Here is a 284,044-nt window from a genome sequence, read left to right as displayed (position 1 = left end):
GTACAGTTCAAGTTAAATTTTGGTTTTATTTAAATTGGCATAAACTAGTTAATCTACTTCTCGGCTATCATGAGGAGAGAAAGCAGTGTGGTGATAAATGTCCAGATGTAATCATCTGAGGTTTAATTAATGTCCTCTCATTTGAAAAGCTAAAAAACACACTGAAGTGCTACGTGTCTTTATGTGTGTGTGTGTGTGTGTGTGTGTGTGTGTGTGTGTGTGTGTGTGTGTGTGTGTGTGTGTGTGTGTGTGTGTGTGTGTGTGTGTGTGTGTGTGTGTGTGTGTGTGTATGAGACTGCGAATTAGACATTAGGGCTGCTAAAAACAGCACTCTTGAGCTATTGTGTTAGAAACTCAAACCATCAGCGCTTTTTCAAAGATATTTAGAAATAGAAGTACAACGTCTCATAAGATGACTGGAAAATTGAACACAAATTTTTGTTAACTAATCACGGTACAACAATGTACAAAACAAAAATCTATAAAAACAAAATGTTGGTACTTTTCATTACTCACCCTGTGATCACAGTCCTCCACAGACTTCATTGGAAATGATTCAAATAGTTCATCTGTAACAAATAATTGCCTTTTCCCAATAAAATGCGTACATTCGTAGATTTTAGTAGGCCTTTCTGACTAACTAGCTTCATTCAACCCAAACTGATGCCCGTGTAAAGAATGTCGGTCTCTAAAGTGGCAGGTTGAAGATGTAACGGAATAATTAGTGGATAGTGCCACTGACACAAAAGATGGATACTTCCATTGTATGGGCCTCAGCAATGAGATGAAAAGAATGTCAACCTATTTTTAAATGTCACTGTCTCTTTTTGTTCTGAATCCCTGCTCTACTTTGTGCCACAGATCTAAACTGGGTCAACATCACATGTGGTGCCCCGGTGGGCTCTTCAGTGTGTGTACATGTGTGATTGTGTGCATGTGTGCGAACATGTGTGCAAGTGCTCCGAGCCCTGACTATGTGCATCTTAGCATAAACCAGCACTTGGGACGTGGTGTCTACAGTTTGCCTCGGGTGAATCCCAAAGGTAGCTAAACAGCTATGAATTCATTTTTTCCCACCTCACTTTGTGTTGTCTACACAATATCTACAAATTGTTTAAGTCTGTTATCATTGTTACTTTTAGAGAGAGCGAGCTCTGGCTAGCGATGACACTCACACTCTCAGTGTGTCTGGTTTGCATCCATAGTGTGCTTCTTCATTCCATGTGCTTTGCTGTTGTGAACTGTAGTGCAACAGTGAGACGGGGATTGCCTTGTTGGAGCTTTCAGATTAATAGGCACTGATAATAACACACACAACTCACAGCGCTTTTGTCCTTAATGAAGATGGATCTAGCTGGGCCTGGCGGTGCACAGGCACTTGGGGTGGCAACCTGCCAGTCACAGCCAAGTGACATCTGGGAACAGCTCGGTGAAAAGGGTGGGATGGAGCGTCACTAGAGAGTACAATTTCATAACATTATCATGTTATATCATAATCCATTGTTGGTGGCTCATAAGATTAATGTCGGAGCCGGCAGTTATCACTCTTTTTGTTTAGACTTAATGGTCATAGTGAATTATTCATTTCATTTCATTGATTTGCAGTGCAACTCACGCTGACAAAGTTGACAGCGCAGGTTGACAGATAGTGAGTATATCTAATCTGACTGTGAGGTTAGGAAGAATGGGGAAGGAAAAAACCCCCCATTAGAAACAAGATAAAGTTATGTGTTGTATAAAATAAGGCTTTGCCATTTGTTTGGTGCGAAATTGACTGAATAAAGCTGAATAAATATTTTTGAAATGGTTAACATTGGTTAAGGGATGGATGCCAAACTGGGTCAAGGGTTTAATCCCCGTAAGATATTAGAGCTCATTAGACTTTGGCTGCAACCAGTATTTGTGTGAGAAGACAGGTGGGTGCTAAGGTCACTTCCTCTGGCAGCCATGGCAGGCATCACAGGGCAAGCATTGATGGGTAGTGGCATTGCCTCCTGTTGCATCAGTAATAATGAACAGTGACAAGCTCTCCACAGCCACAATAAATCACAGGCCACACTGGAGACACTGAAGACCAGGCTGGGAGCATGCTTCTCTTCAGCGCGGTGTCAGTGTTGACGAACAGACTGACTCGGTGGCTAGCAGCAGCCTATCTCTATCGCTCATTCACAGATGCTGCACTGTTATCGCACACAGTCGACCCCCTTCAGGTATTCATGTACTCTGGTTAGCATGTACAGCTGTCCCTCAGGAATATTGGACTCTTACTGACTGCTTTATAGGTACTGTGACTTTTTAAACAACTACTACTGTTGGAGAAATAATATTAATAGTCAAAGCATATACTCTAGAGATGAGGAGGTGTGTGGGTTGGGGTTTGTGGAGAGTTACATCCAAGGGCTGATACTGAAGCAGGAAATAATGTAGAGGAGTGTCTGTTGAATAAAGTGAGAATGGCTCTTTTTTTTCTCACTCCCCATTCCCTTTGCCTTTACCTCTTTGGCAGCCACACTAGCCATGTTTGATATCTCTCCACTGTGTTCTGCAGCTCTGCAGATTCCCTTGTCTCATTTGCATTCCCTTAAAGCACACTTCCATTAAAGTCTCCCCCTGTTTTTTGTCTCTTCCCTCTTTCCTTCTGTTTCTTCAAATAGGTCTTTCTTCACTGGGTTGCTCTTTTGGAGAGAGTCTTATTCCCTGTTGACTACACAGCCTATCCCTGCTCTCCCTGAGTCAGTAATCAAACACATTGGCCCTAATACACAGGCCATTACAAGAGCTCTGATGTTCCATCTGCACACAGACGGCACAATGGTGTCATTATATAAACAGCCCTGCTGCTGCAGCCAGCAAGATACTACCACACCAGAGCTTCGCCCTTAACTGACCTACCCCAGTAAATGGAGGTGTTGGGATGATCTGACCTGAATGTGCTTGTGTAGCTGCTGCTAGCTTAACAATATTATCCATCCTAAATTACTGCTCTCGTGTTAACATAACAGGAGGCTATCATTTCTCACTATGGTCAAGCAAGTGGGCTGCTCAGCATCAATGCAAATGCAATAAAATCAGGTTGTTGTGTAGGAATAATATCTAATGCTATTATGTTGTCGTTGCTAGCATGCTAGCTTTACCAAAAAGGATTAGGGAGATTAACGATAGGCCCAACTGGAGGATAACAATGAAGAGGTTGGGAGGGCAGCGGTTTATTCAAGGTGCTATCAGATGTTAAGTGTACCGAGCTCATATTGTACTTTGTGGAAAATGCCACAATTCTTATGAAATGAAATGAAAATTTCATGATTTCCTTTTCTTTCGAATCACTTTTTCTCAATAAAGCAAAATTCAATCCATTCAATTTAAATAGCACTAAAATTAAGAGAAACTCTTTGTCAGTACCAGATTGATATGATTGCATGTTCTCTATTAATTTTGACATGCAGATGTAACTGTTAAGTCCAACTTACCAATTGGGCTAATTTGGATAATCATTTAATCATTAAATTTGACTGTCATACCTCAGCATCTTGGAAGACAGATTTGTCAGTAGAAGTACAGACTCCCACTCAGCAAAGCTTGATTGCAGATGGTGGCGGTAATGATATTTCATGGTATGTCTGGTACATTTCGAAAGGAAAAGTAGGATAATTATATTCACTTTGGCGAGTGATTAGTTTTATGGAGGTGAAGAAGTAATTAATGAATTCCATCTCATCCTAATTTATTGTTACACTTCCTTGTATGGCTCCCTCTTGCCTAACTCAAGAGAGTACAAAGGAGTATCGAGTGTGACAAAGCTTCGGCACCAATGAGTCAGAGGGAGAATTACTTAGAGGCCCCCAGGCAAAGCACAGGTTTTTGTCATTCTTTGCCATCTCATCATACTATACACAATACGGCATAGATAACCTCCGCAAATAATACTTTCCTCTGAAATGAAGTGCCTGCCTTGGACATGACTGATGCCAAACCCAAGCAGCGCAGAGTAAATACAACATGTATTTGTTTTCAATTTATTCCAATTTAATCGCATGTCTTTTTGAACTGAATTTTTACTTGATTACAAATATTTAATGCAGCAGTTTGCATCACTTTCTGATTTGTAAGTGAGTGATTGCCATTCAGTTTCGCACGCTCGGCTGTGTCGGTTGCTAGGAGGCAATCATTTCCTTCATAGCGGGAGCTTTGCTACTGAACCAACTATTTGTTGTTGAAGCATCTGAGGCATAAACATCAATCCTAATAGCACGGGAAGCGCTTGTGATTCATCATCAGATGGAAAGACTTCTCTTTGCATGAAGAAACTGACCGTCATAATTTATGACTGTCAAATCTTTAAATCAATCACGAGTGTTTTCCCAGCTGAATAAATTTGTGTTTGTGTTATCGTGATCCCCGCGTCGCCCCCCATTGCCATGCATGATTTTGGCTTGTTCTCTCAGCATACCTCATTTTCGAATGCACTGAAATGCTAATTAAGATGTTAGGAGGTCCCAGAACACTTTATGGGTACAAGCTATTTTTGGAAACCTCAGAAAATTTGCTTTAAAAGCTGCAGCGTTTGTTCAATCGAGTTGGAAAACTTTCTGCCGAGGCGTTGGCCAGTCACACACACACACACACAGAAAGTGATTTCACTCACACTTATCATACTTGTCTCCTCCACCTTGATATCAACTTCCCTTTTGTGGGAGAAAACAGGAGAGAGAAAGCCTGAAGCTGTAGCAGCTCTGAGAGTTGCACCAGCTTTTCTAATTATGCAGCAAAAACTGTCTACGTAAACTCTTTGTTCTTCTGTCTCTTGATTCTGGTCAGGTAATGTTACTAAATGCCTCTTTCTTCTGCACAGAAATGATTTGAGTGATGGGGTTAACGTGAATGGTTCATGTGACAGACACACACAGCTTTTAACATTTCCCCCACTCTGCACTGAAAGGACTTGTGTCACCCTGTTCTTGATGAGCATGTCTGCCATAGCAAACAGATTCTAATGATCATGGTGATTATCGTAATGATCCAATAGAAGTGGATAATGAGGTTATTTGCTTTGGATCAAGGCGGCCTGTAAATTAATAGCTAAAGAAACAGAGTGTAGCATGTGAAACAAGATAGCAGATCTGTGCACTTAAATGTAAATCTGCCGCGTTTGTCTTTGTGTTAACACAAGCGATCGCCATTTGCCCGGCTTTGCTTTATTCGTCATCCTCCTCACCTTTACACCAGTGCTCTGAAATTGCTGTCCACTCTCGCTTTTTGTGGGTTCCAGTCTCACAGGGATATGATGTTCTGCTCTATTAGAAGAGAAACAGTGATGATAATAATGGTGGATGTGATCAGTGCAAAAGGGCAGGCTTTGGCCTCAGGCATGTAACATCCTCCAAGTAGGGAGAGCACAAAGAGAGAAGACACCCATCTCACACCCTCCAAAGAGTCCTAACCTTCTTCCACCCAGAGGCACGCTGACTCATAGACACAAGCAGAAGAAATACTTTCCCTTTTGCCTTTACTCGTCCATTTTTACTATTCCTTTTGCTGTTCTCACTTGGCTATTTTCAGCTGTTTCCCCTCCCATTCTCTAGAATTTATTCTCCCTGTACAGAAAGTCATCCTTCACTTCCCTTTCTCTTTTTGTTCTTTATTTGTTAGTTACTCGGTCTGTGTGATGCTTCCTCTCTTTTCATTTCTTGATCACCTCATTCCTTTGTTTTGTCATCTCTTTTTGTCTCATTTCATTCACTTTGGCCTTGCATTCTTCCTTTATTCCTTCCATTCTCCCTCCCCATCACACTGAAAATGAACATTTCATAATGCCAGCTTTCTTTTTTGTCACAAAATAAAACCAATTTATCCACCCAGCTCCCTCTCTCTCTCCTTCTCTCCCTCAATCACCAGCCTTGCCTCCCTCCTTGCTCTCTTTACCCGGCCCTCTTCAGAGACCACAGGAGAGCTATTGTTGAAAAGCACAGAAAGAAGCACAATCAAAAGAAACAGGAGTGTGGAATACACCAGGCACAGACACACGCACACACAGGTAGGTACAGCCAACTTCCACATTTATTCAAGTGTTTGTTGTTTTGACAGCTGACTCAGTCACACAGTCTGACAGCTCACGAGCCCAGCTGATCTCTCTCCTGGCCGCTCCTCCTCGTCTCACTATAAACACAGCGGAGGGAGACCATCATCAGTCCATAAACAACATCAGCTGTTCTTACCGGCCTCGCAGCGCCGCCCTGATGAGCCTTCCGCTCCACTCCTCCCCTGCAGCTGCGCCCGGGGCCACGCCTCCGCCACACACCCCCACCGCCCGTTCGAGGCCGGGGAGCCGTCCGGCCGAGCCAACTCCCCCCCCCCCCGCGAGCGAGAGAGGAAATCGGCCACTGCCATCTGCGCCCCCGGCCTATGGATCACCTTGAACTTAAAGGGCTGCAACGCCAGATACCACCGGGTGATCCGGGCGTTGGCATCCTTCATGCGGTGGAGCCACTGCAGCGGGGCGTGGTCTGAACAGAGGGTGAATGAGCGTCCCAGGAGGTAATAGCGCAGGGAGCCGACCGCCCACCGGATGGCCAGGCACTCCTTCTCCACGGTGCTGTACCGGCGCTCGCGCTCTGCTAGCTTCCGGCTGATGTATAGGACAGGGCGGTCGGCCCCCCTTACCTGCTGGGACAAAACGGCTCCCAGCCCTCTGTCCGAGGCGTCAGTCTGCAGAACAAAAGGGAGGGAAAAGTTAGGAGTGTGAAGCAGCGGCTCCCCACAGAGAGCCTTTTTCACCTGCACAAACGCCGCCTGGCACGGCCCCGTCCACTGGACCAGATCCGGGGCACCCTTTCGAGTGAGATCGGTCAGGGGGCTGGTTAGCTGCGCAAACCCCGGCACAAAGCGACGATAGTAACCCGCCAACCCCAAGAACCGTCTCACCTCCTTTTTCGTCCTGGGGCGCGGGCAGGATGCGATAGCCGCCGTCTTCTCCACCTGTGGACGCACCTGCCCGCCCCCCAGGTGGTACCCCAGATACTGCACCTCCCTCCGTCCAACCGCGCACTTCTTCGGATTGGCCGTGAGCCCCGCCCCCCTCAGGGACTCCAGGACCGCGGCCACCCGCAGCACATGCTCCGCCCAGGTGTCGCTGTGGATGATCACGTCATCCAGGTAGGCGGCAGCATACGCTGCGTGCGGACGCAGTACCCGGTCCATGAGACGCTGGAAAGTGGCCGGGGCCCCGAACAGGCCAAACGGAAGTGTCACGAACTGGTACAAACCGTACGGAGTGGAGAAGGCCGTTTTCTCCCTGGCCTCGGCAGACAAGGGAATCTGCCAATAGCCCTTGGTTAAGTCCAGTGTCGTGAAAAAGCGGGCCGTGCCTAACCGGTCCAGGAGCTCGTCGACCCGAGGCATGGGGTAGGCATCAAAGCGTGACACTTTGTTCACCCTGCGATAGTCGACACAGAACCGTATAGACCCATCCTTCTTCGCCACCAGAACGATGGGGCTACACCAGGCGCTGTGCGACTCTTCTATTACTCCCATCCTCAGCATTTCCGCCAATTCCCTCTGCACGATTTTTCGCTTGTGCTCCGGGAGCCTGTAGGGCCGTGAACGCACCGTCACGCCAGGCTGCGTCACGAAATGGTGCTCGATGAGGGACGTCCGGCCGGGCAGGGGGGAGAACACGTCCGCAAAACGCTGTTGCAACGCGACAACATCCGCTCTCTGGGCCTGTGTGAGATGGTCATCACAAGGGAGGGAGGCGGGAATGATAGAATTTGGCACCTCAGGCCCCAACTCATCTCTCTCCTTCACCAAGCTCACCAGAGAAGCGGTTTCAACCTCTCGCCACAGTTTGAGGAGATTGAGGTGATAAATCTGCGTGGCTCCTCCCCTGTCCGACCGAGCGACCTCATAGTCCACGTCCCCGACTCGCCGTGTGACCACAAAGGGTCCTTGCCACTTGGCGAGCAACTTCGAGCTGGAAGTAGGGAGTAACACAAGCACTTTATCTCCCGGTGAAAATTGCCTGAGCCTAGCCCCTCTGTCATACAGGCGTTGCTGACGCTGCTGAGCCTGGAGCAAATTCTCCCGTGACAACCTCCCCAAAGTGTGGAGTTTTGCTCTCAGGTCCAACACGTACTGAATCTCATTTTTGGCGGGGCTCGGACCGTCCTCCCAGCTTTCTTTAATCAGGTCGAGCACCCCACGTGGCCTCCTGCCGAACAGCAGTTCAAAGGGAGAAAATCCCGTGGAGGCCTGGGGCACCTCCCGCACTGCGAATAACAGAGGGTCTAGCCAGTGATCCCAATTGCGTTCATCCTCGTTAATGAACTTCCGAATCATGGACTTTAAAGTCTTATTCAGCCGCTCCACCAGCCCGTCAGTCTGAGGGTGGTAGACGCTGGTCCGAATAAATTTAATGCCCAGTAATTCGTACAGTTCCCGCAGTGTACGAGACATAAACGACGTGCCCTGGTCAGTCAGTATCTCTTTCGGGATTCCGACTCGGGAGATGACCTGAAACAGTGCCTGCGCCACACTCTTTGCAGAGATGGTGCGCAGCGGAACTGCTTCCGGGTACCGCGTTGCGTAATCCACCAAGACTAACACAAAGCGGTAGCCGCGTGCACTCCGGTGAAACGGCCCGATGAGGTCCATGCCGATGCGCTCAAACGGGACCTCAATGAGGGGGAGAGGGCGCAGCGGCGCCTTCGGTATGGCCGGCTGGTTAACAAGTTGGCAGTCCGGGCAGGACGCGCACCAGCGGCGCACATCCGCTCGGATGCCCGGCCAATAAAATCGGGCCGTTATTCGCTCCAGAGTTTTCTCATAGCCCATATGCCCTGCCATGGGGTTATAGTGGGCCGCCTGGAAAAGCGTTTCCCGGCGGCCCTGCGGCACCAACAACTGGGTGTGTGTTTCCTCTGTCTGAGTGTCACGACTCACTCGATATAATCGGTCGTTTAATAAGACGAAACACGGGTAGGTCTGCGCGGCCTCAGGGCGCACCACGTGACCATCAATAGCCATCACTTGGTCAAAGGCTGAGCGTAGGGTGCCGTCACGAGACTGCTCCAGTGGGAAATCACCCATGGGGGACACTTCCGGGGCTCCTCCCCCCCGGAGTCAGTGTCGGACGACCCCGCGTCACCGCTGAACGCCGCGCACACGCTACACCCCGCTTCCGGTCGTGATCGCACCCCCGCGTACTGTCCCAGTAGCTGATGAAACCCCGGCCAATTGGTACCCAGAATCAGGGGGTGCGACAGGCGCGGGCTAACCGCCGCCGTTACTCTATGCGTTTTGCCCTTATACTTTAATAACAGCGGCACTATGGGATACCTGTGAACGTCACCATGCACACACCTCACCTCCACCCATTCTGCCTCCAGCAATGCCCCGGGGCGAACCAAGCTTTGGTGTACGAGGGTCTGCGTGCAGCCCGTGTCCACCAACGCCTGGCGTATACCCCCTCGAGTCCTTACCGGAATACTGTATGTCCCTCCTGGACCGGGGGAGGGTGCTGGGGCGCCAGCAACACGAAACACCTGCCCCACTTCCATAAGCGGACAATCCCTCCTCAGGTGCCCCGGCTGCCCGCACTTCCAACACTCCGGCCCCGGCGTCTGTGCTGCTCTCCGTGGCTCGGGGGCGGCTCCACTTGGCTCGGCTGCCCTGGACGGCACCAACGCCGCGAAAGGGTTAGTGGGGCTCAGCGCCGGCAGCCACTCTGCCTGCCCTGGTGCCGGCACACGGCGCCTCGGGGCCGGCACCGGGGCCTGTTTGTTCGGCCTCCGTCCGGCGTCCCCGGGTTCCCCTGCTCCAGCGGCAAGGTGGTCCTCCGCCAGCGTCACCGCTACCTCCAAGCTTGCGGGCCGGTGGCACCGGACCCATCTCGCCGTCTCCGCTGGCAATCCCTCCGTGAACTGCTCCAGCACCACCTTGTCCACCAGCTTCGTCTCCCCCTCCGATGTTCCCGGTTGCAGCCAGCGTACCGCCGCGTCGCGCAGCTGCCGGGCCCAGGCGAATGGTCGGTCCGTTGTAGCCAGCCGACAGGCCCGGAACCGCCGGCGGTGGTCTTCGGCGGTGAGCCCTAGCCTGTCCACCACCGCCCGGCTCACGTCCGCGAAGCTGCTCCTCGACGCCGGAGGCAGACTCAGGGCCGCTGTTTGTGCCTCCCCGGACAGCAGGGGGAGCAGCCGCGGAGCCCACTCCTCCCGCGGCCATTGGCAAGCCTCCGCCGTGGCACGGAAGGTCTCCAAAAAAACCTGTGGGTCGTCCCCGTCCCCCATCCGGGGCACCGCCACCGACAGTGGCGAGGGCTTCGGCGTGGCAGCGGCCCCGACCAGCCGCTCCAGAACTTGCGTCTGCCGGTCCGTCTGCTCCCGCAGCGCGGCCAGGTGGGCACGCTGGTCGGCCGCCTGATCCCGGCTCATCGTCGCCATCTCCGCCAGCATCTGCGCCAAGAATTGCAGAGGCTGGGCGGGTGGCGCGGCCTGTGGGTCGGACATTTCCCCACCGGCACTTTCCTGGGTTTCGGCACCACTTGTGGAATACACCAGGCACAGACACACGCACACACAGGTAGGTACAGCCAACTTCCACATTTATTCAAGTGTTTGTTGTTTTGACAGCTGACTCAGTCACACAGTCTGACAGTCTGACAGCTCACGAGCCCAGCTGATCTCTCTCCTGGCCGCTCCTCCTCGTCTCACTATAAACACAGCGGAGGGAGACCATCATCAGTCCATAAACAACATCAGCTGTTCTTACCGGCCTCGCAGCGCCGCCCTGATGAGCCTTCCGCTCCACTCCTCCCCTGCAGCTGCGCCCGGGGCCACGCCTCCGCCACAAGGAGAAAAGACAGATTTTTCTTACACTGAAGCACAAATGTTGGTAGGAAAAACAAATGCGTGTCATTGCACTGAATGGAATCACTTTTTGACCATCAATGATAAAGCGAGATTGGGGATGAGGTGGGGGCTGCGGGATAGCTTGAGAGTAAATGCCGTGAGAGCTGTGGAGCTGAGTAGTACATTGCATGTCTATTGCTGTTTGTTTACTGCTCTTCTACTTTTTCTTTGTCCCTCCTGCCCTCCCTCTGAGCATGTCCTTTTCTCTCAACTGCTGATCATAGAGGGTGGTCACACAACACTCAAATTAAGGCACAAGCTGCATTAGTTCAGAGGTTGTGTGTGTGTGTCTGTGTGTTGTGCATACAGTGTATGATAGAAATAAGCGCTGGTGCAAAGAACAGCTGCTGTGAATGTGCTTGCCACTCAGTTCTGCTTTTATTCTCTCTCCCTCTTTGCTATTTGCTCTCTGCATCTCTCTCTCTCTGCCTTGCTTGTACTCTGCGATATCCAACATACTAATCCATGCAGCGACACCCGGGCAGGTTGTGGGCCTGCATTGCCACTGGGGAAGAGGTTAAATATCAGAGAAGGTCACAAAGAGGCGGGGCTGGAGAGGTCGAAGGAAAAACCAAATCAGCGATGATAAAGAGAGGGGCGAAGCCGCTCACGCCCTGCCGTCTTTGCTACCAGATGAAAAGCACTGCCATGCCTGCGTGATGTTGTGTGTGTTGACATATTTAGCAGGATGAAAAGCTTTGATAAATGAAAAATGCAGGGACTTTTATAATCCCAACTGTCTGTTTTGTATTCTAAGTTCAGGTTTATAATCAAGATTAGGATTACATTTATTTTTGTACAGATATACACATAGTATGATAAAAATTTCTCTGAACTATTTGAGGATGTCACATAGTCTGCAATATGCACTAAATCTGTCATCTTAAAGATTTATCACAATCATGCATTTTTATGTTTGATCTTTTGTGTGTGATTAAGCGAGATTTATTTTCTTGCATTTGGAAAGTTTGGCTCTAGATTAGGATTCGTTTTTTTTTTTATCTCACACAAATATGTGGAGCTAAAACTGTCACAATAGACCATCGACCACAACATTAAAACTGTTGAAAGCCAAAGTGAACGGAAAAGTTGATGCTCTACATCTGAATGTTACATTGACACATCCCAGAAAGCTAAAAAAAATTGAGCAAAGCATCCTGCTCATGGTGTTGGCACCACCAAGCTGGAAAATGCACTCATACTGCAAAAAAGTGCCTGAGGAAACCCAAGAAATACAACCAGAAAAGCCAAAGCACTGATCCCAAATCCAAACTCAACAGACCATACCATGGAGCAAAGCCATCCATGATGTCCCCAAATCTACTAGAGCCCCAATGCCACATACTGCAGACATATCTTGTATCCAGACCCTGATAAGTCACAAGTGTGTATTCTGGTGGTGTTCTTGAGTGGACTTAAATAATATTCAGCATGCGTTATGTTATGTGGCTGATTGGTAGCAAGAGTGAAGTGCTGACTGTAGGTTAGTTGAAACTGGTATAGAGCACAGAAAATGAATGGAGTCAATAAAAGCTCCATACAGTATCCCAGCGTGTGTGTGAGAGAGCATGTGTGTGTATCATGCAGTAAATGAAATAAGACAAAGCAACCGGCTCCCCACTAAAACAAACAAACACTCATACAACACAAAGAGATGTAGACCAATCTGTCTGCTCCATCAGCAAACTCAGCAGGAGCAGTGTTAGCTATAACGATACCATCTTTACTGTTCTCTGCCTTCTAGCCCCTGAAGGGGCAGAGCAGGCTCCACTGTCAAAAAATCAGAGCTCAAGTTCCAGATTGTGATTTATTTCATTAGGCAAATGAGATGTGTGAGCCCCGCAGCACCGCTGACTGAGTCACCGCTTTTCACTGTCTCGATTTGTATGCACGCCTGCAAACACAAACACACGCACACATAGAGAAGACATGCATTTTTCACGTGAAAATAACTCTGTTAACAGCCCCAAAACATATGTAGCAAGTCTGATTCAATCAAGCGTCCAAACACTTGAGAGTGATGAGCTGGTAGTGGCAACAGCTGTTGCCAAGCCATCTTGCACAAAATGGCCTCCGATTTCCCAACTGATCATTCTACCTGACCACCACAGGGGGAGCCTCTCTCCTCTCCTCTCCTCTCCTCTCCTCTTCTCTCATTTAAATGCTGTACAGAGAAGAAAAAATAATTTCCTTTTTCTTGACGTATGCACATACAGAATTTAAAGAGGCTCCTAATTCCGTGTTTTTTCTTTCCCCTTTGCCTGCAGGTTCACCCTCAAAGTGGGTGTAAGCTGAGGAAGTGCCCCCCAACTCACCTGTGCCTGCTGACCACCTCTGACCACCTAGACCAGTTCCTTACACTTCTCGGCCTCAAGCATGGCTCTTGCAGTCTGGATCGTCTTCACTTGTGCTGTGGCTTCCAGCAACATTGCTCCATCCTCACAGGGTATGTAATATAAAAATTCTCTAGTGTTGTCTATATCATGACGAGTGCACATGTGTGCATCTGGATTCAGAATTTATGCGTTAAGATTCTGTTTTAACTCAACGAGCCAGCTTAGACTGTTTTACACACCGTAAGCTTCTGTTGGTTTCACCGTTACTTGTAGCCGGCCTGGCCTGAGGTTACTGCAAATGAGGATGCAATATTTATACATGTGATAAAGGTTGTAAGTGTATTGACTTGCTGACCAGGCTAGAAAAGCTGCACTTCATTAACTGAACTCTCTCTACAGGAGACAGAGAGAGAGAGTGTCTGAGCAAGGTGGATGTGAGAATGTCAATAAAATTTCTTGTCATCTTGATGTTAGTTGGAGCGTGGCAAGAGAATAAGGGGGAATCCGTGCATGTAATGGTGCCATATGTGTGACCTCCTTGAATGTGCCATGTACCATAAGATGTTTCGTTTTGTGTCGCATGTGCGCTAGCTGTTGTAAGCTTGGCAGCAGGTGACCTGGATGGGATGAAGTGATGCTGGAGGGTGTTGTGTATTTGTTGGAAGATATGTATGAGGGAAGGAACGGGAATTGCAGGGGTAGGCAGCGGGCCGAGGAGGGAAAGGAGGGGCTGCTGGGTGTCCTGCTAGTGGCCTGCCACACAGACAGCAGCACACCATCTGCTGTATGTTCTCCGTCAACTCTGTGCCAATGAGCCGCTGGGTGATGGACAGCCAGAATGAAGAGGAGGAGCTTAAGGACACATGGTTACCGCAGGGAGGAGCTAGCGATGAAGAAAGTGGGGAACAGTAAGGTGTGTTTTCATATTAGTGCTGATATCAATATTGGATTTAACAGTTCCCCAGTGAAAGCTATGATTGGACAGGTGTGGCTCTAATTTGAGAAGCTATTCTTTTTTCTCCTTTGGTTGCATCAGATCTGTGTGGCCCATGTTGTGTTCCATTAGGCCACTGGCATCATGTTGCTTTGTGTTTTACTTGTGGGTGTATATATTTGTATGAAAATAAGCCTCCACCTATCTGCATGACCTGGCACTTCGGGAATAGTAATAATACAGCAATAATCAGTCACAATCACTATCAGCGCACAGACAGAACATTTGGTTGGATGAAATTAAGAAGATTTTTTTTCTATTGGAATCAGGCACATTGCACATTTACATTGGCTCATGTTCACCCACACTGTTTTGGTGCACATAATTTTGGCAGTCAAATTTTGGCTGAAATTCATTCTCTCTTTTATAGTGTGACCAGAGGAGCAGGAGAGAAAAAGAAAGGAGAACAAGGGAAGTGGAATTTAAAGGAAGAGCGCAGGGTTTTGATGTGATGAGATCTGCTGAAATCCCTCTTAGACTAATCAAAGCTCATTTGGAAACCTGCATGATCATCACACATGGCTTCACAGTCTAATGTGTACTCCCTGCTCATCCTCCGTGTCCCGACTAATCTGCGATGCTTTAACCTCACTCTGCTCCTGGCTGCACATTCTAATATTTACCCTTAACACACACCCATTTATTCTACTCTGGAAGTAGCTCTTTAGTGCAAATGTTCTTAACCAGCATGAGCTTTGTACACGTACGCCTCACATAGTGAATATTTATCCCCTTAAATCACTGTGCAGTTTTTCATTTGTCTTTGAAATCCAATGGCTGCGTGAGACAAAAGACAATATTTTCATCTGTGAATACAAACTCATACTAACACAAGCAAATAAAGTCATAATCATACTGGCATATAGAAAATCCCTCCACCCCTTTGTCCCGGCAGTCTCCCTGACAGCCTGACATGCGTACCTTGACAAACAGAATGTCCCGCTGATTCCACAGAATGCTTGAGAATGTACCACCCTTCATACATAGTGCTGCTGATCTGAAAGCCCATTAGGCTTGCTTAATGTGGCAGGCATTGCAGGCAGCTGCGCTGTACGTGATGAAGCCCTGACACAGAACTTTCATTTAGCACAGTGTAAAGCGTTGCTGTGTGCATGTGTATTCGTATTTATGTGCACCAGTGGTGGCAGGAAGACCATTACAAGGCTATTTGTAGGTCCTTTCAGTCTGCAATGTGATGGGTATGAATTTGCAAGCATACAGTATAGTGCATAATGTGCCTGTATGTCCATGAGTGCATGGTGATGTGTGCATGCGAGAGTCTGTATGGATCTTTGTGTTTATGTGAGAGTGCTGACATATCCAGATAGATGTGCGTATGAGCCTTTTTGTGTGTATGTGTGCGTGTGTGTGTTTGTGTGTGCCACTCATACCAGGATGGCAGTGCCAGCTGGTTGAATCTGTTCTCATCTCCCCTGTATTTAAGCCTTTGCTCTCAGATCAGTCGTGTGGAAAGGCCCCTGGTCCTTTAGTGCACACGCAGACATTTTTATCTGTCTTCCCCTCCTCTGCCTGGCTTTTTTTCTTCCCTGCCTTTTCCCCTGAACAGTAGCTATTATTTAAGGATAGGGGACTAGCTGTTTTTACACATCTTCTCAACAAAGTGCTTAGTCTCTCGACTGTTCTCCAAGGGTGACACAATGTTTGAATGGGGACTGTTCTCAGTGTATGCTTTTGCTTTCTGTAATGCAGGGCTCGGTGTTTTGTTTTGTTTTTTTTGTTCCATGGAGAGTAGGGCTGTTCGATATAACGATATATATCGGACGACGATGTAAAAACATCTATTGTTTGTTTCGTGGTGTCGCAAAATAAACTGTTTACGGCAATATTTTTTCATCGTTTTGATGGTCACTGTAGTGGCTATATTAATTTCTTAAAGTTCTCTCTTTCTCTTATATTTAATATAACCACACACAAGCGCCTGTTTTTATGCGTTGTGCTTAGCAACAAGACGGTAAAGCCATCGCGTGTCCGCTTGTTTATTTTCCACATAAACCTTTCACAATAAAGCTCAAGATCCTGTTGAGACTTTTCAAAATAAACTGAATCACGTGAAAGAGTATGCAGAGTATTTACGGATGAGAAGCAAAAAAAGAGCCGTCAGGTGCTAAAAAATAAACCTTAGACTCAAATGTTAGAACAGGCTTTTCCCCGCAGCACGCGGTGTAATTAATACTTATATACGTTACAACTTATGTCTAAAAATGTATAGTTTCATACATCGTTAAAACACTCGACTCCAGGTACACGACGCCCAGCTGGAAACACTTCACGCAAGTCGAGCCGAGATTCACAGAATTTACAGAAAATGTTAAATTTTTGTGATTTATATCATTATCAGGAGGATACATGTCTTATATGATATGGATATGAGCTTTTGGTCATATCGCACAGCCGTAATGGAGGGCTACATAAAGAATTCACTATGCTGTTGCAAGACAGATGCTTTTTTTAAAATGTCTGAGCTGACAGTTTTTTCCAGGTCCAAATGTTGCCATATCCTAAATTTAAAAGTGGGAGCAAAGATTTAAAAAAAAAAATGAGTGAGTGAGGGTCTTAAAATCCAATATTGAATTTGCACAGTTAAAGACACGTCTTTCAGTCCTGCAGAAATATTAAAATTGTAATTTTAAAACAGTGACCTACTCATAAATTCATAAGAGCTGACTCTGACAGGCTTATGCCAATAATATCTTTAGAGGAGGCAATAAAAGAGTGCTACTAACACATAGCTTTTTGTCGCCGTGTACTTTCCTAAACAGCATGTAACTTTGAGGCTTCACAAGCAGCATTTTGTATTTCCTTATTCCCTTCATTTTGTTAACTCACAGCTCTACACTTTTCGCTTGAGTATATGTCAAGCAGAGCACTGAAGCTGAATTAGTTGAACTAAATCACTGAATTAGTTGATTAGATTCAGTTGCATTTAAATGAGTCCATGACGGGAACATAGTAAAGATCCTTTCCTTGTTGAAATTAATTCTGAATGCAATTAATTTGCATTCATAAATACTTTTAGAACTACAAAGGCGCTGAGAAAGTGCATCACTCACCAAAGTCAGCGCTCTACCTCAAAGATTTGAAGAAAGTGATCGACTGCTGTGACAAAAATGTATTAGCTCTTCCTTTTGCTTTACTTCAAGTGTCACTACAATTATCATAGTGGTTTGTATGTTCTTGCTCATATGTAGTACAGTACCCACTCGCTATTTTTATGGTCATATTTAAGCACTCACTGCACATCTTTGTGGATAGAGATCTGAGACATGAAATGAAGAATATATATCTGTGTGTGTGTGTGTGTGTGTGTGTGTGTGTGTGTGTGTGTGTGTGTGTGTGTGTGTGTGTGTGTGTGTGTGTGTGTGCGTGTGTGTTTAACACACTTGTTAAATAGCCTGTCAAAAAACAAAAAACATGTTTTAGAAATCTGTCAAAAACCTATATATTTACCTTTCTATTTATTTATTTATTTATTTGGCAAATAACACATTGGACATCTGTGTAAGTGTAACATTCAGTCACTAAGACAAATTTTCATCTCAGGAATGCAAATAAAAAATGGCATCTTAATCAAAAAATCATAATGTGCTTCACATTTTTTCTGCTTTTTTGTAAAACAGTAAATTTGAAAATTCATGGATAACAGCAATAATTACATTTTAGCATTAAAAATATCACTTTGATTAAAGACCTGGTGTGTAATAGTGGAATACCTATTACAGAAGCAAAAATGGATTTGGTAATTACAAATACTGTTTATATATATATATATATATATATATATATATATATATATATATATATATATATATATATATATATATATATATATATATATATATATTCAGCCAAGTACATTTGTTGTTTGAACTTAATTCAAAATTAGTCTCCGGTGTTACCTCAGCCACTATCCTGGCAACTTCAGCATAGTTTAATGTAGTTATTTTTTTTAAGGTGCCTCTGAACATAATTCAGACAGTGACTGATTACATGAGCAACCACACTGTAATTGGAAAAACAGAATTTCTTAGAGACAGGCATGTTGTATCCTGTCAGGTTCACATTGCTCCTGCTTGCAACACCTGGTACTTTGCAGTGATTTATTATTTGTAATTAATTCTACACGGTAACTTTGTTGTTATGAATCTCGATCAGTCTTGTGTATTTCACATCCCCGAGTTCACATGGGAAGGATGCTCAGTAGAAGAGTACAGTTACTAACTTTGACCAATTCTCCTTTGACACAAATATTAGTTGCAGGATCACAGAGGCAGTTGACTATTGCTGGACTTAAATGACATAAATAATAAACTATAGAGACAAGTTCATTTCTAATAGCTTGGATTTTTATAGACCAAGGCCATCCAAACTGCATGTTGTGTGTTCACTGTGACAAGTAAATGCTCCCATTTTGTCTGAAAATGACCTTTGAGTATGCTTTAGCGTGGCTTTTCTCTTTCATAAAGCTGAAATCCACAGCCTTTACTGACACTAATTGCTAATCTAGTGGCTTGTGAATATTGCATATCATCTGGATTTTGCAATAAAGAGCTGCTCTAAAGCCTTTTTTCTCCCTATTCTCTCTCAGTGCCCCTTGTGTGTGTGTTTTCAAGCTTTTGTTGCTTTCTCATCTTATTTGCAACAGTCAGTTCTTCTCACTTCTCTCCTCTCATTTTCATCCAGTCTCTCAGCCCCCCCCCCCCCCCCCAAAAAAACCTTAGCTATTATACCCCCTTTTTGCGCTGTGATATACTTCCCCACACACTCCCTCCTATCTCTTTCCTGGCCTCCCATTCTGTTCGCCCATCATCGTTTCTGCTCTCCTCCTTTTTAAACTCTCAGCTCTCCCCATCACTCGACCCCACTTTCTATCGAGCTTCCATCATTGAGATTAACCCCGCTGCCTCCTGCAAGCCACATTTTCCTCCTTTCCTTACCCTCTACCTCCCGTCCGCTAGCAGCGCACATCTCTTGTCGTTGTTATTCGTTTCTCTTCGCCTCTTTCTGCCTTCTGTCATATCTCGTTCGCTACCTCCCTTGCTCGCTCCCTGGTGCTGAGAGTTACTGTGCTCTTCAAAGCCCTTGGCTGAGAGCAGTAGATCACAGAGAGGCCTGTGTGAGTGAAAGGTTAATGGATGGCCTTTGAACATATATTGGGCGTTGGGGGGGGGGGGAGAAGGAGGGACCGACGGGGCGGTGTGGCGGCGTGTTCTTTCAAACCTCACTTTGAAGATGACGCACGCCGCTCTCATGTGCTTGTGACTGTATACGGGGTTGTGCCTTTTTGTTTATTCATTCATGTTAGTGTATGTGTGTTTGCGCCCATTTTGTTTGTGTGTTTGTGTGTTTGTGTTTGCTTGTAGTCGTGTGTATGCAAGGGCATGTTAGTTTGTGTACATTGATTTGTGTACTGCAAACAAGCTTCTACATCAAGGATTGAGTACTGTGTTCCTGTTTGTGCAGTCGCGTGATAGCTGCCTCTGTTCTCTCCGGGCCGTGGTGTGTAACTTTGAGGCTTTGTAGCCGTACAGGACTGCATGTGTGTGTATGTGAGACGGCTGGTTTGTGAACATGTACAAAGGTGTGTATGTATCAAGCATGTTATGTGATTAAGAATGTGGGCATTTGCTTATCTCGTGTTCTGTGGAATGCAGAGTGATAGTTAATAGCAGCAGCTTACGGCTGGAAACCAAGAGCAGAGAGAGTAGAGAAGTGAAGAAAGAGAGAGCTAGATCACAGCAGAGAGGGTGGCAATACAGTGAAAGGGAGTAAAGGAGGAGAATGGAATTGAAATGAGAAACTAGAGGTAAAGGGCTGGGAAGGAAGGTGAAGCTAAGAGGTGGGGAGAATGAGGGGAGTGTGTTGGGGACAAGTAAAGGTAAATGAGATCGTTTCCAGGTGGATGAAATTAGATGAGGGATTGAGGGATGGTGCGAGGTGAAAAAGAAAAACACAGAGAGAGGAGGAAACTCACAGTGTTACTCATTACAGTGCAAGTGAATACAATGGCCTGTAAGTGTAGGAGGAATATTTTAATTCATGCTGTAGCTATGAAAACATGAAAGTAGAGGAGCACACAAAATCCTCCGTGCTGTAGTTAACCACATAAGTATACTCGCAAACAGATCGATCACCTCATAAACATGCAGAGTGAAAATACACTCAGGCACACACACTGTCCAAGCGTCCGGACCTTTGGCTTATTGTATAAGGAGGTTAATTAAGTGTCTAATGCAGCAGCGGGGCCGGGCTTTGACACTCATCTTTCCTAACAGGTCTCCGGTTGCGACTTACGACTTTTTCAAATCCACACACACACACAGACTCATACTTGCACACACCTTTTTTTCTGACAGCACTCCGCACAAGCTACTCACTCCGTCTTCCCCTCTCTCCTCCACACTTTGACTTTCTTTTTTCTCATCACTTGCTTCTGCTCTTCATTTCCTCGCCAACTTCCCCGCTTTCCTCTCTCTGCTTCTCTGTCTCTACTCCATTCCTCCCTCATCCCTGTGGCTGTTTCCCTGCAGCACCAGCAGTTTTACCCCAGCACAGTGTTTATATGAATCTAGGTCTGACTCACTGTCTGCTGGCCTGCCTCCTCTGATATGTGCTGGAAACATAGAACAGAATAGAGTTGTGCTGGGCCTGTAGCACTGCTCCCTTCCCCGGGGAGATGGAGGATATTTTACACCCGGTGAATCTCCTACTTTTTAGGCAGGCTGATTTTTATTTTGGGCTATGCCGATTCCCCGTGTTGAGGCACTTTTATTGCATAATTAGGCGCCAGGGCTAGCAATGAAGTGGTTTGACAGTATGAGCACGTCCCGTCTCGCCTCCCTCCTCAAGTTTGTGTGTATGTTGTTCAGTGTCTCAGCGGTTTTTTTAACCACCCGTCTTAATATCTATGCAATGCCTGCTAGTTCCCCCCACAGCAAAGTTTGTCAACGCACAGAGCGAGAGAGAGTTCTTGAGGTTGAGGATGGATGATGGGTAGAGCTTGTGTGCATTTGCCTGCGAGAGTTTGTGTGTATGTGCTTGTCCGTAATTGCAAATGCCTGAGTGTGTGTTGTGTGAGAGTGTAAGTATCCCGTTTCCAACAGGGGCACATTTAATTCTCTTATGAATGATGTAATGTTATGGGCTATGTTGTAATTCAGTTCTGTTAGAGGACGGGGCTGCTGAGGAGAGAAGCTGTCTTATTGAGCAGATCCCAACAATAGGAGGCCTCCTCTCCCACGAATCTGTCTGCCTCATTTCTTTTATGTCACTGACCTTGTGCCTCCACAAAGAATAGTCGTTATGCTCATTTGCTGCCAGCACTTTGTTTGAAGGTTTCTATCTTTTTCCATTGTTACCCTGTCTCATTTGCTGTGCCATTCCATTTCTTCCTCCTGTGTGCTTGTGCGACTCAGCTCCATCACAGTGGATGTGTGTCATTTTGGCACTGCTTTGTGTTCTGACCTTATAGCAAGACTGGTGACTCCCTATACAGTCACTCCTCATCTCATCTCTTCTGTCTCCTTTGCCTGCAGCAGACAGGCGGAGGAGTCAGAGATGAGATAGCATCCTAGCTTTGAGGCCAGCATTTCTCCCTCCCATCCAAAGTCACACACACACATGCACACGCACTGTCCCACAAGCTCAGGCTGCCCCCACCCCTCGCACCCTCATGTTAGGCCTTTAGGTTTGTCTCAGCATGTCACTTTGTCACAACTCCTCAGCTTGAAGGCTGCCTGGATGTGACAGTTCTGGCCACATCGCCTCAGCCTGTCTGTGGTGACAGGCCATGCTCCAGTGAGTCATTACGCTAACTCGCAGTGCTAAGTGAGTCGCTAAGATGCAGCACTAAGCTGATAAGGAGCTCTAGAAATTGGTTGGGATCAGCTGGAGAGGGATCCCCATCACTGAGACCTCTCAGTTCTGTCCAATGACTGTAAAATTACTTGTTCTTCCTCGCCAGCTTTACTAAAGAACTAACCTAAAACTTATGAGGGAGTTAGCTCTTTGCGTTAGCTCTAATGCTAAGGGTATATGTAGATGTAAGGGGTGTTTTAATAATACCACTGGTATATGTGGGCAAAAATAGGAAAATGACCTATATAACAAGAAACCTCCCCACTACTGGACAAAATGTTTCCAGTTCTATGCTTCAGTGCTAGGCTAATGAGTAGTACTGGGAGACAGAGAGGCTAAAAGGGCTGATCATATCATCACAAAAAAACACTCTTCCAAAAGCACACACCACGAGCCACAGAGCTCCACAAGTATAATCTCCTGTTGTGACTCAGTCGCATACTTGCTGGATACCTCCAAGGCCAAACTTTCACAGAGAAAGACACTATAGTTTCTGTGAGAGCCTCGGTGATAATACATCCCAAGGTCAAACTGTCTGAGGTGGTGAAATGAAGATGCTTTTATGTTTGAAAGCACATCGCTGCTGATGAAGACAAATCTTTGTCTGTTCGTACAGAAAATGTAAAATCATTTTGAATGCCACCTGTTTTAGTCAGTACTGACATAACAGACCAAACATTTTCTCTTAACTTTTCTCAAGTGTTGGGCATGGCTCTGGTTGCAGGTAAGATTTTCTTATCGCTCCTCATCAGTTATATCGGATTTGCGCGCAAAGTTGTTATGTGCACTGCAGCTACAGACGTAAGATTAAGAATAGATTTAAAGACTAACAGGAGTAGAGAGCATATGAGCATGCAAAGTCTAGATTGACTTGTGCAAAATTATGTTCTTGTCTGATGGTTCAAGCATCTATCCACCCTCAGGCTTTAATTACTGTGTGAGGATAATGAGTCAAATCCAATCAGTTCTCTCTGTTGCTCTTAATTTGTATGGAGCTTCTATTTGAAGCCAACCGCTTCAGCCCTTCACACCAGCTGCCCTGGAGTGACACCAGGGCTCTGGCTGTGTGGCTGTGTGTGTGTGACCTCTGTCACTTCCACTCTGCCACATCCATGAAAATCAGCTCGTATAATTACTGAATTGGCCCTTTATTGGTATGTGTAACAATTGGTAGCATTTCTTGAGCACGGTGGCTGTTAATGCAGTTTTATACCCCACAGGAGATAAGTCATAGTCTTACTGCGAGGGATTACATCCAAGTATACATATGGCTGCTGCAGAGAAAGTCACTCCATTCAGCTATTATGAGTCTGACAGACAAGACTAAATGCCCATGTGTGTTATTGTGTGTGTCTGTGTGTGCTGGCTAAAGAGACCCTGAAACCTTAATGGATTCCTGCAGAGTGAAGGACAATCATAGCCCATGGCCAGGCCAAGCTTATCCTCTGCTCATCTCATCTCAGCTCAGCTCAGAGCCAGTCACAGCTCCAGCTAGGCCTCAGGCCATCTGGCTGGCACGCTACCACATACACACACCCTCTCACACACACATAGACACTGAATCCATCCCTCAAGTTAAGATCCATGCTTGTTGTGAATACACCATTCAGAAATTTCTGTATGGATGCAAGATGAATCCTTCTGTATATCTAAACTTTAAAACCCACCTTAGAACTGCAACTTGTCAAAAAGTGGTTGCGTTGCTCTGAATTATGTCGGTGTGAAATATGATATATTAATGACACAAGCAGAGATTTGCAGGGGTGCTAGAAATAGGATAGTTATCTAGCTGCCACACTGAAATTTACTGGCTCATAATGGCTGTGCTCAATTAAGGCTAAATATATGCTGTAACAGCTGGGCCGGAGAAAGTTATACCTGGGAAAAAAGACAACGGATTTAGGTCCATACAACAGTCTCTGCATAAATTTGGTAATGTTTCATAATCAAGTACATATCATTGTGATTCAGCAGACTTTTGCCTAGTCATTGACTATATAAAGTGTAACTGTAAGATCTAAGTGAGATATCCCACATAATGTTTCACAATTATATAAAGCTTATGAAAGGTACATTGTTGAGCTTTGTGCAAAAAGTTCTGTGCCAATGTCTTGAGCCATTATTATTCACCTTTTTGCTACAATACAGCCTGAACTGTCTTAGGCAAGCTTTCTTGTATCTTCTTTAAGCAGTGTTCAGGAATAGTTTTCGAGGCTACTTAAAAGAAATTCTAAGGTTTTTTGGGGATGTTTGCTGCCTTTTGTTCTGTTTTCTGCACAGCAAATCCAGCATGTCCAAATTAACACTGTCGGATTTGATTTCAACACTATTAAAGTGTCTATATGGGTCCACACCAGAGAGTGTTAATTTAACTCTTTTTGGAGAGTTGGTACGTTAACTCTGATTTAGTGTTAAACACCAAATCTGTCTGGAGTTGATAATTTAACACTTGGTGTTAAGAGTTTATATATTAACTCTCAAAGAGTATTTTAGTTTAACTACGTAAGAGTTATCTTCTAATTCATTCTAAAAAGCGGGAATTTTACTGTTCTGAACTTCTAGAAATTTCTTTTGGAAATAAACATTTACTAAAAAGATGCAATGGTTTTTGAAAAACATTTATTCTGAACTGTGCACCACAATTTCAAAACATTTTCTGAAAAATGTAACAGTATACATGTTCTCACTTTCATTAGAATTTTGTTTATCAAAAGGTCTGACATGGTAAATGCAAATAACAGCATTCTCATCACTTATTTCTTCAATACAATATGCATGTCCTTCATTCATCTCTTTGTGGAACTTCAACGCACATCTGCTCTCCCCCATATTCCACCTTCACAAGCATATCCTGTGCGGAGATCGAATATAAATTAGTTGACACTAATTAATGGCACAAATAATCCAGTAAACAATTGCAGCACAGTAAAAAAAAAAAAGGAATCCTCTTTGAGCCATTACTTGTGTAAAGTATTTTCCCAAAAGACAAAGACACAGGCAACAGGTAATACTGAACTAAATGTAAAACCTCAACCTTTTTCATTTTTACCTAAACCGTGTGCACAAAACTCTGGAGGGATCTATGCTAACGTAGAATCCAGTCAGGACGTCTGCTACTGCTGTTTGCGCGTTTTTTTTTATGGGCGATCGTTTTCAGGCTTCAAGTAGCACCATTATACCAACATTTCACATTCTAGACATTGTTTTAGGCGTATTTGACCAAAGGTTTGACTGAAAATTCACATGCAAGCTTTTTTTCAGTGCTGTGGTATTTGCCCGCAAACAATACCTTTCAGCTAGCTAAAACAGAATATTATGCTATCAGCGAGCAACATGGCTAATGCCTTTCACACAGCTTTGTCTCAACTCCAAAGAGCCACAGAAGTAAAAGCTAATAGAAATAATTGAAACAATCTTTGAAAAAATGACTTACCAAGCATGGCAAACAATTCAAATATGTAGAGCAAAATGTTCTGAAACATTCAGCTTCGATTGGAGCCGTGCTGGGGGCGGAGTCTGTGAATTTACTCTGTTGGTGTCATAGCCCCTGTAGGAGTTCAGAGTTAAGAGGTCAAGAGTTAATGTTTCCATTGTAACACCTCCAGATTTGACAGAGAAACACTCATTTTTAACACTCGATTTTAACTACTATCATTTTACACCTCAGAGTTACATTCAAAGAATGTGACTCTGCTTAGAGTAAAATTAACTCTACTTTTGCAAGAAGACTATTAACACCAAAACATTTAACACTTTTGAATTTGCTGTGTGTCATGATGATGCCATCCTGCTTCAATAATGTGGCGGTCTGGGCTCTGGGGAGGTCAGTCCATAATTGATAGTGTTCTGTTGTGTGTTTGTATGTGTGTGTTTTTCTATCCAGATGTGTTGCCATTGCCAATCAGTTGCTTTCCAGATGGTGTTGCATGGTGATTCAAAATCTGATGGTACTTTTCATAATTTTGTCAATTTTGACAAGATCCCCACACCCCAACTCCATTTCAGGCAGAGGTGTCTACACTACTGCCTGAAATAGAGCTCAAAAGCCTCCATTAGCCTTCATTGTGTTTTACAGAAGGTTGTGGACACTCACTGTTGCACCTCTCTCCTGACCTTCCCTGTACATACTGATCATTCCACTGATTTTCAGTCTAGTTCTTGTGTTATGTGGCGTACCTCGCCTCTTTTCCCTGTTTTTTTCCCTTACCAACTACTTTTTGACAGGTGTCTATTGAGACCTTTCCTGATAAAGGCTTAGTGAACTGTGGATAGAGCCCAGTTAGTTAGTTCTGCCAATTCATTTTTTTTCAATGTGGTCAAATCTTTTTAAATCAGGAGATAAGCCAAGTTGTCTGTTTTGTGTGGACTCAACACGTTCATTCTTTAGTTAGTTGTCTTTTATATGCCTATAAATTATTCATAGTGCAATATTAAGTGCCTTTACAAACAAACAAAACTAAATTCTTTGAAAAGGGTGAAGGACTAGACTGAAATTGAGAAAATAGAGTCAGTGTCCAAATTAAAAGTTTGAAATACCATCAGAAAGCCTGGTGCTCAAGACCACTTTTAACAAAATTAGAAAAAAGTCTGGCTTCTTAGAGGCAAAATATAAAGAAATGACAAGTGGCTCAAGATGTTTACACAGTACTGTAAATATATGCACTTCTTTTGAAACTCTGCTGAAGAAATAGCTTAAAGGAGATCTTCGCAGCTCAGTGGCAGTATATGGAACTGAAAAGCCAGAAATGCTGTATTTACCATTTAAATTTGCTTGGTATATAAAGTGTGGTTAATGAGTGAGCTGCTGCCTCTGGTAGGGACTAATATTCTTTGCGCCAACCTACAGTGTAAGCTGACTAAGTGTGATCACTCCTGGTGGCCCGCTTCACTTTTACTTCCCTCTTGGCTCATTGTAAGGTTATAATCACTGGCCAGCTGTACACTGCTGCGTATTCACACCACAGGGTAGTTAAGACGACAAGGCCACACACTGACACTACGCATTGTATCCCCACTGTGACACAAGAACTCTGTGTGTATGCATGGATGTGTGCAAGTGTATGTGTGCTTGAATGTGATCTTGCATACTCGTCTGCACAGTGCGTCTGCGTATGTGCTAATTTGCTTCTGTGGGTCTTGTGCGTTTGAGTGTGGACTTGTTTGTCTGGCCTCGCCTGCTGTTTGCATCTCCATGTGCTTTAATTAGTATGCGCTTTTGCATTTAGGCCTTTGTGATTTGGCACTGGCACTGTATTCTGGCGAGGCATAAAAGATTTGAAGTCTGTCTGTGCTAGTCATTCAGCCTTAATGGCGTTAGTTACACAACTGAACTGAAGTCCCTGCTGCATAAATGGGTGGCATTTAGAAATATGAGCAAGTCTGATGGCAGTGAATCATGTAGCACAGTGCTGCAGAGCATGTCTGGGATGACTGACATTGACATTGACCCAGATGGGCACTCCTTCTGAATGGACAGTGGCTGAAACTTAAGCACTGCTAGCTCAGTGTCAGAAAAGGAAAACAGCCCTGCTCTGTGGGTTTCAGCAATAAGAGTAGTGGGGGAGAGGGGCTGACTCAGTGCCCTTGTCTGCTGCTGAGCCTGTCTGGCAAGGGGAAGCGCTATATAGTGAAAGCCTTGGTTTATAAAGAAGTTGCACCCTGTTAAAGTACACCTACCGCCACTCTGTGTAGATTTCACAGGATTCCCACCATCTGGGTAATATGTATCATGTCCTCCTTACTGACACTGCAAAGGAGATCTCGGTCAAAGCCTTCTGGTCCTTCAGGACAGCGGACAGCTCCACACCTAGCTATCTCTGAAGCAGCTCCAAATCTAAGGATGCCATTTTCCCAAAAGAAGTTTTAAAGTCAGTTCAGTACCACGGATAGCAGCTCTCACAGGGCCTGGCATGAGGCTCACAAAAGGAGCGTTGGCTGTCCTTCAGTTTCACTTCCAGATCACTCACTCTACTCCTGTCTACTTCTGTTCAGTCTCTGTGCCCCTGCCTCCACCTGCACTGTAAAGGAAGCTGGCAGCCTTTTTTTTTTTTTAGGCTGAATGGAGAAGCAGTTGGAAAGGTATGCAGTTATGGAGAGAGCTGGAGAGGCAATGAGTGTCTCTCTCAGCACCTCTTTGCAGGCCTCTTTCATGCCTCTCAGCCTGGCTCAGTGATTAACCCTGAGTACCCCGCTTTCCCTGCTGACCCTTCTCCACACAGAGCCGCAGCAGTACATTGACATGCCTCTCAGACAGCTGATTACCAGCAGTGGGTGTGGAAATGGTGTACACACCAGAGTTGAAAATGCATACAGATGCTCTCTGTCTCTCTTTTTTTTTTTTTTACTTCTTTCACCTCTATTTCCTCTCTTGCTCAGACCTAATTCAACATTTCTGATAGGTAGAATACACTAAAAGATGCGAGAAAGTACATTGGGATGAGTATGATAAGCTGCTGTCTGGCAGTGTGTAGGAGTTTGTTAACATTTGAAACTCTCACAGTTTGTTTCACAAGTGGTGCAGTATCTCATTGCAAAAGCTGGTATGTCTCCAAATCCTTCATGCCAATATGTGGAAAGTGGTCGGCCAGGCTGTGCATCAGTAGCACTGCAAAATTACCATTCAATGAAGGCAAGTCAATAATGGCTCGTTTGTGTTTTACATGAGGACAGCAGGAACCACTTTCATACCACCTGCTCCTGTCAAACATGCATATATGATTTACAATTACACGGAACAACGAGGTGCCTCCTAAAAGTGTATATTAAGGTTCAATGAGTTATCAATAACTTTGCCTCTCTCTCTTTCCTCTCCAGCTCTGAGCCGGTCAATGATGCCCTTCGGTTTGATGCGCCGGGAGCTGGCTTGTGAAGGCTACCCGATCGAGCTGCGTTGCCCTGGAAGTGATGTCATCATGATTGAGACGGCTAACTATGGCCGCACCGATGACAAAATCTGTGACGCAGACCCCTTTCAGATGGAGAATGTGCAGTGCTACCTGCCCGACGCCTTCAAGATAATGTCACAGAGGTGACTATTGATCTGTTTAGATCTTGTGTGTGTGTGTGTGTGTTTGTGCAGAGTAAGAGCCCGGTATTGGCAGAGGAAACAAGATTTTATTTCACAACACAGTTCCTCTAGATTTACTTGCTTTTCCTCTTCAGATGCACAATTTGGGCACCTTGTGGCAAATTGTAGATCTTTTTTGTAATAACATTAAGTAAAACCAATGTCAAACTGAGGCTTTCCTTAAATGTAATTTAATGTTTCATTTTTATTTAATTAAGAATACAAAATGACAATAATTGTAGCAGGTGGCACAATTTGGGAGGAAATTGTTATCAACTAACTATTCTTAGTGACAGCTCTTGCTAACATTATAATGAAGTTTGAGACTATACTGGTGGGATTGTTAGTAAAGTAACTTCCAACTTTAAGTACATGAAAGAAGGGGGAAAAAGCATTAATATTTGAAGGAAGTTTAGTTGTTTAATGTGTGTTTGCTCCAGGATTTTATTTACTTCTCTTCACTTAAAAATAACTAACAGGCAATTTGCCGGGGGCCACTTGAACTTGTGCATTCAAACGTTTCTTTTGGGAAACACTGAAGTCAGCATACTTGACTAACGCTGCTGTGTCTTGGCAAAACTTTTATTTGTAAGGAATTGTGTGTGTGTGTGTGTGTGTGTGTGTGTGTGTGTGTGTGTGTGTGTGTGTGTGTGTGTGTGTGTGTGTGTGAGTGCGCTTAGTTTCATGTATGCATGAGAATCTATATGTTTATTGCTGGAGTATTTGTAGCGCTTCCTACAGCTGCTCTCTGTGTTTGTGCTCAGCATCTGCTTCCTTTTAGCTCAGATCAATGGAAGCTCTCTTCCAGCTATCCATCACGCTTGTAATGGAGGCACAGGGTGCTAGCTTGAGCAAGGGAGGGAGGGAAGTAGTAGGGGGTGGAGGAGAAAATTGAGGGGGTAAAGGAAGAAGAAAGACTTGTAGAAATGATAGGATGATAGAGAGAGTGCAGCAGAGATTTGAGATATGAATGGAGAGAAAGAGTGTGCAGTGGGGAAATGCTCAAAGCTGGATAGAGAAGGATTATGTGGTGAGAATAACTAAGTGCACGTGCGTGTGGATGTGTATCGTTTCTCCTGTGTGGATGTGTTTCTCGGTGTGTGCAACCGTGAGAAGGCATGCAGCGATGCGGTTTAGATGTAGGTATTATGTGCATATGAATGTTTTCCCTGTGCGTGTGGTGTAGAGTATCTGCCTTAGCCCCCCTCGTCCTTCCCTGTTCTCTCACCTCTAATTGCTCCCACTCACAATCCCCCAGGAGAGGAGGTCTTACGTCACTCGCCCTCTCTCTGCCTCTTCCCTCCCTCCATGCTTCTCTGTATCCTTCATCCCACTTCTCTCCCCCCCCCCCCCCCCCCCCATTCTCCTTCCCCCTCTGTTTCCACCTCCCTTCGGGTGCAGCTGTCACATGATCTAGTCTAGTGTGAAATTACTCCCATCCCTACCGTTCCCTCTGTCTTTCAGAGCCTGAAGATATTTTTTATTTTTTTTTGGAATACAACCCCTCCTCCCTGTCTTTCTTACAATGGCACTCATCATTATTTTTATTACTTGCTTCCTCCCTTCTCTCTCTTTTCTCGCTTCCTACCCTGCTGTCTCATCTCACAGGTGTAATAATCGTACTCAGTGTGTGGTGGTTGCGGGGTCAGACGTGTTCCCAGACCCCTGCCCAGGGACCTACAAGTACTTGGAGATCCAGTATGAGTGTGTCCCCTACAGTGAGTACTGAGACCCTGTCACACCTTTCCACCTCCCCGCCCTCCCTCACCCCATTCACCGCCCCTCCCATCCTTCCCTGTACCCTCACCTGAGCCTCTCTAGTCCTCTTCAACCCCCCCACCCCGAACCCTAAAAAAAAGATGACATTCTTATACTCACTCGTGCTCACTCGCTCTCTCTGGATTTTCTCAACACAGTCAAAGCAAAACAAGACAGACAGCCATCCTCACCTGCTCTCTCTGTCTCTCTCTTCTTTCTCATACACTGCACAGGCACATACACACCCACACTCACAGAGCACTAAACCTTTTTTCTTCATCGACAGATTGACGCACCAGTAGCTGAGAGGGATTTTCACATGGGGGAAGGTGCTCCACAAACACAGGGTCCGATAAGCACTTTACGCACACCCACAGCAAACACGGGGTCAGCCCTTATTGGCAATCACAGCAGTGTAACGCACACCGCCCCACACTCATGCACTGATTAACCCAGGGGCAGGCGACTGCCTTTATCTGGTGCCAAACACCTTTGCTGTCCCTCTGATTTCCAATAAAAATTAAAATTGGGCACAGTGAGACTTTAAGGCAGGGGGTGTTGTGTGTATACCACACCTCACAATAGGAATGTTAACACAAACAGCAAAGGGCTTATTTTAGACAACATGACCTGGAGCGCCACACAATTTAATGTCCCCATGGTAACGGCTGGCTTCCTCACTGCTTTGCTCAAAACTATGTGGCAGGTGTGACTCTACACATGCCCACACACACATACACACAAGTCTACCTTACACTTGCAAAAAGGGAGGGGGGGAGGGGGCACCGTTGCTTTTTTCTCTCTTCTCTTGAATCTTCCATTCTGAGCAAGCATGTACACACAAACAAGAGCACACTCACACCGCCAAAGGAGCAGACACAGCAAGGATTATACGGTGATGTGTTGATCCTCACTCATGTGAAAATCTCCGCTCAGTCTCCCCTCCTCCCTCTCATGTATTATTACTCTCAGCATTGATCCCCTCACTGTGCAGGTGCACGTGGCTGGAGGGGAGGAGCAGTGGCGCTCCCCTCCACTGGGCAGACGCAGAATTTGGGGTTCAGGAAAGGGTGGTGGGGAAGTATGAGAGTGTTGTGTCAGAGGGGTGGAGGACAAGAGGACATTACTGGGGTGGGGGAGCTATTTATTTCTCATGATAGGGTGTGGGATAACTGTCTCTACTTTTTCCTCAGGTGCAGTTGAAGTGAACCACAGGATCAAGACTACACCAAGCTGCTAACTTCCTTTTCTTTTCCTCTTCCTCACCCTCCTCTTTATCACTTCTCTCTGAGGACTCCAACTCACACTCGCTTTATTATTTCTCACAGTCAGCATCACCTCTTTTTTTAGCCCTTCTTCTCTGTCTTTGACTTTCAATCTTCACTCCACGGTCTTAAATCTTTATTCTTTGTCCTGCTACGCTTATTCTTCCTTTATTTTTACTCTCTGACCACCAGTTTGCCACACTAGCTTATCATTCCACTCTATCATTTTTCTTTTGCTGTCCCTGTTATTTATTTATTTGTATTTTTACAGGTACAAATATGCAAAGCATCCAGGGTTTTCCAGGTGCCACTTTTCAGTCCTCACCCTTCCTCTGCTCAGTGCTATGTGCACTTAGTTTAGCTTATGAGAGACTGTGTTGACTCAGGTTGCGGCTAGAGTCATATATGAGAAGGTTGGTTTCTTACATTGGGTGATATTTTCTGGTGTGGATTTTATTCATAGCCTTCCTAGTGGTAATAAGAGTTCTTCTCAAGTGTCCTCTACATTAGGTTTCCCTCTCTTCCAGTTGATATTTGTGTTGGCTATATTTTTTCCCTCCACACTGATATGACTTTGCTTGTTAGTCCTTTAATAGTCCTGTGCTGTTGCTCGGTTTCCTGCATTGTCCACAGAGGGTCAAGGTAGCATTACTTAGTTGTGCCTGCTTTCCTCTCCTCATGCATTCTAACCTTGTCTTTTTCCCCCTGACTGCACAAGGGAGCTTGTTCTCTCACTGCAAGGCAATCAAAGGGATGATTAAATAGCTGCTGACTTGCATTTTTCCTCCTTGTGTTTGGGGGGAAAAAAACTTTCTTGATTGTGCCTGAAGTATGGCACGACTTAGAAAATTGGAAGCTGATCCTCCTATGATATAAAGTCTCGCTTGTCTGAGGTGACAAAGAAGAGCCAATTACCCCTGTCCTCTGCCACTCTCCTCCACTGGAGAAGCAAAAGCACTTAACTTGCGCACCCTCACAAAAATAGAAACACGCGTGCGTACACAGGCGATGCACGCTACTCAAACTCTGCAGGCTGCTCTATGTATTTGTGCTCATTTGACAAACTAAATACGACCTGACACATTCAGACTCAGAGCTGGAACTGTTCATCCCAAAACCTAGTCACCGTCGCACCACACGCCACTCAACTCGGCCACTTTTAATTACCAGGAGAGGGGGCGCGTCGCTCTCTTCAGTTCTGCCTCAGCAGAGATTTGTCAAGATTAATTGAATTTGCTGCAGCTAATCGCTCTGGTAATGCCCCATCATTTATGTCTGGTTGGGATTGCTGGGCACTCTGGTATCATCTAAACCTGACACATGGTTTTCATTGGTTGTCTTGACAAAAAGGTGAACAATTGAGAGATGATATGTAAGGGCTGTGTGGCATGGCAGCTGAGATGGTGTGCAGCCATGTTGATGGCTACGAGCGATGTTTGCTTTTGACAGGGTCCTCTGTGTGAGAGCTGTGTTTCCAGTCACCTGAAACGGCACGGTGACAGCCAGTGCTGAGCTGACATACGCACACACCTCAGCTGGCAGAGCTCAGACAAGGGTCTTGCACAAGTATGTGTGTGTGTTGCTGTGCGTGGGACTGCCTTGGCAAAATACAACAAACCGCCAACTAGTCAAGTCATATCTCATCGAGCCAAAAAGCCCTGCAAGGCCGCCCAGCCGTTGCCACGTAGCATTGTTTTTGCCATCCGGAACACAAGACGACAAAATGGCTCAAATGAACTCTCATTTCACACTGGCACAGCCTGCCGTAGCCTGCTAGATCCCATTAAGACATCACAGATCCATGGATACAACTGCAGGATGTGTTTACTGCAGTTAAACCCCTACACTGCAGTTTTAACATAGATGTACGCAGAGTTAAAATAAATCTATCCCACGAGGGAGCCCTTACCTGTTAATATGCACAGTGCAGGTGGCTGTACAGGCTTTACAGTCGAGAGTTTCTTAGCTTAATTTTATATCCTCCAGTTTTTCCATTTATATTTTGGTACTCTGCCGCTGTTTCACTTTATAAAATTGATTCTTCCCCACAAATGTATTCAGCACTGCCTATTCATTACAAGACATCACTTTTTGGACACAAAGCCACTGGAAATGATAGTTGACTTGTCGGAAGGAGTTTGTCAGTTGCAGGAATAATGGCATTGTAATATGACAAGTTTTGAGGGGAGGAGGGGAAACACTTTGATGTAGCTGAAAATGAAATTCTATTAATATGTATAGGGACACCATTAGATGAGTGGCTCATACATGTCTGGTGAATGAGAAGCAGGAAGCTTTGCTCGGGCCATGGAAAGAGATGGCTCTTTACTGTGAAAAATGCGAAGTTTGAGAAGGAGACAATAGGAAGGGGCCGAGGAAGAAGAAGCAGAAGAGGACACGCTAGAAGGAGGCCAAGTGTTCCTGCAGTGCTTCAGCAATATGTGTGCGTATTTGAGAGCGTGTGTTTTAGCTGTACTCATTAGTGTGGGAGTAATTGATAGGGTTGTAGAGAGCGCTGAGCGGAGTGATTAAGGGGAGAGGACAGTGGCTTATTTCTCAGAAGATCCCTGAAAGAGAAACGTTGAATGAATCAGACAAACAACCAAGGTGGCCTTAAACTAACCTCCAACTCACTGTGAGGACAGTTTGATGAGTTTCCTTCTCCTTTCTCTGTGTTTATGTGCGTGCGTGCGTGTGTGTAGGCGCATGCGTGTGTGTGTGTGTGTGTGTGTGTGTTCTTAGAAATCTGTAAAGATCTTGTGTGTGTCGTTTCTTTGTGTCTATTTTTCAGGACAACCAAGAATGGAAGAACAGTGTCAACAGAAGTCTTCCATCTTCTTTGTTTTTAGTCTTTTTTTTTTGCAGCATTGAAGAAGTTTCATTCCCCTCTCTCACTCTCACTCACTCTCTCTCTCGTTTTCTCTCTACATGTACTGCATCATTTCCCTCCTGTTCTGAAAAACATACACAGTGGTGCATTTATAATATTGTGTTTAGCACAACAACTTTTTAAGGACTGCAGTGTCACACTTGCATGAAGAGCTGAGCTTCTGCAGTCAGTAGAAACCTGGAACGTGGAAAAACTGTATATTTGAATTCTGGTGTCCTCATCTACCCCCTGCAGCGGTTTCACAGAGAGGATGAAAGCTCTGGATGCTCTGTGGCCAGTCTCAGCCTCCCCTAACCTTGGAGCTAATGATTGCACTCACAGTTGGTGGCAGGCATGTAACGTGCCTTTTTTTTTTCTTTTTTTTGGTCCCTGCCCCAGCATCACAAAACTTGCACTAGTTTCTTTGCCTTGTTTACCCCTCTAGGCTGAAAGTGGCTTCCACTCCCCAGGTCTTCGTGGAGGTTGTTTGTCCAGTTTGATCTTGGCATATGATGATAAATGATCATGTGGCTGCTGATGCTGATGCCGCCTCTGCCGAGGTGCATCCCCCACACAGCTAAGGCAACCGCTGCTATCACTCTTTTTTCTTTTCTATTCTGTTTGTCTTTGTAAAACTCTCTTTCTCCCTCTTTTACCCTCTCTCTTGCTATCGCTTTTTTCCCCTATCTTTACGGACAACCCGGTGAGGTGTCGTGACAATTTCACAGCGCTCCCCGGGGACTTTCCACGACACATACATGACAATCACGCTGACAGCGGGGATCCACCAGCCATGTGGCTTTTGACACGCGTCTTTCTCGAGACATTAGAAGAACAACTCTCACGGCACTGGTGCCTCAGCAAACATGGAGAGAAGCTGAGTGCTGTAATGTGAAAGGCGGAGCTGAAATTTTTGCTTGCTTCTCCAATAGTCTCCAGCTGCTCGTGAACCTCCCTCAACACCCCAACACAAGCAGACTCCTACCAGCGTCATGGATATTGAGGGAACCACGCCTTACCTGCCCGTGTCAGCTAAGGCCTCAGTGTGACTCAACACACCAATCTATTGATTTGTGTGTGATGAGCCCGCTGTAGATATTTCTCTCATCTCTCTTTTGTGTCTGCCCTTTTTTATTTTCCCTCCCCTCCCCCCCGACTGTGCCTCTCGGTTCCTCTCTGTGTTTCTCAGGCGTTACACTCTGTCAAGCCCTCCCTTTCCCCTGTTGTTTGTTCTTTTTTTCTTTGATGAGCCAGTCTCGGCCAGGCAAGCCAGCAGCTCCCCATTGATTAGATGGTCGATGGGTTGAGTGTTTTTGCTGGCTTCTATAGCAGGCATCCTGACTCTGTAAATTGAGCAAAGCCAAAAGCACCGCTTTCTGTAGATCAAGGGACCGCTCTAATGTCAACACAAACTGCGCTTGGAGAGAGTGGAAGAGAGACAGAGATTCAACGATCTCTCCGAAGATAACCGGTCACAGATAGAGGCATATTCATCACCACCTCACCATCTCCCATTTCTCTATCTATTTCTCTGCCTTCTCTGCTCCTTGCTTATTTCCACAGCAGAAGACGACTGTTGCACAAAGACGCCCGTCTCACTTTCTCTCTCCGCCAGGTTTCTGAAGCTGCACGAGGGCACGAGGGAAAGCAGGGCTGCAGAGAGGGAGCGGTGTAGCAATAAGATGGGTGGAGGTGGGGTCGAGAGTTTGTGGTTGGGGGTGGATTGTGTTGTTGGGGGATTATTGATAAATCTGAAATGAAATGGAAATGGATTTCAACCCAGGTCAGGCCATTTTCCCCTTCTCATTTTCCATTTGAGCCATCCTTTCTCTGAGTAGCCAACCATAACACAGACAGATAACTTGCTTTAAAAAAAACAAACAAAAAAAAAACAAAAGAGAGAGAGAGAAAGGACAGCGCTTTATTTAATCTCAATTTTCTCTTTTTTCCTGCACCTGTTTTTTCTTTCATTCCCTTTACTTTCCCCCCCTCTCTCTCTCTCTCTCCTTCTTACTGTCTTTCTCTTGTATCTTTCTATCTCCTTCTGTCTCCTTCTTTCTCCTTTTTTCCGATGCTTGAATAGAAGTGGATCAAAAAGGTAAAGACCACAATGAACATAACAACCACAGCTCGCCCCTTTCTCCCTCCTCCTCCTCCTCCCTTGTCTCCCTTCCTCCCCCATATTCCCTCCTAACCCAGCACCTTGTGTAGTGGTCATGTTTGATGTTGATATCCCTCCCTTTTCTTTCTCGATCTCTAATCGTCTCCTTTGCTCCTCTCTTTCTATCTCTCTTTGACTTGTAACCAAAACTCTAAAGTCCTTCTAGATTTCCTCCTTGGTTCTGATGACACCAGCCTGACCTGCACTCATGCACACACAAACACATGCACAGACAAACACACACACACACACAAACGAAAAGAAGCATCACAGAAGGTCAGTCCCGTATCTAAGAGAGATAAACGAGAATTTAACATCATTCCTTTCCTGTATGAAGAAGCACATCTCAGCCTAAATGTACAGACAACATGCATCTGTGTCATTTCATGGATGGCATATTTTCCTCTTTTCCCATCCTTTTTAGAAACCATATTTCATATTCACTCTGTTGCCTCACACGCCTGACAATAGAACTGTCTCATTATTCAAATCTCATATATTCGCATTTCGCAAGTAGCTGTTCACTCATTTCGATATTTCAGTGTATCTGTCCCTACAGATCTGAGAGAAAAAAAACACGTTCTCCTCTTTCTCTTCACATTATTCAGCTGCTCTTTTTTTCCCATGCTTTATCTCTTGCCTTCTTTTTTTTAGTTTCTCAGGACAGATTCAAAGTTTGCTGTTGTTGAAATCTTAAAGCAAAACAAACAAACAAACAAAACAAATCTGTTAAGATAACAAAGTAACTTGGCAAAGTTGCTGTCAGATCATTGCCTCAGTGTCCCATTTCCAGGTACTTCAGTGTCCTTCTCCCATTTTTCTCTGCTCATTTTTATTTAATCACGTTTCCATTAACTCCTCTTCTCTCACTACCCCTTACTTATAACACATTTTCTCCATTGTGTTTCTCACCCTTCCTTTCTCTTGTTCTCTTCCCACTGCTTGGTTTATCTCTCAGATCACATCTGACCATCACAGGCAGCTGCAGGCTCTTTTATCTTGTCTTACACTGCTCTTCCTCCTCTTCTCTCTGCCCTCTCTACCTCTTTGCAGACTTTATCCCCGCCACCTCTCTGTTTTCTTTATTGCACATGCACAATAAACTTGTCTTGCCCTCCCCTCCTCCCCTCCTCCACCAGTACATGTCCACATCAGTCCATCCCTTCCATCCACTTCCTTATGTGTTCAAGGAGAGGGGAGGAGATGGTGGAGGGAGGTGTATCCCCCGTAGGGAGGGCTTCGGCTTCTCGTAATGGCTTCTCTGATGCAGCCGGGCCTTGCCGCAAGCTCTCTTAAAAAGCCCCAATCAGCATGGCCAGGAGCCACAATCAGAAGCTACTAAAAAGCAAAGATAGACCTGGCAGGGCACACATCAGGTAGAGAGCAGTTTCCATGAGGCTGTACCCTCCCCCCGCTCTCAGGTCCCCACCCTTCTCAGCACTCTCTGAAACCCTACTTACATCTGTCTCAGCCGTTTCCCTGCCTGGCACCGTATCTGGATCCATATGTTGGAGGAATTAACTCCTTTAGAGGTTACCATTACCTGGTTTATGGACTCCTTTGTCTGTTGTGTCTGTGGTTTTCATTAGCATAGATCATTGTCACATTTTTCTCTCACCGCAAGCAGCCATTTTAGCTCAGTCTGCTGCTTGCAGTGGAATAGAAAGCATCAAAACCCCCCTCCTCCTGCTTCCACCTCAACCAACTGGTTCTATTTATTTACTGCTCTCCTTCCCACTAACACTTAAATACATAACCCTTTCCCCTGTCTGCCCTCCTACCCATGTCCACTTTATCCATCTCTTCCTTTCTCTGTGCGTGGCTGAAGTAATATTCCAAAGTTGTGTTTTGCCCATGTCTGTCACAAATAATCTTTACTGATTCATCCGCTGATTGACAGATTGGGTTCTTGGGTTGATGACTTGTATCTCTTGGTGTTGATGCCACTGTTCAATGAATGTCCACCACACTGTCAACCTACCTATTATGAGGCAATTTTATGACTGTGTCGGCATTAGCCGCCTCTCCCCTCCTATCATTCCCTCTGTCTCTTTTCTCATCCTTTTTGCTGACAGTCGAGCAGCCCAACAACCCACGTCATTGTAGTATTTCCTTTATGACAGGACCAAACTACTGTCTTTTCTTACCCCCAGTTTGTTTGCTGATAAAGGAAAAGAAGCAGTTAAAGGAAGCAGTGTTAGACTGCTGAGCAGTATCCCAGTATCACCGTGGAGGGTGGAGTTGGAGACCATCTGAGGACAGAACCATTACTTACACAAACAACCCTACATGTGACTTAGAGAAGTGAGAGGGAATGAGTGAGAAACCACTGCATTGTGTGACAGGAAAAATACAAAGAATGGCTGTGAATGGCAAAAGGGAGGAAAAGTGGTTGCTATAGAGACGATGAGTCAGGCAGCATCCCCTCATTAGGAATGACCCACCACACACAAGCACGGTCATGTGACCGTGGCAGCGCAGACACTCTTTTCAGTGGCACAGGGAGAAGATTGCGAGGATTGACTGTACATGTAGAAGCCATTGCATTGTTAGAGCCAAAGAACAGAGACGTGAGTGAGTGAAGCAGCTGGTCATGAATACAAAACACAGCGGCTGGTTTCAGGGCTGTTAGGGAGAGACAGTGTGTCTAGGAGACCTGATTCAGAGCAGAGGGAGGGTGAGGGTAGGTAGCAGGCTCGGTTAATGTTTCAGCTGTGCAGGCTTGTTGTTTCCTTACCTCTCAAGCCTCAGTCAGCTTGTTCTGGGTATGCCCCTCTGTTTTCTACAGTATCTGCTGCCTGTATCCTTTGCAACCTCGTCCTGATCAACTTTCCTGTCACTCAGTGTCAGCTTCACGCCATAGAAAAGACTTTGCTTTCAGTGGGTGCTATCTCTTGCTGTAGCCCTCTTTTGGTCTCAGTGAAGGGTATTCTCTGGGGTGAATGTTTGGGTTGATAAAGGTTCAGTTTGATACCTGCCTCTTCAACTGTCTGGATAGTGTGTACCTGCATGCATTTTTCTGAGAGCGTGTGTGTCCTCAAGCTTCATGTCTGTGTATGCTTGTTGTTGCTGTACTGTGTTTTTACTCCCAAAACCTTACGCCCCTTATAGTCTAAAAGGAAGCGGAAACACAAGGCGAGCCCCTCCCTTCTCTTTCCTTATTTTTCTCTTCTCTCTGTCACTATTTGTCACTCCTCAGCAAATTAACTCACTCCTAATTCTCATTTCACAGGAAATAACCTATTTACTCTCTCTTACTCCACTCTCTTCTTGTTTGCACACACAGAACACGCTCGCATCCTTCTTCACACTTCTTCTCTCTTTGTGCTTCTTTCTTTCTCTCTCAACATGCATGCCCACCCACACAAGCACACGGACATCCACATACACACTGAGACACATCTACAAACACTTATGGGCTAATGAATGCACCAACATACCATCAGGAGACTCACTGCACTGCACACTCATGCGCACACACTAACTCTTAAAGCCCATTAACTTGTCCAGCATGGATGCGGGTTACCATGCCATGCTCCATCCTGCCCCCTGCTGCCTATTTACTGCACCTGCCAGTAACAGGTGGGGGATTCAATTAGAGCAGCACGCTCTCAGCAGTCAGTCCTGTGAGCACGCCATGACTGTGGACTGGACTGGGCAAAGGCTTGGGCTAGCAGAGCCAGCACAGCCCTCAGATCCCTCTAGGTAAAATAAATATAGATATATATAGTGGGAATAAAAGCACCCACAAGGACACCACTTAAGAAACAGCTGCCAACTATTGGCAGGGGGTGTTTAGATCATCAAAGTCAGACATTAACCATCACCATGACGCTGTCACATCGAGCGTTGAAACAGCATGCTTAAGACAACGAAAATGAAAAGTCTAAATTTAGCCTAAAGCTGTCAGCGTTCACTTTTAATTGTGTTAACAGTCGATCACAAATGGGTGAGAGACACTAATGGGAGAAATTCACTGTCATTTTCAGGAAAGTTGCGGAGCTTTCATCAGTTTACACTCTAGCCTCATATTGACATGTAACAGCTGACCTGTGCCTCCACGGGAAAGGGATTATGGAGATAAATAGTCAGTTATTACAGCAGCATTTCCTAGTATGTGCGGTGGTAATTGGCACGCTAGAGTATGATAGCTACAGCCTGGGTTTTAATCCTGATAAGGTAAGTTTCATTAGCCATCTGGCTAGTTTATAGGGTAAAGAAGTGGTTTTGTCTTCGCTGCCTAGTGACTTCATTGGGATAATCATGACTCCAAGATTTCCATCCTCACCCAAACAAGAATTAATCTATTTATCTCACATAATCCCAGATGGCTCTACTACAGCTAACCTGATCTAGCCAGACTAGGATAATACCTAATCTCAAGACTTATGCCTAATGCTTATTGCCTAATGCCTAATACCTCATTCAAACTGTGGACATAATAGCCTATTGTACTATACTCTACAGCTAGATTTTTGCTGCTCTGGCTCCCAGCTGCTACAATTCCCCTTCACAGTTAAAAGGAGCGAGAGAAAGGGAGGCAGAGCAAAAGAGGCAGAAAAAGCTGGTAAACAGGAGAGCAGTCGGAAAGGCTGAGAAGCGCAGGCCAGAGTTAATGAAGCCCCCTAGGCAGGGTTTGCAGGGTGTGAAGCGTGGCCACTGTTTTTGTTTGCCCTGTGAGTGTGTGAATGGGTGCGTGTATATGTGTACCTCATGGCCTGTGTATACAGCCTAAAGGCCCTTGAAGAGCCCCTTTGACACTGAGCCCACCCAACAGTCAGTTCATTAGAATAAACTGACGCACACTGATTGTACAACAAAGCAGCAAAAGAGTGGAACGTGGAGGAGGAAAGCAAAGAATGACAGTCAGAGAGAGACACTCTCTGCTGAGCTGCAGTGTTATTGGGGTGATGAGTCCAAAAGAAAATAGACTACTGCCAATTTACCCCATGGCTGGAAGGTTAGGTGCAATAATGAGCAGAATCACATAGTATTTTTGGGAGAACACTTTGGTGGGCACAATTTATTGAGAGTAAATTGTATTGCAGACAGTAGCTATATTGGAGACATAAATGATTCTTGTTCTTCTCTGTCTGTTACCTGCAAGTAATAAAGCCAGCCGTGACTCAATTCCACATAAGTCATCTTCAACCAAAGCTCCAATCTCAAACCTTTCATTACTGTCTATCTGGGATTTTAATATGAATGCTTGTATAACAACGGATTAAATTCAAATACAAGAGAGGTCAAAGCTGGTATTCACAGGTTGTATACCAAAAATGCTAATATGTAATGTGCAACAGAAAACAGTTGGTTGACATTTAACATTTATGATGTTAATTCGCTGTTAAAGCCAGCGCAATTTGATGATAGCAGCAAAGGTGGTTTGTGTACCAATATACACTGACTCAACAGCATAAATCCAGTAACTAAGATATATTTAGTCTTAGCTCTTGCTCTGTCCATCCATCCATCCATCCACCCACCCATCCACCCAGAATCAGTGTTATTTTGTGACGTTATTTAAATTCCATCCACCCCCATTAACTTGTGTCACTCAGTCAAGTGACAGTCCAACACATGTGCTGCTTCTGTGTGACTATAAAGCTGTTACCCTGTGGAATCCAAAAATTATAATTTGGCCTCATTCTGTCATATGTGTATATGTATATGTGTATGTGTATATGTATATGTGTATGAAAAAAAAAAAAAACACCCAGCACGCCCCTGCGGGCGGTTTATCCTTCAAGCTCGGGTCCTCTACCAGAGGCCTGGGAGCTTGAGGGTCCTGCGCAGTATCTTAGCTGTTCCCAGGACTGCGCTCTTCTGGACAGAGATCTCCGATGTTATTCCCGGGATCTGCTGGAGCCACTCGCCTAGCTTGGGAGTCACCGCACCTAGTGCTCCGATTACCACGGGGACCACCGTTACCTTCACCCTCCACATGCTCTCGAGCTCTTCTCTGAGCCCTTGGTATTTCTCCAGCTTCTCGTGTTCCTTCTTCCTGATATTGCTGTCATTCGGAACCGCTACATCGATCACTACGGCCGTCTTCTTCTGTTTGTCTACCACCACTATGTCCGGTTGGTTAGCCACCACCATTTTGTCCGTCTGTATCTGGAAGTCCCACAGGATCTTAGCTCGGTCATTCTCCACCACCCTTGGGGGCATCTCCCATTTTGACCTCGGGACTTCTAGGTTATACTCGGCACAGATGTTCCTGTACACTATGCCGGCCACTTGGTTATGGCGTTCCATGTATGCCTTGCCTGCTAGCATCTTGCACCCTGCTGTTATGTGCTGGATTGTCTCTGGGGCATCTTTACACAGCCTGCACCTGGGGTCTTGCCTGGTGTGATAGACCCCAGCCTCTATGGATCTTGTACTCAGAGCTTGTTCTTGTGCTGCCATGATTAGTGCCTCTGTGCTGTCTTTCAGTCCAGCTTTGTCCAGCCACTGGTAGGATTTCTGGATATCAGCCACCTCCTCTATCTGCCGGTGGTACATACCGTGCAGGGCCCTGTCCTTCCATGATGGTTCCTCGTCTCCCTCCTCTTTCTTGGGTTTCTGCTGCCTGAGGTATTCACTGAGCACTCGGTCAGTTGGGGCCATCTTCCCAATGTATTCTTGGATGTTCCTTGTCTCATCCTGGACTGTGGTGCTGACACTCACCAGTCCCCGGCCCCCTTCCTTCCGCTTAGCGTACAGCCTCAGGGTGCTGGACTTGGGGTGAAACCCTCCATGCATGGTCAGGAGCTTTCTTGTCTTTATGTCAGTGGCTTCTATCTCCTCCTTTGGCCAGCCTATTACCCCAGCAGGGTACCTGATCACGGGCAGGGCGTAGTATGTATATGTATATATATATATACATATATATATATATATATATGTATATATATATATATATATATATATATATATATATACATATATATATATATATATATATATACATATATATCACTTTACATATATATACTAGGCGGCACGGTGGTTAGCACTGTTGCCGCACAGCAAGAAGGTCCTGAGTTCAATTCCAACATCAGGCCGGGGTCTTTCTGTGTGGAGTTTGCATGTTCTCCCCGTGTTTGCGTGGGTTCCCTCCGGGTACTCCGGCTTCCTCCCACCGTCCAAAGACATGCAGCTTGAGGGGATAGGTTAATTGGAAAATCCAAATTGCCATTAGGTGTGAATGTGAGCGTTGTCTGTCCCAGTGTGTTGGCCCTGCGACAGACTGGCGACCTGTCCAGGGTGTACCCTGCCTCTCGCCCTATGACAGCTGGGATAGGCTCCAGCGCCCCCCACGACCCTGAAAAGGATAAGCGAATGGATGGATGTATATATATATATATATCAGAATCAGAAAGGGGTTTATTGCCAAATGTTGAGCAGGTTTACAACATATATATATATCTCCAATATATTTATTGGATAAGGGACTATGAGTCATTACACATTTACATTGTCCTCTGCTCGACTGCGCCTTCAATTTCACTGTAATATGGCAACAGGGATGGATGCTTGCATGTCTTTTAATACTTACTTCTCTATTAGGTCATCCTTTCTGTAACAGTAGAGACTAGGCTTACATGTTTGTTTTTCTTTGTCCTTTATTTTACCTTGAGGCAGAGTTGTTCCTGGCTTTGTTTATGGGTCACCTACATGCAGAGCCTTCCTTAATAGAGTTTATTTCTCTATTTACAGTACCATTGCACTTTTAAGGGGATGTCCTACTTGTGCATAGCTGTTTTTCCCTCCACACTCATTTTTATCTACTCCGATGATATTTTACCCTTCGCAGCCTTTGTTTGAAAATATTTTGGAGCACAGTGCCAGATTAACCATTGCTCTCAAAAATATTTTGCATATTTCAGTCACCCACATTCATATTTGCAAAGCAAACACCTCAGGCATCAGTACTTTCTAGCAAACATTTTGGTTTGACAGTGGAGCATGACAAGCTTCCCTCTTGTGAAGAGTCTGTATTCAGTGTTTGTTTATGCCTGAGTTTGATTAGATTTGTGTTTGGCTGCCAGTCTCAATCCCTGTTGGACCTCTCAGACAGAACAGGTTAATTCCTAAGTGGTCCAGCACCACAGAGCACCATCCACTATCAACAGCAGTATGACAGAAAGCAGAAAGAGACGGCTGGATTTCCAGAAGCCTGAAGTAACTCCTCCATCTTACTGTTGTGATTCCCCTCCTGCACCAGACTCCATGCAATATTCAAGACAGTTTGAGCCTCGTCTGATCCATCACTCTAACAGTCACTGTGTGACAGTGCCTGTATGGCTTGTGGGTGTGTGCGTGCATGTTGTGCACCATCCTTGTGTGAATTCCAGTGTCTGTCTGGTATCCATGGGCTCTTTATGTCATCTGTTCCGAGTCCAGTTAGGCCTAAGATGTGTTAAGTCTTTAGGTGACCAACCAGTGTCCGGTTCTGTTGTAACCCCAAGCCAAAGAGACTTCATAAATAAACCAGTGGGGAAATGTGGCAGGCTCGTCAGATGTTTTATTCTGTAGTTCCACCAACATTCTCACTCTCTTGCCCTCATGCTTTTTTGTTTTCTATTGCTGTGATGTCACTGTGCCGAGGATGCCAGCAGCTTTCCTCATAGATAACCAGACACTCCCATTGGTCCCAGGGTGCTCTCGCCATCCAGCAGGATAACACAGCATCAACCAGCTAATTTATAGCAGTCCCCTGTGGGTGACCTCCACCTGCCTGAAGTAGACTTCCTCAGTGTGTGTGTGTTTGTGTGCACTTGTTTGTGTATGGATGGTGTGCAGGGGTTCCACTTGTTTTTGTTTGCGTGTACTTGCCCGTGTGGAATAGACTTTGTGTATGTATTTGTTTGTGTGGAATATTTGTGAGTGGGTGATGTTGAGTTGCAGTTGCAGAGGAAGGGGAGGCCTAGCCAACCTCACATCTTTACCCCAGGATACTTTTTTTGTTCTTTGAGGTATTACTCTTGACTGAGAGCCAAATTTGAGTCCTAAGAAAACAAACTCCACAATTACTGTTTTACCACCCAGTGGCAGAGCAAAGAAACAGAGGCCTTTGGAATAGAAAATGCACAATCAAATAAAAAGTAGGCCAAGATAAATTAGATTAGAGACTACATTTAAACTGCGGCGGCAGCCAGAAATCTCCCATTTATCATATCCAAATGGTTTCCAACCACAATGCTGAAGTTCTACAAACGAGCTTTTATGTTTTCCTTCATTTTAAATCTGATAATGTACCTCACCTTACTCCCCTTTTCCCATCTCTCCATTCTCCCCCTACTCTTTGTCTCCTTTTTAATTCTCAACTTATTTTTATCTCCTCATATCTTTCTCTCGACCCCTCCATGTCTTTTTCTCCTGTTCTATTTTCAATGGTCTTTGGCCTTTTCCCATTTCCTCTCTCCCACCCCTCCCACTGCCTTGATATCTTTTATTTCTTTCAATACTCTGTTTTCATTTTCTGTCTCTTCCTTTTATTCCCTCTTCTCCTCCTCTCTGCACCAATGCTTCTCTACTGCTCCAGTATTTGTGTGTCCGGGGACACTGCTGCGGGTGCAGGTGCCCAGCTCTCAGCAGGAGGCAGAGCATCAGGCGGGGGCATGGTGTAAGGACCCGCTACAGTCAGGGGACCGTCTGTACGTCATGCCCTGGACCCCCTATCGCACCGACATGCTGTATGAGTATGCCTCCTGGGAAGACTTCAAACAGAGCCGAGCCACCACCACCTACAAGTGAGTGCGCCTCCCACTGTCTTGGATGATCAAATGGCATCTGCTGCGGTATCGATTTATTGGCTTTTGATGTGGATATGGATGGCGATAGCAGAATGCTCTTATTGTGGTGTCTGTGTGCCTGCCATTAGCCATCTTGGGGGCATCGCCATGCAGAATGGAGAATTGGAGAAGTGATTTCTTCATCTGGATTCTGTCTCAACAGGTTACCCAACAGAGTTGACGGCACGGGGTTTGTTGTGTACGATGGGGCGGTGTTTTACAACAAAGAACGCACACGAAACATAGTCAAGTATGACCTACGTACGCGCATCAAGAGTGGAGAGGCGATTGTCACAAACGCCAACTATCATGACACTTCACCTTACCGCTGGGGAGGGAAGTCAGACATTGACCTGGCTGTGGATGAGAATGGCCTGTGGGTTATTTACGCCACTGAATCGAACAACGGACGACTGGTGGTCAGCCAGGTGGGAGAGCAGTTTGCACAGAAGGGGATGAGGTGTGGATTATAAATGCGGGAGTGGATTATGTTAAAATCTCATCTGACTAGTCAGGCAAAAGGTCATATGTCACACTTGAATTGAGATTACACAAGTGCACTGACAAATAAGATTAAAGAGATGTTGTTGGCCCCCAAAAATGAATCACAAAAACATCATCTGCAAAAGGTTAGGCTGAATTTCAAATCCAATTATGAGAAAGAATAATCCCCTCCAGCATGGTAAATATTTCATTTATTTTGTAGTTGCCCCGCAGTGTTGGATTTAATAACTTACAATCAAAAAACTGTGGGAATGATTTAGAATTGTTTTCTGCACTTTAAACATATAATACTCTTCATCCTCTGTAATACAAAGTCACATTACTTTGCCCTGCTCACTCTGCAGCCTCAAAATGTGACCGTAAACGTGAAGCATTCGTATTTTAATGCCAGTTGCTTCTTTGTTTCTCAGCCAACAAAACCGCAATCAGGCAGAAAGTTCCTATATAAACAGGGTATAAAATTAATGTGTAGCTCAGATAGTCGTGTCTCATTTATTATCACTATCTTTGACCTTACCAGGAAATTGTTTTTCAAAGCGTATATGTTAAACTATCAATCTGAAATATCAAACCCTGCATGAGCTATTACAGTGCAGAGTAATGGAGTGACAAAGTAGCAAACAAGAAAGCGATAACTTTCAACAGAAATAAATGCTTTATTTTGTGGGGAGTTTTGCTATTTATTACAACGTTTTGAAAAAAAAAAGCCAGACGAGGAGTATATATATAATTTTACCTGTTATTTTGAGTACTGAGTCGTATTTAAGAGGGTTTTTTAAAAAAAACAACTCAAACACAGTACCTAATACAAGGGGAAAAAAATATTAGTTTAAGAGGGCATGGGGAGCTTTTTTTCAAAATCAAGCTGGGCTTTGGATGCACTGATCCAACTTCTTCCATTTCTAATCTGATGCCTTGTACCAAGCTAATCCCAGTGCTATATTAGTAATCTGTATTCCTCACTATAAGGAAGAGACTGGGAATTATTCTTATATGTGTACGGAAACATCAAGGTCAACTTAAAACAGCTTGCCTAAAATAATAAAATCTAACTGATTTACTGAATTGTTTGTATTTATTAGTGAAATCAGAAATGCCAAAAAAAAAACCCACAATAAATTTCCTTTTATTTGAACATAAGAGTAATTAAGCTACTACGTATTGCTGTCATTCACAGCTGGGCTCCTTTCTGCGTTTTCCTCCTCACACACTAGAGCTGAAAAGATTCAGCTGAAGTGAAATAATATAAATTGAGTTGATGACAGGTGTAATGTTAGTGTAAGCATAATAAAAGCTTCCTGTGAGTGTTACAATGAGCCAATGTCCTTCTAGTTTGTATAATGCCTCTGAGCAGACATAGTGAGAGTGAAGGTGAATGAGCAAGCAGATCTTTTCAGTCATGTGAACTCAATTTGACCATAGTTGGCAGTTAAGTGAAGACTTTTCCAAACATACAAATAGAAATTATTAATAAAAACTTCCAAGCTGCTGACCCTTTATTAAAAGCTTCTTTTGCTCTATCTTAGGTATGTCACTGGATCAGCTCATTGTCACCAATATCCGAACCAGCTTCTGGGATCAGTATCAGACTGATAGTCGATCTAAATAGCAGACTGGCGCATCCTTAATTAAGGCTATCACAGGCTTAGTCTTCAGATTCACCATCAGTCATCTGATGTGTCAAAATTAAGTGACTGGTGATGGACAGGCTTCAGATTTTTCTGTCATTGCCAAGCTGTCGGAGATTGACGATGACGTCATCATTACTGTGATGTTACACGTCGGTTTCTTCACTTGTTTTCAATCTCAAGTTCTGTGTTTTGGCTTTCGGCAGATCCACTGAGAAACACACCTAGCTGCATGCCTAATTCAGTAGTGAATTTTCAGTCCAAGCCCTCAAGCCTAACTTGCTTTATCCAAGACTGTCTATTCAACTTTAATAACAACAAAATAAACATTATGCTGTGTTAAATCAGACCTGAAAATAAAGAAGGGGATCACAAAGTCATTAGGCAGCTATTTACATTTAGGTTACATCAAGTAAGAAGCGGGGTAATTTTCTCATAAACCTCAATGCAATTGGTCTTTATTTTGCAACAAGATGAGTCACCCCCTGCTGGCATTAGAAGGAATGTAGGATTAAGGTACTTGAATACTGACTCCTCAGACCCAGAGGCTACATCCATCTTTTATATAGACTGTGTTTCCAACATCTATCTTTCTGTCTTGATCTTAAAACTTCCACTAACTGAGTGATGTTAAGATATTTAAAACGAACCATTGAACTAATCTTAAATGGCGCAATTTCCTGAACCTTTTTAACAACCATAAAAAGTAAAAATCCCTCTAAAACGTTGCTGATTCAAGCCTGCTAAAACTAGCCATTTGAATACTTCCTCTTTGCCCACAGGTGAACCCTTACACGTTGCGCTTTGAAGGCACCTGGGAGACCAGCTTTGACAAGAGGTTGGCGTCCAACGCCTTCATGGCTTGCGGAGTGCTTTATGCAGTGCGATCAGTCTACCAGGACGATGACAGTGAAGCAACGGGTGACCTGGTGGCGTTTGCCTATAATACCAATCATGCTCGAGAAGAACGTGTCACCATTGCTTTTCCCAATCCTTATCAGTATATTTCCTCTGTGGACTATAATCCTCGAGACAACCAGCTTTATGTCTGGAACAACTATAATGTGCTGCGCTACCCGCTCGAGTTTGGACCACCAGATCCTACCACTGGTAAGAAGAGATCTCACCCCATCCCATAGCTTACACAGACGAATCATGTGTACAGTACAGTTGCAAATACTGGTGTGTGGTATGTGCATTTTTTTCCTATAGATGTTTAGCTTTTTGATTATGAGATATTTTGAGTCATGAGTGGTAAAATATGAGATTGCAACAACAAGTATACAGCGAGGTCCATAAGTTGTAAATTTGCCTCTGTACACTACCACAGTGGACTTTAAATCAAACAGTCAAGACTATTAGCTTTAATTCAAAGGTTTCAGCTAAGGTATTAGATTAATTATTGCGGACATTTTTTTGTTTTTAGAGGCTCAAATGTAATTAGACACTTGACTAACAAGCAGTTCTGTGACCAGATGACACCTAACCCCTTTGTTATTCCATGACAAGTTAAAGAGATAAAAGATCTGGAGTTGTTTCCAAATGTTTAAGTTACATTTGTTAGCTTTTCACTGGAGCTCTCAATGTAATGGTCAATTATATTGACAGTTCCAGTGAATGGCCTCCTTCATTTGTCGATGCAAGTGAAGGAGGCCATCAGTAGACTGAAAAAACAAAATAAACCTATCAGAGATAGCACTTTGAGAGAGGCTAAATCAACAATCTTCAAAACATCTTTTTAAGAAAACAGTTCTTAAAAAAACAATGAATGTACTGGCCAGCTCAGCAACACCAAAAGGCATGAAAGACCGCAGAAGACAGCTAAAGTCGATGATAATAGAATTATGTCCATGGTTAAGAAAAACAGCTCCACAACATCTAACCAAGTCAAGAACACTCTCAGGGAAGTAGGTGCATCATTATCACAGCCTGCAATCAACGACGCCTTCATGAATGGAAATACAATCGAATGGAAATACAGAGGGCTTACAACTAGGTGCAAAACACTGATTACACTCGAGAAAAAGAAGGCCAGATTAGACTTTGCCAGAGAGACTGAACAGTTATGGAAAATAATTCTTTGGACAGATGAAACCAAGATTACGTTGAACCATAATGGTTCCATAATGGTTCTAAGAGAAAAGTATGGAGAAAGAGAGAAACGGCTCATAATCTGAAGCATATCACGTTATCGTTCAAATATGGTGGACGCATTGTTATAGCGTGGGCATGTATGGCTGCCTGTGGAACTGGATCACTAGTGTTTATTGGTGATGTGACTGTTGGTAGAATTAGGAGGATGCAGGATGTACATGGCACAGTGCAGCGCAAATGGATAATGACCCAAAGTACGCAGCGAAAGCAGACAAAGATGTTTTCAAGGCAAAAAATAGGATGTTCTTGAATTACCAAGTCACATGATTTCTACACAACAGAGCATGCTTTTCAGTTATTAAATACAAAACCAAATGCAGAAAGACTCACAAACAAGCAGCTCCAGTAAAGGTGTGAAAATGGCTATAATTCCTGGGCAGTTATTGCAGTACTTTTATAAAACTCCACTACTATAAAACGAAAACTACATCTTGATTTTATCTTTTGTTTAACTTCCACTTTGGTGATGTAAAGATGCAAAGTCACAACAATTGTGCATAATCTGTGCATACTGACATACATGTTTTCTACCGACAAGCTGATGATAAGGTTATTTCTTTCCCCCTAAAACTTGCATGACAGTTAACATTCATTTGGTAATTATGTTGGGCAAGATGTTAAACATGTGACTAAGTTGGACACGTTGAGTATTTATGCTTGTCACTCCAAATAAACCCATATGCTCTTGACACAAACACTACTATGAATGTTTTCAACAGAAAACATTTTTCTTCCAGAAAAAGCAGGAAGATGAAGAAAAGCATTTAAAGTACAAATTCCAAAAACTGGAATCAAACGATTATAGTTCTCTCCCCAGCTATAGTTAAAGTAAAGAAGAGCTGCTCAGGTATGACTTCTGTAGCGCTTCATGTAAGCATCACTGTGTCATGGGTAATGAAAAAGCCATTCAGAAATAAGGCAGAGGATGAAATGGGAACGCCACACTGCATTTTGGCAGTCCATCAGTATGAGAAGGCGGTTTGGATGTACTGTACATCTGAGCTGCATAAAGGCCTGTATGAAGCTCGGATTAGGCCCAGAGAGAGATGAGGCAGAGACAGACGGGCGGCAGCAGTCTGAGTTGCGTGCTGACTCTGCGTTTGATCAGTTAGGATTTTGTAGTTGTGATGGCTTGCTTTTATCTTCGCATTAGGTTTGGTTGTTAGTGATGGTGACTTCTCTGATACATTTGATAAATTATTTACTTCTCCCTGACTTGTGATGCTGCTTTCTCGCCATCTCCTCCCTCTGCTTCTCCTCCTCTCTGCGGAGAACTGGCTTTGAGAGACTCAAAAAAGTATTTGTCACCCCAATTATTGTCAGACTAACTTTTGAACTCAGCTTCTGAGAGACATCTTACATTCAGATGCAAGTGTCCTTCATTATCTTGATCTTAGCTTTTGGCTTTTGCTGTCAGGTTTTGCTGTTCTCTAATAATTCCCTTACAAGCCCTTTTAAGTCTCTCTCTTTTTCCATGTCTCTCTGTGATTTACTCTTGGGTTACCTCAGGCCCTCTGACCACCACTCAAGTGACCACCACTCTTCCAGCAAGGCCGTTCACCTCCAGTGCGAGCCCCTCTACTGCCCGCCCGCTGGCCCCCACCTCGCGCCCAATCGGTTCCATCAACAAGAATCCCGATCTTCGACCAATCACTGCTACTGTGCCTGTCACCCGCCGGCCACCTCACCCTCCTCAAGGCTCAGAGCCACAATTTTGCGAGACGAAGCTCGTCCGCGGTGTCCAGTGGCCAACAACACAGCGAGGAGAAACAGTGGACCGTCCATGTCCTAAAGGATCTTTAGGTGAGAAAAACCCGCGTGCATTTATTTTCAAACATTTGTTCTTTTTTTTTTACTCATCATATGAGCTTCAAGCATACTCGTACATCAAGTACCATGTGGGTGTTTGCCATATATATCAGCGCATGTGCCCAAGTGATAAGCACGTTTGGGCACTCACACTTGTTTTTTTCCGCTGTTGTTGTCTTCCATCCTTGCGTTGGTCCCACCAGTAGGCACGGTCCCCGAGGACTTGCAGATGAAAGCTCGTCCTCCACAAATGAAAGGCTCATCTCCCAGAGAAACAGAGCTGATTGAAAGTGGCGAATAATAAAATGAAAGACAAGGCAACACAGGCTTCACCTCCCTTCATGCTTGCTACTTTACTCTTAAACATCCAGCCGTCAAAAAACCTAAAACAAAACAAAAAACTCTGTAGTTGCAGAAAAAAAGAAATCTCCTCCATCTTTCTTCCAGTGTCTTTTGCTGTTTCTTTATGTTCTCTCTGCGTTAAATCAGCAGCAGGCTTAATTGCCTCGTCTTGGCAGCGCTCTCAAACCTAATCTGTGGTCGATGGAGGAGAGTATAGAGAACAGTAACAGCGAGGAGAGAAAAATCAGTGGGAGAGAGAGGAAGAAGGGAATATGAAATGCAATGCCACATCTGCTCTGATCCTTTCGACAACTATGAAACGTTTGCTGCTAGGGCTGTGCGATATGACCAAAAGCTCATATCCCGATATTAAGACATCTATCGTTCGATAACGATATAAATCACAAAAATGTAACATTTTCTGTAAATTCTGTGAATCTCGGGCAGCTCGACTTGCGTGAAGTGTTTCCATTTTTATACATAAGTTTTCTTTGTGAGTATTTATTACACAGTGTGCTACGGGGAAAAGCCTGTTCTAACGTTTGAGTCTAAGGTTTATTTTTTAGCACCTGACGGCTCTTTTTTGCTTCTCATCCGTAAATAATCTGCTCTTTCACGTGATTCAGTTTATTTTGATAAGTCTCAACAGGATCTTGAGCTTTATTGTGAAAGGTTTATGTGGAACAAGCGGACACGCGGTGGTTTTACCGTCATTGTTGCTAACGACAACGCATAAAAACAAACGCTTGTCTGTCTGTAGTGTGGTTATATTAAATGTAAGAGAAAGAGAGAACTTTAAGAAATTAGTAGAGCCACTACAGTGACCATCAAAACGATGAAAAAATATTGCCGTAAACAGTTTATTTTGCGACACCACGAAACAAACGATAGCGTAAAATGAAACAATAGATGTTTTTATATCATCATCCGATATATATCGTTATATGGAACAGCCCTATTTGCTGCATTGTCCCCTGTCCCATCTTCTCTCTTCCCTTCTCTGCCTTCTCTTCGCAACTTAACGTTGGTTATTTGTGTTAGCAGCAGACAGACCCTCCTCTGGTTTAATCCCCCCATGCTGTCCTTTCTCTGAACCCCCGTAACTGAACAGAAAAACTTAGCTGGAAATGAGGTTTGGTGGAAGGTGCTTTCCTTCAGGTGTTTGACAGTGAGAGATCTTACCTGATGTCTTTGCTGTACGACTGTGTGAACGGAGTAAGCATTATGTGCTACGTGAGGATGTATTCCTTTAAAGTCATTCTTTTTACATCATCGAAACCTTTTCTTACCCAGTCATTTTCTCCCTCACTTTCTCATTACCTGTACTTCATTATTTAACCTTTTTCACTTTTGACCCATTTTCTCTGAAATTCTGCTCTACCTCCTCCTTCCTGATTCTCTCTCATCTTCAAACACTTTGAGTAATTTTAAAATTCATTTCCTTCCATTTTTCTTGTTTAAAGAAAAAAAAATCTCCCACTTTTGAGACGCCTAATGCTTAATATATTTGCCCCCCCTCCCATTCTTCTGCTTTTCTCTAGGCATTGCTTCATTCCAGTGCTTGGCGGATCAGGTCATGTGGAACCCACGGGGTCCTGACCTTAGTAACTGCACCTCCCCCTGGGTCAACCAGGTAGCCCAGAAGGTGAGACCTGGAGTCAAACTCCCTGGCCATGGGTCTGTCCCTTTCCTGTGCCCCACTGCCCCGACTATCTTCCCTGTCCACCTCCACACACACATTAACATATCTCTAGGGCTGTCCTGATTAAAATACAGACTCATTTCAAGTGGCTCTTTATTACAAGGCATCTGCTCTTAATACTTAATTAACTCACTTTTTTTTTTAGGTAACATACCTTAATTACAGCTAGGGTAACTTATTTAAAAAAAAATCAGCCGTAGCGTCTCACAGCTTGCATAGAAGTCAGCCAATTCAATTTCATTTTGTCTTGCTTCGATCGTAGTCTCATATAATCCATTATACCTGTGCAGTAGCTAAACGTCATGGTCTCTAGATGATGCCCAGTGATTAACTTAGCTGACTGCTATTTAAATTTCCAAACTGTGTTACTAAATACTTTGCGGAAATCTGATCATTCCCCAATTTTGACAGTAATCAGATTTCACAGTCTATTCAAAGTGGAATTCGGAGTACTCTCGTTAACACAGCTACATTTCTGCTGGAGAAATTCTTGATTGTTTAGCCATGCATGCCGCTGAGCAGCTTTCCTAAAGGTTTTTTAAGTGTGTGCATGTGCCTGGAAGGGTAAGTAGCAGCGCTCTGAAAAATAACATCATTGAAGAATCCATTATACCTTCTCCTTTTGGCGAAAATCAATCGCAATTGCAAGGCGGTTGCTAAGGGTGTAATTTGCAAGTGAAACAGGGTTAGGGAGAATAAAAACTTCATGATGTGTTGTACAAGGTCCATCTTTGTTTACAATGATGCAGGAAGAGCTGGTAATGAAGACGGAAATCTGATTACTGAAAAAACATCAAGCTGAGGGTTTTGTGTACAGAGCATGTGTATTGTTGTGGTTGTGGTACGCGTGAGAACATTTGAACAGTTTGGGGTTTGTGTGTTAATGTGCAGATAAAGAGTGGGGAAAATGCTGCCAACATAGCTAGCGAGCTGGTGAACCACACTTGGGGTCGGATCCAGGCTGGAGATGTTAGCTCTTCTGTCCGACTGATTGAGCAGCTGCTGGATATACTGGATGCCCAGCTTCAGACCCTGAGGCCTGGAAACAAGGAACCAGCTGGAAGAAACTACAACAAGGTAGAAGAGAGTGTCAACAGTATGTGCGTGAATAAAGACACACACTTGATGATAAGATATATTTAACTCAAGAATAAGAAAAGAATGCTTCGCGTCATGCAGATTTACTTAGCAGCTCATAAGCAAAAAAGTGGTTTCTGATTTTGTTTAGTTTTTTTTTTCTTAATTTCAGGCTTTGTTTTTCTCCCTTCTAGCTTCAGAAGAGAGAGCGGACCTGTAAGGCATACATCCAGGTAGCTTTCCTCTTTTATCTAGCTGCTTTACATGCCTGTGGAGTCGGACTGCTCTGTGACTTAGAATAGCTGAGGGAAGATAAATCCTTGAGCAGACTAGGCTTGTGGATGAAGTTTCTTCAGCTCTGTATTGTGATTGATGCTGCTTTTGGAATCATCACTTTTAGAAATTCTGGTTTGTTCTGGAAGGCAGTGTGAGTAAGATGTAGAATAACTTCTGCCAGACACCACGTACTAAATATTAAAGTATTTTCCAGAGCAGGGCAAGCTGCTCTTATAGTTTTTCTATTGCTCATGGTGTGCATATATGTAAAATTACATTTCAACTAATGAAGAAGTCATCTGTCTGTGATTTAATTGTGGCTTTTTTGCACTTTGAGTGGTCTTAAATGCATAGTAGTGCCCTTGGCTTCACTGTGTTTCACAATAAGGGACAATATCTGTCGCTTTGAGAAAATGTAATTTGACTATAGCATGAAAGGCAGCAGTTGGTGTTACTACACCCTTCTGTGCTTTTTCAATATTTGTGCAATATCTGTTGTTCTGAGGGAGCCGTAATCTAATATCAGGAAAAGGCCTTGTGTATGCTTCTCTGTAATGATGAAATGCGGCACTCTGCAGCGCAGTCTTTTATGTGCTTTGACCTGTCTGCAGCATATAGTAATATGACCCCACATCTTCTAATCTCAGTTGGTGCAAGATGAATGTAAAGGCTGCTGTGTAGTATGTTACTCGACCATTATTTTTTGTCACTTACTGCAAAGGTAGCTCACTGATCCGAGGATAAACGAAAAACACCCTCTGTCTTCTTCTTCTGTAGCTGATAGAGTGCATTCTGATGCTGAATTCATTTTCTTAACAGCAATGGTCTTTATTCCACGCAGCAGTCAATCCTTCATTTTGAGAGGCCTGAGCAAGAGAATTACATGATTCATCAAGCAGGCTACTCCAATAAATTGGATAGCTGATACAACCATCAAAATTGCCATTAAATGAATTGTAAGTGTGAAATAGAATGGTAATATGTCTTACATAGCAGAGTAATAAATGTAGTGCAAGGAAGTGGTGAGTTTCTCGGAAGTTATAGTGCAATAGACTTTGCACTTTGAGGTGCTAATGTTATACGGTAACACTTTACAATATAGCTCACAAAATGAATACTTACCAAAAAAGTGACAAACAAATCAGGAACTAACATGTTTAATGGCTAATAAGTACCTAAGACTTCTTTCTGAAAGAACACAATGCTGGAAACAGTGTTAATGAACCAGTGTCTAATAATTAGTTACTAGATAGAATTGGATTTACTCCGGATTGGGTTCTAAATGACACAAATTCAATAAGCAATAGCAGTTACTGCACAATAATGAAATTGTTATTTTGTGTTACCTGGTGTGCTATTGAGTAAAATGCTAAGTAGCTGCTAGGGATGCATCTGAACTTCATGATTACCTTGCTATTGCCTAACATTACATTTGTGTTCCTACTTGTGTTAAGTAGACAAAAGAATCAAAGCGAGAAACTTCCTGAAAAGTTAAATTAGTTCCTCATTTGTCACTTTTACTATGTATGTGCCATATTGTAAAGTGTTCTTGCTAATATCGATCATATTACTGATGCTATTGATGCTAGCATTAATGCTATGCCTTCTGCACGGGCCAGGCGGTGGTGCAAACAGTGGACAATTTGCTCCGTCCTGAGGCTTTGGAGTCATGGCAGGACATGAACAGCACAGAGCAGTCTCACACTGCCACCATGCTACTGGACGTCCTGGAAAAAGGAGCCTTCCTGCTGGCCAACAACATGTACGGGAAAAACTTTACAGACCGAGCGCCCAGCATTGGTAAGAAAACAGCAGTGAGGTCAAGATCAAGATGTTGTTTTTATTGTTACTTCTGTTATGAAAGCATAATCACGAATTTTTAAGGTAGAAAAAAATAAATCAAAAAGTAGCATTTTTTCTCTTTTTTGCTTATATTTTATTTTATCAAAAATATGTAATATAAATCTTGTTAACTAGAAGGACACTCAAGAGTCATTTGCCAAGGACAGTGCCTATCACTGCCTTTTACAGTGGCTGTCTGGATCTGTACCAACATTTTATGGGTTTGTCTTTTGAGCATGCCCAGCCGCTGCAAATTTAATGAAATTCGCTCTGGTAGTTTATGCTTAATGGTGAAGTAAATTTAAAACAAATCAGTCAGATACACAGGCCAGCAAACAAACAGCACTGAAAATATACCTCTACCTCAGCTTCTACCTTGGCAGAGGATTGTTGTACACATGAATTGAGGCCAGTACTGACTGCTGTTCAAATGCAATGTGCAGTTTTAACTCCAGATTGTGGCTCTAAATTTGTTTTGTGGTTGTTGTTTTTTTAATTAAAAAATATGCACCAATTTCTGTGTTTCTACCATCAGATCTCCAGGTGCACGTTGTAAACACAGAGATGGACATGCAGGACTTGTCCTTCCCGCAAAACTACGCCAGTGACAGCACCATCCAGCTTTCAGCCTCTACTATCAAACAGTACAGCCGCAACGGTCAGCAACCCTTACCCCATCCCTGTCTGAAAAATTGCACTGTCCTGTGCAGCCTCTCTCTTAATGTTGCCATTTGCATTTTCATGCAGGCTTAAAACAATCTGCATGCAGTTGACTAAGTTATTGGTTCATAATAATAGGCTAATCAGATTAACAAAAGCGCTGAGACAATTTCTTTTCTTGATGGTTTCTTAACAGCAGTCTTAATAGAATAGCTGGGGAGGCGTGTAGATTACAATCGGCCCCAGTCTGACAGAGCAATCTCAGCACTCCCTCTCTCCTCTCTTCCCCATCCCATCCCCTCGCTCCGTCTCTCTCCACCATCTTATCCCCCGCTCCCATCTCTCTCTTGTTTCTAACCCAGCACCCCTACCGCCCCAACCCCCAACGCCATTGCTCCCCTCCTCCTTCCATGGCCCCCTCATCCCCCTTTTCTGTTTTCTGTCTCCGCTTGGCTCTGCAGTGGGAACGAGATTAGAATGATTGAAACAAACGCACATGAAATATTCATATGGAATAATAAGAGATCTGTGAATGCTTGAGGGATGAATGTTCCATTGCCCTCCACATTAAATCTCGCTCTCTTCCACCAGTCAAAATGAAACGGTCCTTACCATCATTCTAACCTTCACTAACTCACTCTCTCTGTCTCCCTTTCACTCACCCTGTCACTCCCCACTCTGTCGCTGCCATTCTTCCAGCCCTTTCCATATTATGGCCCTTTTTCTGTATTTGGTTTCCCCCTCCCTCGCTTTCTGCTCTCCCCCCTTTTAAAATTTCATTTGTGTTTCCCATTTCATTTAACATACACCTTTCACCCCACACTTACTTTACTTTTCACTGTTCTATTTATTTTCCGGTATTAATTTGTCTGTTTTTTTATGTGCAGGACAAGTCAAGGTGGTATTCATTCTGTATAAAAATTTGGGATCCTTTCTTTCCACTGAGAACGCCACTGTGAAGATGGAAATGGAAGGACCAAACCACGATAAGAAGCGCCTGGTGGTCAACTCTCACGTGATTGCTGCCTCCATCAACAAAGAGTCCAGCAGAGTGTTTCTCACTCAGCCAGTGATTTTCACGCTTAAACATCTAAAGGTAGGCAAATTCAAATTTCTCATTTGTCATTCTGAAAGATGCACCTCCACTGATGTTTTCCTTCATCCGTCTCTCTTTTTTGTTCTGCAGTCGCACAATTACAACACTCCAAATTGTTCTTTTTGGAACTACTCCGAGCGCTCAATGACTGGCCAGTGGTCATCGCAGGGCTGCAGGCTACTGGACACTAACAACACACACACCACCTGCTCTTGCAGCCACCTCACCAACTTCGCGGTGCTCATGGCTCACCACGAGCCCGACGTAAGTAAACAAGGGCGTGGCAGGCACACACTTAAATTGCAAGCCTGGTAATTTATGCAGACGTTCACTCGTGTGAGCATTAGCGCTCGCTCACTCTTAGTCACACACCCTCACACACATGCACATTAATGTTCCCTCTTAAGGCTGACAAGCTCTTTGTTTTGAATTTTCTCTTTTCCTCCTTTCACTCTGACATTCAGGGAGGCACAGGCTTACAAATTCATGTCCCTCTACTTCTAACTGACATTCACATGAATTTGAATGTCATGTATTTTTTTCAGGACGTCTTGTCTCTTGTCTTCACACTTTAGCTCCTTGCATATATTTGCAAATATTAAATAAGGCAATTTGGCTCTTTCTCTCCCCTCCCCCTGTTTTATCCATCCCCCTATTGTTTCTGCTGCTTATCTCCTATTCCACTATTCTTTGTTCTAAATTTCTCTCTCTTTATTTGTCCAATTCTGCTCCGCTGTCTCTTTTTCCCAATACTGCTTTATAACCTAAACCCTTGGATCTCCCTCCCTCCCCCCACACACCTTTGTTTCTTGCCACCGTGCAAACCTGAACACCAGGGACAGATGCACGAGCTGTTCCTTTTTGTGATCACCTGGGTGGGGATTGTCATCTCCCTGGTGTGTCTTGCCATCTGCATCTCCACTTTCTGCTTCCTGCGGGGGCTCCAGACTGACCGCAACACCATCCACAAGAATCTCTGCATCAACCTCTTCATCGCAGAGCTGCTCTTCCTCATCGGCATCGACAAGACCGAAAACCATGTGAGTCGGTAGCAAAGCAAACGGATACTTTCTATGGATAGAGGTTTACTTGTTTTCTTTGATATAAAATATTTTTTACCACCTTTGCGTTTACTGTTACATGTCCCCCTTTAAAGCTTAGTGTTTGTGCCCATTTAATGATACTGAATCACAAGATCTAGTTACTTTTTACATATTCCGGTTTGAAAATGGCATTAAGCACAACACAGGCGACTTTTTAACTTTTTTTTATTGAATGACTTTGAAGCTGAAATCGAGGCACTGTGTCATTATCCTACTCTATAAAACATTTACTGCACTGAGTAATGAATTACCACTCAATAATATGCACGGAGCCTGTGACCCAGGGGCAGCTTTTCATTTTTCCCTTGTCAGTGTCCAGCACTACTTCCAGATAGTAACTCCGTTCTATCCTCTTGTGGTTTCACTCAGTTATATACCTTAATCTTAACTGTATCTCCTCCTCTAACTTCATATTTTCTCTCTCCTCCTCCTTCTTCCCCTTTCCCTCTCTCTGCTTTCTCCATGGCTGCCACACTCAGATTGCCTGTCCCATCTTTGCTGGCCTTCTGCATTTCTTCTTCTTGGCTGCCTTCTCCTGGATGTGTCTGGAGGGTGTGCAGCTCTATCTCATGCTGGTGGAGGTCTTTGAGAGCGAGTACTCACGCAAAAAGTACTACTATCTGTGCGGCTACTGCTTCCCCGCACTTGTGGTGGGCATCTCTGCAGCCATAGACTACAGGAGCTATGGGACCAAGAAAGCGTACGTGTGAATACAGGCCTTTTGCACCTGCAGATTGAGAAGTAGGATTATGCTATTCCCCCAGATGGAAATGTAATATGCAGTGCCATGTGAAGGGCTCTTGCACCTCCCCACAGACTGTGTTCTCTGAACACACTTAGCCAAAGCTTGATGATTAGCCTTCATAAGATAATCCGCTGAGACAGAGAAATAGTGTGTGCATTCATGTGCATGAGCTCAGTGTGAGTGTACAGTTGTTTGTTGGTTTAGTTGTGCATAACTCACTTGTTTCCTCTGTGCCACTCCAGATGCTGGCTGCGAGTGGATAACTACTTCATCTGGAGCTTCATTGGACCTGTTTCATTTGTTATTATGGTATTAGCTTTACTGTCAAGCAGTATTATTAGCTTCCATATTTCGATATCCCGCAGTCAGAAGTATTTCACCAGCATGCAATTTTGCAATGTTATTAACAATATGAAGTCAGTAATTTTGGACTAGAGTGCTCACTGCACATTATTTATTTCTTCCTATCGTCTTTCCTTAGCTCAACCTCATTTTCCTCATGATCACTTTGCACAAGATGATACGCAACTCTTCGGCACTTAAACCTGACTCCAGCCGCTTGGATAATATTAAGTGAGTTCAAATTACTCAGTGAGACTCACACATTTTTATTTTTGAAGAAAAAAGACATTTCAAATTGTCTTAGTGTATCTGTGCATCAACTCAGTGTTAGTTAATACCTCGTTCTCCGCTTCGATCAGGTCCTGGGCACTAGGGGCCATCACTCTGCTCTTTCTACTTGGCTTGACATGGGCCTTTGGCCTCCTCTTCATAAACGAGAATACAGTCATCATGGCCTACCTTTTCAGCACCTTCAATGCCTTCCAGGGCATGTTCATCTTTATCTTCCACTGTGCCCTGCAGAAGAAGGTAACAATTCCAAACTACATCTTAAAGGCACTTTATATAAATTCAATTAATTACGACTAAGCAGCTGAAATGTTGTGTAGATGAACAAATGGATGGATGTGCCAGTCTAATTGAAATTCAGTAGACGTGCTCAGAAATATTGGATTTTGTTTCATTTTGCTGTTGCTGTGCGATAAAAGGCTCTGTTGCTCCACATTCAGTTTAGCCTATAGAAACGAAAGTGTTTGTGTTTATGAGTGACTCTCAAACCTGTCCACTGTGCCGGTGGTGTTATTTTCTTTACAGGTCCATAAGGAGTACAGTAAATGTCTGCGTCACTCCTATTGCTGCAGCCGCACCTCTACCAACAGCTCCCACGGTTCGTTGAAGAACTCGGGCCTCCGTGCCAACAACCGCTACTACAGTGGCAGCCAAGCTCGCCATGCAGCAGCCCACAGACAGGTGCAGGCAGCACAGACCCACACATAAACACTCGCAAACATATCATCAGTGGAAAACACTGCTGAGTTTTAAAATGGTGTTTTTCTAAGAGCAAATAATGAGTAAAAACAGCCTGTGCAGCAACACGACTGTTTTAGTGGAACAAAATGAAAAATGTTATCTGTTTTTTTTTTTTTTTAAACAAAAAAAAAAAGTAAAAACAAAGCAAATCTTTTCAAAATTAGGCATGGTTTCTCACTCTGCAGCTACATTTTCTCCCTGTTTAAAAGGTCTCTTATGTAAGATTATGAAGTACAAAATGAGTATCTGCTGGGATTTGATTGCTCATCAATACCAGTGACTCACTGATTACTAAATGCTCTTGAATTTAATTATTTAACTTACTTGTCAGCCCACAGCCTAAGCCAAAAGGTGCAAAAGCAACATTTAAATAAATTTTTTTTTTATCAGTGCACACACGGAGCACATTTAAAGTGCGTTACATGATTTATGACGTGCAAATGATGCCCACTAATCAGTTGGCTTACTCTTATTTCTACTGTGAAAATTGAATCTTTATTTTATTTATTTTTTAAATGTTTGGCAGTTTTTCTAACCATTACTGAAAGCCGTTTGCTTGGGAGGCTTGATGACTCAGTTATAAAGATATCCTTTGTAGTCCACATGGTGTATATATAGACACAGGCATCATGCACGTCATTGGAAAATACTGTAGATGCTGGCATATGCGCAGCTGCACAGACACATACACAAACAATGGCAATTATTGCTCACAATCGGCAAACAAGCTTTTTCAAACTGTAATAACACTTCCAAACAACAATTACATCGGCTACTACAGTCATGTCTTACAAATCTCAAGCTTGTTAGCCTCCGTCACGATAACATGACAAAGCTGTGTTTCTCTTTACTCGACGCCTCAGTCTCTTTGTCTGGCGTGTTTGCCTATTGTTCTTTGCAGATTAGAGCGAGCCCCACAGTTTTGATTACAGCTGCCCCACTGAGTTACAAAGTCTACCCGCCGTGTTTCTATATTTAACTTGTTGTGTGTTTACTGCCACTCACTGCACCATGCTTCCTCTTCCAGAGTCGGATCCGCAGGATGTGGAACGACACGGTTCGGAAGCAGACGGAATCTTCTTTCATGGCGGGAGATATCAACAGCACCCCGACACTCAACCGTGGTGAGACCTCCCTCTCTATATTTCTCCCTCCATTAAATCATACTCGCTGAAATTCTCAGACACACGTAACGCACATACAGATTTACAGCATTTAACAAAGAAAATAGAGAATGGGAGTAGCGTGGACAGAGCCGTTATTCTTGGGTGTTAAATATGAACATAAAATGATATGTACATGTTCATGTCCTTAATGTGCTAAGATCAACTTTTAATGCTATTTGCCTTTTAGCTTTCCGGCAAGCTGGCAAAGAGCAGTCACCGGCAGCAACAGTTTAAACTGAATAACAAAATGTTTAAAGGCTGGTTGGTGATGGTTTGCAGTGCAGTGGCAGCTGCTTGTCAGTAAAAGCACTTAGCAGCTGCAGACCTACAGTATATTAAGCTCAGCTGCTATATTTTGTGAATATGTGTTAAGTTCGTCTAAGTGAGTTCACGATCCTGCATGAATTTCTCAGTTGAGCTAATTAAGCAGATTTATGTGTAATCAATTAAAAGGAAAAAAGAGGCGGCGAAGACACTTGACTACAACAGTTATCGTCCAGAATGATTTTTTGACTTTCCTTTGCCACGAGAAAAGGTTGTGAAGACGTTCCCAGGCAATTATTGCCGCTCAACAACCAAGAGACATTTTTTTAATTTTCTTTTTCCTCATTTTACTTTGTAAATTAGACAAAATCACAAATCACCAGCTGTGTGATGTTTTTTTTCAGACACACGTGCTCCCACTTTTTGTGTTGCATTGCCAAATCTTGTATATTTGTGCTATATTCTCCTTTTAAAAATATATTTCCCACAAAATAAAAAAGAAATAGACAGAAATCTTGATATCTCTGTCCCAGTTTTCAACTCTTTTAGCTATTCCATGAGATCGATTTCATCCAGACACACATTAGTGATGCATGCAGTCCCCTCCGAACTCCAAGCAGCACACGAAGAGGGCAAGATCAAATATTTAAGACGTGAAGAAGTAAAAAAAAACAAAAAAAAAAAACAGAAGCATGCATGGAGTCACTGATTGTCTCAGCCTAAGCAACTGGTGGCGTCACTGCCGCAGCAATCAGTGACACTGAGACGATCAAGGTTGGCTCAGGTTCAAGATTGGTTTGGGGAGGGGGGTGGGGTGTTGATCATGACACAGAGGCAGTCGCTAAATCAGCCGTCACTCTCTATGCTAATTTCATCCATTTTGTTTTTAATGAACTGATTAGTGTGAGCGAACAGGGGGTAATTATTCTAATTGAGGAGAGTGACAGGAGCAAGGCAGGGGGTGAGGAAGAGGTGAGGTGTGCTGCGAGTGAGCTGGATGGATGAAAGGTGGATGTGTGTGTTTGTGTGTTTGGTGGGTCGCTTTCTGGGTCTTTTCTTCAAGACAGAGCAATCACCAGGCCTGGAAGAGACACACACTATGTGGATCACTCTATGGTACTCTGTCAGAGACAAACAACTCTGCTGTGAAGCCTTTATTTTCTTCACTTCTCTGAAAAGTTTGGCAGAAAGCGGAAGACAAAAGGGAGCACGGGAGACGAAAAGAGAGATGTAGAATAAGACGCTATCATGGAGGAGTAATTAAAAAGGCAGAATCTGGAGGAGAGATGCTGTGTTGTTATCACTGGCATCTCAGATCTCTTTGATTTCCCCACTTCACTTCTCTATGAACCGCAATCTCTTCCTGACAATAGTAATCGGTCCCGGAAAAAAAAGGCCTACAGTATATGCGCATACACACATAGAGCCTCCGATGATTTGCCTTGCCCTACTTTTCCTCCACACTTAAAGCGGCTTTCTTTAATTTTCTACAGGATATTCCTGTGTGGTGCACACAGACAGCTAATCCCAACTAATTTGGTGGTGTTTGGACAAAAAAAAAACTGGCACAAGGAGCTGAGAAAATGTGGTTGAACGCAGCAAAGCAAGCCAGGGAATGAAGAGAGAGGGGTTTGTGTGGCACGCCAGAAAGATGGACAGAGGAAGTGTAAGAGGAGTGGAAATGACAAATAAATAGCTGTGTGTGAGTGCATATTTTACTTTTCTAGAATTCCCTGTTCCCTTTCTGTGTGATGAACGGGTTGCAGGAGACCTGAAGGTTGCACTTTGCCTTGGACGACTCTCCGTCATGCTGTCCTATTTTTAATTTCATGGCATTTCTGTTCGAGTTGCCTCAGGCCCGAGCCATACATGGGCTTTATACAACATTCTCAGTGTGCCATTTCTTTGAATTATATTTGTCTTGTAGTGGCATTCACGTTTCAGTGTGAAATTAACTGTTTCAATGGCTGCACCCTTAGACTACATAATGGCATGCATTACTAGTCTCTCCCATCTGACTGCATTGTCAGATGGAAAAAGCGAATAGCAACGCTCTAAACAGTACCTTTCCCCTGCAATTGTATTTTTACTCAAAGGTTACAATCAGCAGGCATGAACACGGTGGAGAACACTGTGAAATGCATTACTCCATAAAGCACTGGCATAACAAAAATAGCCCCATCTGAATAAACAGTAAATATTTTGGTGATTCCAGATGTTATTAGAGTCTGGAAATGTGCATTTCAGAATGTCACACTTATTGTGTGCCATGTTTCTGTGCTTACTTTGCATGCCTTTGGGGCAAATTTATGATTATTTTTATGATGATGTTTGTACTTTAAATGTTTGTGTCTTGCAGCAACCATGGGGAACCACCTTCTGACAAACCCAGTGTTACAGACTCGCTCTGGTACCTCTCCTTACAACACTCTGCTGGCTGAAAGCTTCACCCCACCCTCACCTGGTGTCTTCAACTCTACTGGTTAGCTCCTCGTGAACACTTCACTCTGTGTGTGCAGTTTTGTTGCTGTATGTGTGCGCGTAGAGTATGTGCTCAGCTTGCTGTCCTTCTGTCTGTTACTCTGTCAGCAGTTTGGCATGGTGTATACATCCAGTGTGTGCGTGCATGTGCGTGTGTCTCTGTATTTTTTGTTTTTTTTTATCCAGACTATGTAGCTGTCAGACAGATTCACTAGGCTGAGCAGAACAGAGCCAAACAGTGCCTACAGCCTAACCAGCCATCTGGTCAGATCTTGAATCTTCATGAGAACAGCCACAAATTGATTAGAAGTTTAGCTACAGCTGTGACTGCCAAAATCTTTAGGATGGTTTTCGCTTTCCAGTCAGAAAAAGTCGGCTTAAAGCATGCTGGCTGCTGAAGGCGAACAGACAGCTTTGTGAAAATGAACAGTCCATCTGGATGTAGGTTGTTCAGGTATGTGTGTATTTATGTCCTTGCTTCTGTTTCAGAGTGGGACTCAGCCTAATAGCTGTGTTATTGCATTGCGGTGTTCTAGCCCGGCTCTTTGAATGCCAGTAGCTGCAGAATAAGACATGTCTTGTTAATTGCTCCACTATAGTACCAATATTCACTTGGTAACTGAGAAGTATTACTGTGTGTAGCTGTTTCCTGCGCACCCGCAGAGTATCAGCCTAAGTGTCTGAGGACTGAAATTTAAGGCGGCGTTTCTTTTAAATATTTTAAAGCCTCTCTGCACAATACGTCAAGGCTGATGGCCACAGGCCTGGCAGCCAAGTCATTTTTAGAAGAGAGTGGTAGAGGAGAGGGAGAGCACTTCATTAGAATGTCTAATTACCCACACCACCATCGAAGAAGAACGTTGATTAAAGTCGTACTACACATTAAATTTTAAAAATGAACACGCTTCTCACTTTTTTGTGTGACTTTTGCTTTGCTGAGATAGTGATTTGGTATGAGGGGGCGGGAGAGAAAAAAAAGCACCATTTCTTTGGTGTGTGGAAAGAAGTTCATAAAATAAACATTACTGCTACTATACAAGCTTTTGTATGAATTATGTATGTATCCAGGTATCACTGACAATACTAAATAAATATCCAGAATATTTTTCTTGAACTTAGATGTACGGTAAATGTTGGAGGAAGGTGTCAAAAAAACGGGACTAAGTCTGCATAAATCAGAGGTAATGTGACCGCGGATGTGTTTGGGTGTTTGGCAAGAGTTGGTTGGTGTTGAGAGCGGGAGAGACAGAGAGAGGGGGAAGGGATGGAGTAACAAGGATGCTTTTTTCTGCCACCTATGTTTCCCTTTTAGAAATGTTTGAAAAACAGTTGCTTAATACTGCCTTTTATTTTATTCACCCCGCATGACTTTCTCTGCAATGCACAGGAACCTTTCGTGACCCAAGTAAGTATAATGAACTGTTTTCTTGCCTCACTAGAATTTGATTCGCAATGAAACAAAATAACAATGGTAATAATAATAATAATACGAAAACCCTTTGTCCTTTTGTTTGGATCCAGAGACTACATTATCTAAGCCCCGTGACCCGTGTGGAATGGAAACCCTGCCCTTGAACGGTAACTTCAACAACAGTTACTCCCTGCGTGGTGGCCCAGCAGGTGGAGGTGGGGGCAGCTGTGACTTCTTAAGTGGTGGGAGTGGAGAAACTCCCCCACCCATCTTTAATCCCCGCAGCTCAGAAGCTCTGGGAGGCGGAGGCGTCAGAAGAAACCTCTCTGATGCTGCGGCCTTCGAGAAAATGATCATCTCCGAACTTGTGCACAACAACTTGAGAGGTGGTGTTGGAGGAGGAAGTGGAGGAGGTGGAGGTGAAGTAGGAGACAGAGTGTATGGCAGCCTGGCCAGAGGACATCCTCACGGTGGAGTTGGTCGGGGAACAGCAGCTGGGCCGGACCAATCTGCGAGTATGGACGAAGAGGAGGACTTTCTGAGAGAGGGGCGGCAGCGTACGCCACAGGATGTAGAGCTGCTGTATAAAGCTCTGGAGGAGCCCCTGCTGTTACAGCGTGCCCAGTCAGTCCTTTACCAGAGCGATCCAGAGGAGTCGGAGAGCTACACGGCCGATCTCACAGAGAGCCTGGGCCACAGTGGCCAAAGTGCTGGTGGGCAGGGAGGCAACAGAGCGCCTGATTCTCCTGCCCATGACTCCCTGTACACCAGCATCACCAACCTGCGAGACTCACCCTACCCTGACAGCAGTCCTGAGCCCCTGGAGGTGGTGCCCCGCTCAGCTCAGCCCCCGGAGGAGCTGTACTACAGCTCCGGGAGGCCTGCCCTGGGCTCTCGTGGGGCCCCAATGCAGACCTTCTACCAAGCCCCACCCCGGAGACCAAGTGGGGAGGGACACCAGGCCCAAGAGCCTGTCCACAATGAGGGTGATGGACAGATGCAGCTGGTCACCAGCCTGTGACTGGAGGTTAAAGAGGAAGTTGGGGACTAATGTGATGGCCAGAGCCTCCTCCTAGCCCATCTCTCTCTCGGGTCTCTCCACTTTCTGCTTGTTTGGTTGCCTTTCTTTGTCTTGACTTTTATTTAACTAACATATGAGCAAACAAATTGACTTTCTGGGGGATACATGGCTGACTCTGCAGATGCAGGCTTTATCTTCAACCCTCCCCAGTCTTATGGAGATGAGGGATGGGTGTTTTTCCACAGAGTGTTCATCGGCTCTGTCTAACCCCAGTCGTCCCCAGTTCTTCTGGTACCCTAAGGCCAAGTCCAGCACTCTGAATGTACCAACCCACCCCCTTTACCTTTTGGATTTTTCAAAACTTTAGAAACTTTGTTAAAGCTTTTTTTTTTAAATGTAATTTCTCTTCGAGCCTGCCTCCGGAGATGGCGATATCATTTTATATTTTATCTCATTTCCCTTTCTTACCATCCATAGGTCTTTTTCAAGTCATCATTTGATAGGAGTAGTTAGCTGTGGAGACAGGGAAAATAGTACACTATTATAATCTAAAATATGTCACACAGAAAGCTCTTCATTGTTGCCAAAAATATCTTTTATTGAGCCAGAACAGAAACTAGAACATTCACAAGGCAAACTCACGCACACATATATACTTTCACCCATCTACAAGTGCTCATTACTGAACATCAAAAGTTAAAAAAAGTACCCCGTCTAAGTAAAAGGGAGCAAGAGCTTTTGTTCCAAGCAGGCAGGGGGAGCTGATTTAGGGTAACTGCCTTCATTTTTGCGTGCTGTGAATAGACAGCTCTGTACAGCGGCGGAGTGGAGGTAAAGACAGAGACTGAGGAGGCACTGCACCACCCCTCCAGAACAGGAGACCCTGCACCCTTAAGACTGGCCAATCCTCTCCACTGTTCTCTTTGGTCGTTTGCTTTAGGCATTTTGAAAAGTTAAATGACTGTCTTGCTGTTGTTTTGAACAGAGTATTCAATTTGTTGGTCTACATCCTCGAGGGGCTGCGAGTGCGGATTGGTATTGCCCCCCTCCCCTTGTACTTTGCTGTTAGAGCCTAGCCAGTTGAAGTGGACTCGATCCCTGTGCGGTGCTGTGACAAGCAAGACTGTAAATGTCACAATCGCACCGGCCGACCAATTGGTATGACCGTGTACATAGGAACAACACATGAATCTACTTTATTCCTACTATGTAAATAGAGACACCAGATGATCAAAAGCAACAAAAAGTAATAAATACTATGAGAAATGACTTCTTGTACTGCAACAAACTGACAAAAGAAAAAAATAATAAAATGTTTTGGAGTTTGTGACCTGAATGATACACTCTATCTCTCTCCCCCATTGCTTGATCTCTCACTCTCTCGCCGTTCCAGTAGTGTTTCACTAAAATTCCCTAGTGATCAAAAGGCAGTGGTAGAGAGAGAGAGATTAAGATGTGTAATAGGTTTTATTTATACAAATGAAAAATGGAACAACAAAAAAAATCCTGGCACAATTTTTATGTGATATAATCCATTACATGTTGTTAATGCTTGACCTTTGACATTCCCTGGGTGGAATTGGCAAAGGCAGCGGGAGTGGGAGGTGCGGGGCAAGCGAGATAGATGTTGTCAAATGTCATTCTGTGCCTCACAAAGCACGATAAAGCATTGTGGGTGAACGACAGCATCCATAAAGTGATTTGGTTTGTTCTTGTATTATTTGGAAGATATAACCAGATTACGTACTTTTAACAACATGGGGTTTTAGCATGTATGATAATGATTTGCATTCAGAGAATATTGCATTTTGCTGTTTCTTAAAGATAGTTTCAGCATTACTCCATAACCTAATGTGACAACTCCTTATTTTCCTGTGTGCATGTGTGTAAGTGCGAATGTATCCGGGAGCCTGGGTGTGTCTGATAAGTGTCTGGTTTGTGAGCGCGTGCGTATGTGTGTGTGCGTACACATTTGAAAGGCTATTTTTGTGACTTGACTTGAATGCACATCAGAGAAGGAGGGATACTCATCTCAGAGAGCTGCCATTACTTTTCTGCCTCAAATGGAAGTTGCTCTTACCGCTGCGTTCAGGTACAAGGAGGACAGGAAAATTCAGACTGCCTCGAGAGACAAGAGGTAACACTATAGCATGAAAATGACAAGCAGGGTTGACCGATCGCGAGGAACACGTTTCCAATATGCCACCTTATGCAAGCAAAATGAGCTGTCTAGGGAGAGCCACTTGTGAGACTCCTTTCATCTGGCTGAAATCTATTTGACCTTTTAAAAGGAAGAGTTTCCTTTCCTTTACCCTTTATTTAAAAGTATTTGTTATGGTTTATTTATCAGATTATATATCTATGGAATATTTATTTACATTGATTTATTCATGGCACTCTTTAACTATTGCCCCCCAAACCTGCAGCTACAAAAGAGTGTGATGTGTGGATACGACGTGAGCAGAAAATAGATGCATCCACTGCAGTGTGACATTTGGCTAGGGCCTGAGTGTCCCACTTCTAAGAGAACCCAAAGGACAGCTTTTTAGCTAAGGCTCCTGGGGCTGAAAGCGAGCGAGAGAGGGGTTAAAGACAGATAAGGGAAGGGGATTACACGGATTTGCCGCCGTTTTTCCTTGCTATTCTGGTCATTTGTGTAAGTAACATTGTATGGGACACAGATCGTGATGAGGCTCAAAGGAAAAGGTTGCGGTATCATCACTTGAGCCATAGGGGAAACATGTGCAATACTGGTCTGATGATACATGCGTCACTTGGATTTGTAGCTTCAGAGCTGTCGGTTTACAAATGAAGAGACAATATGGACATGTGTTGGGCTCTGCTGCGGCGCGGGACTTGTGGCTGAATTAGCGGTGGGGGCTCGGTATCATAGTAGCACTCACTGGTCAACTGAGGACAACTTGAATGTATTTTAACAAGCAAGACTGAAGATAAAACAATTCACTCCAGGGTGGAAGTGTTAATGGGAATCTCAAGATGGCCATCATTATCCGTATCCTCTTTGTTCTCAACACCATCATCATTATCCTGCTCTCATTGTATTTGATATAACTTGCTGATGCTGATCTCCAGTGTTCAGCTGGGACTCGCCCCAGGGGGAAACGCTGTTTAGACAGACACTCCCTTTGCGAAGAGGAATGTGCGTCACCTTGGGCCTGCTTCTCTCTCTTTTTTCTTTTTTTTTTCCAGCACTACCCAGGGCCCTCCCCCCAAAACTCATCCACATTTTAATATCAATCTCAGTGGACTCCATTAGTGCAGCACTTCTTTGAGAGTGTTAATTTGTTTTGTCAAAAGCTTTGTTTATCCCAGATTAATATCTCAATAAACAGTGGAGGGCTTCACTGCTGTAAATGATGGTGATTATACAGGAGAAGGTTCGCGGCCCACGCTGTCGGATGGAGGCTCTCACGATGGGAGTTTCTTCACCATTCAAAGCCCTTCAAACCTCTGATTACAATAATAACACAGTGGGTACTAATTTATTGTTGTGAACTCACTCTCGCTCACCTCCATTCTCTTGTTTTCTGTCTAGATTTGCAAACCTTCCAAGCCAGTGGCAGGCCTGACGTGTGAGCTTTAGTGGTTATGTGGGAAGTTGTTTAAACCTTTGACACAGTGCTGTTTCACCCCTGCAGCTTGTGCCATTGTTCAGTCTATCATTAGACAGCGGTCCCAGCAGGACTTCAGTCTGTTCACTCACAGTTGACCCATTCACACGCAGACATTTTTGTGTGGACCATATCACACCAGGAGGGCGGTACAGAAGCGGCAGGACAGCGGTGTGTGAATTCAACAGCGCCAGAGGAGCAGAGGGTCATTATGTCTGCAAAGACTGGCCCGTGAGGAGGACTGAGGAGGGACAGCATCAGCAGAGATGTCACAGATGTCACAAATATATAGCCATAGGCGGTGAGAGAGGGAGGGACGGCTGGTGAGAGGGGTTTGCAGTGAGGCTGTGCAGGAGCGTATCTGGAGATAAGGAGATGGATGTGCTACTTTGTTTCAGATTGCTTTCTGACGGTGGTTTGCAGACCAGAAGTTATTACTTTATGGTTTAAATTGATCAAGCTGGCATGTCAGATCTCAAGTTCATTCATAAAACAAATCTGCCTGTGATGGAAAGAAAGATGATGGGATTGTTTGAGCTAACGGATGCTTCCTTTAACAAAAAAAAATGTGAAAATGAGACCACTGCCGCATCAGCCAATTAAAGCACGATTTTTACAGTGCCTGCAAATGCACCATGATTTTCCTAAAGAGATTTTTAAAGAGCAAATATAAACAAATCATATGGTAGTACTATTTTGTTATTGATTTCTTCTTCTCCACATGACTCCTTTAAAGTAGTTACTAAGACTCTTTAGAGGTACTGGATGAACACAATAATGAACTTTTGCTCTTTAACTTTTGTGTTGAGTATGTGTCTGTGGAGCTGTGCCAGCATTTCAGGAAAGTTCTGATCTTTAATACACAGCGTGGTACCAGCAACACCCGGGGCTCCTGGACAACAAGGGTTTCTCCAAACGATTAAACATGTTGACATTATAAGGTTCAAGAATAAAACAATTGACACAGCTGGAGCAGGCTGAATCTGTCTTTTTCTTTCTTGCTTGAGGTTTGGGGGGAGTTGAACAGTTCCTACATGCACCTGTTCATGGCTGTAGTAATCTCAATCCATGATCATCCATGGGACAGGCCAAAAAATTCAGCCCCATGTGGTGTCTGTCACCAGATGTATAATATCTGGCTTCAGTGGTTATGGATGGGATATCCTGATGATCATCTGAGAGCTGTATTAATTAGCTCAGTACAATGGAACTTGGTCAGTATTACACATACCTGAAATGCTTAACATTAAGGAGGTAAATCATTGGGTGCTAGTGGTTATTACATAGCAAGCTATATGGCAGCGTGAGCACTGACATTGTGCCATGTGGGGTTCTACATATAGCACCATATCTAGAGCTTTCTGTGATTTTTCTATGAAATGGATAATTTAATATGTACTGCTGAGACATTTGTAAACTGAGGTAAATATAACACTTTGGTTTTCTTTTAGGAATCATGTTCATTTGTCTTATTTGATTTTTGTTTTCTCACACTCATTGCTTTGATAGCTGTTTGGGCCAAAGGGGATGATTTTCTGTGAGTGTTTCCATCATTGCAGGTCAAAGCGACCTTGTATCAGCACATATTAATAAAAAAACTATTTAAAATATACACTGTTCATGCTTGAAGGTTTCTTGGGGAATGTCTTGAAGGAGCTGTACTGTGGTGCACACTTGTGTGTATGTGGTTGTGCACTGATGCACAGCATAATTGCTTCTGTACTTGTGTATGTTCCAGCGTGCTAAAAGAGGTAACCAGCAGAGAGAAATTGTTATTAATCTTCCGCTTTTCTATATGCATATAAACTTCAATATATGGTTCAAACTGAAAATGAAAAGATGTCTTTAAGCACTAATACAGTGGCTATGTTTTATTCATGGGCTATCTTGCAGGTTGCAACAATATTGTGCTGTTCATTTGAGAACCAGAGGAAGCAGGGGATTGAAGCCAGGCAACCCAGCCCCTTCCTGAGTCAGCCCCTTCCTGAGTCAGCTCCCCTTTGAACCACACAGTATGTGCACACCATTTGACTTGGTGGCTGGCATGATGATTTTGTCAAATGCTGCTGTGTCCAAAGCATATTTGTGAATGATCAAAGACATGCAGAAAGAAGCAAGCTGTCAGTTTAAGAGGCAAAACTCCGACTCCTGGTGTTTGGACAGCTGCTAATAAAGGTCCTGAGGACTGATCCTATATTTGTCTGCAGAGAGCAAGGCTTTGTTGCACTACAGTAACCCCGAGTGAGTATTACCAGACTCCAGTGGTGCTTTAAACCATTTCATACGTATGTGTATGTACATGCAGACCAGTGGGCATACTTGCTCTGCTAGAGCCGGCTTTACAAAGCATCAGTCAAGGTTAATTAATCATACAGTGTGGTGTGATCCCTGATGTAATCATTTAATAACTGCAGTGTGAGTATAGATTACTGACTTTTGAACGCAACACCGTTTGCTGGCAGCAGTCAAGTAAGCCACAGCAGCACACAACATTAGACAGCCTTTAGCACACTCCAGAGCCAACTACACATTGTGATCAGCTACATCTGTCAGGTATGACACACTTAAGTGTCTGGGTTATTGCAGCCCATTTACTGCAGCTTCTCTTAAGCCCACTTATCCCCAATGTGTGATCAGTGTTCAGCTCCTACTGAGCTTTGTTTCCTGACTGGTCATAATCCTTTTCACAGTGAAGACCCATTGGTGAGTAATATCGAATGATTATGTGCATCCATCCATAATTATAACATATCTGCAACTTTACCTTGGCCGTTACAGTATGATGTAAGAAAAAAAGGTATGTCGTACATGTATGATGACCCACCCCCAACCAGTCCACCCATCTGCCCAGCCCCTACCTCGCTCCTGTCCTTTCAGTGAAACTCCCTGAGAGGGGGACGCTCTAAAGCCTTGACCATTCAATCACCCTCTTTTCACTGTTGCTACAGTAACACTTTCACACACTAACATATCAAACACGAGCAACAAAGCCTCTAACCCTAGCCACATTCACTTCCTGGCACTCAGTCTGTCTGAAAGGTAAAAAGAGGCTTTTTCAAGGTCATTGCACATTTAGAGAAGCTTAAAATAGAGTCCGATATTGACAAAACAAGACTCACAGCAGCTGTCAGCAGATCCCGGGAGATAGAGAAAAGAGATGTATTAAGTTCAGTCTGAACTGCTCTGTGTTCATGCGTTAGTGTAATTACTACCATACATCAAGCCACAGGGGCAACCAGTTGTTTAAGTGCTGTAACATACAGTATATAACACTTAAATTATCAAGTGAAGTGCAGCGCGTTTAATATCCCAGTAGTGGTTCATTACAAATCAGAGCACTATGTTAGAAAACAGTGTTCAGTCCAAAAAACCCACAATGACTGCACTGCCACAGCACTGAGACGGAGGCTTGATCTATTGAAGAGCATGTTTAGCTCCACCCACAGTTACGGATCATAGAAAGGTCATACGTCTAAATATATTTTGATGGTGATGGAAGTTAGAGCAATCTGAAATACACAAGCATTAACTGTGTTGCCATTACTCAACAAAAGTAATATAACTTGTAAATTGCTACCGTTACCCCAGTGGCACAGGACTTGTGACTATTTACTGCCCCCTTGTGGTTTAATGCTGAAAAGTGTTGCTTTGAATAGGAAACCAGGAAAAAACACTCAATGAAACAGTCAAATCCAAGTTAGAATTTATTTCAAACTTGAAGGACAAGAAATTTTTTTTTTTTTACATGAATGTTAAGGCAATTATCACACTTAAACTAACCTATGCAAAAATGACAACAGTTTTTCCAAAAAAGGGAAGAAACTTATAATTTCTGATTAAAATGTGCAGGGAATTAACTAATGCAAAATAAGCTATTATTCAGAATTTGGGAATAGATGCATGCAATGATAGTAGAGGAAAGGAAAGCTAACTAATATAAACTCAAAAAAAGAATATATATAGAGAGAAAGACACAGCGCAGGCTATGCATTATGATAATTATCATAATAAAGCCACTAATTATAATCATTTATAATATAATATCATTTAATTTTTGGTGGGGTTATACATATTTATATGCACTTTAACAGTATACTTGTATTATACCATTATATATCATGTTATTACTTATTTATTATATAGATAATGTTAACATAGTGTTGTGCCACTGTTGTATATGTGGTATGTTTTCTAGCATCTTGGTCCACCCATCCTTTGGTCAAGTCAAGCTGTTAAAATAACAAGTAAGAAATCTCCCACTGTGCAGTATTTTAAATTAATCTACTGCCTTCTATTTTATTCATCAAGCCATAATGTAATTGTTACTTTACTTTTACCAGTTTGTGCCAGTTACTGCAATTATCTGGCAAATAATTATTGCTCGTCAGAAAAGAACGACCCTAATGAATATTATCTGATCGGCTGTGTTGAATTATTGCCTAAATTTGTTTATGCAAATGAAAAAAGATATGCACATTAAATACTTTTAGATGTGATGTAATCACATAACACAGTGAGATCATATATATATATATATATATATATAATTTTTAATTTATTTATATTAGTTATTTTTAACTAATATTCAGCTAAAAATATATTGCAAGTTTGTACTTTGCAAAAAATATTGTAGGTTGACAGTAATCATTTAAACAAAATGCTGGACTTGATCCCAAAGGTAATGCAAGCAAACATACATATAGTGTGACAATGTCTTATAATAATAATTATTAAAATAATATATGCATTATTATTATTATTATTATTATTATTACTATTCTTATCATCATTATTATTATATTGTTGTTGTTGCTATTGGTTACTTCCTGTTCCTACTTCTTGTATTTCTTGTGACTCCACGTCAGTGTTCTGCAACAAAAAAAGAAAAGAAAAAAAACATCTCTTAAGAACAACAAAACAAAGAGAGGATATAATAAAAAAAAAGTACAAAGGAATCTTCCTCCTCACCGGTACAGCTGAGCACCTGCTGACTCCGTCTCGGTCAAAGCCAGCCTTGTTCGCCAATGGTCCGGCTTCACCTGTCATGTCAAAACTGGAAGTGTTGGAGACAGAAAGAGAAGGAATAAAGACGTGAACCTCTTCCCAGTTACAGCACAGCTCACTTTCTGAGTGGGTGTCAGACAAGCTCTGATGTTCAGTCTGGCCTTTTGACATTTGGGATGTGTAGGCAGAGACCTGTTAGTAAAGTTAGTCCCGACAGTGGAACATATAGCAGCAATAGGCCAAATTAAACAAGGTATGAAGGAGACTGGAAATTGGAAAATCACACAGATTTCTTCTCAGTCATAGTTACTATGTGAGAGCTCAGTGGCAGCGCAAGCAAGCAAGTCTCACCGTTTACTGGTTAGCAGTGGTTGTCCTTCAGTCTCATCATGTTCTGCACGATTACCAGCAGCACCTCCAGTGTCCAGTTCGCTGAAGATGAAGAAGCATTCACAGCCATTATCAAATGGGCGTGATAAACCCTCAGGGTAAGCTACTCAATTCTCTATAAAGTGGTGCATGTGTACGCATAAATGTTGCAAAACTGTCTGTTTTTTCATCTTTATTGCCGTTGGTTACATCGTTTTATAAACGCATGATGGCATGCAGTTTAAATGTATGCTGGTTATTATTTTTGTATGTTACTAACACCTTTGATCATCATAACATGCAAACAGCCTGAACCGAAGCTATTACAATCTCTTAAGATCTAAAACAAGAAACAAAAATGTGTTCTGCTTTGATTTAAATCATCACAGACTTACCTAATGTTTTGTCCTTTGTCGCTATTCACCCCTCCTGGTTCTTTCTTGAAGTTCCTGAAGGAGATAGGGGTTATGTAATAGTACACACTGAAGGGAAACATAAAAATATGATAGAAACTTGCACCCAACCAGAGACAAAAGTGTACCTGTTCATAGAGCGGTGATGAGAGATTCTGCTAACATTGTGGGTACTGATGTCTCCACTGCAAAACAAATAATAGATAAGGATGCCACAAGAAAAAACAGCATTTACTTGACATAAACCTCAAGAACAAAATAGGCTCTAGGCACAATAACAAAAAAAAACAAAACCCAATTCTCATTCTCACTTTTTAGTTAGCTGAATTCTCTCTGTGCTCAAGTTGCGGTCCACGCTGGGGGATTGAGGAGTATTGACATCAGCCTCAGTGCTATGCAGACAAAGGTAGCTTTTAGCACATTAGAGTCTAGACTTCACATTGTTATAAGAAAGCACAGACACAGACAGTGTCTGGACTGAAAGATTAAAAAGAAGGTTATAGTGGATAAAGTTTTAATGCTAAAGTGTCAGGCTAACCTTTGAACAACTACACATTCAAGTGCAGTGCCTTGCTCATTATCTATACGCTGTCCAGGGGGAGCTCTGCAGAAGAGAAGAATGGCAAAGAATAAATAACAAAGTATCAAAGAACAATAAAAATACAAAACAGAAGCAATAATTAGAGCCTGATAGAAATTCATTGTCACCAAGCTGTGGTAAAACGTCACTTCCTTCATCGGGTCTTAAAAGAAGCATTTTCTAAATTAACACCGGTGACATCAACGGGCATCCAGTTTAAATGAGTTTATTTAACATTAAGTGTTAAACAAAGTACAATGATTATTGTCAATGATGTGGCCCTTTTTAACTTTTAATATTCATTCATTTTTATATGTTAAGTTGGAGGCACTGAAGGGGATTTAACTACCTGTAACACAAATACATTCACATACTTTCTGGTAAGCAGGTAAGCTGAAACATGCAGTATGTTAAAAGTAAGACAGACCTAGTTTCTTGTCCCTCTCCTGTCTTTTGGAGGCAAGTCAGTAGGTACATTATAAACCCAGAAACACTGGCTTCACTGTGCTGCTGCCTGAACAAAAAGAAGCATAAAAAAGTTATTAATCTTTGCAAAACATTATATAAGTTAATCTGTAACATGGCAATAATAATTTGATTTTTTCAGGCCAAGGCCATAGAACTCACTCCAGATGTGCTTTCCAGTTGTGGAGAAGAAGACCAATCCCAATTATGATTATGATTATCCCTAGAATGGCTGGCAAAATGTAATCTGTATTAACACAAAACACTTGAGTTATAATTCATTCACATCCATTTATAGTACTAACAACAGCTATGCAATAAAGCAATAAAATGAGCACACGGGATCCACTCACAGATGAGGGTCGGCAACGCCTGTGACTCGTTGGGATCGGTCTTAATTGGAGCTGTGACATCAGCTTAAGAAAAGGAGATGATTGATTTGTGCAGTATATTATGTAAACATGAGGCATATTTTTTTTTAAATTTGAAAACATTTATTAATGTATTCTAGTATAAAAATAGGTTGCCTTACCGATAATTTTGAAATAGGTGCAGTGTTCTTTGACAAAAGGCTTTCCCTAAAAAGAAACAGAGGAACGAGTTAACATTTTAGATTTACCCCTAAACAGGACTTTCTCTGATTTAATTCATACAAGTACCTTCCTCAATCCATCAAGAACTATGGTTTGAATTGTGATGTCTCTGCACTTCACTGTCGTCACTGAGTTGTTGTCCATGTGTACAACTTCAGATGACAACCTAATGGAGGGTGGATTCCGCAGTTCAGCGTGGCCAATACTTGTCTGTTGGGAAAAGAAAAAGAAATAAACGTCAAAGGTGGAAAGTAACAAAGTACAAATACTTTGTAACAAAGTAACAAAGTACAAAATACTTATTACTTATATTATACTGTTACAATTTTCAAGTATACTTTGTGTATTCATTTTTCTGACCCCTTTTTACTTTTACTCATTACATTTTAACACAAACATCTGTACTGTCCACTCCAAACATTTTCAAAACAGGCTTGTTACTTTACGCGTAACACATTTGAGGGAAATTTTTGTTCCCCAGCACTGCACACCCACAATCATTAAACCAGTCTGATGGGGAAAAGACAATCATATTGGTGTAGCTATCACACAGGGATTTGGGGAAGACATATATGCAATTTTTGCATCATTTATAAATCTACTGGACCTTAAATTAGAAATGTTGTGATTCTTTTCTCCTCACTGCGCCACTACAAGCGATTTTAGGGTTCCCCCATCTCCCGAATCCCACTGTAATCCCCGACTATAGTCACTGTTCTGTTTATGTATGGAGGCAAAATAAAAAGAAAAAAAGTTTGCATTCACATGTACTAATATTTATTTATTTATGTATTTATTTATTATTCAAAGACCTGCGTTTATTTTCTTACTATGAGTACATTTGACACTTATATTACATATTTAACACAGATCTGTGTATTTCTACAAAACCAAATAATATCTGTACTTTTGCCCCCTCTGATGAAAGTTTCGCTGCCTTTGTACGTAAAGTAGTGGTTTACACATTCACTTCGCAAGCTTGGGGGCTCGGCAAATCAAATAGATCTACCTGTTGTGGTGTAAAAGGGAGAAGCCTAAAGTGCTTTCACTTAAAGTCTGAAAGAGGCCAACCTACCCCGTTGTCGTAGACATAAATCTTACTTCCCTCGGGAAGTGATCCATGTTTGAACGTGAATCCACCGAGGGTTTTAATGTCGGCACAAGAAGCATTTATCTGATGACATGCTGCGAGACAGTAATTAGTGAACCGTAAAGTTAATTGTATTTTAAAGTTAAGCAAGAAGAAAATGAAAAGCAAACGGAAACATTAAGTAAAGAACCAGGAAACGATGACGCAGATGTTGCGAGAAGAAAAAAAGAGTGAAAATAAGATATTGGTTATAAAGAAATACGTATTTACAATGCTGCATCACTTACCTAATGATTTCCCGGTGAAGAATAGAATTGGGAAAATCAGGCAGCTTCTAGTAAGCATTTTTCGAAGACAACCGAACCTAAAGCAGGAAGTTCGTACAAGGAAATTTGAAAGCTCAAAATCGAAAATTTAACCAAGGACAACTATTTTTAGAGTTAATCGCTGGCGGTGCCTTATAATACACACAAAAATTTATAAAGGCCAGACGGGGCTTTTTGTATATTAGACACGTACCTTCAAAAAATCTTCTCGATCGCTTTGTGTAAAAAAAGGAAGTTCTAATCGACCGGTCGTCCACTTTTACACTTCGAACAAGACTGTAGGCCAACTTTAAACCACAGCACAAGTTGCCATCAAGTGCGAGATTTACCAAGACTCTGTCCCCACTGACTTCAAGACAAGGAAGCTCCTTCTCTGAGACAGCATGCAAAGCGGAAGTAAGGTCGCCGAGGACTAGTGAGTGTCAGAACCATAATCCAGGATGAAACAACAAAGATCTGTGAGTGTTACAGGAAGATGGCCACAACTGATCATGCGTTTAGTGAATACCTCAAACAGCAGAAACCTGAAAAATAAGGAACAGGAAGTGGAACCATCATGGGTGGACAGGCCCCTGTATTGCATCACCATTCGAGAAATCCCACGAATGGCACGAGAAAGCTGAACTGAAAGACAGCACAGACACGCCAATCATGGCAGCATAGGAACAACCTCTACAGGCCGTAATGATATATGTAGCCAGACCAGAGATAGCAACATCAAAAAGGAGGAACAAAAGGAGCTAGGGAAATACCCAGGGCTGAGAGAGAACTAGACAAGATGTGGAACATGAAAGCAACAGTGACCCCAAAATAAGAAAGTGCTCATGGTCATGGTATTGAGATTTCCAAAAAAAAACAGAGGGGGATTTGTGTTTCTAAATATATGCAGTGATTGAGGGGTCTAAGGGTCTTCTTCTGTGTCTGAGTGTAAAGTCAAACAACTTATAGTTCAGCTAAAGGTGTTAAAGCGTTTTTTTTATGTACGTATGGTTATTTTTGAAACTTTTTAGCTCTTACTAACCTAAAGTATCTGTAGTATCTGAGTCATTATTCATTGGTGAAAGTGGTAGCATTCAGTAAATAGAAGGACATAATATCCCAGCTTGAAATTTGATCTCTTTGGGACCATATTGGAACTTATTCCAGCCCAGAAGTGACCTGAGACCCTGGGCTGAAAAACAAAAATCTAAACAAAACAAAAACAGACCAGCAAGGCAAATTGCATTACTTGGTGAAAAGGTTGTGTGTGGTTAAAAAAATAACCTTGTAATTTATGTTGCAGATCACTTTCTTTGAAACTGTGAAATATATAGTCTCAGTGGAAGATGCACTCTCTGAGTGCCCTTCTCATTTGTAGTTTTGCACACTAAACACAAGGGGAGGCCCTAGCCATGTGGGTCAGACACACTGAACAGCCTGTCGTGAAGTGACATGAAATCACCACAGAGGGTTACTTTCATTATAAACAAACATAAGACATCAAACATAATTGCTTACATGTTGTAAGTCAGTATGAGTTCTGTATTTTAGCAGGATGCTTTTACCATACAAACGGATACATTTGAAAAATTCGTGGCTAAAGTTATCCTAGTGTAATCTTTGGAAATTGTTAGTGGATGGAGTCCTCCCAACATATTGGAACCATGAGACAACAGAGGCCTCAAAAAGGCCCCTGTCATTTCACTTTCATGCAAACACACAGAGACACGGTGCAAAGATAAAGCAGAGGCTGCCATGGTGCAGCATGCTTCATTTGCACTGCATCTTCTCTGGTCCACCGAGAAAACACAGACTGTATTCTGTGTCACTCGATACGGGCCCCTCTCTCTTTCTCTCCCTCCAGATCTGTCATCTTCTACCATCTCCTAACCTCTCTTTCACCCTGCTCCGTTTATTACACGGCAATAATTCGCCAGCATATTCTAGCAAATTTCAAAAGCACTGTGGAGTTTTCACCTTAAACATAATTATGACATTGGCTTCAGTGTGGAAAAATCTAAAGGGACAGTGAAGATGAAGAAATTTGCTTATTAGCCAGTTTGGCGTAACTAACTAGCTTAACTCTGCATCACTCTTCATCACCTCTTGACTACATCCTTAATGAATAAAGATGACAGCATCATAGCGGGCATGAATGAAAGAGTAAATGAACTTGGCTCAGCTCCCTTTGGGGGGAAATGTGTAGAAGCAAACTTGTCCAATCATCTGATCCATTTCCCGTAAATATCAAGTGACAGTGGGAGGGGTTGGATATTCTGCTGTCCCTCTATATCCATGGAGCCTCTGCATAAACACAGCAGAGCAGAGATGACGCAGGACAGCCTGCAAACGCACACAAAGCTACAAACATGGCCATATGACACGGGTTTGCTCTTACAAACATCATGCATCTAGGTCTGACATCTCACTGAATAGATTCCAGACAGTTAAAATGGGATTTTTAGTGTGAATCAGTGATTACAGTACTGCTGCTTGAGTCATCTGACTGCCCGTCTGAACTTTTCCCTTCTTGCTCCGTTCATAAAAGCCGTGATGAGAGATAAACAGCTTTCATCTTGCTGCATAAACGAAATACCATCTCTTCTGTTCTGTTTTACCTCTTTTTAGCAGACTGTTTTCAAGAGCAAAAGAAAAGGTGCAAATCAGCCTAATTAAAATGCAGTTTATTATTCTAGACCTCGGGTTAAAACAAAATCTGAGCACACTATGGGGTGTGTGGTGTGAATTGTGGAGTCAAAGCTGAGGCAAAGCGACATCCCAAGAATCCTGAGTAGGTCTGAAACAATAGCGCTGGCTGCTCAGTACCCCACTTGTGTTTGCATAGTTCCACAACGGTTTTAAAATACCCCCACGGTAAACCGAAACAGTATATACTATATAGACTAAGAGTAACTGCTTTTAAGACAACAGTATCATGTTCGCAATCTTACTAGTTATATTAGCCAATCATAGTTTAAGATCACAGACATCTACATGGCATTTTCCATTTTCCTGGGTTTAAAAGGGAAAGCAAAGAGTCAGCAGGGGTGTATTCACATAAAATGGCAAAAAGTATCATCTCTTATTCTCAGTGCAAGACCAAAGGAGAGCAAAGTTTGGAGAACTAGCATGTTGCGCTGGGATTGCTGCAAAACTTTAGTCTGTCCATTTGGCTCAGTGTGAAGCCTGAAACCCCCACTGGGACAGGTTTGATATCACAGAAGGAAATCTGCACACTGCCAGCACACCAAACACCTCAACATCAACACATACTCCCCTACAGAGAAATATGTGCACAAATATGACATCCATCTCGTTATTTACAGTGTAGTTATGTATCACTGTGCTCTGTAATACACAAGCATGCAACGAGGTTACATAATGGCACTTCAAAAACCAACAAATGAACAATTATCTAAAGTAAATTTGCAAATCTAAACAAATATTCTTCACATGTGAAAGGAATGAAGCTGTCACTGGAATATATGACTACGCTTAATCACACGGCCTCACACAACGTTCTGCACACCCAAACCCACTTTCTACAATGTGCGCATATTAAAGCCCCTTCCACAGTCAGCCAAAACCACAGCTCCCCTTTGCAGAGTTTGGTAAGATCAGGCACAGCAACCTGATCCTACTGAGAAAGTCTTATAAAAGGAAGCAAATAAAATGATCCAATAAAAAGCACCTCTCCTCCACACTGCCAAACCTCATATATCTGGCAGATGTTTGCTTACATTTAAATCTCAGCCTGAGGGCCTATCAGTATTCTAATACAAAAGCTTAGTGGACCTGCGTTAGGCTATGCCACGCAAAACAGTCGCAGCACAGCATGCTATGATGCACAGCAGCTTTTGTTCACATGGTGCTGAAGCACATGTTGCGCAACTTGGACAGGCTCTATAACTGCAATATGTTTTCCAGCCAAATCTCCTGAGAGGGATCGCTGTCAGAAAACAAACCCCTGTTTGAGGCATGGCCTCCAGTTGAAGTTGTTCAACTCCTGCTTTTCTCTGTGTACTTCTCTCCCATCCTTATTCTGTGTATTCTTCTCCGCTTTCCCTCTCAATCCACTCACTCGATCTAGTGTCGACTCTTTGCTCTCCTTCTCCCCTGTGTTTCTTTTTTCTGCGCTCTTCATTTCCCCCCCTTGTGATTCGCTGCTGGGGTAACTCAGGATTCTTAGTATTTGGCTGGGCAAACCCAGGGCAAGCGTGTCTTGTTACAGCAATCGAGGCTTTCTGATAAAGCTGTGCATTGTGAAGGATAATCCCTCAGAAACAATCAGGATTTTTATATCCTGCCCTCTGTTGTTTCTGTAGCCTCTCTCTCTCACACACACACACACACACACACACACACACACACACACACACACACACACACACACACACACAGCATCCGTACATGCACATAGTACAACACATTTCACAAACACTACCATTTGTTCTGAGACACACACACGCACAAGCACATTTACAAGCACTGGCATGCACTGCACATTAAATGGACTCCTGAGAAAGTATGCAAGAAATTCACATCAAATTACCCATTCGGTAAATTTTGTTTAGAAGCTGCTCTCTGTACTGTTCCCTGTGATTCACAACAGTATCCAGCCTTTCTTGGACACACTGTGAATGGAGTATCTGGGGTCGGGGATTTGTAAACAGGGGGCTGCTGGTTTGCTTTAAAATGTCAGTTAAGTCCGTATGTCTATCAGTGTCATGTTTGGTTAGGCCAGCTCTTGTGTAGCTGTTCACACTTGGCTGATCCTTATTGTTAAATAAGCAAAGCCTTGTGTTTGGCTGTGCTGCGGATCAGCGAGGCACTCACCTGAAAAACTGGAGAGAGAATGGAGAGTAGTACAGCAGAACACTACATAGAAGGCACATTTTAAACCATTTAAAGTTTCTCATTAAAACCAGTGTGCCACTTGGCCATTTTCACAGCAGCTACTTTGACACGTAGCAGCTTAAAAAGCCCACATTAACATTAACAATGGATACGTGTCATTTAGATGCCTTACTTCCAGGGCTCTGGTACCTTACCGGGATATTCAGATTGAGTGGTGCTGCCATTTGTGTTATTAGTTCACCTTTGAATTTTCTCCTCTACATGTCAAATATTTATGGTGGGGAAAAAAAGCCAGTTTTCACTCTTAAGTTTTATGGTGTTTGAATAGCACTCAGTTCAGTGAAATCCATGAAAGCAGGTGATTCACACCTTCAACAAGTTAAATGTAACCACATTACATTTTTAACATTTTTCAACGTGCCACTTCTAGCCAGTTGTTCAATGTCTAGACAGGTAGATGCCTCTGTGATTCCTGGCCTGGAATCATCTGCCTGTCACTGCCATCAGTCCTCATTTTCCAGCAGGAGGTTTTTTCTCCTGGCTTTTCCACCGCTGTCATCATCTGCCACCAAACCAAGGGGAAGGAGAAACATAATTATAGGACAGAGGCAAAGAGCAGAGTTGTAACTGTCAGACTGACACTGTTCGACAATTATATGAAATAACTGTAAACAATCCATCGTAAAAGTGCGTGCAGTCCATCTGTTGTCCGGTAGTGTTGGGGAGGGAGGAGAGGAAAAAGCTTTCATTTCAAGAGATGCTTGAGACACAAATTACAAAAGAAGATAAGACCATGCGACAGATATGATAATGAGTCACTGCTGTTGCTGAATATAATATCAGCTTCTTACTGTACTCTAATGAGTGTCCTCAATCTGCCAATTATACACAAGCTTTCCTTGGCAAGTGATGCTAGTGGATCAGTATTACACACACAAGTTACTCACAAGCTCACCTCAGTCATAACTAGGAATTAGAAGAATATTGCCTGTGTGCTTGCTCATTAAACTAGTGGCACTAAGCTATCATCATACTTACATGCACATAAAATAGATGAAAGGATACACACATACACACTGGGGCGCGAAGACAGAGAGGCCTACACTGTACTTAGCAGTTTCCTGAGCACCAGCGAGTGCCTTTCATTTGCTCCCTGAGGTACTGCAGAGCTGCGTGACCTCAGCACCTCAGGTTTTTAATTTTCACTCGTACTGTCCACACTACACTGCTTCACAAATAGTGTAATTCTTTCTCTTTACTGTTTAATCCTGCACTGACACATAGTAATCCTCTCGTATGAGATAGTTTAACAATGTTCTTCACAGAAGCCACATTAAGTAAAATAGAAGGTGTAAGGAGTCTATGGTGGATTATGATAGCATGTGTAAGGCAAGGAGTGAGTCATGGCCTAAATGAGCTTTTAAAAACAAGCCAATGTGTGTATGTGTAAACAAACCGAACTCATACAGAGATATTATTGCATAAATGAAGGCAATGACGTGATGTATATTCCCCCAGCGTGTTTTCTTCACACCAAGTGATATCTCATGTGAGACCAACTCCCTAGACCTGTAGTGGTGAGGTATAACATGCATCCAGTGTTACTTAACTGATAAATGAGCTGTTGCATGATTCCACTGCGCGTACCAGCAAAGACTGAGTGTTATGTCACCATCATATTACCGCCACTCGCGAATGTGCGTGCTGCAGGAGGCTGAGCGTGTTGACCTTGAAACCCAGGATCCTCCTCCCACCTTCCCACCTCTCTGCTGCGGTCGTCGTCACTGACACCTCACAAGTCTCGACTATTGTTTTTAGACGAGAGATGTTGTTTTTACATTCCAGTCTGTCTTCAGGAACCAAACACTCATCCACACGCACACACACTCACTTAGCATCCCTCATTCTTCAGGCTGCAAAACAAAACGGTTGGCTATCTCTATTGACAACAGGTCTTGTCTCGACCCTGTTAGATAAGTTTGTTTTATTGGAGAATGTTTTGTCAAAGTCCACCCGGCTTGTTATGACTGTGAGCTAGATTTTTACATGTCAGATTTATCCATCTAGAATGGGCATGTACTTTAGGTTTGTTTTATAGATGACACAGATAATGAGAAACAAGTAGATCCCTGGCTGAAGACTCCTCCACCTCAGAAAAGAGAAGCTCCAGGTAACCAAGGGCATCCTAAGCTTAACACTAAAATGAACTCAACACACATTACGATGGGTGGCCTTTCCGATGTGTTGTGCTCTTTTAACTCTTCCTTGCTTTTGCGAAGACAATAATATGACCTTTAAAATGGTAAATAGTGGCTTAAGGGCAAGTTATAAGCTATGCGTATAATAATGCAGAGACCACATTGCTGCTTTTGAACAAATATACGTATGAGGAATCCCGTGTTCATTTATTATTTAGCAAAGCTAACAGGAAAAAAGGGTCTCAGTAGGCAGGAGCTTGTTTTTTGACTCTCTTTTAATAGAGCCCTTTATAAAAGTCTCCATGTGTGGTTACCAGTTCATATAAGCTTCAAAAAATAGTGAATCTGAGCTCCAGTGCTGTATAGTTAGGTGCATAACAGTGCCAGGATGTGACAAGGGGTGCTATCTTCATCAGCCGCCACGATTACGCTGATCTCGTCAGATATTCCATGCCTTATCTATGTGTACATATGTGCCTGACTGATAAATAAGGTATGCATTTTGCTTTCATGCATCAAAGGGAATGCACACTAACATAGGTTTTCCCATTTGGGAGTGATTGCACCCAGCTGTCCACCTGTAGGTCCTCATTAGTACTTTGTGGATCAGTTTAAGTGTTGATTTCTTAGCTCACTCAGTGAGTCAACGTGGCTGGGCACATCTTAATCCCTGAGGAGCACAGAGAGAGAGGGAGAAGAGAGGAGAAGCAAGACAATTTATCTAAGTGGGAACAGGCAAAGTAATGTTTTTCATAAACTCACATCAGGACACGATGTGCCTAATGGCTACAGCTTGTGCATTCACTCACTGTCATTACTATAGGAGATTTAAAAATGCGCATAGCAGCGAGGCTGGGGGGAGCAGGCCTGAACTCAAGCACACTAGAGAGCCCATTAATCCTTTTTAATTCTATTAAGAATTGGACTACAGCTGGATAAGAGGCCAGCGGAGTTCCAGAGACTAAGTCGGTAATGCCTCGGAGACGTATGGTAAATACTTAACGAAAACTCCTATGCAAGGAAATTTCTTTTCCTCTTTACAAACAGTTAAGTCAATTTTCACTCCTAAGCAGCTTTTACTTTGTAGTAAACAAAGACAGGTTACATTAGTTCTGTGAAAAGAGATATTTCGTATCTCCATTAGGCGCCAAGGGCTATTTCATCACTTCAAATATGGGCCCATAAAATTTGGATAATCTACAAATTTCTTGACGATGTTATCGTTGTCAGAAAAAAAACAAATATGATAACTTTACTCCCACGTGTACTCTATTCCTCTCACACAAAGAGATACGCAGGTGAGCTACGTGCCTTCCACAGCACGCTTATCTCTGTGTTGCTGAGAATCAGCACCGCCATCCGCACTGCTATTTTTGCTCCCGTCCAATTTCACAAAAATCAGAATCTTATCAAGGAATTGCCCAAAGTTAAGTATGAGGAAGAAGGAAAAAGTGGTTTTAATTTTCTTTCACAGTCAAGCGTGTGGACAATAATGGCTTTCACCTGTTGAGATAACAGTACAAATACCACGGCCAGTCGAAATGAACAGTGCTGACCTACTGTGTGCACAATTGCGGCAGTGCAAATAGCGAGGCCCTTCTGACCGGACCTCAGTAATGTGAACACAGAGAGGAGTCTGCCTCTGCTTGTTGACTCCCATTCATTTCCATTAGGGCTGAAGGGTTACCGAGGAGCAGGCCAGTAACAGTGTAAACGAGATGTCATGTTTGACAGGGCGTGTAAGCTCAGCTCGGTCACACACACCTAAACGTTAGACAATAACAAGTAGTGAGGCAGACAGACAAGGAGCTGTCACAATACCACAGCCATATATGTATTGCTCAGGAATAAAACGAGGCTTCTCAGTTACAGTCCTATAAAACAAAACAGGCCTGAAAAACGGGATCACATTTGTTCCCACCCTGATGCCCACAACCATTACCCTTACTCTCCCCAATCTACCAGCCCATCTGTTCTGCCAACTGCTCCGTTACGCTTCCCCCTCATTACTGGACCACTTTCCCTGCTCGTCCCCTTACCTTATCGTTATGCACACAGACATTACTGAAGCTCTCGCTTCTTCTCTCTCTCTCTTTTGCCCTCTCTGTCTCATCTGAGCTGCTTTTTTCCCCTCCCTAAGCCTCGAAGTACATTGGAGAAAGAGAGTGAGAGAGTGAGTGTGTGTGTGTGTGTGTGTGTGTGTGTGTGTGTGTGTGTGTGTGTGTGTGTGTGTGTGTGTGTGTGTGTGTGTGTGTGTGAGAGAGAGAAAAAAGAAATCAAAGAAAATGCCTCAGACGCCCTGACCTGTATCTGGCTAAGCATCTCCATGGTAGCATGACCCCCCGAAACAGCCCATCATGCTCCACTGCACTTGAAAAGGACCGAGTGCAGAGAAGGGGCAGAACGAGGAAGGGTGTGAAGGAGGAGAGAGAGATGAAGGAAACTACGAGGGCACTGGAGTGGAAGCTTCAAAACCCCACATGGTTAAATCACTTTTTCTGTTAAATGTTTGTTTTATTTTAGCTCAAGATTTCCTCACCTCCACACCATGTTTGGTATCCCCCGCGTAAATAATGAATGCCCATATGAGGAAAAGGCTAAATGACTTTTTTTTAAAAACACTGATACATTGACGTTCAGTATGTGTAGGTGTGCTAGGCACTTTTCAGTCTGCCGAAGCTAAACATGAAAAAAAGACAGAAGAACTTTGAAACATTCAACATTCGATGGTTTAATGGTTTGGTTTTCTTTTGAGTACAGTGGTTATTTCTGCCGCTGTGGCATTCACAGACAAATCAAACAAACAAAAATATCTGGGAACACAAAAATATATATAGCTTTCTGATAACATCTGTGGCTCAGTCTAGTAGTTACAACAGGTACAAGAGCAACTCTCTGTACCCGATCGACAAAAACGTAAATACAAACACTTACATAAACATGTAAAAACGGTCCAAAACTTGAACTAATACTTGAAATTCTGTGGTTCTGCGGTTTATAAAATGAAATTGCTATTTACATTCAGTTTGAATAATTATCTTTTCATGAAAAGAATATAGTGTATGAGTCAGACATTAACAAAAATAAACACTGATTATTCAAACTTGTGATAAAATATATAATATTGATTATAATTAGAGGGTTCCACTATGTTCAAGTGCTATTAATAAAGACGCACAGGAGGACCGCTGGGATCGCGGCTGCACGGCTCCTGTCTGAGTGGCATAAATCAAGGTGCAGCTCAAGAGTTTGGAGTCCAGGGACAAAAGGTCAGAGGTTACAAAATTCAGTCAAAACCTCCACCTCTGAGACACAGTCAAAGTGGTTAGTAGCAGGAAAGTGGCAGTGAATGGGAAGAGAAATTACCTGGTCAGATTGCTCCCAGTCACTGACTTGGTTACTCAAAAGAGAAAGATGGCATTCTATCACAGCTCAAACATTGTTGTCCTTTGCTTACATGTGTTTTATCATGTAGTCACAGTGGTGTAGGGTCGACTTTTTAGGTTAGTGGCACGTCGTGCGACTGAAGGCAAAGATCGTTAGGAAGCCTGTGCTTGTTCCGTCACTTTGCACAGAGCTGTCTTTACATCTGAGGTCCGATGGTCTCAGTTAACAGCTGCTGGCTCATGTTTTCCAAGCTGAGCAAGGAATCAAAAACCAAAAACCGAGGCTGGTATTTTCTCATCTCTAACCCGTGACCAAAGGGTGACTGGCTCGGCTTTGAAAGCTAAGCAAACGCACTTGCCAAAGCCCTCCATACCAGAAGAAAACAAACTAGCTTTCAACTTTAGCAGCTTCTACAACTTATCTTGAAAAATAAACACTTTTAATCTTTTTTCATATATAAAAAAATATTTCTAATATTACCACAAAGTTTGTTCCACTGGACGGGTTTGACTTGTAGTCTTGTTGCATTTATCTTATGTCTATATGTGTTAGATGACTGTATGTTTGCGTGTATATCAATATACCAAAAGTATAAGCAGGTTAGATTGTACTCTCAATATTTTCTTAGAATGATATCCTTTCTTCTAAACTAGTTCCTCAGTTCTTTGTGCTCCTCACCTGTGCTATCTACTGCTCTCCCTGTATTTCTGCAGTTCACTTCTCTGATCCTCCGATTCCTGAAATGACTGCATGCACCTGCTAACAGACAGTTTGCTGGCTGGACAGTGGACTCTCCAGGGACATGTTAGTGGGAGACCCGTCTGGGCGGGCGCAGGGCTTAAACATGGTGGAGATATAGAAGGCCTGCAGGCACAGACAAAAAAAAAAACAATTGTCAGGAAAGACACGCAGACCACACATGCTGTCAATCACTCACTGTTTATAAACAGAGAGTGGAAATTGAGGGAGAAAGCATAGTGTTTGAGCTAACACAGTCAGCAGAAAGCAGCGAGAAACAAACCCTGCGAGGAAAAGGATAACTGGTATTCAGGCTATTTAGACAACAGTGAATTTTAACATACCACCCAGTATGCGGTGAGCCCTCCTTGAATAAAGCCTGTAAGGACGTCAGTGGGATGGTGACGGTAGTCTGAGATGCGGCTCAATCCGGTGTAGACAGCGATCATTACTAAGAAGAACTGTATAAGTGGGCGCAATAGCCGAGCTCCTCGCCACGACAGCCGTGCCTGCAGGTAGAACTGCAAAAAAAGAAGATAAATACCATTATTATTTTCACTACTAAGTGAATATATGGCTATGGGCACTTATGTGCTAATGTATGCCCCCACAAACATAAATTTATGGTTATGTCTAATGACTGAAGTTCTATAAACTAAGTGGAACATGAACATCCATTTAATCTGCTGCCCAGAGGGGGGAAGAGAAGTTTGGCATGGTTTCATTAGCACTTTTTAAACCCAACTTCCTGCTTTTGTTCATCCTCATCCCGTACATCAGCGCTACAGTACAGAGGTCCTGTTTGTGTGCGTGAAAATGGGGTCACAGGTCGAGCTGAATGCAGATGCAGGGCTCGCTTTATGAGGTGGCTGGAGGTATGTCTGAGTCAAACAGCCGCTGGGGAGCATGTGGTCTACATTACTGCTGGCAAGCCGATCCTCGCTGTCTCTCCTTTTCCTATCTTAACTGAGAACAGGTGTCACTATTCCTGCTGTACACACAAGTAGCTGGCAAGGTCATGGTGGCGTGTAGCTGCAAGTCTGACACATTCTCACTAGGTTGTCTAAGCTCTGTCAAATAATTTGTAAGCAGCAACTTCTGTGTGTGCGTGCTTGTGTGGAGAAAAAAAACACTAGGTTTTTGTTTTAGTCACGCCACTTCTTCCTTTCAGTTCGCTACCCTTCCATTCCTCTCAGTCAGTCCCACAATATTCATCCCTTTCTTTCTCTTTTGGTTCAAAAAGGAACATTTTGCTGTGGACTTGTAAAAAAAACTGTGCAGTAATTATGAGCCACCCCTCATTTCTTTATCTTTTGCTAGGTAAAGAAGAAATAGATGTAGTGATTTGTTGAAAGATAAATTGATATTTTCTTTATTATTTTTGAACATAGCCTGAACTCTCTTGGGCAAGCTTCCCTGTAATTTCTTTAAGTAGTCTTCAAGAATAGTTCTCCAGGCATCTTCAAGGATATTCAAAGCTCTTCTGTAGCTGCTGGCTGCCTTTTGTTCTGTTCTCTTATTATTATTTTTTTGATTTGCTCTTGTGAGGTCAGTCTATGACTGACAGTGTTCCATTGTGAATTTTTATATCCAGGTATGGTTTTACTGCACTGCATTGTCACGCTGAAAAATGAAACGACTGCCAATCAGATGCTTCAGAAACAGTATCCAGCGGTGAGTCAAAATCTGACGTACTTTCTTCATTCATATTTCCATCAATGCTGACAAGATCCCCAACGCCACTGGCTGAAATACAGCCTCAAACCATGACAGAGCCTCCACCATGTTTTACAGATAGCTGTAGACACTCACTGTTGAACTTCTCTCCTGACCTTCTCTGTATGTACTCACAATGACTTGAAGACGTGACGTTTTTGTCTAATTTAGCATACTGGAGCATTCTCTTCCCGGTTTCCTTCTTGAAAGCAAACCTTCCACTGAGACTATCTCTAACAAGGTTTCAGCAAACAGTAGGTGGACAGGGCCAGCTGTGTCTCTGAGGTACTGTGTCAGGTCTTTGCTGGATTTCCCCCCCCCCCCTATTCTTAGGACATGACTTTCAAATACTGCTCATCTGCTGTAGATTTCTTTTAGTTTTTTTTAGGCTTGAAACTTCGTATTTTGTCTTCCATTTATCTAGTTTCCTCAAATATTTTAAGGAAACAGTGTACACCATGCACAGATATGTAAAGTTTTTGAGCTAAATGCTCTTTGAGAATCACCTTGTTGGTGCAACCGTTATTTTATCCCTTTCGAACATATTTTCCATAGATTCGGTTAAAGAAATGGGAAGAAATTATGTGTTTTGTCACAGGCCGTTAGTAGCAAAGTACCTAAAAATATAATTTATAATTGGTTATTTGCTAGACTGTGACTAAGATAGGTGTTATGCTTGAACAATTCATAGGTCAGTGTTACAGTAAGTGGTCTGACGAACAACAACAAAAAAATCTTTCCTCTAGTCCCAGACAGATGGACTGAAGTGAAAATGAAAGAAGACTTTCAGAGAGTCTGGAAAACTACTGCTTAAGACAAAACAAAAATAACAACCTGCAAGTCTGGCTCTTTATAACTGAAATATACAGAAATAAGACACAGCACTGTACAAATAGAGAAGGTTTTCTCCTCACTTTGAGTTTTGAAAAGCAACAAATTATTTTCATTCATCTCAGATGAATACAAATATTTATGTCACCTGAAAACCATTAATTAGCAGCTAGCGATGATGGTTATGTGAAGTATGTGAACGTTTCATAGACAATAATGTGCTTTTGTCTCCCTCTAACTGTCACTTCTCTCTCACAATGCGCCCATGACTACAGGGCAGTGTGCTGTGAGAAAAAAATGAAGAGATGGGGAGGGAGGCTTGGAGGGTTGAGAGTGTGTCTATTGCTGAAAGAAGCCTGTCGATCTCTCAGCAGGCATATTCAGCTCTCCCCCCTCGACTAAATGAGACCCACAACAAGGCCTCCTCTGTCTGTGGAGTCTCTTCATCTATTCATGTTCCCTGTGGAAAACATTCTCCCTCATTCTCTACCCCACTCCAAATCCTCCTCCTCCCTATCTTTCTGTCTCACCAGCCCTTTTGGTTGGAAGCTGGCTGCCTGTAGAGAATTGGTTCTCTCAAAGATCGGGAACCGTGAATGTATTTAACAGCACATGGCTTGGTGTGTCTTTCCACATGTTCAATTAGCATTGTTCTCGGCCTCTAGGGGCTGGTGTTGTCTTTAAAAACTGAAAACAAAGCAAGAACTGTAATCTTCCTCTGATACTATAAACACTGGGGTGAATACAGTAATTACACAATATGAGCTCAGGTGTATGTAGAGGTCAACTTTCCAGATTTGTTCGCCGATAGACTGGGTGTGTTTGTTTGTTTGTGAAGCAAAGGTGACTTACTGCCAGATAAAGCATTGTGTACATCGCGAAGGAAGCATGGCCGGAAAAGAAGGACTTCCTGAAAGAGAAGATCCATAAACGCAGCCAAATGTTACACATTAACTTGGGTTTCTGTATACAGCACCCTGAGAAAGCAGATAATTGCACATAAACCACACACCTTGCCTCCTCCTCCAACTTCTTCTCCGCACTGCAGACTATGGACTCTGCAGGGACATAGATGCCTTCCTTGCAGTTAATGGATGCATATGTGATGTTGCACACATCCAGGAAGTTGGGTCTCAGGCGACCTACGCTTAGCTTGGCCATGTTGGTGAGAGACTGACCAATACAACAGCCAAACAGGAAGCTTCCCAGTTCCTTGTACAGGCATGACACATAGCAGTTTCTAACAAAAGCTCGTGAGTGCACACCTCGGAAACGCACACGATAGCATTCACCTACAGCGATCTGAAAGAAACAAAGACAGGAGACAACTTTTAACTTGCCATACTGCCCGGCTGAACAAATACTGTGAAAGTATGTTTGTTTTACTTTTAAGCAAACACAAGCACATTTACACTATAAGAAGATGATGATAGCTTTAACTCACTGTCCTTACACATAACATCAATTACTGTCTTACCGCTACACCAGTGATGGCGATGCCACCAGCGATGAGCAGGCTGTCGGGGATGGCCTCGGTCGTTATGTTGGGATAAGTGATGCTGGGGTCTCCGCAGAAAAAGCCTCGTTTGTAGGGAGTCACAAACTTCATCTCGCATGCAAAAAATGGGATGGAGGCTGTGGGGGTCGGGGGGGAAAAAGGGAGTGGAGGCAGACAAAAAAACAAAACAAAAGATGGCTTGATGAATATCTATGATGTGGTCTGTGTAACAACGATGACAAATAAAAGAGACAGCGCGATACATGGACAACGGTACTGTCTACTCATATGAAAATGGCCTAACATAATAAAGGGGGGTAGCATTAAAGCGTCAGTCATTTGGTGATATGAGTTCCAGATTCCTGGGGATCAGGGAATTCCACACATAGCTGCTTTCAACATGGGAGCAGGGAGAAGGAGAAGGCTGACAGACATGAAAAGATGTGAAAAAATGGAGGCAGCATGACAGTGGAGAATTCAGATGAGGAAGGAGGAAGAAGTTATTGAGAGCATGTTACACAAAAACATCAGTGTGCTCAAAGAACACAATAAAGTCACTGTGTATTGTTAAACAAGTATGTTTTCTTCAAGCCAAAAGCAGTGACTCACAGTTTAATCCAGCTTAACTTATATTAACAGCTGTCTCACATTATGTTTACTGCCTGGTCACTAATTATAAGAATTTACGCTATCAGGTGAAAGTGGCCAAGGTCTGGTTTGCTTAGGTAAACATCACCACGCAGTCTCATGATCAAAGTTCACTGGGGAAAATTAGCGTTTTAACCAGTTTTTAATGACGAATTGGAAGGTGGTGATTGTAGCTCCACAAACGAGGGCTGAGCTGCACGGCTTTTGTTCTGCATTGTACTTAACACTAATAGCCAATATCCCTCTAAAGTCCCAGCATGCTCCATTTCTCTGTCCCTTATCCCATGTCCCCTTGTCACCCCATGGAATGCAGCGAGGACATGGGACTAATCATTAACCTCTGTGCCTTTCCCTATCATCCCAGGCCTGCTTGTTGGTTGGAACGCTCCCAGGCCAAAACACTGCTCCTGCCAGAGAATCTCTCAGACTACGTGACTGAAAAGAACACAGGATACACATTTAAAACCAGGCCAGAAGGATTCTCACTCAAACACATAAACAAGGGTCTGAAAACATTCCTTTAATCATGATAAATCACCAAATTTTGAAAGAAAAGAGTGGGAAATGAGTATTTGATGAACAGCAGGTAGCTACAGTTTGTCCACTTTGAGATCTGCCAAAACTGGCTCCGTATCAGCTTTAACCAAACACAGAGTCAACTAAACTCCCATGCTGTTCATTCAACCTTACTGAACTTACTGATAGGCACGGGAGACGTGATTAAGGCTGGGATACAGTAAGACATAGGTCAAATGTGTGTGTGTTAAAAAAAAACTCTGCAGTCAAAGTCAAGCTGCCCTCCCAGAAAGACAAAACAAAGACTAAAAACAAGCTCGCGTCCATGTATTTCATGAGATGTTACGGCAGGGAAGGAGAGAGGGAAACATCCTGTAGACAGATAGCAGAGCCTGTGACGCCAGCACACAGAGCAAACGCCTCACATCTGACCCCAATCTCTCACTCATCCCATCCAGATAACACATGTACAGATTCTTCATATGGAAATTCAGCTCACTGATGTGCCTCATATAACATGTTTTGCTAGTAAAATAATCTATTAGAACATCTTCTTCTTCTTCTTCTTCTCCTCCTCCTCCTCCTAGTGAGAGTTTACATTAGCTAAGATCAATGGAGTACCTGTGTTTGCTTTTGTGCTAATTGGTAGATAAATAAATAACCTCAATGAGAGTTCATGTTTGCCTTTGTGTTACCTGCATGAAATGCATCTTTTTGAATCACTTGATCATAATACCCCTATGCATGTCATACCCAAGTGGAGACGTGAGGTATTTGATTCCACACCCAGATTTTTTTCTCCAGTACAGTCAGCTCCTTTCAAATAAGTGTTATGCAAAAGCCCCAACATAACAACAACAACAATCCACTAAAATAAAACGCTGATGACATTTTATAAGGACTTTTAAACTGAGAGAGACATGCTGTGTTTGGGGGTAATCAAACACTGATGATACATTTTAGCATTTAATAATGAAACAAATACTTAAAACAACAACAAGTACTATTTTGTGTTGAACAGGGGCTTCTTTTGACCCTTTCTGGTTTCCATATAATCCATTAAAAGCCCCTCATCTGATTCCAGAAATCAGTATTTTGTTGTATTGACACAGAGATAATGGTGAGAAGCTCCATTAAAGTCCAAACACTTATACTGTAAGACTTTTTAAAGGCGAAGGAAGTGTCACGTCAGTCAGAGACGGCTTATAATGCTTCCCCATTTTTGCATGCAATAATCACTAAACATGACAAAAGTGGTTTAGTGGTTTAAAAAGCTCCTTGATAATATCACAAGAGAAAAACTGAGCAAACATACTTGAAACCACATTAGTTATTTAGTTTGTGAACAATCCTAAAGAAATTACAAGCTCCTATGTCACAGTCAACCTCTATGCTTTACAACTACATTCAAAATTTTTCACAACATGACTGAAAAACACTCCACAGACTCTCACTTCATCTGTCAGGCAGCTGTGAGCCAACCTCTGCACCTGGCCAAGACAAAAGAGAGCCAGACCAGGAAGGCCTGCAAGAGCACACAAAAGGAGGCAGAGGAGTGGGCTGGCTCCAAGAGCCAAAATGTGCTGCTCACTGGGCCTAACATTCAAAGCAGGAATGCTTTCAAATAGTCAAAAGGATAGAAAGAAGAAGGGGAAAGAGGAAGGGAGGAAAAGAGGGGATATGTGCCTCTCTCTGAGAAACTGTTCTGGTTCTAATTTACACATCTATGACCACAGCCCAGAATGAGCTCACTGTGAGAGGGGAACAACAACAACCAAAAGCAACAAAATAAAGAAATAAAAAAAACAGCAAATGAAAAAAGTGGTTTAAGGAGGAGTGCAAAGAAAAGAGGGCAGATGGTAGGAATTCATCGACATACTTTCAAGTCATGTTGCTCAACATCTACTGATCAATTCATTGTTGGACTGAAAGCTAGGCTGCGATGCATGGCCACAAGGGCGGAGAATTGACAAATGGATGTGTGTGTGTGTGTGTGTGTGTGTGTGTGTGTGTGTGTGTGTGTGGGGGGGGGGGCAGTAAAACTGGGGTGAGAAAAACTGGAAAGATGGAGCCAAGAGACATTCAGCAAAGGTTCCTCTTTAAAGAACAGCAGACGGAGGCGATTAGTGGTGGTTCTGGAATGTGAGGGTCAGAGATCTGGGCTCTGATGGGACCCGCTCTGTAAACACGACCCCGCCTCAACAGGCAGAATACCCCCCGACACACATACACATAAAAAATAAAAAAAAACCTCACTGAGATGCAGACAAACCAAATCCACAGCCGCATAGATTAACAAGACAACCAAAACACACCGCAAAAAAAAAAAAAAACCACCTGGAAAAAATTAACCAACCATGCCAGAGCCATGAACCACAGAAAAACCCCCTAACGATCCAAAACACAGCCATTAATGCAGACACCACAATCACTATCACAGAGCTAAATTCACTCGTATGGATGCTGCTGCTTCTATCACTAAAAAACAGCCTGTGTATACTCATGGATTAGCATGACATATCCTAAAGCTATCTCCAAGCCACAGTAATGGTCATCTGTTTCCATCACACTCAATAATATTTGACTGCACAGGCCTCTTTCTACTTTTGCCCTTTGATAAAGCTAGAGGACAGACTGTTAGTGACCTGTCAACACAGAGCCATGTGGCCTGCAGGACCTGGGACCGGGATGAGCGTGGCCTGTGCAGCACCCTTCACGGGTGGTGCAGCACCCTTCACGGGTGGTCCACCCACACTGAGCTCTTCACCAGCTTGCATGTGCCAGGAGATCACAACTAAATTTTAAGGTGCTTATTTACCTTCAAGTCAACCTTTCAAAAATAATAAGCCAGTGAACTGTATCGCGCAGTGTTGGAATTTGAATCTCTGCGAGGTTCATAATCCCCAGTAACAACATTACAAGGAAGCAGCGTGACGGCATTCCTAGTACGCTCATAAATGGCAGTCTGCAGATGGACTGGGTGGGTTTTTGCAATTATTTGTGCAATAATGACTGAAGCCGTCTTCATAAGATCTGTTATTTCATCTAATCCCTTCTCAGTTTGAGATCATTACAGGCAGAGTTGAGAATTTGTACCTGAAACAAAAGACTGTTTTAAAAGTTAGTCCAGAGAGAGTCTGTGCGCCTCACTGCATAATTCTCTATCACACAAAAGAACAAACACACACAGGCAGTTGTACTGTAGGGCAGGTAAGTCAGCAGGTGAATTCATTCGCACCAAGGCTGTGATTATTATTGGCAACCGCGGATGGCAAAAAACTCAATTAAAGTGCAGTGTGTGTATGACAGGTACATCCTGTTCTTCCTTGGTGGCCCAATCCAGGTAAGGGAGGAATGGGGGAAGAGTAAGTGTTAGCCTCCTTACTGACACACACACACCCACACACACTCTTTTACTTTCCCATAATTGGCTGGATTGTTTTGGGAGATGGGTCTGTTTTGTCTGCCCTGATGGCGTCGACGAGAGATTTTTAAGTGAAGAACAAAGGCGGGCTGAGAAGCCGCAACAGAGTTTTGTTAACCATCTGCTATCATCAACATCTGCTGCAGCTGGACTCCACACACACACACTGTTTAAGTACACCCACTGCTTCATTTATCAGCCCATACCCAACTCATTAATGTAGGCAAAAACAGGGGCCCCAGAAAGAAACAGTCGACCGCTCAAAGTACCTCGCTGGCCAAAAATGTTAATATTTATGGAGGTTTAATGCACTACATTAATAACTCAACACAGAGCAAATGCAAACCCTACGTCATGAAAAATAAAACACAATGACGCTTAAAAACTTAGCTTTTTCAACTCCTAACAGTGCACCAGGAGATTTCTTGCCTGCCCTTTCCACTGTTACTGTTGCCACTAGCCAGTAGAGACATGCTTCCCACAGTTGCTTCTGTTCTTGCCACACTTCAGTGCCTTGCTTCCTGGAGCCTGACTCTGGAGTTCAGGGCCGGAGCGGGGAAGTTTGAAGCAGTCTGTCTGTCTGTCTGATTCAGTAAGAACATAAAGAACCCGCCACTGTGGTGCATATCTTGGAAACTTTAAAGAGTTCCCCAGTGGTTTTTGTGGCATGAAGGTAAGGGCGTGCATTGTGAGATGAGAGCTGCCAGTCTGCAATGTGAAAATGACACAGGATTTTGGGTTAGACTGCTGGAGAGGTATTTAGCATGGTACAGCATGATTGCGGTGGCACTCTATGGATGGAAAAAGTTCAAACCTGCAGGGCTGTTTTGTCAGAGTGTTCGGATTTGCAGGGGAATGTGCTGTTAGGACAGTCAGAGCTTGAGATGATTAAGGGAGGATGGGCTCCAGCAGGTGAGATGAGACACACTGATAAAATGTACCCGATGATGGGTAACTATGCAATGGCACCAAGAGGGAATGTCTAAGTTTTCTTATAGGGAGACAGACAGAAGACAAATCGTTAGTTCTAACAGACGAAAAGGCGGAGTTACAGCCTGTATTCGGAGTCAGGTAGACAGTCTTCTGGTATCCTCTCCAGGCCCATTGGAGCTAATGAGCGCTGAGGATTAGAGCGATACACACATCTTTATTCGCTCATTATAGCTAATACCTATGGACCACCCTGGGCACTTATGGAATCGTCATCTAGGAGAAGATTACAGCTCTCATTAAAAGTACATTTGAAGCTATCTGCTGTCTGAACATTTCCTATCTGGTTCTGAGTACTACTTCCTCATTGAGACATAAACAGACAGCTGTGTATAGGATCCCTCGAGCAACCAAGGGTTTGACCCCTGACCCCTACTGTAGATTCTGCCTCCTCAGTCTTTCCGGATCTTACTCCCCTCTCCACCCTTGGGGCTTTTCCTTCATTCAAGTTCTTACTTGCCCCTCAGCCTATAGATACGTGGGACTTAGTCGATTCCAGCGTGCTAATGGGTGAAGGAAGATGTACCGAGAAGTGAAGTGAATAGGCCCATGTGGTCTGTCTGAGCAACAGCGCACTTAATGGATTCCTGTAACTCTGCAGCACTGTCAAACGGGAAGGAGATGCATTAATAGACTAAGAGGGGACAGAAAGCGAAATCAGTTCTTCCACTAGCTAATGATTTGACTGAGCCATTTTTAATGGCGCTCCATCTGTCAGCCGCAGACTGACGCCAATGTTTTCCTTAACTTCAGAGAGTCAGGGCCTAAGACGCACAGCAAAACAAGACCGGCAAATTTGTCAACAAACAGCAAGCACATGGCAGCTGTAGTAGGGTAGTTAACAGCGATGACTCATACACATACAAAACACCCACACCCACACTTTTACACATACGCACACAATTTAATATTTCGGAGCCTATACACAACTGCACGCTCTGACATGTCAGCCTTTTGCTGCCTGACTCACTTGGCAGCTTTCTCTGCCAAATAAGTATAACCCAAAATCCTCTAACAAAAATCTGACACCCGCCCAAAACACATGGAGACGTAAAACACACTCACACGCCTCACTACATCAGTGGGACACCTTTGGTCCCAAAGTAGAGCTCGGCTGAAGAAAAGATAATAAAAAGAGAAGAGGATATAAGCGGATGTAGGGTAGAAAGAGGCAGGCCTTTCAGTATTCAGATCACTTAAGTAGATACCAGTCATCTTGTTCTGGCAAGCTGCTTCATGTCTTGACACACATACAACAGCAATCAACTGTTTCCAGCTTTCTCTTTCTATTGTACACAAAAACACAATCCATGTAAACTGTATCATTTTAACCACGGCTATGATCTTTTGCATTTCAGGCATGTGTGAAAATGGCATAGCTCTGTAATTAACCTCTAGAGAAAAGTCGTGCCTCATAACATTCTTTATGTTTCACTTATATTGTATGAGCTTTTGTTGTGCAGCAGGCTACTCAAGTGCTGTTTTCATTCAGTTACCCTTAAAGAGAGTTACTTTATTATGGCGATGATAGAGTCAGGGCCACCTGCGCAGGAGGGAAATAGCAGCATAGTCTAGAAGTCTTGTCCCTGCACGCTCGTCAGATATGACAAAAACCTCAAACCTCCTGACATGTGCGTGGCTGGGCTCTACATAGTACATGCAGCCACAGGGTGAAAAATATTGTCATCTCTCTTTGAGTCCCAGTCCCAGCAATAATGCATGCACACACTTTAGCACACAGGCAAAGACTTGAAAACAAATTGCAGTTTGCAAATCACATGGAACTTACTGGCACTGAGCTTAACCAAAACAATCCATCTCTGTCAGGCATCATGTGCATGCCCGAACACCCCCATAATCAACACTATGATACGCAAAGTACAACAATATTAGACAAGCCTGGTGTTGAGAAAGAATCAGGTCAGGTAAACTCAGCCAAAGCCACAGTTAATGAGTTCAATGTCACCACATTCCACAGACAGATTAAAGCTCATTCAACACCACAACATACTAGTTTCACATTGCCACTTCAAATGTGAATTAAGCCCTAAAGAGACAGCGATAACCTCAGAACATTGCAGAATCCCTCTTCAGCTGATTGCATAAAGAGTGGCGGTGCTTCAGGGCCAAATTCCACTTTTACAGTTGTGAATGAGCCCCTTTAAAGGATGAATAACGCTGGTGGGTCAACTGTCTGAGGGAATCTGATAAAGGCACTTTTAAGGGAAATTTTGATTAGTCAGACATATGAGGGTCAAGAGAAATGAAGGGTCCAATTCATTTCCAACAATTGATGACATTCAATGCCAAATGCCCATAGATGAGTCAATGTCGGGCTTCTGCGAGACAGATACAGTCAGGATGGAGTAATCCAATAGCCCATACAGCACTGTATGCAACAATAAGGGGAAATAATGCCTTGTACTGTAAATTACATCTTATTTCAGGACATTTGATTGTTATCTGTGACATATAATAGCTAGTGTTGTGGTCTCACTGTGCTTAATAAAACTGAAAAAAAAAAAAAAGACTCTACTTCTCAAAATCAGTAAGATAAATCTCTTTAATCACAAACTCTAATACCTTGTGCCTTTGCATTATTACTGCAAGTCATTATTTGAAAACGTGTAACAGTATGTTCTCAGACACGTTTGCTGCCAAAGTGTACCAGGAACATATCAAAGAATCAAATCAAACCGGGACTTTAGAGATTGCTGAGCTTTGACTTGAACGTTTTAGTCCAACAAACTTTATAAATCCGCTCAGCTGTGTTCAGCTTGATGCCCAGCAACACAGGCTCAGAACTGTTATCGGTTCAGACCGGGGCTAAGAAGGGTCAGAGCACACAGTTTTTTGAGAAAGCTAGTGGCGTGCTTGGTTTATGTCTTAGGGGAAGAACTGAGAGAGCCCATTTCCTATACTTTCCTGACTGATGCTCAGTTGCTAGCCACTTCCTAAACCCAGAACAAAGCTGCAGAAAAGTGCACAAACTAAACAGCTAATAGTATACCTGCAGGGGTTAAGAATAACATAGTACAGAATAGAAAAGTGACTACCTCGACCTGTCATCGAGTTTGCCAGGCTACTTCCTAAGATTTAACGGCCAAGCCTGAGACCTGTCGGTCTGCCTAGACGGGTTCTGGCTTCAGTTGCAGCTGAAACACTAATTCACACAACACTGGTGCTCCCGTCCCTTTCGCAGTCATGTGAGATGACGGCATGGAATTTATGAATTATGTATTATTACACAAACAAACAAACTCTGTGTACAAATTTTAGGAGGATTTCTACTAATAGAAAGGGGCTGAAGTACAGTTAATGAAACAATTACAAGCAAAAATACCTTTCTGAGGTATTTTACAAATTTCAGGTAGAAGTAGAACTCTTTTTTTTCTTCCTTTAACTTTTCTATATTCCCTATACCCTTTGTGGCTTAGCACTGGCCCTGAAAACAACACAGAAGCATTAAAGTCCTTAGATATGGTTCATTGCATCATTAGAAGAAAAAACATGTGATTCGGTTCTACTATCTTTAAAAAGGTGGCACTAAAATCAGGCCTAAAGCACATGTCAACATGCATAACAACCTTTTACTTTGATTCTGAACAATTATAACTCTTCAACTTGAGTGTTTGAGGTTCTGTTTGTTCTGCTGCATTGCAAGTTCAATCTCACGCTGGCCATAATAAGTAGATTTTAAGAATACACTGAGAGAGTATTCGACCAATCTTAAAGCACTTGGAAGAACAGAATGACAATTTGTTTCCCTTTTACTGAATGAAAGCAATCTGGACAATCACGTTATAGCCTGAGTTAGTGACTATTACTGCTTTTATCGTTTATTTGATATGAATCTACTGCCAGTTTGTTTTTCTCCATAATAAGTTAACTTTTTTGGGTTGTGATTAGTATCTCCGTTGGCTCTCATTTCTGTGTTGATTGTGGCCTTGGCAGTTTTTGTTTCTTGATGTGAAGCTTGCTAGTTATATAAGCAAGGCTTCTGTGCACACTGTGGTGAATTATTGGCTACAAACAGTAAGCTAACCCTGAGAGAGGCTAAAGAGCTCTGCATAGAGGTAATTCAGCACCAGATCATACGCACGGGGCACGTTTTTATCCTTATTCCCACGTTCTTCTCCCGGGAAATTTGAGAGTTACCATGGGAACTGATGAATTCCCGGGACAACTCAGCTGCTGCCAGCTGAGCCCCCACCCACATTTCCCCCGGTTCTTCCCTCCCTCCTACCCCCACGTGCATGTAGAGGGGACCGAGCTGAAGTTTTCTGCTCCAGTCTGAGCAGTTTCCACTTGACTTCTGGAAAAATGCTTTGCAGCTTCGTTAACTTTAACAAATCCCAATCCAGCGTTGGATAGTTTGTGCTTTTTTGCCCCTTGTCTGAAACCAACTTTGTTTATGACATTAGGGAAAAAGCAAATACAGAATTCAAGAGTCATTAAAACACTGATCTAGGTATTTAAAGATTTAAAATAGTACACTTGTTAAGTGAAATAGTAACACAAATTCTTACCAATACAAAGGCACAACACATCCAAACAAACAAGCATCTTCCTCTTGGTGCAAAACGAGCTTTCCACCTCAGGTTGGGTGAGGAATTGTTTCCCAGCTCCGTTCTCCCTCCCTTCCCCGGATCCTCCGCTGTCAGCTAACCGCCGCTGGAGCTCCTCATCCTGGGGGAGCATGCTGCTGTGAGTACCGGTGGAATTTAACTTCTGCATGTCTCTGGCTGGTTAAAAGTTAATGACAACTTGTTCGAATGTGGTTCCAGTAAGTCCTTTACGTTTGTAGTGGCTGGCAAACGATGAAAATCCCAAAAACTTTAAGTCCATCCGTCGTCGGTGCGCCAAATCATGTCAACTAAAGTTTGACAGCAGGAGACCCTGGTCAAGCAACCGGCCGCGAGGTGAGGTTACGTCGGTCATCCAAAGGCAAGAGAGAGGGGGGGCGAAGCAAGGCAGGAGAAAACCAGACAGAGGAAAACAAGCATCCGACTAAACCGAGTCACAACAAACTTCTACCGCTGGAGCGTGCTCTACAGACTACTTTGAAACGTCCCGAGCGAAACATGTATGCAGCAGCGCACATTAATGGAACTTCAAAATAAACCCCGTGACTGCTCCTCCTATCCCAAGTCGAGTAGTGCTGATGCGTTTAAGTTGGTTATTTCCGGTATGTGGTAGTGGGTTTGACTTTACGCATTTTGTTGGGGCAAGGAAAAAAAAACTTAGAAAATCAATATGTAACGATCAGACTGGAGCTTGCTAACAAGTTCGATCCATTTGACCTCATGACCGGGTACATGTCCATGCCTTAAACTGCCTCGCCAGTGTCAGGACGTGTTCCACATACAACTTCTGGAGTTCAGAGGACATGTGGGTTGTTGTTGTTTTTTTTTAAGAGTTTGTTGTTCAGAAATTTTACACAATCAAAACAACAAACCAAAACCAAACAAAACGAGGGTATAAATACATTCCATAATAATGATGTGTAGTGTGTCCTTGTAGAAAGTAATCTTATATCCTTTGTTGTGATGACTTTTTAATGGCATTTTTATTGCACTGAGCCTTATGCCTTAATGGGCACACGACTTCCTCACTATACAGCTAATTTAATTTCCATAATATTGACTGCTGCTTGATTGTCTGCCAGACCACTCAATAAAACAATCTGAACGCGTGATATAAGTCTAGTCTTTGCCCCACTGGCATAAGGGCTTTATGAAATATCATGATATTTCATTTGTTAATCCAAAGCTGTATAGGTCATTTGATTCCTTTCGTTATTAAAGCGTTTGTTCGTTGGAGGTATCCTGCCACCTGCTGTAAAGATTAAAGTACTACTGCTTCGCCTCTGAAAAGTTCATCAGCTTTTTTAAATTGATACTTTAAGCTATTCATCCATCTGCTGATGCTCAAGCTGTTATTTCTATTATGAATTATTCGTCTACCTTATTCATTAGTTATTAGGCTTTGAATGGCCAAAAGCACCTATTGTAATTTCCCATCTAATATTCAAAATCTCTCATTTTCTATAGCGCAAACGACCATCAGCCTGATGGAAATGGAGACTCCTTTTTTTAACTGAAAACTGAATGTTACCTGGAAAACATACAAGCACTGTTTTAATATTTCTCCACTTTTTATGCTTCTTTCATTTTTTTTTACATACTGTAAAAAGTAGACGTTAAAGCCTACCGTGAGACAAAACCTTGAAATCATTGATGTTCAGATGGTGCATTAGTGCATTCATAGGGTTACAGGTAAACAAATATATGTCACCCTTGTTTTTTCTGACTCAGTTCTTTTATTTCATAACCTTTGATGCATCTGCTGTGCAAGTAAACGGCACAAAAAGTTCACGATATGGATCTAAACTGACTTTTGGATTAGCAGGTTAACCCTTATTGTCTAGGTAAAAGCTTTGCACATTTGCAATGAGCACCAAAAGCTAGATTATAACTGCATCACATATCACTCATTGCTTCATTTCAAAAGCCTTCCAGTAGTGGTCATTTTTATGGATGTTTTCAGAGCTCTTTCATTTTTACTGTTTTTTTTATTTTTGTTAAAAAAAGAGAGAAAATGTGTGTTCATATTTGGATAAACTTTTTAAGAAAAGGAAAAATGTCAATATAGGAGTGTGGTCCCAAATAATAATGGATTATCTTGTATTTTCCATAATTTTTTTTAAAAATCTGCTAAATCTCTGTAAACTAAAAATGTGGATCAGTCCATCGATGCATTTTCTTAGCTGCTTATCCATTTTACAGCTGCAACTTATCCAAGTTGTAATTAGTCCATGCTCACATTCACACCTACAGTACTTCATCACCTTCTTGAGTCACCACTAATTTCTTTATTTAGTGACTTACTGAAATATGAAAACATCCAAGGAAATACAATATATTAGGCAAAAACAGAGTTTGTACAATTCTAATGAACTTGAAAATCAACATTATGTATGTCCTGAACTCTCTTTCTTGTAATTTCTTCCATTTTAAGTGGAAATGAAAAAACATCCCAGGCTACACGAAGGACATTCAACGCTCTTTTTTTGGCGCTGGCTGCCTTTTAATCCATTTTCTGTCATCGTGATCCCATGCTGCTTCAATAATGTTGAGGTCTGGGCTCTGGGGAGGCCAACCTGTGACTTATAGTGTTTAATTGTGTAGTTTTCTATCCATGAGTGCCTTTACTGCACTGACAGTGTGTTTGCAATCATGCTAAAAAAATGAAGTGGTTGCTAATCTGAGACTTTCCAGATAGTTTTTTATCTGCTGGATTAAAACTCTGATGGCACTTTTCTGTAATTCCATCAGTTTTGAGAAGATCCCTGACAGCACCAGTGTTGGGAAAGTTACTTTGAAAAAGTAATTAATTATAGTTACTAGTTACTTCTTCAAAAAAGTAACTGAGTTAGTAACTGAGTTACAAGATTCTAAAGTAATTAATTATTTGAAAAGTAACTATTGCATTACTTTAAAAAAAAATGTTTAACCCTCTGGGGTCCAGGGTATAATTGGCTATTTTTAACTACTTTTGATGTTTCCTCTACATTTCACCTTTAAAAACTATTTACTTTGCCTTGTTTGGTATCATCAGCACAACCTCCCATGTCTGAATTTACAGTTATGTTTTCATTTTGACATACTGTATTAACACAATTGATCTAAAATCAGACAAAAAACATAACATTTGAGTAGAAAAAAGTTATATTTTTTACTGTAACAACCACAAACATGTTTAATGAATCATATTTCATAACTTTAAATACAAATATAAATTGTTCAAGTTTTACAAACAACAAAGTTATTTGCAGCCATTTACCTTTTACCATTTTTTATAACCATTTCAAACTGCATTCAATAAGATGCCACACAAATTATTTGTGCCACTCCAAAAATTTCTGTCCACTATAAAGGAGAACAGCACAGCCTGATACCTGCGGGTCTGACAGCAGGTGTATCACTCCTGTTTTCTACCTGGAGACAGCAGTCGCCTCATTGTTCTGACACACAACACAAAACTATCCACAACACTACACACTAACTACACAAGCCAACACATTAACTACACGCTCCAAACACGCTAAACGTCACACATCTCTCACATCTCAAAACTCAGTCTCTTTCTTTTTCTGCTCTGTATTTCTCGCCATCACTCCTAAACCTTCCCCCTCTTCCTAAACAACTAAATGTCATGTTGTCATATCATTTTTGATTGGTCGACATGGTGCATTTTTCCACCAACACGAAAGGGCTGTTTTTTGTTTTGGTTTTTGGGGGTTTTTTTGGTCATAAGCAGAGAGTGCTTGCTTGCGCTTTTCCTTAGACAGTAAACGTGATGAAACTATTCAGGAAAAAACACGCGTATGTATTGTTTATCATGACTCTGGTTTTGCGTGGCCTATCAACACAATTTATAAACTGGTATCTATCACCTTGTTGCTTTGTCTTTAAGTGGTCATGTGATTGCCTTACCACGACTACTTTATTCTCCCTCAGTCAAACAGCAGCACTCATTGGCTCCAGGTGTTGTGCCAGAAGCTACTTCCGTGCAACTGATATAAGATGCAGTAAGCTGAAGACAGCTTCAACCTTCTGTTTGTTGATAAATAGTAACGCGACCACACAGCATTTTCTTGTTAGTAACGGTAACGGCGTTGTAATGATAGAAATAGTAATTAGTTAGATTACTCGTTACTGAAAAAAGTAATGCCGTTAGTAACGCCGTTACTTGCTAAAATGTAGCCCCAAATCATGACAGAGCCGCCACCATGTTTTACAGATAGCTGATACTCACTACTAAACCTCTCTCCTGACCTCCTCTGTACACAATAATGACAACTTGCACAAAAATTACAAATTTGGGTTCATCGCTCCATAAGACCTGCTGCTGCTGATTTTCAGTGCAGTTTTGTGTATTTTTGTATACCTCAGTCTTCTCTCCCTTCTTGACTTCCATTGTTCATCTGCTTTAGATAGTTTTTTTTAGGCCTGCCACTTTCCTCAGATGTTTTAAGGTAGCAGGGTGACTGTTGGAGGCAGAACTTCCTGACTGGACGGTTGGTGGTCTGATCTTTGGCAGTCTGCATGCCAAACTGTAGCCAAAGTTGCTCTTTGATGCATTCATTGGTGTATAAATGTGAGCAACCAGTCCATTTACCATTTACTGCACACCATGGCAAAATATTCCATGTTTTTGCACAATAGCTGTTTGTTAGTGTAAAAACACATTTTATGCCTATCAAACTGTGTTATCAATTGTCTGTGTCAGAGATTCAATTAAAGAAAAAAATGGGGGAGAAAGTAAAAGAAAGATTTAATTTAAGATCCTGTCATATAGAAGGACTGGGCTGAAAATAAATGAAATGAACCCTAAAAGCCTGAAGAAATATTTCCCATGACTAACCTTCTACAAATTAGAAGTAAATCTGGATCCTTGGAAGTAAAATACAAAGAATTCAATACAATACTGCACAGCCAATCTTTCAACCACAACAACAATCTTTCAACCACAACCATAGTTTTGAACTCGGAAGAAATGGAGTATTCAGAGAGAAATGAAAGAAAGCAAAAGGAAACTGTTTCTCTATGTTGAATTGTGTATTTTCTGTGGGAAATTCTACAGTGATGCAGTAAAAGTAGTAAAACCCCATCTTCAGTTGTCTGGAACACAGTATCACAGCTTTGCATTTACTGTAGGGCAATAATCATAACTACTAATGAAACTAAGTACGAGCTTTTGTTGGTCGTTGAACTTTTTCTTTCCTTTTTGCTGATGGTCTCAGTTTTGTGCATTTTTGATTTATGGCCACTAGATGGCTGTAAGTCATCATAAATCCTCCTGAGACCCAGAATAAAATTTTGTGATATTTAGATTTGACAGTCACATGCTACAGCAAATGTTGGAACTGGAAGGAGAGTCTTACTTAGTCAGTTTCATACTTAGTGCTGTCAGGAGATGCAGGTGGAGTGGGGTCTGATCTTACAGCAAGAAGGTGAAAGTTCAGAGAAGGATATGTAAACAGTGGACGGCAAAATAATGACACAAAGTCTATTACTTGTAAGCTAGGGCTATGAAGTTGTGGGCTCAGCAGATTTAAGCTGTCTTGCTGTATTCAGTTAAGAGAGCTCTTCAAGATGTCTCTTATCATTAACACCAAGAACATTTGTTGTTTTGATGGACTGCCTAATCTTAAAGAATCTGTCTTATTAGTTTCTGATAGCTGAAAACAGGAAACAGTAAATTCAAATCCTGTGTTATCTGAGTCATGCCGTGAACACAGATATGCTGAAGAATGTTTTTGCCTTTCATGTATTGTTTAAGCTGAATTCAACTGATAAAGACAAGACACATAGACTTTAATGCTTTTTTCCTCATAAATGTAATTCATTACAGAAGTGAAACTTTAAGTGTGTGTGTGTTTTCTAGAAATCAGAATGCCTAAAGATTTCAAATCCAATGTGGCAGTTGAGAAACCACACCAGACAACTTCAAAGCCCTCGCACAATATTTCTGGAGTGCCATTATTTTGCCCTGACTCAGACTCCTCAAAGGCTGGTATGTCTTCCTCTGAGCTTTCACCTTCCTGCTCTAATGGCTGGCCTTGCTCCACCTCATCTCCTGACAGCTGTAAGTCTGACTCTCCTTTCACAGTTCTGAGTAAATGTCCTTTTCTCCTCGTCCTGCCCTTTGCTTCCTGAAATATTAAAATAAGTTCAGGATGTGAGGCAGTAAGACCTGCTGTCCACTACAAAGGGCACTGGATAACACTTTTGTTCCAGAAGGGTTAAAATTGCTATACAATTCTAAAATCACACTAAATCAAAGACACTCAAATAGAAGAAACAAACAAAAAAAAATCACTTTGTCTCCTTTGTGGCTATAAAATGTGGAAGCTGCAATTCTTGTACAAGAAAATCCATGTGCTCTGTTAGCCCAGCTCCCACAAACATAGCATTGATAAGATCAGAATGTGATATAGATTGTATGTGCCTCAGAAGTTGTACTGTGATTTATCATGAGTTGTGCACTTTGTTTTGGCTTATGTTTTGGAAAATAGTGAATCATCAACAATGCAGAAGTAAGCTAGTTGCATTGCAGAAAGAATCATTGCTTTCATGTCATCGTATTCATCACACAATGAGAGACAGCAGGGGTTTCTCACTGTCCTTTAAACATGCACATGACTCGATACTGCTGACTCCTAAAAAAAAAAAAACAATTGCTCATCGGCTTTCCCCATCTTATCAAAAGAAAAAAAACATAACAATCTCTTGTTCCTTTTTTGCTTCTCATAATTTCATTTAACTAAAATGTATCCATGTAACAAGTCTGGGCATGTTGTTTACAGCTCTGTTACTTGACCATTCCCAGTCATAAACACCGCATGCATCATTTTTTCTGAGTGATTGAGTTTGATGACGCATACCTGAACCAAAGCCCATCCTGTTTTTGCTGCCATGAAACTTTCCCCTGTCAAAGTACAAACAGAGAAAGTGAAACCACATGTACTGACCACAAGCAGAATTTAGTTGCAGGTGGGAATTTTTAAAAAGCGCAAATAGTAAACAGCTCATCACAACATTTTTAGAGTTCCACTGCTAAATTTTGCAGTGACATTCTGTTATAAGATCAGACTTAAGATAAGTTGTTGATAAGTCAACAATATGTGGTTGAATTATGTTGCGACAGTTCTTTCTTTTATATTCAGTTTACTATTTTTATCTCTGGTTATGATGCTTGCGTCAGTTCCAAACAAATATTTTTAAGGATAAACTGTAACAGAGGCATATTGTCATGTTGGTACACATCTTTACCCTTCCATTTTAATATTAGTGGAGAAATACACATAGAAAAAAATCAGCAAAGTAATGATTTTCAGTGTTGTAATAACCACGAAAATATCCTAAAATTTTCACTTTAACAGTCTCTTCATAAATAAGGAAGTTAAGAACACATTTCAACATATATTTATGTCAAAGTTTCACTCCTTCCTTTTCTCCCAGCTGTCAGTATTGTTCCTGTCTGTGTGACTTGTGGTGAGTAGGAGAAAAGGGCCAGTCCCTTTAGAGATATAGATATAATCTGGCTGTGTCTCCCTTCAGTAGCATACAGGGGAAAGTACCATTTGGATACTTCAGATACTTAGGCCACACAGTGAGCTCAGGAAGCGAAGTAACACATCAGTGCACAGCAGAGGAAACTCAGGACTTGTACAGTCGTCGTTTCTTAACATCTATCTTCCTGCGTTCCCCGGGCTAAGAGCGCTCCGAACCCTGCTGTTTGACTGACGATGCCGGAGCCTACCCAGAATTTACTGATCCGTATCCTCGTGTTGTGGAACACCGTAATCACCATATTCCTAATTGTGTTCTTCGTTCTATACTTCACAGCAGGACATAAAGGCTTGGTGAGAACTCTTTGAATAATACTTTAACTATGGTGATTAGCGATTAGACAAAAAAAGGTAACTTCTTTTTAAAACCGTTAGTGTAGCATGAACATTTTTTTGAATAATAACATGAACTTCAGAAAAAGTCAACATCTGTGCCGTACATCTGCTCTTATTTGTGGTTTTGGTAGTAGCTGGTAACTGGTGAGAAAGACACCTATGCCTGTGGTCTACATTTGGTTACAGACCCCCGTCATAACACCCAGTCACAGCTTTCTCATAATGTTCAGTGTTTTTGAGTTAAGTTGGTTTCCCACAGAATAAAATAAGATACAGTAATACAGCACCAGGGATGCCTTACTTCATTCAAAACACAAGTTTATTACTGGGAGAAAATATAAGTCATTTGAAGTTTTATAGAAAATAAACATATTTAAATGTTTAAACAGTGAAGAAGGCATCTTATTGACAAATGATTGCCTAAAAGAAATTGGATGACATCTGGTGCTTTTGTAGAACTATGTTAACCCTCCTGTTATGTTGGTTTCCAGGAACACCAATTATGCTCCTGGGTTCATTTGGGCAAATTTATTCATCCAAAAGTGTCAGAAACACTGGCATTGATTATTTTACAATTTTCTTTTATAATTTTGATTTTTTTCGTTTTCTGTAGTGATGCAGATGACATGTGACATCTCTTCTGTTCTGGGTCAATCTGACCTGCAACATAACAGGAGGGTTAAAACATTACAATAGTATGATCATTTTTTGAATAAATTACACGAAGGGCAGAAAAAAAATCAACATCTGTGCCATACAACTGTTCTTTTTTGTGGTTTTTGTAGCATAGCTGGTGAGAAAGACACCTATGCCTGTGGTCTACATTTGGTTACAGACCCCCGTCATAACACCCAGTGACAGCTTTCTCATAATGTTCAGGTTCAGGTTTAGTTGGTTTCCCATAGAATAAAATAAGATACAGTAATACAGCACCAGGGATGCCTTACTTCATTCAAACGCAAGTTTATTACTGGGAGAAAATATAAGTCATCTGTAGTTTTATAGAAAAGAAACATATTTAAATGTTTAAACAGTGGAAAAAGGCATCATGATTGCCTAAAAGAAATTGGATGACAGCTAGTTCTTTTGTAGAACTATGTTAAAACTCACAATTGCACCTAAATTTCAGAGTTTCAGTCAGTTTCCACCCCAAAATCCTCTTACAGTATTTAGTATAAGCACTTTTGTTTCCTTTTCCAATCTTAGGAAAATAGTGCTGTAGAATCATCCAAAATTTCCTCCACGGAAAAGAGATGGGTAAGCTATCCATCATTTCTAAGATTTATTCAGAGTTTGTGTTTCTCTCCTGACTTTTGTGTTAAACATTCACCCTCTGTCCATTTTCCTTTATTTCATGCCACAAAGACGTCCTGCTGATGTTACATGTATTTACTATAAGTACACATGTTTAGTAAGCGAGATAGATGCTGCACTATGTATGTCAGATTAATTCCATTTCTTATGAGTTACGTATGTCTAACCACTCTCCTCCCCTCTTGGAGGAAGCTCAGTGACGTCATTGCCACATTCGGGGAAATGCCACTAAACTCAACTGTTGTCTCTTCATTTTCCTTCTGAAGTTAGTACACAGTCTATGCTGTAAGCTGCTGTTGTCTCACGTTGAATAAACTGCAGCCTCTCTGGGCCTGAGTGTGTGTCCCTGGAAGTCATGTTTGCACCACATTTACTGTTACTATTTTGAGAGTGATAAATCCCTTCTTCTTCTTTCAACAGACAACCACCGCCCCCTCTAGCCTCTCCTCAATTACAGGAAAAATGCTCAGCTTTAAGTTTGGTAAGGTAATGTTTTTCTTATTTCAATTTATTATCTGCACTTAAAATTTATCATATCCCCATTCAAATATTGCTGTGTTTATACTTTCTTTGTCAGAAGAAAAAAAATGTAATCCCATGAAATACATACAGTCAGTAAATAAATGAATACAGTCAAATGTACTTTACTTCAGGAAAAAAATTTGATTTAAAAACTGAATATAGAAAAAACAAATTTAGCATCTATAGCAGTCTATTTTATGTCCTCCACAGGTGAAAGTGATATAACATGGAGTCCAATTCGTTCAGATAAAACCCTGATTTCAAAAGTCAACAATGGCCTGAGCCTGAACATGGATGGATACTATTTCCTAAATCTTCAGGTTGCAGTGGGTTCAGACTGTTCCATAACAGATCAATCCAGTGTGAGCCTGGTGTACATACCGAAGGACAAAGACCCCAAAATTCTTCTAAAGGGCTCGATTAACAAAGAAACAAAGACCACAGGTATTCTCAGCAAGGTAGTGGAGTGCGGTGCTGGAGAGAGGCTGATATTCAACATTAGTGACCCATTACTCAGTTGTGTTGATAAAAATGACAGTAAAACTCACCTGGATATCATCTTCATGCCACGGCTTTAGATGTAAGTTCATTATTTTTAGCATAGTGCACGACACCTTTCCAGCTTTGGAACCCACACTGAAGCAAACCTAGTCTGAATCTTGTTGGGTGTATTTGTTCACTTTGGATGGATCACACTTTGATTTTGGCCAGTTGATCTCCAGATCAGCAATTTACCTAACAATTTTTGTAAAAGATGCATAAAAAAGGGGAATTCAATAAGAGGTTGGATGAAAACCTCGTCTCTTTTTACATTCCGGTCTAGAGCTCGCCTTAAACAGGGTTTATAATGATTCAATGATGTTCAGTTTTGTAAAGTAGATATAGCAGACCGGGTATTGGTCTCAGGTTGTATCATCACTACAAAATCACACTTGAAAACAGCGCAATGTATGTAATGTATTGTGTATTTAATGAATTAGAACCAAAGCTGGATTGTTTTCATTGTTCTCAAATAGCTGTTTTAAACAGAAACTTTGAAGCGGGTTGTTCAGAATTGACAGATCTCACTTGTTGAAACGATATTTCTTTGTTAGAGCTTTGCATGTTTAAAATATCTAGTAGTTGATTTCAAGAATTTATTGTGCTGAAGTGTCACATTTTTCAGCAGGAGATTGCTTTTGATGTTTGCACAGATTATACTTTCTAATTTCTGATTCATTTCTTGTTTTGTTAACATTGTATGAATTCTGTATTTAAGTTCATTTATTTATTTCTCGCAACAAAAACCATGTGCAGCATATGATTTAGACACATAATGGATGTAACAAAAAACCCCATGGCAGGTCAGCTAATAATCTATGAATGTTTATTTTCTCAGTGATAATGTTCCACAGGGTGTACCAGTCACAAACTGGTAGTGAGTCACTGGAATCTATGAAGAGAATTGACTTTGTTTGTTAAAAGAATGTAATTCATATTTGGAAAGAACAAAGGTGTAGTTTTGATTTACTTGACCAATAACATACTTGAGTATTTCATCTCTTTAGTCTAAAGATAAGTGTGAAATGACTTGATAAGCTCCAGACATCCTTGACTACATGTACTATAAATTGTGACACGTGAAAACACAAGTCGCAGTGGTTGTTGCGGTAAGTTTCATGTGTTTGAGATTTGAAAGAAATACTGGGTTTTTTCACTTTTTGTAATTTTTTTGATGTTTTAGTGGAAGAGGAAGCTGCTTATGCATTTGAAAAGATTTCTGTGAGACCTGCTAAATGTGTGTGTTTAAATTTGACTTTAACCATTGTTATGAAAAAAATAAGAGTACGTCTTAGTTAAAAATGTTTACTGTCTTTATTGTATTTGATGTGACTGTAAAACAAAAACAAACTCAATATGAATCAAAGGACACGATAACAGTGATTAAGGGCTTTTGGGTTTGAGTCATTTATGAGACCCTACATATGAAAGTGAGAGGTCATGAGTTAACATTGGATTACCACATAATCACTAATAGAAAGATACAGCGGGACCCTCCCTGTCTATATGCTGTCGAAGAATATGTCCTCTTGACTCTTGACAAAGCAAACAGAAGAAATGCTTCTCATACAAAGCATTCAAAGTCACATCCAGTGACCTAAATTGCAGTGACAGAGATACAGTAAAGCAGCAAAAAAGGTCACTGGAACATTAGTCATCACAGTCAAGAGGCACATTTTCCAGCTTTCATTTGAAAACTTTTGTTTTCCAAACCTCAGCCACAAACGAGTCCCATATCTCTCAGTGCTCTGTCAATTAGTTGTTGCTACCACAGCTTTCGATTGCAGCGAAGAGGTCCAGGATGTAAAAATTGATAGCAGACATAGCAAACTACCACCCACTCTGTCTCTTTTATTAGAGGCCTTAGATGCATTTGCATGGGTTGATTTTGGGTGCTCCCTTCCTACTGCTTTCCACTGCCCAATGTCAAGATAATAAATGGTGTATTCACACAGAGAAAGTGTATAACCTCTACACATCATTTTTGCCCAGACATCATGGAGAGAACGTCGACATTATAAACATGTTTACAGCATGCACTTTTTGAATAACAATCTTCCAGTTTCTTCTTGTAACCCTTATCAATATGCCACCTCTTACAATAAAAGATTTGTCAGACTAGAAAATGTCTGAAATGAGTAAGCTTCTAAATCCAGTCACAGCGGGTTTTTTTAATCTTGAATCAAAATGATAGTGATGTCAAATCTTTAAAAGTTCAAATATTTCTCACTCACATATTTTTCCTCCAGCCTGTAGTGTTAAATAGCCATGTAGAGTATTGTGTGTGGGTTACCCAGTTTTGGATATATACACTACTGTGCTACAAGAGTGCTATGCGCAGACACAAATTTCTGATATTTAGCAAAAGACTAAAACAATAGAAGAATTTTTCTTGTTAAAATTCAAGTACAGATCTCTTGGATGGTTACCGCCGCACAACAGGCATCATTATTTAACAGCTAATCCAATTAAAATTCTACTAAAGACAACAATAGCACAAACACAGTGGAAAGGTCACGTTTAATAGCAGAGGTGAAGCCTAACCCACACACACAGGTCAGTTACAGCAGCTCCTGTATCGACCATAAAGCTGTTATTAATTAACACTATCCACACAGTTCTAGACCATTTTTGAATCAAGCTGTAAATATGGTGTTTTAAAGCTGCAAAGTTGGGTATTTTTGATCTGATCAACTGCAGATTTTTGATCTGATCATCTGCAGAGGAATGGTTTATTTAAAGAGTTTCGTGAGGTTTCAGAACTCATCATTGTACAGAAACAGCATAATTGAAGGTTATGAATGAATCATATCTATCTGATGGATTCCAATTGGAAAGAACATATGATTTGTTTGCATAAAGGGACAGTCCTCTTCACACACACTTCATACACTAAGGTTAATTATGGAGTTCCGCAGGGTTCCGTGCTAGGATCAGTTCTGTTGACTTTATACAGCCACTATCATTAAAAAGCAAAGGGTACATTTTCACTGCTATCCAGATGACACCCAACTTTATCTGCCCGTGAAGCCAGATAACACTCACCAATTAGTTAATTGCAAGAACAACTTAAAGACAAAAAGACCTGGATGATCTCTTATTTTCTGCTTCTAAATTACGGCAACTGGTGTCTAACTGGATACTTAGAATGGCATTACCTTGGCCTCCAGTAAAACTGGGAGAAATTTTAGAGTCGTTTTACATCCTTCAGTGTGTATATTGAGCTAATATGTAGGATTGTTTTCTTGCATTTGTGCAATATCTTTACAATTAGAAACATCTAATTTTAGAGTGATGTTAAAAAACTAGTTCATGCATTTATTACTTCTTGGCTGAACTACTGTAATTCGTTAGGACGGGGCTCTCCTAAAATCTCCCTGAAAAGCCTTCAGTTGATCCAAAATGCTGCAGTAAAAGTACTGACAGGGACTACAAAGAGAGAGCATGTTTCTCCATTATTGGCTTTTCTTCATTCATTCTCCTCATATACCAGTTCTAGAATAATCAGGCCCTGTCTTACCTTAAAGACCTCATAGTACCATATCACCCCAATTGAGCACTTCAGTCTCAGACTGTTGGCTGACTTGTGGTTGCTAGGATATTTAAAAGAAGAATGGGAGGAAGAGCTTACAACTTTCAGGCCTGTCTTCTGTGAAACCAGCTCCCACATTGAATTTTAGCAACATTTTAAGACTATTTTCAAGACTGAGGTTAAAACTTTCCTTTTTGATAAAACCTATAGTTAGGGCTGGATCAGGTGATCCTGGGTTTGTCCTCAATTATGTTGCAATAGGCCTAGGTTCCTGGGTCATTCTCATGATGCAGTGTTACTTCAGCTCTTTTGTCCTGTCTCCCTGCCCCAACCTCCAGTCCCTGACCCTCCATGAGCCTGGTTCTGCCAGAGGTTTCTTCCTGTTAAAAGGGAGTTTGTCATTCTCACTGTTGCCAGGTGCTCATAGCTGGTCCTTTGATTGTTGGTTTATTTGAAGACTTTTAGTCAGGCTTCAGAACTCTGTACAGACACAGCATTAGTGAAGGCTTGGTGTTTTCTGTGTTTTTGTAGGGTCTTTACCTCGTGATATAAAGCAAACCAAAGTGATTATTGTTATGATTTGATACTAAATAACAAAAATATAATTGTTTTGCTCACCTCTTTTTGAAGCCAGAAGGCACCTGATATAGATGAAGTACTAATTCTTCAGCTAACTAGCGTTTATATTGGTTAATTAGTATTGCACTAATAAAATACTAGACTTTAACTCAAGTGTAGACTTGTGGGGTGGCCTGTATCTCACAGACAGCCACAATATTAATCAGATAATAGATTAAAAAAGCACCAAGGGCACAAAAACTGATCCCTAACTCCAGTGGATGAGTTACAGTTCACCCCACTCAAAGTTTTAGAGTTGTTCTGAAGAGGGGGGAAAGCCCCCACAGAAGCCCAAACTGTTATTTGTACCAACACAAGGGGACAGCATTTAGCTGCGGACTGTTTGCTGTGCTCCTCTTTCAGTTTTGCTTTGCATAAAAAAATATATTCTCCATAAACTATGTTGTGTGATTTTAGCCAAAAAAAAAGGTTCAATTTAAGAGGCCATTTTTGCCTTATTTCAAAAGTTGATTGTAAAAATCAGCAGTGCTCAAGAGATCAATATCTCACACAGACCTGCTTTATAAATGGAAAATGTTGATTTCATATACGGAAGTGTAAAGATTTTGGTTCATGTCATAACCGGTGATAGAGTACTCTCAGCCCACACAAATTCTCTATACAAGTCATGCTTGGCCTCGAAACTACACAGCTGATACAGCTCGCGCTGCTGCGCTACCGTCGTCTCTCACACTTCACAGGTCAGCCAGCGCTGGAAGATCATGACTCACACATGTGTTATTAAAAGACCAGAAGACTTGAGAAAACATCATTCAGCTCATGGATAACTAAACTCTGGACTGGAGTTACACTTTCAGCTCTCAAGTGTGTTTTCCCAATTTGAGTAATCCATACTTGGCTGAGGGAAAATTAATTAGAGAAATCACTCAGCCTACACACCCACCCATAGAAACACATACATGCACATACACATATTCATTCACATACACTCACACACACACATGTTGCTTCATTTTCACCAGCCATTTCTCTCTGGGTCTGGGGTTGGAAAGTGAGTCAGCCAAGCAATCTGCTGCTATCACCCCCCTCCCCCCGGCAGCCCCCACTACCACTTCCTTTTCAGTTTACAAATATACAACTCTGTGGGTGTCTTCTTCGAACACACATAGATGAAGGGAAAGTATAACAGTGACTGCATGGGACATACAAAAAAGGGGGAAAAAAAAAAAGCTTCAAAGAGCTTCTCGTTCGCACAGACCTTGTCATGGTTGCACGTTGTGCCGAGATGTGACTTGAAAAGAAACGATGTAATCTACTGAAAAAAAGTAGTAAATAGAAAAGTAAACCAACAATGAAGACGTTGACATTTTTCACATCCACTTTAAACCTTTAAACCTTAAATAATGTTGCTGCCAGTATACATTCAGGTGAGAAGAAGCTGACATGATGACACTTTACTTTTTGGGCCATTGTGGTATTGAAAAAAAAGTTCCTCCAGTAACTGCTGTGTGGTTGGACTGAGTGGGCGACAACATTTTTAATACAGAGACCACTGAGCCTGTATCACGGTCTCACCTTTCACGGCAGGAAGTGAATACACTTCCCTTACTGTGCATGGCTAACAAAAAAGACCAAACCAAACAGGTCTTTTAAATTATTATGTGTTTATTTCATTGCACTGTATGACTTAATGTATATAAATACAGAAAAATGAGCTTTTTTCTTTAATAATAAAAAACAAATTCATAAATAGTGTGCTGTACGTGTTACAGCAAGTAGGAAAAAGAAAGGTTACAGTCTTATTTTTGATATTAGTATGAACACTCAGCAACAATCTGAAGTTCAATCTGTGAAATATGTATATATATATTAGAAATGAACTGTTAGAAATCATATTTTAACAATCAAAGTTTTGTTTTAAAGCAAATACACAAGCATATAAGCATATCAAATTTCCCTGTTGTCCGACTGTTCGTTACACTTATAAAACAAAATTGAGAGTTACATCTGCAGAAACAAAGCTGGCAGCACAGCCCTGCACTTTGCAACGTGCAAAGGCACAAAGAGGATTTGACACTTGCCTTCCTTGCGGTTACGGACCTGCTTTTTCATGTCAAAGAGAATCACAAACCCCTGAGAGGACTTATAGGTTTTAATTTACTCTCATTTAGAGCCTTTATGTGGCATCTATATCATATAGGCACCAAAGACATTCTCAGAGGGTTTGTGGCGTACAATTTTTGCAGTGTCACTCACGTCCACAAAAATACCATCATCCTTATAAAGGTGAAACACTCCACCCAGGTAACTGTTGGATTGTGTTTTTTGACTGACTTTTGAATGTGAAGGATATTTCCTGGACTGCAGGAGGGTGATATTCCCTGAATACCTGTCAGTATGCATGCTAATACGATGCTGAAATCCGTTGCTGTCTGAGAAGAAAACCTTGGAATAGACATAGTAATAACCCTCTTTCTCAATTTTAAGCTCTCTGTCTTTGTAGGTCATTTCATAGAGGAGAGGGTCTGCATTCATGCTCCATGCCATTTTGTTTTTTGCATGAGCTACATCTTGTCCATCTGAAAAATATAAGAACAAATGTAATCATTCTAATAAAATAAAGTGCAAACATCACACTGTGAAGAGCAATATGTACTTAATTATGCATCTTGGTAATAACTGAAACATTATGTTTCTGGCAGTTAGGGAAATGCTGTTTTTACCTGTCAGATGTGCAACCGGTTTGGAGGGAGGAATACCATAACTGGGTTGTTCAGTGGCAGTTGTAACTGTGAGAGGACGAAACATTATTTATCTAGTGTGGAATAAGTAAACGGAAGGTGCTTGTCATCTGTGTATGAATTTGCTGAGACTCACCTCCGATGAGCTTAGAGATCGATTCTGAGTCGGTCTGCAACGAAAACGAAAGAGGGTTAATGTATTTTTAATGTGCATTTGCATTTTTGAGCGTGCACATGTAGATGCGTAGATGCAATCGGCTCTTGTGGATAACAAAGTTGTGAAAATAGAAGTTTAACAATATTAAAATGTAATTGTAACAGGCATTGTTTTTCTGCAGAGCATGGTAGGACAGAAGAAAGTAGATTGCTATCATGATACCGGAAGTAGACCACTTCCTTTTTGCCATCATCCCTTGTTTGTACACTGTGCACACACTCAAAAATGCCACTGCTGTTATTCTGTTCTATAATACGTGACAGCTACACAGTGCATCAGTGCTGTACAGGAAACTGACTCTGTACGTCCACCGCCTCAGAAAGTATGTCTGCCCCCTCCCCACATGCACGTCATTAAAGTTGTCCGTAAATGAGCTGGACTTTAGAGTACTTCTCCATGTGTGCTTGGCCCTCTTCCCCATAATAGTGAAATAAATTCATGATCAGCAGTTTTTACTGAAAATAAATTCATCTCAGCAGAATTTCTATCACAAGAGCCCCTGTGTTTGCGTCACAAACCCTTCCAGATACCCAGACATACATATTGCATAAAGAATCTCTGCAATAGGATCTTCTCTAAGTCAAACTGTTATTCTATTCTATTCTGTTGTGGAAATTTACATTTTTAATAACTTTCTCACACACAGCTCAAAGTGATCTACATTTTTATGCCTATTTATGCATCTACATGTTTAATTATGACAATATCAATGATATAAAACAAAAACTCAGGTTTAAAGAAAATCAAGACCTGTAGCAATCTGCTGTGACCTTTAACCAAACGCATTTCTGATTACAAATACTTCTGATTGAGTGAAAGTGTTATTAAAATGACTGACAGAAAATATGTAGGAGAATACTGTGAAAAAGTACGAAAAGAAAACTGGAAGTGAGAACACTGTGGTAAACAATGAATAAACTCTTACAATGAAAGCGAGATTCAGAGGCGTTGAAACAGATATTTAATGGAAAAAAGATCTACCGAGACAATGAGCTAATAATAAATCATAGAATGAAATTGCAAAAGGTACAGAAATGGTGATACTTACATGTTCGGCCTGGTAGAGTCCATAGATGAAGCATGCTTCTATGACCATGCCGCACAGCGCCACGCTCACCAGCATGAAGAGCAGGATCTGAGCCACCCCGGTCTTTTTTCGCACCTGGATCAGCCTGGGGGGCACTGGAGGCCTTGTGGCATGGGTGTCCACCACACACACAGAGGGATATTTAATCTTCTCCATACTTTCTGGGTTTTTTCTGTAAATGGAAAAGAATTCAGTGAGGCGCTCTCACTGAAGTAGCTGCTGCTACTTCAAAAAGACAGTAAAGACAGAGAGACCTGAGAGACAGGCAAGTGTGAAGAAGTTTCAGAATGGGTGGGCTTACTTCTGGTTGGTTCAAGTGGAGCAAACTTACCAGCAATCAGAGACAGAAGTCTTGAGATGTATCACCAAAGCACCTTTGAGAGCTTCCAACGTGCACTTGAACTGCACGCACCCAAAGGATACTCCGAGGTTATGTCACTCTTTCCAGTGTAGTCAATAAATCGTTTTTGAAGTGTCACGGTTGAAGGCGACATTCAGTGAGTGGAAGACCCAGAGCAATGCATTCTGACCTCCCCATTTACACCCTCCCACTTCAGTGCAGCAGCAGTGCAGAATGTCTCCAGTCCCACTTCCTCCCTCGTTAACACTCTCTTTGGTCTGACAGTTACAGTAACAGACCAAAGTTGTACACACATGTCCTTTGTCACTTTAAGCACATTTGTGAAAGACCCTAAAAGGTCACAAGCCACCTTAAGTAATGGGTTTAAAATGTATATATTTTCTCCCAAGGCTTGGTTATTTTACGAGAAAGTATTTTGAGGTTTAAACAGTATGCATATTCCATCCAGTCAGTGCTGGTAATACGTAGCACTGGTTAATATAATTTTTCATTATCTTCACTAGCATCTAATTAGTAAACAGTTAGCATCCCATTGGTTAGCAGGAAAAAGTCGTTTAGCTTCTACATGAGGGTGATAACAGTCATGGGGAAAAAAATATGCACACCCAATGCAATTTGTTGGACGCTTTCCCTACAGATAAACATTTTATACTTGAACACAGGGGAAATTATTTAATTAAAAAAATGTATAGGTGTAATTTTCCACCAATCTGTGACATAGTCTTAGCGTAAAATGCAAGAACATGTCATTTCAATCTTGCCTTTGACTTAACTTTCCACTTCACTTCTTCTTTTTGAGTGATTCCTTCTTAAGTCGTTCCTTGGTGTAAAGGGCCATCGCTGTCTTAAAAGTCCACTCAGCTTTGGCACAGATGGCTTCATGTTAAGCAGAATGCAGAATGAATTCAAAGCTGAATGGCAATGGCAGAGAGCCGTTTATCCCCCAGGAAACAAACAACCACAACACAATAAAGTTTCCATCAGTATGTGGCAAAGCTGTCCTTGGTTGGTCTGCTGTTAGTGCTGCTGAACAACTCTAACTTTGATTTGTGTCTCCAGAGCACAATATTGCAAACGACCTGTAAGGTCATTGCAAACTGCTGTTTTGCTCTAAACAGCTGCAACGGTTTTGCAATGTAGGTCAAATGTGCAATCTCTGGTTGATTCGAGATGCATGCACTCTAACCCTCATACCTGACCTACAGTTCCTGTAATGGCACTTTAGGGTTCTTGCATCAAACAGTTTGTTCTTGGGATGATGTGGTGGACTAGTTTTTGAAAAATCGACATCGCTTTTTTAAGACTATACTTATTTTACCTAAAATAATTTAGGGATTCTTTTAAATTCTTGCCAGTCTCATAGGTACAAAAAATATTTTTTCTGAAGGCCACACAAAGCTTCTTTTTTTTTAAGATATGGATTTAATAGTGGAATTTCTTTCAGTTATTTACCTACTTCAATTTTTGTTAAATGTCATTGGAAGCACCACCTTCCCACTCCACCACCCACCCTTAGGGGGTGGAGTGGGTGTAGATGAGTGTCAGGGATGATTCTTGACAGAAGGATAGCGGCAACAATGGAAGGGAAGGTTTACAAGATGACAGTGAGACCTGCTATGACAGAGTTAGAGAGACAGGGCTGAGATGGTTTGGACATGTCCAGAGAGAAGCTTAATGGATGGAATGAACGGAGTACATTAAATGTATCAATATTCACCATTTAGAAGATCCAAGAAGGTTAAAACTCAGTTTTTTTTTTTATGATTAATATTTTATTGTACTTTTTAGAACACTACAGTCCACTGCGGAGACAGATTACATCGCATAAAAAAAACATCAGCATAGCAGCAGAACAGTAGAGAATACCAAACCAAAATGAGGGGGGGGCAAACAAAGCAAGAGATAAACAAAAGCATGGAAAGAAAAACAAAAACAACAACAAACAAAAAAGGAAAAAAGAAAAAAAAGAAACAAAAACAGCCAGCCTTTGACTATGTGGGTCTTACTGCATGCCACACTCTGACATCCCTGAGAGTGCTTCTTCAGAATTCCAATGACTATCCCACTCTAGGGTCTAGTCTGTTCGTTTTATTCTGGACAGATATGGATCCCACTTCAGATGGAAACTCTCCACTTTATTCAGGAGCCTGTATGAGAGTTGTTCTAGTGCAGCGAGTCTCCCTAGTTGAATATGCCATACAGAGACAGGTGGGGTGGAGGGGGCCTTCCACTGGGAGATAATGAGTTTGCGCCCCAGCATCAATGCAGTCTGTACCCACTCAGCAGCCTTAGGTGGAGCATAGTTAAGGAGTGATGGGTCTCCCAACACAAATAGTCTTGGTGAAAAAGGAATATCCCATCGTATGGTTGATTTGATAAAGTCATGTATCTCAGTCCAAAAGATTTGGGTTTTAGGACAGCTCCAAATCATATGGGTCAATGTGCCTACCCCAGTCTGACATCTCCAGCATTCAGGGGACTGAATGAGGTTCGCCCTATACAGTCTGTGTGGCGACCAGTAAATTCGGTGTAGTAATTTGAATTGGATTAGTCTCGTTCTAAGTTCCCTGGACACCTTTTTACTATTCTGCAACATTGCAGTCCATTCCTGATCTGTAAAAGCCACACCAAGGTCAGATTCCCAAGCTAACCGGAGGGCAGGTAGTCCTTTACTCGTGCCCGTAACAAGCATTGAGTAATATTTAGAGACTTCACGACCCCCCCCAAAGATTTTTTTGATGTAGCTGAGATATTCAATATTTGGAGGTGGTGTGGAGGAGGAACCAAAGGTTTTGAGCAATAAGTGCCGTAGCTGCAAGTACCTCCAAAACTGACTTTGTGGCAACTGAAACTGTGCTTTAAGGTCGTTGAAGGACTTGAGAATCCTCCCCTGATACAGGTCTCCGAGAACAAGTATCCCTCTCTGGACCCACAGTCTCCAGAAAAACAGCGATTTATTAATGCAGAGTTTGGGATTGAGCCATATGGAAGCCTCAGTGTGAAGGTGGGAGTTAAAATTTAGTAGCAAGGCCACCTTCTTCCAGACCGTCTGCAGGAAAGAAAGAATGGGGTGGGTTTGTATATCTGGTGGGAGCTTGGTGGTTAAAATGTGCATCGGAGGGAGTGGTGAGCACAAAGTACTCTCCAGACTAAGCCATGGGGGGGCTCGTTCTGGAGGGAGAGCCCAGTGAACCATGTGTCTCAGACTGAAAGCATAATGGTAAAATAGTAGATTTGGGACCCCCAGGCCACCCGACTCCACTGGTTGCTGTAGCTTTTTAAGCTTTATTCTAGGGCGTCTGTTATTCCATATGAATTGGTTGCATAATCTGTCAAATTGATGGAAATATTTTGATGGGATTTTTAGCGGGAGTGTTTGTAGTAGGTAATTAAATTTTGGAGCACAATTCATTTTGATGATGTTAACTTTACCCCAAAGGGTGAGGAACAAAGGGGACCATCTAATTATGTCGGTTCTGAACTTGTCCAATAGAGGTTCAAAATTAGCCTGGACTATGTTGTGTAACAAACGGGGGAATGTAATGCCTAAGTATTTAAAACCAGTCTGAGGCCAGCTGAAATCCCCTGGCTGGAACAGGGTTTTGGGGCAGAAGGCTGTCAGAGGGAGCGCTTCAGACTTTGACCAATTTACTCTATATCCTGATATATTAGAGAACTGGTTAATAATTCTCAAGAGAGCAGGTAGAGATCGTTCTGGCTGTGATATTAGGACCAGGGCGTCATCAGCATAGAGCATCAATTTGTGGTTATTATTGTGGACCTGGATACCTGGAAAATCAGGGTCTCTACGTATTGTCGCTGCCAGAGGCTCTAAAGCTAAAGCAAAAAGCAGAGGACTCAGTGGGCAGCCCTGTCTTGTACCCCTGTGGAGGTCGAAGGACTGTGATATAATACGGTTCGTTAGTATTGATGGTCTCGGATTGTTGTAGAGAAGTTTGACCCACCTTATGAATTTTGGGCCAAAGCCAAATGCTTCCATTACACAAAATAGAAAACGCCACTCCACCCTGTCGAATGCTTTCTCTGCATCTAGGGAGAGGGCTATAGCTGGAGAAAAGTCCCCCGTAGGGGATTTATTCTGGGTTGCCCACATAATATCAATTAGGCGTCTAATATTATCGGCAGAGCAGCGAGTCCGAATAAAGCCAACTTGGTCGGGGTGTATTAAGTAAGTCATGACCTTATCTAATCTGGTTGCTAGTAACTTGGCTAAAATTTTGCAATCACAATTGATCAAGCTTATTGGCCTGTAACTCTTACAGTCAAGCGGGTCTTTGTTTTTCTTTAAGACAAGGGAAATAAGTGCCTCTGACAGTGTTGGTGGTAGGCTGCCCTTATCCAGGGCTTCCTCAAACATTTGCAGGAGTAAAGGGGAGAGCTCCTCTGCAAAGTTCCTGTAAAACTCTGCTGTAAACCCATCCAACCCAGGGGCCTTGTCAATTGGGAGATTTTTGATTACCCTTAAGATCTCTTCCTTTGAAATTGGGGCGTCCAGGGAGTCCACCTGTGTCCTAGAGAGAGTTGGGAGGTTGAGGGGGGAGAGAAAACTGTTAATTTCCTGAGAGTTTGCTTGTATTTCTGAGGAGTAGAGTTGCATATAGAAATCTCTGAAGGCTTCATTCACTTCAGAGGGTTTTGACACCATAGTGCCATCCTGTGCTCTAATTGCTGCTATGATAGTCTGAGCTTCTTTTTGTTTAATATATCTTGCAAGCAGTTTGCCAGGTTTATCTCCATCTTCGAAGAATTTCTGCCTAGCCCGAAATAGAGAAAACTCCATTTTCTGAGTCAAAATTGAGTTAAACTCATATTTAAGTCTAGTTAGGTGGGTCAGATTTGCCGAGCTCATGTCTGCCTTAAAAGCGGCTTCAGCTATGGCAATCTTCCTCTCCAGGTCTATCTGCTTGGACAGAGCAGTTCTTTTCCTATATGAGGCATGCTGGATGATGAACCCTCTAATAAAAGCTTTCAAAGCTTCCCATGCTACACCCGCACTGGGAGCTGTAGAGAGGTTGATTTCTATATAAGAATTGATCTGCTCTCTCAAGGAGTGGAAAAAGTTGGGATCATGTAAAAGGCTTGAGTTTAGCCTCCATCTGGGAGACTTGGGGGGGGTACCAAATGAGCTCAGATGTAGGAGCACCGGGGCGTGGTCAGAAACGTGTATACTACCAATAGAGCAGGACATTGCTGAGGGCATGATAGAATTTGACACAAGAAAATAATCTATTCTTGACAGAGTGTTGTGGGGGGCAGAATAAAAGGTGTAATCTCTTGCGGATGGGTTGAATACTCTCCATACGTCCACCAAGCCCAAGGTCCTACACATTTTTATAGCGACCGAAGCTGATCTAGAGTGTCGCTGTGAGGGAGTGCTTCGATCCAGTATATCATCCATGACTAAATTGAAGTCCCCTGCTATCAGGATTGGGTAGTCGCCCATATCACTAATTTTGCATTCCAAGTTTCCAAAGAAGGTGGGGTCGTCGATGTTTGGTGCATAGACATTGCTTAAAATCATCCTATGGCCTTGAATCTCAGCCAAGAGTAGCAATGTCCGCCCATCTTCATCCTTAACCATCCGGGAGCATTTAAACTGTAACTGCTTATGAATTAAAATTGCGACACCCCTACTCTGACTGCTGCCACACGAAAAAAATACCTGACCCACCCAATCCCGGCAAAGTTTATCTGACTCTTGGGGAGACAAGTGAGTCTCTTGAAGAAAGACAATGTCAACTTTTTTTGATTTGATAAATGTCATGATCTTCTTTTTTTTGATTGGATGGTTAAGGCCTTTTACATTCCAGGTCATCAAAGTAAGGGCCCTTTGTTGCTTATTCGCCATCATGCAATACGTATCAGACACATAGCAGTGGGGTAACTTATTATTAGAACCAGGAGTTCAGTACCGAGTGGGCAATATTTGGAAGGCTGGCTGTAAGAAAAATGGGGGGGTTTGGAAGTAAATAAAAATAACAACTGATAAACATTTAAACAGATACGTCTGGGGCAACCGAGAACACTAGTCACCCTCAGGTGGGCTATGAGCCCCAGAAAGCAAAACATAAACTTCATGGTCCGTGACTCTAACCAGTCGAACAGTCATAAACAGGACCCGTCGCCAGCAGCAGCAGCATATTAAGTCGTCGTAATATGAGGAAAACAGTCATTCTGGGACTTAGCTAACTGAACAGACCTTTATGCAGGTTGGTTAGAACTGTCCCCTGACAAACTGAAAAGGGCTTCATGACAACTGAATTACTAAAAGAGGAATTTAACAGTCTCAGTGAGCTTCTCTACCAAGCAGATTGTGTTGTATTCTCAAAAGTAGCACAACTGAATAAATCAAATAAAGCTGTGAAGCCCTAAAATATTGAAACTAAACAGTTAAGAGGTGCAAAGTATAGCGTGTACAGCGTGTTAATTAACGCTAGGGCGAAAAGAAAGAGAGAAAAAAAAAAGGGTAGTGTTTAAATCCAAGCCCTGACTGTAAATAACTCAAGGTAAAGACAGAATGTAGTCCTGGGCTTTTTTGGGGTCAGTAAACTCACGTCTGCCCTCCGTCATTTTCAGCACCAGTACTGCTGGGAACAGTAGGGAGAACTTTATCTTCCTGTCGTGCAGCAGCCGTTTACAGGGATTAAATGCCGCTCGTTTGTCCGTGACAAGTTTGGAGTAGTCAGGGAAGATCATAATGCGGTGGCCGTTCCAGTTCAGCTGTCCCAGCCTCCGCGCAGCTTCCATGATCTGTTCCCTGTCCTGGAACCGCAGAAATCAGGCGATGATGACCCTCGGGGGATGACCGTCAGGTTTGCGTCTCACCAGGCTGCGGTGTGCGCGGTCTAAAACTCAGTTTTAGTGAGATGTACTTTGTCACTGAGGCTTCAGTAGGTGAGGGGCTGGACAATTTCACATTCTGATGAGAAAAGATGTGATGGACATACGGGGAAAGACATTTTACCAGCTTAGTGCTGAAAAGGATTCCCGACCTTTGACCTTGTAGTGGACTATACACGTAAATATAACAAAGTACAAGATTACTGTTAAATACTGTCACTAATACAGTTCCAGCATGTCCTACAACCCAACAAATACCATCATCATCATCAAATACATCCTCAATTAGATTAGACAACATTTCTTGTAAGAAAATGGCAGATGGAATAAGCACAGAGCCGAGGCTACTGTTTGGAGAAGCCCTCAGAGAGGACTGATGGAGGCTCCCTGACGAGGCAGATCCCCGTAAACTAATGAGAAGCCTGAGAAATGAGAAATGAGAAAGGGGAAGGAAGCGTGGGGGTACATCCTTTCAATAAAACTTCTGTTTAAGCATGTTCCAGTGATCTACCAGCTGCTTGGATTGTATTAGCATATTAGTGTATGAGCTTACCATACCATCCTTTTAAAGTAATGTATGTGAAGTGGTTCTGAAATATGCTAGTAATGGACAATATGATGAAGTGGTTTCCATTTGATCATTCTAAACACCTGCTTAGGAATACATGATTAATGATGATTTAATGTGTACATGATGCAATGAAAGTGAGAGAGCAACAATGCAAGGTGAATCATAGGATGAAAATATATATATGATGACAAAAGTATGACAAACAGAAACAAAACATGACACAGAGCACTATAGAGGAAGTGAACATTAATTTGAACTTCCTTTAATGCTGTTTGTCTGCTGACCCAAGTGGACCTAAGACAGTTTAATTAATTCCTAATAGCAGTGGTAAATGTCTTTTATTTGTCCTATCATTTTCACATCTTCACTTTGAGTGTTTCTTGGGAGAGACTGGCGGGGGGAACAAGCACAGATCTAGGCCTGAGACTGTGGTTTGGGGAAGGCAAGAAAAGTCAGAAAATAATGAGCTTTTCATACTAAGATTTTATTACTCACTCTGAAAAGAGAGAAGTCACATTTAGTCACATTCAGTACAGTATTACATAATTTTCCTTTCTTTATCTCTTTATTAAATTAAGAAAAGTGTTTGTTCAGTCTATCGCCCTCCAGTGATTTGTAAATTGGCACTTGCTCTGTGGTTTTGGGTTTCGTTGATTTGTTTTGGGGGTTTTCTTCTTCTATATATCAAGAATAAAATAATAAAGTGACAGAGAAATAACATCACATAGTCTCTAGGCTGTAAATAAATGATCTTCCATTGAAAGACCGTTCAATGGAAATCACTCAGCAACATTTTCTGTGAACACTAAGCTCAGCAATCATGGACCCAGTCTCCACAAACTCAAAACTTTATGATACAACGTATATTTATTTATTCATGAAGTCATCATAAATCATGTTTGTGCCTCTTTTTTTTTTATATCAAGCCTGCTTTCTATTCTTTTTTTTTTTATCTCATCAACAGCTCCACCTAAAGGAAAATGTCAGGTAGTTCGCCTACAACGTTAGTGATCTTACGTGTGTAAAAACCAGAAAATTAAGAGAAAGGGGAAATGAAATGTGAAAAACATAGCACTTTTGTCTTCGAAGAAATTTTGTAGAATTTTTTTTTTTTTTAAACAAACCAATTACTTCATGTCAGCTTTGTCAGCTCTGCTGTTCAGACCGCAAAGCGCTATTGGTCGCAACGGTGGCTCCACTCATTGAGCTTTTAAGGGAAGCGGTGCTATCTATTGGCTATTCTCCAACTGTCAGAGTGCGAGTAAGCAATTAGAGATATGCAGAAAGCTGTGTAGCAAATGTGTAACAAGTGGCTCATAGTTGGTGAAAGTAGAATAAATGGACTATGCACTGCCACCAAAACATGATGACTGCGTCTGCACAGCTGTGTTTGCTGGCATATTTAACTCTGACTTTGGGATTGACTTTGGGTTTGGGCCCAAACAAAAACATGGGGTTTACGTTCCTCTTACCAGCTGGAAGCACAGAGTGTTTTTACCAAAGGACGGCGATGAACGACAGCATGGAAGTTGAATACCAGGTGAGTGGAAACTTCTCTCTTTGGTGTTTGTCTGTACACGGACAGAGTTTATTCTGATGTTTGCTTTAGCCGGAAAAAGTTTGTGTATAATATGTAACTCAAAAACAAGAAACGTGTTGGACTTTGGCATTGCATAGAGAGAGATAACAAAACCACTGGTGCTGCAGAAGCCATAACACAGAGGGGGAGCAAAATAACCCACAAAATGATTAATCTATCTTTATGCATTATCTCCCCCCACACACACACACACACACACACACACACACACACACACACACACACACACACACACACACACAACAATGCATAAATCCAAAGAAACTTTCATTTCAAAAATTCAGAATAACCTTTGGTTAACTTCCTATAATCAGACCACAGTTAGTATCGCGGTCACTCTGTTACTGCAATCTCTTTGCAGCTGTGGTGGTGTGCTGGTTCTGAGTCATGACTCTTTATGTCTCCGTGTAGCATTAATGCATTCATTTGGAAACCTAAGTCACAATCATTAAACAACATAACTACACCTTCAGTATCCTTAAGTTCCAGTCCTGCTTCAGAAGTAAACATCTGACAAAATCCTTTTTTTTTTCAGTCAGTCACTGATAAAATTCATCAATTTCCTATCTTGGGTGTTAAACTTGTCTGACCCTGTGCTTTTCATTAACTAGTGGGTTATTTGGGTGCTGAAATAAACACTTTTAACTGCTGAGAACTGTGTGGCTAGAACTCAGACAGTGGGATAACACGTGAGCTAGGTTGTCGCTCAGGGTTCTAATTTGAATTTCAGGCAGCTGTTGCAAATGAACCTGTAAAGTAGAGAAGCTTCACATGTAAGCTGCATGTCTGGGATGAAAAGAAATGAGCTGTGTTAGTGAATTCTGTGTGATTGTGACTTCAAACCTTTGCAAATACTGACTTCAATCCCTGTTTTTGTTACAGGTGATCGCAGGGTCAGGTCTGGATGTTGGGTTTATCCTCCTCTCACCCACCGGACATCGGCTAGTCTCTGACTTCAGGAGGTCTGATGGTATCCACATGTGCGTATCTGTTCAGTCTGAGATGAGCAGTCTCTCTTGCTCTTTGGTATTTCTATTAAAAAGTAGTTAAACAAATGTACGTAAAGAATGACTTAGATACACCTGTTCAAGTTCTTTTTAATGCAAATATTTGATCAGCTAATCACAGGGCAGTAAATGAATGTGTTTAGGCATGTAGGTATGCTCAGGATGACAAAGTAAGCATCATTTTGGGGAAGAAACGTTATTTAGGTGACTTTGAATGCAACACTGTTGTTGTTCCCAGATGGGCTGGTCATAGTATTTCAAAAACAGCTGATCTGCTGTGATTTTTGCTTCATTTCAATTCAGTTCTGTTTATATAGCTCCTTCATGACCACTGTCATCTCAAGGTGCTTTAAATTGTAGGCTACAAACCCTAAAATGATTTTAAAAAAATTTAAAAAGCAAGAAAAAAACCCCTCACAAACATAAAACCATCTTTTGGGTTTACAGAACATAATGTGTCCATCTTCCGATGGCTGCTTCTAGCAGGATAATATGCCATGATGTCACAAAGCTGTCGAACTGGTTTCTTGAATATGAAAATCAGATCACAGTTCTCAAATGGCCTCCACAGTCACCAGATCTCAATGTAATAGAGCTCCTTTGGGATGTGGTGAAAGGTGAGATTCACATCATGAATGTGCGGCTGACAAATCTGCTGCAATTGTGTGATGCCATCATTTTAATATGAACCAAAATCTCAGAGGATTGTTTACAGCGCCTTGTTGAATCTGTGCCTTGAATTAGGCACTTCTGGAGGTCAGAAGAAATCATTCTGAAGGCGCCTGTTGTGATTTTTGCTATACAAATCTGAACTGAATTAAAAGGAAGAAGGTCTAAAGTCTACCTAATAACGTACATTTTAGCGGACATTGCGTTTTCAGTAGGAGAAATTTTTCATCACAGTTTTTCGCAGTTGTCCAGATAAACTCTTTCTTGCCCGGATGATTGAATGTGTATCAAGACATATACAATGTGGGAGATTCATATCGATCGGCCACCTGTCTTCAAAATGTTCTTTTTCCTGTAGGGTGGATCCCACAGTTGATGGAGACTACCGGTTATGTTTTGACAACAGCTTCAGTAAAATGTCAGAGAAGATGGTGTTTTTTGAGGTCGTCATTAATAATCAGAACAGCAAAAACGGAGGCCAAGATGATTGGTTAGAGACTGTAACTTCAGACAGCATGGTGGACTACAAAATGGAAGACATCAGGGTGAGAGCAGAAAATAAAATTATGCATGTCCTGGATCTAAATTTACTCTACAACTGGTTATCATATCAGCGCCATTCGTTTAAATCCACTTAATGTCTTTTTTGTCCCCCTCCAGGCGAGAATGGACTCTGTGCACCGGCACCTGGAGAAAAGCCATCAGGTCCAGGCCATGCTGAGGGCATTTGAGGCGAGAGACCGCTACCTTCTGGAGGACAACTTGTGGCGAGTGTCCTTTTGGTCCTGCGTAAACCTGTCGGTCATGCTCACTGTTGCTGTTGTTCAAATTTACACCCTCCGACGCCTCTTTGTCAACACCAAGCAGGTCCGCACATAACAAAACCATCCTTACCTCCATCGACGAAAGACTAGCAGAAAACACTCAACTGACATGGGAGCTGAATTTAAAGGAACAGTTTACATCATTTTAAAAAGCTGGTTTTTGCACTGGATTTTTTTTTAATTGTCAAAAACTGTTCCCTTTGATGCATTGTGGAAACCACTTTCTGCTTTTGTGTCATCCCTGAAATCACATTTATAGCACAGTAGTGGATGCCTGTAGCACCGGTATTTGTTAAAAGTTTCATTAGGGAAGCTAGAACGTCAGTTGTTCTCCCTTGAAAGTTTATTGAATTACAAACACTACATTTGGCACATCTAGAAACTAAGATTATCAGAACACCAAAAAACTAATTATCAGATACGTCACCTCATGAAAGCGCATGATGAAGCTTTTTAAAAGCTTTAAAAACAAAAAAACAACAAAATGATGCAAAAGAGTAACTGTAATAAAATAAATATTTATAATCATAAAAAGAAAAGTCCCTGATTAGATTTACTATATGACAGTTAAATATTACACAAAACAATAACAGTCAGGTGGCTGGGGAAAAAGGCATCAGAGTCACTTGTTTCATGCAATTGCACTTTGTGGTACTAAGGTGGAGAAGTCAGTAAAACCAGGTGTCTATTTTTATAACTGTGAGCAGTTACAGACTCTGCCATGAATCATTTTATTGTGGTAATGCTCCACCACTTGAAAGGCATTCTCTCTTTTGCATCACTGAGCAGATACATGAAAAATTATAATACAATTCTCCTGCTGCACTTTGTGAGTTGGCACCAGAACTGAAATGATACAAAACAAATGCTCTAAGGTCTTCTGGGGGATTGGGAACAGAGAACTGAAAGTACACCATGAGATTTCAAACTATTTCAGCTTTTTGTGCCCACAATCATTAGTGTCATTATCCCAAAGAAAGAAACAAAACCCTGAACCATGCCACTCAGTTTGAATTCTTCAGTTAGGCTGCAGGACTGTAACAGCGTTATTGGGAGTGCCTCTTTGTTTTGATGAAGTGAAATTAAAACGTGCTCTTCTGCTCCCATTGTTGTCATTGATTGGAGTCATTTCACATTCACTGCGGAGTGGCCAAGGTCACTGCTGGTTTCGACGAGGGGCCGGGCGCCTGTTCAGGAACAACTGACATTAATCTCTTGGTGACACGCAGTAAAGAATTGCCGTTGACATGTTAACCCTTCAGGATCCAGTTATCAAAACAGCAAGGACACTTGTACTGTGGCGGGTGCCGGCTGAGGGATAGAAGGACCTTTTGTTTAAGCAAAGGGAAATACTAGGGAAGTGCATTTCACATTTGAATTTTAAATACTGCCTGGAAAAATCTAAATACTAAAAGCAACCTTTTATCTTTCATCAGTGTGAAAAATGTATGATCTCAATTTAGTGTTGCAAGAGAAAATCTGAGAAGCTGTTATTGGAACATGATTTGGCCCACAGAGAAACAATGATTAAAAGTTAATGTTGCAAAAATGTAGTGTTCCTGCTCATCACCACAGGATTTGTCAAGATGCATTTCTGCAGGCTGTTAAGTAGAAGGTTGCCATAGGAATATGGGCTTGTTTTAGCCCGAGAGGGGGAGAGCGAAAGCAAAGAGAAAGGAGAGGACCACCAGGAAATGCTCTATACATTATCTGAGAGAAAGAGAGAAGACCACACAAGACACAAACAGACACCAACCACCAGCGCCAGTCCCTTTATTGTACACAACACCTCTTTATTTACTCGCCTTTCTAAATCCGTTCATGTTGTTTATTCAAATCAATTAATTGCTACAGAGGCACTTGACAAGGTTTGAAGAAAAAAAAAAAAAAAAATGTTTGCAGGTTGTTTCCAATCCCCGTCTTCCAGATCCGAGAGTTGGGTTCGAAGAAAGATGGGTACGTCCATTAGGGAGAAAGGCAGTTTGCTCACAGCCTACTATATGACAAGCCATTTACAGGTTAGCCTTCCCAAGGGCAGGTCTAAGTGACAATCACAGAGATTTAAACTCTAGACCAATAAATATCTGTTTTAGTTGTTTAAAATTTGTGTACCATGGGGAGTGTGGAAGATCCATTATTAAAGATCTTCAGTATAAAGACCGGATAGGAATATTTTATTCTTCCTGGTGCTGTCACTGAAAGCCAGACCTTGAGAAAGGAAGAAAAGGCACATTTTGTCTCAAGAAGCAGTGGTTTGGGATCTTGCTGCATTTTTTTTTTTTTTTTTTTAAAACAGCTTTTTGATTTGTCAGTCTGGCTAATTAATCATCTTTCCTTGAAGCAGACTACCATCTTAGGGAGCTTCTCTTGACAGGATGTGCCTTTGTAAACCACAAATCCCAGCACCTGCTCACCACTACTGATCAAACAAAAAAAAAAAACAGAAAACAAGTGCCCAATGTAACTCCCAATTTCCCCTTAAAGACTTAAAAATATATATATATTTTTTTTTTATTATGGTCAAATACGTTCAAAGAGCAATCAAAAGATCATCATCAAATAATCACAGCTGAACCAAGTGCACGTCCAAGTTTAGACAGATAATCCCTGTAGCAAAACCCCAAGTAACAGTCCAGGCGAAGCTGGGGGGCTGAGTTGAACATACCTGTACAGAGATGATACAATTGCTACCAAAGCATCAAAAGAAATGGGGGAAAATAAAAAATAAAAAAAATGCCCAGATTTTAAATAAAGCACAATGAAATAATCTCTTTTCCCGCCTTTATTGAAGTCTAATCTATGAAATGAGTGCTAGTGCTTTCTTTAATTTGATGACTACCGTTGTATTTTGACATTTTGGGCTTGGATTATGATCGATAGCATGCTTTGTCATGTACCCTATAATAAAATGAGAGATAAGCTAACTCCCCAGAATAGGCCAGCTATATACAGGATCATTTTATGCATGGAAGCATAAGTGAGAGAAAATTTCCTTGAAAATTAAGCCCAGACAGAGACGTAACATCTGATCTATACTTAATACCACCTTTACGCTCTGAATCACAGATCTGTCCACACACCCCTCAGCTTCATCAAGTTTTATCCTCTCCGAGAGAAAACTGTACCGTGTGCGCCGTTCTATTTAAATCCGCTAATCCAGGAATTAACTCTCCTCCAAGGCTGTAGGCCTCACTGAGGTATGACTGAGACTAGAAGGATTAAAATTCAAGACGTGATCATCTCCAAATTAGTGGAGAAAGCTTCCCAGAAAGTGCAGACAGCATCCATCCCACCCCTCCCCCCGGACTTTTGTGCATAGTGTTATGGTAACAAGCTACAGCATCCCTGCTATGAGTGGCTTAATGTAAGGCTAGGCGGTTAGAAGTGCTTGGATTATAACGGTCAATGAATAACATTTCATTGAGGAAAATAATAGTTGACGGAGGAACCGAAGCTATTTCTCTCAGTGTCAAACAACCCTGCTCTGTATCTTTTTTTTTTTCTTTGTTTTTACACTCTGTTGAGATTAAGATTTCATTTTAAAGCTACATGTATAACTGTCATTTAAAAAGGACAAATTCACTCAAATAAAGCAACACAAGGGAAGAAAAAAGAACAGTGATAATAAGCCATTGTTTTTCCAATATGAAATCAGGAGACCCGAGAGAACAGCTGGTTATGGGTGTATATTACAAAGACCAACCTAGACTTGAACGTCCAGGCTCATTTTGAAGGGGAAAAAAAGTAGGGCGGAAGGGAGAGAAAAACCCAGCCTGTACCAGTTAATAACTTAATAAATGTACTTCTGCTGAGAACCTTGCCAGGAAATAAACTGTAAAGGAAATTAACCAGTTATTACATTTAAAAAATATTGAATCTGACACATCATCTCCTAATGACAGAAGCTGAATGCATCTCACAGATGAGCCATTTGTTTTCCTCTTTTAGAGCAGTCAAATGCAATATTCAAGTGGTTAAGGGCTTGCTTTCTTTCCTGCGCATTTATAAACACATTATTAGCAGCTTATTAACATTGCTTGAACAGACATCAATGCGGCTGGATGTTGCATGTTATGCACTACTATCAGTCAGCCCCTCCCCTTGAGCCCCCGCCCCTGCCTATATTGTGCAGATACACACATCCACACACAAATACACACACTCTTAGGTGGACTCGGCCACAGGTCTAGTCTAGCAGGGAGGGCTCAGCAGGGCGAATAATGGTGGGCCGGTGAGAAGGAGCACCAGGGGGTCTTCGGCTGTAACGAGGAGAGAAAAACCAGGACAAGAAGTGAGATGTGCTCTCAAAGAGGCAGTGAAGAAACCAAACTTCCCAAACAGAAGCAGAAGAGAGAGAAGAACGGAAGAAGAGTGACAAAGAGAAACTTGAGACTCAGGAAAGAATGACGCATACAGAAATAATAGGTATGTATACAAACGACAGACAAACCACAAACCATGCCTGGAACTCTCGAAAGAAACACGATGATGTGACGTCAAAGACAAAGTGTTAGAGAGTCTGTGCGACAAAAATCACAGTAATACCTTCCACGCATTGCTGGTCACATCATAAAACTTACCTGGGAATATTGGGAGGGACACGAGCAGGCCGGGAGGGGATCTGTGGGGGTGCACTGAAGGGATCCTGACTGCTATTGAAGGCATTGATGGGCGGGCCTGGGCGGGAGGGGATTGGGGGTGCACCAAAGGCCGGGGAGGGATTGAGTGGTGCTCCAAATGCAGGGGAAGGGTTCAAGGGAGGTCCTGGTGTTGGTCCCCTCACAGCAGGTGGACGGCTGGGGGGTTGGGATGATGTAGGAGTTGGCCTGCGCTGAGCGGTCGGACTGAGAAAAAGTTTAGTGCATGACAAACGGAAAGGAAAATGAAAACCAACACAAAGATCACATGAATTCTCCTGTGTGATTAGAGAAAGAGTGTTTCAACTATTACATTCACACCCCGTTAACCCTCACCTGGCTTCCTGCATCCAGGAGTCATTTACAGGTGGCGGTACTGGGGTGGAGATTGTGTTGGCACTGATGTCGCCAATAATGACCAGTGCTTCCTTGAGTGCATGATACATGCGCAGCATTTCGTCTCTACGCTGGGCCTGGTCAGCAGACTCCTCCATCAGGATGTTCTGATCCCCAGATGAATAGAGGTAGGCCAGAAGCTCTGAGTGGATGAAGTCCTTCGCCTATAAGGAGGACATATTAATCAAGACAGAATCTTTAGATATGGAGCAGGAAAATGGCTGTAGTATGTGGTTCCAATTAATAAGATATTATGGGGTTAATACTTACTCATAAAAGAAAAATACGCATAGATCTGTGACCAAAAATATTTGAAAGTCTTGGCAAAAGAGCTGCTTACTAGACAGTCGTGTAGGAGTTTGTTACAAGTGTGTGTATGTGTAGTTGCTGGACTGCTAGAAGATGTCAAAGTAGGCTCACTAAAATAATAAATCAGAATAAATGGACAGTGGGCAAGTTACTGTGAGGATGCCTCATAAATTCTCTTAATTGCTTCAGGTTTAGGAACTTGTGTCAAAATAAAATGCACGGCTAATGCCAATAACAAAAAACAAGAAAACTAAAAACTGTTCTCCATAGTTCTACAGCAAATACACTTAGTACTGTAAGTACAATTAAAAGCTTGTTTTAAGAAAGACAACGATCAACAGAACTAGTAAAAAACATGCTACGTCCTCCCACAGTTCACAGAAATACACTTTGAGTGCGTAGGAGGGATACTGTGTGGAAGTGCAATATTTTAGGACATGCAGAGTGTTGCAATAGTACATGCTCTCATTTAAAGTTTAGGTTGAGATACAGCTACTGTTGGCATTTTTCACAGGACATATCCTCACAATTAGGATCCGCTTTAACCAGAAACTGTGCTTGAATGTATTATGCACTGTATGAAGTGGCTGTCATAGAGAATCTGCAGAAAAGAAGCCAATTAAGCTCTAAGTGAAATACAGTGCAGTGTTGCAGTAACAGACCCAGAACATGCAGACACTGTCGGGATATATATTCTTCTCATATTGTATTTCCGATGGTTGAATAGTGCTGGAAAACACCACACCTTTCAGGCATTACACAGTATGGGTGTGGGCACCAACTGTTTTCTGCAACTATCAACCGATTGAACCCATTTCATGGTGCAACTGCATAACTTTGTAACTTAAATACGCATGTCACTTCCCACAGTATGGCCCACCGCAACATGATCACTGCTCCGTCAGAGAAATTGCACACTGCTATGCCCAACTTATAAAAACAAACCCTTCCCCCCAAAAGAAATTTTCCAATGTGATTGGATAACTCTACTTCTAGCGTATTTCGAGTCTAGTCAATTACTTTGGTCTGGTGGTGAGAACTGCTGAACTTACGCTGTTGATCATGAGATGCATGATGGTCTTGGGCACAAGATCTCTGATAGATTTGTTTATGATGCTGATGTACGAGTCCACCAGGTTGCGTATGGTTTCCACCTGCCGTTCCAACTGAGGATCCATGGAGAATGTATCTGCAGGGCAAGGCTCTTCATTCTCCTCCTTAACCACAACATCAAAACACAAAACAGCAAAGATGAAGCAGAATTATAGCCTACACACATCTACTTCCTGTAATAGGAGCAGATATGAAAATTCTCCTGAAAATGTAAAGAGAGAAAAAGCGCTATAGTGTTTATAGTTGCACAGTAAGTCCAAACTCTGTGCTTGATTATGAATGCTTTCTGGTTCTTTAATGGAAAAGAACCAGTCAAACAGAAATACTTTGTTACATACCTGGTCCTTTTCTGGATAAACTCCAGCCCTGAGGAAAGACGCTTTCCAGCTGTCCACATCGTCCTGAGTATCACATGCCAGTTCTATTTGGCGAAGATCCTTGTACACGTTCCTGTAGAGATAAACAAGTGGCTGTGTGTAGCCTCACTCCAATACACAAATTCATGCACACACAAGGAAAAGATAGGCCTGCAGGAATACCGGTCAACAAGTACGGGTTTTATTATTAACACGACTGACCTCTGTTCAGTGTTGAAGATTGCAAAGATGTGCTTTGTGGACATAAAGCCTTTCTCAACATCTCTGAGCTTCAGGTTATCCAAGGGAAGCATATACTTCTTTTCTTTTTCCTAGCATGAGAAAAAAAACGTTTTTACACACGACACAAAGTAATAATAACAGGCAAACCTTGAACATATAACAGAGAACACATAAGGACTTCTACACAGTGCTGTAGTGAAATTTTTTAAACCTCCCATTAGTCAAGACATTTCTCATGATGTGAATAACATTTACTGAAATTTACAAAAGCATTGAAAAACAAATAAAATTCAAAAATAAAATTTCAGAGTCAAGTTTTCAGAAAATGACCGATGGTACTAAAACATATGAAGCTTTCCTCAAAGCAGACTAGTAGAAAAATTATTCATCAGGTTGGGATTTTATAGAGAGCCTTCTTTGTCCTTAATGGCATCAAATTTTTCTGGTATTCCCCCCAAACTTTGGAGGCCTTTTCTAATTCTAATTTCTCTGTGGGAAACAAAAACCCTTACTCTTTTTCAGTTCTTCATTTGCTTTCTTTAAATACCACAGAAAATGTTCTCTGTTTGAATATTTCACTTAACTCAAAAATGTTACTTATAGAACTTCTAAATGATTTGATGTGTAACCCCTACATACTATGTAGGGTTGAAGAGCTCTGATTTCAACTGTAGGCTGTAGATGAAAATCACAGAGCGTTGCTCTGATACTTCGACACCAATGAGCAGACATGATGGAATGCATTTCCTCTGTGTGGACGACCACCAGGCTGGTGGGATGAAGAAATGCATGATGAGTGTGAGGAGGAGGAGCATGAGGGAGCTCTAGGGGGATGGGGTGCCAGCTTTCGCTGTTGAGCAAAGACATCTGGAAGCATTTATGTCTGCACAACCACAGAGAGCGGGGTGCAGGCCCAAGAGTTACATCACTCAGTTCCTCATGATTCCCCGCCCTCACGACACATACACACTCGCAAAAAAAGAAAAGAAAAAAAAAAAACAGGGGCTAAGTCTTTAACTGCACGTGCAAAGACAAACAAACAGACAAGCCTGACTAAAGCGAACAAATACATAAAACTGAACTTTGGGCGTGTGCATAACGACGCACTTGCACACCCAATTCCTAAATCATTTAGGCTGACTCATGTGAACAAGTGTCTACACACATGCACACTTGTACACACAATCACCCCCTCCCTCTGCTCTGGCCCCCGTAACCCAGTACGATTTCCTGCAAATTCCAAAGTCAGATCCCGGCTGGAACATTTCAGCCCGCCTGCCACGTCAGTTTGCCTCCACCATCGTACCGCTCCTTTCTCTTCGACTTTTCACAAAAGGCTACCAACGTGAGGACGCCCTTTCAGTTAACGTTTGTGTGTGTGTGTGTGTGTGTGTGTGTGTGTGTGTATATATTTTAAATGATGACTTCTTTTTAAAAAAAAAAAATAATAATAATAATCTTGGTGGAAGAATGGATACAACTAAGGACGATCAAGTGGGTGAGCAATGTGATGATTTTTTTTTTATGAATTTCATGCTATTAAAAGTATTCAAACTTTCATTTTAGTTAAATCAGTTAAGTCTGATCATTTTAAGTTTATCCATCAGGGCACGCATGCTTCTTGGAGTGAACATTTGTCTCCTTTCCTTGAATTCGAGACTCAGTACATATCTTTTCTACAAAACATATTTAGACACTGCTGTTTAGCCAAGAGGGGCTGGCACGAGTCACTCGCCTGAGTCACTTTAAACATATTGTTGTAATGGTTAAAATGTTTCATGTAATGCTGCATTTTCACACAAAAAACTTAAATTTTAAGTTTTCTGTTGTTTTAGTAATAAGCAGTTCCTATATACACGTGGCTTTTTCTTCATATGTATGATTACCGGTACTGAGATAATATTTACTCTTTGTGTCCTCGGTCCTACAGTTGCAGCATGCAGACGTAATGACCTCTGGGTCCTTCCTCCCATCAGAGTCCTTCTCACCCCTCAACCCCCACCTCGCCTGCCCAGTGTTCAGACTACCTGTTCATCAGGCTGCAGCTGAACAGTAGTCTGCACATTGGTTAGGCTAGGCTGGGAAATGACACCAAATCCTCATTTGGGATAGTTTATATTAGCAGCAGCGTCTTAACCACACAGCAACTCTTCTCACCTCCTCATTTTTGTACCAGGACAGGGACTCAGCAGTCAGGACAAACCAGTATTCCTTGGAGCCTCCTTTCATGATGCTGATGTTGATGGTTAGCCAGCCTTTCCTGATCACCTGTATGGTCAGGAGAATATGACGGAGAAGGGTTGTAGGGAGAGAGGGGTACCAGGAGGATTGAGGGAAAGCTTTAACAATGAGGTTCATGCACTGGCGAAATGTGGACCCCATAAAGTTCCATTAATTATGGGATTTAACAACAATAAAACCTTACCCGCTTACCTGCTGGGCCTTGGTATGTTTGTGTTTTTTTCTTTTTATGTACATATTAAACATTGTACCTAAACAAATCTAATTTACTTAACTAGGTATCACAAAAGAGAGAATCTGAAAATGCTAAACTATGACAAAATGGAGTGACTAAAGAACAGAAAAACATGCACATTTATCTAGTATATACACATGTAATATGGATGACTATATACAAAAGCATTACAAGGTTGAAAAGAGGGATGTAGGCCTCATTGTCTATAGTCCACAGTAAGGAAATGACCAAATGGGTCCTGATAGTACCCACAGCATGGCTGCTCTGATACAAAGTCAAAAACCAAAGGTCGACGGTGGTATGTTAATGCCAGCGGGTCAGTAAAGCCTAGCCTATGCACTGGAAGTTAGAGAGCAGCATTGTTAATGGGTTTAGCTGAACTTTGAGAAAAGAGTGTTAATTACTTGATTTTAAAAGAAAGAGGTAAAGAAGGAAAAGTGATTTGTAGCGAAGGAGATTAAACACAGAGCCAAGCAGATGGACGGAGTTAGCAGAGATCACAAGCGGGACAAAAAATTTAAAAGCAAAGAAAAATCTGAAGTGGAGAGCTGGAGAGGGAATCAATTTAGGAAGAGTCCATGCATTATGGAGAAACCAGTGTAACCATGGTCTCTCCATTTTCTCACACAGAGCTTCATGCATTTCAAGTGCAGTATGTGAAACTATCTTTGAGAAGTGTGCTTTTTTGCAGACTGCATCTAAGTGGAAATGTCCATTTCAAAACCTGCTTTAGACCTCTCTCCTGCACTCCTTTTCCACCCAGGAGAGGACTGGAGTGAGCAATGGGAAATAAAGGTTAATTGGTTCAAAAGCGCCAACATAAACATGGGAGAGGAGTTAGGAATGCAGAAGCTAGTCGTGGTAGTTTGCCTTGGCATGAACATAACGTAACTTTTCAGAGCAATAAAAGGACTTAAATCCAGAGGATTTAAGGCAGGTAGAAATACTGCTTCCTGTTTTAATGTAAGCTTGCATAAGCGATGTGAGGATTTCACAGGTGAGATGTTCTTGTTTCTGTAGTCAGTTAAATCTAAATTTTTGTGATGCAATGGTTAATTAAAGGTGTTAGATTACATCAGAGTCAAAGGAAAGAAATTCATAGGATTGGTGTAAAAAAATAAAAATAATGACATTTTGAATTTGTCTTGTCAAATATTAAAAAAAGAAAATCAAAATGACCAAAACCCCCAAAACATTTCATTTAATTAAAGAAATCCCAAAGTCATAATCAATCATAGTACAAATACAGCTTTGATTAGTAAGAAGGTATCTTTTAGAATGTAATGAATTTAATCTAACAACCAATCCATAAAGGAAATGAGTAATTATTATTATTATTATAATTATTTGTTCCACTCTCAATACCCATTTTGTCCCCAGTGACACTTCGGATGATTTCCACAAGGCAAACTTTTGAGTCACCATGCATGAGGCAGCAGCAGAGGTAAAAACCCAAGGACAGGAGAACTGACGCCTCCACGGTTACTGGTGGAAGAGTTCCTTGTTATCTTTCTCTGGTCCTTAACAGAGAGAACAAAGCACTGCCAAGTGCCAAAAGCCTTTATGGGCACAAAATAATTCATATCTTTTTCATATTATTCAATAGAGAAAATGTTAGTAGCAACCAAAATGTAGAATTAATGACAATTACTGTCATATTAAAGTGATGAATTACAGAAGTCAATGTGCCGAGTGTTACTCTAAAGATAGTCCAAATTACTGGACTGCGTGCTGATGTCAGAATTGTAATTGATATCACTTTAAGTCAGTCCTGAGACTCTACCTTTTCCTCGTAGACCTCTCCTAGTGCGTCAAGCTGCAGAGAGGTACAACAATTCATTATGATGAAAGTATAAAGTGCTATTTGCTATAGCTAGCTGTTTAAACAGTTATTTCATAGCAGCCTGTTTTTGAAGCCTAACTATACCAGCTGACCTTTCTGTGATGGCCTCAGTTCTTCTGCATGAGTTACCCCTACTGCCCCGGGCAGGGTGTGGGTTTGAGGGGTACTTACCAGAATCTCACCCTGCAGTAACAGGAGGGGGGGAGGGGGGAGATTAAAGCCAAAAAAAAAAAAAAAAAAAAAAAGGGGGAGTAGTATAAAATCAAAGCCAAAATAAATAAGGTAAGGAAGCAAAGAAATGAAGATGAAGGACAAGATGTAGGAGGAAAGAGGAGAAGAAGAGGAGTGAAGCAGTAATGAGGAAGGTTGAAAAGAAGATGGTAAAATGGCAGGAATGACAGTTTGAAGGAAGTGCACACACACAGGAGGAAAACAGAGGAAATCCATTTGGCAACCAGAGAAAGGAAGATGAAGAGAGAGGAGAAAGAGGTATAGAGAGAAAGAGAGAGCAAGAGAATTACATGCAATTAGAATTACTTCAAGTATACCACAATTTGGTTATGTCATATTTGTTGCTCAGTTGATAGGTGCAGGATCCATGCACATTCTGTATTCTGTAGCAAAGGATGCTTGTGAGTTAATGGGAAGGCAAAACAATCAATATAATTTGGGGATCAATTGCTACTTTGCTTCACACCATCATGCCTAGATCACATGCAAACAGCAATTAATAACAGCCAGAGACAAATGCTCGTTAAAAATAAATAAATAAATAACAATAAAGCAGTGAAGCAGGGTCTTCTTTAAGTTCACTAAGGCAACTCTCCCCTTACTGAAAATGCCATTGAGGCTAATTAGCGGGAATACAATCATATTAAAAATTGCCTCAAATACACTTTACAATTTAAACAAACTTTTCAACAAAACACTGAATAAAATAGAAAAGGAGAGGTACCAGCTTTGTAACAATATTGGCAAAGACCAGCCAGTTGAACATGAGGATTAGAAAAGATTGGGACTGGATACAGTCAGTGTCATTAACAGTTAGGTAGGTCAAGATAGATTAATGGCCAAGGGTCTTTATCACTGCTAAGTTATGTCAGGTATGCTCACTAGGTTTATTAACAGGTTGGTAATGGGAGGCGTCAGTAAAGGAAGATTAAATCTGGGATTGGTGAAAAGCTGACCGAGCAAACATACCTGGTTCGGTATGGCCCTCTTCTTGTTCGCAGCCGTGTTCCTCTGCTGAGCACTGTCATCACATAAAGAGATCACAACACACCTTATACCACATCTCTAAAATACACAAGTATTCACAAGTGACTTGTGTGGGTTTACCTAAGATGTTCATGGCGTCATTATTATTGAACCAATACATACACACATGGATGTGGAAGTAGGCTGGGGAAGAATTTGCACTACATGGGGACTATAATGGTCTTACAAATGCTATAAGACAAAACCCTCAATCTTTTCTGTTTGCCCACCTGTTGTTGCCGTACACTGGGGAGCTACCATCATCCAGCCTTCTGTAGTCAAGACTGAAAGTGATGTCATGAGAAACGTTAAACAGCCCTTGCTTACCGCCGACAAGTTTCATCAATCCGCTTGCCATGCAGAGGATAAACCTTCACACACGCACACACTCTGGGGCTTGCTTTGTTATTGGTCAATGAAACAACCCACACAGAGCAGGGAAGCGTCACTCAACTACATGCTACTGTAACTACTATGCTAAAAAGAACACGAATTCAACCACAAACTGCTTAGGGATATACCACAAACGCAGTGAACACTTTGCAATGTGCAAATTAGTTTCCAGTGCACAAAAGCATCTAAAGTCAATGCAGTAAAACGTCAGCACTTTCTCTCTTCATTGCCAACATAAGTAGTGTTTATAGTCAAGCAACCGAGCATGCTTGACTTTGTTTGGAGGCTCAGCAAGTAATGCTGCATGCAGTGGGGAGAAGGCGGCATCTAAAGTGACCTTGATCAATGTAACATCCACTTTACTGAGAGGGAGAGATATGTGCTAAATGACTAATTGGCATGCTGCACACTGAGGCACAGTAGTTTACAACATGTATGTAATTATAAGCTGGAGCTCTGCACTCAATAGTCCAAATCATCCAACTGCAACCCTGTAAGCTTGCTAACATCCAATACCATCAGCGGGAGGTAACACGGATGTTCGGTTTGGCTTAAGCCGCCTACTTTGATTTGACACAAACTAACACTTTTTGTGAAGTCTTTACCCACTCATCGACTTGCTGTTGACTCCAGTAATCTTTACCCCATCTATCGCTCCTCTGCTTTTCATTGGGACTTCTCCACAACCATGTGACTAGAAACTAGAGAGCAGAAACTAGTTTCTCTAAAAATGCATAATTACCTCACTCTCCAATTTCAAACCAAACCAATGGGTTTGCTCTCTCATAGTTAATCAGTATACGACACATGCACATTCTACTGAAAGTGTGCAGAGCTGTGAGCCAGACTGCTGTGTGCGTGCCATTTATATGACAGACCCCACGGAAAACTATGGAAGGGAAAACAAGCTACATAGTGCCTTGGCTAGCATTTTCAGACAATCATCTATGGACACAAACTTATTATAGGAAATGACTGGAATCAGGAGCAGTGCAGTGATTGTCAAGGGTCTAAAGTGAGAGCTGGATTGCATGCGTATTGATTGCTGAAAGTTATCGTATTACATGTCTTTTCTTTTTTTAAAAAAAAAAAAATCAATGGAACCACACGTTCGGACAAAAGGCAAATTAAAGTTCATCAAACTTGCCCTCAGTGAGACACTTGTCACAGACAGCAGGCTGTAAATTGGGCTGGAGAAGGTGGAGGTGAGAGGGGTACTTACTTAGCAAAGCCTATGAAGTCCTCATGGTTGGTGTTGATGTAGGACAGCTCAATGTCAATCAGCAGCAGAACCTTAGCAGAAAGTTATGATTAAGAGGGAGAGGTCACAATTAAACACCAATTACAGTGAGCACAAAATAGAAAGTCTCCCTTGTGATATTACACACTGAACAAAAATAAACCCTGACATTTAAAACTAAATTCACACAGTCATTGTGATACAGCCCATCAGTACTGCATTAGTGATGCAGTGGAGTTGAGAATAGGAATTTCAGCTCAACTTGTTTTGATTTCTGGTTAAAAGTGTTGCTACCAGGACTGAAACTCTAGCGTGGACAATTTAAACCTGAAACGAAATAAATACGTTTTTCCTTCTCTCTCAGAAGCCAGATTTCTGTGAAAATTTAGCAGAAATGAGTCAAATTAACAGGAAGTTGGAATATATTTAAAGCACATGTGGCCAATTAAACTTTTTTCCCCTGAAGATTAAAGAGATTAGAATCTATGTTGACTCATTTGGTCAAACTATCAGTTACAAATTCACTTGCAGCACTAAATACCAATGATGACTAGGACTACACACACACACACACAGGATATAACAGGCATCTGTTTTTTTTTCTTAAATGTATGCATCCACCTGCAGCTCTGATAACCACAAATATGAATAGACTTGAGACAAAACATTTTATAACATGGTTGTGCGTCACTGGGAAGAATGCATGCAGACACCAAGAGGGCAACTAGCATAGCATGACCTTAAATTACCGATAAAGAATTGCAGGGAGATTAAGGGTGTTTTTAAAAAGGAAAAATGTGCTTCTTCGTGTTTCAGATGGAAGATCAGCAGATGTAGAAACTAAAAATGCTCGATGAGTCATTGATACAGTTAATGCTAGGTGTTAAAATGTTAAGGTCAAGGTCAAATTTATTTATATAGCACATTTCAAACAGCCGATGCTGCACAAAGTGCTTAACAATATAAAAATGGTATTAAAAAGCAACAATGTAATACAATAATAACAGTAAAAAACAATAACTATGAACTTCTTCACATTACAAACTATAATATTTATTAATTATACTTATATCATAACTTCATGTGTCACTCCCCCCCCCCCCCACCTCCTCGTGCGCTTGGTGGCTCTGGGGTGCGTGACTGGGCATTTTGGTGTGTTTGCTGGCCTGCCCCCTTGGAGGGTCTCTGTCTTTCTCCCTGTCTGTCTCTGTCTTTCTCTCTGTCAGCAAAATGGTATATCTGTTTGTGTACCTCCCTCTGTTTTGTCTTTTTGGTGCCATGTATCATCAGTGTGTGCTTTGTTACAGAAACAGCAGTTGGAGACCCAGCGTGTCTGTTTACTTCACTCTCGACCCCCCTCCCGATCCCATTCTTTGCTATTTTTTCCCTTCTCTCTTTTCTTTTTCTAGTTCTCTGCTTTCTTCTCTCATCTTTCACCTATCTGGCCTTTACCCCCAGTCTGCTCCAGCGTAACAACCACAGGACATTAATATGAATAATAACGTAAATAAATAAAATAGCATACACAGTCTGTGCTCTACTTGGGAAAGCAAAAATATGTTCGGCACAACAAAGAAAAGAAAAAAAAAGTTTGACAGGACAGGTTTAAAAAAAACAAACATACAACTACTGGACTGAGGTTACACAGGAACTGTAGATGCATTTTTTGCACGTGAAAAATGATAACTAATGTTTAATCAGCATGCCAGCATCTCACCTGGTCCTTGGCCTTCCCTTCTCTTTCTCTGACATGAGTTGTGACAATTCTCTCAGTCTCCTCTCTCAGTCTGGGGTAGGAGTTGAGCTGAAAGGCAACAAAAACACATAACTGCGGCCTTGAACTGAGACACATGCACACTTACATGTGAGCTTGAGCTTAATAAGACTTACCAATAAGTATCAGAGAGAAACAGGAGTGAGAAGTGAAAATAAGTAGGAAACAAAGAAAAGGGAAAGAGATAGTCAAGTGACATTGCAGTGTCACACATATCCAGGCAATCACAATCCAGCACACGCACATAAACAGACTTTAAAGCCACAATGACCGTCTGTTATATAAGGTGGCAGAATCAGCCAGAGATGACTTCACAAAAGATCCAATTTTGTCGCACTCGATATTTGTTGTTGGCATAATTCTGTATTTTTGTGAGTGTGTGTAAAACAGTCGTCTCTAGCTGACTGTAGTAGTTATATTAATGAAGACTGGATGAGAAATAGCAGGGTGGGTGAGGCAGAGAAAAAGACAGGGACTATGGATGCCTGGGTAACAGAGCAGATTTTTTTTTTTTTTAAATCATGTCTTTAGATGCAGAGCCTTCATCTGTCCACAAGATGGTAGTGTAGAGTTGTTGCTATGGAAACGCTTCATTCAAGCTGTCACAGCACCCACAGAGCCCTTAAGGCTCTGAATATCATCTCAGCCCCCCCACCCCGACTCACATTGTTCCCTTTCCATCCGGTTCAGCAGATAACAGAATGTCAGTCTGTCATGTGGGTCAGAAAGGGAGCAGCGGTGGGCTCGCCTCTGCTCAGACAGACCAGAAGCAATGTGGAGGTGGGGGGGAAAAAATGCTCTAATGAGCTGATGCTTAGGTCCAGCAGCACGTGGGAGACAGCTGGTGGAAATTTATAGTTGTGTTTAATATTTCAAATGTGAGCAAATCTGACGCGCCAAGAAGATGCCAAATGGCGTGGCAACTTCTAAAAGTACGAAGACGGCAGGGGGAGGATGCACACATTCAATGCAGTGGACACAGATGGTGTGGTGGCAAAGAGTTGTCTGGAGTTGATTTCACTGGGGTGAAAACTCGATGACGGTGATACACATTTACAAAGAAAATGAATCCCTTTTTTTAAATGCCATCTTCCTGGCTGGTGTGTCCCTGGTTACCTTAACTGCACACTTCATGACGAGTGCGGTGAGCTCAGAAACCACCAGGTCCACACATTTAAGGCTGGGCTCTTTGAGTTTGAGGATCTGCTTTTTGACAATCGCCTCGAAAGCCAGGTCAGGGGTGAAGAGCCCCGTTCTGAGAGGTCATTGGGTCGATTGAATTTGGTTAAGGAGGTAGAGAGACAGCAGGAGGCAGGAATTGAAGAAAGAAAAATTGAAAAGAGAGGAAAGGGAAAAAAGAGGATATAAAAAGAGAAGTTGTTGTTCAGTTAGTCATTTCTAGGCACAAACAGACAAAACCAAGCAGCGGTTAAAGACAAGCTGCAGGTATACTTCACATCTCTTCCTTCACTAGCTAGTCGCTCTTAAATGAGGTGAATATGGTGATGACTAATGCCAAATTTGCACCTTACAGACCACCCTATATTTCACTGGCATTCTGCATCGAGTTGTGAGACCTGCAGCTTGTCCAGGAGAGACTTGAGATGTTCAGTCCAGAAAACATCTCTTATCCACAACAACACGTTACCCGTCACAACACTCCAAAACACGACAGCGCTGCCTGCACACAGAGCTCATGGGGCTGGGTGAAGCCAGGGCAAACTGCACAGAACTTTCCTCTTTATCCTCCTTATAAACACTGGTAGCTTAGCAGAGGCTTCTCTACATCTTCTAAGAAGATGCTAATGTCCTGTGTCAGTTCACCCTCTGGCACACCCATGCTTTCCCCCGCCCAATGTCTCTGGGTCGGGAGATGCTGGACCACCTGCAGTACCTTGTTGGTGCACTGCCTGACTGTGTTGATGAGCTCCTGAATGACCAGATCGATACATTTGAGACAGGGCGTTTTCAGCTTAACGATCTGCTTTTTCACGATGGCCTCAAACGCCAGGTCTGGAGTGAACAGTCCCGTTCTGAGGATGCACAGAGACAGAGGCACAGCGGCAGACAGATGGGACAGTTAACAGAGATGTTGGTAAAAAAAATAAATAAATAAAATAAAATATAATTTATACACACACACACACACACACACAGATGATGAGACACCCCCCCCCAAAAAAAATTTAATAAAATAAAAAATACTAAGTAAATACTGACAAACATGACAGGAGAAGTGGAGATGAAGTGCCAAAGACGGCCGAATGTGCGTATAATTAAAAACACACAAGGACAAATGAGGTAAGACAGACAGAAGATTTTCATTAAGGAATACACAACAACACAAATGCAGCTAATACAGATACATGTAACACAAAATCGCATTATAACCGAATACTTTGGCAGGCAGTAACAAAAAAAGGAGTGGGTGGCTTTGCAGTGAGGAGATAAAGGGATTGAAAGAACACTGAGGAAAAGTAGAAAAATTTAAAATTCTCATACAACACTTACTGAATACACCAATTTTAATTGGTACTTTTAGTCTATGATTCCAAGGCTTGATTATGGAAATTTGAATTGCAGTAAAATAAAAGCTCTGATGAAGGGAGAAAATCAAGTGTGTGGCTACAGCAGTATTTAAGGTTGAAGCAGAAAAGAGGCAATTATTGAGTTTCTTTTTCGAAGGGAGGAGGATGTTTTTTGTCCCATTCCACTTGCCTGACACCGTGGACATTCTTGATTGCATGGCTGATTTCTCGCCGTAGCTCCTTCTCATCAAAAACAATCTGGATAAAAGAAAAGATATAAAGTTGTTTTGGGGTTTTTTGTATGTAAATCAAACCTAGAAGCCAAACTTTCCAAGTACATGTTGATCTAAATATGATTGATTCCCTGTGTCCGACTTAGGGATGGGTATTGATAAGATTTTCACGATTCCGATTCCATTTTCGATTCTGTTTAACGATTCAATTCTTTATCGATTCTTTTTAAAAAAAGGAGAACACTGAGGTCAATTACCTTAAAACTTTGTTTTATATATTCTCTTTGAAGAAAATAGAAATTTAGGAGTAACATGGCCTTACAAACCCAACAGTGAGATCTTAAGAGATCCAGCCTACGGCTCTTCAACGGGGTGTCACAGGGTCCCCAGGAAAAAGAAAAAAAAAAAAAATTGTAAATGTAAAATAATAAAATAAATATTCTTCTGTAGCAATAACAAAGTATAACATAAATTATTCTGTAGCAATTACACAAGAATATCCAGTAATGTCCCTGCCTACAATTAAACACATTCACTTACCGAAAATCGGGGGCATCTGCTGTGGCAAATGGGTGCATGACATTTGTATATCCTGGCCTGAAAGGAGACGCTACCGGTAAACTGCAATGAGAACTGCCAGCATCTGAGCCAGCCAGACTGTCTGTCTCTCTCATCATGGTCACCTAAATGCAGCGCACAGTAATAGTAGGTTTTGTAATAAGGCAGATCTCACTAACATAATATGCACTGTTAGTTGATTATTTACCTGCCGCATTACCGTTACCGCTGCTGGGTTGAGATTCACGCGTCCGGAGCGGAATTAAAAACGTGACATTCATTTAAGGTCATCGCGTGTTTTGTGAGCAAATGCTTTTGCATATTCGTAGTGTTTCCTCCTTTAAATGAAATATCTACTTTGCAAGTTGCCCTGTTGACATCCGTTCTCGTAAAGTATAACCAAACTTTTGAGCATTTGAGCCGCCATGTTTCCTGCCAGGTAAATGACGCTCCGCAACGTGGTGACGTCCTTCGGGACGACTGGAATCGATAAGGAAATCGTTTGCAAAAATGGCAAACAATTCTTAGGAATTGAAACAGTGGGAACCGGTCCTCAACAAGAACCGGTTTTCGATACCCATCCCTAGTCCGACTGCTTGTTTTATGCATGTTATGCCACAGTACTAACCTTGACTAGTTCAAAGGGGAAGCGCTCATGAAAGAGGCGGTTGATCTTGGCACCACCCGAAAGCTCATTGGTGTCCACCTGGTCCCCGGAGCCTTCAATGCACTTCTCAAAGTCCACACCAAACTGCTGCACCATCCTGATGAAGGACACATGTGGCTTTGTGAATACCCTGCTTGCTGTTCATTAAAACAAATTTATCTGTAATAACAGCACTTAACATCAATGGTACAAAAAAGTGGTATTGATTTTAAGTAAAACAGGCATTTTATCACAACCTTTCTACTTTTATTTCAGCACAAGATAATTAATGATGCTGTTTGTATTTCTCTCAGGAGAAATATTAATTTGCACGTACTGCAACAAAGCCTTGGTCTTCCGTGTCGGGTCATCTGGACGGAAGTTCTTGTACTCCTCAACCTCCTTCTCTAGGGAGAGAAGCTGACTCTGCAACTTACTGCGCAGACCAGGCAGGGTATCCCTGATGTGGTTGGTCAATTGCTATAGAAAAAAAGGTAGCCTTTTATTTTTAGGATATCGGTGGCATGGCAGAGATAAGATAACATTTTTTAAAACAAAATTTAAAAAGACAACCACTAGCAAACCTGGTTAAGTGCTTTCTGTAGATGTGGTGTACCCATGCGTTCTGCCATGTGTCTATAGGCTGGGTGAGACAAGAAGAACTTTCTCTCAGCAGCCAGAGCAGCACGAATGTCTTTCCTCCCATCAATGTCTTTCTGACTGCGGTTCACCACACCTATGTAACCTACACACACGCACACGCACACACAGAGTCATTCCAGGTGTAAAATTAAAGCCAAGTAAATGCATATTCCTGTAAGTATGTGCATAATCCTCACCCCTTCGCAGTGGCAGAAGTTTATTTTCAAAAATATCCTTCGCATCTGTCCCTTCGTCCATCAGATCCAGTTTTGTTATAACACCAATGGTACGCAGACCTGCACATAATTAAGTGTAGTTATACAAACGTTCAGAAATGTGATATTTGTAACCAACATGGAAATAAATTCTTATGATTTACAAATCTCAGAGTGATATTTCATTCAGATAAGACTATAAAAACATGTTATGTGTCTAACTGGGAAAAGGTACTAATTTAAGGGAAAAAAAATAAAATTAATTTGATGGCAGCAAATGTCCAACAACAACAACAACAACAACAACAACAACAACAACAACCTGAGACAGGGCCATGTTTACTACGGTGTAGGATCCCTACTTTGAACTTTTAGGAATTCAGATGCTCATCAGTCCTGGGTCTTCTTTACCATATTTTTGATTTAATGATACAGCAAATGTTTTTAATTGATTTGCCTGACCTCAGAAAAGTTTTTCACTTTGCCTCAGTCCATTTTAAATGATCTTTGTTTTGTGTTCTATTGTAAATAAAATATAGGTTTATGAGATTTAAAAATCATTTCATTTTTTTAAGTTACATTTTACACAGCGTCCCAACACTTTTTGGAATTGGGTTTGTAACCATAGTTCACTACACATTTCAAGCAACTAGTCAATGTGCTCTCCATTTACATGAAAATTAGGGGATTTTTGTGTTATTACTTTAGTGAGGTGATGTTTGTGTATAACTATGTAATGATACTCAAATCACATTTTATGTGTAATTAAATCACAAATCCTGGTAACTCCAAACAGTTCACAACAATACATATTACATCAGTGTCTTTCATCACTGGCAGAGGCCTTTGGCGAAAAAATAAGATGTGGAGACTTGCTCCACACTAAAGTGCAGATGAAACAGGAGTAGCAGATTAAAGGTAAGGTAATAGGCATCATAACATGCAATGTTAAAGTGTATTAATTAAAACTTTGGGTTTGGAGGCCTGCTCTTTGAATGTTAGACTACTACAAAGATGCACGCTTACCCTGTGGGTCCACCTCCTTTGCAATCTTCAAAGCATCAGAGTTGGCCAGATCAGTGTTGGCAGGAGTGACTGCCAGGATCAGACAGCTTTCCTTGGTAATGAATTGCAACAGCATATCCCTGATCTGGTGCTCTATGTCTTGTGGCTGATCTCCTACAGCAACCTTAGTCATTCCCGGGAGGTCAATCAGTGTCAGGTTCAGCACTGAGTCATAGAAGGACAGAAGTCAACATAAATCCTAAACACATATTTTTTTTCAGATGAATTAAAGTAGATAATCAGGTTTCTTGAATGAAAAATAGGAAACACCCATACATATCATTGTTTGCTCAAGTAAGGTGTTATTTTTAAGTTCATTAGGACTAAGCACTGACACTGGGTCAGTTCTATTTATTAATACTAGCTAGGCCTGTGACACGTTTTAAAAATTCTTAATTCTGTATTATTTTAAGGGTTTGGTAAACACGTCACACATTAAGAAGTACAGATAAAATTGTAGGCAAGTCCTAAACCAAAAAGGATATCCACCATTTTGAAGTCAAGAGTAAATTTTAGTGCCATTTAGTAACTAACTCAAATGCACACTGTCCAATCTGCTCCACACTAGGCATTCTTGATAAGACTCTACGCATAAATACAACTAAATGCCAATGCCAGGCCACAGTCAGAGCATCATGTACCGGTAACAAGAACAGACATTGTGCGCAAAAGATCATTCAATGTACATGATATTTTCATTGTGGGTTCTACACATGATAAAGGGCAACATGACATATAATTGGTGTGTTGTCCATTACCAACTAGAGGCACAAGAAGTGATCTGTAACTTGACAGCCCTGAAAACATCTACATGCATGCAGGAAATTGCTGCAGCATTCCCTGATTATAGCACACCATCTCAGCATGCAAAGTTGCAATAGCCCTGCAGCTTTACTTTACATTTTGTTATTTACATTAACATGGCTTATCATTCACATGGATGCAACAGTGACTTTTATTTCTTTCTACAGCTGACCCAAAGGCTTTTATTATAAGAACCATCCAGCAATAAGAGAATGACCTTTGGAAAGCTAATTTGTAAAGTTCAAAAGTGTGCTGTATAAATAAATTAACCTATCAGACAGTACTGTGCTAAAACAATGATCAGTTTTAAAGAGAAACAGAGGATTAACATTCACACTCACAGTATGAGCAAAATGCACCCTGAAATAGAATTTATGGTCGTATCTGCAATGGCTTAGAAAAAAAAAGGGTGTGGGGGGTAATGGTCTTAATATGTACATGAGAGCAAAGAGTTTTAAAAAATGATTTTCTGGACTTTGTGATTAAAGTTTCAAAAAGACTTGTGTCCATTACCGTGTGGGGAGTACACCCTCAGGTTAATTGGGATAGGAGAGATGCCTTTGTTGGAGCCTGTTATCCTGTCGGTCTCTGCCTCAATTTCTGCCCGCACTTCATCAAAATCCACGAACTTCTTTCCTTTGCAGTGCAAGAATTCAGCATATTCTACACACAGTGACAGGGTAACGTTTACAAGGGAGATGGGGAGACAGAGGACAAAGGGAACAAAAAGGAAAGGGAGAGCGAGAGAGAAAATATTAAATGGATGAAAGCAGCAAATAGAAGACAGTGTGCCTAGCTTGAGGCATTGTGACCGAGAGGCCATATGCAGGGCAGCTACAAAAGGAGATTGGGATGTGGCTGTGTACAGGACTGACATACTCACCTGCTTTATTGTTGATCAGCTGCAAAATTAGAGGTCTGCGGGTCACAATGCCTGAGCCACGTGGAAGGAAGTCCCTGAGTGAAAGAGACAGAGAGAAAAAAATAAAAAAAATAAACACCAGATACTTTGTAAAGGTGACACAAAAGACATAATACAAGCAATCAAGATGAAAAGAAAGAGACAGGAAGAAAGAAAAAGTTACATCAATTCTTTACTGCACTCAATGTCCATTTCCCCACTGTTTGGCCTCTGGTAAATTGATGGGCACAGGAGAATTTCACGCCTCCAACTTCACTCACAACAAATTAAATGTGACAAAGTCATTTTCTCTCATCATTACAGCAAGACAGACCAATACAGGCACACCCACTGCTGCTAGTTAGAGCTGGGTGATAGAACGATAACGATATGTATCGCGATATAACTTTTACTCGATAGAGAAATTAAGCTATCGCGATAGACCTCGCCGCTCTTGTCCTCTTAAAATAAAAAAAAATAAAAAATAAAAAAAAGTCAGCCAATCCAAACTAAGTAGCGCAGAGCCGAACCAATCACAGCCGCAGCGTCACGTCGCGTCACTTGTTACGTACAGCACAAGTGCCAAGCCGCACGTGTGTTTGTTTGGGAAGCAGCCAGCGGGTCATGGAGGAAATGAGTGTGCCGACTAGAAAAATCAACCGAGCGTGACCGAAGAGAAAACAGATGATGGTTCCAATGCCGGAGAGATTGTCGAACGGAAGAGCCATAGAAGTTCCGTAGTGTGAAGGTATTTCGGCTATTTCAAGTCTGACAAAAAACAGAGTAGCGTGCACTGTAAATGTGCCGAAAGCAAGTCTGGAAATACAATAAACTGGTGCATGCGTCACACTGTGCGCCACGTTATTGTTTCGGTGAAATGAATTTCTACAATACTGTTACTGTTAATTCTACTCTCTGCAGTGTTTAAATGCTTACATATACACACAGTTACTGTCCCTCCACACATACGACTCTGTTCTGCTTCTATGCCCCAGCTTTGTTTACTTTTTCCCACCGAGGCTTCTAGACTTCTGATTGGCCAACATTTCTGCACGGTTAGGAATCTAGCGCCACCTGCTGCTTTGGCATGTTTATAGCAGCGTTTTCCTTCATTTCTGCCTTTATGTGTGGACGGGATTATTTTTTAAAACGAAAACGGAAAATCTCCGTTTTCAAAAATACCCGTGTACGTGTGTACGTAGCCTCAGTCTCTGACTGGAAGCGCTAATTCGTCATTCGGCTTTTGTCAGACTAAAGTAACTGTTAAAACTGTTTGAAAAGCTCAGCTATACAACAAGGAGAGATTGAGAATTTCCTTTTAGTTCTCAGTTTATTTGATATTGACAAAAGTTAGTCAGTTTTGTCTGTTCTTCTGTAAAACAAACTAAGATTTATTTTTAGAATTAATATTTTGTTTCTAAGTGGAATTGACAATTTAGTCTGTTTCGTTTGTTCTATTTTGAAACTTAAACGCTTTAGCGGCTGCCTTTTGTGTAGTTTGCAATATTTGCCTTTATTTATCTGAAAAAGTCTCATGTTCCTTAAGTACATCTACCCTGTTGAACTTATTATGGGAAATAAATATTTAAATAAAAACAAGCTGCTGATTATTTCACATTTTACTTGTGAGCAACGGCACATTTAAATCTTACAAATATAGTTATTTGGCTTATATCGTGATAGATATCGTTATCGCCTGAAATGAAAAAAACATATCGTGATATGAAAAAATCTCATATCGCCCAGCTCTACTGCTAGTATGAGCAAAATGCACCCTAAAACAGAATTTATGGTCATATCTGCAATGGCTTACACAAACTTCATTTTTCAATTTATGGATCTCCTTTCATAATGAACCAAACAGCGTGTAATTATAATGCCATCTAAGAACAGATCCCCCAGGACGTCCACAGACAGTGATCCTTAGAACACAATGAAGGCACCTGTGCTTATCTTACCGCTTTAAATGCATTTGCGATTCACAGTTCAATGGTTTGCAAACAGTTAAACTAATATTTGATGCAATATCTTAAAAAAGAAAAACAGAAAAAAAAAAAAAAAAAAAAAAACTAGACAAAGAGGAAGCACACATTAAACCAGTAAAGTCTCACAAAGGCTTCAGTGTGTCCTCAGTAAACGGAGGTTTTCAAAAGCTTTGAGTCACTATGTCGCAATTAGGCTAAGAACACAACTTTGAGTCCCCAACTTTCTTTGTAATATTTTTAAATGCCAGCATCGACCAATAACCAGCTAAGCTTTTATTGTAAGATAAGATAAGATAAGATAGAACTTTATTAATCCCTCGGGTGGGTTCCTCTGGGAAATTCGACTTCCAAAAAAAGCACAGCAACGACCGAAGCGGTGTTGCAGAGCTACTTGGAAAGGCTGCCGTCACTCCAGCGCCATCTTGCAATCAACACAGGAACACAGGAAACAATGTTTTATCACTGAAGCACAACAGCTTTGGAGAAATTTCTAATTAGATTGTCGAGTTCATGGGCTACAATTTAAAATTTGTTGTCTGACAAGAGAAAAATATGACTACAGTTTCAGTCAGAAATATTCAACCTGTAAAACCTGGAAAAACACTCTAGTGATGGGATTCATATTTTATGAAAAGATTAACTAAAACCTTGATGCTCCACTTAGAAATAGCACCGATTCGGAAGATAAAAATTGAATAGAGCGTGGCAGAGTACAAAACGGATAAAGAGACTGGATTAAGAGAAGATACCATTACTTGACTTGTCAAAAACAAATTATCCTGAAGTAAGTGCATTAAAAGCTTCACGACTAGCATTAATACTTTTAAAACCAAAGGTGGACAGGCGCCACTCTAAATGTCTGAAAGTGTGATGGCAGGGAAGCCAGTCTTGACAAGACCACCAGCAGGTCTCCTGCTGAGATATCACATAAGCCCCAAGACCAAGCACAGATGGACAGGCTTTATAGCTAAATCTTTAATTTTCATGGAGTTGGTAACTGTGGAACCTCGATCCCTCTCAAAGCAGATGAATAGGCTGAAAGACTGAATTTAAAAATAAATAAATAAATGATAAAAATAAATATGAATCGACTAGCTCAGCCCTATGACACAGACCACGCCAGATACCCACAGAGAGTTGTGTGGTTTACTGAATGCAGTTGTAGGTTCAATAAAATTATGCAACTTATCATCTGTATCAATAGTTCAGCAATTTTGGAATACATTTATTCTTCTCCTCACCAAATAGTTTTGCCTTTTCTTCAACATCGAGAAAAGTTTCCCCCTGTAACATTTAAACTTGTGTATAATGCTTCCAGCCGTGTCTTGAAACTTTTTGGTGTAACAAGAAAATCTTTTCACTTCTGTTGTATGTTTCTTTTATGTTTAAAACTCAGCTTGAAGATGTGCATAGGCGGTGCATTTATCTGTATTACAGCTAAAGAAAATTCAGTGTTGTTATGATTATCCAAAAGCTTACTTCAATTCCAGGGGAGAAGATGTGTGGCAGCAAAGCTGAGGAGGCAACTTTGAGTTTCGACTTTTTTCCTCTGTAATGATGTCTTATGTTATTCTGTCTTGTGTTTTTCGCTTTTAGTGTGCTACATAGCTTGTGTATATAAAATGTCTGGAGTTTGTGTTTTGTAACATAGCAAAACACCTTGTCTGGAGTCAATCCCTTTCTTCTGCTGGTTTTTGATTGATTGATAGGTAATTTATTTCAACATGTGAACAATATACAAGTACATTTAGAAAAGAAATAAGAGAGAAAAAAAATACTATACAAATTCAAATCAAATCAAATCAAATCACTTTTTATTGTCACATCACATGTGCAGGCACACTGGCACAGCACATGCGAGTGAAATTCTTGTGTGCGAGCCCCACAAATTACATACAAAAAAACATTCTGATTAATTTACATGTTGAAAGGGAGTGGGAAGAAGTATACACTTATTTAATCCCACCCCTGTCCCATAAATTATCAGTGAATATTTAGTCAGCTTCCTTACTGATATAATTTGTAATAAAAATAGTGAACAGATTTCTGATATACTATATACTATAATATCACATCATGAATTTTTTGTTTGTTTGTTTTTAAATAGAGACATTCACTTAATTTAAATATTTTCCTTTTCTTTATAGATCGAGAAGATCATATTTTTATAACTCTTTTTGAACAGTTTTATGTTTGGACATTGCTTTAATTCCATATTCAGTTTGTTCCATAGTTTCACTCCTTGAACAGAAACACAAAAGCCTTTTCTTGTAGTACGTATCTTCATTGTTTTGAAGTTACAAAAACCCCTTAAATTATAACTTCCTTCTTTCAAAAAAAACATACTCTGAATATTACCTGGCAGTTCTTTATTTTTTGCTTTGAATAGAATTTGTGCTGTTTGGAATTTCACTATATCGTCAATTTTCAATATTTCAGACTGCAAAAATAGTGAGTTTGTATGTTCCCTATAACCTGCATTGTGGATGATTCGAATTGCTTTCTTTTGAAGAGTAAAAAGTGAATGTAATGTGGTTTTATAGTTATTGCCCCAGACCTCTGCACAATAGCTTAAGTATGGTGAAACCAGTGAACAGTAGAGAATATGAAGTGATGTTCTGTCGAATACCTGTTTTGCCTTGTTTAGTACTGCAATGCTTCGTGATACTTTGGAATGAATATATCTTACGTGAGCTCTCCAGTTAAGTTTTTCATCTATTATTACCCCCAGAAATTTATTTTCACTGACTCTTTCAATATCAACACCATTTATTTGAATCTTTGCATTTGTATTTAAACTACTATTTCCAAATAACATCAGTTTAGATTTATTCAAATTTAATGATAATTTGTTTTTATCAAGCCAGAACTTCACTTTACTTATTTCATTAGTCATATCCTCCAATAAATTCTGCAGATCATCACCAGAGCAAAAAATGTTTGTATCGTCAGCAAAGAGAACCATTTTTAATACTTTGGACACTTTACAGATGTCGTTAATGTACAAGTTGAAGAATTTTGGACCCAAAACTGACCCTTGGGGTACACCACAAGCAATGTCCATACATAAGGAGCAACCACCATTTATTTTCACAAACTGCTTTCTGTCACTTAAATAACTCCGGACCCAATCTAAAACTACCCCTCTGACACCATAACGTTCTAGTTTTCTTATTAATATATCATGATCTATAGTGTCAAATGCCTTTGTCAAGTCTATGAATAACCCAGCCACATATTGCTTTTTGTCTATGGAATTTGTGATGTATTCTATTGAATCTAATAGTGCCGATGATGTTGATCTGCTTGATCTGAATCCGTACTGACTCTCAGTGAGTAGTTTATGTTTATCTATAAATTTTTCCAGTCTGTTTTTAAACAGTTTTTCAAGAACTTTTGAGAATTGGGGTAGTAAAGAGACAGGCCTGTAGTTTGTGAAATGGTGTTTGTTTCCAGATTTGTATAGAGGTATAACTTTTGCTATTTTCATTCTGTCTGGAAATCGACCAGTTTGAAATGATAAATTACAGATGTATGTAAATGGTTTTATAATAGCCTCAATGACTCTTTTAACCACTATCATATCAATATCATTACAATCCAAAGATTTGTGATTTTTACATTTTTTTGACAATTTCAAGAACTTCATTTTCATCAACGGCTGTGAGAAACATAGAATATGGATTTCTGTCAATCAGTTTATCTACATGAATATAACACATTTACATAAGGCTGCCTTTAAGTCCACCATTACCACTTTCTACAGCCACTTGGATAACTCCACAAAGTGTCAGTGATGTTCAAAGCAGGCCAAATGGCTTGTCTTTTGGTTGTCTTTATGCACTTTTGGGCCTTCTTTGAAAGTGAGTTAAAGAGATGAGAGCCATTCTATTTTTGTTTTGTCTTTAACATTAAATCCTGTAAATCTGTTATGGTAGATGCCAAACACAAAACTATCAACAAATAAGTCACCATTGCATGGGCTTCCTAAATATGAACACGGCAAGGGACAACAACTGCAGACGTTAAACTTCATTGTATTGATTTTAACTGAGCATCATCACAAGTTGTAACCATGAAATAATGATTTTTGTTTGTTAGGGTCTTACAAATGTTGGCTTTGGATGTGCAGTTTTTTGACAAATGAAGAAAAGCACATCTCACACTATGGAACATAACATCCTGTTCAAAATTTCGACTGAGTAACATAAATGTAGTTTCACTATCTGTAAACCACTTGAAAAACAAGCCATTATCAGATTCAGATCTCCGGCCTACAGTTTCAGCTAGCAGTTGTTAGATTTTGTGTCAATGCCAGCAACATGTAATGCTTTTCCCACACTAGGCCCCAGGTCGGAGAATAGGTTGAATAGGTGCACCTACAACTGGCTTTCATCATGCCAACTGCAAAATGTAATGCAGTGCATAAGCTTTAGATGACAGCAAACAAACAACGGGTGCAACAGTGCACAACTGAGACACCAAGCTTATAGGAAACAATGAGAAGTTACTCAGTTACCTTTTTTGTTCCTCTTAAAGTGACAGAGTACCTATGGAATTTTTAACCACATGGATAACCCTGCTTAGTCAGCCTTCAGATAAACGCCTCCACCCAGTTTTCTGCAGACCCGTATAAATTTTGAATGTCAAGTCTGCTGCCCTACAAACATACTACATCTGGTGGTAATCAGTATTCCCAGGCCAGGAATACTGCTAGAAGTGATGAGTGCGTCACTAACCCACATCCTCTTTTTCTTCTCATTACCAGGCCTACATGTCTAAGGGCCCTGTGGATGAAAGCAATGTGTCACCCACAGGATAAAAGAGGGGAGCTTCCATACTACTCACTGCTTGTTAGGCCTAGACTGTGATCAAACAGTGGGGAATATCCCAAACCTTCTCACCAGTTGACCAGGGGTCAGCAAAAATCCACAGGTCAGTGGTTCACCACTGGTGCTGTGTAAGGCAGAAAGCTGTGGATCAGATTTAGAGAAAGAAAAAAAAAAAAGGAGGAGAGAGAAAAAGAAGAAAGCCACTTTGTGCGTTTCAGGTGTGACAAGATTAGATCAGATGTGGAAAATGGTATGAAGAAGCTGTCTAGGGAAGCCAGCAAGCATTGGTGGTAAAGGATACTCTCCACTGACTTCTCGGTAGTGAAATCCCATCTTACAGTCTCTACAAGTGGTCACTGGTAAAAGATCCACAGCAATAAAATAAAGTGCCCATAATGTTTGGTTCAAAGTGCTCTTTTGAGGAGACATACAGCAAGGACAGAATTGAGCCAGTCAGTCTGCGCAGACAGAATTGGATAAACTGCAGTGACATATTGAAAAGAAGCAAGAGGCCAGGGTTCCATTATTGATGCGCTGTAAATGATAGAAGAGGCTGAGCAGCTTGTGTATCATTTGATGCATTATGCATTGCCAAGCAAAGAGCATCAATCCATGCGCTGCCCTCCCTTCATTTGAACACAAGAGAAAGCAAAATCAAGAGTGACTAGGGAAGGGAGAGAATGAGAGCCAACCCCCTCCCCCTGCCTGCCAGCCCCTATACCCTCTGCCTCTTACAAACAGGCAGAGCAACCCTGTCCTCCTTCTCCTCATGCCTATACAGGGCTACAAAGTCTCCTTTTCAAGCATACAAACCGAAATGAAAAATGCTAAAGTCACAGCAGGTCCTCCCAGGAGGGCATAGCACACAAAAAAAATGTGTTTGTGGTTTGGTGGGACTTCAGGAGGTCTCTGGAGTGGCTATGAACATATAATTATGGCAATCCACATTCCCGCTCCGCAGTTTGTCAATGAGAGCACGAAGAGCCATTGCCAGGCAGCAAAGTCTCCTGAAGCACTACCAAAATCCAACTGCTTAGTGGAAAATCCCTTCACTCTCTGCCACTCAACTGAGTGTGCTCCTTCTTCTTTGACTGCACTACACAAAAGCATCCATACTTCTGCTTGAATTGCTCAATAATTCCCGCCATCATGCCAGAGTACTTGCAGAAAGGACAGCAAAGCTTGACCATCAACCTTGAGTGAATAGGTTTTATGTCAACATGGTCATATTTTGATAAATGTGCCATGAAATCAAAGCAGAGCAATGTTTAAAATATTTTATCAGATCAAGACAAAGTTCTAAGCTTCAGAGAGTTTCTGACAGTTTCACCTATTCTTGGGTGTTTGTGACGTGTACAGGATATAGTTGCTTGGTATCCAAATTTGCTATTTGTGAAGGGGTAGCTAATCAGAAGAAAGTCAGTTCAAAAGAAGGAAGTCCTTGAAGATAGAGCTAAAGTAGCTTGTTTCAGATGGCGGCTGAAATGAAGAGCTGCACAAAAGGAGATAACAACAAAGCCACTCTATTCTAGTGAGCATAATAGGTCCCCTTTAAACTTAACTGATCAAACACTTAAAAAAAAAAAAAGTCTGTTTTTGCAGCGTAGTTGCCACAGATCTGATAATAACCTCCGCCCAGGCCAGCTTGCACTACAAGATATGACGTCTTTGCGCCCAACTGATACAATGAAATCACAACACACCAAAGCCAAAACAGAGACATGGGTGTGATCAGCATCTCTGAACTGAAAATACTTGCACTGGTTCATAAACATTTCAGTAGAGTAACACACACAGAAAGAAAATTTGCTTATTATTCAAGATAGTTCTTAACTACACAGATTACTTTTTTCTTTGTAATACCTTAGTATATCTTCTGGTAAGGACCAGTAAATTAACTCAAAGCAATACAGACTATTTTTTTTTATTTTTTCACTTGTATTTTTATTTTTATTCCTATTTATTCTATTTATCCCCTTCGTATATTTTATTTATATTGTCTCTGTATTTATTTATATATATATATTAAAAAAAAAAACACCCAGCACGCCCCTGCGGGCGGTTTATCCTTCAAGCTCGGGTCCTCTACCAGAGGCCTGGGAGCTTGAGGGTCCTGCGCAGTATCTTAGCTGTTCCCAGGACTGCGCTCTTCTGGACAGAGATCTCCGATGTTGTTCCTGGGATCTGCTGGAGCCACTCGCCTAGCTTGGGAGTCACCGCACCTAGTGCTCCGATTACCACGGGGACCACCGTTACCTTCACCCCCCACATCCTCTCGAGCAGCTGGATAGCGTAGTGGTTAGACTACACGCCTTTGGAACAGAGGATCGCAAGTTCGATTCCTGCCTGGGGCGTCTGTATCCAGTAAGGGTCCTAAGGCTAGACCCCCTATGCTAAGCAAGCCTACCGCAGACATGAGCGAGACAGATAAATATGAAGGCATGCCGGCTCGGACGTCGCCCGGATCAACAAGGTCCGCGTCAGGTGTTGAGGAACCAGGGCACCCTGACGAAAAGTGGGCTACTGGAACAAGAAGGCATCGGTGGGCAAGAGACGAAAACAGGGCGTTGTTGGAATGCTACTATGCAAGTAACCCCGGCGGAAGGGGCTACATGAATAGGATATATATATATATATATATATATATATATATATATATATATATATATATATATATATATATATATATATATATATGTGTGTGTGTGTATAACTCTGTAACTTCTGTCGGTGCTGTGCTTTTTTGGAAATCGAATTTCCCAGAGGAACCCACCCGAGGGATTAATAAAGTTCTATCTAATCTAATCTATTGTAAATATTTATTTAGTCAATCAAGTCAGTGTTGCAGTAAAACCTGAGGTCACTCATTAAGTTGGCTGGGTGGATAATGTAATAAGATTAGATGCGTACCAACAGACTGAAACACAAGCTACCGTAATTGTCGGGCTATAAGCCGCTACTTTTTGCACAAGCTTTGAACCCTGCGGCTTTTAGTCAGGTGCGGCTTTTCTATGGATTGTCCATGATTTTTGTCATATCATAAGACGATTTGTTTTGTGTGTTCCGCTGTTGTACGGCACTACGTTGCCTGGCGGAAGGATCGGGGTTCAAGAGTGGTATGTTAGTCACATGTCCGTCCGCCAGGCAACGTAGTGCCGTACGAAGTAGCGCGAAAAACAAACTTCAAAGTAGCGGTACGCGTTCAGCGGGAGGCGTGGATGATGAGCGGCGATAAACTTGCGAAAAGCAAGTTATGCTCAACTCCACCGGTGGATTCTGACAGCGTGGAAAAGTGTGAAAGCATCCACGATCACCAACGGATTTTGAAGGGCTGGACTGCTGCATGATGGAGAGGAGGACACTGCCACGGCCCTTCAGAGGGTGTTCGACTCTGACACTGACAACGAGGATTTCTTTGGTTTTGAAAGTGACAACGAAGGAGAGAAGCGGAGAGTGGATGACGAAGCCATCCTGAGCCTGTTTGTATCCGACACTGGAGGAGAGGACTTTGGTGGTTTTAGTGCGCAGGAAGAAGAGAAATATGGTGGTGAATGACTGACTTTTCTTCTTGTTAAAGCCGTGTCACTGCACCTGAGCCTAAAAGGTAGTCCGAATCTATTTTTCTGGTGTGCTGTAGGTTACTGTTATGTACTACATGTGCAAATATGTACCTATAACTTGTTTTTCAAAATATTAATAAAAGTGATGTCTCCAAACAGCCATCTCTTTCCTGACAATTCCCTTTGTGCATATTCTCTTACATATGATAAGTCAACATTGAAACACCTGCGGCTTTTAGTCAGGTGCGGCTAATGTATGTACAAAACAGGATTTTCCCCTGATTTTAGCTTGTGCGGCTAATATTCAGGTGCGCTTTGTAGTCCGGGAAATACGGTAATTTATTAAACAAACTTCTCCCCAGCAAGAATGTGGATCAACCACGCAAAACATATTTGTCTTCCACACTAATGCTGTTGAAAGCAGAGGCCAAAAGAATAGCAAGTTAGGTCACATGATCCCAAAACCAGCCCAACGTTTTCCCTCTCCAGTGAAACCAGGAAATCTAAAGCAGAAACCAAGCAGCATCCGACGTGCTTTTTGTGGCGGTCAAACATTTGCTAAATTAACAGTGAGGCGGTGAGGTCACTTGGCACCTGTGGATCATGACATCAGCATGAAGTTCAGGTGAGAGAGAGAAAGCGAGCAGCTTTTACAGTCTGTGGCAGAATCATCACTCCATTGTCCCAGTTGTTTTCCCAGCAATAAGTGACACTGTTTCTATTGTTGCTGGTACGTCAAAAGGGGGGGAAAAAAACAAACAAACAAAAAAAACAAAAAAAAACAGAGGGATTATTTTCATCCCATAGGACACAGATATGAAGCCAGCCTTTTACACACAACATGCACCTCACCAAAGAAAAGATCTCAGTCACTGGGGAAATTACAGATCAGCCATTACCGAGTGTAACAGAAGCTCAGTACTCATGGTGAAAAGAAAAAGAACACCACAAAAAAAAAAAAAAAAAATTAAAAAGGCGAAACCACAGAGAATTGCAAATGAAGTTTTCCACAACACCATTACACGCATCATTTTCATCTGCTTTGAATTTTTTTTTTTTTAAATGAGTAGAACACATGGTACAAGGTTTAGGTATCGGTTCAAACAAACCTTTTAGTCAACAATGACTCATGAGTTTGCCCAATGCTTTAGCAGTGTACAGCAACTCCTAAAGTGTGCCTAGCCTGACTTATTTTACTACTCTAAATGATCTGCACAGCAGAAGGAAATTTAATTTTCCCCAAATCAACCACTGATCTGTTTGAATCTCAGGACACCTATACGTAGCTTTGCCAACATACAGGTTTAGCAAGGGTTTTACAAGTGAAGTTAAAAAACAATTCAACATGTTCCTCCATTTGTTTCCAGTAGCCATGCCTCACAGGTGCCAAAAACAACCCAGTGTTAGCATCCCAATTGTGGTGTGTGGCTCACAGTGGCACTAATCCTGTACACAGCACTAATTGGATAATCAATAGTCCTCATATGGTTGTGTTTTTAGGTGTCATTTTAAAAATCAAGAAACAGCTGTTACATGTCAAAATGCCCAATGGAGGGAACAAATTCCAAGATCCGTGCTTCGAGGTTGAAGTAAGATTGTTTCAGCTGGTCAGCCCTCATTAAATTCACCCGCACAGCATCAACATGCAAACAGAGTAAATGGTGTTCTTTTCAATATTAAGCACACCTTATGAAAGGTACATGAAAGTGAACAGCCTACAATGCTACAATAATTTGTCAGCACATGGATGTATGTTTGCCCTGTAAACACGCATAAAGTGGAAAACCAGCACGATAGCAAATCACGGTCACCATGAAATGTCTCAAGTTAATTGCTGCCGATTTGTGTTGAGTGTTCTCCCAGCACAAAGTCCCACTCGTCCAAATTACTGCACACTGAGTGGAAGTCTAATCTGCATGCATGTTCTTGCCCGAGAGTAGTTACAACATGCTCTTGTCTCCGTTTTTATAACCAAAAGCCTATGTGCATGCCATCTTGATAGCCAATGTGCCTTCTCCAGTCTGCCGACCAGCCTGCATACGTGTGTGGGTTGGGCTACACACTGATTGTCTCTCAAAGGAGGTGAAATCCTGTTAAACAAGCTACTACAGAGCAAACTTGTTATGTTTCTTTTTACTGCAGGGTGATCTCACTCATTGCTGTTGCAGGCGACAACAACAAGACCAGCCTGATGACAATGATAGAGCCAGTCTGGTAAGGAGGACCGTAGATTAAAAGCAATGCATCTCAAAAAACAGTGATGTCAAGTCTGTTTCTATAATTTCTAAATGTTGGCCAAAAACAGAAACAAAAGAGGAAGCTGGTAAGGGAAGTTATGTCTGCTATGTTGAGGAAATGTCAGCACTGTAAAGAGAGACAGTCTGCTTTGAGGTCAAAGTTTTGTGTCAAAATGCAATAAGTAGCTGTAAAAATACAAGTTAGGTGACTTTCTGCCTACACTGCGATACCCCTTTTATTCCATACACCTTGCCAGTTACCATCCAATAAAACTCCCTCCCTTGTAAAACAAACAGTCATCCCTCCATCTTTTAAATTTGTTGGTAATATAAATTCTGCAGGACTCTCAGGGTGTGGCCTGTAGTTATCAATATGAGAACAAAAGGGGGAAAAGCCCATTAAGCTAGATTACAGGAAAGATTACGTGCACTAAGGTCTATTGAAAAAATGGCAACCCAGAACAAGCCTTTAATCATATTAAAACATATTGGGCAGGACAAACGAATTTATCAGCAAATGCAAGACAACAGTTGGTGGTCCAATCGAGTTGGGGGAAAAAAAAAAAATTGTATGAAGTAAAGAAAAGAGAGAAAAAGTAAGCTTCTTTTAAAGATCGTAACACAAATATCACACTACATAAATACACAAGAACAGTATGTATCTGAAGTTGTTGAATCTACAGCGCAAGTGCGTAAATCAATATTGACGTTACGTTCTGGGAAAGTGACGTTAGCTTAGCTTTATGCGACTGGCATTTCCAAAAGTACCGTACCTCCCAGACCAAAAAACGGGCTGTTTGACAACGTACGACCAAGCATGGCCTGTTAGAAGGGCGTAACACTACACTAGCTCATTTAACACTTATCACTTACCTGCCAACGAAATTCTCCAAAACCGAGCTTTTTCCAGCGCTCTGCCCACCGACCACCGCGATCTGAGGAAGGTCTAAATTACAACTCTGGCCAATGGAGCTGAATGCGTCTTGAAGCTTGTTGATGAGGGGAATCAGGTCTTCCATGCCCCGGTTCCCCATGGCTTCGTGAGCTTGAAGAGCCCCTTCAATTCAACACAGACCAGAGGCTAATGCTAGCCGCGCTAGCGAGCTCAGTAACGTTAGCTTAGCAGCAAGGTGCTCTCGGGTTACTCTAGAGTGCTAAAACCCCGCCTCTTCAGCTCGGGCTTTTATTCACTTTTTGAATACTTGTGCGCTTCCCAGTAATGCAGTTCACACCAATATCATATCGTATAATAACAAAACGCCTCAACTAAATACCCAGGCAGTCGAAACGGACGGAAAACTCGCAAGCAAAACTTCCTCTACACAAACACCATCCGGTCACAGAAGATGACATCCTATCGGTGCCGGTTACTATAGCCCCGCCTCTCTTGCACAAATAAAAGCGGTTTATTGGCTAATGTTGCTGCCGCTTCACCAAACTTCGTTTTGATTGGACGTCTTAACGCTCGAATCAGATAATTAATTTCTAATTGGTCGTCACGATTGTCAGTTGGAGGTCCGTTCATGTCACGTGATCGGTAAAACATGGCTGCCCCCATAGAGTGTGGGGCTCATACAGAAACTATAGAGAACAACATGTCCCTAAAGAAAGCTTTGTCTCCTCTCTCTTTGCGAATTGTTGCTGAATGCCCAGTAACTAAAGCGAGAGCCTGTGATCTAATACTGCCGCATAGCACCGTTAGCACCCCGGTTTTCATGCCCGTCGGGACTCAGGGGACCCTGAAGGGAATCACTGTGGATCAGCTGGAAGATCTGGGATGTCGGATTTGCCTTGGAAACACATACCACCTTGGAATGAGACCGGTATGCAGGTTTGCTATAACGCAAATTTAATTTTTATCTCGTGTTTTACTGGGCATAAACCATTTGTTGACGATTTCATGTCAGTTTTCTTGTGTAAATGTCTTTTCTGCTGCCTAAAGGGTCCCGATTTGATTGAGAAAGCCAATGGTTTGCATGGGTTCATGAACTGGAAGAGAAATCTTTTAACTGTGAGTTTAACTTCACATTTTATTTGTCATACGTGGATGACAAATAAAAGTACAACATGTGACTGGAAACTTTTGTCTTAAAAACCACGCGTTCCTTTTTCTTTGCTCACAGGACAGTGGAGGGTTTCAGATGGTGTCTCTCGTCGAGCTCTCCGAAGTTACGGAGGAAGGAGTCAAGTTCAGGTCCCCCTACGACGGCAAAGAAATCTTACTAAGTCCTGAGAAGTCTATCAGCATACAGAACAGTCTGGGTCAGCAAGGAGTAAAATAACTGACTCAGCATTAACCAGCAGATACTCTGAGCTTTCGTCAGTATTTCTGTGGCTGACGGACAGCACCTCCATGTTTCTTTGTGTTCTTCCAGGGTCAGACATCATGATGCAGCTGGATGACGTGGTCAGCAGTACTGTGACAGGACCACGGGTAGAAGAGGCCATGCATAGATCCGTTCGCTGGCTGGACCGCTGTATAGCAGCCAATAAAAATCGAGACAAACAAAACCTCTTTGCCATCATTCAGGGAGGATTGAATGCAGAGCTGCGCAAGGCCTGTCTAGATGGTAAAAAAACAAACAAACAGAGGCTGATGCTGACACTGAGATTCCTTTAATGATAAATATATTTTGGCTGATGTGCTTTACAAACGCACATTGATATAAAGGCTGAAATTTGACTGTTAAGTCCTTTAAGATCCCCCGTTTGTGATCGGATTGATCTAAAATTGGCAGGCATGCTGGAAGAAAAGCACACAGGGAAATGTTCTTGCTTTTTGATGGTACTATCTTATATATTCAGACAGTATGTAAGTTAGGTTAAAGTGGGGGAATTATTAGTTTTGTTTATCACAAACTATCAGTGAAATGTGAAGCTGCTGATGCATCCTCACCACTGTCTGCTCAGATGATGTGCCCTTTGCTACATGTGCTGCAGAGGATATGTGCTGAGTTACAGCTTCTCGAAGAAAACAAAGCCATATTAGACATACGTGGGGTGGGCTAAAATTTGGCACTTTTCGTGGCACTATTCACTGTATTTTTCCAGCATTTTAGAGCTGAAATAACTTAAAATACAGAATATAGTCACATTAAATTCTCCGAGCTGAAAAAACACACTTGGGCTGTGTTTAAAAAAATCAATTTTACACCCGTTCAAATGTCAGAAGTCAAAATCAAATCTCATCTTTTTTCAGCTTGTTTTTTTTTTTATAACCTGCATTTGAGCATCAATATCAGAGAGACATAACAGTTTCAACACCACAGCGTCACCAGTTAATATGTTGTTAATATTCTTGTTAATCAAGTTAATCTTGGTACCCTGGGTTTTTTATGTTTTCTAATAATTCACTGGAGAAAACATCAAAAAAAGCACATTTGTGTAAACTGCACAGGGTTATATTAATACATGAGTTGGGTGTCTGGTCAAAACAAGTTACAGCAAATATATTTACCTAAATTTTGATACCATTTTCTAGCCATGATTTATTCTTTGTCAAATTTTCTAATGTCTTAAAAAACAGTATATCCACCAATATGTACTTTAAGAACCTAAAAACTGGGAAAACATTTCTTTTGGAATAGCTTCATAACACATACCAAGTTTTTTTTTTTTTTTTAACAAGGAAATCTGTTGCTTCTAAGGAGCTCAGGTGGGAGGCACTTACTGGATTTTATTTTATTTTTTTCCATGGACTTACATGACTATATGCTGATGACCACTAGATCTATAATGTGCTGATACTGGTCAAACTTAACTTAATTAATATGAGTGGGTCTCCATTAACTAATCTTGCTCTTTCACTTTCTTCATGTACCGATATTGAAAATCAAGCTGAATAATTTCATCGTATTTATGAAGGCTGAATACATGCTAAAATGCCTTGATCACTTTTTCCTCTTACACTTATTTCAGTAAGTGGAAAAGTGGCAGCATTAACTAAAAAGTTTACATGTTTCAGTCTATTGAGGAAGCTTATGTGAAACAAAGATATCAGGGCGTGGTGAGGAACTAATCCGAGTTATTTAAAGGGCCATGCAGTTTGGAAAGGGCATCAGAATTCAAGATAAGGGATCAGACTTTCACTTAAGATATTGTTTCTTCTTCCTGTAGAAATGACTAAGCGTGATGTTCCTGGTTTTGCCATTGGCGGACTGAGTGGAGGAGAAGAGAAGGATGACTTCTGGCAGATGGTGACACTAAGCACTGATCACCTGCCTCGGGAAAAACCCCGCTATCTCATGGGTGTAGGGTATGTTTACTGGTTTTCACTGAAATCCATCATGAGAACCTGGTTGTTTACCTCCTGAGCCTGGTTCTGCCAGAGGTTTCTTCCTGTTAAAAGGGAGTTTTTCCTTCCCACTGTTGCCAAAGTGCTTACTCATAAGGGGTCATATGATTGTTGGGTTTTTCTCTGTGTGTAATATTGCAGGGTCTACCTTACCATATAAAGTGCCTTGAGGTGACGGCTGTTGTGATTAAATAAAATGTAATTGAATATTGGCTGTGGTACATTTAACCACGTAATAAATTCACATGGTCATGTGTTGTAGGTATGCTGTGGATCTGGTGGTATGCGTCGCCCTAGGATGTGATATGTTTGACTGCGTTTTCCCAACACGCACTGCGGTAATCCGTCTTTACCTTTTGAGAAATCGCATTAGGATCCACAACTGACTTCAGATGTATTTCATTCTGTTCTGACAGTCATGGTTCTTTTCTCTCAGAGGTTTGGCTCTGCCTTGGTGCCCTGGGGAACTCTCCAAGTGAAACATAAGCAGTATGCCAAAGATTTCCAGCCCATAGACCCAGACTGCCAGTGTCCTACCTGCAAGAAGTAAGTCAGTTTGCCAAAGCATTTTCTTTACTGTGACAGAAATTGAAGCCTAGAAAGTTCTTTTTAGTGCCCTAGAACAGCTCTTTTAGCCAGCTGGCTCTTATTCTACCTGTTTTCATTTTATATTTATTTATTTTGAGAAAATTAAATCTAGATAATAACATCTTTGAAGACTAGCAAAAATAAGTCCTTTGGCATCACTTGGTCTAAAATGTCCTGCAGACAAAAGCAGAGTGTTCTGTGAAAGGAGGAAGCTCAAAATCTGGGTAGGCGGGGGGTTTATTCAGCACTTAAATAATGTAAATAATGTCTGCATTTCCTCTTTCAGGCACAGTCGAGCTTACCTGCATGCTCTGTTTAAGAGTGACACTGCAGCCATGCATCACATCACTATCCACAACATCGCCTACCAGGTCAGTTCGAGCAAAATCTTCTATGACTGACAAAGTACAGGTTTCTTTATTTTATTCTGACAGTTTTCTCATGTGCTTCAAAGCAGGCGACATACTAAAAAGGCACATGCATGGAATAAATCTGACGATTAATCAGTTTATTATTCTCCTGTATCTGCCATCTTCAGTCAATAAGCTTGAAGTGCGACATATTTTTCACAGTATGTTTGAAAGTTGAATTTCTCTGGCAGAAATATGAAGAAAAATGTCTATCTTTTCAAATTTATGTGACGTGACGATACCCTTCTCTCAGTGATGGCTATTAAATCCTTCAGTATGGTTTGTGTGGCAGGAGCACAACTCGTTTTGTTGCTTTGACATAATCAGAAGCACAAAAAGCCAAATATTCTTACAGATATGTCGCCAAAATGGGTGTTAGGAAATCGTAACCAATATAATCCAATCGATTACGCATCCTATTTGTTTGCTGGTTCTTTTTTTTCTTTTTAAGCCACTTGTATGGTGGTTCTGGAGTGTCCAGGAGTGATGGTTGATGGTTAATGCCTCATTAACTTTTTAATGGATCGCTGCAAAACATTAACATACTACCTCAGAGGACACTGACCTGTAGCTGACCTTGTGCACAGCAGAAGATCATTTCCCACTGCAGATCAATAAGAACCGCATTATTTTTCCTCAGTTCATCAATCATTTGTCTTTGCAGCTCACGCTGATGCGCTCTGTGAGAGAGAGCATTGTGGAAGGCCGCTTCCCTGAGTTCATACGGACGTTCATGAAGCGACTGTTTCCTTCTGGTGACCAGTACCCCAGCTGGGCTGTGGATGCTTTAGCTTCTGTTAACGTTACTTTGGACTAGAAGCTGGGAGATGACTGTTCGCTATTCATCTCAACTGACAGATTTTATATTGTTTTAAATGACTTTTTTATGGCTGATTGTTTTCTACTCTTTGTCTGTATTTGTATATGAATTGCTTGTTTTGTTGGCGGTGAGGAGAATGGCTTTTGATCTACTGGAATAAAGCCGATTGTCCCTTGCAACAGGCTGCTTTACGCAGCCTCTGCAGATTGTTCTCAGAGTACACATTATGGTAATGTTAGACTGAATGCAGTTTAAATGAGGTTTGAAACACATGAACTATTTCCTCTGATATCCGCAGACAGTTTTGTGTTGTTACCATGGCTACACAGCCAGGCTCACCCACTTGAAATTAAATATTTTTGCCTTCCTGTCAACCTCTTTAATGTTTTAATGGCTAAGTGTATTACAGAGGTACCTTTTTTTTTCCTTTTTACCAAAGGCAGAGTAATAGTCGACGTGTATATATTCTCAGCTTTTAACTTTAATTTTAACAGACAAATTGTTGTCAGCTGTTTGCAAAGATGAATGAAGATTGCTTCCTGATTGGCCACCAGAGGGCGAAATGGATACAACTACTGCAGGCTTACGACAACCTGAATATGTTTGTGCAAGTTTCCTAATTGGGGAGAAAGTTAATCTGTCTGGAAGCGCAAAATAACAAACATTTACATTTAGATGAGTCATTTGAGTTTACAAACGCACTGACGCCAACGTGCTTACAATCCAAGCCCAACATCGATCAAATCAACCTTAGGTGGCAGTAAACCTTTTGACGTTTTGGTTTTGTGTGGAGCCCACGGAGAGGCTGCTTTATCAATATTAATCCATGAAAGTTAATTTGAATAACACCTGTTGTCTGCGGCTTTGGGTCAACAGGCCTCTTAAGCACCGTATTTGAATTTCATCACCTCTTCTGTTGTGACCAAGAGTTTCTACAAGATTAAACCCCTAAGAGGTGAAGTGTGACCGACTAATATATAGCACAGATGTTTGAGTACTGATTGAAACTGTAAAGCGGTAAGTTTGAAAGCTTTTATTCCCTTAATTACATATGTGTATTGATTATGTCCATTAAGGGAGGATACAGAATTCAAATGGTGGCCTGGATTCCCATTTTATTTATTTATTTAAAGTCTGTGATTAATTGTGTGGGGGTTTTTTTTTTGTTTTGTTTTTTTGTATCTTCTGCTTTGATTGGGTATTTTGAATACACTTAGCATATGTATACATAGTAAGAGAGCAGCAGCACTCAGAGCTCATTTGGTAAGCCGTGTAGAATCGTGTTAAGTGTCTGGAAATGAATATGCACGACCAAAGCCTTGCGCTAAATAAATTGCTCTCATGTATTTTTAAAGCAGAGCAATTCCCAACATGACAAACACGTCTCCTGATTGAAAACAACCAACAGCTGATATTTATGAAAAGAATAATACTGAAGAAAAATGTGGAAAACTATAGCGCCGAAATAGACTCACGACTGAGATCCGCGCTGGCATCACGTGTGCGTATGTGTAACAGTTTAATTATTATTATCGTGGGTTACAGAGATCATTATCGTTCACAGTGTAGAGCAGATGTGGACGGAGAGAGAGCTTATTGCTGATTGAAAATAATATTAAAATCACAGTTTTTGTCGATGTTTATTTTGGTTAGACTAAGGGGAGGGGGGGAAAGTGGCAACAGCTTCTCCTCGACGTTTCTTTACACGTTTGCAGTCAGTGCGTCCATGTGGAGCTCAGGCAGGGAGGATGCTGGTGTTAAAGAGAGACAACCAGTTGCTCTCCAGCTGTCACAGAAAAGTGGAGCCACCCCTACCCACCGACGGATGAACGTCTTCGACCTGTTGCCTCAGTGTGAAGAAAAGTAGAGCTGCATTGTGACGGGTGGCAGAGAAGAGAGATGTTTTTTCTTTTTTTTCTGAAGAAGGACGAATACGGTACCATGAGGTGTATCAATGTGTTCGTTACTGATTTATGTTCTGAATAGCAGAAGGAAGAGGAACTGAGTTGGTTTTGGAGGAGATCACCTCCTCGCTGTGGAGGTGCGGTTTGCGGTGGTATTTGTCTCTGTCTCTGGGTTTTGAGGAGGGGGACCATGGTCGAACTGGAGAAGGAGGTGCTCCCGCTGCCCCCTCGGTACCGGTTCCGAGACCTGTTGCTCGGGGACTGGCAGAGCGACGACAGGTATGAATGCAGCTGCTTGTAGCGTTTACGCACGGCGCACCGAATCCGTTGCGCATCAGTACAACATCAGAACATTATATCACTGTGTCTAGAAAGTACTCATTTCTTTTGCACCGCCATCAAATCACTCTGATCTCAACAGATCAGGTGCATGAATGTCTCGGAGAATTTTATGGTCAGCTTTGCAGTTCTGTTTAAAGGGCGCTGCTGCAACAGGTTTTCTCGTCTCCCTGTGTGCGCAGAGGCGACTGGTGATAATACTGTTAAGACAATACAGGCAATATGAAAGCATAGAAGAAAACATATTTTAAAAGACACCTTAATCTTAAGTTGTTGTTTTTTTTATTCTTTTCGTGCAAGAGGCGCGTTTGTGCAAATCTACACATATAAAGTGTTACAAAAATAATCCTTTGATTGAATTCAAATGAGAAGAATTAAAGAACAGTTACAGCAAGGAATGCCTACATTGGGCTATTCCCTTTTTATGTATTCCCTAAAGCCCTCGTTTCTGAGATTTACAGTGAAACATCTGCCACCTGGGTAAGCAGTTTCAAATGGTCTCCCTCAGTAACTAGCAATTAGCCTTTGCTTACTCTCCAGTAGATTTGATGTGCTATATATGATATGCATTGCTTAATTCTACAATTTCATTATGCTGGCTAATGGAAAAGCTTAACCTCCATCGTGCCTGTATTTCTTGTTGCTATGTGGAATTGAGGCCCAAAAACCCTTACGTGTGGGCTTGTGTGGGTGTTTCAAAACAGATTATTGGGGAAAGTTGTTATTAAAAACGCAGAGGACACGATCGGTCAATATTTAAGCATTGCCTGGATTTATAACTTGTATGTTTGGTCTTCTGTGGCCCTGACCTCTTAGGGCTCTTATTCTGAACAGCTAAAAAGTCTAAAAAGGCCTGTTCTCTCTGCTCCCAGCCTTCTGTAATTTGTCAGCTATTGCCCTAGGACAAATGTTTCAGTGCAGTGTGACCTCAGTCACCAGATTAGAGAGGTTATGATGCTTGTTTCTTAGAAGTCTATGAGACACAAGAGGACCCTTTTATAGGTCAGATACCTCATCTTCTATAGGAGAGGGGGGGGAAACAAAACATCCAATGACAATGCAGTAGGTAATTTAACCAAAATGAATCTTTCAAAAGCCAAATTAATACACAGCTGAAGTGTGGATGTGAATAATTTGGTTGGAAGGGCTGCTGAGACAGTTGGAGAGGACTCTGTGTATGCTGGTGCCACAGATGTGCTGTAATAACTCGCAAACACATGATGTTGATTGGTGTTTCAGGAATATCCTTTAAGTGCCTTGGACGACACACAGGTACTGATTAATGGTGTGTGTACTGTGCATGTTATTTTGTCATTTGTCAGAGCTCTAGTGTCTGGCACACACACAAGCACTAGCTGTTTACCCACTGCCTAGATAATGAGCTTTTGTAAACAAAAAATACCTCCAATGTCTGTTTTTGCCACGCTTCATAGATTTCTCTTAGCATCCGCATGCCGACTTACACAAATGAAAATGAAAGAGCAGTCGAGTGGAGGGTCAGCATGCTGATCTCAGTTCCTCATTGGGAGCAAAGTGAGAAATATGACTGATAGTGACAGAGTTTTCCTGCTGTAGGCCATAAATCTATAGAAGTAGCCTCTGCACAAACACCCTAAATAAATAAGCAGACACTTCCCTTGGGCTCAGGTGCACAGATAGCTCTGTACAGTATGACTACATCCCCTAACTCCAACATATTTTCTCACATCAAAATGTCAGTGTGAATATGCATAACTTATCTCCTTGACACATATGGTACAGTGTGCTCTGGAAAAACATGCATTACTGAGCCCTTTAATCCCTCTTCTGTCACCCTCCGCTGGCCTTTCCCTTTCCTCCTCTCTTCTGTTTGCATCGCTCTAAGTGTGTGTTTGCGTGTGTGCATTTGTGTGTGTCCGTACATCTCCCTCACTTCACATTTCCACCATCCCTCTCGTTTCTGATTGAAGTGCCTTCAATACCGTGTAGCCACCCCCCAGACTGCTCCTGTAACTCAGTCGAATAGATTTTACCGTAGCCACCAAAAGGTCCTCAAGTTAAGAATTTCTAGCAGGCTTTTAAAGATGGGAATCGATTTAATAATTTATTTCACACACAGGGATCTGATCTTTCTGACTATACATTTATCGGTGTGGTGCATGACTCCTTTTCTGTCTACCCCTGCTGGTCCTTCAGTTCGCTTCATGTTCGGCTTAAACTGCAAACATATCAGATTTTGTCTTGACAATTCAGCAGTGGCTGCATTTTCTTTCCTCAAATTGGAACAAGCAGTGAATAAAATGGGATAAGAATTAAGTCCAAGACAGAATTTGAATAGGGGGTCGGCTGTTGAAATTTTGTTTGCCGCAGCCAATTATTGTTAGCTCTATCGCTCCCATAACTCCAAAACCTAAATCAAGATTATTTCTGGTGACTGATCAATAATTAAATGTGGGTCATTTTGTCATTTGTGTCGGGAGCGAAGACGTAAAAACATTTTATTGCCACTCTTCTGTTTATATGGTTACCATTTATATTTTTTTTGGCAGCGAGTCAGAGGCTTCTGTTTAGAGGAAATGCCAGATGACTGAACAATTAAATACAGATCTTTTGCAGGCTGGCGGATTTTGCCAGAGTAAGGAGCTGTCTTGTTTTTGCTTGAAATGAATTTGATATTGAGTCCTGTAACTGATTAATTCATGGCATGGTTGTTATCACTAATCAAAGATTTACAAAAGGCTATGATTCTTTCACCCAAAATGATATGCATTATTATTCTAACATATTTTATACATTTTGAAAGTACATTTTGCTGTATTGCAGAGCAATACCGGTACTTTTTTTTCCTCAAAGTTGCTAAAATGGCCAACATAGAAGCACACATAACTATTACACTTCTCCACTTCTATAATTAATTTGTTTTAAAGGTGAATTAAATACAACAGTCTCCTCTGCTCCACAATAGAAATCCTCAGTGGGAGCTTATGTCTGAGTCCTGGATTACCATACAAATGACAGGCTTTTGTCCTTAAAACAATTTCTTATTGGCTGTCGCCTCCACATCTTCTCTCGCTTAATCTCCGTCTCAGTCTGCTCTCCTTTCTCCTCGTGTCCCTATTCCCCTTTCTTCTCTCTTAATTCTTCCTGTCAAGTCTTAATCTAGTAAGGCCAACGTGGCGCATGATCCATCAATACTGTCAATATTCATGTTCCAGTTAGTTTTACTGTCCTTTGATTTGGCACTAAGGTGGATTCCAGAGTCCTTTAGTGTGTCATTTAGAGCCCCTGTAAGGTTCATTCATATCTTTCATAACTCAGATTATAAAGCTGATGACTATCTCTGTCCAGAACTGTGGAATCAGAGATGTATTATGCATCATGGGTATCTCGCAAGCCAGAACTGACATAAAGCAGGCTCTTGGCAATAGATGGCTTTTATGATAAACAGTCACTTGAAAAAGTGATATCTATCAAATGTATGCCTGGATGAGAGAAAGGAGGTGAAGAGGGAGCTCATCACCTCATTTATGAATCCTGTACGTGTCTGCACATTTATTTCTGGAAAATATGTAAAGTGAACTTAGAAACACTTTGTTAATGGAAAGTAATTGGGGGGGTGAGTGGGAGAAGGGGGGGGGGGTCTGAATTGTTAATGGAAAGCTTGGAACATAAAGTGAAGTGAGCTAATAAAACTAAAGCATCAGGTCTCATGAATTAATTTCTATTAATTAAAAAGGTGTTCCATAAATGACACTCTAATTAATATAGGAGAACAGGATGGGTTGCATGTGGTACAAACACAGAACTATTTTAGAACAAATGACAGGGTATGATTGGGGGAAAAGCAGGGTGTATAGGCAGTCTGAGCATAATTCTGCTGTAAACAATATTTTGAACATGAGCCGCTGCTCTCTTTGTGACAAGGCTGTCTGCACAACAGGGAAGACGTTACCTAAGGCAGAGTGAGAGACATGAGAGACATTTCATTTTAGTTGCAGTGTCATAGTTTATCACAGTCACATTTTAGTTTCTTTTTTGTTACTGTAGCAACCCCGCATATATATGTGTGTGCATATATGTACAGCGGGGAAAATAAGTATTTGACACATCAGCATTTTTATCAGTAAGGGGATTTCCAAGTGGACCATTGACACAACATTTCCACCAGATGTTGCCATCAAGCCAAATATTGACGTCATACAAACAAATCAGAACATATAAGTATACAAGTTAAACCACAATAAATAAAGTGAAATGACACAGGGAATAAGTATTGAATACATGGAGATAACAAGGGGCAAAATGACATAGAAAGCCAGGAGATCACCTGAAATCTGTCAGTATTGATAGAGAAATCCTGTCCCCTATCAGTACTAATTGATATCAGCTGCTTTAGTCCTAATTGATGGCCTATAAAGGCTCCTCATTACCCAGAAGGCACACAGGAAAGACTTCATGATGGGTAAAGGCAAAGAACTCTCTCAAGATCTTCGTAATCTTATCGTTGAAAAGCATTTTGATGGGAATGGTTATAGGTGCATTTCCAGAATGCTGAATGTTCCTGTGAGCACTGTGGGGGCCATTATCCGGAAATGGAAAGTGCATCAGTTCACCATAAACCTGCCACGATCAGGTGCTCCACGCAAGATCCCTGTCCGAGGAGTCCAAAGAATAATCAGGAGGGTTCTCCAAGAGCCAAGAACCACTCGGACAGAACTTCAGGAAGACCTTGCATCAGCAGGTACTGTTGTTTCAAAGAAAACTATAAGCAATGCACTGAACCGCCATGGCATCCATGCACGCTCACCACGCAAGACTCCATTGCTGAACAAAAAGCATGTCAAGGCTCGGTTAAAATTTGCGCAACAGCATTTGGAGAAGCCTGTGGATTATTGGACGACTATAGTATGGTCAGATGAAAGCAAAATTGAACTTTTTGGCAGTCATTCGACACACCATGTTTGGAGAAGAAATGGCACTGCTCACCACCCCAAGAACACCATACCAACAGTCAAGTTTGGGGGTGGAAGCATCATGGTTTGGGGCTGCTTTTCAGCAAGGGGTACTGGCAGACTTCATATTATTGAAGGCAGGATGAATGGAGAGATGTACCGGGACATTCTGGATAAAAATCTGCTGCCATCTACCAGGAAGCTAAAAATGAAAAGAGGGTGGACATTTCAGCAAGACAATGATCCCAAACACAAGGCCAAGGTAACAATGAAGTGGTTTCAAAGAAAGAAAATCAAGTTGCTTGAATGGCCCAGTCAATCACCTGACCTAAATCCCATAGAAAATCTATGGAGAGAACTGAAGATTAAAGTTCATAAAAGAGGCCCAAGGAACCTTCAAGATTTAAAGACCGTTTGTGTGGAAGAATGGGCCAGAATCACTCCTGAGCAATGCAGACGACTGGTCTATCCATACAAGAGGCGTCTAGAAGCTGTAATCACCAACAAAGGCTTTTCTACAAAGTATTGAATAAAGTGTGTTCAATACTTATTCCCTGTGTCATTTCACTTTATTTATTATGGTTTAACTTGTATACTTATATGTTCTGATTTGATTGTATGACTTCAATATTTGGCTTGATGGCAACATCTGGTGGAAATGTTGTGTCAATAGTCCACTTGGAAATCCCCTTACTGATAAAAATGCTGATGTGTCAAATACTTATTTTCCCCGCTGTATGTATATATACAGAACCTGTCAGCATGGATTCTGGTACAGCGGTCAGTTAGTGTCAGCTTCAAGCGGGTGTTCCTCAACACCAAGTTGCAGCTTTACTGATAAAACGCTGAGCGGGATTTATTAGAAACTACCTCTAGAATTTGGAGTGGAGAGGATGGAATGGCCTCCATGAAGGTCTGACCTCAATCACTCTGAACAGTTGTGGGATCAGCTTGGGCATGCTGTTCATGCCAGAATGACCAACACACCCACACTGGCTGACTTGGAACAATACTCTTTAAAGAATGGGATGCCATCCCACATCAGTGTGTTACCAAGCTGGTGAGCAGCATGAGAAGGCGGTGCCAGGCTGTTGTGGCTGTGTATGATTCGTCCACATGCTACTCAGGCCTCTGTTTCTTAAATGAAGAAATTGTTAAATTACCAATATGCCTTGTTTCTCCAGACTTCAATCATCCAATCCAATAAATAACACAAAACAAGTGATAATAGTATAATAAGATTTGGCAAGTTTTTTGCAAAATCTTTGGAAATAGACTCTCCAATGACATGATGGGTATGTGTGTGTGTGTGTGTGTGTGTGTGTGTGTGTGTGTACACACACACACACACACACACACACACACACACACACACACACACACTTTGAATGTGGTATTATTGTTGGTGCCTATTGGCCTGGTCTGAGTATCTTCAAAACTGCTGAACTTTTGAGAATCTTCAGCAGAAGAGCATCTCTGGATTAAACCTTAAATGGGCTAAAGCAGCAGAAGACCACACTGGATGGCACTCCCGGCAGCTGAGAATGAGAAATGAGTGACCCAATTCCTACTGGCTCACCAAAGTTGTCAACAGAAAATGGAAAATACTTTACCTGTTCTGATGAGTCTTGGTGCAAAGAACATTTAAAAATGGATGTATGTTGCCTTCTATCAACAGTTTCAGGCTGTTGGTTCCCTTTTCTGATTACAGTCTGGCCTTCATCTAATGGCTGCTTCAAGCAGGGTAAGGTGTCATGTCGCTAAACCATCAGAATGGTTTCTTGAACGTGACATTGAGGTCACTGTACTTAAATGGCTTCCACAGTCACCAGAGCTCAGTCTAACAGAGCACCTCTGGGATGTGGTGAAACACGACATTCACATCATGGCTGTGCAGCCAACAAATCTGCAGCAGCTGTGTGAGGCTATTGAGCCAATATAGACCAAACTCTCAGAGCAACACTTCCAGCACCTTGTTGAATGTGTGCCATGAAGAATTAAGGCAGCTCTGAAGGCAAAAGGAGGTTCAAGATCTGCATATTAGTGGTTCATTTCAAATTAATTTCTAATCGTTATTCTCCTTCAAAAAAACTGTCATATTAAAATGAAAGCAGTTTTGGATCTATAGATGCATATAAAAAGAAACTCACAGTCAGCTAAACCTCAAAACCACTTTTTGATTTCTTTCTAGATGTAAAACTAATATAGTAACATAGTAATAGTAATCATATAGTAATTACAGAGGCAGTTTCTGCTCTGGTTTATTGTATTTGATATGCATTTTTTAACACTATTGAAAGAAAATGATGGCAGTTTCTCTTATGGTCATCTAGATTCATGGTTATTTGTTTTTATTTGTTTTTATTTTTTCCCCACCGCTGGAGCTTAGTAACCACAAGATTGAATTCCCTAACCAGCCTTTCAGTTTTAGATGAGTGCTGTCAACACTTAAGTGCCTTCCTGCTGTGGATGCTAACACAGCCATAGAGCTGACTAGCATGTGCCTGACCGCTTCTGGGCTCTTGCCGTGTTTGGATGTTGCTGGAAGGTCCCATGGCATCAGAGTGGGGGCAGCAAGCTGTGCTACACTATTGTGGGAGATCACAAATGCAGTTGTCCACTGATTGAAGCTCCCCTATTCCCAAACTATGTTAGCTTAATACACCTCAGGAGTTATCTTTGAAATCCAAGAAGCCCCAGGGACACCAGGGACAGTGAAGAGAGATGATTCCTCTCATGTTTCACTCTTCTTTGCATCTCACGTCGTCTTCAAAGTGGTTATTTGGCAATAAAAAAGATGAATATCTTATGTTGACATAATCAAATGCTAAATGTCTGAGCATATCTGAAACTAAAGTAATCTTAAGAGACTTGGGAGATAGGATGGCATTGCGTGATTTTTAATGACTTGCATCAATTCAGCCTATATTTTGTTTCATGATAAGAGAAATTAATGTCTCTCTTTTTTTTTTCCTTTTTTTTTAGTGAGGAAATAGTGCCAAGGCAGAGGAGGTGCATTTCTCTAAATTCAACCTTTAAAATGAACCATCATGTTCTGTTCTTCCTTCAGGTGAACAAAACAGACTGCATCTATGTGTCAGCAGATCCTTTAAGCAATAAGCAGCAGATGATAATTTCAGGAAAGGGTGAGGTAAGATGACTACACTAGGAAGCAGCGGTGGATGATGGCTGAATCATGCGTACAGATAATATGTATCAAATTTTAATCGGTGGGAAACCAGAGTTTGCTCAGGAAATGGTTCAGACCAAAGACTCCAGTGCTATTTTCTTATTGTCAGTATGCTTTAAATTACCTTGCACATTTCTTGTAAACGATGGCCCCTTTGCTCCTGCTGTTCTTTGTCCTGGCAAATATCTACTGAGAATCAGTCATGGCACTGACATGTGTGGATTCTTTTCCCCCTCAGTTACAGAGTGAAAAACAAACAATAAAAAGACAACACTTTTAAAACCTCGGTCATAATTGAATGATAATTAAAGCGTAGCTTTTTGTTCATTGGAGTGGTAAAATCAATTTCACAACAGCTATGATTGGTATTTAGAAAGAGGGGCAAAACGGAAACGGCTGCATCTTTTATATCATTCCTCAGTCCGTGTTATCTCTTGCATTGAGGTCTTAGAGAAAAAAAAACCTTTTAACCACAAGAAATGGATTTTCATTTAGCAAGGATATGGACACATATTCTCATTCCAATCTCTTCTGTATTCTTTTTCACCTCACTTCAAAATTGTCAAACACATGTAATGGCTGCATCAATGGGAACACCTTCCTTAAAAACCTTTACACTGTATGTGTGCGCTTCTCTCATCCTTTTAGAGATTAAAAGCATTTTATTGATTCTAGCACTTCTTCTGTACGTCTTAGAGGTTTGAGGGATGAATTGACAGTTTTAAACCTCTTCAATTGTATGGGAAAATAAATGTGCAATGATGTCTTTTATGGCCCGCACTTGCCCCCAAAAAGCTGCGTAACAGCCAAGCCTGTAAATATCAAGCCAGTCGTGTTGCTGTGCTATGAAACACAAGCACAGTCTGGAGGATCTGCTGCCAGCGTGTCTGTGCCAGACACCACGGGACACCCCCAGAGGTTCCTCATCTATTGCCCAACAGGTCAGAGCTTTTTTGGAGGCTTTGATGTTTTGGCTGATCTGTGTAAATGTCACCTGCGTTTGGAAGTGCTTCAGGACTATTAATTGTCTGCCAGGACGATCATTTGCTCTTTGCTTAGCACTGTAGTTTTATCTGATGGACTCAATTTGGACTGATCAAAGTAAAGCAACTGTATTTATTAAATACCTCATGGGGGGAAAAAAGGTGTAATTAAAGGATGCATCTGTGGCCTGAATGGATGCACAACTTGTAACCTTTGTAAAGTGTTTTTACTGAGAGTTGTTCAGGTAAAGTAATCAACAGGTGCACCTGTAGTTTAGCAGCTTACTTGGTTTTTTTAGTCATCATGTGTCTGAATTATGCTTATGCCAGTAAAGCTAAATTGAATTGGACTGGATTGAAAAACCCAGTTCCAAAGAAAAAGGGGGGACCTTTTACCCAGCAGACATCTTGGCTTATCACAGTAGGGAAAGCACAGGTGGAATTAACAATGGCTCGGTTCTCTTTAGCATCCCACTAACTACGGCAGCATGCATAAAAGCAGCACCTCCACTAAGTAGAACTGAGCCATCAATAACACACCCGAGCATCCCTGCTGTGACACGAGGACGGAGCAGCCGAAGCTGGATTAACTCAAACCGACTGGCACAAGTGTCCACGGGCTCTCTCCTCTTACAGGCCTGTAAAATACAAAAGGTTTTTATTCATTCGTGTACATAAAAATTATTAATTTAGCAGGAGTATTATCACTGCCATTGAAAATGATCATTATTTACTCATTTAATTCATGCGCAGATTGGAGTCTGCTGTGAAAAGGTGTGACTCACAGTCTCTCGTGTGCGCTGGTAGCCATAGTCCTTACAGTAGGGAGAAAAAATGTGGTATAATAAGACTGATTATAATCGCTGGAACATCAGCTTGACAATTTGAGGAAAGATTTGACTGTGGAAAAAAAAAAAGTCTGTGAACTACAGAATATCTAGTTTCCACCCTTCCACCCATTGCTTTAATGACAGCTTGTTCTCAGTCTGGTGGGACTCCACAACATGAGATAACCCATGTTATCCTAGCATGAGCTCTCATTGTTCTGGAAAGCTCTTTCCTTTTTATACTTATTTAACCTTTTTTTAAGCAGGAAAATGGGACTCTTGAGGTTTCAAATCTCTTCTGCAAAACTCAGCAGCTTGTTGAGATGCTGGGATGTTTGGCTTTTTTAATATTTAGGTGCAGCTTTAACCCTCATCCTACTAACATATCTAACTGGCTGGAGTCTTCCTGGGGATTTCTTAGAGCTTTATTATTGCAAAACTGAAATCTATACTTTCTTTTTTAATCCGAAGCACAATCCACTGTATTACTTATTATCCTGGTGTCACTTAGTTTTCAGTCATTTTAAGGAAACATTATTTGCTTACTTATTTGAAATTCTGTCAGTAAAGGATTATGAGCAGAATCTCTGACAAAGGGCTTTTTTTCATTGTGCAGGGACTGAACAAACAACTAAAATTAGCCAAAGCTAAACATACACTACAGGCAGCTCTAGCATACAGTTGCCACATGCATTGCTCAGGGCATGTTGGCATGTGACAAGAGGAGCAAATAGTTGCTGTCGTCCTGTTTGAGTTTTCAAACAGATTTTCCAGCCGAGCGTTGGTCGGTCACATCAGCAGGTGGATGTTTCCTCACTGCTGCTCGGATTGGGGCTTGCAATGTAGCAGCATCAGCTCGTCTATTCTCCAGCTGTTTCATGTAGCCTTGGTGATGTTTCCAATATTCTAGTAACTTCCAGTCTGGGCGATTCCAAATCCAGATAATAAATGCAGCAATGGAGTTTTTCTTCTTTAAAATGCCTGGCAGAGTACTCCAATCCTTGATACTGTCCGATGTTTTACTGTAAGACTAACTTTATATGAGGTAGATGTGCATTCTATACACACTATATAATCAGCCAATCACATGACAACATCTTTATCTACTGAGGCCTATAAACGTGCTCAAGACAGCCTGCTAATATTCAAAGAAAGTCAATTTAAGTAACTTTGAATTTGGCAAGTTTTTTGGTGCCAGGTGAGCTGTTATAAAGAGTTCAGAAACTGCTGATTTATGGGGAAGTTCCTACACAACCATCTTTAGGATTTACAGAGAATGAGTCTAAAGTAGAGATAATATCCTGCGAGGTACAATGCTCTGGGTGAAAATACCTTATTGTTGCCAGAGATCAGAGGAGAAAAGCCAGACAGCTTTGAGGTGATAGAAAGGCAATCGTAACTCAAATACACACAATTTAAAACCAAAGTATACAGAGCAGCATCTCTGAATGCACACACGCTGAAGCATATGGGCTACAACAGCATAAGACCACACCCAGTGCCAGGGTTTCAGCTAAGAACAGGAAACCGAAGCTCCAATTCACAAAAGTGGTCCTCAAAATTGGAAAAATGTTTTCAGGTCTGAATGAATTATGACCACATTATGACATGTTATTCCAACAGTATAACATGAAATCATCTCTAATTGGTAACAGCCTCTACAGTCACCAGAGCTCAATCCAGCAGACCACCATTGGGATGTGTTGCAATGGGTAAATGCACAGTGTATGGTAGTAGAACAGGAAATTCTATCATGGATGTGCAGCAGTTGTGTGGTGCTACATGTCAATATGGGAATAAATATCTGATGAATGTTTCCAGCATCTTGCTGAATCTGTGCTGGGAAGAATTTAAACAAAAGGAGGTTCAAACGGTTACTATCATGGTGTACCTAATAAAGTGTCGGACGAGTGTATAAATGTCATTATATGTTATTGACTTTCATTGCAAGCAGCTAGTGTAATTTTTTTTATGTGTATTCCAATGAAAAACTCCCCCTCTCGTGTATTAAAGCACATTTTAATATTTTCTTTGGACTTAATTTTCCAAAGGCATCATCTTTTCATTCATTAAACATAACAAGCTTTGATTTCCCTGATAGAATCTTTGCCTCGATTACTTTATTTTCCTGCTTGTTCTCTGTCACTGGTATGACTATTATTTCAGAGTTTTAGTGTGGAGGTCGTAATGAGCCTATGTTGTGCTGCTTTGTGCGCATAGATTTGGGTTTCTTTAGTCTCTTCCACTGTGTCATTAGACGGCCAATGCTGTGTCATTATGGAGCTCAGGCATGGGTGGAAGCAGCAGGAGAACGAGGTTCAGCTCTCTCTCTCTCTCTCTCTCTCTCTCTGTCTCTCTCTCTCTCTCTCTCTCTCTGTGTTTCTCAGAGATCCTCCTCCGCATGTCCCCTTCTGTCTGTCTGTCCATCTGTCTGCGTCTGTTTAACTACATTTATCTGTCTGTATTTCAGTCCTCCCTCTCTCCCTCTGCCTCCCCGTCACACACGTCCATGCAAATGTGAAATCTCTCCAGGCTCGTTTTTGTAATGCTTCTTTAGTCACGTGCTCTTGTTTCCAGCTGTTAAAGCTGTTAGTTTTACTCCAAAAGATAATTTTCGCTGGTTGTAAATAATTAGCTTGATCAATCAACGTTATTGAAGGAGCGTCAGAGCAGAGAGTGAGAGGAGAGGACCTCTATGGGAGTTTCTCCCTCATGATGAATCTCGCTGTTCCCCAGTTCAGTGACATATGTTATTTTCTGCACAACATGAGCCAAACCAGTTTTCCCCCACAATTATCTAATCGTTTATTTTCATTTCACTTTTTTAGAAGGCCTTGGGGCGGGAACGAGGCTATTGCCCAGGGGTATCATCGTGATGTGATTGCTTGTCTTTTGTTTTGAAATAATGCTCTTTATGAGTTTTTAATATGTTTTTCTCCTCCACCTTCCCCTTAGATTAAAGTTCCCGACTTTCAATCTATCCTACGGCTCAAGTCTTTATTGGGCTATATTTCCACTTTACTTTTCATCCTCTATTGTACACTCAAGTGGAAAAGCTTCTGCTTAGAGAAATACATCAAGGCTAGAATGACCTCTGAAATTATCCTCTTCTCGTCTCACAAAATATGAAGAGGCTTTGAGGACTTTCTGGAATGAATAAATACTCAGATGGCAGGATTTAAGAACGTATGTCACCTAAATTGTCCTAAGATGAGAACAAACAGGCGATAAAAATGTTTTGGCGCAGGAGAGCAAAACACTGTCACCGTCAGATCTTAAAGTGCAGCCTGAGATGTATGTGGTTGTAAAAGGCCAGATAAGTTCAAGGGAAAGTAAAAATTTGAGTGTTTACCTTTTTTGTTATGAGGATGATAACCAGGAACTTGGCACAGTGGAGCTTTTCAAAAGAAGCCCCACTCAAGAATGTAAGAGGAGCTGATGTTTACTAGAATATAGTGTAGCTTTAGACATAATCAGAAAGGTTACTTTTGAAATATGAAAGCAATGCAGAAAGTGTCTTAGATGCTGTTTGACCAATTTTAATTAACCCGTGTCTCATGTTTAGTTCCGGTAAACCTGTTTTCATTGTTTACCAAAAGGAAAAATGACACAATTTATTACCATTTTGAACCTCAGACTTCTTGTTTTTGGCTCATTTCCTGTGACAAACGTATAAAATAAAACTCTTTCAATGACTTTATACACACACATTGACACTACACGTGTGGTTTTCGGGACTACACTGATTCCGTGTACCTTTGTCCACACTCTGTCCTCCTTCTACATGGCCTGCTGTATGTCTGCAGAAACCATCTGTAGTTTGTCACGCTTTGTCCCTGCTGCAAATTGGTGGTGGGACACAATAAATAAATAGCTTTGCCTGAGTTGTTACTTATCGATCAGTATTTATCATTTATTCATTGTTGGGACTAATATGTAATATGGCATGAACATGATTCACTTCTAATTTATTTCAAAGAAATAAATTTCAGTAGGGCTAAGAACCCTTCCTTTAATTATACTTGTTCAAGATCAACACGTTTTTTTCCCTACCTGTTAGGATGGTTAGGTCAGGATTATTTTTTCAGTTTCTAAAACATTTTATCAAAAAAAAAAAAAAGAACAGCACTTTTATTCATAAATGTTATCTAACTGAGGCAAATTCCAAATATTAACCACTAATAAAATAAACATCTGTTAGTTTTTTTGTTTGTTTGTTTGTTTGTTTTTTACATAAATTGTTGTTAAGGGGTGTATTGATTTAACACGAAAATGCAGTGGGTCCACCAGACCTGCCAACACTAGCTGACTGGAAATACTAAAAGTGACCCTTAAAAGATGGCAAAGTGCACAGTAATGTGACCTGACACTGGATATAAAACTTTAACCACAAATAAGGTTATTGTAGAATAGAATGCCTTTTATTGTCACTAAACACATGTACAGCTGAATTATCCAGTCTAACACTTTATAGTAGCAATTGTTAATAATGTGGAATATGTTATGTTAATTACACTTTAATTACACTTTATAATAGATTTTTAAATATAAATTTGCATTTCTTAAATAATTATTAGTTACTTGCTGAGCTTTGGATTGTTTTTCCAGTCAGTGCCAATCACAGGACAAAAAAAATAATATACTCTGAAAACTGGTTACATATTTTTATCGAGATTGGTTCTTTCATTTTTGTCCAAAATGTGGAGCTAGGGTACTTTTTATCATGACGACACGCACCTCCCAGAGTTTTAAAGAGAATGTAAGTTGGCTAATGGGTGGAGGCAGCAGTCTACATCCAAAAATTCTAGATAGCAGTTAATGTACTTTTTTTTTTTTTTTACATACTAATTAGTTTCATTTTCACTCACCATTTAGATTTACAAACTAAAACAACTTGTCTGTGGTTTAGGAAAAAGACTTTGATGCTCAAGTGGACCCAGTAAATTGAAATACGATGCCAACAGTGCCGTGCCCAAGTGTCCACCTTTGAGGAGTTAGACAGGATACACTTATAATACAGTAAAACCTTTACTAGAAAACTACAATAGCATTGTAATCATTAAAAAATACACAGTGTTGAACTCTCACTACATAATATCGTAAATTGTAACATTACTAACGAAGAGTAAACATGTTATAATTTGTAAAACTAACTGTTTTTTGTTTTTTTTGTTTTTTTCAACAGTAAAACTAACTGTTGACTAAAGTTTAATTAACTAACTACACTGAGTTTGACTCCACAGGGGGAGACAGTATCCATATTGCAAACAATACGGTGCCGTTGCACATCTCTGGGCTTTCGCGAGCCCGTGCTCATCTGGATTTCTATTATTTTTGTGTGTTTTTCATCATGTGTGTGAAAGCATTATTGTCAGCAATCTGCTCAGAGCGCAGGGAACCGTCGACAAGTTGCAGCGGGGCCATCAGCTCCGGTGGCTGAACACTTTCCACAAGTGTGTGTTTGCTCACATGTGCTCATAAGAGAGGCAAGGAAAAAGACACTGAATTCTGCGTTGCCATAGTAACAGAGACGACAATTACACCCCACCCCAACAAGCCCCCCCCCCCCCCCCCTTTGCTGGGAACCACCGCCACCAATGCCGTCACCTCTTCCTCTTCCTGCAGACAGGAGAATAGACCACAGTTGTTCTGCCTCTCTTTCATCTGCCTGTGTTGTGTGAGACCACCGGCGTGCCGGGCCTGGCGTTTTTATCCTCGACCTGAGTCATCCACTCTTCCCTCCATAGGATGAAAGGGGAGCTACTGAGAATTCTCCCCCGAGGTGGTCAGACAGGAAATACAGTCTATGTGTGACAGTGCCTGATTATGTGTCTGTACACATGTAAGAGGTGTCTGAAGAGTGGCTCTTCATCATATCTCTCCACAAGAATCCATGTCAGATGGCCACATGAATGGTCTAATAATACTAATGACCCAGTTGCAGGTGTGTGTTTCAGGGCCATGTGTGTGCGTGCGGGCCCCTCTAACAGGAGGGTGCCAGAATGAAAAGGGAGAAAGAGCAGTAATTATGGCCTCCCATGTTCAGCAGAAACATCAGAGGGAAGTAATTTGTTGCTCTATATTTAATCAGTGGAGATAACGAGAGTGACTGCAGCTGTCTGGGCCTATGGGCAGGCGGACAAGCAGGAACACCATTTCCTCCAAAACCCATTAGTCTTTAATGCAGCAGTCCACAGCATCTTATTTACATACTTTTCCGTGGTCACATAATCATTATCACCCTTTCTATGTCGAATTTGTTCAATTGTGTTGTTTTTCTTCATCACCTTTACCCTGTTTTATCTCATAGCACTTCACTCGCTTCCTCTCATCTGTCTCATGACTTGACTCCAGCTATTTTATTTCCTCAGTCACCTGAAGCAGTTTCCTAGTACTTTTCCTCTGGGTTCTCTTGTACCGTCGTTATCTCCATTTGCCTATTACTGACTCTGCCCATCTCTCCATCACCTCTCTTAGGGTGCAGGTGGAGTTTTATGTGAACGAGAACACTTTTAAGGAGCGCCTCAAGCTGTTCTTCATCAAAAACCAAAGATCCAGTAAGTTGCCCGTGTTCGGGATCGCGCTTTCCCTGGTTGAGTGAATTTCTTGTCTGCTGTCTTCTTTTTTTAAACCACTTGTTCAGCTGAACACGTGTTTCGTTTTAATGTGTGGTGTGCTGCCATTCTTGCTCTGCAAGAATGGCAGCACACCACACCACATTCAACTTGTCCACTCTCTGTGCCTGCTTAAAAGTCTGTGTAGCGGGTTTGATTATCAGTGTGCTCATTTACAAGGATGGTGTACAGTAATATTAATATTTCTACATTTCTACTGAATACACAAGTTGCTTTTTGGGGGGGAGGTAATTGGCTTATTGTGAATTATCAAGGGGTTGTTTACTAGTTAGGCAATATACTACACGCGTGCACTTCAGCTACATTAGGCCAAGCATTGTTAGTCCTGGCCAGAAATGCACATTGAAAAGATGAGATGAATCAACTTTCAGAAGGACTTTCAAGCTTTCTGGTAGTGATAATTAGTGGTATATGAAATACTCCTAGTTGCCCAGAGGATTTATTTCTTAAGAATTTGTGTCATGTCTTCATTGAAGCTTTAATCATAACAGATTCAAAGAGCACTGCACTGCTTAAAAGAATCCTGCAGAGCTTTATTCGGTGTCACATTTTTAAATCATGCATCAAGGATATTGATAGCATTGAATAAATTGTATCTTCATAAATTCTGCCGTATTGGTGTTGTCTTTGACTCGCTGACTATTTCTTTTTCGAACTGCAGGTCTGCGAGTGCGAATGTTCAACTTTTCTCTAAAAGTGCTGAGCTGCCTCCTCTACATCGTCCGAGTCCTGCTGGACAACCCGCAAGAGCAAAGACAGGACTGGTGAGCAATATGGCGTGAACGATGGCTCAACTGGGTAAAAGAAGGTTCTCTGATAGCAGGAGCAAAAGCAACAAGTCAATAGAGGGGACAGCAGTGTGTATGTGTGTGTGTGTATAAAGTATCCCGTAACTTTATGGAGGAAGAGAAAAACAAGTCTGGAAACTGAACCGTTTAGTGGCTCAGTCCAGTTTTGATGAAAGCTGCTGGGATGAAGACGTCTTATTCATGCTGTTCATGTGGTTTTACCCCCTGCAGTGTGAGCGGAGTTAACTGCACCAAACAAAACACGTCATCCCGTCCATGGAGTGAGTTTGACTGGTAAGCATGCAAGGCTTTAATTAGGAGTGATGGCTTTAGCCTGCAGAATAGGACCATGAAACCATCCTGGGATACTTTGATCCACGACACCAGCTCTCCGGCCGGAAATGTTGTATAATGCAATCAATGCGACTTTGCTTAACTGATGCAATCCACAATGTTGATATTAAACATTACTGATCCACCTTCGTTTATCACGATTCAGCTGTATGGATTACCTGCCAACATAATATGCACGCAGTGCCTGTGCAGCCTAATCAACAGTGATCTAGTGAAGACAGAGTATCTAATATACAGGAGCAGAGAGAGAATCCAGGAGGTGTGTTTGGACCTGGGGCCTTGCCCTGTCTCCTGCTCAGGGACCTATTGATCTAATTGGTGGCTGATGACATTGGCTATAAGCTCTGGCGCCAAATGAATAAGGAGCCTGACTCAGTGAGCTCAGGAAAGGGATGGGCCACCTCCTGCTCCAGGCAGTAGACTTGTAGCATCGTGCCAAGCAGCCTTAAGCCCAGGTTCTTTTTTTTTCCTCTGGGGGAGTGGGGGGTTACTTTCCTTTAACCTCATACAATATGATAATTATCCAGTTATGATGATTATACAGTATTATCAGCACAGTTTAATTAGTCTAGTGTAATTTTAACATTGTCTGCCTGTTTTTTTTTCTCTTTCTTTGTGACATCTGTCTCCTCCACTTTGCATTCTTCCCTTTTTTTCCCACCTCTGCAGGAAGCTGATCATCTGGGTTGACAGACCTCTACCGCTGTGGGCACTGCAGGTTAGATACATCTGTAACATTCCCATGTAAACAAGGCCTCCATTTTTGTGTCTGATCACTTCTGCATGCACGAATGCACAGAAGTCAAAATATCTGCGTATGCTTTAATGGCTTATTGCCAATTCAATTTAGGTCACATTATTTCAGCTCATTCTTACTTGACATATATTTACAGTTACAATGTGGTTACCCACACATACATATAAATGTACATCAGACACCAGGCTGTCTCTTGCTTCACTTAAACCTGTTCCTTCTGAAGCTCAAACATCAGCACACCCACTGATTCCACCCACGCTCCCCATCTCTGCGACTCCTAATTTCTGTGTCTGCTCTCCCTCTGTCTGTTTCTCCACATTACTCTCTCTCTCGCTCTCTGTTTTTGCAGGTGCTTGTGGCTTTCATCAGCTTTTCGGAAACGATGTTACTCGTGTATCTCAGCTACAAGGTGAGCCACTCACACGACCCCATTGGCCAGCCTGTTTGTGGTGGTGTATGTGGGGGATTTGGATGGATTTCTGATGCTTGATGGTGGTGACTGTCCACTGGACATTTCTGCTGTGCTATTAAAGTTGAAGTGATGGTATTCTGTCTTTCAACCATAGATCATTTTTACATTAATTTTTAAAAAAAGAAGCTGAAGCTTACAAACTGTGACCTTCTTTGGCACCTAAAATCTCTTTAGTGGATTAAACAAGATTATCTCAATTGATAAAATGTCCTCAAATGAATATTATTTACACCTGCTGTAATTTTATTTGGGTGCCACAGCTCTGCTTTGGGAGCTTTCCTGCTGCCCCTAAATGCTAAGGTGGGGGCAAAAAACTCCATGTAGTCAATGTCCATTTGCTAAAAGTCACAGTCACATAGTCACAGTCAGAAGCAACACGAAAGGAGGATCTGTGATTTGAGGTGGGTTGCAAAGTGGCTTTCAGATGAACAGCAACTATGGCGTGGCACCCTCTATGAGATATTCCCCGGATGTAGAAAATAATATGGTAAATGAACTGTTTTCTATGCTACTACTACTACTACTACTACTACTTGAACGCTTGAAGCACTTTATATAACTTGTCTCACTGACCCATTTACACAAACGTTTATGCAAGGACTCTTTTGAACATTTTACATCACTCTGCCTTTAATCATCAGTTATTATTAAGCTGTGTCTGTCCTCCACAGTGTGTCTCCTCCCTTCAACCCCAATCATTTGCTGCACCTCCCTGAGCCTGACTCTGCTGGAGGTTTCTTCCTCATTACAGGGAGTTTTTCTTTTCCACTGTTGCCAAGTGCTGCCTCATAGGGGGCCGCCTGATTGTTGGGGTTTTCTTTCTGTTATTTTAGACTCTTTACCTTACAGTATAAAGTGCCTTGAGGCAACTGTTGTTGTGATTTGGCACTATATAAATCAAATTAATTTGAATTCTATTGAAGTAAATTCACACTCTTATGAATGCATTGTGAGCAGATCAAACCACCAACCTTCCAATTAGTAGACCACCTGATCTACCTCCTCAGTGACGTCATACCCTGCTTGAACTAATGCTATACCTGTTTTGCTGGTAGATTGAGTAGTTTCCATTTATGGTATAATTGAGCAATGAGTAATTAATTCAATTACTGCTGTTGTGCAACATGCATTAATTGGCACAACTCTCACCTTGGAAACGTGCACGGATGTACCCTGCCACTGTCTGACATCTGCAGGTATAAAACAAACCAAGAATCACCAGCTGGAAGCAGCAAACCTCATCTCCTGCTCAGTTGTTTGTTTGTGTCAAATTCTGGGTTGTAGTCATTTCTGGTGAGTTAATGTGACCTATCGAAGGAGAAGTCTTTTTCACCACCACTCTAGTTTTTTTTTTTTTTTTTTTTTTATGTCATTGCTGTTTAGGGTAGTCCCTGAAACAGGAATCTCTTTTAGAGAACCAAAAGCAGATTTTCTAGGTACACTCTAATAAATTGACATTTTTTGTTCTCCTTTGATGCTGCTCCTTTGCTCTTGCATTTGGAAAGAACCTCAGAGCTCCTTGAGGCTTCCTCAGCATTGTCCTGTTATGGACACATTTGAAGCACTTTTGGGGAGGACCGCCCTTCTCCAGGCAGAGGGAAGGCAATTCATCAATGTGTGTCTGGATCTGAAACTATAAGCTTATAAGGCGCTCTCTCTGCAGATTGCTCTGGAGGCTAGAGACCTTAGCATTTAGAGCTGACTGATTCTTGTGGACATAGCCTATGCCTGTCCACCTACACTAGTCAGATTCAGGTCAGCCATATGCAGGCGGGAGAGACATAAAAACAGCTATGGCTGACATCTTAATTGAGCAGAAAGGCTTAGTGGAAACTGAGTAATGCTGCTTCCTTCCTCAAAAGACAGTCATACAACCCTAACACACACCCCGATTTATTGTATGGTGCAAAAGCTCATCAATTTGTTCCCCTGCACTTTGTGGTAACTGGGCCTGTTATGTGTTAATCTCCTAAGGTCGCCAAGACAATGGAGTTTCCTGACCCCTGTGTGTGGTTTGTGTTTCCAGGGCAACGTTTGGGAGCAGGTACTACGTGTCCCTTTCATTCTGGAGATGATCAGCGCTGTTCCCTTCATGATCACTGTAAGTGGAAGGATACGTATTACTGAGCACTGACGGCACGGGGAGTCTCTGCAGGCAGCCATTTGTTTTGGGCTTCAAGCACTGTAGTCCCACCCACCTATGAAAAAAAAATCACACATCACTATCCAGTACCTGAAACCGTGAGGATATCCCAAGATGCACAGAACCCCCTTTACTGCCAGAGACCATGATTGTGTAACATATGAAAACAGAGCGATAAGAGCTAAGTAAGCCTAAGCATTTCTTTTTCTCTCGACAGGTGATTTTGCCATCCTTCAGAAATCTCTTCATCCCTGTCTTTTTAAATTGCTGGCTGGCCAAGCATGCTTTGGAGAACATGATAGTAAGTGGAGCGCAATGTCCCTGTCCATTTTTTTTCATCTCAGCATCTCTATTATGCTATTTTGTTGGCATGCAATTGCCCCCCTCTGTTTCCCATTTCAGCTCACCAGTTTTATCTTAAACACTCTCCTACAAAGGTAAATCAGTCAGAAAACCTTTATAATAATAACATGGATTTTATTTCCTGAGGCACTTAACATTCCCTCCCTCAGTCAGTCCAATGACATCCAGCTAACTAAGGCTGCTTCACATTATTTGGTAACCTCCCTCTCCTGCTGCTTTTTATATTCCAGCAATTGGCAATGTCTATCTCATTTTTAGTGCATTTCAATATTCCTGCTTTTTTTTTTTCATTTAAAGTTGTCCTGCTGTCCATCAGCTACATTTCATCCTCGTTTTACACTTGCACAATGCAGCACTTAGCTTGTTGTCATTTGCATACATTGACTCCTATCTGTCTCACCATCTCTCTGCAGAACGATCTCCACAGGGCGATCCAGCGGACGCACTCAGCCATGTTTAACCAGGTGGTGATACTTATCAGCACACTGGTCTGTCTCATGTTTACGTGGTGCGTACCCTTACTGCTGACATTACACTGAGAGCCGGGGCCAAAAAAACACAGGCAAAAAAAGGACATTAGATAGAGGTTGAGTGGGAAGTGAACGGTGTCGCGGCCATGGATGGAGTGAGAAAGGAAAAGAGGGCGAGATTGACGACCATTAGTGTGATACATGCAAAGGCAAAAAAAAAAGAGAGAGAGAGAGAGCGAGAGGAGAATGAAAAATGCAGCCACTGGAGCTAAGAGAGCGAAAGGCAGAGAGCAGAAAGGTAATCGGTAACTGTAAGAGTGAGATAGAGCTCTGAGATGACAACTGGCAATTTCTTCAGTGCACTGGAGGATGTGGCAGCTTGCTGGTGTGAAAGCCTGAGCTAATCCAGAAGTTCATTCACACAGTATCTCCGACCATTTCCGGGTTTGACATTTGCCTCTTGACTCATCTGTCCCTTAAAAATTATGATATTATGCCCAGCCAGGAGTCGCACACCTATTCATTTTAAAGTATACCATGTTCGATAAATGCACTCGGGCGTGCATTCACTCCCATTTCCACACATTCAAAGTCACACATATAGGCACAGGCGCGAAAAACAGTTATCTGTGGATATTGCCCCTCCACGAGCGCCCATACCTCGCCGAGTGAAGCAGGTGCCTATGGCTTAGGTGTGAAGTCTCTATCTCAACGATGCCCGCTCCTTTTTCTTATTCTCTCATCAGCATTTGCGGCATTCAACACCTCGAGCGAGCGGGCAACAACCTGACCCTGTTCGACTCGCTCTATTTCTGCGTGGTCACCTTCTCCACAGTGGGGTTCGGCGATGTCACCCCACAGATCTGGCCCTCGCAGCTCCTGGTGGTCATCATGATCTTTGTGGCCCTCATTGTGCTCCCCATCCAGGTGAGAAGTGAAAGCGCTAAAGTTTGAGTGCAGAGCAAGTTTAAACAGCACTCAGATTAATTTAAATAAAAGCAGCGGCGGCAAAAATCATTTCGTCCATCTCCATCAATTTTTTTTCAAGCGACCAACAGCTTCGAGCTCTCCTTCAGTTTGTAGTGAGGTAAAAAATAAGAGATAAACTAGCCACAGATGTGTCTAAAACTCATCAGAAATAAGTTAACATTTTTCTTGGTACACAACACATAAAGTCTTCCTACTTAACACTAATATTTTTTGTGTTTCCCCCCCATCACACAATAATGTGATGACTCACTGCAGCCTACATAGATTTGCAAGACAATTTTTATTCAGAGAGCAACAAGAGTGTCTTCCATACTCACTCAATTCCCCAAATCCCTCTCCTGTCATTTAACTGCTCCGCTGAGGGAACCTCATGACAGAGAATTGGAGCAACCATTTACCAACACACACTCACACAAACACACTATTTGTACAGCGACTGATAAAAACACCCTGACAAATGCACTTGTCCCTCTGTATCCTAACAGTTGTCTCTCATATTTGTGTAAAGCTTTTATCCCTGAGGAAGCTGCACTAGCTGTTTGTCTCCCGAAAGACTCGAAGGCGAAAATATGATAAATTTCCACTGTGTATATACTGTACCTGCAGTTAGGAGGTTTTTGTGGGCAGGAAATCTCTCACGCTCTCACTACTGCTACACAAGTGATGACGCTACAAATTGTTGCTAACTTTTTTTCTCTGTTTTTGGTGGCATCAAATAAGCAGACACACACTGTACTGTAGGTGTAGGACTGCATCCTACACAAGCATGATCTCACTATTTTTATTATTTATCTGTGTTGTTTTGTTTCCACGAGCAAGGGCTCCATGGTTGCAAATAACTTCACAAATCATGACCATAAAGACAACTTTGGGGAAATTTGCACTTGCATGCTGTTGATTGCTGACGTGGTTATCATGTCATCCTCTTCGGCCCCTCACTCTATCTTTCATCCATAAATACCTTTGACATTTAGAAACTGGCCCACCCCTTTGCCCTCTCTCCACAAACGCAACTCCACCCCCACTCACTCTGCGAGTGTGAGTGTGTCCTTCTGTCTGACTCTGATCCTGCCATGACCAGACTCCAGGTTGCACAGGAGAGCCGCAGAGCACATCAGGATTCAGCCATCGCTCTGGTTCTTATTGCTTCCTCTGTTGATTTTTCCTGTAACTGTCCCCAACACACAACAAATCCACCTCTCTTGCCAAGACATTTTGTGCAATTTTGAGCCTCAAAAGAATCATTATTGTAAATACCATTAAAATAAGAAGTCTGAAATTTAATCCAATTCTCTTGTTTAAAATTCAAATTGCCCAGTGTGAAGAAAAATCACTATACTTTTGTAATAGAGTCTAAAAGAGGACAAAATAAAACACATTTGTTGTAGCTGGATGATGCTTTTACCCTTTAATAAGCCGACATTATCTCAACATAAAGGTGATCACATTTATCTGGGCCAAAATGATTAGTTCATAGAGAAAAACTGCACACTAATGAAATATGCCCATTGAAATCTGATAGATGTAGGTGTATGGCCAGAAACATCGGAGATTCATTGTGACTGTGGCTGATAAACTTAAAAATCATGAAAATATGTGTGTTCAGACCAACAACAGTATCAACCATGATTTTGTGGAGAACTGCTTACATGGAGTGAGACAAAATTGCATCATGATAGTTCTTTCTGGACCTGCTGGAATCACCGGGGGAACAAACGGGATAATAAATGCTCCTTTTCTCCCCTCAGACTGAATGAAGTGTCAGGTGTAAAATAGCTTGTTATTTTGCTGTGGAAATCTGCAAGAAAGTAGATCACTCTTACATCTGTTAAAACCTCAAACTACCCATTTATTCGCACAACTTTCCAGAGCTCAGACAAAAAAAACAACAAAAAAGTCTCTCTGTGGAGCTCTCTTTAAGCCTACTGTTATTTCCATGCCCTGCCTTCCCATGCTAATATCCGCTATCATGTTCCATTCATTCGCTATGCTGAACTAACTTCCACCTGTCTTAATTCCCCTCAAACACTCTCCCTAATCACATGGAAACACTATATAGTACAAGGCATTGTTTTCTTTTCATGTACCACCTGGCTCCTCCCTGTATCCAGGCTAACTTAATCCAGTTTCCATCTGTTGAATGTGATGGATGTTTTTCTCAATGCAGTTTGAGCAGCTGGCCTTTCTGTGGATGGAACGACAGAAGTCTGGAGGAAACTACAGCCGCTACAGGGCACAGACGGAGAAACACGTGGTTCTGTGTGTCAGCTGTCTCAAGATCGACCTCCTCATGGACTTCCTCAATGAGTTCTTCGCTCACCCCCGGCTACAGGTCTCTCCAAATGGCTTTAAGTAGGACAAGGGGGAGGTTGGGGGCTCTTGTGTGTGCACATTTGTTGTCTGTAATGATCCTCTCCAGGTGCCAGGTCGACTGAGTTTAAGGCAGAGAATGAACTTTTCAGTAGGAAAAATTAAACCGCTATCTTATTCATTTGAATGAATGTGTGCATATTTATTTGTTTCTTTGGGGGTTATTTTGATTGGTCTGCTCCACAGGTGGGGTTTAAAGGGAATAAAATACCTCTCTAAATATCATCTATAGTTTTGGGGCTAAATCTAGGACTCTACCAGGGTGGCTTTGCGTTATTCACACTTTTGTTGTTTGAGATAAGCAGTTTTTGCACCTGTCCACTTTATTCATAATGGCTTTTTCTGCCCTGGAAGCAGTGCTTCTAGCTCACCTCGCCACACTAAGGTGACCATACAAATTTACACACAATACTCCACAATGACAAAGTGAAAAGAAATTGCTTGAACTTATTGCAAAATGTAAAAAACAACAACAACAACAAAAAATAACATGTACCAAAAAGTATTCACGGGCGCCGCTACTTTGGGGAGTTTCTCTCGATCTTCTTTGCTGAACCTCTCAAGATCCACCAGGTTGGTTAAGGTATAAAATAGGGAACAAGTGAAACTCTGTGAATACTCTCTAGATGTACTATATAAGGAAATCTGAGCAGTTTAGCACAAAAGTAGGAAAAACAGTTCCATATCCCCAAAGGTTGATCCTGTTCATCTGGACATAGTGTTTTCAGTGGGAGAAACAACCTCACAGCCCATTGTTCCTTCAGTGGTGTTAGTTTCAATTACTATGCAAATGTTCTGTTTATAAGGTCGGGGAAACTTGCAGTCAGCTGAGACTGAAGACTTAGATGAGCCATGAAAACATTTCTCAAACTAAAAACATTACGTCCAGATGAACTGAATCAACTTTTAGGGATTTACTTACCTGGCTGATTGAGCATGCGTCAAGATGCATTTTCCATAGTTTTAAATAGGCCAACTTCATTAATTTGCCTCCTTTGATAAGAGGATCCAATAATGTAACAGTATATATATTATGCAGTGGTTAGTGTAGCTGTGATCTAATTAATTTGATGTATTTTCATTTTTTTGCGTACTTGGAAATTTGGATTTCATTCATTAAAACATTTATAACTAATTAAATTCCAATTCAATGGCAAGCTTGACAGCATTTCCTCAGGTAGTGTTACCTAAATATAGGTTATAATGTAGGTTAACACCCGTTCCCATGTGTTTGTGTGTGTAGGACTACTATGTGGTGATCCTTTGCCCCGCGGAGATGGATGTCCAAGTTAGGAGGATCCTTCATGTCCCCCTGTGGGCCCAGAGAGTCATCTATCTGCAAGGATCTGCCCTCAAAGACCAAGACCTGATGAGGGCCAAGTGAGTCGCTGAGTCTGAAGTAAACTATTATTATCATCACATCAATCCAGCCTTGAAAAACAGAAATCCACAACAGACCTGAGTTTAGACACCTCGAAATGAAAGGCCCTCGCGTCTGCAAGCTCGAACTCGCAATTAATACCTGTAGCACCTTCAAGCCTTTAAGTAGCAGCTGTGATTGCGGTTTGAGTCATATTGCATATTGTTTGGCCCCTGGCTTTTGATAATACAGACGCAGCACCCTAGGCTAGCTTCACAGAGAAAGAAAAGAAAAAGGAGCACAAGCCTGTTTGTTTAATCTCCCCGTCTCCTCGCCTCCTGCTATCTCATCTTTAAATGGCGTGGGCTTGAAAGACACATTGGTACATTTGTTGTTCTATTGTCCCACTTTTTTCCTCTTTTATCCTCTCGCTCAATAACATGACAACACCCTCCTTCCTGTGTTTCATGGCTTCCCCAATTCTCTCTCTCTCCCCCTCTCTCTCTCCCTCTCTCTCCGGCACTCCCAATGCTACATGCTGTACTAACTCCCTCCAGGATGGACGATGCTGAGGCCTGCTTTATCCTCAGTAACCGGTTTGAAGTGGACCGCATTGCTGCTGTACGTGCCTCCCCACTTTCCTGTATTGCCACAACTCCTCACACTGCAAAACATCAGTATAACCAGACTTAGCAAAATAGCAGTTTTCTTTGGTAGCAGCTTTTTATGACTTGGCATTCATTTCTAGCTTGATTATTTCCCCTAACATGTTAATTGCAGTGCAAAAGAACTAAAACTGAGAATAAGAGAAAAACGTGCTTGACATTACAGAGCAACTCTTTAATATTCATATCTTGTAAGCTGGTGTATTACTAGAATAATATCACTATCTCATTTTTAAAATATCAGCGTTCAGGCAATCGAGCATGACTCTCTCATTTGGACTTTTCAAGGTCTGCTAATTGTTAGCACACCTTTTCATGCATCACGAGGCTGACATTTTTACATTTCCGTGAAAAACATCAACAAGTTTTTACTGGAGAGCCACGAGATTTGACACGGAAGTTATTCTTCCATTAACATGCAGCGACGATGCCCTTATTTTTCACCCAACTGATCCGTGAAGTTGAAATTTCAGTTTAGCCATTTCTTTGGTTTGTTGTTAGTACCCGCAAACTGACGTGCCTGTCAGCCACGGCTACTTTGAGTTTTTTCCTTGTTACTAAATTCTAGCAAGATAACCTTTTAGCTCAGAGCGCCGCTGTGTCAGAGTGCAGCCTCGCGCAGCTTTAAACTCCTGTTTTTCCTTTCACTGACTTTTCAAAATTTCTCTCAGGGCTAGTCTTCTTGAGCTCCCTCTCTCCATGCTCTTGCCACAGCCTGTCATAAAATGTCAGTATTTTATTACTCTGAGATGTTGCATGGACCATTCAGTTGCTGCATGCAATCAGTGCTTTAAGGGGATTATTATAGCCGAGCTAATGATGGGTTTCTTTCTCTTTTTCTCCCTCTGCTGCACTCTCACGCTCTCTCTCTCTGCCACTCCATTTATCTCACTACTCTCTGTTTCTAATTTTCTCAGGATCACCAGACCATCCTTCGAGCATGGGCGGTGAAAGACTTCGCTCCAAACTGCCCCCTTTACGTCCAGATTCTCAAGCCAGAGAACAAGTTCCATGTCAAATTTGCAGGTGGGCAGTGAGTGTGAAATCAAATTATTGGTCATTTGAATGCAGCTACTATTATTTGATCACACCAGGATGCAGGAAATAATGAAATGGTACCTGATGGCATTGACTCTACAAGTCTCTCTAGAGCTCTAATGGATGAAAGAGCATTCTTCCAAAATGGTATTCCCTCATTTAGTGGACGTCTAAAACATCTCCCACGGGTTGATGTCTGGTAAAGGCAAATGGACTGCTTCTGATAAAGAGCTTTTCTTACTCTAATTGAGTACTCAAAGCACTTTATACAACACGTCTCAGTCACACACACTGTTTATTTTTACTTTGGCTTGCAGACTGGGAGCAGTTAGGGATTAAACCACCGACCTTCCAGTTAGTACATGACCTGCTTTACTTCCTGAGCCACCGTCACCCCGAGGTCATAGCATATGGTAGCTATTCAGAGACCCCTCACGCTCTGTGGATGCTGGCACTGTCATTCCGCTCACCACCACCTCACGCCCCTTCGCTGTGGGGTTCAAGTGTTCAGGTTTTTTTTTATATTCATCGTCTGTGTGTGTTCTCCTGGTCCAATTTGACAGTTGATTTTGCCCAATAATGTGACTGGAATTGCTTTGTCACCGGTGATGATGCGTAGCTGTCTAAAAAGACAGACGATTAGGTAAGCATTTTTACTTTGCTTCCGCAGAGAACATTATGCTCATTTTGGAAAGTTCACCACAATTTTCGAGTGTGCGTCAACAACTGTCGTGCTAAATCTGGATCCTTTTTCTATCAGCGGGCTGCAGCAGCAGCAGAGCTCTCTGTCCTTTCCTGCTCTAAAGAAGTGCCGGACAGATTGGCACAGCTTGGCTTTAAGCCTTCTGAGGGTTTCTGTGAGTTTTTACATTGCCTTTTGGAAAGCTTCCCTTCTTCTCCGGCTCAACAGAAGACGCCAGTCAATCATCTGTGAGTGAAAGAAGAGGACCCAAACTCTCTCTCTCATTCTCTCTCCCACTGTTTCTATCTCACTCGGTCGCTAGCTCACCCTTTCCTATCTCACACATCTCTCTGCCTACAGCCCTGGAGAAAGTCAGACTCAATTCTAGCTTACCGCCCTCATCCCAGCTGTCTCTATCAATGATTAATGTTTTACTTTGCTACCTTGGCAAAGAAAATCCCCTTCATTTGATGAGGTCTGCTGTTAAGCTAACCTGGCAGAAGAGCTCTTACCACAGGCAATTCTCCTGCAGCGCAGGTTCAACTCCACACTGGCACAGGCAGACCTTGTTGGCCTTTTTTATAAGCAAAAAGATAAATTCATGAGCTAAGCAGTGTGAATCTCCCGTTCCCGTGCTGAGAGTTTAGCTGCTGTAAAATCTATGACTTGCTTTGAAGCGTTATTTCACATAAATCCAGTTTAAAAATCCTCCTTAATCATTTCAAAGTATTGATTTAGCACTGGGTGATGTGAGTATTGTATCAAATATTTAGTGCTGAATACAAAATTCTTGAGTTCTGAATAGGACTTTAGCCGTATACAAGGTACGGCTCTTCAAAATAAATCGAGTTTAACGTCCTCGAATCCTCAAGGCCTGGTAGATAGACTCAGAGAGCAAATAGCATGCTGTCACATGCGCATTACTGTAAGTACAGATGCTCTGTTTTGACACTACTTAGAATAGACTCACTAAGCAATAGTGTGGGAGGCATTAATGAGCAAGAGATACAAGATTTAATTTGATTTGCAAAAGTGAATTAAAAACAGCTCAAGGTTCATTATAGATCTGTGGGTTTGATGCTGGAGCAGGCCAGGAAACCCCTGAGGTATCTGAATAATAATAATAAAAAATTGGATCCAGACTGTCCAGGTTTTTGTTTTTAATGACAATAACCAGTTTCCCTGATTAGCACAACTTATTGTAGCCGCATGGTGTTGATAGCAGCTGACTTGTACAAGCAATAAAGGCCGACTGATTTAATTAGCTTCGCCGGCCGACCTGTGGTCAGGTTGTAATTGCACTCTTGCAGGGAGAGCCAATAGCCACATTTACATACAGATATGCACATTTGCACAAACAGGATTACACCTTTAATGCCTCTCTGTAATAGAAAACCAAGACCTTCAAAGTCAGCATGACAGGAAGCAAAAAGTGTGTCCTTATGTGTGTTTGTGCATGTGCGGTGTTCTAGTGTCAGTAATTGGTTTCACTCCTGGTCTGGGTCTAGGCACCTGAAGGAGAGAGGGCAGCAAGGAGGGCCGTGCTTGAGGGTAGAAAACTGGAAGCGAAGGGGCGGTGTTGAGGAAAGGTGCGAGAAGGACACTGGAAATTAAATATTGGAAAAATAAGATTCAGTTTGATGCATGGCAACCACGTCCGTGCACTGGGAGCTGGGGAAATGTGTGTGTGTGAGAGACTCAGAGAGAGAAAGAGGGAGGAATGCATGTCTAACAATAATGAATACTGTTCCTCTGTAGAAACAACATCAGTGTTTTTGTCTTTGTGCTCAGGAGGCTTCAGATGCTTGTTGCTCTATAAAACCTTCTGCTTTGAAAGGACTTCACAGGCAGAATAGCAAGATCCTACAGTGTGTTTGTTTGTGAGCTGCATCATGATGTGTTGAGCCGAAAGAACACTACTTCTCTAGCAGAATATTCACAATCAGCAGTTTCAATTGTTACGTCTCTCACCTGCTCAGCCTCTGGCACACACATACACACAAACACAAAGTCTGCTACTTTATCACAAGCTGCGTTTACATCATAGCTGGCCTCCTGTTTCTCACAGTAGCGGCTGAGTTGAGTCGGGATCTGACATTTCTCACCGGTTATTCAATGATACAGTGCACAAATTGTACTTTAGGACCTTAACATGCCCGTGTGCTCACCACTGTCGATAATGCAATCAAGAATTACACAGCAGGAGAAATGGATGCTCTGATTGGCTTACAAAAAACATTAATCGCTCTGTTGGTTTTTCTTTCAAAGAGGATGCTGAGCAGCAACAGGTAAACGAGGCACCGTCATCTGCGTTTGCTCAGTTTGGCTCGCTTGGCACCCAGGCAGCACTACGTTAAGTGCTCAATGACGTGAGTGGAAGGTGGCTCAGTGGGGTTGACACTGAATCACCGGCCTGTTGCCAGGTCTCACCCCCACCCAAAAAACCCCCAAAACAAACAGAAAAAACCGAGCAGCGACATAAAATTGATCCCATCTGAGTCAACGGGGACGGTGACAAACGTCAGGTGACATTTAGACATATTCCAATGTGAGATAGTGACATTTGATTGTGCGCTCGTGTCCTTTAATGTTAAGGATAGAGCCACAATAACAGTCTAATATGTAAAATGCACGCTACATTTTGCGTGTTTAAAGGAGAGGTAAAGTAAATAAAACCAACAGTTTTCTTTGGGAATATTTATTTAGCACAAAGTTCAGTGAAACTCCTGAGTAGCTTCCATATTTATTTAAATGTTCTTTTTTAGTGTTTTGAGCAGATAATTAAATGAACATCAAACTAAACTATTTCTGGTTAGCAAAAAATTAATAATAATTTGAATGAATGTGTTGCATGCAAAGAAAAAATGCCGCAAAGTTGCTGCTTGCAGCTCCTTAAATGCCTAAATGTGTTGTTTGTGTTTCATGTAATTGTCTGATGAATATCGTTGAGTTTTGAAGTGTTAGTTGGATAAACAAAACATATTTTCCAAGCACTGGGTTTGGACTGTGTGCACATGTGGTGGGAAAAAGGTTAATTAAGAAAAACTGCATAATTCAAATGAAAATATTCCTATTTAATACGTTGGTCTGATTATTAATCTTTGACCCGGATCCATCGATTTATAGACATTTGACCAATTAAAGGAAAAAGTTCAACCTTTGACTCCTGAAGTGAGAGTTTGTGCTGTTGTGGTCCACATTTGGAGGTAAGGGTCACTGCAAATCAATAAAAGAAGCTGTTGTGAGCAATCACTTTTATCTTCCAAGCAGATAATACCCTTGTCCACCAGGCACGAGGCGTCACTGAGTGTTTTGCTGCTATGTTACATGCTGGTAGAAGATGGAGGAGAAGATGGTTAGGGCATGTGCAGAGGAGGGATAGATGACATACTGAATAGATGATGATGAATGTGAAGCTGCCAAGCTGGAGGAAAAGAGGAAGACCACAAAGGAGATGACAGAAGAAAGCGATAGGGTCAGATGGAGCAGGCAAAAGAAGATGATCAACTTTTAAAAATAACAATGCGATTTGCAGATGCATCCTTTGTCCCTGTTCTCTTTTTTGTGCTTACAGACCATGTGGTATGTGAAGAAGAGTTTAAGTATGCCATGCTGGCTTTAAACTGTGTGTGCCCTGGTACCTCAACTCTCATCACTCTATTGATCCACTCCTCTAGAGGACAGTGAGTTCACTTGTTTTCTCTCTTCCTATCGTTCTTTCGATTTAACTGTCCACAGTACGCTGTTGCAGTCTCGAAATTAAAAAATGCAGTAAGCAGTCAAACTCGGCTGCGTCGCGTCTCTTCACTGTCACTCATCTTTATTTTTCAAGAACGGCGCACCAAGAGGCCTTCAAGCAACGTGTAGGAGCCTTTCAAGCCCTCAACAGGTAGAGTTTTCTTTTCCCACGTTTGTGCTCAAGGTTATCCCAAATTCTCTGTCAACTTCCACAGTTTGCATACTGTGCTGCAGATAGCGCTAACTTCCATTGTTTGCAAGGGAAACGTGAGGTATGAAACAGTGTTTGTTTACATGGTTACGCATGAAGTGGAATGTTTTTGCTCTTAAGTTTTTCATAGTTTTGCCTCCGTACAAGCTGTCAGCTTTAATTCAAGACATTTTACAAACATCTGGATTGTTTGTTTGGGTTTTTTTTTAGGAATTTTCCATTTTTCCAAGGCTCAAAATTAATTGGACAAAATGACATATTTTAGATATAAGGCTTTTTTAATGTTTGGGTGAAAATCCTTTGCAGTCAAAGACTGCTGGGAGTCTAAAACCCCTGGATATCACCAAATGCTGTTTCACCCTTTGAGATGCTCTGCTAGACCTTTACTGCAGCCACCTTCAGTTGCTGCTTGTTTGTACGTCTTTTTGCCTTCAGTTTTAATGCAAAATACCTGAAAAGCATGCAGTTGTCCAATTAATTAATTTTAAGCATCTGAAATTGTATGCAGGTGTATAAAAATGGCTGTAAATACTGAACAGTGTTGCATTTTGTTTTGCAAAAGCCCTTTGAATTAAAGCTAAAAATCTGGACTTCAATCACATCTTGATTGTTTCATTAGGAATCCATCATGGTGGTGTGCAGAGGCAAAATGACCACAATTATATCGATCATCTCAAGGGGAAACGCTACACTTGAGTGGGGTACAAATATTTTTTTAATTGCGAATTTTCACAGATGTTGTGTTCAAATATTTCAATTAGCTGTAACACCATTAAATATGTGCAGATTTGTGGCTAGGCTATATGTTTTTAGCATTTCTTTCAAAACAAAAACACGAACTAATGAATTAAATGAAAAATGTCAGATAAATAGCTAACACATTACACCAGCAGCTTCTTATTTAAAGCTTATTCAAATGTTGCTCACACAAGTGAGTGCAATAAACATATTTTTCAATTGCAAAAAGGCAGAAAACATTTAACAGTTCAGCAAAATGGTTCAACATGCGAAAGCAGGGTGTTTCATAAGTTTGCATCTATATCTGGACGTGATGCCATTTGCGACAATGCGACATGACGAGGATTTGTCCTCCTCCTCCCCTGCCTTGCACTTAGTTCCTGTAAACTGTAAATTTGCTATAACACTTTTTTATGTAATACGGTCTTTGTTGCAAGCCTCCCACATTCACACTGCCCCCACACCCCTGCTTCCTGTTATCACCTCTTTAGCCTCCGCGTCTTAAGCCGTATCCCCCTGTGTAAACTGCTGTCCTCCTAACTGTGCGAATGTGTTCATCTGGGACCTATTGTTCAGACAGCCTGGGTGTCCATGCGTGCATCGCTGTGCTCTTGATCAGCGGCTCTGACAGAGATATAAGATGTTACCTCCTCAGCCTTGATGGAAGAGCTGGATGTTTTGTGTAACATGTTTTAAAGGTCAGTCTTTCCCCACATGGCCAAATGTTTCCTCGCAGGGAGGGCGGTGCATGCTCGGCGGACCAATGGCACCGCACCTACCGACGGTGCTCGGCCAATGAGGTGCATCACATCCGTCTGGAAGAGAGCAAATTCTTTGGGGAATACCAGGGGAAGAGTTTCACTTTTGCCTCCTTTCACGCTCACAAAAAGTAAGCAATGATCTGCAAAAGCTTTTAAAGCACATGACGTTGCACAATTCAGAGCTGATCTTGTCTGTTTGGCTGCAGGTATGGGGTGTGCTTAATCGGAGTACGTAGGCTGGACACAACCAATATCCTGTTAAACCCTGGTCCGTGCCACATCATGGGAGCCTCTGACACTTGCTTTTACATCAATATCTCCAAAGAGGAGAACTCAGCATTTGTCAGGGGCCAAAGGGAGCCATCGTGGGGTGGCACAGGAGGAAATGCCAGGGGAGTGCACCAAAGCATCTACCATGGACTCACCCGCCTGCCAGTCCACAGTATCATCGCCAGCATGGGTCAGTCAGATGGGCGCCGCACAAAGACTGTGTAACATTTACACACTGACCTTCTGCTTGCAGTTTCTGTGTTGGTCAAAAATGCAAACCTGTTATTAAACTGTCTTAGAGAGTAGCTCAGTCACAGCTGCCAGAATTATGCACTCTCAAATTTGAAATTTATCCAAGAGATTAAAACAAACATTCATAGCATTTGAAGAGGAATTACCATCTATTTTATTATGGAGTAAATCACACTTGACAAGAGCAATAATGCCAGAAAACTGTGGTTTTACAAACACACCACCTAGTGGACAATGAGGAAAACTGCTGATCTACACCTGAATCCATGCTTAGATCCTCTGTGTGTGTGTTTTAGGCACAGTTGCCATCGACTTGCAGGACTCCAGTGACAGCAGTCCAGAAGGCCAGGATGCAGGAAGCGCAGGACCTGGCAGTGGGAGAGGAAGCAGAAGCAGCTCCAGAACAGAGACCGGGGGTGCCAACACCTTGGCTCTTCCCGCCATGGGAGACTCCACAGAGGAGAGGCGACACAGCATCGCCCCTGTCCTGGAGCTAGTCGACGGCGTCAACAACCCCACCTTTGACCTTCTGGGAGACCAGTCCGAGGACGAAGGAGGAGAAGAAGGCAAGGAGGACAGTGACAAAGATGAGAGAGCCCACTGGTGGGGTCAACACTGCGAGTGAGTAGAGTGATTTAATGTGGGAACATGTGGAAGTGGGTAAGTTCAGAGATAAATGTGGGCTTGTGCTGCAGGTGGGTGAAGGGATACCCGCTTAACTCGCCATACATCGGCAGCTCGCCTGCACTGTGCCACCTCCTGCAAGAAAAGATGCCTTTCTGCTGCCTGCGCTTAGACAAGGTATGAAATTTAAATGGCTTGCTCTCTCTATTTTCTACGCTGACATAGCCATCATCCTCCATCACTGCTCTTTTCTAGGCTTGTCACCACATCCCTTTCGAGGATGCCCGCTCCTACGGCTTCAAAAACAAGCTGATTATTGTCTCTGCGGAGAGTGCGGGGAATGGTCTGTACAACTTCATTGTGCCGCTGCGGGCCTACTACCGACCGAGGAAGGAGCTCAACCCTATTGTGCTCCTGCTGGAGAGCATGTGAGCGCAACATCTCTATTATTTCTTGTGATGCATTGGCTGTTATTGGAAACTCAGGCTTCAAAGTCAGCATGGTGGTGAGCTGCGTCTCATATACAGGTTGCAGAGGATGGCAGAATGAGTCCCTCTGTAAATAGCAAGTGGAGGAGAAAAACTGGTCACGGCGAACATGATTTGTGGAACGCTGAATGCTTTCAGGACAATGCTCTCCACAATCCTGTGTCGTGTTTTGTGGCTGGTACACAAGCGCAGTTGGCCAAATGAGAGTGGAATCCAATAAAAAGGCAATAAAAAGCTGAGTCACTCCTGTGTAGTGCTGTTATTTTCAGCTTTATCTGCAGGCTGTTTGGTTGTGCCTTATTTTTCAAGACTGAGTGAGGAGGGGTCTGTCACTGTGGGAACGTTAGCTCTTTATCATTGTGTGTATAAATCTCTACCGGTGGGACTCTCAAGTCTATTTGTGTTTTGATTGGTTTAGACCCGAAGCAGACTTCCTGGAGGCAATCTGCTGGTTCCCCATGGTGTTCTATACAGTGGGCTCTATCGACAAGTAAGACAACCCAAATCTGCTTGTTTCTTTATTTCTTTATTCTTATTTTTAGCTTTTTAATCGTCGTTCCTTCTCTTTCCACAGTCTGGACAGTCTGCTGCGATGTGGGATCACTTTTGCCGACACCATGGTGGTGGTTGACAAGGAGAGTTCCATGATTGCTGAGGAGGACTATATGGCTGATGCAAAGACCATCGTCAACGTCCAAACACTGTTCAGGTCTGCTTTGCCCAAACTTGTTCTTCAATCTCACACACTAGCTTCAAATTTTAATATCTCTCTCTGTGTGTCCTTCTCGTTTCCACCCCTGTCAGGCTGTTCCCAGGTTTGAGCATCATCACAGAGCTCACGCACCCGGCCAACATGCGCTTCATGCAGTTTAAAGTCAAAGACCACTACTCTTTAGCTCTGTCCAAACTGGAAAAGGTAAAACTCCATATTTTCTTTTACTGTCATTTCCTTCAATACAGACCTTATAATGGGGAAAAAACAGCATAAGGGGAAAAAATTGGCAGTGTGAAAGCCAATCTTTAGTGTGCCTTTCAAAATAAATTGATTTGCAGAGCTCTTTTGCCACAGCTCCTCTAATGATCCCAGAGTAAAACGTGTGATTGATCGTAAGCTTGTGGTTTTTGTTCCTTTCACCCATTACATCTTGCTTTTTTTAATATCTGTTGTTGTTGATAATGTTGTTCTCTGCGTGAAAGCTAATGAATCCCCCTTGGGCATCAATAACATCAATCAACAGAGCAGTAAATTAGTCACTGCTTGAAGTCTTAAAATGAATTTCAATACAGAAACAACAGTGTGATGAGATAAATTTACATTTCTCATGAACGCCATCGGCTCACAGTTGGAAAAAGGCCTTTAGTGGATTTCCAACCTCTTTTTTTTTTTTGGTTTGTTTTGATTTTGCTATGCATGGTGGGAGTTTAATCCAACATTAGATGCTAGTCAGATGCAGAGGAAAGTCTAATGTGGCCATGAGAGTGAATGTCACTTTGTCAGCGCTAACTTCAAGTCAAGGAAGCTTGATTTCATAACAGCTTAAAGAAGTTAGATTTTAAAAAGATTGTGGTGATTACAGTCTGTTGTTTTATTGCCTTTGGGACTTGTGTAATCCAAAAAATGCTGTGTGTCTGTTCTCCAGAAGGAAAGGGAGAAGGGGTCTAACCTGGTCTTTATGTTCCGCCTGCCCTTCGCTGCTGGGAAGGTGTTTAGCGTTAGCATGCTGGACACTCTCCTCTACCAGGTTTCTCAGACAAACTCTTACTGAATAACAAAGATCCTTCTCCTGAGTGTGCCGAGTGTGATCTATATCTACTGACTTTTTGTTTGAATGTCCTGCCAGTCATTTGTGAAGGACTACATGATCTCCATCACCAGGCTGCTGCTTGGTTTAGACTCCATGCCGGGATCAGGTTTCCTCTGTGCCGTAAGTAGCGACACAAGGAGCTCAAACTGTGTTTGGACTGTAACTGCTTATGATGCTGATTATTGTGTTGTTTGTCATCTAGATGAAAATCACAGAAGACGACCTGTGGATCCGCAACTATGGCAGGCTCTACCAGAAGCTATGCTCGTCCACTGGAGACAATCCCATAGGGATCTACCGAACGGAGGCCCACAAGCTTCCGGTCTCTGAGGTCAGCGGCTCCTCTTGTTTTAAAGAGTTTCCTCGCTATAAAAAAATCAGTCAGGAAATTTTCCCTTTGGATTAGTTTAAATAGAAGAATCTGTCTTGATGCTAATCCTGTTTGTTCATGTTATGAAGACACTGATAGCTGTGAAGACAGTTAGAGCTTAGTTTTGATGTGTTTCCGCGAAGTGAAACAGACATAGTTGAATGAAATCTGCATAGTAAACATGGCGCTTTGGGAACTGAGAGCTTTGCCAAAAAACACTTGTGATTACATTCAAAGAATCTATCTTTTATTCATCATTTGTTTCTAATAAGATAAAGTGTTAATCCCGCTTTGCTTTGAGAAATCAGAAAACAGAACTGCCGCAGAACTGATTTAATGAGACCAGCGTGATAACAGGTTTACTTCACATATGAGGAAGTGTAAGCTTTTGCTTGTGTGTGGGTCTCAGTCCCAGGTATCTATCACAGTTGAGGACTACGAGGACACCAGAGAACCCAGGGAGCCCCTGTTATCCCGGACCAGCGTCCACCGGAACTCGACATCCTCGGAGCCCATTTCCACCTCTTCGCACTCTTCAGACCACCCGCTGCTGAGGAGGAAGAGCATGCAGTGGGCACGGCGGTTGAGCAGGAAGGGGGGTCGGAGTTCCAGCGGGTCCAAAGGGGGACCCGGCAGTGCGGCAGAGAGGATCAGCCAACAGAGACTGACTCTTTTCAGGCGCTCAGAGAGGCAGGAACTCAACGCGCTGGTGCGGACAAGGATGAAACATTTGGGCCTTTCTCCAAGTGGATTCAGTAAGTCTGCAGCAATTTGTGTAGGAATCTAACTGTTCCTGCTTTTGAGTGGTGGATGTAGCACACACAGACGGGAGACAAGTAGGTGTCAGGTCACCGTGTGCTACTAAAACAGCTTTAATGCATCTTGGCATCGATTCCCCAAGTCTGTAACTATATTAAAAGGACCAGAGGCTGTATGTAAAAGGTGGACACAGCTTCTGTAACAAGCCTCAGTCTGAGAAATTTTTCCAACACTGTCTTTGTGGTGTGACAAGTGAGGGATGGATCAGACTGAGAAACGGAGGTACACTGCACACCTGTAAGCTTTCATAGTGGAGCAACATGGCCACTGGATCTCCTTCACAAAGGGATCAAACATTCAGGTTTTTTTTTAATTCAGTATTTTTGGATTATGTAAGCGTTTGCCTTACTTTAAACTGCACTCAGTGGTTAGTTTTTTTTAGGTGCACCTTTTCAGCTGTTTGTTTACACAAATATCTAATCAGCCAATCACATGGCAGCAAGTCAGTGATTTTAGGAATGTAGACATGGCCAAGGAAGTGCTGAAATTCAAAATGAGCATCGGAGTGGGAAAGAAAGGCGATTGAAGGGACGTGGAATGTTTGTTGGTGCCAGGCTGTGTTTTGAGTTTCAGAAACTGCTGATCTGATGGGATTTTCTTCCACAAACATCTCTTGGGTGTACAGAAAATCACCAGAAAAAGAGATAATATCAGCAGTTCTCTGGCTGCTGTCCACACCAGGTCCCACACCTGTCAGCTAAGAACAGGAAACGCAGGCCACGGACTATCCAAATTTAGTCAACAGAAAATTGGAAAATGGTTGATTGTTCTGATGAGACTTAATTTCTACTGCCACATTTTGATGGTAGAGTCAGAATTTGGTTTAAACAACATGAAAGCATGGATCTATCCTGTCTTATACCAGGGGTTCAGTCAGGCTGGGTCCCTAAGTACCAACTGAGAATCATTTAAACACGACAGCCTATCTGAGTATCGTTGCTGACCATGTGTATCAGAATAGTGTTGCTTCTAGCAGGATTACACTTAATGTTACAAAGCTCAGGTCCATCTCAAACTGACAATGAGTTCACTGTACTCAAATAGCTTCCAGAGTCACCAGGTCTCGATCCAAAAGAGGATGTTTGGGATGTCGTGGAACAGATTGTTGAATTTATGCTGGCTTAAACAGACTACTTGCAAAGCGTACTTAATAAAGTGGCAGGTTTATAGTTGACATTTATAATAAGTAGTTTCTAATGTTTTTTTTCTTAATTATTTACAAATAATTAGATTAAACTAATATTTTCAAGCCTTTTTACAAATAATGTGAAAATCCTCCGATTGCATTTGCACATTTCAAATTGTTACATAATTATTTCGAATAATTCCATAATTTACGTATTTCTGTGACATATTTTTAACATTTTGTTAGCTGTTTATCAAAATTAGCTACACCTAGACCGTCTGCATGAATAAAAAAAAACACATTAATACGCTGTAATCATCATTGTAATCATACCAGCCTTTTTATTTTTTCAAACTTCTGCTTCTACTTAAGCAAAGTATCTGTGTCGCTCACCCTAATGTTTACTATCTGTGACACTGTTTGGACTTGTGTCCATTTTTATCCAAATTCCTGTCATGTGACTCAGTGTAAGATAAAGCCTATTCTGCATGTGCGGATGTAGCACGGCCTGCTGTGTATCCTGTGCCTACTTCATTTCCTGCCTTACTAATCTCTTTTCTTCCTGTGTCAGACGGGATGACAGACCAAGGGAACAGACTGTCATACATCCTCATCAACCCTCCTCCAGACACCAGACTGGAGCTCCATGATGTTGTGTGAGTATACGGCAGCACACTTTTAGTGCTATAAGTGAAACCAGCACTAAAAATGACAAATACTACTGTGGTCTATCTGTCCTCTGTCCCATCTCCAGGTACCTGATCAGGCCAGACCCCCTCTCCTTGGTACCTAATCAAGGGAGCAGCAGGAAGTGCAGCACCGGGCTCTCAGAGAGCCACAGGTTCGATACGCAGGACAGCACCCATCTGTGAAGGACAATGAATAAATAAATAAATAAAGACAGAGAGAGAGAGAGCGAGAGAGACTAATGTACTGTCCAAAACACTGCCCGAGAGTCAAACGACACAATCACGAAGAAGAAGCATAATTTATGAAGTGGTGAGATATGAGGGGATACAGCCAGATGGCACACAGCCCTCATATTTCCTCCACATTCAGTCTCAGCAAACCCAGAGGTGCCAGGCATGCATGGACCTTTTCTATAATAGGAATGTTTTATTTATGCACCTTCCTATTTTCAAAGCGGAGAGCTGCGGACACAGAAGTGCATTTAAAGAAAACCTTTACGTATTTATATCTGTGTACGTGCATGTTATGTACTGCATCATGTACTGTATGTATGTCTGTGAGTATGTATGGCTGCACCGTGTGAGTGAGTACGCGTGCGTATGCTTATGGATCGAAAGCAGGACACTGCCAATTTCAAACCCGGACAGCCAAAGGAAGCTGCTGCCAAATGAAAGTCAAGGGATGTGTTGTTATGTCCTTTCCCGTGTTGTCACACTTTTGTCGTTCGACGTATTTCAAGAAGACACCACAGTCTGCACCCCTCCCTCGTGAGATTTTCTGGGAGGGGGTCGTTTTGGGGTTTTCTTTTTGTTAACCTCTCGCTCACACACTCAGTTTACGCTCACCAGCAGCGGAGGAATCCAAAGAGCACCAGTCTCAATAATGGACAGCAAGCTTATATCATCAGTGCAGGGCATTCGGTCACACTGTTGTCTGAGTTTCTCATAGTTTTTTAAATATACATATGCGAGTCCTCTCTGAACAAATCGGACCCACATTTGTTGTTTTTCTTCCCGAAACCTCCCTCTGCTTGTGTCAGTGTCAGTGTGAGCCGTCCTGCTGCCAGCTTGCTTTTGCTGACACGCATGTTAGAGAGGCAGGGGACGGACAGAATAAAAGGTACAGAGACTCCAGTGTCATGCCATCCAGTTTACGACGAGCCCTGCAAGAAATACGACCATTGTGAAGCCTATAAACATCAATTTGAGAGACTGTCCGTTTTGAAGCTAAATTATAAGCCTCACAATATATATATTTTTTTGTTGCTATATTTATTGCACGCTGCTATAAATATCCACCTTCACAAGACATTTCTTTAGGTTTTAAACCTATTGTGCAATTTGGTTTCCGAAGAAGATTATTCCTCTCAAAACAAGTGAACGGCGTGCTGTTCAGATCACTCTCCACACCCAAGGTTAATTTTTTTCCTCTTTTGAAGAGTAAATCATTTGTTACTGTGGACATTTATGCCGTTTGTTTATCAAGGATTTGCAAGCCTCTGTAAATCTTTTGCCAGATATTCAGAGTGCGCCGTTTCACACAGAAATGGCGCAATCATGTGCCGGGAATACAAATCCCTGCCAACACCACTGCTGTAGCTTCAGTGCCATTATAACAGGTGGAAATATGTATATATTAAAGGCATTCCATACAGCTTGTCATTGCTTTGTTGCTGTTTTTTTATTAGTTTGTAATGCCAGACACGGAATCTAAGCGCTTAACACAGTTGATGAAAACTACTTGACATCAGTGCTTTCACATTATTTTCTTATCTAAATGAATCGTTTAATTGTCTGACAGTCTTTTGTGTGGTTTACTGAGCTCACATTCAGAAGCTATTTTTGCTTCGCTACATCAACACTGTGCATGAGTCACACTAAATGGCCCTAAATCATCTACTGTAATGTCACCGAGCTCACGTACAACTGCATAATACTGCTGCATGTGTTTTAGTAGTTGGTCTGCGCACCCATATGGCTTACATAAGTCTACCACGGCCCCTCGTGTCTGTGCTGTTAGTTAAGTTAATGTGGACAGTGTGTTTTTAACCAACGGTCATCTCACTGGGTGAGTTCCTTTCTTTTCATAACCACGAAGCCCTTTGTTTTCATTGCTTTGCACATGTTGTTCTTGTTGGGCTTTGGAAAAAAAGACTAACACGAATCACACTCCTCCTCATCCTCCTCCTCATCCAGCATGTTTTACACGTTATCACCATCATCATGTCTGGGTTCTTTTATTTGCCATTATATGTGTCTTTTCTTGCTCTGAAGTTTATTTTATCTTGGAAAAGCCTCAAAATAGGGCCCCTGTGCACATGCTTTACTTGTCATATTGAATGGATATTATGCAGGCATAGCGACAGAACAAACATGGGTGTGTCCAGGCTAAAGACTAAACAGTCAGCTGAGGCTGAATGAGAAAGCTTAAACTGTGCAAACTGAGGCAGAGGAAATGGAGCTTCAGCCAGTCAGCATGCTTAACACTGGAGACAACAGAGGACCCCCACCCAGTGAGAAAACTGTTGCAGGAAGTCAGATGAATCCACAGCTGAGGTAACAGCCCTAAACCTTTGTGCCACTTTATAGGAGTCGCAGTAAACTGCTCCCTAACTGTAATAGAAAATGTGTTTAAAATGATGTCACAGGAGATGGAGCAAAAATGCAGCTAAGACAAAAAAAATAGTATAACTGATGGATTGCATCTTGTGATTGTTTAAATTTCTTTCTATGTATTTACAGACACAGGAAACGGTGACAAAAGAAGCATCCTGTTGTCCAACTGAGTGAGGGCACTACAGCATCTGTGTTCAGAAGTTTACATACATGAATATCTTGATATTTTTGTTTTTTAATGGTTTCTTTGAACTGTTTTTTTCCACTGTGGGATGTAGTCCAGAAGCCTTCAAAACCAGTTTTGATGTGAATAGGATCAATGTTCTTCTGGGACACCCAAATGTGTTTACATGTCAACAATCTAGCTGTTGGTTTGAGGTGACGTCAAAGAATTTTGAGGTAGTCCTCCTCTTTCATTATTCCATCCACCTTGAATGTTCCAGTGCTACCGGCAGCAAATGGCCCTCCATGGATCAGACTTGTTTACACACTACATTCCACAGATGCTCACTTGGATTTAGATCTGGGGAATTTGGATGCCACCCTATTAGAGCACTTCGCTCTCGCTCTGCAGGCTTACTTGTTGTTCCTAGAGTATTTAAAAGTAGAATGGGAGGCAGAGCCTTCAGTTTTCAGGCCCCTCTTCTGTGGAACCAGCTTCCAGTTTGGATTCGGGAGACAGACACTATCTCTACTTTTAAGATTAGGCTTAAAACTTTCCTTTTTGCTAAAGCATATAGTTAGGGCTGGACCAGGTGACCCTGAATCCTCCCTTAGTTATGCTGCAATACACGTAGGCTGCCAGGGGATTCCCATGATGCATTGAGTTTTTCCTTTCCAGTCAGCTTTCTCACTCACTATGTGTTAATAGACCTCTCTGCATTGAATCATATCTGTTATTAACCTCTGTCTCTCTTCCACAGCATGTCTTCCTTCTCTCACCCCAACCGGTCGCAGCAGATGGCTCCGCCCCTCCCTGAGCCTGGTTCTGCCAGAGGTTTCTTCCTGTTAAAAGGGAGTTTTTCCTTCCCACTGTCGCCAAAGTGCTTGCTCATAGGGGGTCATATGATTGTTGGGTTTTTCTCTGTATCTATGAAGCGCCTTGAGGCGACTTTTGTTGTGATTTGGCGCTATATAAATAAAATTGAATTGAATTGAATTGAAGTCAGCTTCTCAAAGTCATTATTGTGCTCCTTTTTATGGTCCAGTTGTGCCCATTGTTGGGACGGGTCAGCACGGGCTACACGGACACTGGTCTGTGCTATGTAGCCCTATACACGACAAACTACGATACACTATGTATTCTGACATCTCCAGAACCACCATTAACTTTTACAGAAATTTGCTACGTTAGCTTATCTCTAGAATTGGACCAAATGGGTCAGCTTTCACTCTCCGTGTTTATCAGTGAACCCTGGCTCCCCATTGTCCCTTCCTTGGACCACTTTTGATAGATACTCACCTCTGTGGACTGGGAACACCCCACAGGAGCTTCAGGTTTGAAGATGCTCTGACAAACAGCCCATTTTCCCTGCTTGTGACACATCAATTTTGAGAACAAAGTTCATTTGCTCCCTAATAAATCCCGCCATGATGAACAAATACTGAGTGTTATTCACGCTACATTTTAGTGGTCATGTTATGCCTGATCATTGGATGTTCTCCTGTTATAGTCTGTACATACCAGGGAACAAACAGGCCCCGCCTCCACCACTAGCCCACTGTTCTGATATTTATCTGACTGTTCACTATTGACCGCCCCTGATGCTCCACTTTCTTTCTTTCTCTGTCAGACGCCACTGACCTTTGTTGCATAAAACAGTACACCCAGCAGGAGGTCTCCCTGGTGAATACAGTGGGTCTCAACCTGCTGATTAACAAAGCAGGGGTTCTGACCAAAGGCCCCCTGCAGGGTGGCAGGCTAGAGAACATGCAGACTAAAGTCCACAATAATGTTGAGCATCAAAATAAGGACTGAGGAGGATAAAATACTACATCTAAAGCTGTCTTGTATTTTTTAAATTAGAAAAAGCAGACTTTAACTCTTGCTCCTTCTGGTCCTCATCATTAGATTGCATTTCCCCTTTAGAAGAAGATCTAAAATCGCATGCATCATCATCCCTACCATTTCTTTTTGCAGCATAAAGGTAAGTGATCTGCCACCCAAAAGCTTGATCTTACTAACATGTAACCTCTGCACTGACATTTTTGTACCAGCCTTCTCCTCTCCGACAGGAGAGGACAAAACAGCCTTTTCAGTGTCGCAACCTGGCAGTTCCATGTGTGGAGAAGAGGAGATCAAGTTTCCAGTTACATCTTGTATAAAGGACGCAATAAAATAATGTAGAGGGACAAGAGTGGTCTCAGAATATGATCATTTTATTAATTAAGGACAATTACCAAGCAATTATGTTCAGCATTTATACAAACAATGGTTGCGTGTATGTGTCATCATTGCATGGAAAACAAGCTGTTGCAGGAGTCACTGTACAAAACTTAAAGACTTAAAGACACACTTAGTCAGATAAACTAAAACTGTATAATATTTTATAAAACAGTTGTTGCAAAGCCATTAAATTCAGAATGATCACGTATGAAAAAAGTCCAGGTCAGATGAGTGAAAGTGTGTGTTCTAATGATTATACCGGCAGTGAATGACAGATCTGTGTCACATTTGAACCAGGCGGGGGGAAAAGCAAAACTTAAATCATCTGTGACACTCGCATGAGGTTGTTTGTGTTTTTCTGAACTAGAAGTGAAAATAATTGTGTTCCAGTGTGAGGAACCACTAGGGGGATATTGATGTTCATGACAGTAGGCAGGAGATGCTTAGTGTGACAGCCTGCCTGGCTGAGAAGTATAATGGAGCCTTGCTGCATAATTATTGCAACTGCGTCCCCTTGTTCACTCTAAAGAGCCTCTTTTGGCTTCGTAACCTGCAGTCAATCACTAAATGAACCCAAGTGAAATAAACCAATTACTGCTGTCATCACTCAGCTTGTGTCGTGCTCATTTTACCAACAATCATGCACTGACATAATTTGCTTAATCATTTGATTCACACTTGGGTCATATAATGAATTTCAATTCTACTGATGTCCTTTCTAAGGTCCTCACTAATCACCACGTCGCGCTGTTCCACACAGCCACCTTGGCGGGGCAGATTTTAAGAGGTTTGGGGTTGTTTCCGTTGATGTTAGCACCAGGGCAGAAGAAGGGGTACAACTTCTGAGTGAAGAAGTCATTGAAAGTGTAGATGGGTGTCATATTGACAGGGTTGGAGAAGATGACCTCTCCAGAGTCATAGTCCAGCTGCACCCTTACTCGAGTTAGCTTCCCCTCCAGGTGCAGCGGGGTGCTGGGCCTTGTCATGGCTGAGTACTCCCCCTCAAAGTATGAGATCATCCAAAAGCCGCCCTCGGGACAGCCCGAGATGCGGCCCTTCCTGTCAATGGACTCTTTGACCACCCCGAGCATCCACTCCACTTTGTCGCCCACCTCTACCTCCCAGGCGTGACGGCCTGATGTAAAACCCTCTGAGCCCAGAACAAACACAAAATGACCAAACCGTTCAGGATTGTCCGGGAGTTGCTGCAGGGATCCGCTGTTGGCCACACTGGTCAAATCCGAGGTGAGGGATAACCAGGAGTAGGCAGTGTTAGGATCCAAGGTGATGGGTGCTAAAAGATTACACATAGTCGGTGATTAAGAAGAAGAAAGAAATTTGAGATACGTTGAACTGTTTAAATGCAAAGATCTCTAAAAGAAAAAACAAATCTTCCTTGGTGATGTATACAAGAATGTGTCACAGAGTCACGTGAGTTCTTACTGTACTGAACCAGATCCACCATTTTCTCCCACACGTGGTACTTGAGGGAACTGACATGCTTGGTCACATTTATAAGAGCACCTGAGACTTTTTCTGGATTCTTGGGTAGGATCTGTGCTCTGTGAGAGGTAAAAGAAACACAAAAAGAAAGTAGTGCTGAATCACTAGCGTTGAAGCTGGCATGACGCTGCCAAATACTTTTTTAAACCTCCTACCTTTTCTTTGTGTTTGTATAATTCTGAAATAAGGAAAGAAAGAGTTATAAGCAGTGTGTTTCGTGGCATGGATGTGATGCGGAAAACCGTTAAGATCTGTTCACCTGAAGGAAATTAACATCACTGGATGCAATCTCGTTCTCAATGGCAATGACAGCATGGGAGAAGGTGAGGATATCTCTGGCGATGCTGTCAGACTTCTTCTTCACTAGCTCTTTCTTCTCCTTATCGTCTTTCTGCAGAGTGGCCAGACGTTCCTCCTCCTCCCTCCGGAGAAACTCCCACAGCTCCTCAAACTCCTCTTTGATCTGCTTTTCTGTGGCCTGAGTCTGGTTCTACACATGGGAATATGGATCAATGTAAAAATTCATTTCTAGTCTAATTTTCTTTCTTTATCCATACTTCCTCAAAAGGGACTTGAGGTGCAACCCACCAGCTCATACCAAAACATAATGTCCCAGAAGTGTTCTGTTGGATTTATGTTAGGCGAGAGTGAGGGTCAGTCAGTGGTATCAGTTCCTTCGTGTTGCCACTGCCTAGCCAATGGTGCCACTCCCTAAACATGATTGTTTCATCATGACATTCACACCAGTGGGCTGCTGGAGGTTATTTCGTAGGACTCTGGCAGTGCTCATCCTGTTCCTCTTTGCTCAAACGAGCAAATAGCGGTCCTGCTGACAGATTAAGGACTTTCTACGGCTCTGTCCACCTCTCCTAGAATAACGTCCTCTCTCCTGGAATCTCCTTCACGCTACTGAGACTGCGCCGGGAGAGACAGCAAACCTGAAAATGGCACATTGATGTACCATCCTGGAGGATCCGGACTACCTGTGCAATCTGCACAATCCGGGTATTGCCTCAAGCTACAAGTAGTGACACTGACCCTAGACAAATGCAAAACTATTGAAAACCAGAAAAGAATGGAACAAATGTCAGTGGCCTCCACTTTTAAAACCATGTTTTTGGATGGTTGTTTCACTGTTGCCCATCTAGAGTACCTGTTGTTAATCTAATTAGCACCAAGGCAACTGAAACTGACCATCAACCCTCTCTGCTACTTAACTGACCAGATCAGTATCCTGGAAGTTTATCTGATTTGATGTTAGACATTAACTTTTTTGAGAAGTATATTTCACCTGCTCTGAGACATTAGCTGACATATTTACACACTTAACATTGCACTGCTCAACTTCAGTCACTGTTACGTCACCTTCAATGTCCTCTAGTGTTTCGTGGTATCTGAGTGTTTATTGATACCTTGATATGCACAGTTGTGTCATCACACTCCTGCTTGGCTTCATAGAGGCAACGCAGGTTTTTCTTCAGAGGAATCAGCTCATTTTTCAGCTCTGCCTGAAGAGCGAGGATAAAGAGTCATATTTATCTTATTGTACATTGAACAATGTTAACAGTTTTCTCAGTTTGCAAAAGTATCACCTTCTTCAATTTGAAAGCAGTAAAGTGACATTTTCAAAGGAGGACTAAAAGGTCAAAGGTAGTTTGCTTAAATGGCAAATAGTTCAACTGTATTTATGTAGCTCCAATTAAGAATAGCAGGTGCTTATTTCATAAGGTGAAAACCGCATACTATACAAGAGAGAGCTCCAATTATTATGTGAACCTCTATAAGCAAGCGCTTGGTGATAGCAGGAAGGAAGAACTCCCTTTTAACTCCTTCCAGCATAACAAGGATCTGTGCGGAGTAGACATCTGCTAAAGCTGGATGTGGGTAACAGGAAAGGGAACAAAAGTACAATACCTTAAGATCCTGAGCACCTTCTTCTATGGGACACACTCGATGTCCGAGGTGCTTCTTGGAGGTGTGACACACACAGCACAGGACTTCAAAATCATCCAGACAGAAGAGTTTGAGAACTTCCTCATGTGTACTGCACTTAAAATCCACTGTCACTGCTTGTTTCCCTGTATCACCAGCCCCAGTTCCCGCTGTGGCTCCCCTGCACCCGTGCTCCTTCAGGAAGGTTTCGGCCACATTCTTCAGAGCCAAGCTGACTGTGGGCTCAGTCAGCGAGCACTTCCTCCTGCAGACAGGACATTCACGCCTGGCCTTCTTCTTGTTCCAGAACTGCTGAAGACAGGCCCGACAGAAACTGTGGCTGCACTTGAGCACTACCGGGTCCTTGAAGATTTCACAGCATATAGGACAGGAGAGCTCATCTTCCAGCATGGAGCCTGACTGTGACGAAACAGCTCGAGGTCGCAGGAACGAATTTAGCTTAGAACTCTGAAAGAAGGTAAGCTTTAAAGGCTGGGAGGAAGCGCGTGGGCGCAACGCCATGGTTCTTGATGTAGGGTGTGTGGGAGGGGGAGCTGCTGTCTGTAAGTACCCTGCAGGGAGTCCAGAGAGCAGTCTGGACACAGTTTATGAGCAACCAAGGTTATAGAGCAACAGGGACTTGAAGAACTTGTTTACCTCGCTTGTAGTAAATACAGGACATGTCACCACCCCTCATTTGTTAGCCTCAGGGAAGCTTAGGAAACTGGACACAGTCCAGCCTATTGAAAATTCTTCTATGTAGAAAAAAGGTCGTAATAGTGAACCAAAGTTAAACTTTAAGCTTTTACCAGGTAAGGTAACACTTACCTGGTAAAAGGTCTGTTGTTCAAACTAGAACAAAGACATTGTGTACTCACAAACCTCGAATAAAAATAAGCTTGAAGTATAATAATAGCAAAACAAGTAATTTTGCTATTATTGTCATTCTTGGGACCCTCTGGAGCAGGTGATGTGGCGAGGAAGGCCAAATCCAAGCCAATTACAGATATAGTTTTTACTCAATTATTATGCATAACCCTATTTCTCTGTTCCTTTTATTTATGTATTTACTATTACTGTCCTTATTATCATTATCTTTGTTATTATTAGTCATTCTTATTTAGTTATTTATGACATCTCTCCATCTATATCTCCTCTCAGTAATATCATTTTCTAGAGCCTCATACATCACCATGTCTGACATTCATAGTTACAGAGGACATCCTTGCATGTGCAGCGCGCACACACACACTCTTGTTACTCATTTCATTAAATACAATGTTTTTTTCCTCATTTGTACTGTCATTGTCTCATCTTCATGCTTCAAATTTAGTGTCACGTTTAACAAAATATTTATTGTTAATTGCAATTATATTTGACGTTTGGTCTCATAGACTTTCTTTGCACTTTTTAGTGAGACTTGGCCTGTCTGCAATGTTTGAACTGCAGTAACTCATCTGAAAATCCTATTAAAGAAATGCTGAAAAAGCCCCTTTATAAAGTGGCAGGAACATCGGCGGCTCTTCAGTTTGTCACCTCCCTCCATTGAGGCCTGTAAGTGACCTTGCTGAGCTTGACCAGCACTATCATGTTGACCCAGAGAGATCTTATTACCTGCTGACACCTAGTTCACTGTCTAGTTAAATGTCATTTATATTTCAAGAAGACACAGGAGTGAGAAGAAACACAAACACAGAAAGTTATCTCGGGCACGGTTTCTCAGAATCTTGGAAAAGACTACGGGTTTGTTGCAGTTTTGTCTCTTTGTTTCACAATAGTGGCTCAAAGTGTTGAATAAACTCATCCAAATCAAGATTTTTCAGACCAGACGCCACGGGGCAGTTTGTTGTGCTAAGTTGATGAAAGAAGAAACAGAAGGACGGCTGCTGTGTGGATGTTATTGCATTATATTTGGACACTGACACCGGTGTAATACAAAGCCATCAAAATAATGTCTTCTCCTTAGTTTTACAGTATTCTAGCATCATAACCCATTTAGGTATCCATGAACTCTGAAAGAATCAAACAAAACTACAAAATAGCTTCATACATTTGGATATACAGAAAAGGCTAAACACCCAGAGTTCTTTAAGACGTGTGTTTACCTAAACCAAGTAGCTGGCGCAACATTGCCGCTGTATTTTTTTCCTTTCAGTGAACAAACGACTGCAGGAGATGAAACTCATTTGGTCCCATTCTGCTTCAAGTGTTCTCATTTTTCAATCGCACGCACCAGAACGCAGACTTCTAACAAAGTATATAAAATGTAAGAAATAAGAAGAAATGAAGGCAGATCTATTGTCTTTTCTTTTTTTTTCTTTTTTTAAACACAACTACTCCAACTCATCACTTCTTTCTTCTTCTGTAATACTGCTCTCCATAATAAACTGCAACACAAGTTTTCATTATTCGTCAGTTATGCAAACCTTGTTTTAAAATAGACATCACGTCACCTCATATAAAAAACACACCGGCTATAAAAAAAATAACAAGTCAACACGATCCACAAGCTGGAGACCGCCGTTCTTCTCTTTCTCCTAGCACATACTTCAATGAAAGTAAATGAACACTGATTTTCTCAAACACTGTCAAATGTGTGAAAGACAGTCTGCACGGTTAACTTCATTACATCACGGAATGTGTTAACAGTAAACAAACACCTCTGGTCTTTTTAGTCAGGAGCTACAATTTACTATGACTTCTCTCCGAGAACACTCCTTTTACCTTTACTTAAAAAGAAAAGAAAGAAAAATAAAAAGGAAAACCAGCAAAATTCATTATGAGGAGAGAAATGTAACAGCACATGCTTGTAAAACTGATCCATCACAGTAACATTTAGTGTTTCAGGACGACACTGTACTTCAGGGAGACCCATGCTTGTGCAATAACAGAGTCGCTCAACAGGTACAGTGTAATCCATGCTCACTTCCGTAGTTGGTTTACAGTGCGTGCAACACAGTGCAACAATCAAAAAAAAAAAAAAAAGATCCATATCAATCTCCTCTGTGTCAGCCTCTGTTTTGCCATTTCTCCCATTTTAGAAACCTGCCCCGTGTTTGGTCCACTGCCAGCAACTACAACAATGACATGCAGGTTCATGTGACGCAGTCGAAGGAAATGCTCGTTGGCGTGCTCGTATTTTCTGGGAACAGCTGGAAGACAAATAAAAGCACTTTGGAAGTCATCATAGTCACCTTCCTCTCCCGTTTACTGGATTATCCTCATTTTTAAGGATGAGTCTCCCAAAAACAAACAAAAATAAACAGTACAAACTCAAAAAAATAGAAAGAGTGCGCAGTGGAATAAAAACAAACTCATGACGGTAGTGTTGTGGTTTTCTAGTAGTGCTCAATGTTGTGGGTGTAACAAGCACACACGCAAAGCAGGTCGTTCTGCTTCGGTTCTGTCGTTAAACCCGCCCGACCTTAGCGTCTCCGATGGCGCCCCACACATCGAAAACAAACTCATCGGGGAAGGCAAAGTCTCCCAGGGTTTCATCTAAAGCCTCTGCAAACTCATCCGGGTTCTTTTTGTCTTTTCCCAGCTCCACCATGGTAGCCGCTGAGGGGAAGAAAAAAAACATAAGATCTTTTTTAACTCACATCACGCTAAGTGAGACACTCACAGAGCCATCGGGGACTCACACTCACCCAGCTCGCTGTCTCTGATGCCCATATAACTCTCGAGCAGGTCATCCACTTTCTCGATGGCCTTTTCCTCAAATGCAGAGGGCTAGAAGAGCAGCAACGGGACATTTTATTTAAACAGTACAACCACCAGTTATTAGTTCACAGGTCTTGCAGGCATGCTCACCAGCTCCTCCACAGTGGCAGGCCCTTTAGAGCGAAGACGAAGGGTTCCTCTGCCGGTCCCCAGCTGAACCCCTGAAGCTGACCTAGACCCACCAGATCTCTGGCTAATCATGTCTACAAAACAGAATTAAACCTTTTCAGAAATAATTAAAGATTTCTCCCTCTGCTGCGGCAGTCTTCATCCTCTTTATTACTCTCTACTGATTACTCCGTGAGCTGGAAAACTGAAAACGTAGTTCGTTTACCACTCTAGGTTTCTGTTTAGGACATCTGATGTACTAATAAGGATGTTATTAGCACGATGAAATATATATTTGTAAGAGAGCAAGTGAAAAGGTGGGTCCAAGACGCAGACCTAGAATCCTGGCACAAAAACAAACCTGTACACCCTGTGGGGTTGCTCTACATTAGAAGTGTCAAGTCACTGTTCAAAATAACCTTTATTTACCTCATATTAGGCCTTGCCACAGCCAAAAACTTCAATCCTTTGTCTAGAACTAGCTGTTTGACCTGCCCTCCCCCTCGCTCTAAGCCAGCTTTCTTCTGATTGGCTACCCCTCATATGTAAAGGATGTCTCTTCCTCAGTGACATCCTACAGATCTAAGGGTACAAAAAAACCCCTCAATGTGTTAAGAGCAGGCCGAAACCAGACTGTTTTTTGGGGGGAAATATGCTAATGTAATTTTTTAAAAACATTTTTATCCAAATTCCTACCATATAAAACTATATATCTATAAATGATAGGAAAAAAGGAAAGCCCTAACAGGTCCCTTCAAACTAGGTTTTCAAGCATCTTCTTCCAGCACCTACCAAAGGCTTTAAGAGGCTCCACCAGCTTGATGGTGAACTCCTTTCCTTTGGGAAGCTCCTTCAGCATCTTGGCCACTTCGTAGTGTCGACAGCCAATAAGGCGGTGGCCATTAATCGACTCTATCATATCCCCCACGTTGATGACCTGGATCTGGTGGATGATGCTGCCCTCACGAATCCTCTGAAAAACCATCAAAACAAAAAAAAAATCCAATTCACTATTAAGCTCATCGCTTTCTCCCTACAGCAAGTAATTGATTCACTTTCATTCCAGGGTCACGCCTTTACCCGGTGGTGCTTGAGTCAATAAAAAAACACTTTCTCCATCACTTAAACATTCCTCACCTTGATGAAAGCGTAGCCGGCTCCATTATCAGTGATCGTCAACCCCAGCGCATCCTCGCCTTTGAACACCTCTATCTCCTTTCTCTGGCCTTTAATGTGGGCAAAAATAAAGTCCTCTAGCCCGATCTGACCTCCCAATAGTTTATCCATGTCCACCTTGTGAGTGTTCAGAGTGCAAAACATAACCTGTGAAGGAAGACAAACATCAGGTAAATTCTGCCACAAGCATATCTGGAGAAAATCTATAAATCCTCAAATCCATTAATGTCTGCAGGAAGGCTTACCTCTGACGGTGGTATCCCAAAAGCCTCGCCAATCTTGGCGTAAAGCTCCCGCACGTTACTGAAGCCCTCGATGCGGCCTGTGGGGCTGCCGTGAGCGAGCTGGGTGTGGAAGATGAGGCGAGGCCGCATGCTGTTAGGTGGCGGCGGCAGGCCTTCGGAGGTGGCGCCTTCTCCCAGCCCGACGACCCCACCATCGATGCCTTCCATACCTGGCACATTGAGACCCGCGCGGATAGGCTCCGCTTCCTCGTTCTCGACCAGCGGGGACGCCTTCTTCCTTCTTCCCAATCCCAGTGGCATAGTAGTCCTATGAGGGGTTGCAGAGGGAGAGGAAGGGAGGATGGAGGCAGCTCTGGGGAGTTATGCTACAACTTTGACCAACATACACCTGCTCAGCTAAATCAGCTGCAGGTCTGCTGGATATGTATGTCACAGTAATAGTGTTGTCCTCTAGACCAGCTTGAGAGCCGTCTCAACCACGCACTGTATGGATTTAGGAATCCACACATCAGAGCAGCTCACATAGCTGGATCTGTCAAGTCCAGCAGCCTCCAGTGGAAGGTTTTCAGCTGTAAAACAAGAGACAAAAAACTCTTTCTTCTTTATACATGTACCATGGATTGTACATACGCAGTGGCATGCAAAAGTCTAGAGTCACAACTTATTTCTTTATTTTTTGTATCCAGGGAGCCAAAATTTCTTGTAATCTTGCACATTGGCTGGGTTTTTTTCTGTAATTTACAGTCAAGTCCTTGGTTCTGACTATTTTCAGGGGGCTTTGTTTTGTTTGTTTATTTCTTACCCAATTAACAATAACTTGTGAATCATTTCAAGGATAAAAAAGGCACAGAACTTTAGCAAAGAATCTGTTTAAAACGGTCTTGAGGCACTTTGTTAAACACTGCAGCAGCCTGTCACAGAAAACACAATTTGTTCCCATTTCTTTAGATACATCTATAAAGAAGATAACACAGTCTGACAGTTATAAAATAGTATCCTTGCACAAACAAGGTGATTCTCAAGGAGCTACACGCCAAATACTTGTCATGTCCTTAGAAAATAGGAAAAAATAAAAAATCCAGCAAAGACCTGAAATGGGACCTAAAGACATGCTGAAGCTTCAATTGAGCCATCTACTGCTCAATGAAGCCTCATCAGAAATAGTCTCAGTGGAACAGTGGCTGTCAAGAAGCCATTCTTAATGAATAGAAACAGAGAGAAAAGTCTGGACTGAAATTCAATGGCATATTTGACATTTTTCGTTCAAATCATCATCGATAAGTATGGAGGCGGCCAGGAGAGAGGTACAACAGTGAATGTCTACGGGAGTTTATGGCTGCAAACTGCTGATCTTGGCAAAGCGGATGGAATTCTGAATCCAGAAAATTACAATCAGAAAATTGCAATACAGTCTGGAGTGTCTAGCTGCTTTCATATTTCAGCATGACAGTGATCCCAAAAACACAGCAAAAGCAGAGGAACACTATCAGTCATGGCCTGGCCTCCCCAGACCTCAAACTTTAATTACTGAAGCAGGGATCATCTTGACAGCCAACATCCAAAGAGCCTGGAGAACTATTCCCACAGACTACTTAATGAAAATTACATGAAAGCCACACTCGCCTAAGAAAGTTTAGGCTGTGTTGAAGAATAAACGTAGTCATACAAAATACAGACATTCAAGCTAATTATACAAATTCTGTTTTGCCTTACATACTGTATTTCAATGGGTGTTTGCACATGTTTCAATAAATCACTGCACCCCTTCTCAATTTCCCAAACAAAATATAAAGAAACGAGGGTTGGCTTGAGACCTTTGCACAGTACTGTATAAGCTGTATAAATTGCTTCTTCTGAACACTGTCTACACATTATAGCTTGAACATTCATTACATTAGAAAACGCTAACGTTAGCTGCTAGCTCCAAGACGCAGTCAAACATCTTCCACTTGTAGCAACACAAATAACGAATAACAGTTAATACTCCAGTGGCCACTTAATCAGTTATCAGACAGTTATCAGACAGCTCATGAAACATGCAGCTGAATCTTTGACTGGCAATCCCCCATGTTAGTGAGTTACACCGTTACTCTTTCTCAAGATTGATTAGCTACCTAGCTAGCTGAATCAAGATCGCAGTAAACATGGAAGGCGAGTCATTCTTACCAGAGCACGAGTTTCAGCCAACTATCGTTAGCCTGCTAACGGTGCACTCGCAAATGACGTTACAGCTATACAGACAGTGTTTAATATTTCTTACTTCTGCGTAACGAACAGGCTAAATTGGCCTATTAAGGTTTAAGGGTACAGTGTACCTGTGTGTATGTGTGTCGGTATGCTGCTGTAGAGTTAGCTTAGTGCCAGCCCAACAGGGGTGGAACAGTGACGCATTCAAGGTTTCTCGTAAACACCAACTTTCCCCAGAGCGACTGCTTCATAGTCCGGATTTTAAAGTTTAATCAAGAAGAATAAGAACGACATGAGTGTAAAGCAATGTTTGGTTAAAATGTAGTAAAAAAATCACATGGATATGTCTATTAGAGGTCTGCTATTTTGACATTTTACAGGATCTTTGAGTCGAAGTTACATCATTACTGTCATTAAATTATATATAAATGTGTACTGTGAATGTATGAATATTATGAAGCGTTTCTTTAGTTTTTACGAAACGTTTGGATGCCGTTGTCTACTTAAACTTTTGATATTGTTGCTATTTCGCTTATGAGCGCTGATAGCTGTGAGCATACACCTCCCCCTGGAGGCCAAAATCATTTACGACAGCTGTCAATTATAAAACTTTAATTTTGAAGGTTCTTGCCGGAAGCATTTAGTGTTTCTGACGCTGACGTTTGTATGTCTAGTTCCTCGATGTGTTCTTTACAGGCGAACAAAACAAGCCCTGTAGAAACCTTTTCTTTAACAGCTTGAATGTATTAACTGGCTGCTTATGGTGTCCTTGAAAGTGACACAGTTTTTTTTTATTCGTGCATATGATATTTCCGACTATCGAGGCAGACAGACGTATTTCCGCTTGCGGTCTTCAAAATAAAACCAAGACTGCACAGTTTTAACCACGAAATTGCTATTTTTATCTGAATAGAAGATATCTAGATGATATCTAATCTGAATTCTGTTCATTTTCACACAGTAAATAAAAAAGAGACAAGGACACTTTAATACAACGGGAATAATTACATGGTTTCTTTGAACAATTCAAATAAGACTAATACAGAAACTTATTAAAAATCCCAAAAAGTTGATTCTGTTCTTCTACTGAAAACGCTACTTCCAGATGAATAGAATCAATCTTTTGGGATTTACTTACCTGGATGATTGAGCATGCGTCAAGACCTTTTAAAAAAATGTAAAATAGTCCATTTGAAGAGTTTATCATAGCACAAAAGTAACACTAGTGTGGGTCACTAATATTCTTATAGTTTCTGACAGTGTATCTGTCTCTGTACTTCAATACCAATTACCACACTTTGTTCATGTAAACAGGGATTCTTCGTCACATAGAGTTCCACAGGGCTCTGTGCTGCGACCAATACCTTTTACCTCATACATGTTTTCCCTGGGTAACATCTTTAGAAAACACTGCATGCATTTCCATTGCTATGCAAATAGTACCTTGCTGTATTTATTTATGAAACCAGATTAGACAACTTGGTTCGTTATACTATAGGCATTCCTGACCTCCAATTTTCTACTTCTTAATTGTGACAAAACCTCAGAAACCTGGTGTCTAGCCAGCTATGTACTCTGGATGACATTATCCCTCTACAGCATGACTTTTTAATTTTTGGGGAATAAAATATTTCTCCCTATTTTGGGGGAGCTTTAGGGTCCCTAATAATATATCAATCATAAAATTTGACAAACCTGGTCTGGGCCACCAAAGGGCCGTCATTCATTGCGGTATGTGGGCCATCTGTAGGTGGTGTGCAGCCACGGGCCAGTTGTAGACACACTGCTGGCCCTGTGCTGGCCCAGAACAGTTTGAGCTCTGGCCCCAGATGTCAGCCTAATGTGTACCTTAATCAAGCCATGCAATAACAACATGTGCCAGAACATGCAAAACAGTGCAAAAGTAACATGCCGAAACTCTGTTCAGACAGTGAATGGACTGATTTTTATATAGCGCTTTTCTACTCTCCCAGATTACTCAAAGTGCTCTATACAACATGCCACATTCACCCACTTTTGCTTAACTGAGTGCTTCCTAACTACATTCATACACATTCACATTCTTGACATGCAGACTGGAGGAGCCAGGGATTGAACCACTAACCTGTAAAATAGGTTAGTCCATAAACATGTAAAATAGTGATCTTTATCTTGCCTCCTAATGGAGATGTCTCTCATGTAGTGTAAGGCATGAAAATGTGGTTTGTTGCCTCAGGGCAACGCTATGCAGTGGAGGGTTAAGTTAGCCTCCAGTAACACTTTGAGGAACCTGGTAGTCATTTTTGAAGTATGTCTGACATGCTGACAAACTAGTTCATGCATGTGTTATTCTTAGATTGGACCATTGTTAATCATTATTGTCAGGTTGCTCTGAAAGATCTCTGGAGAGCCAGTTGATCCAAAACACTGAAGTGGGAGTAGCAAAAGGGACTAGAACACAGACCGCCTTTCTCCCGTATTGGCTTCTCTTCACTGACACTTTGTTAGTTCTAGAATTTAAACTAAAATATTTCTTCTTGCACACACACGAGTCTTGAATAACTAGACCCCATCATAACCATCTCTTAGATATGCTGCCATAAGCTCAGGCTGCCGAGGAACTTCCTATGATGCAATGAGCATTTTTTTTTGCCATGTGATTTTATCTTTTCTCTGAGATAGTTTGTTTTCTCCTCATCTCTGCGAATGCCTCTTTTCTTTTCTCTTTCCCCTCACAGCCGGCTTCAGCAGATTGTTGCCCCTCCAAGATCCTGTGTCTGCCAGAGGTTTCTTTCTGTTAAAAGCAAGTTTTTCCTTTCTACTGTCACCACATGGTTCTTTAAGGGGGTTGGAAGGGGTCATTTGATTGTTGGGCATTTTTCTGTAATATTATTTGGTCGTTAACTTGAAATAAATTAAGCCCTAAATTTAAGCATAGTCCCTCTAAACCAAAATGTATGAGGCTTGCTAGATAACGTGCTGGATACAGTGAAACCTGAGAAAAGATTTTAAGGGAAACTGTTGTTACAATTCAGCTATATAATTAAAACATTGGACAGTAAGTGAGGCAGTATTGGCCAGTTTGGTTTGCCAGTTTCTTTATTGTGGAAATGCTAATCATCACAGCATAGGAAAGGCCAAGTAGAAATTTCCATATTTCCTATTATCAATTCATAAAACTTTTGTTGTTAAAAATCAAAGGCTTCTGAATCCCAACCTGAGAAATTTCAAAACATAAACGAGGTAAACAAAAAAAAAAGAAATCATTCATTCTGTAAAAAAATAATAAAATAAAATAGAGAGAAATTAGAGAGATTACACATCTCTACATTCACGTTACACCATGTGCAGAAGCAGGACGAAGCGGCAGTTCCTGACTATCATGAGGTTTACTTATTTTTCTCTGACAGTCACACTGATACTAAAATTACTAATATTCACTAGCTTCCATCATCATCACAAAGACTGTGTCTTCAGGATCATCACCCAACTGTGAAACTACACAACACCCGATTCTGTACACGCTAGAGTGAAAGCTGTCTGGCACAATAGACTCGTGATATAAGACAGAATGATCAAAGGTTGCAGGCCTTTAAAGCTGGAGGTTAAACTTCTTTTTCACATCGTCATGTGAAATATAACGGCAGCACATTTCATATCATTTTTACAGGTTGGATAAAAGAAATTATAAACACACTGGCTTTTGATTCAATCTGCAATCAGACAGACACCATTAGAAGAACAAAAAGGATGAATAAACCATCACAAATACATGACTTCTGTATAAAATATCAATTTCTCTGTGCATTTTAACAGGGTATGAATGCAGTCAGGTTTTGATCATTTTCAGTCATGTGACAGGATACACACATGTCCTCAGCAAATTTTAAGACACATACTTACACACATATATTACAATAAGATAGGGACAAATGTTTGGCACATTTTTTTCTCCAACAAATATTTTACATGAGCAATAATTTGTGTGTACTTCTGGTTAAACAAGAGTTTGGAAAAGTAAACATGTGCCATCTTTACAACTGCAGAAAAGAAAACTCCCTATGCCTTTGTTGTCCTCCATTAAAAATCTGGAAAATACTGGAGGTCCATCAAGGTGCATCTTATTATTAGTAGTAGCATAAGTTAATTGGCCTATCTCCAGATATATTAGCATTGGGATATAATGCTTTCTGATACTAAACAGGGATCATTTATAGTCTCACTCCATTTTTACAATAATCTGCAGCACATGAAACAGAGCAGCATTACAGATGAGCACAGTGTAGTGTGGAGACCTGTCAAGTCTTCATGGTACGTTGGTGACTAATTTTATTAAATGCCCTGCTGGAAAGTTAATAAACAATGACCCCATCATTTTCTCTTTAAATATACCCCTAGCATAGTGTATGTACTTACACCAATCAGGTGCACAGGTACCTCCCCTTTGACCTGTCAGATACCCTCTATGTAGTGAGGCCTCTGCCACGTTCCAAAGATCAACTGAAACCTAAAGGGTTTCGAGGCCGATGTGACACCTTGGGAAGAAGACTGGCCACAAGTGGTTGAGCTTGGGCTTCAGCAATGGTAATGACCGAGGGACTGGCCGCTGAGTCCCAGTCATCCCCGACTGCTTGTGCAGACTGTCGCTAGGTGAAATAACCTACAATTAAGGTGCTGCACAAAACCCTCCTTGTCAACGCTCAGATTTCTGCTTTCGCCCATTGCTTCTACACAAGACACTAATTTGTCTGCAAGCATTCGCTATCTAACCATGGAGCAGTAGTGAAACTTGCAACGCAAACCAAAAATGGAGTGCACTCACCTCCAAAGCAAAACCCGTGTTTTACTACAAAACTATTATGTTTCAATAGGTGCAACTTTTACTCCATTTCCATTCTGCTCAACAAGCAGCTGGCAAGTGTTTGCAGACAAGTCAGCATCACCTCCCTTTGGGTGATCGTGGAAATCTGCAGGTGATATCTCTTTGCAACCAACTTCACCCAGCAACCACTCACTAACCAGACTGGGAATGCACATTTTTCCCTAGCGACCTTTGGTTGTTGGCGGGTCACTAACTGGCCTCTAGGCCTGCATGATAGGGGCTTTAAGTGAGTGTTACATGTAATAACATCCACATGAATGTTAAGTCTCACTTCACCTTTTAGTGGATTTAAAGTTGTGGCTGACAGTTTTATAATTATAAACAATATCATCTCATTATATATATATATATATATATATATATATATATATATATATATATATATATATATATATATATATATATATATATATATACATACACACACACACACACACACACACACACACACACACACACACACACACACTCCATAAGAGTCGTACTGAGCATCAGTCCTGGTAGGGCTCTACTGTTTTCAGCCTTGAGAACACTTTAGGTGTATTTTTCACAAAGCTTTACATTATAGCTTAGTGTAAACGACAAGTAAAACACTGAATTTTATTTATCAATGAAAAAGAAAACTCTATTAACTCCTAGTAAGACCAATACTGCTACAGATATCTCAAAAAGTTTCACCTTTCAAGACCCGCACAATATCTAAGCCTCAATTTTACTTAATGGAAACCCAAATCATGTCCTATGAGTAATGAAGTTTTAGCCACATTCATGCATCAGTGCACTTGCATCAGGGAGGTATTGTTAAGCAGCTGGCTATGTGTTACCTAAAGCACTCGCACAAAGATCTGCTATGTTATCAAATCCTCAGTTACTACAATAAGTTTCCCAGTGCTGCAATTCACTGAACATTTAAAGAACACCTGTTTGTCTTTCTGCCTTTGTCTCCTTCACTCAAAGCCAAAAAATAAATAAATAACAAGCTGGATTCTGGGTTAAGGATACGGATTTGTTGTTCAGGCAGTAAAATTAAACCCCACTGAACCCAAATCTGCCCTCAAAAGTCCAGGTAGTACACAGGACAGTGCTGCTGGAAATGCTAACTTTTTGGGGATTTGGAGTCATAACATGTCACAGCGGAAGAATCTGCTCGAGTGTATCGCGTGTGTTTTGGGCCAGTTTGTCTGGGAATTTAACAGTGAAGTCCAGGATCATGTCACCTCTCTTCTCTGGGAACTTGGACAACGGCAGCCCCTCGCCGCTTATTCGCTTTTTCGTTCCGGGTTTGACAATGTCTCTAGAGGTAACAGTGATGGTCCGGCCGTCCAGTGTGGGAGCTTTGACCGTGCAGCCACACAATGCCTGGAGACAAAAGGACTGATAAGCAGACATCCAAGTGCTCGGCCGAGTTTTGATTATAAGCATCTTTAAAAAGATAAACTAGCATGATTAATGTTGGAATGATTATCTTACCTCTCTAAGAGATATTTTTGCAGGATAAACAATATCTGAACCCTCTCTTCTGAACACCGGGTGAGGTTTGTCTTTGACCACAAACACCACATCTGCAGGAATGTTGGTGGCAGTCTCATCCCCCTCCCTGGGAAAGGTGATTTTCGTCCCCTCCTTCCAGCCACGCTTAATGTCCACCGTTAAAATCTTATCTTCGCTGCGCATGGTGCAGCCGTCCGGATTGAGCCTCTTGCGAGAAATCTTCATCTTTTTCGTGCAGCCCGAGAACACCTCTTCCAAGCTCACCTTCAGCTCGTGCACCACAGGCGGGTCCTTCTTCTTCTCGTGCGCTCGGTGAACTCCTGCCGGGTGGGTTTTGAAAGGCCGGTGAAACCCACCCATGCCGCCCATTCCTGGCATGCCAAACGTTGCGAAAGGGTTGTTGATGTCCACGTCGTCTTCCCCGTCCTGGAAGAAGAAGTGATCGAATGGGCTGCGGCCACCGAAGAACTCAGCGAAGATTGCGTGAGGGTCCCCGTGGAAGCTGTAGTTGCAGCTTTGACCGCCATGTCCTCTGCCTCCAGTGTCAGCTGAACCCTTTAATCCTGTTGAAGAAGACAACATCGCCAAGTATTTAAAAAAGAACGGGAAATATCACTGTCATATCAATGTTTGAAATAGCATGTTTGTTTCGTTTTTACTGTTATTTTTTATTTACCCTTTGATGTCTGGGAAACTAAGCATTCTTTATATAAAAATTGACTGCAAAAAAAAGAGTTTTCACTGCACCATCACTGGTGCAAGTCAACACATAGTTGTCTTAACACAACAGACAAACACTGATCACTGCTAATGACAAGGTAGTTATCAGATGACATCAGATGACAGCCACCTGATTATTGATCTTTTTGATCAGCTTATTGGTGCTCATCTGTTGAATAATACCTCGGCATTACCGCTTTAACACTTATAACACACTGACCTTAATTCACCCTATATTCACCCCTATGATTTGAATCAACGTCTAAAGATTGCAAACAAACAAACAAACTGACACAAAATATTTACTACTTGCAAGAAGTAAATGCTCAGAAGCTAAAATATTTTTCTGCTTCCAGACATCTCAAAGTTTGATCTCTGTCCCTCCCTGTCCATGAGGGTGTGGACAAGGACACCAAAGCCTGAAGGTACAAATCATTTTTTCAAAGCCACAATAATAACAAGAGAGAGGCACACCGACAGGACGGGCAAGAACTTGCTGTTTCCAGCAGGTTCTCCAGCTGCACCCTATTGTACACCCAACTATTGTCAGATAACTGCTGCAGAAAGACCCCAGAAACCGCACTGAGGAGGATGCATGTGTACATCGATTAGATTGAGAGAGTAAGAAGATGCACGTTTTGCTTTGCATTATTTGCAGAGGATTAAACTCGGTAAATGCAAAGGCTGCAAAACTTCGTGCAACCCGGGGGAAGGAGTTCGGTTACCTTCTTCTCCAAAACGATCGTAAATGTCCTTTTTCTTGGCATCACTGAGGACGTCATAGGCTTCGGCGATCTCCTTGAATTTGTCTTCAGCTCCAGGAGACTTATTCTTGTCGGGGTGATAGCGCAGAGCCTGTTTTCTGTACGCCTTTTTTATCTCATCTTCAGATGCTCCCCTGGCTATACCCAGCACTTTGTAATAATCTTTACCCATCACACCGGCCGGTCGGCACTTCTTTCAATTGCTTTTGTTTGTTCAATAGCTTCGGTTTGACGTCGATAAAACACCCAGCATGCCTCGTGTAAAACGAAGCACAGGTTACCGGGATCCAATGTCTCACCCCGCCGCCGCAGTTGTCCCTGCAGCGGGCAATAGTTCAGATCGCCGTCGGGGTGCTCCTCCAGAAAGTGTCACAGCCCCCACAGCAACTTTCAGCTTTGACCCACTGGCGAGGACGAAAATGTCACCTAGCCTGCCCGCGTTTGCGTAAGTGTGTCAGTATGCCGCACTCGAAACCTTGCGAGGAAACTTCTGGAAGAAGCTGATGCTGCTGATGTGGGTCATCTCTGCCGAGTCAAGAAAATTCACCCCCGACAACTTCCGGTTTCGCTTGAGCTGCGCTGGACGTTTTCAATTAAATGTTTAAGAAACTTGTACTCGAAACCGGGAACCTATCGAGGCATTTATTACTGCTTGGATGACTCGTGTAAAATATCCGCATTTTAAAAGCTCTTAGCACTTATTATTATAATATAAGTGACATTCAAGTACGCATGCGCAGACTACTTAGCAGCGTGAGAAATTTTTTATACTATCGAGTAATTTTTTACAAGTTTCCAGTTCCTCGCTGTACTATAACGCAGGGAGGAGAAGAAATACCATAGGGTAAAAATAAAAATAAGAAACTACGATGACTAGACACACACCGACCACATTTTAAGCATCAAACTCTCCATTTCCTGCTTTATGGATTCGCGTTATGTAACAATTTATATTAATAATAAATTCATTTATTGTTGTTATTATTATTATCTTAGATGTGTTAAAGCAATATTTCTACAACAGCTCTTTATACAAATTCCCTGCACTTTCAAAACATGATGCAACATGATGCACGGATTTTATGGAATATGGAATATTGAATCTGGCTTGTGAATTGTACCTTTTAAATCTAAACACATGCGTATAGTTAACAAATAGGCCATAGCACAGGCACTTAGGAATAAAAATGAAATCAAATAAAGTGCAATAGATTTTAAAGTGAATGTCCACAGATCAGTCTAATAATCTTAACATCATTGTTATTGCATTTCAGCAATATACGCTGCATGTAAGTTAAAGGTAATAGTTGTGATCAGACGTTTGAATACATTCATCACGGGAGTGAATGCCATGGTAATGATTGTCCAGCATATAACTTTAATGACTTAAAAGAAAAAAGAAAAATACAAAACAAAACAAAAAAACAAGAATTGCACGAGTTTAAATTTCTTTTGGATTTTCTCAGGGTTAAAAGGAAAATCGATTAGACCGTTAAAGAATAGCCCAGGAACCACCAACGCTCAGCCTGCCATGACCTGGAAACTCCAGCATCACTGTCCACAGTGGAGTGAGTTTTACATCAACATGGACAGAGAGTGTGCCGATTGAGAAAGAAGCCCTGCTCCAAAGTCGACTAAAATTTGCAGCTGCCCTCATGGACAAGCCAAATATCATCTGGGGAAGAATTTTATCAAACAAAACAAAAAGTAAGATATTTGGAGACAATGACAAGAGGTATGTTTGAAAGAATAAAGGTGAGACTTCTGGCATATAAAGAAATATGCCAGAAGCTTGTTGATGGGCGCCAAAAACATATGATCTCGGTGCAACTTGACGTGTAACCAAATATTACGGGGGTGTTTGTGTATATATCTGTATATATACTTTTGACCCTGTGCAGATTAGAGAAAATCCCCAAAAATTCAATCTAGTGCACCGAGCTTTTGTTTTCTTACAGTCATTAAAAAGAACAGTTCAAAAAAATTATTTAAAGCCCCAAATTAACACGACATTCATGCCTATGAGTCTATGTAAAAGCTTGACCATAACGGTCTCGAAATATATTTTACATGCTCGTCTTGATGGATGCCCAGACTCTACAGCTTCAGCTAATGCTGACATTCCCCATAAGTGCAAAGGGGTGTCTTGCTTTTTCAAGATAATTTGACAGGATCCGATGTGGCTAAATTAACTGTTCATGTTTGATGGTGCATATATAGAAAGAAACTCTTTGAGTTCAATTATTAAGTGGTTTCACTGATTATGCAGTGCTGTGTGATAATTACTAGAGGACACATGCTAAAATACATACAGGACTGAAGGGGTCAGCATTGATTTTCCTGCTGCTCACTGCCTGACTCAGGAAGAAGTGCTGAAGGTTTTTCACATATTCACCGGCAACTTCTCATTAATCAGGATACAGCCACAGAGATATGCATAGAGCTAAATCAAAGGCTTTTTGACTGAGTTTCCACAAAAACAAAAAGCCTAGGGGTAATATGTTTCACAAGAGTGCAATGGATTGCTTTCACAGCAGTAGAAACAAAGACAGTGAATGAATGATTATAAAAAGCCCTTTTATTCTCATTGCATGAAAATCATTTTCACAATCATTGTGAAAAATGATAGTGTATATAAAAAAAAATCAGCTCAAAGCCCTTTTACATTGCATCTTTTCATCTCACGTTACACAGGGAATAATGAGGATATTCAGAAGAGCCTTTTGATAACCTAAACCGATTGTAGCTGCTCCACAAATCACTGTGAAGGATCACAACGACGTCACAAGATCAGATCTCAGTGTAACCACCTTGAAAAAGAAGCAGGCCCAGATCAACACATAAATGAGTTTATTAGCATGAAATGGATTACAGTTAAGCTGGAATGTGTCAAATCCAAGACTCAGAAGTGATCTGGGAATGCACGCGTACTGCTGCCTGCTGCCTGCTTCTGCCCTGTGGTGCTCTTACTTGTTATAAATAGAACATAGACTATAGCAGTGTTGGGAAGGTTACTTTTAAAATGTATTCCATTACAGAATACAGAATACATGCCCCAAAATGTATTGTAACGTTCACAAGAACCAGACGGTTGGGGTCTCAGTTTGTCCGTTTATTTGGCACATAAGCCAGCGGGTTGTTAACTCAGGGGGAAGCGCTCTCGAACTCCCCCTCTCTTCAGCCTGGCACACACACAGAACAACCAGGTCCCACCCACCCCTTCCTGTACACCACAACCAAACATGAAATTTAAAGGAACACCAACAGTGTGCAGAGATCACCAACATGTCACTGTACAATAACACTTAACCATCGTTACACTGCCCCCCCAGCAATAAGTTCCTCGTCCCCGAGGGAACGACACAGTCTCTGAGGCGGGGTGGTAGCCTACGTTCCCTCCTTGACCTCCTGAGCCCCTGAGGTGGACGCGGAGCTTCGGGGCTTTGGGGTGGAGAGTCCGAGGGAGGGGAACGCAGCCCCGGTCGGGGGTCCCTCTGAGCAGGGTCACGGACGCTCTGTACACGTCCCTCTGGAAAGGAGGGGAGGGACTGCCCTCTGTAGGGGGCCATCCGGTCTCTGTGCAGCGCTACTATCCTCCCCCTAGGAGGCAACTGCACCCTGTAAACAACCTCCCCTACTCGCTCTAGGACGCTGCAAGGCCCCACCCAGCTGCTATCCAGTTTAGGACACCGTCCCTTCTTCCTCTTTGGGCTGTAGACCCACACCAGCTCCCCAGCATGGAAGTGCCTCCCCTTAGTGGTGATGTCGTAATTCCTCTTTTGGCGCAGGCCTGCCTTCGCCAGCTGCTCTCGGGCGTAGGAATGTGCAGAATCCAGCCGGTCCTGCAGCTTCCTTGCGTAGTCCCGGCCCGGTGGTGCCTCTGGCACGTCCGGGGGCTTCCCAAAAGCCAACTCTGCAGGAGTTCTCAGCTCTCTCCCTAACATGAGCAGGGCAGGCGTACATTGGGTGGAGTCCTGTACTGCCGACCTGTAGGCCATGAGGGTAAAGGGAAGATGGTAATCCCAGTCCCGTTGGTGTTCTGAGGTAAGGATGGCTAGCTGCTGGGCCAGCGTCCTGTTAAACCTTTCCACCAGCCCATCGCTTTGGGGGTGAAGTGGGGTGGTGCGGGTTTTCTTAGTCCCAAGGCGTTCACACATGGCAGCAAATACCTTGGACTCAAAGTTACGCCCCTGGTCACTGTGGAGGGTCTCTGCTGTTCCAAAGCGGCTGAACATCCCCTCCACTAATACATCAGCGACCGTCTCAGCCTCCTGATCTGGGATGGCGTATGCTTCCGGCCACTTGGTAAAATAGTCCATGGCCACAAGAACATAGCGGTTTCCTCTGTCTGTGCGAGGAAATGGGCCCATGACGTCCACAGCTACTCGCTCCATTGGGGCTCCTGCTGGTTGCTGCTGAAGCTGAGCCCGGGACTGGTCCTGTGGCCCTTTGTGTGAGGAACATGCATCACAGCTGCGGCAAAAGTCCTCCACGTCCCTCCGCTGTTGACCCCAGTAATAGCCCTGGCGGAGGCGGCGGAGAGTCTTGGAGACCCCAAAGTGGCCGGAGCCAGTGCTCCCATGGCAGGCTTCCAGCACAGCTGACCTCAGCGACCTTGGCACCACAACCTGCCACCTCTCCTCCCCCGTGGCAGGATCCTTCCAGGCACGCTCCAACACCCCCTCCTTCAGCCTGAGAGCTGCAAACTTGGCCCATAGCCCCCTGGTACAGATGGAAAACCCAGTGACCTCATCCCAAAGGGGTTGCTCCCCCTTCTCCAGCCACTGCAGGACCGGCAGCAGGTCCGTGTCTTGTTCCTGCCGTGCCCTCCACTCCGCTGCATCCACCATCAGAAGAGCCCTGCAGGCGAGCTGTGCTGCTCCGTCTATTGTCGTGAGTTCCCGCTCTATTTCCTCTCGCTTCTCACAGTAACGGCAGCCAGCTGCAGCACATGGGCGACGAGAGAGGGCGTCTGCGTTAGAATGGTGCGTCCCTGCTCTGTGCTCCACAGTGAAATTGAAGGCTTGGAGCTCCTCCAGCCAGCGAGCCACCTGTCCCTCTGGCTCCCTGAAAGACATCAGCCACTGAAGGGCAGCATGATCAGTTCTGATAACAAATGCTGTGCCGCACAGGTAGTACTTAAAGTGTCTCACCCCCGCCACCACAGCCAACAGCTCTCGTCGTGTGACACAGTAGCACCGCTCACTCCTGTTCAGGACCCGGCTGAAGTACGCCACCACCTTCTCCCCTTCCGGCCCAACCTGCGACAACACCGCTCCCAGCCCCACATTACTTGCGTCAGTGTCCAGGACAAAAGGCAGGGCGGGGTCAGGGGGGGCAAGGACTGGAGACTCTGTCAGCGATCTGCGGAGGGTGTCGAACGCCTGCTGACAGTCCCGGGTCCAGATGAAGTCACGGTCCTTCTGCAGCAGGTGGAAGAGTGGTGCGGCTATGGAGGAAAAGCCCTTCACAAACCTCCTGTAATAAGACGCCAGTCCTAGGAAGCTTTTGAGCTGTTTCTGGTCTGCTGGTGTGGGCCACTCGGTAATGGTGTGAATTTTTTCCTCCAACGTGCTGATGCCCTCACGACCCAGCTTGTGGCCCAGAAACTCCACCTCCCTCCTCATGAAGTGGCACTTGTCGGGGTGCAGCTTCAGGCCTGCAGCTGCCACCCTCTCCAACACTTGTCTCAGGGCATCCAGGGCAGCATCAAAGGAGCTCCCGTGCACTAGAAGGTCATCCAGGTAAACCAGACACCGTTGCCGTGGGACGCCAGCCAGCACACTGTCCATAAGCCTCTCGAAGGTCGCAGGAGCATTGCAAAGACCAAAGCTCAGGACTTTGAACTGCCATAGTCCCCTGTTAGTGCAGAAGGCTGTCTTCGGTCTGGATTCCGGGGACAGTGGCACCTGCCAGTAGCCACTCCGCAGGTCCAGGGTGGAGAACCAGGAGGACCCGGCTACTAAGTCGAGAGACTCATCAATCCTGGGAAGGGGGTAAGAGTCCTTCTTCGTCACTTTGTTGAGTGGTCTGTAGTCCACACAGAAACGCATCCTAGGACTTTTTTTCTTAGGCACCATCACCACCGCGGAGGCCCACGGGCTATCAGATGGCTCTATGATGCCCGCCTTCATCATTTCACACAACTCTCTGTCCGCAGCCTCCTGATGAGCCAGGGGCAGGCGGCGTGGGCGCACTTTAATAGGCTGGGCATCCCCGGTCTCAATGACGTGCTCTACCAAGTGTGTCAAGCCAACATCACTTTCTTTCAGGGCAAAAATGTCACTAAACTCTTTTAGTACCTGCCATAGACTCTCTTGCTGCTGTGGAGTCAGCCCCTCACAGTTCTTTGACCAGATACTCCTCACTGCTAAGAGCCTCTCCTCCTCCTCCTCCGCTCGCTGTTCTGCTGGCGGGTCTGCAGCGGTCTCTGCGGTGGAGGTGGACGCCGCGGCAGATGCTGTGCAGACCGGGGGAGGAATAAGCGGCACCTTCTTCCCATCAGGGGTTACGAGGAAGCCTTTGCCTAAGTCCAGTACACCGCCAATGGCTCGTAAAAAATCCAGCCCAAGGATGCAGGCGTCCTGCACGTCAGCCACCCAGGCAGCATAAGACACACCGAGGTCCCCCACCTTGAACTGGAACACTCCCCTCCCTCTCATTGGGGCCAGATCACCGGTCACAGTCTTAAGTTGCACATTAGTCGGTTGCACAGCAGCTCCGGTTGGGACAATATCGGGTCGGACCAGCGTTGCATTGGACCCCGTGTCCAGCAGGGCCGTACAGGACACCCCCGCGATCGTCACTGGAACATGGCAAAAGCCGCCAACCTGGGTCCAGCCCACAGCGATGGCCGCACCGGGTGGAGGTGGCGGTGGTGTGGGGATGTCGTTCTCCCAGGCCCGTGTACTCCCGCCTACACGGGCCCGTGGGCGTTTCCCTGAACCGCTGCAAGCTTGGGGCACTGCCTGATGAGGTGTCCGGGTTGTCCACATCCCCAGCAGCTCTGTGGTCGGCGGTGTGGGCCAGCCCGAGGGGAAGGCGACTGCAGCGAAGCCGCCTGCACCAAACTGCACAAGCCCGCTGGCGTCTCCATCTGTTCCACAGGTGCTGACACAGCCCTCACCACGTGTGCGTCATCAGCGCCCCCAGAGGATCCTGCAAGCATCTCCCTCTCCAACGCTAGCTCCAGGGCTGCACTGAGTGTGGCTGGCCGAGCAAGCTGAGTTTGCATACGGAGCTCTTTAGGGCTCAGGGCCTACAGGACTGGTCCCGAGCTAACTCCGCTTGCACTGATGGTGGCATGCTGCCATACGCCCTCCGGCAAAGGCACTCGATTTCATGGGCCAAAATGCGGAGGGGCTCGCCTGGCAATCTGCGTCTGTTGTGGAACTCCGACCTCAGCAGCACTGGTTGGTTATACTGCCCGAAGCGCCTCTGAAATGCTCCGACCAGAGCATTATAATCTCCCCTCTGCTCCTCGGTCAGCAGCAGCAGGCATGCAGCTGCATCCTCACACAGACACAAAGCCAGTTGGAGAGCTTTATGTTCCTCAGACCAGCCAGCTGCGACAGCTAACAGCTCGAACTGTGCGATAAACACTTCCCATGGCGTCTTGCCGCTGAACTTAGGCGTTTTTATATTCGCTGCAGCTTGCTGGGCGCCGCCATGTTTGTTTACATCACGTGACGGCGCGCCAAGCGAGGTCGACTCCTTCCCGCCGGAATCGCGGCCGCTGTGCGAACAGTTCCCGGGCCTAGTCAAACCTGGAGAAAATCCAGCCTCGGCAGACAGCCGCAGCGCCGTTTCCCTCACTCCATGGGCGGGCGAGCGCGGACGAACCTCCCTCTCCTCCGTCTCCTTCTTAATCTTGCCCGGCAACATCCTCGTCTCGTAACGGCAAGCGTCGCCAGCAACAGGGTGTCGGGCGTTCTGGGGTTCTTTTTTCTTTCTTCACTTCTGACACCAATGTAACGTTCACAAGAACCAGACGGTTGGGGTCTCAGTTTGTCCGTTTATTTGGCACATAAGCCAGCGGGTTGTTAACTCAGGGGGAAGCGCTCTCGAACTCCCCCTCTCTTCAGCCTGGCACACACACAGAACAACCAGGTCCCACCCACCCCTTCCTGTACACCACAACCAAACATGAATCTTAAAGGAACAACAACAGTGTGCAGAGATCACCAACATGTCACTGTACAATAACACTTAACCATCGTTACAGTATTCTGTAACGTATTCCGTTACGTTACTCAATGACAGTAACGTATTCTGAATACTTTGGATTACTTAATATATTATCATGCTTTTTACAACAACGTGAATGTACTATTGCTGTGTGATTTATTACTATTACTGAAGGTCCGCGACTCCGAGCTATAGTAAAGGGACCTCTGACTAATACGGCGGGGTCCCTGTCGGCTCATAGCCGAAAAATAGCTTTACTTTGTTGTGTGGGTCAACTTTTCTTGCGAGAGACAGAGAGAGGCGTTGAAAGACTGCTCCAACGGAACTTATTGTTTTCGGAGGAAAACACGAACACGGTGTACAGTCGAGTCTTAATAGCTTACTTACAACTGGGCTCGTCAGGCACTCTTCTTGGCTGAAGTGGTTATTATTATATTTACATGCTTCCAGCTCCCGTTTTTCCTCGATGACAACTCCAACCTTTCCACTCCCCTTTTTCTCTCTCCCTCCTCGCGCTCACAGACCCATAATGTGTATGGCAGTCCATTCTCCCTGCAGCACGGACTACACTGGCCATGATGCTACATTCTTTAGAGCTATGCTTGTAGCATTCTGCCTGTTAGCTTAGCACAACAACAACAACAACAACGAAAAGGCGCTCTCTCACCCAGGAAACACACAGTCGCAGAGAGAGAGAGAGAGCGTCGCCCTGTAACCATGGCAACCGTAGCGCTGCCGCCTGGAACAACAGAACGTAGCTGTCAAACAAAACCCAAACAGTCCTGACCCGCGACAAAATGAAACAGGAAAGTACCGCAGTGTAATCCATTTATTTCAACAAAGTAACTGTATTCTGAATACCACCTTTTTAAACGGTAACTGTAACGGAATACAGTTACTCATATTTTGTATTTTAAATACGTAACGGCGGTACATGTATTCCGTTACTCCCCAACACTGGACTATAGATATGCAGCTGGCTATTTGCAATGATGAGCTGACCCAGTGCAATGAAAGGCATCTCTGATGTTCTCCCAATCAGCATTTTTATCACCCGCCTCTCAAAACAAACCCCCTTGAAGTGTTTCAGAATGTGTTCGGCACACAAACTGTGACCTGACGCAGGCCCTGAATAAACAGGTTTGTCTTTGTTGTGGTTTTTCAGAACGAGAAAACAACCCTCACAGGTGGTTTGGGGGATAGAGGGATGTGTGGGCATGTGGAGATCTTTCATCTGACTGATCAGGTTTTCAGTGGGACCCCTCACTGTGTGACCAAGCGAGGAGCAGAGCGGGGAGCAGATGTGTCTTATAGGTCTAATGAGAAAATGTTGGCATCTGTCACCGGCTAAGGTTGTACTGTATGTGGCTTCCCAAGGTTACCAAGCCGGAGCAGAGCAAATCAGGCGACTTATATTTAGCCTCGCAAATGGCGCGCTATGGATTATGTCTTGGGCCTCTCCAGTTTCGTCTTCAGTGCATTTTGCTGCGTGATGTGGGGGCTGTGGATCTTGAACAGGATTCTGTTCAGGTGAAGAGCAGGTCTACTTCATGGTTTTAGACTAGCTCTCCTCCGACTTCTGCTCAGTGCCATTGCCTCAAGTGTTTACGGTCACTCCTCTGTGGAAGAAACTCCGAAAGTGGAAGGATATTCACTGAGTCTGAGAGACACAAGAGACTCTTGAACTGGACTAACAGCTTCTCTGGAGACGAGCTGGTAGCTGTTACACATACCAGTGGAGCACAACCAGCGTCACTGGACATATCACAGATTATTTCCCCACGCTATTGAGGTTTGGGATCAAACAGTGTCATGGATGTGCTCGCATTAGAGGCAAAGAAGGCAGATGCACTAGAGCCTGAGAAGAAAGCCGCACCGAGGCCAAAACCAAAAGCCCCCAAAAAGGCCAAAAGGATTGTTTACTTTGAGGTGGAGATTGTGGATTTAAAGACAAAGGAGAAGCTATTGCTGCTGGACAAGGTGAGTGAGAGGATGTCAAAAGGGTCTTTATTTAATTACACTCACCTTTTATATTTAGCTTAATGATTTTTTAAAAAAAAATGTTAACAGCCAGCAGATCACTTTGATTGCAGCCACATAACTAAAGTCCTATTTAAAAGAAAGGCCTCGAAACATTAGCATGCCATAGAGTGGATTGATTTATCACCTTGTTCTCACTCCTCTGAAAGTTTCATATTTTATACATGTTAAGTCTGTGCTGCAAGCGGCAAAACCTGATCTTACTCTGCAGCGAAGCCAAGAAAATACAGAACAGTTGCTTTGAACACATGGATGCTCTTTAAAGATAATCATCTGTTTCACAGTTTGCCCAGTCGAGTGCAGCCATTATCAGTTATGTTTCTATTGAGGTTGCAGTTAGGAGGTGAGAATTCCCTCCTCATCTGACAGGAATTTTCTGTTTCAGTTACAGCACATGCCCGCATCGCAGATAGGCTTGATTAGTAGCTAGTGTAAATGTTACAAGCTATGTCCGTAGAAGGAGGGCTCATAACAGAGTCGACGAGCCTGACAAGTTTCACAAGGAATCAAAACAAAATTGATCAAGACAGCAGGAATGATTTCAGCTTTGTTTTTTGTGCTGCTGGTAATAACACAATCTTTAACAAAATAAATTTTTTTTATTTTGATTTTAGGTGGAGCCAACTGCCACTGTTTTGGATATTAAAGCTTTGTTTCACAAATCATGTAAGTTCATCCTGCACGACATCCAAAATGACTCTTGCTGACTTTGCTGAATCCGAATTACATTAAATCTGGTAGCGATGTTCAGTACAAACACGAAAGCAGCTACAGCAGTGAGACACTTGGACCACAAAGAATCTCTTCAGAATACTAATAGTAAAGTTCCTCCCCATTTTGACAGATCCTAAGTGGTATCCGGCCCGACAGTCCCTACGCTTAGATCCAAGTAAGTCTGCCACCTTTTTTGTTTTTAAAGCATTTATCTAGATTACAGAGCAGGTCGTGATGGTGACTGTTTTTGTCTCAGAGGCAAAGTGTCTCAGAGATGAGGACATTCTCCAGACACTTCCTGTGGGAACCACAGCCAGCTTTTACTTCAGTGACCTGGGACCCCAGCTCACGTGGGGAACTGTAAGTCCACCTGTACACAGACACACAACATTTGGATTTAGTGTTGTGTGTCAAGTCATGAACACATTGCTCTGTAATGCCTCTGCTCTGGGATTTAAATATACTCTAAAGACTCATAATTGTATTAGAAGAAAGGATTTAATTCTCATGTTTGCACAATTGGCTTTTGGATATGACTCAGCCACAGCTGGATTGTTTTTAATCTGCTGACTATCACTTAAAGAGAACTGCTTTTCAAAAACTGCTTTGCACTTATTATGCTAAAACATGCAAACCCCTCGACACGATCTTTTAACATTCTTGCACTTTAAATATACAAAGACACCCTTTCACCCACTCAATAACTCTTGAATATAAATATCAGCCTACAGTGGCAGGTAGAGTTGATTTGCTGTGGCGTCCCCCCTGCACTACCCCCACCTCTTGCACTGCATGTCCTCTGTCCTAGGACATTTAATCTCATGGCCTCATTTCCCCCCTGAGGCGTTTATCCCTCCTGACCACTCACTCCCGTTTCATTGCTGCTCTTTACTCACCCATGCCCACCCAGTCTTTTCATTCCCCGTCAAACCCTGAGACAATCTGAGAAAAATGCCTTTAGTCTGATGCCAGTGTGGGTGGACGAGCAGCGATCAGAAGTAGCTACCAGTCAGGCATGCTGAGCCAGGCCTCCGCCGAAGGTGCTGATTCGGGGATCTGTTTCACAGCTGTGTCACTTGATCTTAAAGCGGGTGTTACAAGCTGTCCCAGTATCTCATCTGGTCTATGCGTACATACTGAATATGAGGAGGAGTATTACTGTAACTGATTTGTTCCTAATGCTTAGGTGAGGTAGACAGACCTTTTTGATCCATGGTGGCTTTAACAAGTGAGACTGTAGAAACCAGAGCCACGCTGGTGTCAGCTGTTAGTGAGCTGGTGAGCATGTCAGGTGTCAGTTGCATGTTCTCCCTGTGGCATAGGGTTTATACCGACAAACTATCATTCTAAATGGATTTCAGTCAATAATTAGGCTATGTTAATTTCTGTAATTTGAAAGCTACCAGAATTTATGGTACTGAGTTAAAAGCATTTAAAGCTGTAGTCCTGGTATTAACTTATGCAACCCCTGATTTGTTTTTAACTTTTCATTCATCGACAGGTCATATGTTGTTATGATATCATATTATGATAAATATACTAAAGTCACTCTATTAGATACACTTTATCCCAGTAAAGGGTTTGGACCCTCTTCGATCTTCAGAACTGCCTTAATGTTAATGACAGAGATTCAACAATGTGCTGAAAACATTCCTCAGAGAATTTGGTTCATTTTGTTGAAACAGAGCCACACGGTGCAGATTTGTCAGCTGCACATCCATGAAGAAAAGTAATGGATTCTGAGTTGTTCAAGCTATGTTTAAGAACGCAGTTTGACCAAACCTTTGTGACATGATGTGTTATTCTGCTGTAGTCCATCCGCTTCAAGCTTCAGTGTGTTGGGTGTTCAGAGATTCTCTTTTGCATACCTTGGTTCTAACGAGTGGTTGAGTTGTTGTTGCCTTCCTATCAGCAGGAAGCAGACTGGCCATTTTCATCTCATCTTTGACATCAGCAAGGACTTTTTACCCAAATAACTGCCACTCACTGGATGTTTTCTCTTTTTTTGGACCATTCTGTATAAATCCTTGATATGGTTGTTATGGCACCAGTTTCCGAAATATTCAGACTAGCACTCTGACACAAAAAACAATGTCACATTCAAAGTAGCTTAAATCACTTTTTTTCCCCATTCTGATGCTCAGTTTGAACTTCAGCAGACTGCCTGGGGCATGTCTACATGCAAAAGTGGATTGAGTTGATTCTATGTACGATGGAGTATTTATTAGGGCCACATTAATGAAAAAAACATTAACGATTATTTTGAGAAAAAAGACAAAATGTTGAGATTATCATTTTTGTTTCAAGACAAACTACCATGTTTGCTATACCCACTAAAAAATGCCTTGTTTAGATGAGTTAGTGAAACAAATTGATCCGCCGTCTTGTGACACAACATACATCCTCTTATTGGACCGGGGTGTAACCATCGATAACCTTGCATCTTTCCAATACCAGCTATTTCATTTTGTACAAATCCACTCTTGTGCGCTTTTCCGTCTGATCCGTCTGAAATGAGGCCCTAATATTCCTTCGTAGGCTATATAAATGTAACTGGTTGGTTAGATATTTGTTGAAAAGAGCAGGCAAACAGGTGTACCTAAAGAAGTGGCCAGTGAGTATAGTAGCATTTCTAACATCCAGCTGGAACTCTTCACTTCCAGCCATCATATCCCACTAAACCATCCTACTCCTGCTGCCAAAGAATGTAACTGATTATACTGAATAAAATGAAAAACAGGCCAAGATAAAATACTGCCAAACCACATTTCTCCTTTAATGTGTGCATTTTTTTAATATGTGCAGCTTTCCACACAAATCCCTTAACTGGCCCTTGGTCACAAAGCTTTGAGAACCCTTGACTTAAAGCACATGTGTCTCCTCACTCACTTCAGGTGTTCCTGGCAGAGTGTGCTGGCCCGCTGATCATCTACTTAATGTTCTACTTCCGCCTTCCCTTCATCTACTCTCCAAAGTATGACTTCACCAGCAGCAAGCACTGGATCGTACAGTGAGTGTCGGCTTTCCCATGTTTTCAGAGATCTGTTGTGATGTTGGTGCAGTGTTTCACACAATCCCGGGCTTTGCACAGACCCCCCGCCTCCCCCGTCAGCATGACAAACAGTTGGGAAGCATATTGCTATGTTGACACTGAGTCAGCGCCAAGTGTAATGGACTGCAGCGGGGCGATGTATTAATCACAGCTAAATATGTAAGTGTGTCTTTGTGCTTGTGTGTCTTGTTGCAGTTTGGCCTGCATATGTCACTCCTTCCACTACATCAAGAGGATTCTGGAGACACTGTTTGTCCATCGTATCTCCCATGGGACCATGCCTCTCAGGAACATATTTAAGGTAACTGTGCTGCACATTAAAAGCTTTGTGCATTGTAGTTATTACTTTGTTTGGGGTTACTCTTCTTAGAAATCTATGTGGAGCAATATCTAGACACTTTGACTTATAATAGTCCTGCTTTCTATGCCAGAACTGTGGCTATTACTGGTCTACTGCAGCTTGGATGGCATACTACATTAACCACCCTCTCTACACCACACCCTGTAAGTGCTGACCACTTTCATTCTCACTTTAGCTCATCAGTCAATGCCAACTTCTATCTTAATCCATTTTTCTGTGACACGTCAACAGATTACGGGCAGCAGCAGGTGAATGCAGGTCTTTACATTTTCCTGGTAAGCTTCAGCTCTCTGAGAGTCACCTTCCACATTTTAAACCCACCATCCTGTTGAATGCTCATTTTTGAATATCTTTATCCCCACAGTTCTGTCAAATAGGGAATTTTTCCATCCACGTGGCGCTTCGTAACCTCAAAACACCAGGTGAGCGTTTTGCAGCAATACGTGTGATTTTCAGTCTCCTTTTCTTACTGATTTCCTTTTAAACGCACAGTGCAGTTTGAGTTTACCCTTCGTTTCAGGCTCCAAAACCAAGAAGATTCCTTATCCAACAAAAAACCCCTTCACCTGGATCTTTTGGCTGGTCTCTTGTCCGAACTACACATATGAGGTAAGCCCAAATCAAACTCCATATTTCGGTGAAGTTCACCCTTTTTCCTTAGGTAGATGAATCTATAACATCCAGTATTTATATATTTATTTAAGGGAAATTTTCTGGGTCTATGCTCATTTTGGTGTTATTAGTATTTTTTAATGTTACTCTACTAGAACGCTAAAGGTTAACATTTCATTGTACAGTGCTGCATTTTATCCTCGCAAGGAAAGATGCATTGCCATCTGGTGGTTATGTTCTGTAACTGTACCATCATTCTCCATGCACTCTGTGTGTGTGTCTGTAACTTATTGCTCACAGGTCGGCTCCTGGATCGGCTTCACAGTGATGACCCAGTGTGTGCCTGTGGCTTTCTTCACTCTTGTGGCCTTCATCCAGATGACGGTTTGGGCTAAAGGCAAACACCGCAGCTACTTAAAGGAGTTTAGGGATTATCCCACCCTGCGCTCCTCCATACTGCCCTTCGTCCTGTAGATCTAAGCACAGGCAACAACAGCTGCTACACCCATCCAACTCCTCACTGGTAGCGGTCCTTTTTAAGGGCCCATGCATCCCCCTGGATGTCAGGGACTGTGCGCTGAGGTAATAAGGAGCGGCATTTACAGTGCTGGACTGGTAACTGAAGGACTGTCACATTGAAAGGAAGCTAGTGAAATGCAATAAAGTCTTATTTTAATGTTATATGCAATCTAGAAGATAAAAGATGTCCTTTTTATTTATTCTTTTTATGTGTTGCACAATATTCAAAAGTTTAAAAAGAAATCGTAGCTTTTATCAGCCCAATCAGTGAAATTTTATCAAAAGTATTCTTACTATGCAGCCTGGAGCTGAAAACTTGGTGGTGTCACGCAGCTCATGCAATACTCTACTTACTGACCTTTATACCAACACTGTTCTCTTATGAAGTTTATTCACTGTTATGAATTGTGTTTCCCCTGAAGGCGCTTTTCACACAAAGCTGAATTTGAAGATCAGATGAGTGAATTTGTTACTGAAAAATAGATATTTTTTGCAGGGATTTCCATCTGTAGTGTAAGGTTTGTTTACATTACTTTAAGTCACCGAACCAATGAAACAATTGCTTTTCGGTGTACTGTTGATTTAAGGGTAATAAACTCTCACAAAACAACTTAGCGGAGACACGAGTTTTATTTGCAACTCCGCAAAAGTGTCTGTTGTGTTACAGATAAAACGTGGAGGGAAATACACTGGAGATGCGGACTACATTATGTGGAATGTTACAATTCAAGTGGCTGGCTTAGATCAAAACACAAAGAGAGACGAGACAAAATTATAAAGGAATAAGAGAAGATAAAATATTGCATTTCATCGAGATATCTGTTTGTAAACAGATTCTGAGCAGCTCCGTTGAATGTCTCACAATATATTCAGTATTACAACAACATTTCTTGCAGGTTTATTTTGTGTATGTGTAAAAGCAAGTTCCTTTAGGTTGCACATATTCTGGTCACATCTATTTGCAATCGTTCCCCAAAGTGCAACTGTATTGTTGGACCACAGTCATTTTTAATTAAGACAATACAAGGAGAAAAAAAACCAACAAAACAAAACAAAACAAAAAAACCTCAGGTTGTAGCATATCAGCTCAAGTGTTGGTTATATCTCCAGCCCCTTTCAGACATGCACTAGAGAATGCCCTAAAGAGCAATAACAAATAGACATTGACACTTTGTTCCGGACCTGATTCGCAGTAAAACATTCCTCTGCGATGCACGTGTGCCGCGGGCCTCCGTCACTGTTGCGGGTGTGTCTGAATGAAATCGAGAGGAATATTAACAGGAAAGTGGCTTACGTTTGAATGACAGTGCAGTCGCTTAGACACCAATGTCACATATCCCATGTCTGAAAAGGGCCTCAGTGTTATAAAAGGTACTGAAGAAATAATCCAAAACAGCAGCTACTGGTGGCAATGATGGGTTAGGAATCAGACTCTGCTGATTAGGGCTGCACCCAAATACTCGGATATTTATTCATCGTGTAGGTGGAACTTTTTTCTTTCTCAATGTGGAAAAAACACAAACCCATAAGATCTGAGCTTGAGTGCACAGCATCTGACTCTCAGCAGTGATTGTCATGCTTTAGTTCACCTCACTGCTGCTAATTAGTGACTTTCATACCTATTTAGCAAGTTAAAAAAAAAACTATGAAAAGTACTGGTTTGCAATGGAGCTCTAGCTCCCATTGTTGTCCTGCTGTTCATTCTCTCTGCACAGCACCTGTCAGATGATGCTTTAGTTATAAAATTGTCAACTATTCACTGCTGATTATCAAGGCTTCAAAGAAAAACAAGATATAAAGGGCAGCCCTAATAATGCAGGTACTTGGATAGTCTGACTTCTCCAGCACTCATCACATGAAATAAAAAGAAATTAAAGGGGGGAAAAAAGCAAACTGCACAATTGCTGTGCTTTGTTTTCTGTGATTAACAGTTTCTGGGTAAACAGAATGTGTGGTAACAGACACAGAGGGGACATCCAAAGCTGTGTCCACAGCCATGTCTGTGTAGGTGGTCCACTTGGTTGGAAGGCTTAAACTTTTCACTTTCCCAGTGTTTTACTCTTGCAGAAAGGTTGCTGCTGCACCGCTTTAAAACACTCGGAATGCAGCGGTCTCTTCCCTCCATAACGGGGTTGCAATGAGTGAAATGAAAACCATCTGAAAACTAAAGACCGTAATGAGAGGTAGGACGACTGTGTTTCAGTTTCTGGTCATTCTCACAGTGAAAGTCAATTCCACCGAAACCCTCCACCACACACCCTCTACACATACTGTATATGAAAGTGGGCAGTAGTGAGAGGGGGCGCTAAATGGAAGTTTGAGTCAATGCAGCAGTCTGCCATGTCAATCGCCACTTCAAAGGTCTTCGCATTCCAGGAAATGGGTCCTCTGCAGCACTTTTACATGGCGCTCGTAGATTTTGAGGGCAGGGCCGAGTCGGATGGACAGCCCGGTCAATACGTCACTACGCTGCATCAAAAGAAGAGACTTCCCATCAATTTCCTGCAAAAGAGGGAAAAGAATTTAATTAGAATTACGCTTGGGTTTCTAAAGATATGCTTTGAGTATTTAACCCAACGGCACCATTCTTCAGTTTTGAACAGTGCAACAGACTCATAGTGTATATACAGAGCCTCGAAAAAAATAATACATTAAAACAAAATCCATGAAGTGATGGAGTATGTTAGGTTTGACTCTGATGTATGAGCAATGCTCTCTGTAGCAGCTCTGTACCGCTGCACTAACCTGTGTTCGAAAAGCGACAGCCTGCTCGGGAAATCCTGCAGCTGAGAAATAACTGGCCACATCTGCCACAGTCCACTGCAACAAGTTCTGGCTCATCTTCTCCTTCTTCACAGACCTGGTGGATTACAGGATTTAAAAATAAATCAAGAAGAGTCACAAAACCTCAATATGGCATCCGTGTGCAGGTAATGTCTTGTTTTGTTTCATTTTCAAGCTTTTACATGACCCACAGGGTAGTTTACTATAATTATTTTAAGTGCTGTCCCTCAGCAAAGGTGAACTGATAATCTGGACAATTTGCCAAAAAGTGTGGGCCAAACACCGTCAAGGACTATCTGCATGCTGAGCTGAGGCTGGCAGATTAAATGGCTGACAGGTAATTATGGCTAAATGCTCAGATCCTGCCAGTTGCTGTATTTTGTACTTATATATATATATATATATATATATTTTTTTTTTTTTTAACAGGATACTCACACGTCATCCACTTTACCACCATTCAGAAGATTGTCATCAGTTGCTGTTAAGGATGATGTGTCTGCCTTCTTAAATGTGCCTGTTGACAAACAGAAATCACATTATAATAAATGTAAAAATTCCTCAAATGCAGATGATATCTGCATCGACCGCAGGGCAGCTCATTCATAAAAAGTGAACTGAACCTGAGCTCTTATGAGTAACAAACAGAAAAAAAGAAAAGTCTTAAAATGAAAAACAGAGCTCTAACTTATCTTCTTCAAGGAAAAAAAAAAAAAGCAGCTCCAGTTTTAAATGTGCAAACTCATTCCGCTGATATCCAGCAGAGCGATGTTGGACCAGCTTCTTGTAGTCATACTGGGTTGTCTGCAGTTATGGTATGTTTTTCTATTAGAGCTGCTTCACACCTCAGTAAGGTGAGGGCTCGGTGAATGAGTGTTGATACAGCCCCTTATTACACCGGACCACTTTCACAGGATGCTGGCAGGCCTGCTGTCATACACATGATGCATGACGAGGACGCAGCCATGTTTTAGATGGGTACCGCTCCTCCAAGGCAAACTCCATGCCAGCTTTGCCACTGTGCATTGTAAGTGTGCAATGTCTCACTTAGGAAAGAAAAATGCAGGTTTCACTTTGATATTCAGGCATGAGTAAAGTCACTGACAGATCCCTGAAGTAATAAAACAGAGAACAAAATAAAGTAGGGATCTGCAATGATCACTTTTAGATAAAGATTGGAGACATTAGATCCTGGCTAAGCCCATTTCAGGATTAGTTAAATTCAGATTTAGATGACACCCCACACATATGCAGTTTATATCTATGTGTCAGATTTTGTATTACTGTAGGCATCGGTTAACAGCTGGCTTGCAATGTAGCTTATTGGGTATTTAGCAGTAAGAACTACCATGGTCAATTTGAGGTGTTTTACCTTTAGGTTTCTCCCTGTAAACACAACAAACTACATTCATTTTTACACACTAAAGACCTCCACTAGCATCTACCAAGAATGGAAGCCTCTGTCTCTTCTGGACAGAAACTTTAACCCTAAAAACTGACTCAGATCCTTAGTAAATCTGAAAGTTCACTGTTTCCCGCAAACACAGATTTACTAGGAATGTACCAACATATCAGGTTCACCTAATGATCGCCATGGGCCTAGATGACTTAACAGTGGTGGTGAAGAACATATATTTGTCATTTAACATCTTTTGTTTTGCTGGCTAAGTCTCAAGTTAAAGTGATAAAAGCTGAAAGACTTTAAAACGAGATTTCTGTGTTTTGCCCACCACAAAGGATGGAATAAATGTAATCAAATTTAAGGAAGAATGAAAATAAGAGCCCACAAGATATACCTGAATCATTAATTGATTATGTGGTGGTAATGTAGTCATTTTTCTTCATATCATGCATCTGTGGACAGTCTAAAAATCCCATCTCTACAAGTCAGTCCTGACAAAGTGTTGCAATGACCTCTAACTAGATTGGATACTAGCTGAACAGCAGGTAGCAGCACACGCTTGTGAAGCAGTCAAAAGATCGTAAGCAATGCTGAAGGCAAGTACTGGTACAAAAAGCCAAATAACAACCAGAATGGAGCCTTTATGCCCATTATGTTGACATTTAGTTAACCTCCTTAAGTTCCCTTTCTATTAGAAACCATGTTCCAAAGTGAGAGAACGATTCGGTGGTCAAGCTTTGCAAAAGAGATAGAAGCTGCAAGCCTGCTATACAAACACAAACAAACAAGAGAAAACTATGTAACTCACAGTTGTCAGATAGCAAAGGCAGTGTTTGTGATCTCCCATTAGAAGCATTCCTGGTCTCATCCTGCTGGTCAAACACGAGAGAACAAAGATGAATTCAACATGACAATGTCAGGTAGGAAGCAGAGGGATCAAAGAAGCAGAGGACAGATACAGATGTTAGTCACAAAAGGAAAAAACAGGCCCTTACCGGCCGTGCTGCTGAGTCTGGCACCAACTGGTCAGACGAGACGCTTCTGTCCTCCACCTTGCTTCCATCATCTTTCTTTACGTTGTTTACAGCGCAGGGGGCAGGAGCTACAGACTGGGCCGCTGGCTTCATGGCCACTGCTAACACAGAGTGGGCCAATTAACACCAATTATACGCTGATTATCGTCCACATCTGACCTGCCAAATTCTACTTAGTCTAATAGGAGAAATTTATGACAGCCAAATGGATGAATGCGCCTCAGACTGGATCATCACTAAGCTATGAGAATATATTATTTTCCCCTGCATCTCTGTGTCTGGCTTACATTACAGTTGTCACTGTCAACATCCCACAAATAATTACACAGGTGTTTAAAAGCTCCCATCGACTTCTTTCATATCCAGCGCAAAGCTGAGCGTAAGCTTGCACATAAACTGATATTAGAGTGCTTTGTGCGCACGTTGCTCTGTGTGTAGCACCGTGAATACCTTTGTCTCTCTGCATTCCTGGGTGCTGGCGCTCTGCTGGGCAGACGGCAGAATCATAAGCCCAGTCATTGTGTGCAAGGGCCCTGGGGCTGGAGGGGGGCAAGGAGTTGGGCCTCTCACCAGCCTTCTGGAAAGAGGCACAGTCCAGAGCGGAGCCAGGGCTGCACCCGGGGCCGGGCCTAGCGCCAGAGGGAGAGCAGGGAGCAGAGACAGCTCGCACGGGGGCACAGTGCACAGTGGCATCTTCATGTGTGTGGCTGGGTGAGGGTCTTTCCTGCCCATCCCGGCTCTCATCGCCCCCCTCCTCGTCTGCATTGCTGTCTGTGTCCATAGCTATAGAGGTGTCAGCCTGGAACACAGGAGCAGAGGGGGAAACGTGATTTCACATTTGCACAGAAGCTTTCTAGATGTTTCTAAATCTTCATTTGGATGAGAGGGGACAAAAAGCAGGAAGAGACATCAAGTTGTTATTAGCAGCAACTTAAAAAAAAGCTGCTGAGCCCGACAAGGTTGTAAGGTATTGTTGGGAACACTGAGAGGCACTGATTGTAGGCTGAGGGTATCACATGAAGGCAAGCTCGTACTGATGTCGCAATTTGACCGCGGTGGTGGTAAATTATTGCCTTTGAATGCCTCCGTCCCTTTCCGCGGTACAGCGTTCACTCCGCAGAGTGCGAGCCCTCCCGTCACAAACATGTACCCCGCTGCATTAAAACATTTAAACACAATCTTGTCTTTTCTTTTTTTCATGGCAGCTAAGAGTTCTCACGAACGCACACATTCCTTTTGCTGGAGCGGTTCGACGACGGCGCCCCGAGTGAAAAATCACGCCGTGTGCGACTGCGTGTCCGAGACCCAGCAGTCGAGCACATGAGCGCACGAAAGCCCGCCCCGCTCCTGAGGAAAGAGCCGCTTGAACGGCATTCAGCCGTCGCACTGCATTTCTCACAACTTTCACCGAGGCACGGTCACAAAAACATAACGCCCCTGGGGATCTCAGCCCAACATGATTTACATCTCGGCTCACAAACACTCAGAGCCGCCGACGTACTCTGTGCGTCCCCGTGTTTTTTTTTTTTTTTTTTAAGAGGCCTACTTGATTGATAATTTTAACACGCGAGAGCACAAAAGGGGCCGATGGGAGGCGTTTTTTGTTCATGCTCTTGTTGTTTTTCCTCAAATTTCCTCCAAAGTGCGCATGGAGTTGGGAGACGCGGTATAGACCTTGTTTTTGTGTCTGTGCTCTTTTTGTAAATAAGGGAAATAGTCAAATGAAAGAAAAACAGAGAGCTTTCCAGGGCCGAGCCGCTCGCTGCACGGCGGACCAGTCGGAGATAAAAGCCGAGCTTTAACTCGACGGACAGCCCTCCGATCAGAAAGAGCAGCGGACGACGCGATTACCAGTCTACTTTGACTTTGCGTCGGGTCAACGATTTACAGCAAAAGCGACTGGACAGAAAAGAGTCACACGAATGAGTCCGTTATCGGACACGTCACTGTCTACATTTGACCCCCTCGTATGCTGGCAAAAGCTGGTTAACACCCCGCAGAGGGGTCTGTTCAAAGCATTCACGCATAGTCGGTCTTGTAGCAACACACACGCCTTTCACAGAACAATTTGATCTCGGCTTAACCCAAATCGGACGGGCGCATCCGCCATCTAGCGCCGGACGAACAGTTTGCGGTCGCTTTATGTTACTTCAGCTTTCTGCCGGCTCTTGGATATTTCAGAGCTTTGTGGTGCTGATTTTCCTCCTAAAATACTGTCGGCGCACAGCTGGCAGACACAGAGACGAGATGTCGCCACTGTACGGGACGTGATGAGCAATAAAATTAAAAACCAACAACAACAACAACAACAAAAAAAACAGCTAACACCACGACGTTGGACGTGACCGGGCTTGGCAGTGCGTCCGATAATGGATCTAGGGGTTCGACTTCAAGCACTGCGTCGGCAATCGTCCATCGCTCGAAGAAGAAACGCAGTTTGGTGAAATGAAGTGATTGCACCCACAATGTAACTACTTTGTCACCGCTTGCAGTCGATTTTGTGTCTGTTTTAGCACACTGCACATTGCGATGGGCATATTTTGAAGTATAGACCGAGGCTAACGGTGGAAATCTAGCCATGGGCGGTCAAAAATATGATTGAGGACACGGCTATAGCGACACTGTTTACAACAGCGGGCCCCGTTTGTTTCCCTGGCATAAAACAACCAAAAATGCAACAATGACCCACAGTCCCCCCGTCAGGTTCCTACATTCGCAGTGTTTGAGACTTTTTTTTCCACCCCCCTCCTCCTCCTCCTCCTCCTCCTTCACCCACTCCCACGTTGACAGAGAATGAAGAGACACACATCCAGACTTACGTTTCGAAATAAAATTCCCACCAGCGGGGCACAGTTTTCATGCCATTATTATGAAAGTGCACTTTTCTCAACTTCCGGGCTACCTCAACTGTCATTGCGGAACCTTAACAGCACCCCCCTCCCCCTCCCTCAACGCCGAGTTTGGGGCTTGAAAAGCGCTTTCTGCTGCCGATAATGGAGGCTCGGGTTGTTGCGGACGAACAGGACGGTTCAACTTTTCCCCGTCCCGTGTTTGCGCTTTCACGCCGTCCATTTAAAGCGCTTTTAAACTGTCGCGCTGTGTAAAAAAGAAAGAAACAAATTGTGCCACACGCTCCCTTCACGCGCACCTTCAGTTTTTTTCTCTTTCCCCCTCCCCTTCTCCACCTCGGCAGCGCTCGAGCGAGGTCCAACCGCCGCTCCCCGTCTGCGGCAGTTTCGGGTGCACTTGCAAATCACTCCCCTTCACCGTCCCCCTCCACTCCCTTACACACTCTCACACACACGGCAAAACATGTTTTATTTTTACACACCAAACAGTGGTCGTTCAATCCCCCCACCTGTTAATTTTCTGTGAGGTGACATGACAATGAAAACGTGCCTCCTAGCATCAGCCTCCACATACCTCCAAATCCTCCTCGTCCTGGTCAGCGGGACCGAAAGCGCTGTCCCCGTTGCTCAAGTCGGAGTGACTAGCTTCTTCCACGGCGCTCCTTCTCGCAGCCGCTGTTAACGACACATCTTCTTTTTTTCTGCTTCTCCGCTGAACCTTGGCGGCGTTTCGGTACGAAATGGAGCCCTTGTAGTTAACTTTCAGCACGGTCTGTTCTTGGATCAGTTTTTCCAGTTCTGCGCAGGTTCGGTCGGGCTCGGACCCGTGTCGTCTCCGGACCATTCGGCAAATCCTCTCCAAGTCCGGCCGGGCTTTTCGAGACCGCAGCGAGTCGATAGTGTCCAGAATCCACTCGCGGTACTTGGATTCAGACATCTTTTCTGCTCGCTTGCTTTGCTCTCTTTTTTCCCCGTTTTTTTTCGTGCCTCAGTGCGTCAACCTTGTGCGTTACACACGGTGATTTTCGTGAGCCGCGGTCCGAGCCCTACTGAGAAGCGGAAACCTCGCTGTACGCCTCCTGCGTTTGCGTTTGCGCTTAAGGTGGAACGAGGGAGTTAGAGCGAAAAGTTTTACTCGAGAGGCGTTTTTAAGGTGGAATATGCAGTCCTGAACGGGAACGAGCGCCCGCACTCGGTATTAAGTGTGGTCCAGTTGGTCGGAAAGGTAGCTTTTTGTTTATTGTTTAAGATTAACACAAACTGGCAACAACTATTATTATTAGTATTATCGTTCAACCCTTGATTAGAGTAAACATCCTGTCACGGAAATAATTCTTAACACGTGATCCAGTCCTTCGCCTAGCTTCGCAAAATCAAATCAAAGCCACAGACCAAACTGAGACGCCCCCTCGATGCCTAAATCTTAAGTAAGAAATAAGCATTGCACAAACAGGCAATACATATATTTTATAAAAAAAAACAAAAACAACAACAACAACAACAACAAAACCCACAAATTACATACAAGCCGTGCAGCCATCAAACACTACACAAGTGATCTGAATATACAAATGATTGTCAATGGTACATTCTCCTTTAGATTTACAGTACAGTGGAGGAGTCTTGAGCTTCCCTTCACGTTTTACCTAATATTTTGCTGGGAAAGTGGTAAAGAGATTAAGCAACTTATTGAAACATGTCCATACTATTTGGTATGACCACCTTTATTTGTCAACAAAGCCCAAACTCTCTTGTAAGTCAGGAATAGTTCTCCAGGCTCCCTGAAGGACATTCAGAGCTCTTCTTTGAATAATGGCTGCCTTCTTGTTCTGTTCTCTGTGCAAATGATCCCACGTTGCTGGCTCTGAGAAGGCCAGCCCAGGACTGACAGTGCCCCATTGTGTATTTTTCTGTCCAGGTATGCTTTTACTGTATTAGCAAGTGCATTTGGGTCATTGTCATGTTGAAATATAAAGCCACTATGCTGACCAGGTGGTATTGCATGGTGGATTAAAGTCTGATGGCACTTTCTGCATTCATAAGAGCCCCCCAACACCTCTGGCTGAAATGCAGTCTCATACCGTGGCAGAGCCTCCATCACGTTTTACAGATGGTTGCAGACACACACTGTTGCACTTCTCCCTTGACCTTAAGTGGATTCATCACTCCTTAAGAGCTTTTGACACTGGTTTTCAGTCCAGTTTTGTGTAAGTTGGCATACCTCAGGATTTTCTCCCCGTTTCCCTTCCGTAAGAATGGCTTCTTGACAGCCACCCTTCCACTGAGACCATTTCTCCTGAGGCTTCAGTGAACAGCAGATGGATCAACTGAAGAGCCAGATCTGTCTCTAAGGTCAGGTCTTTGATGGATTTTTTTCTTATTACTTAAGGATATGACTTTTCAGATATTGTTCATCTGCTGTAGATAGTCTTTTAGGCCTGATACTTCTTCTATTAGCCTCAAATTTAAGACACACGGCTCAGAATTTTGAGATATGCCAAGTTTTCAGCTAGTTGCCCTTTAAGAATCACCCTCTTGGTGCACAAATACTACCTTATGCTCAAACTGTGTTATCTTTGGCATTTTTCATAAATGTAACAAAAAAAACATGCTTTTGCAATATTGCAACAAGCTGTTAGTAACAAAGTGCCTAAAGACAATTTAAAAAAATGGTTCTTTGCTAAGCTGTCTGTGTAGCCACAACACAGGTTCATCCCTCGAGTTATGTGCATTTTTTAATGCTTGAATGATTCATAGGTCAGTTTGAAGACTCTTTTTAAAAAAAAAAAAAAAAAAAAAAGAGTGAAAAAGCAGCCAAAAAGCCAAGAGAACTTTTGCTCAAGAGCACTTCATTGCAATTTGTTAAAGTTTGGCTCTTTGGAAGCAAGATATAAAGAAATGAGGGGTAGCACAGGGCTTTTACACAGTACTGCACCACCACAAAAGCTGTTTCAGTGATTTATAGTTTTTACATTATAGCTTACAGTATATATGTAAACTTACATCTTGGTAAGGTTTTGGGGTCACCAGCTGCTGCCTCATAACGTCAAAGCACCTTGTTAATGTTTCTGCACCATTTCGTGAAAAGATATCCTGATTTGGTGGCGGAGAGCATTGTTAGTTTATTAATCTCCTGTAGGCGTTAAACTAAGTCAGGAGTCTCTCAGCCCATTCAGTGACCCTTTCTGCATTTTAGATAGGGTGGGGTCCTTGTCATCCTGAAAGAAACCACCCCCGTTTCATCATGGGATCACTTAGGACAAATCTGTATTGATTTAAAGTGACCATTAGCCCCTAAGAAGACATCATAGGCTCAAACTATGTCACCCACAGCTTAACAAAGTCACCAGATACCCTCAATGAAAAGGTCAAAGTTTAAGGTTTTTCCATTTAATTAGTCACTCATCTGCATGTTCTCCATATTTACAAATATGCACTAACATTTTTCTTAATGTAATGTGTAATGTAATAACAGATTTACTCCATGGCTTTGTATTTTTTTTAATGGAAATAGTGCATTCATAATGATGGCTCAGGTTTCTAGGCCTTTAATACGTGCAAACATATGCGGACCACTGGCCAAATTGCCCACTTTATTTTACACAGCGAGTCATTCCAATAGTTTTTCATTTGTGATTTGAGGCTTTTCTTGATTTGGAAATTCTGAATCCCTTACTCCTTCGCAGATTGCTTTAATCTTTAAGAAAACAACTCACAATTTTTTTCTCCCCTCCCTCAGTCAGTGGGAAAAGCTTCAGCTTGAGCTTCTTGAAAAAGTTCCATGGTGGATTATTGTGGCCAATATGCAAGCCATTAAAAACAGAAACGTTATCTGAGGTCCTATTATAAAAACTCAGCATCTGAAGCATGCAGAGCAACATCTGGATAGGCCAGACTTGTATGGAGAACAAAAAGCTCAGCTCTTTGGTCATATTTACTGGAGATACATATATAGATCTATAGATATCTATACATATATATTCAGAGAAAGAGAGAGGGAAGGAATTGCACTGATGAAAAGAACACCTTGGGGCTGGGGATATTGTGCTTTGGGGTGGTGTCACAGGAAACATTGCATGGATAAAAGGGAAGAAAAAAATTTCACTGCCTATCAGCAAATTCAGGATGCAAATGTCATGCGATCGAGCCAAGGAAGTGCAACTGAAAAAGTGGCTGACTTCTGCAAGACGACAGCGATCCACACATGAAACCCAAGCTGAAGCTTTTAACAGCACATGCCCACAAGTACTTTTTATTTCATTAAATAAATCAAAGTGGCAGGAGTGCATTAACATGTGGAGAATTCATTTTTGATGCGCGTTTGCTGCAGGAGTCGTATTTATTGGTCTTCAGTTCAAAAATCAACAAAAATATGCAATTCGCCGCAGGGTGCCAAACCCTTTTGCATACAACTGTATGACTTATGCAGATAGATGCAAGTGAGGAGGAGGAAAGAAAGAAAGAGGGGGAAGAAAAAAATAAAAGAGTGCACTATGGTTGGGGTTACATTTGGAAAAGGGGTGCTGGGAGCTGGTTGGTAACTGACACCATACTGTGACAGGATGAACACAACACTGCATTATTCAATTGCGCCTGCTATCCTCTTAAACGATTCACAATAACAGACAGGACGGTGGAAATACAGCATCTGCCATCACCTACCGGCATGTTTATTTGTCTTATCCAGCTGTTACCCTACAACTGCTTTCTGCGAAGTAAAGAGAAAGTTTACATATAACCCAGACATATTAGTCTTAACAAGTAAAACTTTATTGGAATGATACATTTTGCAAAATATTACTTTATGTATATATATTTTTAACATACTCATTGTGTTCTAAGGGTATCTGTCAAGTTCTCCAGAAGAGGGTAAGATAGTTAAGACTGTCGAAGGCAAGGATATACAGTATTGTTTCCCAAAAGGTACAATAGACTACACAATCACTGTACCCAGGTCATGAGGAGAAAGATTAATGTTGTTTTTGCTTTTTTTTTTCCTCTCTTTTTCTGAAAATACAATTAGAAAATATGAACGCAAAACATCTCAGATGTAAAAAGTGTTATGTTTGAAAGAAGTGTGTGTGGAAACTTGATGAAAAGAGAAGGCAGACGGGAGAAAAAAAACCTTAAGTAGCACAGAGCAGTTGATAGCTGATAGAAAAGTGACAATACGTCTTGTATTGTAAAGAAAAAACAAAGTGTGATGCTTCGGTGTCTGAAGTGGATCAAGTGGCGTTGCCTTCTACCTGTCGACGGTTTAGTCATCGCTGGGTAGAAAGGCATTACATGTGCCCTCTTCAAAACATTACAGTGTGTATTAAAGGACTCAAATATTTAGCACAAATGAACTGTGTGGCCTGTGCTTCACTGTGTTCAAAAGGCTGGACAGCTTGGTTAGTGAGCAACTTTACTGTTTAGTGTGATGCTCAAACAATTCCCCCGAAAAAAGGTTAACCAGCAACCAGACCGTTAGCTGTGGAAACAGTGCTTTTTCAAACATGTCTAAGGCCCAGAGGGAAGTCTTCTCATTGGGCTGCTTTACCACGTGCAAGAAAAACCAAACCTGCCAACTAAATGTATTTTAAAAAAAAAAGAAAAAGAAAAAGAAAAACCCCACACACATCAGGTTTCCAAACAGCACTGAAACTTCTCCATTTCAAGACATTCTCAAAAAAAGGGGAAAAAAAGAAAGAAAAAAAAAAATCATCCTGCGATTGATCTCAATCGTATTAAGACACTGCCAAAAATGATCACTCAAGCCAACTGAAATCAACTGGAGCCAAAACCCCCCAAAACATTCTAAACATGTCACGTTACACGACTGTATGACAAAGAGCTCGATGCACATCAAACAGTTCACAGAAACTTTTCAGTGAGATGGACAAGGTCTAGCACCTAAGGCCTATGTATGGATGGCAGGTGGGCGACAGCGTTAAGTCCTTCAATGAACCAAAACATTGTGTTCACTCAACAAACCAGCAATAAGATTTGGTCTGCGATTGTCTTGCATCCATGTAAAGAAACTTGGCCAAAAAAAAAAAAAAAAAAAAAAAAAAAAAAAAGCTTTAGGTTTGCTTCCTTGGTTTTAATTTGTTACAGAGAAAGCTGGAAAAATAAAAGAAACAAAACACTCCCAAACCCAACAGTTCAAAAAAGAAAAAGAAAATTGGTTGGACTGTAAATCTATGAAGGTGTTGCATGTGGGGAGAATTACAAAAAGGGGAGGGGTGGGGCAAAAAGGTCAGGGAAGAGGAGAAGCACAACCCCGGTGACAATTATCTGCAATCTGCTGCCCTACAACTGAATAATGACTCAAACCCAGAAGAACTTTGACGCATTTAACTGGGTCTTGTTCCCAATCCATCTTCCAATAGAGCACTGACTGTCCTTTTTAATGTTAAACATTATTCGTGATCTCAGGTACCTCGGCACGAGCAAAGCACAAAGCTCTGCCGTCTTTCTTTAAAAGTGATATTGTACAAAAATAACATGCACATGTTGTTGAAACCTTTTGCTACTGTTTTGCGTATTAAAATCCACCACCATCAGTCACATACAGGAAACTGCATTTTTCTCAGTTTGCAAATTTGGCAGAATTTATATAATATCTGTTTATTTATAAAATCTTAAAGTCAGTTTCACAGCTATGAGACATAGACATATGTTGAAAAAAGATGGATATTTCATGTTCTCTATCTTATATTTATATATATCAATATACATGTATAAATGTACTATGACTTAAATAAACAATAGTCAGGAGTGTGACCACAATGTTAGCTGCTGCTAAATCACAGCTTTTTAAACCCACCCGTGAGCACTAAATAACACACAAGCACAGAGATCGACATAAAAAGGACAAAATGATCACTGATAGGATTTTTTTTCCTTTTAAAATGCTCTAATAAATTCAGCTAAGAGAAAGACAGACTTAAATGCAGACCTCATGTTTACTTCCCGCGGGTCCCTAAACGAGCAGGACCGCAGTGAAGTTTACTGTGATAAATCATTTTCACTCTGATCAAAGAGGTCGCCGCTGCTTCAGCGGCAAGCAGCAGAGTGCATCAACTACCCAATAATCATGCCACATTGAGCAGACAAAGGCAGGTGCAGAGAGTTTTTCAAGCTTTCAACCAAAACGGGAACGAGGGCCACCGCCACCGTAGCCAAAGCTCTGCACCAACGCTTTTGACACAGTTTTCCAACCAGTTGGCATTATGATAGGCACTGCTGTTGGACTTGGTATTGCTTGGACAGATTCGGGATGGAGAGGAGACCGGGGGTGGGGAGGAGACAAGATACAACGATCACTCTTAGAGAAGCTTGAAGAGAGGGCCCGCTCAGGGGGAGGAGGGAAGAAAAAAAAAAAAAAAAAAAAAAGGAGCTTTAGCAGATTCAGTACCTTAACAGAAAAATCAATGCCTCAACCTGCAGAGACTGAAAACATGTCATTTACACCATCAGAAAGAAACAAATCTAGCTGAACAGCCACAACCTATGCCTGTTCTTGTCAAGCCCCTGGCACAAAACACAAGAGGGATAAATAAAGTGTAAAGGTAACAGTTGAGAAACAATCAAAAAGGCAACACTGCTGGTTCTGTTGGATCTTTTATCACTTTGCCTCCGTCTTTCCATTTGGGGGGTGGATTTTACATCGTTTTCCTCATCACATATAAGCAAGTTATCAGTCCACTTTAGTGCTTTCTGTCCTCAGACCCCCTTTAACTTTCTAAATCCCTGCCTCTCTCTCATAATATCACCACCGTGGTTGGTATCTAGAACTCAGCAAACTCCTTTGCACACTTCTCTGTGAAGGAGACTCTGATTTCTTCTTCGTCGTAGTCATCAAAGTTGCTTGTATCACCAGGGCCTTTGCACTTAGGAATAAAGGGAGCTTCCACCTGGAACGCAGATGGGAGACAGACGCACAGACAAAGCGGTTAAAGTGTAACTTCAAATGCATTATTCGATGAAACACTCCTACATTGATATTTGTGATGTTTGTCTGATAATCAATCTGTGAACACCCTGCAGGACCATCAGTGTAATCATGTACTTTCCCAGATGCCCATATTTGAACTTAGGCTGCTTGATTAAGGCAAAAAAAATGCCATAATTCTGGTTATTCAGCACAATTATTCATTCAATTAACATTAATCAGTTATTTGTCTTTTTGCAGGGAATCCACATTAGCTTTAATCAAACTGAAAAACAAATAGAGGTGAGGTGGTGGGGGGGGACAGGTTCACCTGTCTGTGGTGTCAGGTCTACCTATAAAGGCAGCTGCCCTTAACATACGTTTTATGCAGAGCTATTCAAACTTTGTAAAATCCTTTGACAACTTTAACTGTGAATTAGGAATTAAAAGCTACAACTCAGGAGCTCAAACTTGTATTTGTATTCATATTATACTGACAAAGGCTGAACATGGGTTTTCAAATTAGGCGCAGTGCTTTTGTTTTCTGCAGAATCCACTTTTTGCATGAAGGAAAGGGGAAAGTACTAAAACCTTTGCATATTTTTCCCCATTAACCTCTACTGAAATACCCTCTGTACACAGGCAGAACACAGGGAAATTATCCGCAGTCACAAAACACACCTAAGCTGACCGAAATCTCATTAAAAGCAGTTTCGTTTTTAAGGAAAGAATGTAATAAGGAATTTTCTCCATTCCTTCAATTGTAAATACGAAGAAACACTTATAAACATTAACTGTATATAAAAGATGGGTGTAGCTACCATAGTGACAACCATTGTTTGGAGTATTTTTTTTACGTTGCCATGTCAAGAGGTAGCATCGCTCTAAAGCAGCCCCTGCTTTTTTTTAATATTACTGTAAAAGTCATAATAATGTACAAAATGATCAACCATGTGATTGCCATGTTCTATAAGACATGAAACTAGTGATTGAGACCATAAATTCTCAATCATCTGTCATTTGCCCACAGATTTAAATACAATCACCACCTATTGGTCATTAGAAAAACAGCTGGTCTGAGGGACTTTTACCCCGACTCCTTTTTTCAGACCCCAGACTATGTTTATATTTATGTTCACATTCCTATTGCATGAAAGCTAACCTCTTACCTTCCTCTGGTAGATGGCAATCCAGTCGGTGGTGGCAAACCACTTGTGGCCCTTGATATCATTGACTCCATTCCTGAGGTTGCCAAAGCGCTTGGTCAGGTCCACTTGCAGCAAATTTCTCAACAGATCTTTCAGGTCTGAGCTGAAGTGGGAAGGAAAGCGAACCTGCAAACCACAGAAAGCAATCAGAGTCTTGTTCGGAGTGTGTTCTCAGGCATGAGGCTGATCATTTTGGGGGAAAATGTCTTATTGTGACTTTTCTGACGTAAGAGTTCAACTTTAGAAAATTAAGCTAATTCAGTTAAAGTTTAACTGAAGTGTAATAACCATTCATGGCTCTATATTCTCATGCAAGGTTGAAATTGTTTTTATATTTGGTTTGGAATAAACTAGAGATGGCACGATACCACTTTTTTATGTCCGATACCGATATCATAAATTTGAATATCTGCCGATACCGATATGAATCCGATATAGTGTTTTTTAATCAACAAAACTGTTTTTTAAATATCTTGCTGCATTTTGTATAAGTTCATACTCAAGTTTAAAACAACAACTACACTAAAGCTATTCTGTTATACCTGTATGCAAAAAAAAAATATTTCATAGTTCAGCAATACTGATCAATCTAATAAACTTAAACCTACACCATCCTCCCTATTCTGGTATTTTAAAGAGTACTTAGCATAAATATTAAGCAACCTAACCAATAGGGCTCCAACTCCCAGCAACAACAAAAATAAATAAATAAAAAATAGGGAACCACCCCTCACACTCCACCTCATGATGCTTAATCGACGTAATCAACCTTAATTTGATGCAGTGTGAAAAAAAATGCACAGAAATCAATTATTTTTCAAGAAATATTAAATAGATTCAACATCTTTCTTCAACAAAATTGCAGACTGCACAGATGGTACCTTCCCAAAGGAAAAAGTACTATAGCTTACTAGGGTATATATATTAGACTTAATAGTTACTATATACAGTAATTGACTTCTATTCATTTTACATCAAATTAAAACTTTGGGTGTCAGATAATTATTTATTAAAAGCTAGACATTTTAAATGAGAATAAGAAAGAAAAGTATGTCTTTGTGCCCCCTTTTCCCTGTTAATATCGAATTTCCCAGAGGAACCCACCCGAGGGATTAATAAAGTTCTATCTAATCTAATGCCCTATCGGCCCCCCTGGCTAAACTTTGCTAGATCCGCCCCTGCACAGTTACCAGCGTCAGCTACGTAGAAAAAGATCCTCGAGTAGAAAGTAATATTAAATACATTCTAACAACAGCTGATCAAGCTTAAACGTGCTGCTGTTGTTCAGCCGCTGGTTTCCTCTTTCTGGTGCAAAGTGGGCCAAAAGCAAACTAGAGACACGACTGGCGACAGAAAAGCCGATCAGCTGATCGTTAAGCAGTTTCATGATTGAAGTAGCAGCCAGAAGAAGCAGTCGCTCCATATATCGTTTGGTAAGCTTAACGCAGGAATGCTTTACAAACATTCAGAGATGGACTTACACACTTGCTTTACTTCTCTCGGGGATAACTTTGTCGGAGATGAAATGCCGGGTTGCTAGCGAAGCTCCACATGCTATCCAGACCACCGACAGGTCCTGCATGCCACAGCCGCTCTATCACGTGATGCATACTGCTCCGACATGCTAACGTTCTGAGGTGAGTTACGGCGTGTTGCAAGTTTTGTGAGGTGCTTTCGTGATATTTAATGGATCGGATTACATTTTTTATTTTTCTCCGATATCCGATCCAGTAATTTAGGTCAGTATCGGACCGATACCGATACGTAATATCGGATCGGTCCATCTCTAGAATAAACTATTCATTCCTTCCTCGTATAATCACTTAAATACACTGCGAGACTCTAGACCTTCAGGTGGAAAATCACACCCACCAACATGTCTACAGAGAAGGCGCTCTAGTGGCCGTTTTCAATTTTCCATGTCATGTGCATTTCTCAAAGCAGATACATTTATATTTTAATCAATCCTCCACGCATAAGAGCTTGCATTTTAGTATGGCCCAAAGTATATACATATATTGATTCTTCTCATTTTGCTAACAAGCATTCTTGCATCCTCTCTCCTCCCCCCCCCCCTCCCTGCTATCATGGAAGATCTAAGAATCATAAATGCACCTTGAAGAAATGAGGAGCCTACTGGAAGAGCAAAAATGCAAGGAAAACCTGATGTATCCTTCTTTTTCTCTCTCTCTTGCTATGAGAAGCAAATGTGATAGAAAGTAATACCAGTAAGGGAAATAAGAAGATGTGTCTAGCATAATGAAAAGCACCCCACTCTCCTGTGCTTAAAACATGCACCTACGGTGTTAATGTACCTACGACTCAATACAGTGCCTAAAAGACTCCTGTGTAGACATAAAGAGCACAGAGACACGGCTTAATTAAATTTGATGGTTCTCTGGTTGTGAGTGGTTGTGTCCATTTGTTTCCACTCTCCTTTGAACCTTCTGCTGCATGAGACATTTGTGTCTAAGGAGTTGCTTCCAGCTAGTTGTTCTTTTGCTTTTCTCACCACTGTTGAGACCATACGTGAAAGTCAGAGATGACATTTGGGAGCTATAAACTACACATTATATTAAACAGTTTTACAGAGGAATCACTTCACGCACGACTTCTTTCTACTGCAGCTCGTGCTCTGCGCTGTCCTGTCTGCATTTGATTTTATGAGTTTTGCGGCGGCTCATAGAGTCGACATTAACTTTTTCTCTTGATTCATAGACAGTATTTCTCAGAAATAATAATTGAAAAGCTAAATGCGTTATTTTATACACTTTTCAAATCATAAAGGCTAAAGGTTCAAATGTAACAGTGTGTATTTGAAGCAGTAATAGGTGGTAAAAATGAGTCCTTAGTTGGGGATAAGTGCACAGTTCTAATGCCTACACAAATTTTTCCAGGTAGCCAAACTCACCTTTCCTGATACAATCTTTTCGTAAATCTGAATAGGCTGGTCTGCAAAGAAGGGTGGGTAACCAGCAGCCATCTCGTATATCAGTACTCCCAAAGCCCACCAGTCCACAGCTTTGTTGTAACCCTGAAGAATACATGAGAAACAAAGGGCATCAAACATGTCCGCTAACAAACACTTCACACTACAATTTTCACAGGAAACAGCAAAAAGAAAGCTGTTTCACAGTCTAAAAGCTGATGAAGCAATTGCTTCCTAAATTTCCCCTGTTAATCTGCTTAACACTTACTTTACTGAGGATGATTTCTGGCGCCAAGTACTCGGGAGTCCCGCAAAGCGTCCAAGTTCGGCCTTTCACCCTTTTTGCAAACCCAAAATCTGTTACCTAAGAAACAGAATAAACAGCCCTTAACCGCTAGTCGCATACGGGGAGAGCACTTTTAGAGACGCTAAGCAGCAAATGTTGTTGATGATGACTGAATACAAACATGTAACCCATACCTGTATGTAACCTTGCTGGTCAATGAGCAGGTTCTCTGGCTTCAGATCTCGGTAGATGAGATCCAGCGAGTGAAGGTATTCGAAGGTCAGTACAATCTGCGCTGCGTAGAAGCGGGCGTGCGGTTCACTGCAAAAACAACATACGAGGCTCAATACTTAAAGTCTGGGAACAGCACATGGAGGCCTTTCATCAGAGTTAACACAACTCACCTGAATCTACCAATCCTCCTTAAGTGTGAGAACATTTCACCCCCAGGCACGTACTCCATTATCATATACAGATTGCTGTTGTCCTGTAGTGAGATGAGGAAAGACTTACTGACACGTAAAGCATGCACGCATAAACAAGCCGGCCAAATTACTACAGATAAACAACAGAAGTGGAAGGACACAAATGCGTACCTTAAAAGAGTGCTCCAGTCGCACCAGAAATGGAAAGCTGACGGCTTGGAGGATACGCTTCTCATTTAGTGTGTGCTCTATCTGCTTCAGCTTCACTACCTGTGAGGGATCAGGACATAGAAAGGTAAGAAGGCTGTCAAAAAGAAAAACAAATAAACAAACCCCCCCCCCCCCAAAACAATGATTACATCTCAGGACAGATTTCGATAAATTCAAATAACGCTGTGGAAAAGTAACCAAAAATGCACAGTATGGAAAAGGCCAATCAGAATAGCTGTGAGCAGTGTCGACCCATCGCGTAGTTCCATTTCTATGACGTGCTTGTCAGGCTACCCACAGGGTTTCAGGGGGTTTTGCAGTTATGATGTAGTTATGGTGTGAATTTCCCGAAACTTTGACATGTAAAGCTAGAAAGTGTCTTTTGACACTGGAAAACGTCTAAACTTCAACGTGACCTTCTGGAAATTCCAAAGCCAGTATTTGTAAGAACATATGAGAACAAATGGTTCATACAATCTTGG

General features: G+C 42.1%; 16 protein-coding genes across 27 annotated transcripts in view; 6 read left to right on the top strand and 10 right to left on the bottom strand.

The window, feature by feature from the left end:
* Window positions 1-9,017: 9,017 nt before the first annotated feature.
* LOC146633855 (uncharacterized) lies at window positions 9,018-10,595 on the bottom strand. Its single transcript, XM_085351889.1, has one exon. It carries the CDS (start codon window positions 10,593-10,595, stop codon window positions 9,018-9,020), a length of 1,578 nt encoding a protein of 525 aa, XP_085208015.1.
* Window positions 10,596-13,277: 2,682 nt separating this feature from the next.
* adgrl1a (adhesion G protein-coupled receptor L1a) lies at window positions 13,278-69,659 on the top strand. Of its 2 annotated transcripts, XM_085352589.1 has the most exons (25): window positions 13,278-13,347; window positions 28,920-29,133; window positions 30,781-30,890; window positions 37,148-37,162; window positions 46,758-46,965; window positions 47,171-47,435; window positions 49,922-50,249; window positions 52,803-53,096; window positions 54,986-55,089; window positions 56,038-56,223; window positions 56,418-56,456; window positions 58,119-58,299; window positions 58,877-58,999; window positions 59,889-60,097; window positions 60,188-60,361; window positions 60,934-61,137; window positions 61,680-61,900; window positions 62,188-62,254; window positions 62,427-62,518; window positions 62,647-62,815; window positions 63,101-63,256; window positions 64,344-64,440; window positions 67,106-67,228; window positions 68,615-68,632; window positions 68,749-69,659. In XM_085352589.1, the coding sequence occupies exons 1-25, from the start codon at window positions 13,278-13,280 to the stop codon at window positions 69,657-69,659; spliced, it is 4,578 nt and encodes a 1,525-aa protein (XP_085208715.1). The 2 variants fall into 2 exon arrangements, with proteins under 2 accessions (XP_085208715.1, XP_085208716.1); XM_085352590.1 differs by lacking the exon at window positions 37,148-37,162.
* Window positions 69,660-78,096: 8,437 nt separating this feature from the next.
* On the bottom strand, window positions 78,097-82,600 carry LOC146633853 (uncharacterized). Its single transcript, XM_085352588.1, has 15 exons — window positions 82,325-82,600; window positions 82,093-82,169; window positions 81,791-81,900; window positions 80,782-80,925; window positions 80,655-80,700; window positions 80,476-80,538; window positions 80,285-80,369; window positions 80,085-80,171; window positions 79,616-79,681; window positions 79,389-79,469; window positions 79,206-79,262; window positions 79,060-79,113; window positions 78,647-78,727; window positions 78,260-78,344; window positions 78,097-78,160 (listed from the first exon to the last, which is right to left on the bottom strand). The coding sequence occupies exons 2-15, from the start codon at window positions 82,148-82,150 to the stop codon at window positions 78,104-78,106; spliced, it is 1,074 nt and encodes a 357-aa protein (XP_085208714.1). The 5' UTR covers window positions 82,151-82,169; window positions 82,325-82,600; the 3' UTR covers window positions 78,097-78,103.
* Window positions 82,601-91,893: 9,293 nt separating this feature from the next.
* On the bottom strand, window positions 91,894-108,046 carry ppap2d (phosphatidic acid phosphatase type 2D). The gene is made up of 6 exons (XM_085351679.1): window positions 107,443-108,046; window positions 97,315-97,472; window positions 96,850-97,139; window positions 96,690-96,747; window positions 93,635-93,811; window positions 91,894-93,416 (listed from the first exon to the last, which is right to left on the bottom strand). Exons 1-6 carry the CDS (start codon window positions 107,648-107,650, stop codon window positions 93,312-93,314), a joined length of 996 nt encoding a protein of 331 aa, XP_085207805.1. The 5' UTR covers window positions 107,651-108,046; the 3' UTR covers window positions 91,894-93,311.
* Window positions 108,047-115,229: 7,183 nt separating this feature from the next.
* Window positions 115,230-117,802, top strand: LOC146633851 (uncharacterized). The gene is made up of 4 exons (XM_085352587.1): window positions 115,230-115,346; window positions 116,595-116,645; window positions 117,123-117,183; window positions 117,435-117,802. The coding sequence occupies exons 1-4, from the start codon at window positions 115,230-115,232 to the stop codon at window positions 117,800-117,802; spliced, it is 597 nt and encodes a 198-aa protein (XP_085208713.1).
* A 6,221-nt stretch (window positions 117,803-124,023) lies between these two features.
* tnfsf14a (TNF superfamily member 14a) lies at window positions 124,024-126,076 on the bottom strand. Of its 2 annotated transcripts, XM_085352585.1 has the most exons (4): window positions 125,882-126,076; window positions 124,753-124,786; window positions 124,599-124,664; window positions 124,024-124,454 (listed from the first exon to the last, which is right to left on the bottom strand). In XM_085352585.1, the coding sequence occupies exons 1-4, from the start codon at window positions 126,074-126,076 to the stop codon at window positions 124,063-124,065; spliced, it is 687 nt and encodes a 228-aa protein (XP_085208711.1). In that variant the 3' UTR covers window positions 124,024-124,062. The 2 variants fall into 2 exon arrangements, with proteins under 2 accessions (XP_085208711.1, XP_085208712.1); XM_085352586.1 differs by lacking the exon at window positions 124,753-124,786 and having other exon boundaries at window positions 124,599-124,682; window positions 125,887-126,076.
* An 8,953-nt stretch (window positions 126,077-135,029) lies between these two features.
* Window positions 135,030-139,117, top strand: LOC146633849 (transmembrane emp24 domain-containing protein 1-like). The gene is made up of 4 exons (XM_085352584.1): window positions 135,030-135,253; window positions 136,196-136,293; window positions 137,348-137,534; window positions 137,650-139,117. The coding sequence occupies exons 1-4, from the start codon at window positions 135,059-135,061 to the stop codon at window positions 137,866-137,868; spliced, it is 699 nt and encodes a 232-aa protein (XP_085208710.1). The 5' UTR covers window positions 135,030-135,058; the 3' UTR covers window positions 137,869-139,117.
* A 2,859-nt stretch (window positions 139,118-141,976) lies between these two features.
* dnm2a (dynamin 2a) lies at window positions 141,977-175,386 on the bottom strand. Of its 4 annotated transcripts, XM_085351674.1 has the most exons (22): window positions 174,930-175,386; window positions 161,425-161,498; window positions 161,055-161,204; window positions 159,699-159,902; window positions 158,655-158,753; window positions 158,400-158,560; window positions 158,153-158,295; window positions 157,798-157,933; window positions 156,569-156,636; window positions 155,745-155,883; window positions 153,794-153,880; window positions 152,059-152,129; window positions 150,674-150,727; window positions 150,387-150,438; window positions 149,127-149,159; window positions 147,025-147,135; window positions 144,847-144,956; window positions 144,607-144,718; window positions 144,208-144,372; window positions 142,787-143,010; window positions 142,394-142,657; window positions 141,977-142,072 (listed from the first exon to the last, which is right to left on the bottom strand). In XM_085351674.1, exons 1-22 carry the CDS (start codon window positions 175,088-175,090, stop codon window positions 142,000-142,002), a joined length of 2,691 nt encoding a protein of 896 aa, XP_085207800.1. In that variant the 5' UTR covers window positions 175,091-175,386; the 3' UTR covers window positions 141,977-141,999. The 4 variants fall into 4 exon arrangements, with proteins under 4 accessions (XP_085207800.1, XP_085207802.1, XP_085207804.1 ...); XM_085351676.1 differs by lacking the exon at window positions 150,674-150,727; XM_085351678.1 differs by lacking the exons at window positions 149,127-149,159; window positions 150,674-150,727; window positions 155,745-155,883 and adding exons at window positions 149,358-149,369; window positions 154,967-155,105.
* A 214-nt stretch (window positions 175,387-175,600) lies between these two features.
* Window positions 175,601-180,194, top strand: qtrt1 (queuine tRNA-ribosyltransferase 1). Its single transcript, XM_085352583.1, has 9 exons — window positions 175,601-175,879; window positions 175,999-176,067; window positions 176,180-176,318; window positions 176,432-176,626; window positions 178,173-178,311; window positions 178,613-178,688; window positions 178,787-178,896; window positions 179,225-179,309; window positions 180,013-180,194. The coding sequence occupies exons 1-9, from the start codon at window positions 175,601-175,603 to the stop codon at window positions 180,163-180,165; spliced, it is 1,245 nt and encodes a 414-aa protein (XP_085208709.1). The 3' UTR covers window positions 180,166-180,194.
* Window positions 180,195-182,262: 2,068 nt separating this feature from the next.
* kcnt2b (potassium sodium-activated channel subfamily T member 2b) lies at window positions 182,263-223,701 on the top strand. 2 transcript variants are annotated; one of them, XM_085352582.1, is made up of 30 exons: window positions 182,263-182,351; window positions 198,820-198,899; window positions 199,639-199,741; window positions 200,789-200,837; window positions 201,226-201,285; window positions 203,375-203,449; window positions 203,709-203,792; window positions 204,268-204,362; window positions 205,071-205,251; window positions 207,482-207,646; window positions 208,928-209,064; window positions 209,602-209,665; window positions 210,627-210,735; window positions 215,004-215,112; window positions 216,853-217,005; window positions 217,084-217,337; window positions 217,696-217,731; window positions 217,807-217,977; window positions 218,026-218,029; window positions 218,095-218,200; window positions 218,279-218,451; window positions 218,930-219,001; window positions 219,086-219,220; window positions 219,316-219,427; window positions 220,152-220,253; window positions 220,353-220,436; window positions 220,519-220,647; window positions 221,096-221,441; window positions 223,203-223,287; window positions 223,386-223,701. In XM_085352582.1, exons 1-30 carry the CDS (start codon window positions 182,263-182,265, stop codon window positions 223,501-223,503), a joined length of 3,480 nt encoding a protein of 1,159 aa, XP_085208708.1. In that variant the 3' UTR covers window positions 223,504-223,701. The 2 variants fall into 2 exon arrangements, with proteins under 2 accessions (XP_085208708.1, XP_085208707.1); XM_085352581.1 differs by lacking the exon at window positions 218,026-218,029 and adding exons at window positions 199,997-200,059; window positions 215,262-215,318 and having other exon boundaries at window positions 217,696-218,020.
* Window positions 223,702-229,008: 5,307 nt separating this feature from the next.
* On the bottom strand, window positions 229,009-232,400 carry LOC146633845 (E3 ubiquitin-protein ligase TRIM39-like). Its single transcript, XM_085352580.1, has 6 exons — window positions 231,740-232,400; window positions 231,238-231,333; window positions 230,085-230,315; window positions 229,981-230,003; window positions 229,766-229,884; window positions 229,009-229,616 (listed from the first exon to the last, which is right to left on the bottom strand). Exons 1-6 carry the CDS (start codon window positions 232,277-232,279, stop codon window positions 229,057-229,059), a joined length of 1,569 nt encoding a protein of 522 aa, XP_085208706.1. The 5' UTR covers window positions 232,280-232,400; the 3' UTR covers window positions 229,009-229,056.
* Window positions 232,401-233,594: 1,194 nt separating this feature from the next.
* gipc1 (GIPC PDZ domain containing family, member 1) lies at window positions 233,595-239,354 on the bottom strand. Its single transcript, XM_085352579.1, has 7 exons — window positions 239,176-239,354; window positions 237,010-237,578; window positions 236,726-236,911; window positions 236,381-236,561; window positions 235,571-235,683; window positions 235,408-235,489; window positions 233,595-235,318 (listed from the first exon to the last, which is right to left on the bottom strand). The coding sequence occupies exons 2-7, from the start codon at window positions 237,307-237,309 to the stop codon at window positions 235,167-235,169; spliced, it is 1,014 nt and encodes a 337-aa protein (XP_085208705.1). The 5' UTR covers window positions 237,310-237,578; window positions 239,176-239,354; the 3' UTR covers window positions 233,595-235,166.
* Window positions 239,355-244,509: 5,155 nt separating this feature from the next.
* dnajb1a (DnaJ heat shock protein family (Hsp40) member B1a) lies at window positions 244,510-247,504 on the bottom strand. The gene is made up of 3 exons (XM_085352578.1): window positions 246,994-247,504; window positions 245,528-246,111; window positions 244,510-245,416 (listed from the first exon to the last, which is right to left on the bottom strand). The coding sequence occupies exons 1-3, from the start codon at window positions 247,202-247,204 to the stop codon at window positions 245,186-245,188; spliced, it is 1,026 nt and encodes a 341-aa protein (XP_085208704.1). The 5' UTR covers window positions 247,205-247,504; the 3' UTR covers window positions 244,510-245,185.
* Window positions 247,505-256,718: 9,214 nt separating this feature from the next.
* tecra (trans-2,3-enoyl-CoA reductase a) lies at window positions 256,719-263,274 on the top strand. Its single transcript, XM_085352577.1, has 11 exons — window positions 256,719-257,199; window positions 257,874-257,925; window positions 258,104-258,148; window positions 258,230-258,333; window positions 260,868-260,983; window positions 261,221-261,326; window positions 261,457-261,529; window positions 261,618-261,661; window positions 261,751-261,808; window positions 261,907-261,995; window positions 262,299-263,274. Exons 1-11 carry the CDS (start codon window positions 257,032-257,034, stop codon window positions 262,470-262,472), a joined length of 1,029 nt encoding a protein of 342 aa, XP_085208703.1. The 5' UTR covers window positions 256,719-257,031; the 3' UTR covers window positions 262,473-263,274.
* Window positions 263,275-264,175: 901 nt separating this feature from the next.
* Window positions 264,176-271,608, bottom strand: samd1a (sterile alpha motif domain containing 1a). 4 transcript variants are annotated; one of them, XM_085352572.1, is made up of 7 exons: window positions 271,161-271,608; window positions 268,188-268,536; window positions 267,699-267,838; window positions 267,512-267,575; window positions 265,740-265,818; window positions 265,263-265,377; window positions 264,176-265,019 (listed from the first exon to the last, which is right to left on the bottom strand). In XM_085352572.1, the coding sequence occupies exons 1-7, from the start codon at window positions 271,521-271,523 to the stop codon at window positions 264,873-264,875; spliced, it is 1,257 nt and encodes a 418-aa protein (XP_085208698.1). In that variant the 5' UTR covers window positions 271,524-271,608; the 3' UTR covers window positions 264,176-264,872. The 4 variants fall into 4 exon arrangements, with proteins under 4 accessions (XP_085208698.1, XP_085208700.1, XP_085208699.1 ...); XM_085352574.1 differs by having other exon boundaries at window positions 267,512-267,572; XM_085352573.1 differs by having other exon boundaries at window positions 267,699-267,835.
* A 5,057-nt stretch (window positions 271,609-276,665) lies between these two features.
* The window catches only part of prkacaa (protein kinase, cAMP-dependent, catalytic, alpha, genome duplicate a), a 20,911-nt gene continuing 13,532 nt past the window's right edge, over window positions 276,666-284,044 (bottom strand). For all 3 annotated transcript variants that reach the window (XM_085351672.1, XM_085351671.1, XM_085351670.1), the window contains exons 4-10: window positions 283,524-283,622; window positions 283,332-283,414; window positions 283,122-283,248; window positions 282,910-283,005; window positions 282,624-282,746; window positions 279,674-279,838; window positions 276,666-278,487 (exon numbers count right to left, since the gene is read on the bottom strand). In XM_085351672.1, the coding sequence (XP_085207798.1) occupies window positions 278,362-278,487; window positions 279,674-279,838; window positions 282,624-282,746; window positions 282,910-283,005; window positions 283,122-283,248; window positions 283,332-283,414; window positions 283,524-283,622 (819 nt within the window). In that variant the 3' untranslated portion in view covers window positions 276,666-278,361. The remainder of the gene's footprint in view (window positions 278,488-279,673; window positions 279,839-282,623; window positions 282,747-282,909; window positions 283,006-283,121; window positions 283,249-283,331; window positions 283,415-283,523; window positions 283,623-284,044) is intronic.

The sequence above is a fragment of the Diplotaxodon limnothrissa genome, linkage group LG4 (genome assembly GCF_057381915.1).
Source record: "Diplotaxodon limnothrissa isolate DT_005_m linkage group LG4, D_limnothrissa_male_GT1.1, whole genome shotgun sequence".
NCBI classification, from domain to species: domain Eukaryota; kingdom Metazoa; phylum Chordata; class Actinopteri; order Cichliformes; family Cichlidae; genus Diplotaxodon; species Diplotaxodon limnothrissa.
The sequence above is the reverse complement of the archived record's forward strand: the minus strand, read 5'-3'. Positions and strand labels throughout refer to the sequence as shown.

What these genes read in the sequence shown, in the direction of transcription:
- LOC146633851 (XM_085352587.1), top strand. Translation starts at nt 115,230, where the DNA reads ATGCCGGAGCCTACCCAGAATTTACTGATCCGTATCCTCGTGTTGTGG. An exon ending in CCTCCACGGAAAAGAGATGG is followed by an intron (nt 116,646 to 117,122) that starts GTAAGCTATCCA and finishes TTCTTTCAACAG; the next exon opens with ACAACCACCGCCCCCTCTAG. An exon ending in AATGCTCAGCTTTAAGTTTG is followed by an intron (nt 117,184 to 117,434) that starts GTAAGGTAATGT and finishes TGTCCTCCACAG; the next exon opens with GTGAAAGTGATATAACATGG.
- ppap2d (XM_085351679.1), bottom strand. Translation starts at nt 107,650, where the DNA reads ATGCAGAAGTTAAATTCCACCGGTACTCACAGCAGCATGCTCCCCCAG. An exon ending in TGTGTTGTGCCTTTGTATTG is followed by an intron (nt 97,473 to 107,442) that starts GTAAGAATTTGT and finishes CGACCCCCACAG; the next exon opens with CCTCCATCCCATTTTTTGCA. An exon ending in TCGCCATCACTGGTGTAGCG is followed by an intron (nt 97,140 to 97,314) that starts GTAAGACAGTAA and finishes TGTTTCTTTCAG; the next exon opens with ATCGCTGTAGGTGAATGCTA.
- adgrl1a (XM_085352589.1), top strand. Translation starts at nt 13,278, where the DNA reads ATGGCTCTTGCAGTCTGGATCGTCTTCACTTGTGCTGTGGCTTCCAGC. An exon ending in GACGACTGGTGGTCAGCCAG is followed by an intron (nt 47,436 to 49,921) that starts GTGGGAGAGCAG and finishes CTTTGCCCACAG; the next exon opens with GTGAACCCTTACACGTTGCG. An exon ending in CACCCCGACACTCAACCGTG is followed by an intron (nt 64,441 to 67,105) that starts GTGAGACCTCCC and finishes TGTGTCTTGCAG; the next exon opens with CAACCATGGGGAACCACCTT.
- samd1a (XM_085352572.1), bottom strand. Translation starts at nt 271,523, where the DNA reads ATGTCTGAATCCAAGTACCGCGAGTGGATTCTGGACACTATCGACTCG. An exon ending in AGGAATGCAGAGAGACAAAG is followed by an intron (nt 267,839 to 268,187) that starts GTATTCACGGTG and finishes ACTCTGTGTTAG; the next exon opens with CAGTGGCCATGAAGCCAGCG. An exon ending in CTGTCGCTTTTCGAACACAG is followed by an intron (nt 265,020 to 265,262) that starts GTTAGTGCAGCG and finishes CCTCTTTTGCAG; the next exon opens with GAAATTGATGGGAAGTCTCT.
- kcnt2b (XM_085352581.1), top strand. Translation starts at nt 182,263, where the DNA reads ATGGTCGAACTGGAGAAGGAGGTGCTCCCGCTGCCCCCTCGGTACCGG. An exon ending in GACTGGCAGAGCGACGACAG is followed by an intron (nt 182,352 to 198,819) that starts GTATGAATGCAG and finishes CACCTCTCTTAG; the next exon opens with GGTGCAGGTGGAGTTTTATG. An exon ending in CAGTATCATCGCCAGCATGG is followed by an intron (nt 217,338 to 217,695) that starts GTCAGTCAGATG and finishes TGTGTGTTTTAG; the next exon opens with GCACAGTTGCCATCGACTTG.
- gipc1 (XM_085352579.1), bottom strand. Translation starts at nt 237,309, where the DNA reads ATGCCACTGGGATTGGGAAGAAGGAAGAAGGCGTCCCCGCTGGTCGAG. An exon ending in TTGGGATACCACCGTCAGAG is followed by an intron (nt 236,912 to 237,009) that starts GTAAGCCTTCCT and finishes CTTCCTTCACAG; the next exon opens with GTTATGTTTTGCACTCTGAA. An exon ending in GGAGCCTCTTAAAGCCTTTG is followed by an intron (nt 235,684 to 236,380) that starts GTAGGTGCTGGA and finishes TCTGTTTTGTAG; the next exon opens with ACATGATTAGCCAGAGATCT.
- qtrt1 (XM_085352583.1), top strand. Translation starts at nt 175,601, where the DNA reads ATGGCTGCCCCCATAGAGTGTGGGGCTCATACAGAAACTATAGAGAAC. An exon ending in ACCACCTTGGAATGAGACCG is followed by an intron (nt 175,880 to 175,998) that starts GTATGCAGGTTT and finishes TGCTGCCTAAAG; the next exon opens with GGTCCCGATTTGATTGAGAA. An exon ending in TTTTCCCAACACGCACTGCG is followed by an intron (nt 178,689 to 178,786) that starts GTAATCCGTCTT and finishes CTTTTCTCTCAG; the next exon opens with AGGTTTGGCTCTGCCTTGGT.
- LOC146633845 (XM_085352580.1), bottom strand. Translation starts at nt 232,279, where the DNA reads ATGGCGTTGCGCCCACGCGCTTCCTCCCAGCCTTTAAAGCTTACCTTC. An exon ending in GTGATGTTAATTTCCTTCAG is followed by an intron (nt 230,004 to 230,084) that starts GTGAACAGATCT and finishes TCCTTATTTCAG; the next exon opens with AATTATACAAACACAAAGAA. An exon ending in GGTGGATCTGGTTCAGTACA is followed by an intron (nt 229,617 to 229,765) that starts GTAAGAACTCAC and finishes GTAATCTTTTAG; the next exon opens with CACCCATCACCTTGGATCCT.
- tnfsf14a (XM_085352585.1), bottom strand. Translation starts at nt 126,076, where the DNA reads ATGGAGAAGATTAAATATCCCTCTGTGTGTGTGGTGGACACCCATGCC. An exon ending in GATCTCTAAGCTCATCGGAG is followed by an intron (nt 124,665 to 124,752) that starts GTGAGTCTCAGC and finishes GTCCTCTCACAG; the next exon opens with TTACAACTGCCACTGAACAA. An exon ending in ACCGGTTGCACATCTGACAG is followed by an intron (nt 124,455 to 124,598) that starts GTAAAAACAGCA and finishes TATATTTTTCAG; the next exon opens with ATGGACAAGATGTAGCTCAT.
- tecra (XM_085352577.1), top strand. Translation starts at nt 257,032, where the DNA reads ATGGATGTGCTCGCATTAGAGGCAAAGAAGGCAGATGCACTAGAGCCT. An exon ending in AGCTATTGCTGCTGGACAAG is followed by an intron (nt 257,200 to 257,873) that starts GTGAGTGAGAGG and finishes TTTTGATTTTAG; the next exon opens with GTGGAGCCAACTGCCACTGT. An exon ending in CCCTCTCTACACCACACCCT is followed by an intron (nt 261,530 to 261,617) that starts GTAAGTGCTGAC and finishes ACACGTCAACAG; the next exon opens with ATTACGGGCAGCAGCAGGTG.
- dnm2a (XM_085351674.1), bottom strand. Translation starts at nt 175,090, where the DNA reads ATGGGGAACCGGGGCATGGAAGACCTGATTCCCCTCATCAACAAGCTT. An exon ending in GACTTCATAGGCTTTGCTAA is followed by an intron (nt 150,728 to 152,058) that starts GTAAGTACCCCT and finishes CATCACTTTCAG; the next exon opens with TCTTGACTACAGAAGGCTGG. An exon ending in GTCCCTCCCAATATTCCCAG is followed by an intron (nt 142,073 to 142,393) that starts GTAAGTTTTATG and finishes TCCTCGTTACAG; the next exon opens with CCGAAGACCCCCTGGTGCTC.
- LOC146633853 (XM_085352588.1), bottom strand. Translation starts at nt 82,150, where the DNA reads ATGCTTACTAGAAGCTGCCTGATTTTCCCAATTCTATTCTTCACCGGG. An exon ending in GGCGTTGCCGACCCTCATCT is followed by an intron (nt 80,370 to 80,475) that starts GTGAGTGGATCC and finishes GTGTTAATACAG; the next exon opens with ATTACATTTTGCCAGCCATT. An exon ending in CATCACCGCTCTATGAACAG is followed by an intron (nt 79,114 to 79,205) that starts GTACACTTTTGT and finishes TATCTCCTTCAG; the next exon opens with GAACTTCAAGAAAGAACCAG.
- LOC146633849 (XM_085352584.1), top strand. Translation starts at nt 135,059, where the DNA reads ATGCACTGCCACCAAAACATGATGACTGCGTCTGCACAGCTGTGTTTG. An exon ending in GCATGGAAGTTGAATACCAG is followed by an intron (nt 135,254 to 136,195) that starts GTGAGTGGAAAC and finishes TTTTTGTTACAG; the next exon opens with GTGATCGCAGGGTCAGGTCT. An exon ending in AGGTCTGATGGTATCCACAT is followed by an intron (nt 136,294 to 137,347) that starts GTGCGTATCTGT and finishes TTTTTCCTGTAG; the next exon opens with GGTGGATCCCACAGTTGATG.
- dnajb1a (XM_085352578.1), bottom strand. Translation starts at nt 247,204, where the DNA reads ATGGGTAAAGATTATTACAAAGTGCTGGGTATAGCCAGGGGAGCATCT. An exon ending in CGATCGTTTTGGAGAAGAAG is followed by an intron (nt 246,112 to 246,993) that starts GTAACCGAACTC and finishes CTTCTTCAACAG; the next exon opens with GATTAAAGGGTTCAGCTGAC. An exon ending in CAAAAATATCTCTTAGAGAG is followed by an intron (nt 245,417 to 245,527) that starts GTAAGATAATCA and finishes TTTTGTCTCCAG; the next exon opens with GCATTGTGTGGCTGCACGGT.
- LOC146633855 (XM_085351889.1), bottom strand. Translation starts at nt 10,595, where the DNA reads ATGTGGAAGTTGGCTGTACCTACCTGTGTGTGCGTGTGTCTGTGCCTG.